At 38.2% G+C, this 287,868-nt stretch overlaps 5 protein-coding genes and 1 long non-coding RNA gene across 15 annotated transcripts; 4 read left to right on the forward strand and 2 right to left on the reverse strand.

Moving 5' to 3' along the window:
* Positions 1 to 23,106: 23,106 nt before the first annotated feature.
* BLNK (B cell linker) lies at positions 23,107 to 125,243 on the forward strand. 5 transcript variants are annotated; one of them, XM_032694422.1, is made up of 25 exons: positions 23,107 to 23,154; positions 31,871 to 31,933; positions 56,515 to 56,561; positions 92,604 to 92,669; positions 97,720 to 97,776; positions 99,812 to 99,861; positions 100,733 to 100,773; positions 101,654 to 101,810; positions 103,057 to 103,226; positions 103,722 to 103,803; positions 104,583 to 104,663; positions 106,103 to 106,128; positions 106,666 to 106,700; positions 107,020 to 107,115; positions 107,801 to 107,843; positions 110,686 to 110,713; positions 111,012 to 111,084; positions 111,652 to 111,682; positions 112,690 to 112,732; positions 113,464 to 113,542; positions 113,997 to 114,028; positions 116,928 to 117,007; positions 120,330 to 120,413; positions 121,423 to 121,578; positions 122,806 to 125,243. In XM_032694422.1, the coding sequence occupies exons 1-25, from the start codon at positions 23,122 to 23,124 to the stop codon at positions 122,923 to 122,925; spliced, it is 1,773 nt and encodes a 590-aa protein (XP_032550313.1). In that variant the 5' UTR covers positions 23,107 to 23,121; the 3' UTR covers positions 122,926 to 125,243. The 5 variants fall into 5 exon arrangements, with proteins under 5 accessions (XP_032550313.1, XP_032550312.1, XP_032550314.1 ...); XM_032694421.1 differs by lacking the exon at positions 23,107 to 23,154 and adding an exon at positions 27,236 to 27,332; XM_032694423.1 differs by lacking the exons at positions 23,107 to 23,154; positions 97,720 to 97,776 and adding an exon at positions 27,236 to 27,332.
* A 1,670-nt stretch (positions 125,244 to 126,913) lies between these two features.
* On the reverse strand, positions 126,914 to 136,898 carry ZNF518A (zinc finger protein 518A). Of its 5 annotated transcripts, none has more exons than XM_032694415.1 (3): positions 136,771 to 136,898; positions 134,986 to 135,104; positions 126,914 to 132,595 (listed from the first exon to the last, which is right to left on the reverse strand). In XM_032694415.1, the coding sequence occupies exon 3, from the start codon at positions 132,481 to 132,483 to the stop codon at positions 127,822 to 127,824; it is 4,662 nt and encodes a 1,553-aa protein (XP_032550306.1). In that variant the 5' UTR covers positions 132,484 to 132,595; positions 134,986 to 135,104; positions 136,771 to 136,898; the 3' UTR covers positions 126,914 to 127,821. The 5 variants fall into 5 exon arrangements, with proteins under 5 accessions (XP_032550306.1, XP_032550309.1, XP_032550308.1 ...); XM_032694418.1 differs by lacking the exon at positions 136,771 to 136,898 and adding an exon at positions 136,254 to 136,273; XM_032694417.1 differs by lacking the exon at positions 136,771 to 136,898 and adding an exon at positions 136,160 to 136,229.
* A 5,267-nt stretch (positions 136,899 to 142,165) lies between these two features.
* Positions 142,166 to 154,608, reverse strand: LOC116790197. Its single transcript, XR_004358284.1, has 3 exons — positions 154,598 to 154,608; positions 153,680 to 153,682; positions 142,166 to 142,604 (listed from the first exon to the last, which is right to left on the reverse strand). It is a non-coding gene; the product is annotated as an uncharacterized LOC116790197 (long non-coding RNA).
* Positions 154,609 to 169,541: 14,933 nt separating this feature from the next.
* Positions 169,542 to 179,336, forward strand: LOC116790397 (cyclin-J-like). The gene is given in 10 exon segments (XM_032695291.1): positions 169,542 to 169,781; positions 171,500 to 171,581; positions 171,584 to 171,709; positions 174,149 to 174,334; positions 174,337 to 174,447; positions 174,534 to 174,560; positions 174,563 to 174,692; positions 176,155 to 176,381; positions 176,384 to 176,437; positions 176,440 to 179,336. Coding segments are annotated over 10 exon segments (1,137 nt in total). The 5' UTR covers positions 169,542 to 169,712; the 3' UTR covers positions 176,565 to 179,336.
* Positions 179,337 to 199,988: 20,652 nt separating this feature from the next.
* On the forward strand, positions 199,989 to 221,306 carry LOC116789932. The gene is made up of 12 exons (XM_032694242.1): positions 199,989 to 200,046; positions 200,873 to 200,949; positions 206,095 to 206,170; positions 209,803 to 209,934; positions 210,795 to 210,918; positions 213,176 to 213,236; positions 213,339 to 213,385; positions 213,818 to 213,893; positions 214,841 to 214,942; positions 215,462 to 216,379; positions 217,212 to 217,322; positions 218,438 to 221,306. The coding sequence occupies exons 2-12, from the start codon at positions 200,921 to 200,923 to the stop codon at positions 218,748 to 218,750; spliced, it is 1,989 nt and encodes a 662-aa protein (XP_032550133.1). The 5' UTR covers positions 199,989 to 200,046; positions 200,873 to 200,920; the 3' UTR covers positions 218,751 to 221,306.
* A 717-nt stretch (positions 221,307 to 222,023) lies between these two features.
* Positions 222,024 to 272,844, forward strand: BTAF1 (B-TFIID TATA-box binding protein associated factor 1). Of its 2 annotated transcripts, XM_032694240.1 has the most exons (39): positions 222,024 to 222,546; positions 227,149 to 227,243; positions 238,053 to 238,176; positions 239,223 to 239,337; positions 242,168 to 242,314; positions 245,273 to 245,436; positions 245,717 to 245,853; positions 246,490 to 246,601; positions 247,876 to 247,944; positions 250,082 to 250,171; positions 252,224 to 252,319; positions 252,600 to 252,776; positions 253,314 to 253,454; positions 253,594 to 253,718; positions 254,576 to 254,696; positions 254,771 to 254,875; positions 255,111 to 255,260; positions 255,858 to 256,000; positions 256,173 to 256,347; positions 256,821 to 257,024; positions 257,614 to 258,040; positions 259,072 to 259,262; positions 260,176 to 260,329; positions 260,420 to 260,529; positions 262,410 to 262,611; positions 263,011 to 263,159; positions 265,005 to 265,157; positions 265,673 to 265,794; positions 265,990 to 266,157; positions 266,332 to 266,409; positions 266,490 to 266,619; positions 267,275 to 267,416; positions 267,581 to 267,711; positions 268,155 to 268,274; positions 269,036 to 269,188; positions 269,763 to 269,974; positions 270,125 to 270,284; positions 270,838 to 271,008; positions 271,249 to 272,844. In XM_032694240.1, the coding sequence occupies exons 1-39, from the start codon at positions 222,508 to 222,510 to the stop codon at positions 271,393 to 271,395; spliced, it is 5,649 nt and encodes a 1,882-aa protein (XP_032550131.1). In that variant the 5' UTR covers positions 222,024 to 222,507; the 3' UTR covers positions 271,396 to 272,844. The 2 variants fall into 2 exon arrangements, with proteins under 2 accessions (XP_032550131.1, XP_032550132.1); XM_032694241.1 differs by lacking the exons at positions 222,024 to 222,546; positions 227,149 to 227,243 and adding an exon at positions 229,493 to 229,670 and having other exon boundaries at positions 271,249 to 271,701.
* The last annotated feature ends 15,024 nt before the right edge of the window (positions 272,845 to 287,868 follow it).

The raw sequence follows: 287,868 nt of genomic DNA on the forward strand, positions 1-287,868 counted from the left end.
TGCATTTGAGAGCAGATTCTTTACATATGTTAAACAAAGTTTTATTTTATGTTATAATTAATTCAGTGCTCTAAAACATGTAAATATAATTTTCCCCCGTGTAACATCAATATGCTCAGTGCCAGTAAAATCCTTCTGGCATGAATAACAAGTTATTATTCCTCTGTGTTACTGTTATAAGTCTTAAATCAGATTTTCAAAAGTATTTAGATGCCAAAAAGCTGCAAACAGAGACTTAGTGGGATTTTCAAAATATCTAAGCAACCTAGGCACTCGGCTCCTTTGGAAATCAATTTCTGGCTTTGAACCTAATGCAAAGAGCTTTTCTCTAATAAACACAGTATAATATCATGAAAAAGTCTCTGCCAATGATGCAATTTTATTAAGTGTACCTTCTAAAATTAACAGGATTTCCACATCCCAGGTGACTGAATATCCTACCCTCCTGCATTACATTATAATATTTTTGACATAGCGAAGAAAGCAGAATATGCATCAGGGGGAGAGCAAATACAGCAGAGAAAAAGCATATCTCTTATTTATGACAAAGGAAAAGTATCCTCTTGTCTGAGTCATGACACCACATATGATTAGTGGCCTAAAACCACTGAAACTTGCAGAATGTTTCCATCTCATTACAATCTCCTAGAGCTCACAGTATTTCACATCCCTCAAGAGGAATACAGAACAAAGTTTCATGTTCTTGCTGCGGATCAGTTTTGCACACTATCAAAGGCAAAGATTAAGAATGAGATGTACACAAATATTGATGGCCATTTAAGTAGACATCTTTCATCACTTGTGATGTTGATGCCAACAACAGCATCCCCAACCATCCTCAAACAGTGTCTTGTACCTCAGCCTGAAGCCAGAGTACTGATCCAGCTTCAAAGGGGGTTCTTTGGGAAGAAAAGTGCAGGAACACACCATTTCTGGAAAGCACAGTTCAGACCGTCTGAATTTCGGCGTTCACATATGCTTTCACTGCACCTTCTTGATTACTGTCAGACAGTCTTTTAGTGCCCTGCTTTCAAGTGAACTGCATTGTAAATATTTTATAAAATGTTACTTGACAATTTCACGTAGCTTTCATGTGAGGAATGGTGAAAGGTGCTTTTAATACACAGCTGCAGTCTGCTAACCTTCAGAGAAAGTATCTCTCAGGTACCGCCAATAAAATTCAGAGAAGTGATTGCTTGGATACTTTTTTATTTCACATAAATAACAGCCTCTCACACAGTATTGTTTCACAATGATTACTTTTTCTTAGCCTTTTCATTTTAAAAATTTACTATTTTAGTACTTTCCAATTAACAATTTCATGGAAATTTTTTTATCCTTCTGACATTTGTTTTTGTCCAGATATTTCCATGACTTTGCTTTTGTTTAAATTCTGAATTTCTTGGATGCTAAGCATTCCCTTTGCTACCTGTCCTAACAATCTCTCAATGCCTAAAAATACTATGGGAAATGTTTTTCCTGATTTAAAAAATTAATTCTCTCACATCTCCTTTTATAGTTTCAAGCTATGGTAGGGGAGGGTCAATTTGGACATTAGGAGGAATTTCATCACAGAAAGGGTGATTAAACATTGGAAAGGACTGCCCAGGGAGGTGCTGGAGTCGCTGTCCCTGGAGGTGTTTAAAAAAGACTGGACATGACACTTAGTATCATGGACTAGTTGACCAGGTGGTGTTCAGTCAAAGGCTGGGCTCAATCTCTGAGGTCTTTTCCAACCTAATTGATTCTGTGGTATTTATATTTGAACTACTAGAACATTTTCAGGGGACAACTCTGAGGTATGCATGCTTGAATTATTCACATCAAAGATGATAAAATCCATAAGATGGCCAGATGACCAAGAATTTTAAAAAGCTGATTAAATGATAATATGCTTTGAATGTGCTTACTTGGCTTTATGATGGTATCTGGCATGTAAGATACAGCAGACTTAGAGAGGACACAAAACTTTTTATTTGCTGTCATCGATGTACAATATTTCTCATGTATATGGTCAGAATAGCTGCTTATTATCTTTTCCGTTTTTTTAGTCCCTAATTGGAGATGAAAACATGAATAAAAAGAATTTATTTAGCAACATCTCTCAAATCAGACCAAGAGCTGACAGCTTGTATAATTTACTGTATACACAGATATTCTAGAAAGAGTTTGTTCTTCTAAGCCCTTTCTGAGGAAACTTGGGAAGAGCAATATCCCAGTGCTGAATAATCAAGTAGAGCAAAAGGGTTCTCCCATACAGCATGGGGAAAACTAATTGGTAACAAATCCTGGCAGGAGCTACTTCCTCACATCAATATGCCTATATTCCCTAGAAACTATTATTTTCACTCTTCCTTCAGTCTCTCTGTTCAGTAACAAGGTTTACAATTGCTCTCTTTAGTTACTCTGCTTATGGTAGCTGCTGCTTCTTGTTGTGATTGTTATTGGAATATTCTTTGATTTTTTTTTTTTTTGTGCTGGTACATCAATGGTTTTCTTTATACTGTAGTCTCATGAGAGCCCCGTGAACCTTTCAGCAACAAGCAGAGACATATCTGCATAATCCCATCAATATACGTGGTCCAGCAGGTCATTTGACAGTTATGCATCTCTCCAAATATAGTTTACAAAGGTAAATCTGTCTCGATATTGAGCACCATTTATTTAGACAGTCACATTTATCTCATTGCTAATATTAAAGACATTTCCATAAATTAAGAAATACCAAACAACCTTCCAGAGAGAAGCTACACAAGTGGGGTTGCATGGTCCATATTCAGGCGGCTGTAAAGATTATTTATCTCAACAATGACCCAGTAAAGTTTCTGTGAGCATTTCAGAAACTTCTTATATAACCATATAATACTAGAAATTAATACAGTTATAATAAAAATTCTTATCTTTCATTATCTTATAAAGAAGCCTTATGTCCTCCCCTGCTCCTCTAGTAGGACACATCTATATTGTTTGTGTCTTTTTTAATTAGTTATGATAGTTACTAGGTGGTAGAATTGATGCACCTTGCAGTAACACTGCAGCATTTCTAGACCTATTTACACCACAGAATATACAAACAGGAGAATGTGTGAGATTTATGACTTTCCACATTTAGAGATAGTAAAGCATGATGCATTTAATTGAGGTAGATGTAATTAAACCAAAATATTGGAAACTGGGAAAAGGCTATTGCTGTCATTCACAATAAGGCTACTGCCATGATTCACAAAAAGCTTTTGACTATAGATTCAATTTTAAGTGGTAATGAAAGCTTCTTTAGCTTGCAGTTCCCACATCATCAAGCTGAGGAGATAATTAGACCAGGTAATATAAAAGAGAGAAGTAAATAAGAGTAAGTACCATAGATAGTGTTGTTGCAGAGGGAAGAAAAACTTATGAATAATATTATGCAATATGTTGCCTTCTCAAAAATTTTTGCAAATCACACCAAGGTAAGAGAGTTTGAGCAAAATCAACAGGTAACAACTAACAGCACGCTGAGTCCTGACAGAGCTCTTCCTGCACACTCCACTGAAGTAAGCTGTAGAAAAAAGTCAGAGCCAGCATCAGAGAAGCTGAAGGAATTGCTGCTGAGGATTAGACATTTCTTTGTGTTATCTACAGAGAGAAAACAAAACAGATGTTCATCCGAGTGATGTGTTGAGAATTTTGCAGGTGAAGGAAAAATCAATTAGAAGCCTTTTTTTATCCTAGAAATTTAAACTGAAGGAAGCTGAAAAGCAGAGTGGAATGAAGCAGAATTCTCACCTTTTTGATTTATTGAGGTTCACAGTTCCACTAATGTGGAACTAATTACAGCAGAAGTAACATAACTGGGTAATTAATTCATAGCAGAAAACTTAGCATTATCCAGCAGAAATTTTTTAACCCAAAACACTCTTGACAGAGTTTACACAAAAGCATTCTTTCCATTTCTTATTGACTTCACCTAATAATTTGGCAGCTGCCTGGAGTATCACAAAATATTTGCACATTTTTTATTTTTTTATTATTCATGGCTCTACCTTTAGCTACAATGAAGGGGTTTTCTTCAGCTTCATAGAAATTTATTTCTCCAAGCTACCAGCAATGCTTTTTCCAGGTTATCTCAAGATTTGCTTCCCTTGTTTCATCTTGCAGAAAGTTCAATATTACTAAATCAATTCAAAGTTGCAATAGCCCCTAGAAACCCTGTCCCAGTGTAGCATTGCATGTTTACTTAGCTGTGAACATATGTTGATCTGTCTTTATTAAAAAAATACACTGTAGCTAGACATTTTTGAGAAAACAGCCTTCAGAGTCACTGACTCTTTAAATGACAGATGCAAGTCTCATGCCATTATTTTATGATGCACACCTACTTATTAGAAAATTCCATCCTAACTTTTGATGCATTTTTGTACTATTCAAAGAGATAGGACAATTCCATCTAATTGAACTAGTTGTATTATGAGCTTTACTCCTCTTTCCTGTGTTTACTGCTGCAGAGAGGATTCAGTTTTAAGAAATGAAAGTTAATTTCTGTCTATGTGAAAAGTCAGACTCAACATAGTATCACAAAACTATTAATCAAGCTGGTAATTCAGTATTTAAGTGACAAATCACAAGACCACATCATACTGAAGAACTTTACTAGAAAGCTTCAATGTCTTTCCCTCCCATAAGGCTTCCTATATCCTTCTCGTTTCCTGTTCCTATGCTAAACTAATTATTAGCATATATTATGAAGCATGACAGCAGGAAGGATATAAAGCAGGCAAATATATTCGTAAATGCTGATCTGTTACAACAATTTACTCAAAATTTTATTAAAAATACATGCTATTTTTAGTCACTGCATTTCTTGATGTTATTAAGAACACAATTCAATAGTTTTCCTTTGCTGCTGGCAAATCATTATGAGGTTTACAATGCATTAAATGTCATCAATACAAGCATAATAAACAAAATAGAGGCTAAATTTGTCTGTGAAACTGTTATATGTGGGATTACAGAGCTGTAAAATCAGGTCACATTGGAGGAGAGAAAGGCCTAAATGCTGAGACTGTGCTAATGGTTATGAAAAGCAGGTACCAGTAGGTGCCAAAATTACCATATAGCCCAGAAAAAATATTTTGACAACATTACTATGTACATGTTTTCAAAATCCAGTCAGCTCATTCCCTGATACTCTGGGCTGCTCTTCTACAAGCTTGAGTCAAGCACCAGAGAAGTGACAACCTATCACTCAAGCTTTCACTGTCCAAAGCAAATAAGAGAATTTGGAGAAAATCCCTGTATACACTTAGGCCAGACCACTGATAAACTTACATGAGGTGCTGGGGAAAATACTGCTTTTTCTCTCTTACAGCCTTACCCATCAGTCTGTGCTCTACAGACTCATCACACAGAGCACCTGAATATCTCAACATAACACACACAGCAACTGCACAATAACCTTCAAAGAATGAGGAAGGCATGGGTATAACAACATATAGAGACTACAGCTTTGACAGCTGTAAATGAATGTGTATCAAAACCTTGTCAAGGAGTAAAGGTATGTGGAGGAAGATACTCCAGTACTAGCAAACTACATAGATTAAAATAACGATACAAGATGTAGTCATGCTTTTTAAAGTATGGAAAAGTAACACAAGATGTCTTTTGTAAGCATAATAAGATCTTATGTTAGCAAAATAGGACATGATATAGAAACTGTATACACGGGGGGGGGGGAGGTGTATATAAGAGTCATAATCACTGAACCATGCATTTAACATTGATAAAATTATATTTTGCTAGCAATATGAGTCTACAGAAAATATGGTGATTCCATCATCAGGTACAGGCATCTAATAAGGCACAAAATGTGTCATATTGCACAACTCACAGAGGGAAAAGTCCATGTATATTTTCATACATCAGTAAATCCAGACAATTCTCTGTCACAAGTAATTATTTGTACAGTATATCTTTCTTTTTATACAGATGCAGTGGCTTCCTGGTTCCTTATTTCACTTGTATATAGGTTGTGTGAGTTAAAAATGTTTTCTTTATCCTTTTCTGCACATTCTACAGGTGTTGAAAACAAGGAAAGAGGTTGGGATGGGGACACACAGACGTGACAGGGGACAGAGGGGGGACAGAACTGTGGGAATTATGCTCAGCTTAGAGGGCTTAAAGAAAAGGGTCAAACCAACTTTTCAAGAGCCCTTACCATTCTGGTTGTAAACAACACAGTGAAAGGAAAATGAACATAAATATTTCTTGATGAATACTGACAGAGGGAGGTTAAAGAAACTACCTAAATAAAACTGTAAGAGTGGATGTTTCTGAGAGGGAATAAAAAAAAAAAAATCACATTTAAGGGAGAAAATATTAGAGGAAGTAATATTCTTCATTTTGATGCAGTGAGTGGAAAAAGATGGCTCTGTCCAGGAGAAGTTTCTGAGTAGAAAGGATTTGATGATGATACAGGACATTAACAAATACCCTAAAGAGCTATTCCCTGGTAGACCTTGTCAAATAAAAGTTGAAAGGTATCAAAAATATCTTCACAGCATGTGCATTTAATTGTAAATTGTGTAGGTGTATGTACATACTATATACTTACACAACTTTGTCTCTTTAGTCCCGTATAAAATGATTTTGACCAAGTATTAAAGATACAGTTCTAACAGTTACATTTAGTAATTGTTGGGGAAAACACTCTTCAGCAACCATTTATACATATTCTCTTCACTATTCACTGGTCAAACCCAACAGACAAAACACAAACCCACCAACCTTTGTGGTGAGATGCACATGCTCCCTCCTGCTTCACAGCAAACCACAACAGGATCACCTCGTGCTACCTCCACAGCTGCACTACCCACAAGCATGTTACAGCACAAATACCAGTGCAAACAAGCAGCAGTACAATGTAGAAAGGTAAAGGTGAGGGGCAGAAACCTGGTCACTCACAACCCAATACTGTACATTCAACATCAAAGCTTACAACTCAGCCTCTCTTTAAAATGTCTGAGCCAAAAGAAGTCAACTGCTGCACCTGACTCTCTGACCACCAAGGAAAACTTGAAAAACCTTGCTCTTGCAAAGCCTGAGCAAACTGGGGTTAGAAGAATTAGCTGAGAAGGCATTTCACAGGATAGCAGAGCCAGCTGCTTTATGACTTACTTTTTAGAAAGGCTGTAGAGCCTCCTCAATCATCTCCAGAGCAAGCAAGAAAGATTTTAGCAATACATCAAAACAGTGATTGCTTAGGTTTTCTTTTCTTGCTCAGTTTGAGACTATTCTCTCATTACGACAGTGACTGAAGGTCTGTCCTGTTGCTGTCTTTCCCAAGAAGCCACATTTAATAGACATCTATTTAAATTAATACATTAAAAACACTCAACCTTATTAAGATTGCTCCAGTACTACAAATAAACTGGATACACCTGAATAGTGATACATCACTTTTCACACTAATTCATGCTGAATATACCTGAAAAGCAGTCTTTACTCTTCCCATTCCTCACATTTTAGAACAGGCACATATGTAAATTTAAGCAGCATACTTGGTGCTCTTCAGGCTTTTATTTTCACAAGTGACTAGAAGCTCCAAACTTATTCGCCTTCTATTTAAATCACTACTTTTCAATCTTTTTCGGCTGTGAGAACAAACAATGGTTTTCTAGTGAAGTCCTAAGACTCAAATACAGCAAGTTTAAACCCTACATATTTCAGAAAGCCTATGTTGCAAATTACTAAGCGGCAATCCTGTTATATGTATCTGGTCCCACAATCTTTTGAGATACTGCCTTAGCTCTGTGCCTGAAACATAAACATCAGCCCATCTGTACACAAACCTTGAACTGAGGAACCACTTTTATTCCCACTCTAAATATGGCAAAATGACCAAAGCAGTGCTGACCCGAAATCAAGGGCAATGGCTTCTGTAGGATCTGATAAGGTAAGGACTACACTTAGGCCAAATTTAATGTCCTTAACATAATTTTGCCTCCTTGGCCATGATGTTTGAGATAATAAATATTGCTTTACACATTAATAAAATAGGATATCTTGGATAAAGATTACAGCTATAGGTGAAAGACGCAAGAGGGAAACAAAAGGGACTAAGACAGGTTCAGAAATATATATTAGGATTTAAGTTTGGCTTGTGCTTACCCAGAAGAGGTGTTAAATATGGATACAAACAAGAGCAGTAAGAATAACCTTGGACTTAGAGTAGCTAAAATAAGAAAGCTTAAATATGGGATAAGGGTCAGATAAGGGTCCAGATCAACAAAGTCAAATAATGCATACTTAGCTATCAGTATCAAAGTGGCCAGCAGCCTCCAGTTATTATAAGTGATGCAATATATCCATATCAACAATCAGGTTAGGATAATCATTAGGTTTGGGGAAAACCGAGCTCATTTGCCTGTCTTTTCAACTAAGTCTAGAAATAAGAAAATTGATTGAGTACTGATGGGAGCAAAAGTCTGAAACCTGTGCTGGGATTTTGGCTAAAAGGAATTATTTTTGAACATTTTGAACAGGTTAAATCTTTAGTTCAGAGTTCAGCAGAGCTAAGCACTGAATTCAATGTGACCCCATGGCCTAAAAGTACTATAGGCCAACAATTCTGGGCATATGGACACTGTTAGGGTAGCAGGGGTCCAAACAGATCTATGGTTAATTAATTCCTGTGCAAATAAAGAAACTTTCCTGTTTGTATAAGGGTGTTATGTGTGGGGAGGCAACAGCTGTGTTTGGGCTAACAGCATCCAACAGACAGGAGTCAGACCTGACTCAGAAGGAGCCACCAGGCTTGTTTTCGTTGTCACACAAACAATTTCCCTCTGCAGAACTCTCAGCAGAGCTTTTACACCTCTTCTCTACTTAATCCACTCTAACTCTTTTCATCATCCAGTAAAGAGATCATATTAGGTCCCAAATTAAATACAGTTATTGAACAAATTAGGGCAGGTGGTTTTTACTGAGTGGAGAGAAGCACTCATGGTACAGTAGTGCAAGCAGGTAAAGAAAGTGGTTTTGGTTCATTTGCTGAACTATTGTTGAAAGAAATATTTGCTTGATTGGAAAAGGCAAAACACTGTCCACAAAATGAAACCAAAATATTTCTCTGTGAGTAAAAGTGCTCATTCAACCAAAAAATGAAAGTCCTTGTATCAATTGTCCAAAAACAACCCACATTCAGTTTAGGTTGAACAATGTGTTTCACTTGATATGAAGCCAGGCAATATTGCATAAATCAATTTCAAAATACTTACTCTCCTAATTCCTTATTTTATTTTTAAATTTAGGGCTATTTTTATTATAAAATATCATTTTTGAATGAGAAGTAAAAAAAAAAAAAAAAAAAATCACCCTATTCTGCCTATTACATTTACTGGTTTATCTAAGTTCTAGAAACACTAACTCTTAAATAAACATGAATCCAAGAACAATCGGTTCCATATGTTATGTGTTGGATCTCTGGCTTTTGTAAGATTTTGGTAACAGCACTGAACAGTGTTTGGGGTGGAGGTTGTTTATGGTTGGGGTTTTTTTCAACACATGCAATTGTTTAAACAAGTTGCAAGTATTCCTTTAACTGTGATCTTGTTTTTTAATAGTCGTATTTTGACATATGAGGACTAGCCCTAATGGGATATACTCAGGTATACTTAGACTGATATGAAGCAATATGTAGTTACCTTGATAAATTCAAGCTCTCACCAGAAATACACGGCAAATGTGATCTATTCACCTTCATCAACTTCCGTGCAGGTGGATTGGTGGCAAATTCTCAAACACTGGAAACTCTTTATCAAAGCTGGATATTTTTATGAAGTATATGCTTTAGTTCAATCACAGTCACAAGATATGAAACAGGATTTTTTTTTTACATAAATCAATTTCTGTGATGCAAAACTCTATATATCACTCTACACTCTATAATGACTGTTAGTCATTTGCAACCTTAACACCTACGAATTTAGGTATCTATTTGAAGGTTTCATGTTAAGGAACAAGATGAGTGCTGTGATTTCTACATGAAGTAGTTTCCATTTTCATTTTAAGGCCAGTTTCTGGATTATTTCTGCCTCAGCTAGTATAACTGAAACTTGAATAGATGGCAATAAAAAGCTTGTGTTTCAGTAAGAGATTCATCTAAGGTTTTCAGCAGCCTAAATAAGTAAACAAGAGTTCAGTAAGAGCTAAGGAAGAATGGTGCCCTTTACAAATGGTGCAGAAAAAACGTGCTTTTAACTTGTGGTTCATACACACATGTATACACATCTCACTTCTATGAATGTTAAAAACATTTTGTCTGTATTGGGTAGTTTAATGCTCAAAGCTGGAAACATTTATCATTCCGTTGGTACTACTTTAGTGGAGACAGCAGTCATATATCAGCAAAGATTCAGAACAGTGTCTTTTTCCCAAGAGATTGAGAGACTGAAGGAGTACATTAACCAGGAGCACATTTTCTTTCCATCCAACTATTTATTTCTACACCATGGAAGAAAGAATATTATATCATAATATTTTGCATAATGGCTGAACATGTTACATGCTTTTTTAACACATGAAAAGTAATGTCCAGTCTGATTACGCTTATGACTCATCATAGAAGCTTTAGTACTATAAACAGATGTTTCTTCATGTGATTTGTTGTACATATAAATTCTTCTGGACCTAATGCCATAATTTTAATTGAAAATTGTAAGCCATCAATACTGTCCATAAAATGGAAATAAATTACTTTTTTTAAAAAGCCAAAATCCAGTGTTAGATATAGCAATATTATATCTAGCAAATATTTGACTGAAATGGAGAAAGAATTGTTCAGTGAAAAGTTTAGATCAATTGCTTAAATACAAAAGGATGATATCCCTACATGAGGACAATTCGGTGCTAAGAACAGCTCAGACAATTCTGTGCTAAGAACAGCTCAGCTAAAATCCCAGGTTCTTCTGATCACTGGTTTTGGTGGGAAAGGGAAAGAACATCTCAAATAGTCTCAAATACTCAAATAGCTCACCTGAGAAAGGAGGAGGAACTACAGCTCCGGTCTGAGAACACACTCCCTCTTTCCTCTAAAATCAAACTTATTTCAATAAAATAATCCTTTCAAAAATGCAACAATTGTCTTTGGTTCATTGTTAAGACAGAAGTTTCAAAATTTCTCAGAGATGGTTTGATAGAGATAAAGGTATTGTTTCCAATATACCATTGACAGACTTCTTGAATTTGACTTACTGAAGCATAAAAACATACACGGAACGTCTGTGTTCAATATCACTTATTCACAAATGTCTAACTCAGAAATCACTGCTTAATCAATCCAAAAGTGGAGAGAAAAATCCATTAGGCTTAAAATCAATGGCTGTAGATCATCTTCAAATAAAGCCTTCACTAAAGACCTCATTTCAAACTGAACAAATGTTAAATCCTGAAATTATATAATCAGCAAACATCTATTCACCAGAAAGTGTATCAAAGTCAGAACTTGGCATGTCATAATACAGCTCCTATTTACAATTTGATGTATGCACATTGGGAATATCAGCCCTGGCAGACAAATGAGAAGGTTAAACTGAGCACTTTAACACTTATTTCCCTTTCATACATTGGTTGCAATAAAAAGTAAATTTTGAAAATATTTTCTAGAGTTAGCATAATATTTTGCTTATAAAGGTACAGTGAGAGGCTCACACCTGCACAGAGTAAAATTTTAGATTTGTTGTATTTTCACTGCTGACAAATAGGAGAACATTAGAATTCTGTCTAACTTCAGTAATTATGACTTGATTAAACTGTGCGAAATAGCATTTAACAAGAACATGAAGATTTCCAAATAAAAGGCAAAGTATATAATTTTCTTTCAAAAGCACGGCATAACTCTACTATAGTCTTCCACACAGAATTTAACAAGATAAACTAATAGTCAACTGTCATGTTTAGCCCCCTTGATACCAAGTGTCAGTTATCAAAAAAACCCCAATCCTATATCTTGTCATTAATCTGCACTGGGTTTTATCCACAGATCTCAAAACAAGCCAATGAGCTGCCAACTATCTGACAGCTGCAAATGTCTCCTGCATTAATGTATACTGTGGGCTAGATTCTTATCTCAGTTACAGCAGTACAATAAAAGGTCCTTTTGTAAACACCATCAACATAAAAGAAGTGCATCAACTATTACAGTAAAATTACAGGTAGGACCTGCATAAATATGAGAAAGAAAACAAAACAATTTTGTATGTGTAAATGTCCCAAATTATACTTTAATTAGCCATCCAGTCAAATAAATGAAGACACTATTACACTCCTTTTCAAGTGACAAAAAAAAACACCACTCCATTTTTTGAAACTAATTATACTAGTTCTGGTTCAGTAAGACATTTACTATTTGATTTTATGTATACATGAGGTTACAATCATTTTGAGCCTAAAGATCTGCCAAACTTGTCTTTCAGGCTATTACTTTTCATTGTCAACAGGAGTTGATGAGACCACCTGTGTTCAACTGCCTTGCATTAGAGCTCCTGTTTCAGTCTCTCTTCCCGAGCTCTAACCATTCAATGCAGTTAAATACTCCCCCTTATGGTCTGTTACAACATGACATAGTGCTTTGTATTCCCCTTTAAATGCCAGCATATCATAGATGCACTGTATATATATCAGAGTTAAGACAGGCCTATAGCAGTACAACCCATCTCAGAAACCGTTTCACTGAATAAATCTGTGATATCAGATTTTTGCAACTGCGGATTGTCATTCATTGTTGTGCTTTGACATGTGGTTTTGAGCATCATTATTAAATTTCAGAATAAATATATAGAACAAATATACAGGAAAAGAATTTATTAAATCAGGATTGGCTGACTAGTGTTTTGCTCTTATTGGGATTTACTCTGGACAATAAACACATCTATGCATTGCTGATAGGAGATTTGCCACTGAATTCAATTATTTGAAATTGCATTACTTAATCCTGTAAGAAACAAATTTAGCACACTGAAATGAAATATCATTAAAATGGCATTCAATACATTTTCCTGAAAAAGTGGAAAAAACTGTACAGTATGTGTATGTGGCACTGACACCAACTCTCTGAGCATATCTGGTGAGAACGACTTTCACCTCCTAGTTCACTACTCTTTCTTCAATTCAAGCAATCTACTTCAAAACAGATTTGCAACTTCACTGTGCTACTCTTTTAGAAGAAAACTTTACTAGTTAGACATCATATAAGATCAGCTGGACTAGATTAAAAACTATTCAACTTAAAATGCCTTTCACCATTCAATGTCTTCCATTGTTTTTATTTTCACTCTAGTGTTGACCGAAAGCACACAGGGAATCTCACCTGCTATAACTGACTGTAATATCTTATTCCTCAGTGCAGTTTGTGCTAGCACACATTTCCTGTTCTACTGTGTCCTCATCACACTTGGGGAGGGAGCTGCAGGCAGGGGGGAAGTATATTGATGTCCTTATCTGAAACATTATTCAAACACTAAAATGCATAGTTACCATCGATCCTCTTCACTTCTTTTTAACACCAGCTCATCTTCTCCAAATGTGCTGAAAAACATTCATTAACAGTGATATGATTTTACCTCCTTTGTGCTATGTCAGTCCAGCAAAGTGCTCTGTTCTCTTACAAAGTCTTCAGAATTCAGCTGGTAACTTCAAAGAGCAGCAAGTGCTAACTTCTCCCAGAAGATCCTGTAATGTTAAGCAAAGTACATTAAGCATTAAGATCCTCTCTGGAAATAAACAGCACTTCATTTGATTCAAGTTGTTCTGCCTGAACGTTAACTGAATAGTTCTGGGGTCATTTTCATAAAACTGTTCACTAAAAGGTATCCTTTCTGAAAGTGCTTTTATCTTTGTTTACTCGGTTTATAAAAATCAGTGGGTTTATCTGCAATGGATTTGTGGTTTAGATCTCTAAACAAAATAATCAGATTAGCAATTTTCAGCAGCACATTTTTTGAGAGTAAATGTTAAAAAAAATTATTTAGAACATTTATTAAAACACTGAAAAGTGTGTGATAAGTGCAACAGATACAATCAACTGGGGAATTAGGCAAAAACCTACTAAAATACCCTCACCAAAAAGTAAGCCTCCATACTGAAATTCCCATTGAACATTTAATCAACAGTTCCCAGTACTATTTTTATATCCTCTGTGAGCATAAGGGGTGGTGTCAGCTCCATTCAAAAAGTTCACTTGATTTTGCTTTCGAAGTTCCCATACAAAGTCATAAAAAAAAAAAAATTCTTCTATTAGGCAAATATTTTACAACTAAGTCTTAAGGAAGGTGGCTGCCTTTTGAAACAGGGAAGGTTATTCAACATTTCTCTTAAATTCTACTGTTACAAAGCTATGAAATATCGCTGAGGAATTTCATATGAAATGCTAAATTTCAACTTTGCTCTTTTTGAGACTGACTGTATTCATAGTCTACTTTTGTATGACAGATGTTCTAGGATTCTTCATATGCAGTTGCACAGAAATACTTTTAAGAGTTTTTGAAACTGGAGTTAACAGTGGAAACTAGTTGTAAAGGTATTTTCCTACTATTTACAGGAAGTACAGACAGGGATGTTTGTATCAGAGGATTAAAAGCCATAAACACAAAAGCTCTGATTTTCAGACAGGGTGTGCAAACAGAAAGCAGTTTTTTCACCTTAGAATCACCTTATTGTTGACATGTTTTTAATCTTTCAAGAGGGGGACAACACCCAATTCCCACAGTGTTTAATCTAAAGGCAGACAAATTGATAGAAACTCAGAAAAAAAAAGGCGGAAAGGCAACCTTTATGAATATATTGCCTCATGTCAAACAGAGGGGTCTGGTTCTTTTTTTCAGTGAGCTTTCCATCAGTAGCAGGGTGAAAGCCATTCTTTCAGAGAGGCAGACAAAGTTGGGCACCACATGCCTCCTAGGATGTTTCTTGCACTCTCAGAGATTCATAACCACACTTTGTTCAGGAGTGATGTGTTTCAGCCTGCTTTGTTTGACAAGTAAGTATCTGAGCTCTCAGGTTTCCTGGGATACAAATAAGAAATCTGAAGGAGACTAATCTAAGAAAACCCTCACAAATATATTGCATTCTTTCTGGCCTTTCTTCCCTGCTGTTCTGCTCTTACAGAGAGTGTTGACTCACATGGGTTTGCATGCTGTGAGAAACAGCAAGGGGTAAGAGCTGAGTGCAATTCATTTGTTATGAGAATGAAAAGGAAAATGAAAAGAATTATTTATAGTATCATGAAGTTCCTGAGCTCAGTCCATCCAGAGCAGAACCTCAGTTTCTAGCACTTAAGTCTTTCAATAGTTCAATTTAAGCTTTTGCTTGGACCTGCAATTATTTCTGAAGTCTTGGTAGATAAAGTTATGGGGGAAAAAGTGAGGAAGATGCCCAGACAAGAAAGAAATTATTTAGTGAGTGATTGTGGGGCTTGATATAATCTCAAAATTACTTGGAAGTTATTGTCTCTTACATATTATTGAGCTTTCTTTGAAATCAGAATCAAAATATGACTCCAGAAGCCGATGTAAGCACTTTGCAAACTGTGAATAGAAACCCAAAAGCTGGGCTGGCCCGTTAAACAACATTGATGGCATCATCTCAGGGACACTGGACCAGAATGCCTGCAGCACACGCTTAGCTAAGTTATGGGCCATTCCATTTCATTTTGCTGATACATGTATATCAGGGGCAGTGTGTGCTCCCATAGCTTTTGCACTGCGTGCCAGTCATACATACAGCACATGAAGTGCTTTGGTTATGAACTGGGGCACAGCTGACCAAGAGGAGAGAATTGCCAGGGAATTAAACTGTCTGCTGTAGTCCACCAGCAAGGGAGAGATGCAAAATTGCAAGCAGAAATAATAGATCATGCTCTAGCCAGTGGAAAAGAGGTGACAAATGAGGCATGGGATGTTATGCAGAGTGTGTAGGTTCCAGAGGATGAAAGTCATCACTGATTTGTAACTTCTAACCTCAGAGGATAACCATATCATAGTCAAATCCCACTGCTTTGAAGGTCAGTGGTGAGGTTTTTATCAGCCTGACATTTGTTGTTGACTTTTCTTTTAAGTTCTCATTTCATTTTAGTAATAAAGGAATGAGGACATGAAGGCTATGTGTAAAAAATTCCCACTGGCTTTTCATAAAATACTTGAATCAAAAGAGACTTCAATTTTTCAGGAATACAAGTAACATTATAAAGGTCTTATGCACATCACACATCCAATCAACTTCTGAAAACAATCATGGAATTCTAAGATAGGGCTTATTTTGAGGTGTTCAAAAACATAAAAGAAGCATATAAAAAAACCTTACACTAGAGTGCAAATTTTTGTGTACATTTCTTCTCTTTCTCACTTCACATGGTTTACAGTTCACTTCCAAAGAAATGAAGTTAATTTTTACTGGTTCTAGAAAAGAGAATATTTCTAGAGAAGTGAAGCATTCTGAGGGAAAACAGGAAGCTTCTATTTCCACTGTTCAGTTTATTGTCTCGCGAATGCAAGTTTGCCCAATGCAGTGCATAGGAAAACAAAAGCAAGGGGAAATCCCACTAAAACCATAATTACAACACTCATTATCCAGCCAAATAGTAGTTTATCCTGCCTTATACTATCTGATAAAACATCAGTGTTCTTAAATGTATGTTATGTAAATCATTTATATTGGACACTAAGGTAGACATTTTGCAATGAAAGTCTTGTTGCAAATGAAGTTTATTCCCCACATTGCTTCAAAGTATATTGATCATTTGCGATATGTCATTCCCATCACAATGGGATCACAAGAAATCATGGTATAACAACGCTAGACCAAACAGACAGAATGTCAGCAGCGTCAAACTGGCAAATACATCATTTAACCAGAGATCAAGAGAGAAAATCTGAAGGTCAGAAATGTAATATTTATAATGCTGTCAGTAGATGGATGCATACCAAACACCTCATATCTAGACCCCTAAAAAGCTTATCAGAGGAATGTTTACAACACACAAAAGCAGTGTGAATGGGATATCCTCCATTAGTTTCCAAAATGCATGGATACTGAGCCCAATATTTCCTAGTATGTTCCCTAGAAACAGAAAAAAATCTTGAGATATATTTTAATGGTACCAACAGAAGCAGCAGTCAACTACTACCCTCATTGCCACTAATTCCCACAAACTCCCCTCAGCATTTTTCCAATAGGCAACACATATTTCCTTGGAAATAAAACAACATGATTAGGATGGCTTCTGGCTTTGGAATAGAGAAGAGAATAAACTAAAACAACTCTGTATTGTCAGTGATTCATACAAGGTACTTGGGCACTGTGTAAAGAAAATACCTGTGAGAACATTCACAGTTTTTCTTGAGTATCTCTGTGATAACTGGAGATGCTAAAGCTATAAGGAAAAGGTTGGCAACAGCAGAAGTTAGTTCACAAGAAAAATGGAAGAAGAATTAACATAAGCACACTAAACAGACTTTATTCAATATATAACAATAGAACGTTCCTCCACATCTGGTGTGGAGAAGAATCTATCACTGACTGTTTATTCCTTTCATACCTTTCCTGTAATCATAACACCATTTTACCTAGATCTAATTTCACTTAACAGCATGGTGATAAAGATGCTCAATGACATTACCATTACCTAATTGATAAACAAAACCAAACTAACAAAAAGGATCTAGAACAAAAGGCTATGAAATTAAGTTTTGTGATTCAAATGAGAAAAATTCAAAAGCACTTTTCGCCCTTTTCTTCTTGATGGTTCTTTCCAATTTATTATCATAAACATAATATCTCTTTGACATCTCCCCAAACACATTCAGAATTTAAAAAAAAAAATGAAACAAAACCAGTAGATCTCTCAGCTTTTACGGTCCTTTTCATTTATTGAGATTTTATCATATTTTCTGATGATTGTCAAATAAACTCTGTTCATTAAATTTTATCTATGTCAACAGTCTAAGGACAAAAGACATGCAAAAGACTTATGAGTCCAAAAACCTTGACAAACATTCTAGGGATGGGGCATCCATAACTTCTCTGAGCAACTGTTTCAGTGCCTCACCACCCTCACAGTAAAGAATTTCTTCCTAATATCTAATCTAAATCTACTCTGTTTCAGTTTAAAGCCATTATCCTTGTCCTATCACTACATGTCCTTGTAAGTTGTCCCTCTCCAGCCTTCTTGTAGGTCCCCTTTAGATACTGCAAGGCCACAATAAGGTCACCCCAGAGCCTTCTCTTCTCCAGACTGAACGACACCAACCCTCGGCCTGTCTTTATAGAAGAGGTGTTCCAGCCCTCTGATTGTCTTTCACAGCCTGTGCCCTTATGTTGAGGGCCCAAGAAGTGAGTGCAGCACTGCAGGAGGGGTCTCACAAGACCAGAGGGGCAGAATCTCCTCCCTTGATCCGCTGGCCACTCTACTTTGGATGCAGCCCAGGACACAGTTGGCTTTCTGGGCTGCAAGCGCACATTGCTGAGTCACATTATGCTTCTCATCCACCAGGGATACTCTGAATCCATTCTCCTCCCAGCCTGTATTTGTGCTTGGAATTGCCACAGCCCAGATGCACGACCTTGGCCTTCGTGAGGTTGGCACAGGCTCACTTCTCAAGCCTGTCGATGTCCCTCTGGACAGCACCCCTTCTCCTCAGTGTGTCAACTACACCACAGCTGGAAAGAAATACCTCTTCAAAACAGAAGGAACTCTGTTTTCCATCACATACCTTACATTTCCTTTTAACAGTGCATCCCAACAACAAATACTTCAGTTATAACTCCAAAGTCCATTGTGACTGAAGCTTTTCTGGTTCAAGCGACTATCAATTCAGTGAACTCCAGTATTACTAGTTCGCTGTGGAAATCAAAAAAACTGTTGTTTGGTAGCTGGGTGTACTGAAATATCAGAGGCTCTTCCAAAGCTTACAAGGACTGTAAGGAGCACAGTGGAAATATGGGGCAAATGGGGAATGGAGATGTACCTCTCTGCCTATACCTCAGAGAAATGAGTGGTATCCATAACACTTGCAATAAACGCACATCTTTGTGTATTTTTATTTAAATTTAGCCTTCTTTAGGAGGTCATACTGAGGCAGATTTTCTAGCAACATCATTTAGAATTTTCTCTTACTACAATTAGCTGGAGTTGGCCAAGTTCATTGCAGTGACAGACAACTCTGGACCCGGAAAGCAGATGTAGCAAAAACAGCCACCACTCTGGGTTTTAATCTAAACTTCATGGCACGCTTCAACACCAACAGGGTCAACTTTTGCTGAGATCTTCCCCTGTAAAATACCGTGCAATGATGCCCACTGGGAGTTGAGGTATTATTTTGACATTTTTCCATTTATCTCTAGAGTCATGTGTATGGTGAAATGCTTTCTAGACATACCAATATTCAAGCCTCAAAAAAAAATCAATAGTGGTTGAACAAGAACTCATTAGACTAACAAAATACAACAAAAGAATAAAAAAAAAATTAAAGCAAGCATCGGCCACAGCATTTCAAATTTAAACTGCCTAGGAATTTATTTAAATAAGGCAAGACACTGAAATAAGACTGGTTTTCTGTTTTTAAATTTACTCACTAGGTTTTAATGCATATAGATGTTGCCAGATTGAAATCTGTTCATACACATTTTTCTATATTTTATCAGAAGAGTCAACACAGATGAATTTCAAAGGAGAGGTTCTTTAAAGAAACTACATGAAGTCTAAGTGCAAACTATACAAGTCAGCATATGAATCTAGAGGAATAGACAGCAAGCTTTACCAAGGTGTTCAAAAGAATAAAAATCAAAAAAGTGGTTTAGTTAAACAGCAAAGAATACTGAGCACTTGCAAAGAATATCACAACCAAGCACTACAGCATCAATTCCAGCCTTCAAAAAAAATCAAAGAGAATTTCTAATGAACAATGTCACTTCTGTAGCAGGTTGTGTTTTTATTATTGTTATATTTTATTGTACTAGTTAAAACCATGAATTTTTGAAAAGATAAAGAAAACTAGGTGCAAAATCCAGGTTGCAAACAAACACCTAGGAAAATAAGTACATTTGTAATGCATGATTATTTTGGCAAAGCTCTCTAGAATAAAGGCTAAATCTGTTGCTAGCTTCAAAGAGGAGGTCAAACTAACAATGAAAAGCTGCATAAAAAGATTTCAGAAAGCTGAATGATAACACAAAGAGCAATTTTCCTTAAGACAATGGATTGTGTTATGTATCCAGCCTCTGTGACAAAACATGCAAACAAAACACCTTAGCACATTTGGCAATAGTTGAAATTCAGTTGAAACTACATGTTCCAGGAATGGGTTGAAGAATGAGTGAAATAAACAGGGCATATTTATGCAGCAAAATGGATATAGTGGAAGTGATTTAAAGGTGATAGGTTTCAAATCAGCCTTGATGTAGCAATGGTGCTAAACATTCTCAGCAAGCTTTCAGGTGTCTGGGGTTTTTGTGGTTTTTGTTCCCTCCTATTTGAGACTTCTTTGGATCTGGGTCTTTTGTGATCACAAGGAAGAAATGCTTTTTAGTGTTACTGTTTAGAGCTACCTATTACTTCAATTAAGTATCCAAATTGATGTTATTCATTCTTTATCATGAACAATTAATTATTATTCAGTAACATAGGTTCCAGAATCCTCCAACAATTTTTATGTTGATTTGTAATATAACTGCTCAGATAATTTCTACATATTATTGCTCTGTATTACAACTTATAACAGTGCACAAGAACAATGAGTACAACATGCAACTAGTAGAATTGAAAAGACACTGTTAATTAAAAAAAAAACAAAAAACCACGAAACACACCAACCAAACAACACTGCCACCACCACCACTCCCCACATACTAGAACCAGAAGAACAGACATGTAAAAACCTCACATGCTCATTTTATAACACAAAAGTTTTCATAACTTTTGGACAAACATTGATATATTAAGGCTTCCTAAAATTGTCTCTGCTACAGTACATGCTCTCATAGAAACAGGGATGGAGGAAAACACTAGGACAGAAAACAAGGAGATTTGCAAAGATCCATGAAGCATTTAGGCAGGCATAGTTCCCTCTGGCCTCTGAAAAACTCCTTAATTGTCCTATTAAAGTCATAAAAAATAATCTAGGTCAGTTACAAAGGGAACCCAAGACTCTTGAACTGCATTTTCATACCTCATAACTGGCTGGCATAGTAGGAGGGAAAAAACCCAGTAGTACCTGTTGCCACTGTTGGAGTATGTTGTCATATGGAAAGAGACACAACTCTATAAAAAGAAATTATTTAGAATACTTTCTTGTTGCATGACTTTTAGAATTTCAACAAGCCCTTTCAAAAAACAACAAATGATGAAAACCAAAAAGCAATCTAATAATAAAGGCACACATCAGAATGCAATTAAGCTAAACCACCCGAAGTACACAATTACTTTCTGCAGGAACATTTGATTAAGAAACTCTTGCCCTTATTACTCATCTGTGACACCATTGGAAAAGCCTGTGACACTTCCTTCATCCACAAGTTCATCCAAAGTACACTCAAGTCACTGACTTCTGAAATATTAGTAAGAAAAAACCCAGGAGGTATTTCCATATCCACACCTTAACAGGAAAAAATAATAAATAAATATGAGAGAAAAACTGAAGCATTTAAATAATTTTCACAGAAGTAGTTGTGGCCAGATGTTTAATTTTGATAGCAGCCACAGCAGGATCAGAATATTTATTACTGATATTAAAGTGAATTAGAAGTTTAAGTAAGAATGGCATAATGAAATTATCAACACATATTATGTAAAGAACCAGTCAAAGAATTATCCCCAAACTCTCAGCGCTATGAGGTCAGCACATACTGTAGGTCAGTAAAATGTCAGTAGCTAAACAAAAGCAGACATCCACCCTTTAAGATGAGGGGAGAAGGAGGACAGAACAGTCAGCCCAACTTCAATTCTCACAAACGATGGGCCTCAATGTACTGACTTGTCAGGAACAAACTGTGTCAAACTTGCCTCATTCCTTCCTCAATATCACAGCTGACTAGATAATGGGCACAAAGTACATATCACTGAGGCTTTCAATGAGTACATATCACTGAGGCTTTCCATATACAAATCATCACATACAAACTAGAGAAATGGGATTAAAACACTATGTTTTAAGTCCTCATTTGACTCACATTGAGAAGATATCTGTGAATCACTTCCAAACTCAATGGGTATTTTAAGTAGAGTCCCACAGGAGTTTGTTCTGGACTTAATTACATTCAATATTTTGTATATAACAGATGCTGCATAACAAGCATACTCAAGTACATCAAGATAGCACTGAGATAGAAGCAGTTTCCAAGGGATAAAGAACAGTATACTGGGACCAACTCGAACATCTCATTTTTCAGTTAAGACTGAACCAATTTGAAGAGTGAAAAGACTAAACAACAGTTTACCCAAGCACTACTTATGAACAAACACTAACGAAACAGGGTTTGCTTCTTCAGAAACAAGAGGATGTGGTGGTTGAGCCCATCTGGTGCTTAGACTGTAAGTATCCTTACAAAGAGGCCCTTTCTCTCGCTCCCTCCAGCAGTATAGCACAAAACTTATTACAGTTCTTTCTCCTGCTGCTCCACTCAAGGAGGTGATGAACCTGATGCTTCCGCAAGAACTAAGTTGGAAAAATGGGTTAGCAAACTGATTAACAAGACTGACCCAATTTCCACTAGTTGTATTTGATCCTGCCTCTCTGCTGAAGTCCTGCCAAGATCTCCCAAGGTTCCTTTCACACACTATGATTTCTGTTGATTATGTTGCTATTTTTATCTCCTGGTAAGTGAAACAAACAAACAAAAAAAGACAAAACCAATTAGCAAAATTCTTATCAAACTTCTAGACAGCTGTAAGCGAAACTTCATTTTCCAACATTCCTTGTAGACTTACTCAGACTCAGAATATTTCAGCTTTTTTACTTTAAGAACATTTTTCTCCCACCCACTATGAATGCCAAGCCTGCCAATCACACTAACAACAACAAAATACATATGGGACAGTTTAAGGAGGAAGAGCAGACATGAGAAACTGCTTCTTTAACTTACTTAGAATCAACTCCAATGTGTGCCTGGGAGAAGAAAAATGAGTATGTGGTAAGTCATGTTACTTTCATTATTTTTGTATAAAACAGGAAAAAACAAACAGTTTTGTTTTTTATGAACAATAAATTTTAACAATAGTTCATATTTTATATAGAGTAAGATTTCATTGAGCTATTTTCCTCAAGTATATTTTCCTGAGAGCAGTATTCTAGTGTTACATACAGTAAAACAAATTGTTTGCAGCAAATATGGGTTTTTGCAAAGCAGAACTTGACTTTGAAAGTTTGGAACTAAGTTTAACACATTTAGTTCTTATGTTCATGAAAATTTAGGTATCAAAATTAAAAATTACTTATATTTAGTAAGAAATGCCAGTGGTATGATCTAGGAACCCGCTTTTATACTGCTCTTTAACTATCTCTATGAAATCACAAATTGAGAACCCACTTCACAAAAAGCCTGTAAAAACTTGCCTGTTACCTGGCTTGCACATTTCAGACTCTAGGAAACAAACTTATTGAAATATACACTGCAATGGTGTGTTAACTCTGCTTTATATACAGGTTATATATGAGAATTAAGTTCTGTTTAGAGGTCAGATTACCTGATGTATAAAATGCACACATGAAGAGACCCATGAAATTTGGTAGTTCTGAAGTATTAGATGTCTTTTTTGATTAGGGAAAAAAAAAATCTTAATATAGAAAATCAAATTGCTACCTTCTTTGGAGGAGAGAAATTTCAAAGAGTACAGATTAAAAGTGTTAGTATTTCCAGTAAGATACAAGTTTGAAATAACAGATTACACTCTACACATGTACCGAAACACATTTTTAAGTCTACCAGTGTCCATGCCAGAACAAGAGGCTCCAGGGAATATTTGGTAGTAAGTGAACTTGACCTGCCCAAGGCTAGTGCTGTTTCACACTCAAGTATCTACAATTTGCTTCAAAGCTTTATATAAGCACCCGTATGTTTGGAAAGAAACAGTGTCTGTAGCCTCTCTTTATCTGGGGCGCTCTGGAAGCCTCAGTATTCTGTTCAAGGATTCCCCCTCTGCAGTCCTCACAGCCAATATGTGTTCAAGTGCATGTATTTCTTTGAATTGCCATGAAAGGGGATACACTACCTAGAGTAACTAGAAGTATTTGAGTACTAAGTAGAATTGGTAACCTAAGATGGGGTTCTCCAGCCAGCAATTCTCGAAATAATCCTCTTTAGAGTAGTTGAAAGCAAGTGGAAGCACATGATAATATTCTCCATTTCTGTTGCACACACTTGAAGAAAGAAAACTACAGTATTGATCAAGCCAAAGACAATATCATCATCAAGAGACAAGGTGCAGGATCCCACATGAGCATCCCCATGTCCCTGTTTTGTTGTTGTTGTTCTCTTTTTACTGTTGTCATTATCTTTAATCGGATTAAAACACAAATGGAAAAATATTTTTTGCAAGCTACAGTCCCTTTGGCTCAACCACCTATGCTACAGCCCCTTTGGAAACACAAAAATAAATATAACCTTCCCAAATAGATCTCCGTCTCAGTGGAGAGAGGTGAACTGCATAAACACTGGTTTCTTGAGAATACTCTCCCAAGAATCTAGAATACAAATTAAATTAATGTCAACATAGGCAATGACAGAAGAATTAACCAGAAGATAGTGTTGGGGGAGAACAGTCAGAGAGAAACCAGGTGCAAGAAGGAGGCCTGGGCACGGCAATGTGGGTGAGCTGGCAGGGCAGAGCCTCAGCTCACACTGCAGGCTACCAGGCAGTGTAGGAACACGACAGCGGAGGGCAGCAGGCAGCCAGGAGCAGCTCCTCACGTGTCAGGATTTCTGGAAACCCTCATGGGCTCATAGGCAATGTAAGAAGAGGGGAAGGTACGGCTGGCAGCATGCACTGAATTGCAAAATTCTTAAAGCACTATTTTTTATTTGCCTTTGAGACATTCTGAACTAGAACTGGCTTACACCTACTCAGTAACCAAACCCTGTACTGCATAAATAACAGCATTGCTGCGCTTCACGTTATTCATGTTTCACACCTGATGGCATCTGTTATTTTGTTGTTTCCCATAAGCAGCCATTAAACCTGTAAACTCACACATCTCCCATCTGGCTGCTTCCCACCTCCACACACAACTGACAAAATCACTCCTGCATGCAAGCTAGATAAGCAAAATTTCTTAAGGAATACATGCACCTCTCTTCTGGTGCTGCACACAGTGGAAGACAGTATTGATGCCTACTGTCATCCAGGGAGATGGTGTACCCTTGGAAAAACTCACAGCCAACACTATGAAATATTAAACAGTACAAAACACTATGAAATTCAACATAATTTTTTTATAATATACCAGCCAGGCACATGGAGATTATTCTGAGGAGGCCAAATTTAAGCTGCAAGGGCTTCTATCTCATTTCTGAAACTCCAGGAATTGAGTTTTGCCAGATTCACTGTTCTGCAAAATCACAAGATAGCAAAAAGAGTATTCACTGTCAACAACTGATCTGTCAGTCACTCTAACAGTAAAAATACATTCAGAGAAATCTGAAGGAGAGCAGATGAGACATTTCAACTTATCTGAAATCCATTTTAATCATTGAACATGTGCCCCTAGTCCATTTTGCACTGGGAAATAAAACAGGAAGAGTAATTGGAAAGCAGAATATAACATTCCGTGGTCTCTGGCCTTTTATGGAAGCTTTCATATTTGTCCTCTTGTGGTGACTCAGAATTGCTGAGCAAAATAATCTGGCTTTGTTTCAACAGCTGCAGCTGCATCTTGGCAATTTTATTGCCCATTTTATAGAGCAATGGCTCTCAAACATTTCCCCCCTTATATTAGAATATGAACCCTAAGCCCTTCTCCAATTTAAAAAATTCATATCCTGTTTTCTCCAACTGGAAGTGTATTCTGTGTTTGTATGAGAGGTGAAAAGGAAGAGAAGGACTGAGTGGGGCAGGAATGCAGCTCAGAGGAGATGTCTGGACAGGGGTGGAAAAGGACCAGAAGTTCCCATCCTGAGCCTTAATGGCACTGCTCCCTTGACTCCACCCGAGCCTCAACCTCCACTAAAAACATCTGTCTTACTCCTTCTGCAACCCAGGAGAAATTCCTGGCTGTGCCTGCCCAGTTCGTTTACCTCCTTGAACAGCGGTCACGGCTCCAAATTTGGGAATCATGGGTGTAACATATAGGCAGTATAAGAAGAAACCACACCCAGACCAGTAAGTCCTCAAATTCAAAACAGCTGGAGACTGAGATAAGATTGTGGAAGTTTTATATGCTTGCCCTCTTTCTATACAGTTTCCTAGGCAGCTCACTTCTGACCACAGTCAGAAAAGAAGATGCTGGGCTGGGTGAGTTTATGGCTTGACTCAGTACAAGCATTTTATATCAGCCCCACCTTTTGAAAAGATAATGTAGCACTGGAATGAATTGACTGACAATTTGTTCTTTAGAATAATGACAAGGGGGGAAAAAAAACAAAAACAAACCCAAGAAAACACCAAAATCTTTAGATCATACATCATCTTAGAATAACTTAGTGATTTATCTAAGTCCAAATGTATGATGTCCAAACTTGGCAAAAGATGAGATTATATGATATGACAATCTGGAAGTGAAAGTTCTGCTATTGAGCTATTTTTTTCTATCTAAACACCACAGCACAATATGTCAAAACCCACAAGCAAGTCAAATGCAATCTGAAGGCAGAACCAAGCAGCTGAGTCAAGGAGTTCAAGGTAGGCAACTGACAGCTATCACTAATTCTTTTTGCAATAGATATGAAAAATAGTTTTCATATTTAAACCCCTAAGATGCTGATGATAAATGTTTTATATACTGATTTCAGCAAAACTTAACTGATTTCAGTAATGACAGACATGTGCATATATTGATATAATAACTTATAGTTTCCTTATACTGGAGTTACTTACACAAGAACATTGGTATTTCCTAAATCACTCTTTGTGGGCGTTCACTTTAAGTGAGCAAACAGGAAAAAAGTTGCAAAAAGGACTTCCTCCTAGGATTTCTACATCAGTTCAGTAAAAACCAATAAAGTAACAGTTCAGTAAAAACCAATAAAGTAACAGTTCAGTGTTACTCATATAGATTAAGTCTTTCTCCCTGGATAGAAGCATGGGCACAAAACTGCCATCTCAAGACGAATTTCAGAACTGGACAACTTTTCAAGTTGCAGATCTCCTAAGACAGGTACTGAATGTATATGTAACACTTTAGACAGCTCAGTCTACATTCAGCTAGCAGAAACTCTTACTGGATTACCTTTGAAAACCAGATATATTAACCTAAATCTAGCACAAATATTCACTAGGACTGAAAATAGGTTAGTCACCAATTGCCACCCCCGAGAACTTATTAATATTACTTAGTTTTTTTGGACTTTCCTGTTTTCTATAGAAATCTAATTCATGGTAGAAGCTGCTAGGTAAGATCTCCTACATGACAAATCATACAAAAAAATGTTTGCTTACAGGGATATTTCTTATAAGAGAAAAGGTATTTCATGCCTAAATTTATTTCCTGATGGGAAGAAATAACCATTTCACAGAAAATAGGTCTAGGTTTTATATTTGAATATCACTTTGAAATTTACAGTCTTTCAATAAGAATTTACTGTTAATCTTTTCTTCTCAATGCATATATATCCACAATAGTTGCTAGATGTTGCTTAAGTTTAAAGTACTTGAGCTTTTTTCAGTTTTTGAATCATTCCTTTATTGGCTTGTACATTACTTAGTTCTACAGGGTCCTTTCTGGTATATGTAAAATAACCTGAATTGCACAAAGTATTCCAAGCTTATTTTTAGACATCTTTCACTACTTTAATAATCTCCTCCCAGATATATAAAATATATCCTCCATGATATAGTCCTTTTTTTATATCACATTTTTCCTTATAACTTACTGAATACTATGAAAAGTTTTAGACTTCTACCTTTAACTGATAAAGTCTATTCACTACAGGTCCAAATATAGTCTCGCTTTACATTCTTTTTGGTTTTAGGCAAGTTTCTATAATTTTTTATATAAGATTTTTTTGTCTTGTGTTTATCCTAATTCTAACTGCAGAAGCACCAAGCTTTTGCAGTACCTTCTTTACACTAGGAGTGAGAATTTATTGTTATTAAGGTTTCTCATCTTTTTCTATTGAAGGAGCATACAATTTTTGTCAAAGAAAATAATAGTGCCATGAAGTCTTTCCACAAGAGTTCCATTTGCAGCCATGCAAAAAGTAGCCATGCAAAGTTTGAGATGTTCATTTTGTATTATTATTTTTCCATTTTGCCTGCGTGCTCATTCCTGTACAATTAAAGAAAAAAAACCAACACAACAAAACTACAAACAGATTCCTAATGGAGATGTATCACAGGTGGAACATTGTCCCCACATTGAGAAAGCTAACCTGTTCTGTGGAATTAATTCATACCATAATGATAACTTATCAGCTAACCAGTGAACTTATTACTGGGAACAGCTACTCAGAGGATTAATTAGCTCAAAACCTTTCAGCTGAAAGGAAATCAGACTAATTTATAGAAGTTATAATGGTTTTAAAGTTCTGCAATTCTACAGTAGAATACAAGACAGAAAGTTTATAACAATTGTTCAACAACCCAGAGGCTTTCAGGGAAATTCCAGGCACGCCATAACTATGGGCTTCATACTTGTTAAGAGAGAATCTTCCAACTTCATAAAAAGCTGTTAATGCCTATGCTTACACTCTCATCACTGATTAAAGCAGCTAAATAATCCAATTACTGTAGGATAGCCCAGATTCAGTGCTTGGCCATTCTACACTGGAAGCAGCAGCCATTTGCTTGCGGCTATTGTGTACGGAGCTGTCAGCTACCACTGCCAGCGCTCCAGAGAGCCTCAGCACCACGTGCTACCATCATGTCTGTAGTCAGACAACACACTGGAGGCTGTGCTGGATCTCCCCACCCTGAGACGGGCTGTACATATGCAAGAAGCCTAAAATAACACTGTTAAGGTTACAGAAACAAGCACTGAAACGTGCCAGAACTGGGATTACCTCTATAACCTGAATTTCTCACCTTTGACATACATACCACAATAGCCTGTAATTGCTTCTTCACATATTATCTTTTCCATTCACAAACACCTGCCTCTGGTAGTGCAGAAAAACCAGTAGGTTTATGCACTAGTCTCAGTCATTACAGAAATTGTAAGGTGCACAAGGCCAGGGCTTGGCAAAAAAGAGAGAATGAATACATAGTAATGTAGTAATGTTGATTTAATTCTGCCTTGAAATACCAGATTCTGTCACTGCTCCAGCTCAATATTTTTACCTGAAGACATGCAAGTCACTCAGAAAAAACATGATATTGCCCAAGGGCTTGACCTGTGGCAGTGAAAGGTAAGAGCTGCAACCACAGTGGCAGCTCCTCTCAGAAGGTAAAATGGCAAAATACCAAATATACAAATATACCTGTATATCTCATAGATCTAAACAGTTGTAGTTAGGCATCCAAAAACACTGGATGCTGTACAAGGTTTTTTTCTTCATGCACCTCAACTTCCCTTACTAATGGAGTTTTCATCTCATAGGGTGGTCTCAGAAAAAGCAGTTATTAGTCTTTCTGAAGCACTTGGACAATAAAGAGTGCTGTAGAACAGCTCAAATTAAAAAAAAAAATCATTCTGAGTTCAGAGAAAACTTTGAGTGCTTCACTACAGGTATGCAAGATAGCAGACAAGCACTGAACAGAACATAATATATCAAACAGCAGTTCAGGAAAGTAACATCAGCTTTTATGTGCTGTGACTGAGGCTGGGTTCTCTAGAAGAGGTATACTGATGCTGCTACCATAATATATATGTAAAATGGGTATGTACGTATGTACAGTGCAATTTTAGCATTTTCTTAACTTTGAAAATCTTAATTAGATAGATATCTGTGTGTCATAAGTACAGAAGTTATTAACTAGCCATTCTGCAAAGTGTTTTCAGTCTCATAAAAGGCATTTTGTATAAAATCAATAACTTGATACTAAATAATAAGTAACCATATTGATTTTTCTTTTGGATGTACTTCCCCGTTACCTTGTATCTATGCTACAATTGCAACAACCCTGTGATATTCCAAGTTGTGTTCAGGGTTTGCCTACTTGGCCTCCATTTGCCATGTAGTCTGGTCCTCTCCTCAATACTGATCTTAACATTTTTGTAAGGGAAGTTAACGTATTTGTAACAAAATGAAAGATTCCATAGTCATCACGAAACATCAGTAGCAAGACATCCACTTATCTGATGAGCTAACCATGTAAAGGGAACAAATTTTCCCTTACACAAAAGTTAGATGCTTGGTGAATAGCATAAGACAAGGCTTAAAAGCAGCTTGTCAGAGCTAGTAACTACAAACAGATGGGCAAAAGCCGAGAGCAGAAAGCAGGTATAGCTTTGATTCTTTCTCTCTGCACCAAAATCAGTGCAACTGATGGCAAATTAACACAATTCACAACCTCTCATTGGTCCAACACCCACAGCAACCCTCTCAGTTGAATTGTGATCTATTCCGTATTGCAATCAAGCAGCACTCTCCCAGTCATAGTATAAAAAAAATTATAAACTCAGGCATATCAGCTAGTAGGCCAAAAACCAGTCTGAATGCATGTCCTTTCCTGAAATTTCCATATCAAAAAGTAGATAAAATACACTTTGAATGTTTAAGCATGATCAGTTTTAAGTGGTCTAGAAATAAAGAATTATCTTGGAAAAGCCACATAAATATGAGAAGAATTTATTTTCACTAATATTTCTCTGTTACTGTTGGAGTTGGTCATTACTGCTACAGACATTTACAGCTAAGCATTACAAATAGTAAAACTCGTTTCAAGAGTGGTATGTTCCTAAATAAAAAATTTCTAATTTTTTTGCTATTTTCCATGTATAAGAACGTAATTTCTTTGAAAAGCCAGATTAAACCATCTGTTATATACATCTGTAATATACAACTGAGATTTTTTAGGACATCTTCAGTCCTGCTCCATTCTTTACTGATTTTTAATAAAGGAAATCTGACATGTCCACTTTTTTTTTCAAATTATTATCTAGTGATAGTGCTATTTAGAGACGTAACATTTCTGGACATTCCTGTTTCATTTCAATTTATAGTCAGTACCAACTTTCTTAAAAAACACCACCACCACAACCGTGTTACAGAAAAGAAATCCTTTTTCTGAACCTGAATTCAGAATGCCCATTATCATGGCATCCAAATATCTGGTGCTGAAGCCAAGCAGCCACCAGTGCATACAAAGGTTGTTAAACAGGCCTATGGCATGATGACATGGCTACTAATGAACTTTTGTGTCAAAATACTTTTTAACCCATGTCTAATTCTGGCCTCCTCTTATCCCATAGCAATTGAAGTTCCACAGTGTATTTCTGCTGGGATCCTTGCTCCGTTTATATTACATTTGCTGCTTCATAATTTCATCTCATCTCCTCCATTCACTGTTTTACCAGCCCTTATCTGCTGTAATCTTTCTTCCTAAGAAAGAGGTAGTACCCTGTCTTCTCTCATATGAAAGTCACTGCCAAAGCATTATAGTTATTCCATCCAATATTTTTCTTCTGATTATCCTTGTCCACTAGTATGACTATTTCCACAACCCTGAGTATTTGAGTATGGAAATATTAATTAGTTTGTTTACAAATGGCAAGTTTCATACTATTGTAATAATTCTATCGTATTCTCACCTCAGCTTGGAATGCCTGAATCTGCTGTGGTTGTAGAAAAACTGCGCGTGAATGGATCTCATTTCTTGGTAAGCAAATATTCTGTAAGAGCTATCATTAAACCACATCTCAACATGAGGATTGTATTCCTGACAGTGCCAGGAAATAGTTTGAAATTTTCCTTCTGTATGCACACTTCATCAGTTGCTCTGGTTTTGCTTTTTAGTGGATTGGTTTACACCTCTGACTCAAGGAATCCCCCTACACAAAAGAAATCCCAGCCAGCCCTTCCCCTGCTCCAGAGAAAGGGCAGATATATGGTATCAGCCACTAGCACACAGGTGTGTCAGGGAACATTTCATGAAACACAACTTGGAGGAGGTTGGCAGCTTTTTTAATAATATACATGTTTTAAAGCCACTGTTTATGTAAAAGTTTTATGAAAAAACTTGCATTATTAAGAACATTTTTACCAGTACAGAATTCCACATAAATTTTACAATAAAAGTTTAGAGATATCGGAAAAAATGCCTGAAAAAATCTGGTAACTTTCTTTCTTGACCTATGTAGAATTTTTTTGCATAACAGTGTGTTTAATTGATTGCAATTCATTAGAAGACATGAATAGAATAACTCCTTGAACTGCAGCAATTCCACTACCACTAATTTCAGCTATTGAAGTAAAAGTTCCTTAAGATCTATTTTAAAGGTAAAATTGTTGTTATGTTGTATTTATGCAATGCAGAGATACTATGTTTACTTGGCAATTCATTGCTCAACAAAGTTGTTTCCTGGGTGCATGAGGAGTTTTACCTCCTGTTTATGCTAACAAGGGCTTCAGTCCTGCGAAGTAATTCATTAGACCACAGGTACATGCATGGCCACAGTAAAACTGGGTTTTACTAACAATTCATACAAGCACAGTAGGGCTAACAAAGCTGTAAAATACTGATTCCTGTCCCATTCATCCATTCTAAACTGAATCACTGAAGGTGCTGTAGTCTCCATTGCTGGATGAGAGGCACCTAAGGGTGGTTGAGTTGTCTTCTTGTGCCTGCTGCAAATAAAGCTGTACAGCAGCAGTGGACAAGGATCTGAGAAGTAATTTCAGATGTTACTGGTAACCTATTTAAAACACAAGTGAAAAAAGCAAGGAGAACAATGGATGATCTTTGGTGACAGTGTGCAATACCAAAAGCAGTATGAATAAAAGTGAAAGCATTTGCTAGTATGTTCTCCAAACTATGTAGGCTCTTCAACATGTCTTTAAAGTTTATTTTGCACTGCAGAAAACATGACATTATACATGTGATACGATGAGCAACATCCATTTTTTATGTCATTATAGAGAAAATGAGACAGGTCTCACACACTGTCAGAAACCTTACTACAAATTTCACTGAATTGTTCAGTAGCATTGTCAACATGATAAATCAGTATGCTTGAAACAGAATTATTTATGACAATACTAAAAAAAATTATTCAAGAATCTATATTTTGCTATCATTAATAGCATTATTTGAGTAACTCTAAGATACTGTTCTATGTACAAGCTAATATGTATGCTAACTTGTAACTAATGAAAGCAACAGCCAAGGTTTTTATTCCAAGTTCCTAGCCAAATACACGAGAAATCTATATTATGCTAGGAATTAAACATTCCTTCTCTGTTACAAGTTGTGGTTTAGAAATCACACACTTAGTAGATCCACCTTAATATATGATGGAGTAACCAGATGGCTAAGGTACACCTTTCCACTCAGAAAATCTGAGTCTCTGTCTACGTCACAGTGTGATTCCTTAACTGGATTTACTGGTTTGTGTAGAGGTGTCCAGAACTCCAAAATTCAAAAAATCCTCATGCTGTTATTTTGTTGATTTATTGCCTTTTGCAAGTACCCGAGGTTTGGCACTTCAGTTTATCATTCAGTTATAAGATTTCCTTCTACTGCTGTCTGCGAAGTCTAAACAGAAGCTCAATATCACCTTCAGACATTGAGCTCAGAGTCCCTAGAGAAAAGCTGGCTATCTATTGCTAGACAGCAGTGCACAAAAAAAACCCTCAAACAAACAAAGACCCATAAAACAAAACACTTGAGCAAGCCTGACACCATCTACAAAATAGGAGTGGCAAGTTTACCTTCACATATTAATAATTTTTAAAAAGCAAATCCACTATCTGCATGTGCATAGAGACACCGCGAACACACGTAGATCTCTTGATACATGTGCAACGTTTCTATATTTCTACCCAATGTTAGATTCATATTTAGATACAGATCTGTTTGGCTATGAGATCTGTTAGGAATCAGCAGACAGAAATTCCTTCTAGCCTGATAAAGAAGAAAGCAACTCTGTGGTATCTGCCATAAGAACACAGTGAACTTTCCCCCACCACACATTCAGAGAGGCACAAGTTACTGTTTTACCTTTCCACAGGCTGAAAAACTGTCTTCCATCATGGGTGTTGCCGCAGAAGGCACGCCAGAGTGCCTCTAAAGGCTGGCAGGACATCCCAAGGGGAGACATCCTGGCACCTACCAGCAGCTCTTCACAATGCTCAGACAAACTCTTCTCAATGTAAAACTCCTCCAGCCTGCCCCAAACCTCCACTATGGAAATAACACATGAAGCATATGCAGCACAGGTATTTTGTACCAGTGAGATATGTCAAAATCCAGAGGCAGTGCCCTTTGGGGCAGGTGGCATGCTGGCCCACTGGTGCACAGCACTGGAAGGAACTTTTCCTGGAAAGAAACACATGCAGTCTGTCTGCTGCACTTTAACCATGGGATATAAACACCCAGTAGATGTGCCCCTGCTTCCTGTGTGGTTTCAGCAAGGACACTCATCTTTTTAATCTTTCCAAAGAGGAATGTTGTCAAATGCTGGGGAAATGCTGCAGAAAGAATTATTCTTAAAGCCTACCACTGAGCTAATGAAAAACTTCTTAAGAGGCCATCCTGCATATGTCCTTTGTGTAAAATACAAACGACATTGTATTTGAAAGTGAATCAGATGAACTTATCAACACTAAGGTCTTTTTGAAGTTTAGAGTGTTCGAAGTCAAGTCATTCAGACATTATAGCCACAAAATCTGTGGTAAGTCAGCCACAACACCTTAAATTGATTTGACTGCTTTCAGAATAGAAATAATCAACATTTATATGGTCATTTCTTTGAATATTTCTTGTCTTTGAGTGGCTAAAAGACAATCACTTTTATAAACATATTGAGTATCAAACTGAACTTTTATAGGAAACGAAATTACATGCATTTTATAAAAATTTAGAAGTAATAGCTCTTCCTTTACACTTCTGTAGAATCTAAAAACACAGAAGGGTGGTATATTAGATCAGAATTGTACCATGCAGTTTCGTTTTTCATCAATAGTACCATACTTGTGATAGTTACTCAATATGCAGATCACATCTGAGTGATGCTAATCTAGTCCTAATGTGCAAATCAGCATTTAGCCACAGCTGCATTGCACAGAGCATATTATATTCTCTCTTGCTTTTTAATGTCTGAACTTGCTACTGTACTCCTGCTTTTCAGTTCCCTATAAGAGCAGGTTGCTTGTTTGATGTTTTTTTTCAAATTCTGTTTTGAATTCCCAGTGACAGATTGAAAAAGATACAAAAAGTAGTGAAGTCTTACTCGAACTTCAGAACTGAAAAAAGGCAGACTTTCTTATTGGATTTGTATATAGAAATTTACTAGAAGAAACCTCAAACATAGCAAAATGGTCAGACATTGATTCTAAACAGCTTTCATGTATTTCTCCTCTTTCTTGCTACTTCAAAATGCATTTTGAATTGCATGGCTGGAATAGGAATGCCTTGGAGAAAACCAGACCCATGTTATTCACCAATACTCTGCTGGGGATTTTTGAATAACATTTAGAGAACAGAAATTGTGTCTTCCTGTGGGAGATTCCTGACTCCCTGTCAGGGCAAAACACTGCCAGAGCTCACCAGGTTCAACTCACTGAACCTGTCCCTTGACATCCATTTTTGTCAGCATTGCTACTGAAAAAAAGCAACTATTGTCTCACTTGGATGCTCATTTCCATCCCTGCAATGCAGAAGCAGCAGACAGGAAAGGACAGATACCACATCTGCTTTCTCCAGTGACCACAGCAACTATACACACCACACCTGGAGTTCTTCTGCTGCTATTTGAAAGCTGCAGAGTCCCCACACCACCTTCCCCAGTTTCAGCTGAAAGTGGTAATTTCACAGTACAGGGTCAGGGAATAGGTGGAAGGACAGATTAAAACTAGTTTGGGCTGCCTGGATATCTGTTAGCAAAAAAGCTAACCAACATCAGGTTCTGTTCAACTTGATCTGACATCCACTCCGTACACTTAGTTTTACAAATAAAATTCAGACCATCAATGCCTTGAGTTTCCAGAGGAGGGTAGAGAGGAATCTTTTCTAGGTCTTACATAAACAACAGAAATTAGAGACTTACTGAGTACATCTTTATAACCTAATTCTCCTGGGAAGGAGACAAAAAACTCCTGCAGTGTTTTCCCTGGGTATCAAGCAAGCATAGAAAGCTTGCATACAGGGAAGGTCAGAGAAATATGGTGCAAGTTGTAGGTACTGCTGAGTCCTACTCTTAGATTGACTGTTCATAGCTTAATGCCACAAGTTCCTAGTAAGGCTTTAATAGTATACTGCTTATCTCAGAAAGCCATAAAATAAGCTTTTTACGATCACAGAAAACCTTAATATTAATGTTTTGAGGTATGTTGTGGTATGGTATGTTGTGTGAGTGGAAGTCATGTAGGCATTATTTGTCCCACCTTTGGCAAGTGCACAAGGTCACCATAGCAAAAAACTAATAATTGTTCACCACAGAAAAGTGATGCTACAAAAATACACATTTTCAGCTGCAAAATACGACTAAGTCATATAGCTGTATTAATTTAATTGCATTCTTGCACAATTTCTATTCCTCTGACATCGCTTTCTCCTATTCACATTTATCTACCATTTGACACACACCCCCTCACCTTTCCCCAATGCATTTTGTAAGGGCTGAGCCCCTCTTTGCCCCCTCCCCTTTATATCTCCTTGCCTTAGGTGCCTTCCAACATCTAGTGCTTTATTTCTGTTCTTCTTTTAGCCAGGCTCTTCTTTCCCTTTGCTCCTTAATTAGGTTCTATTGGTCATGGACAGAAACTGCTTCTGCTGATATTTCTCATGGATTCACAGTCCTACAGGCTTTCTTTATTTCCATTCTTCTCAGATGTAGAGGTTTCCTGTCAGAGGCAGCAGAGGTAGCCTCAGATACGAAAAATACTTTTTCAGAAACACCTTAATTTCCAGGTATTTCTACAGGCTCTTTCCAAATGAAGAACCTGGATAATGGTAGGAGCTGGGCACCTTAAGAGCTTGATCTCTTTTATGCAAAGACAAGTGATCTCGACACCTACCCCTATAGCAAGTGCTTCACAGACTTTGAAAACACGGTTAAAATAAAGCTGTTTAAAATGAAAGTTTTTCAGGGCAGGTAGAAACCGAAAATAGTTTCTCCTCCAGGGAGATGGATGCAAAGCATTAAAACAGAAGGCAGAAAATGTAACAGAGCTGAGAAGTGCAGGCTTTGCCCCCGAGCAGTTCTTGCAGAGCGATGCAGTGGGGGGCTGAGGAAAGGGACAGGTAATAACTGCTCCCTAAGTGGCCCTGAACATTATTGGCTGCCAAGTACAGAAGGCTTCAGTTCTGTTTCTAACCAAAGAGGAAACTTTCTGAAAGCAGAATTAGTTGCTTAACAGTCATTTCAAGAAGAGGAAAATGATAAGAACATACCTTAGAAAGGAGGTAAATGTTATTTAGCATATAAAGTAACAAAAAGCAAATAGTGACCTCAAAGAGACCAGGGCTAAAAGAGAGATATTTTACAGCTTAGCGCCTCTGCTGCTTATCAATCATCTTCAATTAAGTAGTAAGGCACAATGGCATTACATATTCATGTATCATCAACAAAGCATAAGGCAACTGTAAAGTAAAAGCAAAATTTGCATATTTATCCTTATTCTTCAAAAAATCCAGAAAAGATAAATATGAAGATAGGTTACTGAATGTAGATATAATTTCTGAAATCTAGGGCACCGTTATCTGGTGCACAACAACACAAATGATTTTAGCTATTAATTTATTAGTTAAAAATATATAAATATTATAAAGAAAACACTCAGAAGAAATTATTAGACTAAGATACAAAGTCATTATCACCAGATTCCCATAAACATTAGCTTGGAAACTAAATTTTTATCCAATCATTTTGAATTATTTTTCTGCCAAGCATTTTCAAATATCTCAAAAGCAATTTAATAAAACTACTTTATGTCATAATCTAGACATGTAATCCTCCAGTCAGAAATCTTGAGTCAGTGCAAAAGTATTTATTGCAGGAGTGGTCCCTTATTTTTTTCTGTAACAGAAGAGCATGTCTATTCATATTCAAATTTTGCTGCCAGAAATTATTTGAACCTTTTTGTTTTGTTTTGTTTTATGCAGTAGCTGTGAAAGATGGGAAGTGCTCATCTGCTGTGCAGTCTTTAAGCTCCAGCACACAACAATCCAATCAAATTCTAAATGTCATGTTAGTCATAATTACATTAAATATGGATTAAAGAACTATCTTTTGACACAGAATTCTTTCTTCTTAAAGTTTACTGATAATTTTAAATGTTATTAAGTTCTGTGTACCTTTCAAGTTCAAGAAACATGCAAAAGAATGGAGAAGTTGTGGAAATTTTTAAGATGTTGTGTCATAGTTTCTTTCTAACACAGACTTTATAAGCCCTTAGCTGAAAAGTAGGAAAACTCCACAGTCTCAGGCTTTGTAATTTTTAATTTCCTTCTTTTTCTACTTTGTCTAAATATCCTATTTATATAAGTGCACCCCTCTTTTAAGATAATTGTGATTTGAAGAATCTTCATTTTGGTTGCTTTTGTATTCTTTCCTTCACAAAAACTCAGAAGCTTTTACAATGCATGTAAGTTGCAACTTCACAACACTAACACCCAAAATTATTAGTAATGTTTAAAAATCCAGCCAGAAACTATAATCATTCTCCCATTGTTAAATACCAGCTGCTAACCATTTCAGAAATCTTCTAGCATCCCTAATCAGAAATTTTGTCCTTACGCTTTCACATTATCTGTTTCCAATACAAAGCTATAAACTCCTAATTCTCCACTCTTTATTTTATCCTTAAAGAGGCAGGTGAATATGGGAAACTAAAATGCCAAGTACAATTTATCACACTTTATTTTCTCTACAAGATTGATCCTACAAAAAAAAGGGCAGAAAAATAATCAGTAGCATATTGTAAGTATCATAAGGATTATTTAATTTAGTTATTATAAAAGTTTCAGTGAGCAAGTCCAACAAGAAGTCTGCAAAAATATCTCAGAAAATAGTAGGTTTTCTCTTCTCCCAGTACGTACTTATTAAAATTAGTTTTATATATATAAGCACATGTAAGGGTGGACCAAGTTTGTCACTACATACTGATAACTGCAGCTCCAGCAATGTAAAGCTACCAGGCAACTATAGACAGCTTTCTCCATGTTTGACTAAATGCAGGCACACAGCAGTTGGAAAGCATTAACCAACTGTGGCTCAAAGAAGCATTTGAGGAAGTTATACTTCATGCTTTTGTATTGACAGAGAACCACACTGAGGCAGTCAGTGAGAATTTCCGAGAGATACAGATTTAGACAAGGCCACGTTTGTAAGATGGGTACTGTACCTTCCTGGCAGAGTGGAAGAAAAAGTTTGGGAACACAGGTTTTGCAGGAGCACTTGGCTTTTAAAAATTAAAATAATGATTTCAAAGAATGAGAAAGAACTAAACTATTTGTTGGGAACACTAATAAATTTGCAAGTAGCATCTCCTCTTGTAAATACTGTTTCCCATGAACCCCAAATTTTTTCTTTTTTTTTTTTTTAAGAACAAAAAGAAATACTGGAAATTTAGTAATCATGTTACAGAAATGCCTTACTGACTAGACTAAACTTATACCTCTATTGTTCCTTAAATATTGTTCCTTAAATCATGAAAATTGAAAGAAGAGGAAAATAAATTTGAAGTAGATGAAATTAAAGCCAGGAGTTCCCAAGGGTAACACACTTGCATGGATTTACCCATCTTATTGGTGAGAGGGACCATAGAGCTCTTAACTTGAAAGGTATTTCTGAAGATTTCTGAGAAAAAACATTTTTCTGCAGAAAAGTCTAAAGTCACCTGAATATTACCAATTCTCATGAGAAAGCATGAGCAAGGTTAAAATCAATGTTGCAGAGGAGTTTTTCAAAGAAAAGGATGACTCTTAGGGCTTTGTTGGTTTGGAAAGGTGAATGTATACAATTCCACTGAAAACATGAAAATCCTGTGAGAACCAAACAACGTAGCAGGGAGAAGGGGCTCCTTGGGAATAGGCTGGGGAGAGCCTGAAGTTTTAAGTTGTTTATTTCTACTGGGTTCAGAAAGGAAGGACTTCATCAACTTTCTATGTAAAAACAGGATTGCATTAAATATAGCTGGCTGCAGGGTAAGTTTCTATTCCATACATAGGGAAACTGGAAAGGCCCCAAATATTAACATGCTACTTGAGGCAGTGAGTGATGGTAGTACCAAAATGAGCTAAGTTTCCAAGGAGATACACTTCAAGCTGCTGTCAGACAAAGAACTAACTGGAGTCCTAATTGGAGAAATGAAAGATGCTAGAAATAATTGTTTAAAAAAAATTAAAGCAACTGTAATTTAAAAAAAAAAAAAAAGGCAGAGAAAGGAGTATCCTTTTTTTTGAGACAACTTCTAGCAGTATCTGTCTGGATACAGCTACTACAAAGCTCCTAAATGTAAAGTGACACGAACTAAAGCAAAACAAGTACACTGTTACTCCCACCAGGACATCCACCGGGATGTTATGTGAGGATGATTATGCCAGGACAGTTCTGTTGGTAAATTTTTCACACAGACACGCTTGTAGCTTAAGAACTGGATACAACCCACAATAGCCTGAGCACATTTTGCTAATGCTGACTGAGCTGTTACGGCTGTATGAAAATCCATAAAGTCTACAATGCAAATTTATAGAAATTAGAAACATTGAGGCAGAAAGACCGAGTTATCAAGTGTCAGGGGGTTTCCCTTAGTAAAATGAAGCCATCTTGTTTTCTTTTACAGGCTGACATCTGCTCTGAATAAGCATGATGCTAAGGGGAAGAAAATAAAAAGGCAAACATGAAAGGAACACCAAACTTGTAGATTGCTACAAATGTAATAACTGCTAAATTTCAGTGCAATATTGTCTTTAATTTAAAATGATCGGCAGATGGCTTGCACAACCTGTCAGTTATCAGCACACTGCTAAGAGCAAAGAAAGCTTCCAGCCATTCCTAGCATGGCTCAGAGGACACTATTAAATATTTATTAACCTTTCCATATCTAAAAACTCATGGAATTTACTCACATTAAAAAATAAAACCAAAACACATACAAATGCAATTGCAGAGATCTTTCATTAATGAGTTTTCCCAGTGCCAATTCTGTGCATAAGCACAAACCTTACCATTAGGGAATCCAGCTTGAAGTTTGGATTGCATTGCTGGGAAACCACATCACACACTGGTGCTTAGGAAGAGGCACGCTGGAAAGAATTTAGAATTCCCAGCGGTCCTACAAAACCAGTGTTTAGAAGAATAAGAATTTCAATCACTTCATGTATTTTAGGCCTCTAGAATACTAAAAACTATCCAGAATTCATATCAGTGTGGCAAATGCAGAAACACAGTTTCTATTTTTAGGGTACTTGGTTTCCTGTAGGTACTACCTGCAGCATTTGACTCTGTATTAGTAAACAAATAGGTACAAAATTCCTATGAAAGATATTTTAAATTGTTTATTAACATTCTTGAGACCTGCTGTAGAATGTTTTTATTTTGTTTCTTTGCTTTTCTGTTTACTTCCTCCACTGTTCCTGTGTAGCTGGGCTTTTTCATTTAACAGTTTAACTATTTTGCCTTTTGCTACTTGAATACAATTTACACTTCTAAAAGGTGTTATTGTCTGCATCCATTGCAACATAGTCCTTGAAAAGTGTAAGGCTGAGAACTGGTAAAACTTTACAAATGCCCAGGGCTGATTTGCCATGGTATGACCCTGGGTAGAGGAAAAACTTGATTTCCCATTAAACTTATTTAAATGTTCCAGTAAACTAGAACATCTGATCAGCATAATACAAATAGGCAGGGTGCTTAACTATCCAAATGTAGGATGAGATATAAACAAATTGAACAAGTCATACAGCTTTTTTAGTTAAAAAAGTATACAGATATTAGATTATAAATGTATATTATTTACTTATAGATGATGACCTATTTCACTCAGAACTACTGAAGGCAAATGTTGACATTTGCCCTTAATACCTAGTTTCCCGTAAAGGGGGAAATGCAATGCTTCATTTGTGTGTTAGATTGTCTGGGTCCTGTAGTATATAAAAATCAGATTAGAGAAATGTCTATATGTGCCAGCATTGCATTGGCAAGTGAAGGAGACACTTTACTGGAACAAACAAACAAACCAACCTCAAAAACTCAATCTCTTACCTGAATGTTTTTGATTCAGGTGGTTTCAGAGTCTCTGAAATGCATCTGTACAAACACAGCACTGAATTTTAAAGAGGCGATAGGGAAAAAAAAGCAAATAAATACTGTAAGAATGAGGGTATCATCCCCAAAGCCTGGGGTTATATTTGGTCATACATACACTCTCCGAACAGAAAGTCCTCTACTGACAAAATTTCAGTCTTTTTTAGAACTGTACCATGCATTATTTATGGTGTTATCGTTTCTTCCTTTTCCCTGTCCAATTAAGTATTCTTGAACTTTACAGTGTAGTGCTACATTTTCTGTTGGGTCTTGAAGGATTTTTGTGGCTGAGCTCATGAATAAATGCAGGAATATAAGAAATTGAGGAACTCAACAATTAGGTCATAGGATTTTTTTTTTTATATTTTCCTATGTTTTTCATCATAACACACAAACCCCCACATTGGTTCCAAGTGGGAGAAATATCCATTTTGGCAGCACAGATAAAACCAGTATAATCTGACATTTGCAGACAATATCTGGATTTCCACAGCGTAACATGAAGTATGGTTTCAACTTCAAGAGTTTCTTGAATATGATTTTGCCTTTGTTGAGCTTCAGCTTGAAGTAACCCCTATTCATGAATTTTAATCAGCTACAGCCAAATAGAGCCACTTTTGTCATGTTAAAGAGTACCCAGATTCACAGACACTCTGCATAAGCTTGGTTATCAGTCAGAAGGTCAACAACTATCCCAACATCCATCATCAGAACACGTGCATGCTCACATACACATCTGAATGAGCTGCAAATTCACTTTCTCACACAGAGAAAATAGTGGGAAGCAGTAGTCATTTTAGAAACACCTTACAGTGCAAAATGCTAGGGTCTTTTACTCAGCAGGTAATGCAATAAGAGAAAAAAATATAATTTGTTTTTACTTATTCAAGTATTCCTGAAGACATCTGATCATACTATGCAGGTATATTATATGGCTGGTCAATTACAGTCACATGTAAAAAGCCGTAGAAAATACAAAATAAAAACACAATTTACTTTTATTACCTAATGAGTTTTCTGGTGTAGAAATGCAACACTTCTGTTTAGGTTTATGTAGGAGGCGCACACCATGATAGGTTATTTCATTAATTTATAAGGAGAAGTTTCTAAATTGATTTCATTTTCTAAGTCTTTATGTCTGAAGTTTAAAATCTGTGCTTCCCTCCCCCTCAATACTGAGAAAAGTAAGTAAAGGTAAAATACAGATTTAGCAACAACAGCCATCCAGTGGCCATCCTAAATTATTAAGGAGTTGGGGTTTTCTTATGTTTTTTAGATTTCTATCGCACCAGAAATAGCTACAAGTAGTTGCATCCTATAATCGAAGTGATATGGTCATTGCTAGCAGCTCTAGTTACTGGAGTGAATGTGGAAAGCTATGTTGAAAATAGTACTTACAGTATTTATCGAACTATGAAGAAGCTTAGATAATAAAAATTGACCTATTTTATCCAATAAAGTTGTTTCACTTTGCTCATGGTCTACTAAAAAAAAAAAAGAACCAGCTTCACATTGATATTGAACACATCACAAACCTTTTAACAAAGTGGAGGAACAACTTTTAATTAACATGCACAATTTGTCAACATTTGATAATTAATTGACTCATATCAAAATTCAAATGTTTTCTCTTTGAGTTCTTTTCCTCTTTTACAAGTGTAAGGGTGGCTGTTACATCATATGATCATCAGCCATTATTGTATCTTGACTTCCACAAATCCAGCAAATCATTTAGAGAGCAGCATGTTTTTTTATATTAATGCTCAATGTTCATACAATTTCTAGTTTGTTTCTGCATGTAAACAATATTACATGACAGTCAGTCTGAGCTACCTTCATCAAAGCATTTAAACAGAAAAATGGAAATATCCACTGTAAGTTAAATTTCAGTATTAGTCAATAACTGAGGGTGAGAAAGGGAAAGAAAAGTCAATCAACAGCAACTTTTTCCTAAAAAGAAACTACACCCACACACAAGGAAATTGAGGTTAGGAGAGTAATTTAAAATTAATTTATTGGTCACTTTCACACTGTATAAATATCACTGGCTTTCAGATACTATGATAATGACAGACTAATATTAGAACTGTTTGCAAATATCTGCATTGTTCCCCCGGAATGGGCTTATTTTTTGAAGCCATGTGAATTTTCAAAGATTAGTACGATGTGAAAAAACACTTGCATGTGTAGCTTTGACCTCTTCTCTTGCTCTTTGCCCAATAATATATCTCAGCTGGTTTGTCTTTTAACATTCCAAAACTTTCAGTAGCTTTCAAAGCTCAACTTCTCTCAAAGAAAACATGCTGCTTTTCTTTTGTCCTCCCACTCTGAACTCTGCACAAGCTTGTTAACAGATTTAAAGATATACTGCTCCAAAATGGTCAGATGGTAGCAGACTGAAATTCAAATTTTGTTTCATGAACTGCCAGGAAAGGAAACAGTGCCTTATGTCAGTGGAAATTTGGGATTTCTCGTAAGCATTTAATCTTGGTTGTCAATAACATGCTGGGTCATTGACTTATAAAGCCTTGAAACAAAACTATTTATTTTTAGATACTTTAAAAACGTATTCTACTATTTCTTTCACTTCAAGATGCATGCTCGCTAGCTACTGTAATCTAAATTTTAAAAACTGGTAGAAAAAGTTATTTTCTAAAGGAGACTCATGTATGCTTATATACAGTGGACAGTCATTTCAATGACATTTGACATAATTTTTATAATGCACTCTAATTGCCTTGTTCACAAATAACTTGGATCACTTCAATTAAGTTACTCTTTACCTTTATAGCTGTCCCCACAACATCTATCATCCAGAAGAATCATTAGCATCACATATGTTGCACTGGCAGAAGACATTGTTGATTGCATTAGACCAGAAAAAACTTTAATTAAACCATTTAAAGTACACTAGCAAATTGAATGGCATCCCAGAAAAGCAGGGGACACTGGGATGTGGGGGAGGGAGTGCTATATTTACAGGTTGTCTTTCAAATTTCCAAACTGAGGAAAATAAAGCAGATGTTTAAATCAAATATCCTTCAACCACTTTGTAGCCAAGTACTTACTGAGAAAGTTTCTAAAGCTCTTTGTGTTACTGGTAAGCACTGAATAATAACACACTAGCCTTTGGCTTCACCCCTTCAAGCAGTGGCTCTCAGAATTTGGGGCTGTCTTGGCCATAAACCACTAAGCAGCACTCTACACTGTATCACAGACCAGGAGAGAGGTCACCACTCTCTGCTATACCTATCTTCCACCCCATCTTAGAAATCTTCATCCACATTCACCATGCTGTGACCCAACACAGATGTTGTTTATACTTTGAAGACACATAAGAACATAAACAACTATACATGCCTTTCCCTGGTGGTAGAAATAGTTTTTTGTTTGAGCCAGTGCCACATGTTTCATGCACTATTGGCAGATGGTCTTTCCAACACATGACGGTCAAGAAGGTTGAGTTCTTGCAGCAACTTAGATTTAGCACATATGCTTTATAGTAAGAGGTCTTAACTGTATTGAATCTTGATATTTCAGCTGCTTACCAAAATTACCACAACTACATACGGTGTTCTTTCTCTTGCTTGCTATGACTGCCAGCACCTTAAGGTCTACCTCTTCACAAAGTTATTTCAGCCATCGGAAAGCAGCAGTCATGATCTTGTTGACAGAGTCAGTGATTACTCATTATTAATGATGTTGCTTGCTGTGGTTGAGGTAACACAAATCAAGCAAATCAAGTGCTCATTTTCATGTCTACAGATATACATACCTAACATTTCCGTGACTGTATGAATTAAAGAGTATCTATACCAGATAGCTATAACCATTGCAATTATTAAAATGAAGCTAAGCAGTGGAACTAAAGCACTACCTCAAAAACATAAACCAATATGAAAGAAGGTACAGGAAATCCATCCCACTCTCCAGGGGGTACTTTCAAAGTCAAGTAGCTTGGCAGATTTCTGGGTGGGCATATGAAATTGTTTCTTCAATGTAAATGGGCAAGGAGCTTATGAGGTGGTTTACTTACAAACAGAAGGCACCAGCCGTCAGAGCATTTAGAGCTGACAGGCAAAACTAAGTCACATTTGGTTTCTGATTCAGCAAGGGTATTTATTCTTATCATTAAGATTTTCTACTTCTAGTTTCCTTAATGAAATTTAATGTGCTTACAATTAGGCAGATGTTCTTTCTTAATCTTTCAAGAATTCTCTCACGTATAGGTTTTACTTTTAGGACTGCTGTTGCAGCTGACTGCTGCTGACAGCTTCTGCCATAGTATTTGTTCTGAGAGGTAAGATGATTCTCATACCACTTCTCTACAGCTTTTTCAGACTCAGCTATTTCCCAGCACTTCTTGTTATAATTATTGTTTTTGTCTAGATGCAGGAAAGCGGAAGGCAGCTGAAGGCAGTGTCAGCAGGGAGCACATCTGCACAGTTCCCAGGCCCTTGGCCAGCAGGGGAGAGCTGAAGGCCCTAAATCCCCTACTTTCTGGGATTCTCCAAGATTGATCCAATTGCTCCCAACAGCCTGAGATATTTGTGGAGCCTCTGTACTCAGTTAGTTGGCTTGTATAGCAGCATTTAAGTAAGATTATGACATCTTTCCACAAGAAACAAGGGTCCTTGCCAGCTTCACCTGCCAGTGACCTGAGAATTGATTCCTGCTGTGCTATTTCCTGTTGTTATTTTCAGCCTCCCTCATGAGAGCTGGATGGAAACAATTAGTACCCAGAAAATAGTTTTCCATTTCAATGCAATGCACAGAGTATCTTCCACAAAGACAGCCTCAGCCATTGTTCCAAGACATTACTCTTTCTTCTAAGTCAATATTCAAATATTCACCACCACAACCATTTTAGCTCGATTCTCCTCATTCCTTCTGTAAGCAAATTAGATTAACTGAAGGGACTATTTTCATACCTGCCCTACCTTCCATCTTTGCAACATGTATCCATTACATGCAGATTTTTGCTAGTACCAGCTCTTATTTGTGCATCAAGGTTTTATCCAGATGGAAACTTTTATTTTTGTATGATTATTTTTCAACCAGGCCTCTTTCCTAATCCAGTTCCCCATAAAACAGCTAGTGCCAGCATGGAGGAAGTAGGTGAAGCACAGTGCCCAGAGAATACACCTCTCCCAGAGGTTTAAGGCAGCTGTGAAAAACAGCTTCAGCGGGAGATTTTACAGAAGCACAGACAACTGAAGAAGCTGCTGCCAGGGATGGGGGTGGGTCTCCTCACAAACTGTTTCCTCCATCTCACCCTGCCTTTCTAGCCAGAAGCTTGTCTTGGTTCAAGGGAGTTTCCTTTGTTTAATTTACAGCTGGTTCAACTCACAAAAGGATCAGAGAAGCACCAAAGTCAGCACAAGGACGGGAGACATCCCTCCAACCCAGGAAGCCAAAAGAGAAGGGAGGGAGCAAGTGACACCCACTGAACTGTATGTTCAGGTGCCTCATTCTGCTTAGCCCTGTCCTGCCCGGTGTCATCTCACTGGCATCCAGTAGAAGGCTCCATCATAGCTGTGTTTCATAACATACACACAAATATGATATGGGGTAATGAAAATAAAACATGCTCAGGTTATCTAGGGGCAAGGGACTCTGTGAGAGGTAGAGAGGATCGTGAAAGAGCCTCCATATGCTCACCTCAGCAAGAGCCCGGTAGACCAGCCATGGCAGAGACATTTGCTCACTTAAGGAGATACCAGATCATTTCAGTAGGAAAGATGAACTAGAAAGAAACTGCCCATAACAACAAAGAAAAGGAAGAGAGGCTTTTTCACAGCATAAGCTAGGATACCACTTGACTCAAATCACCTCCATGCAGTTACTGGAACAGGATTCAGGTAGCTGGAAGCAGCAGCTGGCCTCAGACCTGGTTCAGCCCTGTCAAAGGACAGGGTTATTAATAGAAGCTAACAGCGTCAATTCTGTTAGATGTCACTATTAACTGAGTCGACAGCATATTGCATTCCCACCTTGGGCTGAGTCCTGGGGAAAAGTCAGTTCCTAAAGCATCAGTTCTGTTTCTAGCAGGACTGCATACTGAGGACATTTCTCCAGTATGTCCTGTTTCTTGGAGATCTCAGGTGACTGGTGTCTTGACTACAGACTAGAAATATTTCCCAGGTCATTAATTCTTTGATGTGGAACTTCTGACACTTCAATATTTTCCTCTGCTCTGAATCAGAAGGAATAGCTGAAAGCTTCCCACAAAAGTAAAATAAAGTGTTTCAGAACCACTAAAGCAATAGCATTTATGTGCCTCATTTGTGTCTTTTACCTTACATTAAAAAACATCAAAATAAATTGATTCAACTTTGCCAAAATATTTTTTAGATTCTCAATCATTAATGAAGTGAAAGGAGCCCTGCAGAACAATTTGTTTTAATTGATGAAGCATTTTTAGAGATAAATGGTTCTGCTAGAGGACTTCCAGCTGGCCTTCTGAATTTTCTTTTCTCACAAAAAGAAATCAGATTTCCTAATCTTGCAGCCTACATCAGCAGAGGCTCTGCTGGTTTTTGCTGAAGCTAAATTTCTAGTGGTCACAGTTGTTATTTCTGTATGTGGTGGCTTGCTTCCTTTTTTCAAACACTAAACTCCATTTTAATTTGCTTAAGGATATAGTGGTGCATTACTATTAAGATATGGGAAGTGGATTTATTTTCTGTGTTCCAGTAAATATCCTTTCACTAAAGACATGCAAATATAGAGCTCATTCTGCAGAACATTACATTATCAGTGAGAAAGTCTATCATTTTTGAAAGAACCTTGGAAACCTCTCATTTCTCCATGAGGTCAGCCAAAGAATAATAAGGACATCTATGCTCTAGGAAAAATAATATTCCAATTTTATGCACTATATAAACAGATTTATGTTGCAGATCAAGTTGTAATGTCTTAAAACAAGGCTATTTCTGCAGCCAGCTTTCAAGGAGGAGACCATTCGCTCAGTATGTCAGATTGAATAATACAGGTTCAAAAAGTCTTGGACAGTCAAGTATAAGCAAGCAGCTCCTGGGGTATAGAATCAGCTGGAAACCCTAAGTCATAAACAAATCATAGGTGAACCCACTCATAGCCCACAAAAGAATAAAGGATCTTTCATTGGAACTCTTTCAAAGCAAAAAGGATTAGTCTTAATGTGTGCACTTCAGGTACTATTGCAATCGACAATTTCCTCAGACCAATGCAAACCACAATGATTCTGAGCTACTATTGCAGGAAAACATTTTTCTTTCAAGGAAAAAACAAGTTTCTAACATCTCAACAAAATGTGGCAGTGAAGGCAGTATAGACTCCTCAGTCTTGGAATTCCAGCAAAACCATACAGTTCAGTGCATATTAAACCTAATCAAATAATTCTAAAAAACCCCTTAGTTTTCATTTGAAATATCAGAGCAGCAATACTACAGTACATCTACAGCAATACTACACTCCATCAGTGGTAATAAAGTAATCCCTATTGTCCTAAAAAACTGTGAAGTACTCTACTGTTCCTTCCAGCATGAGAGACATCTAGATCTCAAATTCCCATAACATGTTGAACACATTAGATGAGGAGTTTTTTAACTAAAAACCAGCCTGAGGACAAAATACCGGCAGCACTTCCTGATGGATAACAAACCCACAGTGGACCAAGAAAACCAACCCCAGTAGACCTATTTACAACAAGTATTTCCTGAATATATTCCCTTGCTACCCACACTCTCTCAACACGACTTCATTTGTACTATGCAGGATTTTATATAAGCCAAATGCAGAGATAGCTGCTGTGAAATCTTAGACGTCATATATATCAACAACTCTGGTGCTACTAGCATGACTTATCCTTATGCTTCCACTACTTCGGAAAAGCATCAGTGTCCAAGTGGTAAGGAGTAGCCCCAGGGAGTACAGGCAAAGCCAGAGTGACTCTGCACATAGCAACTGGCCTCCTGTCATTGCAAGTGCTCCCACTCAGACCTGAAAGGTCAACAGCATATTAGAACTGCTAAGCTCCTGCACTGGATTACCAGCTTCAGGACAGATAAGATTGCATCTCCCAGCTCTGGTTGGCACAACTGTTAACAACTAATCTTATCCTTAGAGAGCAGCTCTGCAGCAAACAGGATTGCTGCTCGGCTCTGCTTTCGCACTGAAGCAGGAGGCTCGCCTGACAGAAATGACAGCTGCTGTTTCTTATACCACTTTTATAACTGTGACTTTAGTTTCACAGCAGAATATCAACATTTGTGTTCAACAAATATGATTCACCACGTTTTGAAAGTAAGAGAGATGGAATGATAGAGGCAGCATATGATTCACCACAGCCTTGAAACTGCACAGAGCTTCCTTTCATTAGAATTCTACACCAATATTTTTTATCTCAGATATTTTCAACAATTATTATGAACTAAGAAGATTCTAAAATAAACATTTGCAACAAAAAATTGACCAATATAGTTTGACAATTCTTGCCGTAAACTGCTAACCCCAAAAAAACAAACTATTTTTTTTTCTCACTTCTAATTACACTTTCACTGAAGCCTTTTGCTTTCCTTCTTCTTTCAGATTTATCTCTGTCTTCACCCAGCTTTTCTTGCTGATCCACTTTATTATTTGGAAGACAGATTTGAATGATCTTTTTATAGTTTTCTATGTTCTTTTTAAATTGCACCCTTTGATTATAGGTATGACGCTCCTAAGCCATGTTTTAAAAAATAATTTTTAAAATAACTAATATTTCATTTTTATGTCCCTTTGCTCTTCCTTGTTTTTAGTAATTTATCCATTATGTATATAATGGCACTGGAGGCAAAGCTAAATTAAAGCCTCAGCGGGATAGGTATCACACAGAGTTTTAGCAAGGGTTTTCTTCTTCAAAGACACTAAAAACAAAAGCTAGACAAAACATGGAAGAGAACAGAAAAATATTTTTTTAAATGCTCTGGGAATAAAAATATTAATGAGAAATGAAGATATCAACCATGATTTGGCCAATGAACATGAGAATGATTTAAGCACATGCCTATATGCTGTGTTGATTCAGACTCCACACACCTTGCCCAAATTCATGTGAGATCTCAGTTTTGGCCATGAAGTCCTGCTTCCCCTCCTCCAGGAGCTCACACTTCTGAATAATGTCACACCTGAGACATGCATCACAGCTCTGAAGCCAGATTTCTCCTGATGTCCATAAGAGGTCTAAAATTGGTAGGTGTCAAACAATTTCTTAAGTGACCCTGATGAAATTCTTTAACCCCTACCCTCACCTTTTTTAATCCTCACGCTCCTTTCAGCCTTTTCTAATGGACCTGTTCACCAGGATGACCCCTTTCTAGCAGGAGGCCATGTACTCATAAAGATAAACCAGCACCTTGCATTACAGAAGTGTGTTATTAATAAGATTTAGTTTTAATTGCTCTGTGCTGAGCTAAAGTACAGGAAATTGAAATTTTGCTATGTAACATAGTTACAACCTGTTAATCTGCTATGAAAACTGGTCTTACTATAAAAGTCACTTTGCACACAAAGTGCTCTTGCTACCACTAGATGTCAGGTTTACACACTTTAAAATAGACCAATACCTTAAAAATAGTAATTCTCCGTTCACAATAGAAACATCTATTACGTCAATCTTTCTTGATTGACCTTTATTTTAAGGATTGCACATTTTATTTGCCTTCTTCTCTCCAGCCCCCGCCACCTCTCACGGCACAGTTCTCCTTTATTCAAGAAAAAAAGACCTAACATTTTCCACTATGCATTTATTCCATGATTTACTCAGTCTGAGACACTCTGACAGTTTTTGCCATATATTGTTGGCAAAAGTCTGCAGCTCAGGTTGCATTTCTAGAGGTCAGCACTGAAATCTTACTTTTATTCTACAAAGATATTTTTATACTCCATAAGGACATTTTTACTAAGAACTGTCCTATCTTCTCTGACTAATTACAGATAGGCTACTATGCCAGTTAATAAAGGATATAATTAACATGGCTTATTACACTTCTATGATTTTGCATATTTTTATTTATATCGATTGCCTAAATTTAGATAATTTTTATTTACACTCCAAATTTCTGTCTCTCAGAAGTGAAAAATATAGCTGTGGTCTTTTTGTCGATACCAAACAGTTTTCATAAACTAGTCTTAACATAAACTTGGTCATACTGAATACAGAAGCTCTGTATCATGCATTTACTTTAGCATACCAAAATAGAATTGCTTAATGACAAGTAAATGTCTTTACTTCCCTCCCTCCCCTCCCCCCCCAAAAGAAGAAGAAAATTAGGAGGAAGTCAAACTCATTATGCATTATTACATTCAAGTGTACTTATACATATACAAAAACCAACGAACTCATTTCACAGCAAACATTTCCAAAGTCACTCATGATAAGAACAGACAGCCTACAGAACACAACTCTGCATTGTTGGAAGGCAATGACAAGACTGTCACCTTACATGCAGCTTTACCGTCCAGAGATTGACAGCTTATCTAGCAACACAGTTATGTTTGTTTACCATAATGTCAAAGGAATCCCCTCATTCTCATTCACATCAAAATCTGACCTTTTAAAATCCTACAGATGTTTTGTAGCTCTCCTGGGTTGTTCAAGGTATTATTTGCACCTGCAACCATTACCATCTTACACAGGTGGTTACGTAGCAGAAGGGCAGGAAAGTAAGGAAGGGGAAAGATGTGCTTCTATGAACTTAAAAATATAGTTGAAAAGACTGTATCATGCAATCAACTGTATCAACAGCCTTTTTCAAAGACATCTGAAAACTTTTTTGAGGCAACAACTCCATTAAAAACATCCCTTAGCACAACCTCAGCTAGGAACTGTGAAAACATGGTAAAAAAATCCAAAGTAAATGCAGAGGCCAAAACACATGAGGTCCCGTGACTTCTGACAGTAATGTTTATTACTTCGGAGCCTTTCACAGAGAAGTGCTACACCTGGGGCAGGCAAAGGTGCCATATATGCTCTGTATTGTTACAACGTATTATTCCACTCCCCTTGTCTTCCTACCACACTTAGCTTCCTCTACTAGGACTCCACTTGCATGCTCACTATCCCTTAGCCACCTCCCAGCCATCCTCTACACGTCCCCAAGAGTGCAAAATGCCCCAAGACCCACCCAGTCAAGGCATGTAAGCCACATGCACACATACTGATTGCCTGCGAGCACATGGGCAGAACCAGAGCACCTCAGATGTGCCAGGTCACTCTGAATGTACTGCACAGTCCTCGTGCATGAGCCAGTTTAAACTTCTCCAAACAAAAATACACAAAACCTACTCACAGGTCTGCAGCTCCAGATCGTACAGAAACTTACCTTCTCTCTGCTTTTGATGTAAGATGTCCCCTTTGTCAGCACCCATGCTGGTAAGCAGCCACGGCAGGATAGGCCATAGGTCCAAGTAGTGCTTCTGCAAGTAAAGGAGCAAAAGACACACCTCAGACATTTGCACCATTACCACCTTTTTCCCCCTCCACAATGCTGGTTGGCTTGATCTGCAAGCTAAGAATTTTGGTTACTCAGCTACTGAGCTCAAAAAGTGAGCTACTGAGAAAGTTGATGTCAGATGAATGAAGCAGCCGGTAGAAATGAGGAAATCAATAGCAGGTTAAAAGGGAACATAATTTTTATATGCTTCCAAATTGCACTCTAATATGAAACTATAAACATAAAACAAATAAACACCCCAATCTGTCCCTTTAGTTCCTCATTGTATATTTGGCAACTCAAATCCTTCCAGGAAAGAAACTACTTTAACTTCTTCTTTATCACAGATATTCATTTGCAACTTATTCCATTCATGCCAACATGAATCACTAACAACAGAAGCAATGGATAATTAAAACCTGGAAGCATTAGTCAACTTCCTACAGAAGCTACCATTTCAAAAGTGTTGAGTTTGCAAGATATTTTCATACTCCTTCCTAAGGCCAGAATTCTGTTGCAAAAAAGCAGCAGCAGCTCTTTGTTTTAATCAATAGTGTATTTCAAAAAAAAAAGGAATAAAGTTAAAACTCCCTCTATGAAACCTTCACCAATATAGAAATTGCTTAGATCCATTGCTTCCTTCACTGCCAAGCTCCATTGGTAGTTTAAAAAGTGCTTGATCTGACCGTACACACAGCACTTGCCTGTATGGAAATGCAAGTGTGCTTAGGCAGCACAGTTCCAGCAAACATCATCTTGGAAGGACAGAGAGAATTACACAAGCTGTTTGTCTGAAATTACCAAGCAATTACACTCTGACAATCTTAATACACACAAGTAAACGTTTAAATAATCTGTTTTGCAAAGAAAAGAGAATGAGCAAGAATCAAATCCTTACAACTAAAAGCATAGCTGCCTCCTCCTTCTCCTCTTATTTAAAAGGTGCAAGAGTAGGGGAGGAAATGGCCTTAATACTGCTGGTCATTGATATGCAGAGGCAATTTGGTGAGTCATCACTTCAGCTGATGTTTGAACAAGCCCAGATGGGCCTGTATGGCAATCAGATGGCTCAATACAGTTTTAAATTTCCCCAGGAATTTGGTGATTTCTAGATCTGCTAGATCATCTGCTAATTACCATACCGGCTACAAGTAGATATGCAGCTGCTTTTTTGTTACAGTATAATTACAGGCTAAGTATTAAATGTAGGGGATTCTCAACTGTCTGAAATGGCATATTTTCACAACAAATACGTCAAAGAAATGCAGAGATTCACTGGAATTTAAATACGGACTGAGGAAATGTTTTCTCTGAGAACTTACATGTTCTCCATTTGATCTCCTCTCATACACTTTTTATTAGTGTCTCCATTTCTATGGCTGATACAAACACATCTATCACTCTGGTGAGACGGTGAGAGAAGAGATAAAATAGTTTGGTTTGGGACTTATGGCTGGGGTGTTATTCAGAAAAACAGATAGACCTGGGCAAACATCAATCATACTATAGTGAACTCAATATCACTGAGTTCACTGGAAAGTATCTGTTTCAGAGATTTCACATCCACGGTTAGGTGTGCCAAGGAAGTCTCAGGAAATAGGCAAATTAATTTCCTCTTCCTGACACAAAATAGACAGGGGGTTAGAATTGCATCTATTAAATAGACGTGTTTTCAGCCTGACCTATCTGCTGAAATCAATGCTGACAAAGAGGGCATTTTAGCACTGGCAGGTTTCTGGACAGAAACCATGCAATCCCACACTCGGTCTGGGTACAACCCAGAGACCTTACTGGAAATTTTGCGCTACAGGAAAATCCATAGATAGAAAAAAAGGTTTACTTAGATTAGCTTAAAACTTTGACTTGAACGCAAGCTGCACACTAGCTTGAACATCAAAAGCAGTGCACGGACTCCTTGATAAAGGTCTATAGAGCTACACAAACTTTTGAAATCATTTGGTGAAACTGTTTTCAGCACCTGGACTAGCTTGTGCAGCACTAGAATGGGCACTGTATGTATCAAGGTGGCACACCACAAATTCTTTTCCTTTTTCATCACCAGCTTTTCACGAGTTGAGAAGTCATGCAGAACTTTAGCACAAGATCAGACCAAACATGGAGTTAATAATATCCCAACCATTGTTAAAGTATCTTCCACTCAGCCATTGTTATACTAATCTGCTGATTTCAGTAAAAGAAACCCAAAGAAATTTTGTGCTGGAGAGACCATATTAAATGGCTTGCTTATCACTTTTTGAATGATTCATTAACCAGCCTAATTTAATCTGCCACATGCCCAGTAAAATTCCAGTTTAACAACGTAGTGTGAGCTACCAGCTTTTTAGAAATGTTACAACAGGCCAGTAACAAAAAGTTAACCATTAACCAAGATGAGACAAGTATACAAAACTAAAAACCTGTTTTTTCAGGTCTTTGCTTAGTTCACTCTTAAAAATGTCATGTCATTCACTTCATGGGTTGCTCTTGATTAAAATAACCTTTATTTAAAATATAAAACCTATTTTCTGTCTTTTCAGAATATATCAGACTATGAGCTGAGCCGATTCAAAATAATGCACCAGCCGTAAGTTTCTCATTATTTTCTGCTTTTGCACTGAATGACTACTACACTGTTGTAATCTGTCATTTCTTTGTTAATAACTTAGGAAAAATGAGAACTGAAACCACCTGCTCACGTGAACAGCACTAACTGAAGTGGGTGGAGCTTCCTCAGGATTAGGATCCTAGAATGTTTACAAGAGCTGTGGTTCAGATCAGCTGACATGATCTGCTGCTGTGTGACATTCTTCCTCAGAACTTATAGGGACAACCTTATATTAGGAAAAGTACAAGTTCAACTTATTCTAGAATACAAAAGCTCTTTTCTTGTATAGTGTATCTTTAGAACTGGTTCATCTGCTGCTTAAGGATCAATTTAAGTGATCAGTTTAACAAAGTGCTATGTTGAAAGTAATTTAAATAGAATTTAAATACAGTACTGAATAAGCAAATTTGGGAAATGCCTTAATGTTTTTTGTGACAAATTAAGTTCATTTAGAAGGATATCCATAATGTTCAAGTATATTATTTTTCTTATAGTACTACACAGAAATAATAGGGAATTTTCTCTATGAGCCAATGAAACCAAGAAGACTTCAGATTAATACAGAGGATCTTGCTGTTCTTCACGTAATGATTGTTATTATTCCATGTAGCTTCCCCTCTCACCTGCTAGCTGGGAAAACATTGTATATATCTATAAATTGCTTTCTGAATTCCACTCTATTGGTAAGAAACTGGATGAACTTGAAGAGATTTTTACCCATTAAATTCCTATTCCGATTGATAGGAATTTGATGAGCACATAGGTAAATATTATTCTGGGTTTAATTTAATAATTAACTAGATAAGTAAAGAAAATATCAGAGGACATTCTTGCAAAGCAATTAAGTCTAACGGGACATCATTTTGAGAGAAAATGTAGAGAGAATTAATATAAAGTTAACCAAGGATATGTCCTCTGTTTCTGTGATATACATGAATCTGATCTACTACAGTATTGAGGCAAACAGAAATCTACTGAACTGAGGCCAAGGGTTCCCCACTGATGAGGGCATTCAAGCTTTGGATTCTCAAACTGTATATCAGAATAACTAAGGTGTTCTACCATATGAATTCTGTTGTCCAAAGTATTAAAATTCCTTAAATGCACAGTGTGGATGTCACATCCCTAGTACCCACTTCCACTCTAAAATATGTTCTTACATTGTTCTACTTGCTATTACAAAAATTGCCTGAGTTTGTAGCACTCAAACAGTTTAACTGGAGAAGGTCTATATTGATCCACCTAAGCCAGATGAACTGGCCTGTTAAAGCCTGTTCATTCAGCAGATAACTCCCAATGGACCAAAACACTAAGGACAGATAAACAGAAAAAGAGTAATTGCAAGACAAGGTGAGACTAAAAGCTTGTGTTTCTCTTGGCTGTGGCCAGTGCTTCGGGTCTCTGCCTTAATAAAGTTTCTTCATGGGGCTTCATTAGACAGAAGTCAGGTTCTCTGGCATGCCACCAGCAAAAGTTCTTCACCTTTACCATTCTAGTTCTCGCTAGTGCAACACTTGGCATTCTTATTTTCTGTTAGATTTTGAGTCTACAAGGCTATAAATGCTCTGGGAAATAAACACAGTTATTCTGCAAGGACATCTCATCACAGATATACCAGGAGCAGTTAGTAGCCATCCATGGGTAAGCTTCCCTGACCTCTGCACTGAATACCTCCACTAATTTAATGCAAGGCTCTTTTCCCTCTATTCAGTACTAAACCTGTTCTCTAAGCAGGAAAAGATTATGAGGGCAAAAGAGACAAAATGGCTCACCTGAGAAGAGTTTATCATAATAATTCTGTTTTGCTACTCTGAAGTAAACTTTTTTTGCACTACACTTTTCATGATATCTCTTACCATATTTCGTTTTTTCAGTCAGTGTTGGCTTTGACAGGCTAATGACAGCCTGATATAAACTAGTTCCCATCCACACTTAAAGCCGCAGGTCTACCTCGATTGCTTCTAAGCAGCTGCTAAATCTTTGTAGTGAGCTATCAAGCAGTCTCTACCAGTGTTCTATCCTACTCCTGAAATGCAATAATCAAATATTTCTTTCCCCACTTGCCAAAACAACAGAAGAGAGGTGCTGCTTTCAAACACAGGACAGTGGAGTTCCAAGTCTCTAGCCCAAACCCTCTCTGGAGCTGGCTGCTGAGGTTGTGCAACCAACTGCTCTCACAATGTTTTCAGCAGTCCTGAAATCATGTTGAAATCTTGAGCTGTGCTTAAAGCCCTTCCTCCTGCAGAAGCACCATTGTATTTTTCACTCCACACAGCAGACTCAGTTGATACACCCAAAACACTGAAAAAGTTCACTTTCAAGAATGCCAGTACAACTTCATTTTCCACATGCTTCCCATCAGAGAAGTTTCAAACATCCCACAGACTACAGTCATGGGGTCATTTATTCATTGTTAAAATTTATGCCAGGAAGAACATCACACTACATTCCAGAGCATCCTCTTAAGAGAGTGCAGATAACAAAATCAACCTCATGCCACAGATATATCAGAATACTGGAACTTAAGTCCAAACATACTGCCAAACATACTGCCTTGCTGTCTTTACTTAATATTTTAATAAGCAGTGCAAATAAGATTGGTATTTACAACTGTATTCAGGAAAAACTGGCACATAAGCTATAACTCAATTATAAACATCCATAATTCAGAAGCACATCTTCCAAAGAAAGAAATTTAATTACAGCTCCATCACTTCACTGTAGATAGTCCAAGACTTACAGTATCAGATGTTTATGCAGAAGCTGTTTCACAATGCTTTCAGCATTACTAAAGTTCCATCTTCCCAGGGACCGTGAAATTAAAAGGCTGCCTTTATAGCTAATATGATTAGAAATTCATCCCAGATCAAACTCAAAATAAATTTTGCTCTCAGCTCAGGAGCTCTGGGGACTGTTTTCCAAAATCAGGACTGAAATCTTTCATCACAAAATCATGCTTTCTATCACACGATCAAATTCAAAAGCCTGTTCTGGCTGTGTCAGGTTGCTAGGTAAATGAGAAACCTTCATTTGCAAATCAAGTATGAGGTGTCAAGTCTTGAGTTTACCATTTGTATATAGCAACGTGCAGTTATGGAAGATCCTGGGTAATAAGTGAGCTGTGTTCAGGAACACATAATTACAAGCTCTGTTTAATTGTGGTGTGGGCAGCATTTGATCTCCTTTACTTGAAATAAACATCTATCAATTTTCACTTCTGTGAAAAAAGCTATTTATTTTACCAGGAATTTATAGTATATGCAGTATACATATACATGCATTTATAGTATATGCAGTATAGTACAATCTTAAACCAAGTAAGTATTTTGTAATTAAGATTCATTTCTAGATTCGTTTCTAACATTTGGTTTTCATTTGTTCATAATTTTTAATAACTCCAAACTGAAATGGTCCATCCTTGCCTTCCAAGGATAGGCAATGCCTTTTCCTGAGACGTATGAATAAATTCTCAATCGTGAGAGCTGTTACCTTTGTAATGTTGAGGTGTTCCACTTGAGATGTCTGCACTTGCATTAATTCAAACTGCAAGAACTAGAAATGTTACACATTAACACCTTTTTTTTTCTCCCCCCTCCACTCTTATTATTTTCTTTTACTTCTTCATTATGAAGGTAAACAACCTAATGTGGAAAATTCACTTTTCAGTTTGTCACAGACATCAGCATTTAAATACAGGGACAAGTTCCTCAAACACCAGATGCAAAGGCCTGGATCACCTCTTAGCTCCTTTGTAGCTGGGTCAGAAGTAAGTTCCTATGGCAAAATCTTTTGTAATTACGGTGTCCAATAATCACTAAACCTGGATTTCATAAAAGCTCCAAGCTGAAAAAGCAAAGGTTGTAGATGGCCTCTTTCCCAATACTTAGCAAGTAGGGATGGTTTTCTCCCCTCCTTGGTATATATCATAATGGTTTTCTACTACTCTATATCCTTTAAATGCCAGAGCTGACTCAGGCTGAATGTTTCATGTCTAATATGTAGATTTAGTTCCTCGCTTTCCTTAGTTCTTTATGTAGCTTAAATGGCACTGAAAAATGTCCACTTATTCCCAAAACTGTAAAAGGCCAGGGCTGCAAAATCAGAAGATACCTCTTCATACAGTGGGACCTCCCAATAAAAAATGATACTGAAGAGAGACCAAAAGAGATTTTCACTACATAACTCCAGTGTCTACAGGAAGCTTCCTTGGTAGCTATATACGTTCAAAAAGGAGAATAAAAAAGTATCTGAATTTTACTTCAAATCACATTTTTATAAATTATTTACTCATTTTTAGCAAAGAAAAGCTATGACAAAAGTCTACCCAGGCATCAAATATCTACAGAGGCAGCCATTTCCTACTGATTAGAATGAATTCTGGATATTCTCCTGTTCACAGGAGGATATAGGAAGGAGGATATAGGAAATATTTTCTCAGCAAAGCAACACCACCTTGCCTCCTTTTACAGCAGAAAGGGGGCAACAGACGCTTGCATTGCAGCAGTGTCTCTTCCATTCAACCATGAGCCATCGAGACTTTTGCAATGACACAGTTACTTGAGAAGGAGGAAAGGAGCATATTGTGTTCCAAGTTCTCAGAAGCTCACTGCTGCTCTTGTAACTAGACTATTCCCTGTGTCATCTTGGACCTAATGACAAGCAAAATTAGTGTTTTGAAATAATTTTTGAAGTGTTTTGCCAAAGCTTAGCAATGAAAGAATGGAAAGATCACAGCATTAAAAGCCTTGTGGCACCACCATAAACCACATGTATTTGAACCTGAAGCCACAATTTAATCATAACACCTTCCCCATCTCAGTTCCCATGTCAAAACAAGTACTTAGCCAGGCAAACACAGACAGGTACATTCCAATACTATAAACCTACAACTGGGCATTTTTCCTAGTACTAAGGAAATTCAATTCAATATTCTAACCAAGCTTTCCCATAATTTTGAAAAGTGCCAAAAATTTATGACAGTCTATCTTGGCAAAATATGCCGTTAACTATTAAGCACAAATAACACCTGATATTTTCCATAGATAAACAGTGAATTTATATTTCAGTCATCAGTTTATATTGAAAGTAATTCACAAAGGAAAATGTAAAAGGGAGAAACTGTTTCTGTACACCACATTCTCCTACGACTGTAACCACACAGAAGACCTTTTCAAAGATCTTTCTGAACTGGACAGGGAGACACAAGGTAAAATTACATTAGCGGTGTTCTAGGTGGGATAAAACCCCAAACCCAACACAGAAGCCATTCAAGCTGTTGATATGTTCAGCTGAAGAGCAATGTACAGCACATTTTATTCAGTCCTGTGCAGTATGGCTTTTAGATCTGAGTGACTTGCCTCCTGTCAGCCCATCATCTGATTATAGGTCACAATTAAGACATCTCAGAGATGCAGTACATAGGGAAGTGTCTTACCTGTCTTGCAACATCCCTTAAAATTTTAAATGAAAAATATTTTAAGTGAACACAACTATTTCAGTGGCCTTTCTCACCACACAATTTCTTCAACTGCAATTGTATAAAGCTACTAAATAAAGTTGACAGGAAATAACTGACTGCAAGCCTATATTTCTTATAAAAATAAGATGTTACAATGCTAAAGTATTACAGGTGTGGTTAAAGTGGGAACTAACTTGGCAATGTTTTAGTTCCTGTGGTTCTGTGGACTAGAATCCTGCCGCTGGGCTGAACAGAAAGAATATACAACAAAAGGTTTTCTTTATGCACATACCACTGTTAGACTGAATTATCATTATTGCAATTATGAGGAATGCCTCAGGGTTACAGATATATTATCAGAGTTGGAGGGGTTTTCCCATTTTCATTAAAGTTGCATCCATAAACTCCAATGAAATAAATTAATTTTGTCCTTTCTTACTGAAAACAATCCCATTATCAAACAGATGAAATACCAGTTGATATTATCTCAAGGTCACCAAAGAACTGATAGGGTATGAAGATGCTGGAGAAAATCCTGAATTGTCTTCCAAACACCCTTGATGCTGCAACAAAAACCAGTTTCAAGCTGTCTATCTTCCTTCCTTGGCACATTTTGTCCTCCCTATCCCAGTCAGGAAAACACAGAGAGAGGCACAGAGGTTGCTGTCTTAGCTGGCTTATGTCTGTATGTATAACATAAAAATCAGTACTAGAATTATCTCCAGAGTCTCCTGTTCTTCAGCCCCATGATTTTCCATTACACATGAACATTAGCATGTTCAGGACCATTTCCAAATTAGAAAATTACAGAATTAGTCAACCTTGCCCAATCATTTTTCATGGTACCCTACCATGCTCAGCCATCTATGGAATGTCATTTGAGGGAGTGGGGCAGAGGTAACAGTCTAAGAGTTTCTTTAATATTGGAAAATAATATGCTCATTTTTATAGACGTTAAGCAAGACACATCACAGATACTTTTTGATAACTGTGTGACAGACTAGTGCTAAATAATACTAGATATCAATTAACCTTCTTTGAAGAGGAAGGGTGGATCAGCCTCTGAGAACAAAGCCTATACTGGTCCAGCTGGAGGGACTGTAACAATCAGCTTCATCTCACTATGTTTCAGCGAAAGTAGAAACATTTATCTTTGTAAGTAATCTAGACCAGCCTAAATGGCAATAGAATATCAGTCACACAGCACCTCAATTAGAGTACCAAAAATCAAAGAAATGGGTCACCTTTTTAGGGCACATATCCAAATGACCTGCTTATGTTTCTACACAAAGCCAGAAGCAGGACCAGAAGTGGAAACTGTTGCCCAAATCACAAACCAGTTCTTCACCACCATCATATGTCTGGACAGGATTCTTTTCATCTGCTCTGTCAGTTGATGTTCTTTCCTTTTCTCTATTACATGGCTGTACTCAGACCACAGAGAAGAGGTTGTTGTAGTTTCGATTCACTGGTTTTTCTTCCCTTTTAGAAAATCATATTCGGTAGACAGAAAGTGTTGCACCTGGGACTCAAAACCAGAAGAAAATAACTTCTAGCTCATTCAAGCAAGGAAGTGTGAAGGGCTATTAATTAATAATCTCATTTTAGCAGAATTCCACATGTGCCCCAGCTCAAGTATACACCAGGCAAAAACCAGAATAGGCTCATATTGCACCAAGTGTCCAAATTGGAGTCCTCTAAGTTTTTGAAAGAAATACAATATTTAATTTACAGTGTGTTATCAACATATATTTATGCTCTCTGAGAGACATTTCATTCTTCTTGCTTTACACTAGCCTCTGTGAAAATGAGTGGAAACACAAACTCTTTTTGCTTTTGTATAAGCCTGTGGAGCTTCATTCATTAGTCCATATGTTTGTGCTGTGATGTCAGGTGGTCTATGCAGTATTTGTAAGATAATGAAGAAAAGTATTAAACCAAATCATTTAAACTTTCTTCAATTCAGAAAGGAGAAAACAACAAGTTGAGATAAGATACTAAACAATGAAAACTGTGGTGCTTATAAATGGGGTCAGCTAGACAAGCAAAGTAGAGAAGTTACAAGGTGAGCTGCAAGGAGAAGTTAAGGGACTGTAGCAGGAGGGCCTGATGCAGCTGCAAGCCAGACAGTTGGGGCTGTAGCAACCAGTCACTTGAAACAGCTTCAGGAGAGGCTGCTCAGCACAGCTGGCCCAGCGAAAGATGAAGTGCACTTGGTAGGAATGCCACAGCAGACCTCTGTGCAACAGAATTCAAGACCTGAAACCCAACAGCCTGTAGTACAGCTACAGGTGGCAACCCATAGAATTAATAAATTTGCCAAAAATACATATTTCAAATATTTGCCCCCCCAAAAATGCAGAAATTGCATTCTGCATGCAAATAAATACCTTTTTACTAGCACCTTCCCTATAAAGGCCATTTACAAGAGTAACACCAATGTGAGGAATGTAGAAGTACTTTAGCAACAGCACTGACACTGACATGACAGTACTTGTGCATAACTACATGCAGATGGGATTAACACTTGTCAACACATGATTCAGGGCATCACAGAGCCTCTCTGGATAGATCACCTGTAATCACTTAAATACAGACAGCATCATAATGTACATATTTATGAGATCATGAGCCATAAGCAACCTTCATGCTAGCTTTCTCTCATTTTCAGTGCTTCAGAGTACCTGTACGCTTGCACTTGGTACAGTATAGGAACTGAGCAGCTATCAGCAAGCACAGGAGCTGCTCAGCTGCCAGAAGCAAGAAAGCTGCTTTACTGGATGCTGCACATGACCAGAAGCATCTTGTCTCAAGGTGCAGCTCTGCTACATCATGTTTCAGAGACTGCTCAGTTGTCACCATTCTGACACTCTGCTCTGCCCCACAGTGTAAACACACTTTGACTTTACAATCCTGATGTTTATTTATAATTCTTAGAGGTAAAATTCAGATATGCTCTGAATTCAGGCCATACCATGGCCAGTCTCTTGCCACGCTAACAGCAGCTTCCCTGCAAGATGCTACAGTTTAGGACAACTCAGACCACATCTCACAGGTTATTTTATCAATCCCTTGGAGGACAGAGAGATGAAAGGACATTCTCCAGAGTAGGTAGCCAGGTCAGTCTCCTTGCCCAAAGCCATCTTGGTCTGGACTGAGACTGCTGCTAAAAATTATAATGGAACAGTATTAACTAATATGTCTCAAAAAGTATTTCATTTTTATTCTTCCACAAGCCATGCCCAATTTTTCAAACCCTGACAATCTCCTTCTGTTCCTAATAGCCAAGAGTTCTTAGAGGAAAAAAGAAGAGATTTTATATATTTTCCAGTTCTTATACTAGCTTTCCTGTTTTCCATTCTCTTCCACCCACTGCCATTGCACATTTTAGGTACTCTCCAATGATATCCTTGGCAAAGCACTAGGTCTCGGTTTCTTCTTCACAATTCTGGCACTTCAGTTTCCCCAGACACCTGCTACCACAGCTTTGCCATTTCTCCTATTTAGTTCCTCACTTCTCAGTTTCATGGCTTTTTATTATTTTGCAAATCACTCAGAATACAGACAATAACCTAAAAATATGTTATTATTTCAGTTAATTTACCTTACCATACATTTCATAAGCATAAGCAGATCCTTCTCTAAATTACTGATCTGGCTGATATAATTAATTACCTTTGTCAGTATATAACTTCCTCATCTGATTCCTATGGCTCAAGCAATAATATTCTGAAGGAATACACAGGAATATAAGACATATCCATACTTCTGCTTTAATGTATAAATATTACACTTCAAGAACGCAGAAGAAAAAGAATTCTTTGTATTGCTTGAAATGTCAGCATGAACTACCAGCTTTTGTATTACTGGTACATATCCTTTTATATTACTGGTACAAATAATGTTCGCATATAGCCCACAAATATATAAATTTAAATACATTCTGAAAAAAAAATTTTAAGTAAATTATTTCCCATCATTACTTTTTCTTTTTAAAGAAATAGACGTATGATTCACATGTATAGTCTTACAGGTATTCTCTGCTAGATAATCCCTTTCCAGGGATGTATTGAAAATTACAGATAAACCAATATTTCAACAGTTTCAGCTTTTAACCAAAAGCAGTACTAAACATGTGTGGTACACCTCCAACGCGTTGGTATTCTATTGGTTTTTACCTTAAAAAGAAAAAATAAAAAGGCAGCTCTAAGGAAACACTGAAAAATAACAAATGTAGCTAATTGCAGATCATAGACCAATGCCCTTAAAGATGATGTTTTTATACATCTATACCTGTCATGTACCTTGCTGAGTCCACAGGATGGAACACCAGTTTCTGGGAAAGCCCCACTTTCTGAACTCATTTGACATGTTGTTCATTCACAACCAATGCACGAAGAACACTTTGAGATGCAGCCCCACAGCACAGCTCCACCAGACACCTGGGCAGACTTGGAAGTCATTCTAAACCAAGCTCAAAATGTTGTTTTTCTCTTATGGCATTTCTTTCTACTCTGGCATTCTTAAGTATCAGCTTACTTAAGCAATTCTGGGTCAGATCAAAGGTCTGTCTCATGTGACGTTTGTGACATTAGTCTGCATCACACACCTGAGGAAGAAAAGAACAAGCGAGGGGTGGGTGCCTGCAGACACGTGTATGAACAGTACGTCACTCACTGAGCTGGTACAACAACCCAATGGGAAACACTGAAACAAATGAAATTACACTATGAGCTTTGATTCAGGAAAGTGTTGGTGGTATCGGTTCTACCAGGAATGGGAATAATAACTGAAATATTTTTTAGAAGTTCATGATCCTTTGAGGAGTTTTTTTCACAAAAGAAGAAATTCTCCTGTAACAGAATGATGAAAGTTAACAGACCTCGAGGAAAGGTTAAGCTTGAAAGAAATCACAACCCTTAGAGAAAAGATACCTTGAAAACCAATAATTTCTCCCTGAAAGACTCTATTGTATGACTATTGTCTTCCTATTTGCTAAATATTATGAACATTTTATAGCAAAAGCTATACAAATAATATATACCTTGTCAACAGTTTCAAATTACAAACAGTACACAGCAATCTAGTCTTCGCTTATCAGTCTATTTAGTCCTGACTAACATCATTATGGCAATAACAAACAGGACTGCTTCAAATGTATGACATAACCCCAGGCAGATCTCTACAATACAGACAAAGGTTCAAATACCAAAGTCCATGCGGCAGCTGTTGGTAAAATCCACTAATGATCAGAAATTAAATATCCTGTACAGCTGTCATTCATGTATATTATTTCTAAACTAGCAGTCAGAAACATTTTTAATCACAAAATATTTTAGATTGTAATTTCCTCAATGCCGAGACCTTTTTGCTCTCTATTAGAATAATATAAAAAGAAAAGTGATACTTGTTTATAAATAATAAAATACAGCATAATGGATATTCAAGTTTACATATATGTGTTTCTTTACATGTAGACTCCTATGACATTTTCTTTCTTCTTTCACTTCTGAGTTTCTTTTATACTTTAAATCTAAAGGGTTGACAACAATAACAACAAAAAATGTAGAAACAGTTATTCTGAAATCCAGTGTTTGATACTAAATGCAGAATTTTTTCTCCCAATATACTCTGAGGGTAGAAAGATGCAGGCTTATATGACCACAAACTTATGAAGTAACTCTTTTAAATGCTGTACTACAGCAATAAATGTTCCAAACTAGAATATATAAAATTATATATATATACTGAAGGCATTGTGATATGTGTAACAGCACTATATAATCTTATTTCAAGACATCCTTTTCATTTTTTGTGCAGCCTTTTGTCTGTGTGAGCGATTTTGTCAGTGGCGACACAAAGATATTGAGACCGTTCACTACCTGTGCCTGAATGCTGACCAGTGCTTGGTAGGCACACACTGAAAGGAAGGACACAAACCACTGTTTCTCCCCTCTGCCCTGTGCAAGTGTCATCCTCAAAGTCAGGGCCCAGTAACCCAAGCTCCTAAGCACTCTCACAAAGGCCTCCTGGGTAGCCTTGAGGTAAATCCACACCCGAAACAGGAGGATGGACAGGAAAGCAAACTTGTCCAATTTAATCCTGTTGCAACAAGGGGTGAGGAGGAAAGGAGAGCAGGGTGTACAAACTCTGGAGAAGAGTCAGAAACAAGCATGGGCTCTGAGTCTGCAAAGAAACCCCTCTCCCTACACCCTCCCTTCCATGGTTAGGATTATCTCCATTGCAGGCACTCGACTACAGAAGGGCATCAGATTTGCAGCAGAAACAGCAGCACTGTTCCTAAGAGTCACTGTAGCTGTCAGTCGGCTCCAACATAGATCACTACCTCTGAGGCAACCTGACCTCAAATAATCTGAGTTTAACATTAAACAATTAGTGTGTCTGTAGGACCAAATTTTGTGTTTCTGGATGCACGTGGAACAGATGACAGTAAAACTGAAAAGCAGAAGTGCAGCTTTTTACACAGTCCCCAGAGGAATAAAACACATTTTCTCAGCAGGTGCTAAAATGTGTTTGCTCAGAAGATACTTCATGAGAAAATCCTACTAAATTTACTGTTTTCACATCTTTGCCTACCCTGCAGTACATACCTACATGTATGACCTGTTTCCTCCAGTGAGCCTAATGACAAACCCAAATCCCATTCAATTAAATTTAGTGTTGCATTTTAAAATGCATCTGCTACTACTATTACTATACAAACAACTTTGAAAATGCCATTTAGTATACAAAGTGATAAAGGATAAAAGTTCTAAGATTTCTAGGGCAGTTGATAGGAGTCTTCTAAAATCAACACTATGGCATTGAGCCACTTGACCCACAGTGAGGAGACTACAACTCTGAAAAATCAGTATTATTTAAAAATACTTGAGACAGAAACGCACCCTCCTCTCATTTGTTAAGACACAACTAAATGCCCATATGTAACTTTCCCTGTACAAATAGCGTTCTCTAGTTTAAAACAGCTTATATGAATCCTGGAAAAGGAAAAAATCCATTGAAATAGATTACTTGGAAAAAAAGGTGATGTATTACTTTAAATAAGAAGCAGCACTGTTTCACCTGTTTGTAGCAAGCAGTAAGTAGCAAATACAGAGAATATAGTGAGAAATGGTGTTCCATAATCTCATGGTTTCCAAAAACCAGCTATGGGACACTGAATAGCAAGTTAAGTAAGCAGTGTATCAACGAAAATAGACATTGAGGGGGAAAAGAGCTATGCCTAAATTGACATAGTTTTAAACAATAGAATTTGAGTGCTTTTCTGGCCTGGTATAAAGTACCACAAATTTGCATTCAGACCCATATGATCAAGCACAAACCCTCACAGGCAGCATGTGACAGTCTACTGCTAACCCTGTTTCCCCTACACTCTTCACTGCTACTGCTTATTGCTGCCACATCTTCCTACGGATATTCTGAAAGCAGAAGAAATCAAATACATACAAAATACTTTCAAATAGCAGATTCTGTCAGGAAAAATTTGAGCCTGCTGCATGACTACAGATTCCAGTTCAGATTCAGGAGGTTTGAATTTGGGCTGTTTTCTGATTCAGATGTAGATGGTACCAATTTGGGCTATTTTTACTAAACCTCTACAGTCTTGAAAAACAGAGCTGTGGCAATCATTTCCTGACTTTCATGTGAAGGCAGACTGATCAAGCCAAATTCCTGCTACTGAACAGTTACATTTACATTCACATTACACTGCTTCCATGGTTGGAACTCTCCCTTTAGTGCTATTCCAGTAGTAGTACAAAATCAGAGCTCAAGCAGTAGACGCATATTTTAAATAGAGACTTCTACATATGAATAAATACTCTCTTTGAAGCAATTATCAGTCAGAGAGAGATTAAAGACAGCATGTAGATATAGGCAGGGTGAAGCACCTCTGAGCTAGGTGAAATACCATCACCTCAAGACAGTAAAATCAGACGGATATTCTGAAGTGAATTTTCAATCATTTTACATATTGCTCAGGAGAGCTTACACTGCTGCTCTATTGTCAGGATTTCCTGAAGGAAAAGTCACACAAAAGCTCACAAAGCTGTCTTTTAAAGAGCAAAATGTGCAACATCTTGTGACTCCCCACATTCCCCAAAAGAAGGAAAATCAAAATCAAAACCACACTACTACTTGGCAAGACAGGTAGTACATGAAATTCTCTTGATGAATTCTTTCCTATAAAGAACAGTTGTATCCTTGACTTCTGAGTACTTCTAAGAAAAAAATTTGGCCCAATCACCTCTATTAATGTTGGAGACAAAACTTTGTTAATAGAAAATGGGTTAAGAAATGGTTTTTCTACCATGACTGAGAGAAAAAGTACATCTTATATGGTCATGTGATGAATAAAATTGAAACCTGGTTATCAATCAATTGCTTACTTCAAAACAGGTTTCTCGTCTGTTTTATATGCATTGAAGGCACTAGACTGTACCTATGAGCATCAATATAATTTGTAAAAAAGAGCTTCCTCTTGAAATAGTCATGCATAGTTCATTGAGATCCTTTGATGCAGCACTGTCTCCTCAAAACATTAAAAATAAAAATAAACATTAAAGAGATTTACTGTAAATTGATGTTTTAAACTAATCCATTTGCAGTTCTTTTTATTTTCCTTCTCATTGCTAAATGTGTATGCTATATGACACAGTTTGTGATTCTCTGTGTTTTATTACAACTGTGTGAAATCCCAGAAGTTCAGAAATGGCAACTGAGAGCCAAGGCTGTACTTATACCCTGGCTTGCACTTCTCACACTCTTTCCTGCAGCTTGATTGTCCATCTCTCCTTTGTGCCACAGCTCCTACCTGGGGCACATTCCTAGGGTTTCTTGCCATGCAGAGGAGGCTATGGGTAGATGCTGTGGCATCACTAAGCCTCACCCCACCACGCAGTCAGGATGCAGCTTTGGCCTCCAACCCAGATCAGGAACTCAAACAGGTTTCCTACACTAAACAGTCAATCTGTAATCCACATTAAGACAATGGCATGAATGGTCTCCATAAGAAGGTATTAGCATAAAAACTTACGAATCTGAAAGGAACTTATACACAGCTGATATATTATATTTAACATTAGTAGCTTCAGCAGGAACACCCGACAAACCCAAAATCATCATATAAAGCATGTACTAGAAGGTATTAAACTAGAGAGCATTAATTTCAGTGGAAATAAGAAAAGGCAGTCATCAAAGGAGTCAGAGAGAAACCTCTGGGACAGAAAAAACACCAGTCTTGTCAGTGATAGCAGTCAAACTCTGGATTTTGCCTACTTGTTTCTCTACAATTGGCTCTATATGAAGATGCTTGTTCTGATCTAGGGACACCGCTTACCAAGAACTAAAATGCTTCAGACAAGTCATCTGATCCCTTGTTTCTGTGCTAAAGGAGTTTTCTACCTACCTAGAAATTCAAAGTCAAACAAAAATTATCTTAACAATAGGATATAGAGAACTGGAGCCCTGAGTAAACAGGAAATACCTGGCAATTCACAGCAAATTTTGATCAAATGAAGGTGGGATATTCACAGTCTAGGACAGAGTTTGTTTCACTGAGTCTGGTTTTGACCATGCCTCAATGGCCTCAACTGCCTCAACAGCTCTTAAATAGAACCCAGAACACGCCACCAGAGGTAGTATGTGGAAGGAATGAGCCAGTGGAAAATAAACATAAAAAAATAACAGAGGGGTTAAAAAATAGGTTTTGTTTCTGAACATGCAAGATAAAGAAGTTGCTTTTAAAAACCTTTTTTATTTATAAGCATAAATGAAGAGTTACACAGTCATATTGGGAGAGGATCAGAGAGACAAACCCAGACTAAGCCACAACACATGCAGCGATGAGGAAATCATGTTGCAACAGTCAGTGACATTTAGAAAGTCTTTTCCAAAATTACAATGGCATTTTGAGCATCAAAAATTTAGAATAGAAATGGATGCATGTTCTGTAAACCATCCTGCCAAGTGAATTTACTGGCAAACCCTGCACTATCTGTGTTAGGTAATAGTGCCAGGAATTCATCCTCTATCTTTCGTAGCCAGATACAGGAAAATAAAGCTAGTGGCTATCTACATAATCACAAAAGTGGCATTCTGTGTAGATGTGAGTTCTTAAAACATCAGATACAAAAATACCATTTAGGTAGAGGGCTTCGATGATGTTGCTCCAGAGGACCAGTACTGTGGGAACAGCTCTACAAAACACTTCAAGATTCTTCTGAGACACCCCTATGCCCCAAACTCCTGGGCCTTGTCCCTCAGCTGGGAAGTGCAGGTTGGCACGGGCTTCCAGGCCATGTCTCAGCAGGCAGCAGCACAATTCCCATTGGGCCCAGATGCGCCAGGGAGCACAATGGTTACACAGGCATCCCTCAAAACAAATGCCCATCTACCTAAAACGGCCCTTGTGGCTGGAAAGGAGAGTTTCATGCTAACCATCATCATGGTCAAGATGCCACCCACGTGGTAAAACAAATCCCAGTTCCTCTTTGTCTTTATCCAATGAGCATATTATGTCAGAGGGACAGTTGCTAGGGTTACAACTTACAACTACAAAAATAGCATGACATTATGTTTGCTGCAAGGCTCAAATTTGCCACCGCCTCCAGGCACTCCCAGGGTGTCCTGAGGAGGAAGGCAGGGTGTTTCCTGCAGTGGGGGTTAGTCAGGCCCTGGCCACCCCTCCAGCCTGGGCCCCCAGAGACACCCTTTTTGGGTGATGAGTAATGTTGGAGGAACGGAGAAACTCCTGCTGCTCACTCACCCCCCCCGTGGTGCAGGTCGGCAGGGCCACCTTTGCCAGCTGCACACTGCGGTGTCTTCCTGTCCGTACGGGCTGTACAGAAGCCCACTTGACCACAGACAGGATCAGTCCAAAAATGGGCCAGGAGTTCAGACTCTGAAAACACCTGCAGGGCAAAAAGAAGAGGTCTAAGGCTGTTTGGAGGGACTTGGCCTTGTTCTTCTTTATTGAAGGTTTTTCTCTAGTAGTTTTCCTATCTTGCTGCACCCAACCAAGCCTTCTCAGCACCAGGACAGATGGCCACACAGGCTGACTTGCAGGCAGACCAGAAAGAGCTAAGCAGGCTACTGTAAGCATTTTCTGGTGAGGCTGTGCTGTTTAGATCCAGACATTTTTGATGCACGTACACACTTAAAATGAGGAAGAGGAGGAATTTCACTGTAACAAGAAAGGCTTTGTTTGATATTTGGGGTAGGGTGGCTTCCTTCTCCTAATTTCAGGACTTCATCTGCGCTTGCCTCTCCTTTGGTTTCCCAGGAACAGTATATTCCAAGGTGGCCAGGAGAATCCACTCTCTCAGATGCCTCAGGTTTAAGATAAATGTGAGATACTGGGTCCTAGATGTACTTTTTTGAGGAGGACTAGGAAATAGTCTAAAGTTGTGCTAGAGGAGGTTTAGATTAGCTATTAGGAGAAATTTCTTCACTGAAAGGGTGGTCAGACATTGGAATAGGCTTCTCAGAGAAATGATGGAATCACCATCCCTGGGAGGGTTCAAAAGGCTGGTGGATGTGGCACTTGGGAATTTGGTTTGGTGCAACACAGTGGTTCTAGGTTAATGGTTCGACTCAATCTTAGAGGTCTTTTCCAGTCTCAATGTTTCTATTATTTATTCTTTGCCCATGTTCTGCATGCTAGGCCATACCACTTGGTAGCAGCAACTTCTGTTACTTCTAGACCAAGATTCTTTTTCCCAAGAAAAATTCCCAGTGCCAGTGTGTCTCCGTAGGAGTGGGGAAGTAAAGGAAGTAAGACATGCCCTGTGTGAGTATTCAGTGTGCTAAGGCTCTGAGGACAAAAATTTACCTCCTTCCCTTGTACTGTTTTCCAGACATGTAAAAACAAGCCCCGGTGGAATAGTAGGAAAGGGTTTGGGCTTTTTTTGGCTACAAACTCCTTGTAGGTACTAAAGTGAAGCACAGCTGCATCTAGGGCTGTGCATGCGGATGGAAAAATGGAAGAAGCAAACAGGCTGAGGTATGACCAGTGGACAGGCCCAATAGCAGGTGCCACAAAATCTCATGAACAACTCCTGTGCAATGAAGACTTCATTAGGAGTAACTTCTTGGCAGCAGTACCAGTGCAAGCAGTCACTCACCCTGTTCTTCTAGCCCTGTGCTGCACCCTCACAAACATCTGTGCACCAAACCAAATCAAGGAACTGGTGCAGTTAAAAACCCTTTCTCTGTGACTTTTTGCTGGATTGTTTGTAGTGGACTCCTTCCCCAGTCCATATCACTGCACAGCTACACAAACACAGGGGCCAGCAGATCACAGGGGTGAAAGATCCTGTGTGAGTCACACTGTCACCAAGCCCTGAGCTCACGGGACTCAGGGACTGCCCTGACCACAAGGCATCAGCAGTAGCCCCTTCCCAGGAGCAGTGAGGTGACAGAGCTGTGAGGACAGGCGTGAAAGCCTCTGCACTGGGCACTGCAGAGCATTAAAACTAGACCTGTAACTTCTGTTGAGTCAGGAAGAAACAAGGCGAAACCAGCCTGGCAGTGCAAATGACAGGCTGCCACCAAAGATGTCAAAGGGAAACAGCCTGGGATTTCTGCAACAGCCAGGCAAGAGGCAGTTGTTGTGCAAGAGAAATCACTGCATGAGCCTACTGAGCAAATCTTTTATTCTGGTATGGCTTCAGACAAGTGGGAATATTATATAAGCAAAAGGGAAAGTGACAAAGAAATTTATTAATATCTATTTCTCCATATTGTCAGAGCGTTAATTTTAACTAATTCAAAATTAATTGAATTTTCAAAATAACTTTTAGGGAGAAAAATTACAAAGTTGTCCAGTTCACAACTACATATAATGCAAGGTGGAATTCCAAAGTTTTGTGTATTGAATGACATTCAACATTATTATATTATTCCTTATAAGATACCCCAAAAAGGGCAATTTGTACACTGTGGGTCCACCCTAGAAAAACATTGTATTCAAATATCAAGTGATTTCCCTGTTGAAAGCTCAGAGACCAAAAATATCAGCCATGCCAAGATCAGAGTGATACTGTTACCAAAGACACAAATCTCATGGCAGGCTATTTCCCCAGTCATCTGCACTAACCAGGAAAGTTTATTTTGCCGCTATAGTTTTGCAAGAAAAAAAATGCAGTTAGTACAATCTGGGGAGGAGAATTCCACATGAAAACTTAGCCCAAGTGGCAATGAGAATCTCCCCAAGAAATAACTCTGTGTGTCCTCAAAAACATATTGTACTTATCAAACATATTAACATAATGCAGGTGTATGTACCTTTTTTAAAAAAGAACTAGTAGGTTTCCGACCTAGAGCAGCCTTAGTTTATAAACTAAGCAGCGGACAGGCCAAAGATACAGGAGGGGAGCAACAAGAACCATCCTCCAAAGGCACAGAACTCAAATTAATCAGCCCTCTGGGATAAAGGCAGAATGTGAATAACTGCTTACTTTTGCCCCTCAGAAGCAACCAGCTGCCTCCAAAGGTCATCTTTAAAGGGAAAAAAAATGGTTGAGCTCAAAACTAAGCAACAAATCTCAGAGATATCAGAGCCATAAAATACAGTCAGCTGCCTGCATTTTGAGTGGGAATAGCCTTGTCCTGTGTCCCTGGAAGGATCACGGTTTCCTCCTGTCATAGTTTAAGAAACAGGGTGAAATTTTTTTTTTCTTTAGTTATATTCAAAAGACCGGGGATCAGCTGATGGTTTTCTCTAGCTTTTGCTGGAGAACCTCTGGGAAAGTTTCCCCGGCAGCATGTTCCCACCTGGTACACCTTCACCACAAGTGTGGAGGAGCGGGGAGGTGAGGGAGCCCAGGCGCCCGCATCGCTCCCCGCAGCCAGCGAAGTCACCTGGGGCTGGGCAGGTGACTGATGCGGGTCCCGGCCCCGCCACGGCCCGCTGGGCTCATCTGCCTCGACCCGCTGCAGCCAGGCCACCCGCGCTGCCTCACCTGCTGGTGGCCGAGCCGGCGCGTCCCGGAGCCGCTCCGACAGCTCCAAAGGGAGGGGCGGCTTAGCGAGACCTCGTGCTCCCATTTCCAAAGGCTCCACCTCGGCTCCCGGCTCCGCAGCCACCTGTGCGCGCCCCGGGCGGGGCGGGGGCGGGCGGCGGGGCCGGGCCGAGCACCGGGTCCCTCCTCCGCCGGTGCCCGCGGGCCGGACGGGGAGAGGCTCCGGCAGCGCGGCACGGCCGCCTTCTGACCCCGCGGAGGCTCCGCCGCGCTCCGAGCCGGCACCGGGAGGAGCCGTGCCCGACTCTGCCGTGCCCTGCCTGGCACCGGGAGCGGCCGCGCCGGCAGGTGCCGGGCCGGGGGCAGCGCGTCCCGGCGAGGGCAGCGAGCAGGATCATGGACAAGCTCAACAGGCTGACAGTGCCGGCCGGGGAGAAGTTCAGGTAGGGCTGGACCGCTCGCGGTCTCCTCCGGGAGCGGCACCGCGCGGAGGCTCCTGCGGGAATGGAGCGGTGGGATGAGCCGCTTCCCGCAGTGGCGTTGCGGGGGGACTGGGAGACACTGGGACACGAGGAAGTTGGCAGAAGCTCTGTAGTAAAACGGAGTTATCACCGGTGACCGGGGCGCTGCCGGGAAATGTGGGGGTAAACACACTTAGTGATTTCAAAGCAAAATGTGCGTCGGCTTCACCTGCAGCGCGATGAGGAATGTTTTCAAAGTGTCTGTTTTCAAAGTCGTAAGAAAATAGTCTGTGACTCACTAAGATGAGCCTTATGCAAATTAGAAAAACTTAATTAATTGCTTAATGGTTTAATGCCCTATGAAGATGGCGTTTGCAGTTAAGTTCTGTAATGTTTCCTAATCTTCGAAAGAACTGGTGGAATAGGGGGAACTGGAAAACGGGAAATGTTCCTAAGTGAAGAACAAAGTTAAATACAGGGTTTGAGAGGAAAAAAAAGCAGAAGCTGGCCATTACTGAAGTATTTTTAGTGTGACTCGATTGATGTGCTGGTACAGTTGGCACCTCAAGGCTCTTTCATTGTGACTGGTGGGTTTTTTTCTGAATAGCTAAAAGAAGTTCTGTTTCAGATTAAAGTAGCATAGAAACATTTTCTTCCCCTGAAAAAAAATAAAATAGTGAAAAATATTTTTTCCTAAAGTAACTCATACTTAAGCACTCAATACTAATTTATAAAACTTTCTCAAGTCTCTCTCCCTCTCCCCAAAAGCCTTCATGCAAATTGGAATAATCCCTTGTAAAGCTAATTTTGATATAATGCCGTTTCTTGATATCTACTCTGTCCATACTAGTGGCGGGGAATGGGAGAGGTGGATGTACTTGCAGAGCTGCAGTGACTCTTGTGTTCCTCAGTCAGGCACACCTAATAAAACCCTAGCAGACTGCATCCTGCAGCCCAGCCCAGGCAAGAACTCTGTGTAAGAGGACAGGGGAAGAAGATGGTGAATTTTCTCATTGTCTGCAATTTATCACCTTAAGTAGTCTAAACTGATCTAAATGGTGTCAGAGCTCAGTGTTGGTCTAAACCAGCTATATTAAGACAATAAGCTGAGGAACAAGATGGAAAGGTTGGTTCTATCAAGACAGTTACTGGTACATAAAGAAATAAAGCACACTCTCTCTGCTATCATAAAATTGTAGCTGGGATGAATCTTCTGCACTTTTGCAAACCATTAAAGCAGGATTACTTTCAAGCACCCAGAGACGGTCTGTCTATATATGAGGTTTATAATGGTCCACAACTCTTTGATGAACTGATGCGTCACACCTCTGCTGCATCTTCAGTAGCTGACAATTCACGTACCTGATGCCCTTCATCTTGTCTGAGGTTTTAATATTGTTGTAAAAGAAGGAAGAGGAGGAAGTAGCTCTGTTTTCCTGTATTAACTTGAAGTATTAAAAGCTGTTTTTCTCTCCTCCTCATGGCCAATTCACCCTAGTTGTGTAAGGAATGTAGGAGCACGTTTCTCAAATGTGAGCGCTTCTCAGCACGTGCTATGGAAGTGCATGCATGCTTTGATTTGAGCATGTTGAAATACATCCTTAAACAGAAACCTGGATATTTGGCTACATGATCTTACTGTGGCATCAGCATTTTAAAACCTTAAGGCAGGACTTTCCATGAGTAGATATTCATAAATTTAGAGATGTGCAAATATAGGAAGAGATCAGCGCAACATGGCGGCAGCCTTTTCCTCCTCCTTTGAAACAGCTGAATACCCCCTTGTGCTGTGGGACTTGTTAACAGTGTAGTTGACTTCCTAATATAGCTTTGTCAGTATTGAAGACACATAGATGGTTCAGAGTGTGTACTGAACGTTACATGAACTAAACAGTTACGTTAAAAACATACCTTTCTCCACATGCTAAGATGCAATGCCAAGAAGTATTCTTGCTGAACATAGTTTCAACTGTAGTAATTACAGTTCACAATTTTTTAAAGACAGCTTTCTTAAAATTTCTGCTTTGTAGCAGCAAAAATTAAAGAAGCACTGCTGTTGAGTCAGTGTTTGAGAGTAGATATTTTGATTTTTTTTTTTTTTTAAGTGTAGACCTGAAAAACTAGACATTATGTGGCTTTGCTAAACTCAGCTATTCTCCATGGGTATATTTGAGCCTACCAGACCTAGCTTTTTGTTGTGTCAGCGAATCTTATGTCAGACCTGAATTCTCAACGTATTCCATTTGTTAAGTTTATTGCAACAATAAGAAGCATAAGTGTTCTTACATGCCTCTCATCTAACATGTTGTGGTATGTAAATTGTTTGCAGTTAAGTCACTCAACTTCAATATCAGTCAGATAGGAATGCTGGAACTCCATGGAATTCTGGTATTATTTTTTCTGTAGTGTTTCTTATAAGGCATGCACAGTATTATACAAATATTCCCTCAGAGTTCATTAGGTGTTCTAACTGCTTCCATATAGTCAGAAAAAATTAATTCTGAGGCTTGGTTATTTATTGTGAGTGGTGCATACAAATAATTTGGTACTTTGAATTGTTTTGTAAAGTGTGAAGTGAATACATGAGCAATAGCCATGCTGCCATGGCAGGCTCTAGTGTGATTTCAGCCTAAACTTCAAGGAAAAAAATTATGCTGTAAATATATACAGAAATAGATTCACTCATGATCAGGGAGAGTAGGCAACATGGGTAACAGGAAGTTAGCAGCTCAAAAGATACAACTCTAAACTTGCAGACTCTTTTGTGGTTCAACTTCCTTAGACTATGAACCTATGATTTCTGGTATTTGAATAATTTCTAGCTACTATATATGACTGTGTCATAGCATCTTTTCAGACTGGCTGCATTTTTTTTATTATGACCACAAACCTTAATAATGACGCTCTGCTCATAGCTGCCTTCAACTGCGTATCACAAAATCCTTTTCAAAGACATCATTTCCATCACCATTGCAGCCATGGGCAAACCAGGGCATGAACCAGAAGTGTGCCACATGCTTTTACTTTCCTAAGGTCATGCAGTTAGCAACTTCCAGATTGCAAACAGACTTTTGCAAAAGCAGAGTTTTGTGTTTGTTAATTTGCAGCAGTTCTTCCCCCACACTCCCTAAAAGAAAAAAGTCTTAAAATCACTATCTCCGACCATAACTCCCAATTAAAAGCAAGTGGAAAAAAATAGCAATTGACTTTTTTTCTGAGATTGAACAAGTGCGTCCAATTATTTGCAGTATTTTGTATTCAAATCCCTTGCTAAACAGGAGATTTTAAGCCCTAATTCTATGAAAATCAAGAGGAGTTTCCTTAAGGCCCGAATGTCTGTTAATTGTCTATCAAATACGGAGCTGTTTATGATCTTCACTAATTTTCTACTCATAGAGACAGCTTAGCTGTAATTGCTAGGTCTTTTCTTTACCACAGGATTTTCTGGCACTGTTTCTTCTTTAAAGTAGACAGTAGAAAATTAATTCCTTTGGGAGAGGAATGATATTTAGCTGTAAACTGATACCTTCTATGCATAGGATGCTTTATCATAGTTAGCATTTGCTTTTGGAGAAAAATGGGGAATATCTGAACAATAGTTCCTTTTAGTTGTAGCAAACCGAAACTTAATCTGTTTTTTCAGGTTAAAATTTAACATAGTTTATTGCATCAATGGACTTGAACAGGACAAAAGAACAAAAATAAACTCAAGCAGGAAAGAAACAGGAGTTTCAAAGTAAGCTAAAGACTGTTCCCTGTGACAGAACTGGGCATCAAACCCACATCCACCTTCAACACCTCGTCCTCTTATTAGTTATATAGACTCCAGGTACTGAAAAGCTGCAATAGGGTCACCCTTGCATATCTGAAATTAGGTCAGCCTTCTCCAGGCTGACCAATCCCAATGCTCTCAGCCTTTACTCAAAGGAAAGGTGTTCCAGCCCTCCGATCATTTTCAATGATTCAAATGTGAAGTTACTTGGACACTGTTCAGTGGTCTAAAAGCCCAAATAGAAACTGTTCCACATATGAGATTTTTCCAGACCAACCTCTTCTAATTGCTCCTCACTGTCTCCTCTTCACAAGTCATGGCCACCTCGCTTTTGCTCTCCTACCTGATCTGGTGTTCTCCTCTTTCTAGCAAAAGTCTAATCTGTCTCCAGCCTCAGGCCCTAAGGACATAACAGCTGTGAAGGTCTTCTAGGACACCACCCATTGCCACCTCCACCAGTCTCCTGTCTTCTCCTCGCAACTTTCCACTGCACAGTAACATTCTGTGATGACAGCAGCTTTTGTGGCATTCCCATGTTTAAGCCCACCAAAACGTAGTCTGAATGCAAGGTCACATGAAGTCACAGTCCAATGGTATGTAGTTTTCAAAGTTGGATTTCACAGGCACGGGGGAAAAGGAGGTCACCAGCTATGTTTGCTGTGCTGATGAGTACAAACAAAAGTTTTCTGTAGGATTGCTAGGTTTAGCTTGCCATACAAAGGAAGGATTGTGATTAAAAGATACAGCTATATATTCTCTATTTCTTCTAATTTTCTGTCAGCTTAAAGAGTTCTGAATCTCTCTCATCTCTGGACTTTGGAATGGAATGAGATAGGAAATGCAAACTTCCCCAAATACCACTGTAAAAACCCATTCTTTCACTCCCAGTGTGACTTCTCCAGTCAAATCCTCTTGCTTCTCCTTTTGACCTTGCTTCAGCGTAGCACAGCCTCCATCCCATCTATATTTGTTCTCCTTTATTCCTTTCTCTCTGCACCATTTCATTATTCCAATCCCTTTAAAGCTTCTTTTCTTCTTTTCAGCTACGTCATTCTGCCTGGACCAATCTCCAAGCTAAAAAAAACCAAACCAACAAACAAAAACCTCAAACCTGAAACATGCTACTTTTTACAAGAAAAACCAAAACAAAAAAACCATCCACAAACAAACAAATAACCACACAGTATTTATTCTCACACAGAACTTCCTGCCTATAATGCTGTTTACAGAAAAGTATGTTTGACTGTGATCTACGTGTATGTTAAACAAAAATATGGTAACGTGGACAAAATGGGAAATCTCTGTATGTAGACAGTAGAGTAAGAGTATAGCCTCTTCACAAGATGAGCTATACTTATACAGTACCTATAGTTTCATTCTACTTGTGCTGGCAAAATTGTGCAGTCGTTGGCATAGCTTGTTCCACCACTGCTTCATATGCACACTCTTCCAAATAAAATTAAGTCCTGTAGTGATAGTGTAGTTCTGCCAAAATAACTGTCCACAGTAGGAGCATTTGTCCACTACAGTAATCACAAAGGACACCATCTTAGGCCTGCGACTGTGACTTATTCAGCAAAAGTGAGTAATTCAGATTCGATCTAATGACTTGCCTTTTTTTTTTTAGTCTAATAAGAAATGATCACTAGCTAAGCAAATAACCCAATAAATTAATTTTCTTGGCCGTTAAAAAAAACAACCCACATTTCAACAAACTTGACATAACCATCTTTTACTGTTGGTTTATAACTATACCCCATGCAGCTGGGCAGACTGCTAGATATTAGATCATAACATGATATTGCAGGTACCCAGTGGTATGTTGATCCCAGAACAAACCTGTCTTGTGTTTTACAGAACCATTCAAAACTTATATACTGCACACTGCATTATAATGTGATAGATGCTTTTTCTTTTGGAAGGCAAATATGACAATCATAAAATGTTGCAAAAAAAGCCCTGCTGGAAAACCATATTTGTTTATCACAATGAGGAAAAAGAGTTCTCACAATAGTAGAAATTCCTGTAAATACCTCTTTATTTGAAAATAAGTACTGTTTTTAATGGCTTCCTTTCTCACCTTGGAGAATGCCTCTGCTATTTGATTGCCTCTCTGAGAGCTGTCTGATAGTGCTTGGAACCAAAGCTCTTTAAAATCAACAGCTGAAATAGTTAATTAAGAGTAAGAGAATCAAGTTCTGCTTTTGGTGAATTTAGTGTTGGAAAACCATTTAACTTGATCAAAAGTCCTGACTACCAGTTGTAACAGGCCAGATATGATGTAACTGGAACATTTTTAAATATCCTAAGCATTGTTTTGGTTTTTTGTTTGTTTTTTGTTTGACAATGAGTGAAATCTGGAGTTTCAGCGTGCCATTCCAGTGTTGTGACCAAATATAGAGGAAAAAATAAGATTTAAATTATTTGCCAAAAAGAAACCAAAAAAATTGACAACTTGTAGCGTTCAGATCACTTTATTTCATGTTCACAATGCTATGTTAACTGAAATTTTTGACAGTTAAAAAATTTGAATGTTTCCTTTTTAATTTGTTGGAGTGGTACAGTTCAGGATTAAAATGTGCTTCTCCTTTGTATTACGTTATTTTATGCACACTGCAGTGAGGAACATTTGTGATCTGTTCTGTTTGATGTATTTAATGGAAATACCTCATCATTTGAAGTTTGACTTCAGGAATCGCTTAAGAGTAACTTTTAGCCATCTTCAGATGTGTAAATCATATTTTTAGATGATTTAGAAGTTGCTAATCATTAGAAAAGAAATAACATTTTTGCTCACCACGTAGTTTTTTCCTTATGTTTTTGTGGGGGTTTTAAAATGATTGCTGCATTAAAAGACTAGGTTTAGTTTTGGATAACATCTTTTATAGTGTAAGTACCCTAAAGCATGTTACAATATGACAGATAAACAATTATGTCTTTTAGAAAGCAAATATCACTGGTTTTATGTGCTCAGCAGCCAAGAGAATTGGAAAACTGATGGAAAACAGTGACTGAAAGTGACAGTATTTTCCTATTTGGCTGCAGGGAATCATCTTAAATCTTTGGTAAACTGTAGAAGGACTTTACATACTCTGTAAATAAGTTTGTTTTGTGGCAGTCATAATAAATGACTGAGGGGTAAAAGACACTTGAAAATTCTGTTAGCATCTTTATCCTAATCTGTTAGTATACACATTTCGGACAGGCTCATTTTCCAGGTGTAAGCAAACCCAGATGTGCAATGCTACAGGTTTATGACATCAACATAAATTAGTACACAGTAAATACTTTAGAAAGAATTAAAATAATGCATCCCAAGGCAATAATATGAAAACATGATATATATTTTTCAAGCTTAATGCAAGGGCAACTGGGTGAAGTTGACTATGAATGCAAGTGGCTATACCATATGGCTAAATGTTTCCTTCATTCCTCTGTCTTAAAACAGAGAAGCTACAGACATCTCTGCAAGAAGCACAGAGGCAACGAAGCACTACTGGAGCTGTAGTTACATGGCCAATTTAACTTAGCATAAGTCTGAGCTGCTGCCAACAGAGTAGGTCCCTTTCTTGCACCCTCCCAACATCCCTGCTTGCCGTGCCCTCATCTCCGCCCTCACACTGGCACTAGAGTTCCAATGACCATGTGAAAGCTGGATCTGATCCTGCTGATATATAAACTGGCAAAAGAAAAAAGAAATTAGTTTCCCAGCTGCAAGTTCTATGATTCATCATAGCTGGGTAAGCACCGAGGGCATTAAAGAGTGGAATTTCCTCTTTCAATGGCAGCCTGTGTGGGCTCCATTAAAGTGACTTAGAGACCAAAGTACTTTTCCAAAGTTTTAACAAATTTTGATAGGCTTCAGAACAAAACAGATCCATAAGTAGCCTCTATTAGATCCCTGTCAGTGCCACCCCACACCTATGGTGGATATAATGCTTCTGTCGCTTGAGCAAAAACACTTTCAGCCCGAGTACAGCAGTGTTTGTTAGTGGTAATTTTCTGGGTCCATACCAAATCCTGTCTTTATTCACTTCCCTGCAATGACTTTGCATTTCCTCTTTTTGGTGAAATATAAAAACTCACTTAACTCTTTTGACTTTCTGCCCTTGCTCTCCTTCACCGACCAGGCTGTAGGGTACTAGTCCTTCAGGGAGGACTTATTAACAACAAATTAACAACAAATTAACAACACTCAGTTAATTTTAACTGGAACTGTATTTCAAAGTAACATACTGCTGCTGGGAAACCTTTCAGAAAAAATGGAGTAAGCCTTTTGAATGTGGCTTCTGTGTGTGGTTACTTTTTGTTTGTTTTATAATGCATTACCTTATATCCAGAAAGCTGCTGCAAAAAGGAGATCAGTTAACTAAAAAAAAGATTTAAAACAGAGCAGGTCAGTTACAGAAGAGAAAATATACTTTTTATGTCAAAAAGTGACAAGTAATATTCATATTACATGTTTCATATTATAATAGCTAATTGTTTTCTGTACTCTCTACAGTATCACTAATATCCAGTTGGGATAAAGGGGAATCTGGGTAAGGGCAAAGAGGTGCTCAAACCTCAAGTGCTTCAAGTTGTTGTTAAATATCTATATTTTTTAAAAGTTGTACTAAAAAGTACTTGTCCATCACTGCTTTCTGATATTCAAAATTGGCTGTCAAGTCAAAAAATCAAGTCTACTTTTCTCTGCTAAATAAAAGAAAAAGGTCATTGCAAAAAACACCGTACAACTTAAACACATGAAACCTTTGTTGTTAATATACAGTCCATACATATTTAGAACAAGCCTCAGCCTTGATCTAAAATGAGGAAGCAGTTGCACCACTCAGTTGGTGACATTGATAAGGCTTTAGTTTTCTTTGTCCCACTGAGAAATCTTCATGGGTTCTTTCAATATGCAGAATTCCCAGTCACCTCAGAGTACTTATTCTTTCGTGTTGGGATTGATTTGTGTCAAGGACGTATTATGCCTTTACATGCTACGTATTTTTATTTACTCTGTGTATGTTAGTACTTAGTAGTACAAGAGGGACTGACAGCTTCTTTGTGAAGATTATGTAGAAGGCATATGAAGATGAAAAGTATAGTCAATATTTAGCTTTTCTGTGCTTCTGTGTGTACAAGGTAGACACACACCTGCTCTAATTATGGGGTTTGCCTTTAGGCAAAACAGTGCATGATTTAGAAGTGAGCAGAATAGGATGTTATTCAGACTTCTTAAGAAATCGACACTTGGCAAAATGACTATAAATTATTTATAGTCATTTCCCCGTGTGCATCTCATGGACACAGCAGAAGACAATTCCTTGTTCCCTCTTCCTCAGATAGGTAGCTGTAATTGACTTCTCCCCACGAGCAAACTTCTTTGAACTTTTCTTCACAGCTTTGAGATAGCTTTACAGATAAAGATCAAAGGCTTGGTGCCTTGAATGGATGGTTTGGTGTCACAGGTTACCACCTGCAGCTCCGAACTTCCTTCTATCCCATCACAAAGGCCTTTGCAGGGGATGGGTTACAATAAGCACCCAGAGTGGATGAGGAGCTGTAGCCCCCTATCTTTGACCAGCAGCAACTAAAGTCATTTATCTGACTGCACCTCAAGAATTCAGCTCTGTCTTTATGCATGTAACAGCCATGGAAAACACCAGCCCCAACCCAGCCTGTATTTTGTTGCAAAGGACTTCACTCTTGCTGTTCCAGGTACCATCTGATATAGGGGTGCGCTCATGCAGAAATCTGAAGCATCTGAAGGAGGCCTAACGAGAGGAATTAGATGCTTTCTGTATTTGGGCATTTCTTTTTGCTTTCTATTGAGAAATTGGAAGGGAGGTGAAAGGGTGTACAGTCTGTTTATATCAATTGATTGGGTTTGTCTTAGATGCACAAAACTGTCAGAAATATGAAAATACATCTTACGAAGACACCCAGTCCACCAAGATCCACATTGTTCCACTGAGATCACATCAGGAGCACTGTATTCATGAAAGCCCTTCAAGGGAAAGGGGGGCCTTTTCTTGTTTGTTAAATTAGTTTGAGAAGATAGTTCAGGATAAAAGCTTCAAGCTTTTCAAAATCTCAAGTGGTACTTTAACAAATCCCCTTCTAGATAAAAAGGTTCTTCCCACAAAAGCAAGCATGAGTCTTCCCCTTGGTCCAGAAACAATGGCTTTCTTTCTTATTTTGGTCACCTGCATAGATGTTTACAAAACTGAAGGCTAATAGAAACACAAAACAAAGACCAGCTGGGGTGTAGTGGAATAATTGTGCCGTGAGAAGCCATAAAGGAGGGGTCTTTGGATGCTGTTCCTTCTTTAGTTTCATATTTTAATGTGTTTTTTTAAAATTAACAGAGGTAACTGTATTTTTAATTTTCTGTTCTTTGAGTTGTGGGTTTTATCTTCTAATAACTTAGCTTTTGTTCTGCAAATTCCAGTATACTTTTCCTCATTTCTGTTTTGTGGTTCTTTTCTATAAAACTATAGCTGAGGCAGGTGGGTACTTTTGGGGATGTTCTTGTTTTAAGCCTAAATTTGTACTTACTGAATTGTATTCTAGGTTTCCAATGCTAAGCGTTTGAATTTGCTTGGGAAAAACAAAGACAAAAACAAAGCAAAACAAAAAAAAACCACACAAACAAACAAAAACCTCCAAGAAACAACTAGTTTTTGTTTTAATGTGATCTGTTATGCTGCCTTTCTTAAGATAAAAATGAGTGCTACACCTACCTACAGGCTTACTTTAAGTGAATAGACACAGTAATGATGTTCAGAAAATGTGGCTTTCTAGGCACACAACTACAGGTTGTCCTGTCAGTGAGAAAGAGATGTACCCAAAAAGGTATAAGAACTGCAACTGGAGTGCAAACTGTCTGATTTACGGTGGGATTAATTTTTAAAATTTTTATTACTATTTCAAAACCAATTCAACATCATCAGTTAACGACTGAACTGATGTTAGGAGGAGAAGGAATATACGGGTCCCTTAGTGCTGAATGTGTCAATATTGCTTGCAAAGCTTCCCTTGCAGACTTGTTTGAATGTATCATGTTCAAAATTCTGCCCTTCTTTAGCTAAAGAAACTGGTTTGTGAGTACAGATGGGGATTTTTCAAGAGGCAAAACAGATAATTCAGACAGTCCTGTAAACACTAGAAGTGTAAGGAGCTATAATTCTAATCTTCCACATAAGCAGAAATAGGTATGCTTGTAATATAGAAAATTTCCTGTGAATCCTTTAAAACCGGTTTTTGTTTTGTCAGGTCTCCCTACCATTGCTGAAGTCAGCCCTGTGTCCAAAAACATTATCAGGACCCATCCCAGCTGCACATGCTCACAACCAGACACCCTGAAGCAGTTGTGCCCCATCTGCCCACTCCAGAGACTCTAGGATACTATTAGAGCAGAGGGGCATCACTTGCTATGGGCTGTCACTTGTCATGTGACACAGGCAGCTGTACAGCTAAAACACAACCAGTGTGCACACTGAAGGTGCAAAGTACTGGATTCCCTGTGTGCACGGAGGTGAACTGTGCTGTTCATGCACACAGCAGATCCCTCCCTGTTTCGAGGAGCAGGAAAAGGTCACGACAACTGAGGAACCATTCATGATGACTGGTCTGAGCCATAATACACTGATCTATGTAATAGATATTTGTAAATGTCTTCACAGATTTATAATACTGATAAATAAAATTTCTCAAAAATTAGTCTAAATGGTGGGAGAATTCCACATTATACAGATCTGTCTGAAATTAAGACAGATTCCTCTTTTTCAAATCTGGGGACTCTCTACCTTATTTCATGTCTGAGTTGAGAGCTTGTTGCACACTTTATTCTTCTTTATATTATTTATATTTTTCTCCTCTAACAATTATTTTAACTTTAGAAAGCTTTTGTAGCATAGTGTATATGCAAAAGAGCCAAAAGCTTCCAGCTGATGTCTGAAGGTGGGAATGTGTCACAGGCCAGGTCCACCCAGCTTCCTTGCTTCACTCATCATGCATTCCTCATATGCTGAGCTGTGACCAGATCAAAGAGAGGGCAGTTCTGTTTCATTTTATTTCATCTCAAGGCAGCTCTGCCAGTCCTTGAGTGCAGCTAGGTATTTTGTGACACAGCAAATCCTTCTTTCAGAATATGTGGTATTTGCAGTGGTAAAATTTTCCACCTTCCTTTACACATGTAGTCACCCTTTCGTCAATAGATTTCATAATCCTAAATTACTGGAGGTTCAAATTGGTAAGATAGGAAAAATAGCAACACAGGGCTAAAAAGTGTTTCATTTTAAGATTCTTTTTTTTTTGTTATTACCTCCAACATGTAGGATTTCTAATGTATTTTAAGAAACCTAAAAATTTTTGGAAGCACCTAGAGCCAAAACTTCCAAACTTCTCATCTGCAGAACTTTGAAAATCTATTGTCTTCAGTGAGTTCCTGATCAAAAGGGTCCCATCCAGTCTATACCTGTCACAATTAAGCTGGATCTCACAATATCTATCTATTGCTGAAACACGTTTCAAAGATTAGCAGTGACACAGACTGCACCTTTGTCTGCAAGCCTGATTTTACATAAAAAGCTCTCAACCATTTTGAATGAAGAGTTGGTGCTTGTAGTTAAGAAGCAACTCTTAAGTTTGACCTCTTGATTATCTTTAATTACCTGCAATGCAAGGTAAAACTGGCATTACTTATTATTTTCGTTTACAGTACTTGCTGATTGAGGTCCTTAAATGTTTCACTCATCTGCTCATCCCAAGAGAACACTACAGGATAAACATTAGTTGGTAACGAGGTCCTGACTCAGATGTTGTGAAGAAAGAGGGTTGTAGTTATGTATCTGAAGCAAGAGCTGTCTACATTGGGCCAGGGTAGCCTCTATTTCCTAGATACTCTCAGGGCTACTGCTCTGATAAATCCCTCCCACAATCAACCTCTTTACTTGGAGTATAATCTTAAGTATTTGAGAGCCATACAAAGAGTATTTTAGCGCTGGTCAGATACGTAGATCCAGGCAAAATGTTAAGTATAGAAATGCCCTTCTGTGCTTCCCTTTCCTCATCGCTCTGGAGCGGCCTTCAGGCTTGGGATTGAGACCCTTTAGATTTGGAGAATCCTCTTGCCATACACTTTCCTGTCTGCCTCTCATCATTTCTACTGTCTCCTTAAGATCTCAAGTCAGACAGACAGCTCTTTGTAAAACTTTTCAGTTGTTGCCTATTATGTCACCTGGCACCTCAAGAAATCTCAGCCTCTAGCTAACTGGATAGACTGGTTTGTGCAGTTTGTTCAACTTTATGGGTCAAAGGGGATTCCACTTGAACTGGAGATCAGCCATGGTTGATGACTTCCTACACTTACCACTACACAGTGCACTGGTTATCTGTTTACTCTCAGAGGCTTGATACAAGTTAAATTGTGTGGAGGCAACAAACAAGTTTTCTAACAACTCCTGTAAGAGCTATGTCATTTTAAAGATTGAGAAAAATCACACAAACACATATTAGGTACTCTCTAATTTAACAAAGTTGTAATTAGAAAATGAAATGCCTCCATAAAAAAAATAAGAAATTAGAGTCACAGATTTTTAGGAAATTCAATTATGCAAAAATGGGAATGTTTTGATTTCAGTCCATCTACATGGAAAAAATAGCATATCAGCAGCAGCGCATGTGATTATCTCTAAATGCACTTTTTTAATAAAAGTATGTATTAAAATGATCTATTAAGCTATAGCATTATTCAAAACTCATGGAACACCCATCATACTCTAATCAATTCACCTAAATATGATAAAATGAAAAGCAAACTGTTCTGGTTGCTTATAGGTATCAGTTTTGGAGTGGGTTGTTTTGTGTATGTGTGTGTGTTGGAGGTTTTTTTAGCGACCCAATGACAATATAGAATACAACCAGTAAGGTGGAAAAAAAAGCCCAGTTTTTCAAAATAAAGCCGTATTTCAGCTAATGTTCATGTCAGCACTGAGCAATAAGCAATATTCAGATATAATTCTACAATTAGATTTTGTTGTTGTTGATGTTTCAGTCCTATCTCTAACAAAGAACAAACACAGGAGGAAATGTAACTTATGCTTACATGTATGCCTAATTGAAGTCTGGCAAGCCTTTCTGAAAGAAACACAAACACTTGAAGACAATCATTCTCCCCAAACTAGAACCTAACCATTTAAATCTCCTCTCAGTCTTTTTATTCCTCATTACTTTTAATTTATAGACACTGCCAGGTGCCAGCTGGGGCACAATACAGAAACAGTAAACTGCAGAAAATGGCTGTGTGTGATGTTTCGAGCATAACCAGCAGCTGAATCTGTTAGGAAAAAAACCAACAACAAATACCACAGAAAAGCAGAAGTTCATCTGAGCTTTTCACCCCAGATTTAATGTATCTGGATAGTTCAGATAGTAATCCAAGCTACTCTTGTAGGTGTAGTGTATTCTTGATGGAAATCTTGAAACATTTTGCTGTGCACCTGTTTTTCACCCCTATAAGTAATTTATTGCTTTATGTCAGCAGGTAACACTGTGTCATTTTGCTGTAAATTAATGGTTTGAGTTTTCAGCAAAAGTTAAAGATGGGCTTGTGAATTATTTGTCCATTATTCTCTTTTTTTTTTTTTCTGAATTGAGGATCTAGAAAGAATAGGTTGAATTGCTTTTTAAGTGAATTTGGGCAAAGATTTAGGCTCTAGGAACACCCTTTAAGTATCAGACCCATGTTTTAGCTTGTCAGAGCATTATATACCATATTATGGTATTATAGCGGTTATCCTTCAAATTCAGCTAATATAGTGAAAAGATCCACTGTTTCTGTTCTGTTAATAAACATTATTAAGAATAAAATCAAGCTTTGTTATTTAGTCTTCTAAAAACTTAGAAATACTCAGTTATTTAACTGTTCTTTTTAAGCAAGTCTCATAAAATGTGACTAATTATCACTACCTAACACAATTGCTCTAAAATCAGGAGCAGAGGTAGGAAGGTCCTTTCTGGCAGAAGTGTAATATTCAACTGCTACCTGATGCCTTGAGTGCTACATGTCTGCTCAGCCCAAACCAAGGACTGCAGACAAATAATCACATTAGTGCAGTTACCCCCGGATTTTGATCAGCTAGTTCTCATCTAATTCCAATTTCCTTTGAAAAAACTATTTTAATTTTGAAGCAAGTTTTTAATTACTAGTGATGAAGCTGGAAGATGCCTTTTTTTAGTGAAACTCTATGTGTTACTCAACCTTCTGAATAATAAGGTTTCAAGTTTAAAGAAAGCTTTAAAAAGAAGGAAGAGTACTTTGATGCTTGTACTTCTCTTTGTAAGCAAAGCGTCCAAGAGTCTGTTGGTAGCTTGACTGTGCATCAGAGAGGAAGTAGGGAAGACTAAAACGTGGAATGACATGGACAACGTGTAATGAAGAATGAAAGGCCAATTTTTTTTAAGTGCTTTTTGGAAAAAAAAAAATCAATACGTTATTGGTTGTGCTAAAATCTTCAGCTCAGGTCTAATAAAAAATGTTAAGTTTAGGGGAACAGGAAGAACACACTGTGAGAAGAAACTCAAAATATATGTGCATTCTACAGAAGTTTCTGGTATCTGCAGACTTTGAATAGGTTTCACTATTAAGTCAGTCTTTTGCTAAAAATTCTATCTATATTCTTGACATTTACTTGATTTTAGTGGTGTGGATTTTTTAAATGAGAAGGAAGGTGGGATTCTAAATGATACTTGACAAGTGAAAAATATTCTACTTAAATTGACTTGATTACAAGTAAAATTTTAATGATGTCAATGCAGGTGATTAATAAAACAATCTACAATTCTAGATATTAGTCCATGTAAATGGAGTCCTAAGATCATGAGTTTTTACAGCTCAGAGTCATCAATACTCTAATAGTTTCTCAAATGGCCTGGGCCCAGGAATGTATTGTCTTTCCCCTGCTATTGTAACTGCAAACACTGTGGGCATGAGATAGAGTGTCCCATGTAGGGTCAGAAATCAGAGGGCATTCGCACTACAGCTGTGCAGTGTTGTGAAGTCAGATCTGGACAAAATGGTAACATTGAAATGTTCTAAACTATTAATTTAGGCAATGATGTTTCTTCCTGATGGCACGCACTCAAATGGATTGTTTAAACTGCATGTAATTGTATTAAGAAGGATAACACAAACAATACTAAAGGGCTCTGTTAAAAAGGGAGGAAAAATTTATGCACAAATGATTTAGCAACTAAACTACTTATTGAAGACATATTAAGCATATTTTTCTTAATTTATATAAATGGATTTTCAATCATTTGGTAATTTTAATGCTGGCTTTGTTTAATATCTTACAGGAAGCTTCAAAAGATGGTGCATGACATCAAGAAAAATGAAAGTGGGATAATAAACAAGTTCAAAAAGTAAGTTTGAAATGTCAATCCCTCGTTTTATCAATTTGGGGAAGTTCATGTTGTAACATAGTGTATAGTACTTTAGTGGTGGGACCATGTTATTCTAGAGGGATGTACTTCAGTGTATGTGAAAAGCTTCAGTTCAGACTGTAACATGTAGAATTGTCATAAGTTGAAGAACTGGACTCCAATGGCAGGTTTTGTTTGTAGCCCTGAAAAAAAAAAATTGAGTGAAATGGACTTTGCTTGAGTGTTCCTTGGGAGTGGTCATCGCTTGTTGTTTGGATGTGTGCCTTTCTCCTTAGGCAACTGTTTAGGCTACCTGCTGCAATTAAGTTTAATTTGAGCTCTACCTTGAACCAACTGGTCAGATATCATAGTTAAAATTCCCATAAAAATGTTAAATCCTCCTGTGTTTCATTCCCATAAAACAAAATCCAGCATTACCTAACATCCTTATTCCAACAAGAAGTGCTGTACAGCACGCGTATTGATGTCACATGCATGAGAGTATCATAAAATATTCATGTGTATTTATACATGGAAAGAGATTCCAGTAATTCTGCATCCTTGTCAAATGAATACACTATTCACTGTTTCCAGTCAAACATCTATTTAAACCAATTAGCTATTTAGCACACTTTTTCCTAATGCAATAGCTCATTTGCATAGGACTTCCATTTGGATGTGATTTTCTCATTCAGATGTCTTTCTTTACATGGGTCATTGGCAACAAAAGTACTAAGTACTTTTAAAAGTTAATTAGTACACAGTACTTGAAGTGTTTCCAGGATGACCATATTAAATTCTAGAAATACAGCTCTTGTACATAAGAGGCACATAGAAACATTGTTTAAAATTGTTCTTAAAGAGTGACCACAGTGGCTCAGTTAAAGAAAGACTTCTTGTATATAAAGCAATCAGTAGGCAGTTGAGAGAAGCAATAGGGTTCTGCCTGGTTTGGCTGTGCAAGAGCTCTGGAAAGCCAGGCTGGCTGAGCTATTGCCCCTGCTGCCAGCCCAGGCAGAGCTGATGTTTGGGGGGCAGCTGCTGTCCCTGGCAGAGGAGTGGGATGCACTTCTAGAAGTAGCAGTGATCTTCTGGCTCTCCCGTTCCCCAGGCAGAAGGAGTAACCTTAGCCTGCAAGCCTTGCTTTGTGGTCTCATTTTCACAGCTGGGTTTCTGTCCACAGACCTTAAGCAGGCTCTGATGGTAAAACACCTGACAGATTCTTGAGATAATTTTTTCCTTTACTCATCCTTCTTCACTCTAACACTGCTGCAATTCGCAGTAAATCACAGTCACTTGGTATAAGCACTTGTTATTTCCACACTAAGTGCAAAAGGAGAGTTTCCATTAAAATGACGCTATTTCAACTACTTGGGTCTTTATTTTAATTTGTGTGGTTTTGTTCTTAGCACAGTGTGTACATAAATAGACCACTGTGTTCAGAGACCCATCTGCAAAAAAACTCATAGTTTCAACTAGGACCTGATCACAGGGAAGAGCTGGTAGGTGTCAAAAGGATTTTGGTGGGTTTTTGAAAGAGACAAGGGTTTGTTGTTTTAGTTGCTGCCTTTTAATAAAGGGTGGCTTCCTACTTCACAGTACTAGTTTAAGTGTAATTAATAATGTTGCAGTGGGTCCAGTTCAAAAGCTTCAGGGAAGAAAGCAGATGGCAGAAACAATAGAAGTATCTCAAGTTTATAATCTGAGGCTGCAAATTGTCTCCCACAGTTGCCTGAATGTGAATTTTGCTTTTAATCAGTATTGCTCTGACTGTGTGTCCTTCCTAGAGAGTAAGAGGGGAAGGAAAGACAAGGGAGAAGTAACAAGAATCAAATGTAGTGGAAGCTGGGAAGGTTAGAGGTATCATCATTAAATGTCAGATACAAGATTGCTGATATAACACTGCAATTCTTTGATTCACTCAAGATGTAAAAAAACCCTATAAAAAAGTGCAGGCTCATAAAAACTCTTTTAATATATGACTGCAGCACAAAGCTCACATCTCAACTCTTCCGGCTATAAGAATACAAATTGAGATATGAAAAGCATATAATAATCTTTCTGATGATACTGTGCTTCATCTGAGTCATATTAATCTTTTCTGCAGTTATGATCAGAAATTCAGTTTCTAAAAAATTGAAGAATTTCTTACATTTGCATATGACTTCAGAACTCAAGTCTTGAACCCAGCACATAACAAGTTGCAACAAAAGCATGAGTTGACAATGCTGATAAGGATATGCACAAGAGGTGCCAAGCTTTACAGAATTAGAACTGGTTGTATTGTTTTCAATGTGCCCTTTGGGGACTTTATGTTGAATTTTTTTAAGGCTTTTTCTAATAAACATGGTTGTCCAGTTGACCATTACTTCCATTTCAGTTACAGAATTATTTTATTAAGTGTTAGGGATCTAAACACAACTGAAGCCAGAATTTTTTTTTAATTGGCTTTATGTAGCACAGATTTAGAATCTGTCCCTATGCTGGAATAAAACACATCAAATTCAAACCTATTATAAATAGAAATAATTTTAGGGAATTCAAATAGCATACTTGCTTATCTGAAGCCTAAAGTTGTCACGCTGATGGATACTGTAAGCCTCTGCTACTCAAATTGAAAGAGCAATCAGAGATTCATGAAATACATTTGACTTATTATTACCAGTATTTGTTAAAATACTTAAAAGTCTGAATTGGCTTTTGATTATGCAGAAATGTAAGAAAAGTTCTTACATCAAGACTTGTTCTCCAGTTTAGCTCATGTGGGGTGCAGGTGTGGAGGGATTCCTCTACCATCCATGTGTTCTTTAAGGTCTGTGGAAAGCAGCCTGAGCAGTGGTGGGAACAGGAAAGAAACTGGCAGGTTGTTTCTTCATTATTGAAAAGTTCCTGTGTGCTCCCCATCCTGTCTCAGAATTTTCTGGCAGTAAAAATATTGGCCCCTGCAGGACAGCAGTCACCTGCTTGCCCTTAATCACTTGCAAAACTGTTTACAGTACTGGAGCCCCAGCTGCTGTGCAGATCATGCTGTCAAAGAGGATTATGTACTCAGGTGTAGAAGCAATGGGTGTAGCCAACACCAACATTGTATAAGCAATGAGAGCTGGGGGCTCTCATTTTGATAGGTGCTGATCTACTGGAAGGTCAGTTTACTCACCTTGTTGCAGTATCACATCCTATCAAAACTTCCTTCACAATGCCATCAGAAATCATCCACTTGTAGTTGTGTGTCTGAGTGCTCACAATCCAAATATGTTCATTTCTTGAAATCACATTCTTGAAATCACATTTGCTGTGTGACCTAAAAAAAAAAAAAAAAAGAAGATGCTTTACTCAGTTATTTAGTTGGGTAAGTCTTTACTTCAGATTTGTCTGGTCCATTTTTCTACACAATTCATAACTCAGGCAGTAACTTCAGGCAGAAAAATGGTCATTGTGTTACTAAATGTCTCTTCAACCTGCATAGCTGCCACTAGAAAACATCTGTGATCCAGCTCTTGGCAGAGTGAAAAGTGGTGTTTTATGAACGAAACAATGAGAGAAATGTACTAAAATCAAGCTGTACCACACTTAGAAAACAGCAAAAAATAGCATACCTAATTTTAACTGTTATTCTTAAGAAACATGAAAGTCACTACGTAGCTGGATAGAATGTTTTGAGTGCTGGGATTTTATTAATGTAATAATATTTCATCAAAGTGAAGACAAATAAATCACAGCTAGATGCCATTTCACTGTCATAGCACAATTGTAAAGAAAATGTGTGAAAGAGTAGTAATAACACTTTCCAAAAAAGCTTTCAGATTAATTTTATCTTATACAGTTGCTACATACTTCCAAATCTATAACAAACTATTCTACTAGGTCATGAGAACACAGTTCAGGAAAAGTTTATCTGTCAGCTAGATCACACCTTTTGGAACTCTGAAAATGTTTCTGGCAAAGTTTGATTAATTTATCTTTTAATCACAAGTGTGATGATCTAGTGCACTTAAAACTACTATGTACTATAAATATTCAACTCAGTAAAGATTATCAGTGTAATTTTTGTAAAAACATATAAGTTTAAATGGTCGCTAAGAATGGAGTGGACTTTGTACAGACTTAACAATAGAAAAAGTGAAGGACTTTTGAAAACATAGAGTTTTCAGGCACATGCTGGAGATGTGAGCAGAAACACTAGTGGGGAAATGCACCTGCGGAAGAATTAAGTTCAACACAGAAAGGACTACTACTACCTATGTTTGGTTACTTTTCTGGGTGTAGCCTGTACAAATAAGTGTTGCTAGAGCAAAACACCCAGACCTCTCCTGCAGTTTATTTAAAAATCCTCCATTTGGTATAGGAAAACAAAAACATGCTATGAATTCAAAGTATGTAATTAATATTTGCAGTTTCTGCATGTGAGAAAAGTTAAGCACATGCCTAAATGTTTTAGTCTGCTATGGGGGGCAATCTTGGAATATATTGTTTTAAGATGGAATAGCTTGTTCTCTCTCAGGTTGTTACGAATTTCTGTACCATGCATTTTGTTCTTGTGTGAGAGGCATTTATACCCCCATTGTATGAAATGTCTCAAATGCTACTTGGTTATTTGTTGAAGCTAAAATGTATATACTAGGATTAAATACACTTAAATGTGTATGCTAAATTATATAGCATTTGGTTCTTGCAGTGCTTCCTCATTTACTTCAGGGACACAGGACAAAGTCAATTGCCATTTTGCGAGCATTTGTGTGGATAATGATGTCAGAATCTGAAATAGCTACGTAACCACGCCTTGGCATAGGGTTATGTCTTTTGAGCTTGTGTTGTGGTTTGCACATTTGGTAAAGTTCTGGCTCCTGTACTGTGAAGCTCCAGCTGACTTCAAAAGAGTCTGGATTACAGATCTGACATTCAATAAATACAGTGAGAATTACTTTTTAAGTGGATTTGAATTTTAGAATAAATAACATATTTGAAGAGATTCTAGCAAATGTAGATGTGGCCATGAACTGTTTCAGCTCTGTGAAAGAAACATAATTTCTTTTCTTCTATTGATATTCAGGTTCCAAAATGAACAAGTGGCCTTAATTTGCAAAACTGGGAAAGATACTTGGGATCGGTATGCCATTTCATAGCTGCACAATAGCACGACAGGCTGCTTAGACACAGACTCCTGTTCTGTACTTCATACGCTTTCGTTATAACGTATTGACATTTTCTGTCAGGGCCACTGCCAGGATTTAAAGGGCCTGGGACAAAGTATGGAAGCCTTCTGCTTAGCAGCTTAGAAATGTGTAACGTTGCTTAAGCCACATACTTTACACCATGACCCAGACAGCCTCTTACTGTTGCCTCAGTTCCAGTATTTTCCAAGTCTCCACCATTTCTGAACAACTCATGATAGACATGTTGCAAAGTACATCAACAGATCTTGGTCTGCCCTCCCTAAGACCTGAGATGTGCCCTGGCAGTGGCCCTGGATTTTTCTTTCTAACATGGCTGTGCTAACCTGAAGGAAGACAAGAGCAGGGCTGTTGAGAATGCTTTTTCATTTGCTGTTTGTACACTGTTATATTATACTGAAGGGAGTTAAAATCTTGGAGGAGGCAACTATCCATCATTAGTGTTGCTAGTAACAAACAAAGCAGGTTAATATTATAAAAATAACCTCCCTGGATTGGTTTTTATATTTTAGGGTAGGGGGCAGTTGGGCTTTTTTGAGCTTTAGCAATGCCTGCACCATTTATTCATTGATTCATGCATGGGGTGATTTTGGTGACTATCTGAACAACAGAATTCCATGAATTCAACTCAGAAGTAGCCATAGCCTTTGTTAAAACAGATAGAAAAAGTTTTTCAGTTGATGTGTTAGTGCCTCCACCCAGAGTTACAGTGGTATCTGAACAATGACACCTGAGTAGGATGCTCAGAACTTAAATATTGAGTGACAAATTCTTGTGGTAAAGCAAAATTCGTAGACATCACTATTGGTCAGAGATCACAAGAAAGCATTTTAAATTCTCTGTACACTTTTTTTTAATGACTTGTTCATTTTTGCAAATGAATTTGTTAGGACCTGACTGAAGAATGAGTGAAGCCATCAATTCAGTGGACAAAGCTTCAGGTCCATGGTGGGGTCTCATCAGTGCTATAGGGGAGCTGTCAGACAATGCTCAAAAGTCACTTTGAAGAGTCATTTTCAAAGCCATTAACTGTGTTAATGTTTTATCTGGCTACAAAAAGCAAAGGGTTGGGTTTTTTCCTCTTCAGAGGCATCAGTCTGGCCTCTGGTGTCACCCATGCATCTTGACCTTAAGCCCAAATTCTTCTCTTTTGTTGCAGGGTAATGAAATAATTCAACTGACTGTAATTCAGTGTCTTTGGACACTGAAGTGTCCAAACTGCTAACTGCAAGTTAGCAAGGAGAGGTATATATGAATACCCACGTATATATGTGTATACATATATATTACATATATGTGTACTCCTGCTTGCTAAATATATATACATGCACATGCATATACATATGAATATGTATAGCCATAAATATCCTTTCAGTCTTTCTATGAATTTTTTTTTTATTCACTTGATATTACAAATGCCATTATAACAGTTTTTACCAAAAAACGGACATAACATCATAAAATAATAGTAAGTAGAAACAGAATCTGGCACTGAGAGACCTGGTATACATTTAAACATTAATCAGCAAATAAAGTACATGCAAAATTATAGTTCTAAAAATACAAATGGAGAGTGCTACACCACTTTCTTATGCCATACTCTTAGCAAAACCTCTTTGAACCTGAACAGATTTTCATCTTCCAATAGACATGCATTTATCTCTATCCCCTACATTATCTATTTCTGCATTGGAAATGAAGAGGATAGGGATGAGCAAGGAAGCTGTTCTCTCAACCTGTGTTCTAAGTGAAAAAAAGAATTAAAGTATCAGATTATATTTTAATATCTTATCTGTTTCTAGCTTTTCAAAGCATTCTTCTACAGCTGTTTGCTAAGCATCTGTGATGGTAATCTGTATTTCCTCAGCTGCAGGTATCTTTTGTTATCAGCTTTTTTTATGTGTCTAGCTAAAGCTCCCTTCTACTGAATGTCACTTATGAGATCATAAATGTAATAATTATCATTTACAGCCTTAAAAAAAAGCCACCACCAAGTCTACCACAAAGGGATTATGCTACAGGTAAGGCTGTATTAATGTAAATTTAAACTGCATGTCTATGTAAATTTGTTATCTATATGCCTAACAGTATTTCAGTTATACACTGCCTCCTAATTTGTTTTTAATGAGAGTACAGAGTACCATTAAGAACAACTCTGAAATGAAAGGCTAGCAAAAAATAGCAAGTAGCTACTCTTTCAAAATCAGTCTTTGCCTGTACGTAGGCTGCTGTAAAAAATGGAGGAGAATTTGCATCCAGTCCCTCCCTGGTAGAAACTACTGTGAAAGTAAGTAGGGAAAAAAAAGAAAAAATGGATCATCACAGATTCAAAATCTTAATACTATAAATGTAATAATGACATCATGAATTACCTTAGAGGTAGAACTCTACTTGCTTATCATACAGCACTGCCCACAGACTAGTTCATGTTAACAGCCATCTTTTTAAGACGATAACTGAAGCAAAGAGAATAGAATTTGGAAGTTATCAGATAAGTGTACCATGTTTAACATCAACATTTGTAATTAGTGTGCTGTCTTGGAGCTTTATCCAAGAAACAAGAAAGTGCAGAGCCCAGAGGTCAGCAATAGTTTCATTATCTAGAAATTGTCACCCCTACTTAAAAATGAGATGCATTAGCAGGACACTGTGGGTAAAGTACATGCTCTGCTGTTTGGACCATGTGCAGTTTGGCATTTTCTAATGCTTTCCCAACAGCCCTGAAACAATTTGTCAAAAACAAGCAAGACAGATGTGTTGCTTCAAACTGTTTAGGAAATTATTTCCACTCTTTTAAAACTGAATATGATAAGTATAGATTGAAAAAACAATCTAAGATAAACATCTATGTTCACTCTTCCATCTCCTTAAATAATTTTATGTTTGGTTTAGAACATGCAGACAATGAAGAGGAACAATGGTCAGATGATTTTGTAAGTACATATTTTGGGGTAGCCAAAGGTTACTGTAGCAACAAGTTAGCACAAGAAATAATAAGAAAAGTTTGGTTTTGAATCATCTAGTTGTGGTTGAACTTAATACTACTGGAATATTACCTTATTTGTCCCATCAGCTTTATTCACAAGTAGCCACTAACTTCTACCTACCTCAATTTTTTCACATTCAACTTAGAAGTACTTTCAGAAGCACTGTCAATGGCAGCCATGGACACTAAGCTTTTTGGATAAGTAAGCACACGGCATCAATTTGAGGGACTTCTCAAACTGAACAATAATTTCAGAAACCAGTAAGATCTTTCACTTGGTGGAGGGAGGTTAGGAGAGGTAAAGAGAGGAAAGTCACTTCTTAAAAATTAAAAACTTCTGCTAAGATTTTAGAAAGCACTAGAATGAAGCAAGCCATGGTCATCAGCCATGTAACGTGATGGTGCAACTGTCAGCCTGAAGTGACCGGTTTCCTTCTGGAGTTAGATCTTGATTACCATTTTAATAGGAAAGGGAGAGGAAGTGACAAGATACAGCAAGAGTCCCAGCTGGAACTAGAAAGGAACTGTCCTGGGAAGGGAAACAAGCTGTTGATCCATAATTTGAAGACAGCTCGTGAGGTGAAAGGACTCCTTGGAGATTGCAAGAAGACAGGGAGCAGGAAGTTCCTGGGAGGAGCAGAAGGGGAGGCAGGTGGAAGCACCCGTTTGTTTAAAGAGGAAGCACTAAAAGGGAATGTAATGTGTCCTTTCAAGGATAGATTGTTGTAATTTAGTTATTGTACTCCTGCAAGGATATTTGTGTTGTACATTGCTATGAAGCCATAAATATGTTATGAGATGAAAAATGGGAAGTTCTGTCTTTCTAGGACAGCGATTATGAAAATCCAGATGACCACTCTGACTCTGAGATGTATGTGGTCCCCAGTGAAGAGAATCCTGATGACAGCTATGAGCCACCTCCAAGTGAGAAGGAGAAAAAGAAGATTCCCTCCGCTTTCCCTATTTCTAGGGGCGAATATGCAGGTAGTTATGGAACAGTTGGCTATGTCAGCTTGATAACTGCTTATTGATCAGTACCAGAAGAGATGTGGCCTCAAATAGACTAACCTGTCCTTTCCTCAAGAGTTTGCTTTTAACTCTGACAATCAGGTCTTCAGCATTCAGGGGTAGCGGTTTTTATTATTACAGCATGAAACAAGTTAGTATTGATGGTAGTTATATTTAGAATTTTAATATAATGTGTCCTAGAGACTTTAATATACATCTACTAACTACAAAATGCAAGCAAAGTTATGGGAGAGATCACTAATTTGGCTCCAGATTAATCCACACATGAGGAAGCAGGAATTCATATTAAAGATTGGGCACAGAAGACTAGACAGGACCCTTCTTAGTCTTCTCTGTTTCTCCAATCATTATTCCAAAAGCAGTGAGACAGAGGACAAAGTAGCCCAAATATTCATTTCATATTGTCCTTGAAGACTGGTACTGAGGATGATAAATATCCTGAAAAACAGGACAGGATCAAGATTTTATTTACATCTGTCCAGTGTAGAGGCATTTTTTTCTTTCTGATTCCATTATTTTCAACCATGGAAAGACTGCACTGAAGTGAATGAAAGTTAGCTTCAGATAGATGAAGATTTGAGACGTGAAAAAGAAACGTTGACATGATGCCTGCTTTCACTTTGGTATGACACAAGACTGTTACTGGTTGCAGAATATTTATCAAAGTGCTAAAATACCACATATGTACTCACAGAAGTTTATCAGCACTTCATTTATGTGTTCTTTGCAAGGCAGTTGTTAAAATGACACCCCAGAGAACCTGGCATAATTTATGTTCCAGTCCCGCCCTTTGTGCTGTGTAACAGTTGTTTTTCTCATATGTCAGATGCGTTCTTTCTCACTTCCTATCACCGAAGTTCATACCAGCACAGGACATACTATCGAAAGGACCACCCAGCCATGAGGTGTGTGAGCTGTGTAACTCCTTGTTTCCCCAAGGAGTTAAACAGCTGTTCATAGAACAGTCAGTGCCTAAGTAACCTCTGCAGCCTGTTACAGAAGACTAGGTTGCCACCTTGAGCAATGAAGGTGGCAGGACCAGTTTACACAAGTCTCAACATCAGGACCAGCTATGCTCAGGTCTGCCTTTTGACCTGAGCTGCAGCCACACGTAAAGACATGTTTGCACAGGTAGCAGAAGACAGTGCAGAGGCTAATGTGTAATTTTTCCTAAAATTGTTGGTTTTTTCCACGTTAAAAGACAATCGCACCAATCACCAGCAGCTTCCTCCCATCAACAAACCTCTTCCAAGTACACCCAGTCCAGCCATGTCCAGACCAAAGAAACCATGTGTGCCATCCCTGCCACTGCTGTCTCCTGCTGCAAAACCAAAAGTACCACCAAAGCCTAAGGAGTGTAGTGATGATGAGGTAAACTTTACATATATACTTGTTTTGGTTGTTTAAATGTTTGATGACTCCAGACCAATAAGACAGATCAGAGCAATGCCATGACCTGGTCCCTTTCTTAGCCTCTATGGACAAATCACTTTGTACATCACAGTGACCCGTGAGTACCATACTGACTCCTGGGGGATATCTGCCTACTTGGAGTATCAAGGAGACTCTTTAGACCACAAAGTAGTTTCTGATCATCCGTAACAAGCTGCAGGCAGTGGGGAGACAGTAACCTCAAAGACTACTCCAGGACTAAAGGGAAGGGAGGAGGGCTTTATTCACCAATCTAGAACTGGAATTATTTGGTAAAGGGCTTTCAGTCTTTGGGAATTCCATCCACATAGGATGATAAATATCTGAAATAGCAGTCACTGTGAAATGACAACTGTTGTAAATTGCTTCAATCCCAACAGTTTGTTGATATGATGGAGGTTTAACTGGTAGATTTTTGTCCTGCATTTCTCACAGGATAATTACATTGTGCCAGTGGACAACGATGACGATAACTATATTGAACCCACAGAAAGCAGTATGTCACTACCTACAAAATGTGAGTTTTAGTCATTTAAGCTAATAATTATTGTGTTATTAGGAACAACAGTGGAAAAAAATTGATCAAATTAATGCCTCTTTCTAGGGTTCAAAGAGTGGAGATGCAGCTATTAGAGAAAACACAGTCTGTAAAAAGGCATTTGGCTCATGACCAGGCCAAGGAAAATTATTTTTAACTTTATTATTTTTAACCTTATTGGAAGCCATGTTTAATTTCTGCCTCTCTCAGTTATTTCTAAGTCCAGCCCTTGTACAACCAGGCATGTGATATCCCTCCTCATCCAAGGGAGCTACAGCATTAAAATTCTCTGTTTACTGAAGTGCCTCAGGAGAAGGACAAACATTTTTAAATATTTCAGATAAAGACAGACTTTGATTGGGTTTTTTTATGTTGTTTTAAATCTCACTATTTGTAGTATATTTAGCTAGAGAGTGAAATTACTACAGCCCAAAGGTGAAAAGCAAACAGAGAACACTAAGTAATTCTGCTCTCTGACATCACTGACAGTATCAAACCTATTCAGGAAGGCATGAACACTGAATAATGTTTCCCTTTTAAAATAAGAGCTGCTTTCTGACTCGATTGATTTATTCAAGGTCACACAAAAAGGCCGCCACTTGGACCTACTTAATATTCATTCTTATTGTATAAATGTTCCATTGTTAGTTTGTTAACATGTGTATATATGTAAATAGATGTGTACACATACATAAATATATATGTATATACACACACATGCACAAGTATGTATGTACATGAATAAAATATGTTTTTAGCTCCTGGGAACAGATTTATGAAGATAACAAAGCCAGGCCCCCCTACTTCTCCAAAGCCTTCTCTTACTTCTGATATGCAAGGTACGTGGAGTTTGTATCACTGTTAAAAGAAAATAATCTAAGACTGAGGAATATTAAATTACACTTAATATATTCACAACACAAACTTTATGACATACTTCAGCAAAACTTAAATATGTTCCTCTTTAGTTTTTCTCTGTTGTAGCAGTTGCTTTGTCCAGCTTGAATAGTAAATCCATTTTAAGCATGAATAAAAGTAGAGCAACTTCTTTGCCCAAATTAATTCATTTTTAGTCTTTTGCTGTAGTGAAGGAATGCAAATAGATCAGTACGGCAAAAACAGTTATAGGGCTCGGTATGTTAGTAATCCCATTTCACTATAGGAATCAAGACCCAATACTTTGACCACATCAGGATTTAACCATATAGAAGCTCCTTATAGGCTGATGTTTTGCTTGTCCTTTGTTCCCATTTAAGTTCTATAAAGAGCAATTTATTTGGAAAAAAACAAACCCAAAAGCAGAAGTAAGTAAGAGGAATCCTATTTGCTTTTGTAAGTGCAGATATACTTGTTTAATCTTCCAGTGCCAACTCAGAGTTGTTTTGTATCCTCATTATCCCATTAATTGCTTAGAATGTAACCTTTACAGACTTACGACAGTTCTTTAAAAAGCTTTGCATATTCATTAGTAATACATTTAGCTTTCAAGTTGCAAACTACAAGTCATAAACTAAAATTCTTTCTGAATGATTTAAGATTTCGTGAGTTACTTTCCAGACATTTTAAAATGCCCTTTTCAATCTCAGCCTTTCTGTAAATCAGTGTCGAGCAACAACCAGCTCCTGACAGACGTTACTAAAAATAAAACATCTCCCCCTGGTGGGAACTCAAACACTTCAGCACAACAAAGTGAGGAAGCCTGACGTGAAATTTTTTGAAATAGGGTTCTATTTTCATTGAAGAAACTGAACATAGATAAGAATGCTTGTGGGTTTTGCTTTTAACATCTACGAATTAAAACATGCCTGTGTGTCAGAGGATGGATGCTGGCCACGCAAATGCACCAGCTTGTATTTATGGTTCACCTATCTCTTCCTCCCTGAGAGTCAAGGAAAGGCTAAACGCTAGCACAGGTGTGATAACACATTTTTTCCACACTGTCCCGTGTTTGTACAACACAAACATTCACCTTGCTTTGGGGGGAAAAAGAAAGAAAAGCAAAACAAAAAAAAAGGTTGTGGGGTGGGTGGAAACTTCATTAATACAGTGACTGTTTATCAGAATTCCTGGGACATTTCCTGAAGTTTCCACTAGAAGACCGGGGATTTTGCTACTCCAGAGTTTTGGAGGCAGAATCAAGTTCTGAGCAGATTCTCCAAGTTATTTTTCCAGAGTCAGAAGTACAACTGATACAAAACAGATCAGTTTTTCTGGTAACATGCAGTATGTTTTTGCTAACCAAAGAACACTTTTTTTTCTTTTCCTTCCTGTCCTACAGAAGTCTACGAGGTTCCTGAAGAAGAGGTGAGGCCTTTCTATAGTATGACTTGCGTTGCCCTCAGGCAGGGTACAAATATGATTGCGAAAAAAATTATCAGTCTTTCAAGGGGAAAAACTGAAACAAATCTCTGTCTGCACTTAAAACTCTCTGACACTCCCTTCTCAGAAAAGCTGGCAGACCGATTCTAAAGGTCTGCAGAACAGAGTGAATGGGAAGGGGTGGAAATTTCCCAGTGCTGTGTGATAGTTACCCAGTCTGGGAAGCAGCAGCCTAATGGAATGCTTTTCAGAAGCAGAACTGCAGCACAGGAGCAATGACAGTTCTGACACAGTAATTTTCTTCCCACTTGCTGGTACTGACATAATATGGCCAAAGCAGATTTACTGGTGTTGAGTTCTTGCCTCTCCCATCCTAGTGCAGATTACCAGACCAGGCTCTAGTAGAAATCTATACCACAATGCAAAAATAATATCTTGATGTGGTAACATAAATAGGATCATACAAATGTATTTCATGAAATCAGAAAGTGACCAAAAAATTCAGTGCATTTTCTCTTACAGGAAAAACCATCACCACCACCACCACCGGTAACCAGGTAACCCATTGCTGTGAATGTTTGTGCATTATTTAAAACTTGTCAGAAAATATATTTTCTTACCTAGATACAACATGTTTGATAATTCTTTCTCTAGAAGATATATATGCAGTAAATATCTCTTTAGTTTATCTATACAAAAATTATCAACCATTTCTATGTTAATTTCAATAACCCAAGCACAACACATTAAAAAGAAATACCTCTTAAGGGTACTTTTTAGAATTTTGAGGGGGTAGGGGAGGAGAAAGAGAGGTTTTCTTTGTATTCACAATTGTTAAATATAATTTTCATTTCTTAATGCAAATTTTATTACTAGGTTCACTAAGCCACTTCTGTCTATGCCTGCTAAGAATACAGAGCACTCCCACATGCACAGTATGACCAGAGAGCCACCTAAACAAGAGACTTGCAGGTAAGTCAACAGCAGCTTAGATCAATAGGAAATACTGGCAGAGAGAAGATTTTCTCCTCTCTAATGTGTAGCCTTCTGACAACAAACAGTTGTCAGGACACTCACTGGGACAAGATGAGAACTGAAAGCTCTAGTTTCCTTGTGAACTTCTGTAGTCAAGCCAGTTTGCCAAATGGATAGTATTTTCTGGAATATCCCTTTAGGGATCCAGTGCAGGGACAAAATATCTCTGAAAGCCAATTTAAAGTTCTATTGGCCATCTCTGCACCCTTGCAAATGCAATGTTTTTGCAGGGGCACAGGATTGCTTGTAAAGAAACTGGACACGGTAAATCTACAATTTGTATTCCAAGCCTCTAGAGGAAAAGAGAAAAAGTATACTTGAGCATGCAGCCTACTTCCCTCCTGTGTCCCTAGAAGTGTAGGAAGCTGCTTCATAACCACTGTCTCATCTCTAGGACATTGCTTTACAAATAGGCCAGGACAGAAGCTATTCTAGATTAGTTCCACACCAAGAGCACAGCATCACCACAGCCACTGCAGCAGTGCACAGGAATTAAAACTATTTGCAGGAGACCTCCTTCTCTCTGGATCTTGAAAAGCATATCTGAGCCAAGAAATTACACAAATAAATCCTATTCCATTTATTTTGTATATTTTTCAGAAATATTTTTTATATTTTTCAGAAATATTTTGCCTCTTCCCAGAAGTCGTCTTCATCCAAAACCAGTGAGTAATCAATGGGCTACTATAAAAGAATGTGTTAAACTTGGGCTGTGTTTTATATATAAGTAGATGGATGCTTTTTATTATCTGGATTAAGTAACAGAAACAGATGACTCAATGTCATATTCATCTAATATTGTAATTGTTGCTATTAATCTTTTGGACAAAGGAGCATTGGACATCTGTATTGATCCAAGAAAAAGTTTAAATGTTTTAAGGGATATATTTTTCAGTCCACAAAAATAATTTCTTGTCTTACAAAATAGCAGCTGAACACCAGGAACATTAAGTAGTAAAGGGCAATTTTGCCCAGTCCGAAGTACCTTCCTTGAACTTCATTCCTCTCAGATGATGAGTGATTAATGCTTTCTGAAAATGGAAACGTTCTAAAATGTCAGACTGGGTATTCTGAGTAACCAGTATCACTAGAAAATGCAGTCCATGGAGGGCTAATTACAAGCTTTGGGTTCCTAAGGCTGTGTTTCAGTCAATTCTCTTCTCTCTCTAACTCTTGTCCCCAGTCTGTCCCTTCTGTGCTGGAACAAAGGTTTTTTGAAGCAAACTACTTGGAAACTTGTCTAACTGCAGAAATGAGCAAAAGCAAATGCACAAAAGATTCTTTTTCAGCCAGATTAGTTACATAAATTGTTTTGCACCATAGCTCTACTCACAGTTGTTCCAGCACAAAAGGGTGTGCATGAGGAGCCAGCTATCAAGAAATAGGGTGACAGTAACTGCATCAGTAGCTGTGCCAAAAGCCATGTATATCAAACTGTAACCTGGCCCAACGGTCTGAGTTGTACCTAAGAAATAATCAGTCTACCAATAGCTATATAGAGAAATTAGACACTCAAAATTAGGAATTTGGGGTCATATCATAGGATTAGATGTTATGGTAACATAATGCAGGTGGTATATGAGTCTTATTTTCAATTTCTATATATGCCAAGTATTTTGTACATACAACACTATCAGCATTTTAGTTTCCCTTCTACCCCATCACAAAGTTCTTCCCATTAGATCTATATCCCATGGGATGCTGAACAATTCCCAAGTGTTGCCAAGGTCATGATTTCTCTTCTATGAAACAGTTTCTCAGCTTTTCTTACCAATAGAAGATTAGGGGGAAAAAATGCTTCTGAAGGGACAGTGCTGGACACAAATTCCACTATCTGAGTAGCATTAAGAATACTACTCCTCCTTCACAACAGACTCAAGTGCCATATTGCAGCTGAAACCTCTCCATTAATGTATTATCAGAGCTTAGCTCTGAGATGGATATCATCCCAGCTTTGCAGAGGGTAAAAGGAGACTATCCTTTTGCTGGAGCCACATACCAAGTTAGTTACAGCTCCAAGGATGAAGCTCCCGAACACTCATCTGTACCATGGATGTATTCAGCTCCTGGGTCATTGCAGTTAGCCAGTTTGTCACAAGAGTCAGCCTAGGAAAGAGTTAGTCAGTGTAGTCCAAATTTTAGGGTCTTTGCTTGTTGTGTAAGTGGTCAGCCCTTAGAGATTTAAACAAAAACCATGGTAATGAGCATGACGTTTGTCAAATGCTGTGTTGTGCTTTTCCATCCCTGACTATGCACACTGACAAAGCAAACAATAACTGAAACATCTGTTAACTGCTCCCATTCAATCCACTGTCAACACCAACCAGCACTGATCATGTGCACAGAACTGTAACCCTTGTTCCTCTCAAAGGCCCTGGCTGACTGGGAAAATAATTTCTCCATGTTTCACTTCCCCAACTGTTGGATGATGGATTACACCTCTCCAACCAGAGAATGGATGCATTTGTGACCAACATTAGTGAAAAGTCATTAACTGGGAAGATGAAGATGGACAAATTAATACCTGGTGCCTCTTCGAAAGGTACTTATCATATGGGAGTCTGATTCCCTACAAGACAAGAAATGAGGGCCAAAAGTAAGCATCTCCAGAAGAAGCCAGGAAATTAGTTGAATTGCTTCAATTCTAGCATGGTGTAAAGACAGTTTAATCAGTTTCCTTCATTCAGTGGAAGATGTGTTTTTAGTATATTCAAATCTGTTGCAAAATTTCTGTCTTCCAGCTCAGAAATTAAACATGAACCAAAAGGTCTCACTGCAACTCAGGCCCAATTTTCTCAACACTACAGGCAATCTCAAGATTATTAGAAAGTTTGAACTTTGATGTTTGCTTTAAATTTTTCAAATTACATCCTAAAAGCTGATTAAAAATATTATGGATCCTATATGTATTCTGTACAAATATTGCTTTAAAAATCACTACAGATGCCAAAGCCATATTGATTATTTATGCACTTCTCATTAAAGAATTGTTAAGGTTGGAAAAGACCTCTAAGATTGAGTCCAACTATTAACCCAGCCCCAATATCCCCAAGTGCCACATCCCTGCACCTTTTGAACACTTCCAGGGATGGTAACTCCACCACTTCCCTGGGCACCTTGTTCCAATGCCTGACCACCCTTTCAGTGAAGAAATTTTTTCTAGTATCTAATCTAAACCTTCCCTGGTGCAACTTGAGGCCATTTCCCCTTGTCCTGTTGTTACCTGGGAGAGCAGACCGACTCCCACCTGGCTACCACCTCCTTTCAGGTACTTGTAGAGAGTGATAAGGTTCCCCCAAGCCTCCTTTTGTCCAAGCTAAACAATCTCAGTTCCCTCAGCCACTCTTTGTAAGACTTGTGTTCCAGATCCTTCACCAGTTTTGTTGCCCTTCTCTGGACATGTTCCAGCACCTCAATGTCCTTTTTGTAGTGAAGGACCCAAAACTGTACGCAGTAATTCCTTTTTTAATTCCTTCATATCAAATCTAACCTATTTTTCCATTACAGGACCACGAAGCAAACAATAATGATGAGAGTAAGTATTCCATATTGAAAACATGGCAATATGAGAGGGATTGATATGCCACTGGTGACCTTAATATAGAATGCAGTGTAGTGTGTCAGTGTAAACTTTATCTGTAATGATGAGCAGCAAGCAAGAAGTGTTACTGAACTGTTTTCTAATATAATCAGAGTGAAAATATGTTAAGATAAAAATTAAACCAATGGATATTTTTTACTTTTATTACATTAACACTAAAATGGCAGTGGGGAAAATCCACTGTTCAGATACAACTAATATTGCGTGCTTAATATGTTGCTTGCATCTCTAGGTCAGAGATTCAATAACGCACAAGAATCCAGATTTCTGCCTGGAGCAACTCCATCTCCATTACCAAGGGGCCTGTGAGTAAAAAATAATAAAATACTTCTTTGATGGGGAGTGCTTTAATAGGTATATTAGGAGCTAACTCCTATCCTTGCCTATGGCAATTGGAATTCAGGAATAATGTTTATTGCTGTTCGAGACAGATATCCTAACTAGGGAAAGGCAAGCTAATATTTTGTTATTTCCAGAGGAATACTGTTTGTGTGGCGTAGCCCTTCACTGCCTGCCGCTTATGGCAGATGCTGGCTTGCTTAATTTAATCTCATACTGCAGCACTAGCATATGCAAGCCTAGTTGTGTTTTTCATTAAAGTTCTTCTGCCCCACCCAAGTTGTCATCGTAAGTACTGGACAGATTGTAGCTTCCTTGCATAAGTACCTTTCCCAAATACCCACATTACATCTGATACCCTAATTATTTTCTTATTCTTTTTTGTTTCTAAGTCCCACAGCTATCCAGTGCATCCCATCTTAGACAGAAACACCTTGAGAATCAATGAAACTGATCCTTAATTGCTAAATGAATTCACGTATCTGCCAAGTAACCATACTCTTTTTTTGTTTTCTTTTTCCTCCAATCTTCAGCAAGAAAACTTCTAATGTGGTAAATTCACCAGTAAGTTGACTTGTAATTGCATAATCAAATGATAATTTTATTAAATTTTTAATTTACTGTAAACCCTAATTTTATCTTAAGTTTGGGTACAACTTAAATGCCTGAAAAGATGAGGGGGAAGAGAGTTATAAAGAAAGGAAATATTTGGGTGCCATTACATGAACTAAGAGCAGTGAGAAAGCTCAACTGGGAAAGTATTTTGATTAAAGGGATGTTTGGATTCAATACTCCAGGATGTAACAATAAACACAGTGCAAGAACTGAATAAATGAGAAATAAATGGGAACACAGGCCATTCAGAAGTATTCCTGGAAATATACGGGGCTGCCTATGGGGAACATGAGTTCATTGTAAGAGTGACAGGTCAAGAAATATGCAGGATTTTACCAAATTTGTTAGAAGTTTTTCAGTAAGTATTTCATCATTAGAAAAATATTCCAAAATCTCTAGTGGGAGACAGTAAGACGACTGGTTAAAATTTTCAAATAAATTAATTTGAAAAGTGTTTCAAAACCGGAAGTTTATTATCATTGTTTCAAAATGAAAAAAAAATTGAAACTGGAAGGTTGGTTGAGCTTTTACTGTGAGCTAAACTGATAGTTTAACTTTCAGTAAAAAGAAATCTGTTCAGAAATTTGTGAGCATAGCTCAGTAAGGGATAGACTCTTCATTTTTGGGCCTGAGATAAGAATGAATCATTTGTTACACCACAAACTTACCAACAGAAGTTTAAAAAAAAAAAAAACACACGTCTTCAGATTTTACTTTGTCTGTCTATTTATACCCACAAACTGGGATTCTTTCCAAATCTATTTTGCGAAATCCTGAGCTTCAAGGTTGTACAATTAAGAGGCTCTTCAGAGAATGGCTGTGTCTCTGCCTCCTAATTCCTCCAGGATGTTGTCAAGTCTAAATGTAAACTAGTTCACAAAAAGTATAAAAGGATAAACATTTGCTGTACTAGTGACATGCTATTTAATATTTGGTGTCCTTCTGTTTTATTGCAGAAACCATGTTTACCTTCCAGAGAGATCTTAACTGCAAATGAAGGTAAATTATCTCCACTACTGTGAAAAAGTTGACATTTATCAGAATTAAATTCCTTCTTATTAGAAACATGAAACAAATAACACTGCATTCAACTTATTCTGGTTTTTTGAGGGGTGTTTGGTTTCAGCCATTTCAGACTGGATCTGGCCAGCCTGAGCTGCACGGAATATCATTGTTCTCTAAAATCAGTCACAGTAAAACTGTTGAGGTTACTGGTGGGGTAATGTAGGACAATAATGGACCAGAAATGTGCCATATAGCCCTCTGAGTGGCAAGGAGGGAAGGGAGGCGAATCACTCAAAACTCAGCCAGAACCACCTCACACGGAGCCGACTCCTGGCACAGGCACAAAACGCGTCCCGTCTCTGCTCCTCCAGGCAAAGGCTCAGCAGGAGCTGCTGTCTGACACCAGGGTGAGATGCAGCCAACCAGCCGAGCTCTTGCAGGCAGCCTGCCCCAGCGTCCTCCCCCTGTGTCACACAGCTCGCCTCTCAGAAGGAAAGTGTCCCACTGCGACCCTGCAGGCACCCACAGCACAGCTATTTGCAGAGAAATTTGGTGGTATGCCACTAGTTAACAAAGAAAGTAGCATGATAGCAAGCTGCCATGTGAGGAAAAGTCCCAAAAGTTATAGCAAAAGAAACCCTCCTTCAACTGCTGGAACTCTCTTATCTGGGACAATATGTTTCTGAAGAAATCTTGACTCTAACGTTTGTTTTACCAAACCACAGAAAAACCTACAGCAGCAGAACGACGACGAAGTTCCAACCAAGAGCTTCCACTTCCACCCCTTCCAAGTGGTGCACAGAAGTAAGATCTCTTTCCATCATCTTTTGAATATTTCAGTGCACCAGCACCTGCTGCTTGTTCTGAACAGAGCTGTGAGAGGTTCAAAGGGAAGCACTGTTTTTCACCGTAGCCTTCTGTTGAGAGTTGTGGTTCCTGAAGCCTCACAGTAGCACAAAAATAAAGCATAGCAAATAAATGCATCCAAATACTATAGCCATCACCAAAAAGCACGGGAGGATATAAAATCTCATAAGGAAGGTAATGGAAATTTAAACCAGGTTTAAATTCCTTGTTTTCAGTACTAGCGGGATATAATTTTTTTAAATACCTGTATCAGACTCTTAATTTCTCAAGGGACAGATGGGTAAGATGAAACACATTCTATCACTGCATGCTTCAAATACACAATTTTCATGATATCAGAACAGGGTAGATCCCCTCAGACCTTTCTGTAATCTCTTGATATTTATTTCAGGCCTCTGCTCCAAAAGTTCTCAATTCTGCCAAGTAAGTATAATTCAGTTTTTGAATTAATATGTGATTAACTTGTAATTTCAAATTAATCTTTGACTTAAGATTATTTCAATATGCCATGCATATTAATAATTTTGGAATTAATATATCTGTAATGCAGAGGAGATCAAGCATCCAGGGTCTTAGCTCAGCTAGTAAAATTAAGGAAGTATGTCAGGGTAATTGATGGAAATTGGGTGCTTCATTTCCATTTATGACTACTGGAAATTTCTACCAAAGGCAGTTTGGGCCATTTCCCATCATAATAAAGATTCCATCAATCTTCCTTGCAACAAAAGAATCCTAAATATGACATTTCTGGGCTGTTCCAGGCTTCTCTTGCCTTGAAGACAGACAGATTATTATTGCCTCCAATTTATTCTTTCTCTACAGGAGGGGGGGGGGAAAGTATTTTTATAATGGCAAATGCTAAAGCTCTTCTGTTTTCTGAGAGGAACTTTGTTTCAGTTCACAGTTAAATTAGGTAATATGTATATTTACTCTCTTTGCACAGAAGTGTAAATTAGATTTAGCATTTTTCTAGTCTCCTGTGAGCAGACATTTGTCTGACCTTCCTATAAGCCCTTTCCTCCACGTGTTCAGCCTCAACATATCTTTCACACTGTAAATAAACGGTAAGAATTGCACATAGAAATCTGCATTTGGTGTAGCTTAAACTTAGGTGCTGCTATTAGTGCATCTATTTCCTGGAAATGTTTGCCTGATGGATGTTGCAATTATATCTCCTCTACTGAGGAAGTATAATAATGGTTCATCTTAATAACATTGACTGATGCTCTTAAGTTTGTCTGCTCCTGTCACACAACTGATGTGCTTCAACTTAAAGCATAAATCCTTACTGCTCTCTGAAGTGTAACTATTCTTTGAGTTCATGTGGTGCTAAATGATGCTCTGGTTAGTAAATTTTCTTTAACATCATCTTCTTCTGTGTCAGGTCCAGCAACAACTTTATCACACATACAACTGGTCCCTAATCTCTAATGTCCCTTCAGCTTAACCTGTCATCTTTTCTTTGTCCCCATACAAGCCTAGAACTAACTTTTATCTTTTCTACTAAAAGTACTTATTTCCCATATGGCACAGTATCAGATGCTCCACTGAAGTCCAGATTAAGTACAGTGCCATATTCCCTCTTTGTAGAACGTTGTTATTTTATGAAAGAGCTGCAACATTTTATCTACTTGGGTAAATTTCAGATTTTGTCTTACTAGTTGTATCTTTACCTCCAAATCTTAATGTTATTTCCTTCAAATTCTCTCCTAGGGCCTTGTTCTGTGGAATCAGACAGAAAGGCCTGTAATGCTCAGCTCACTTTTTCCAACTTTAGGTACAGCAATTATGTTTGATATCCTTTAATCATATGGTACCATCCTGACTTGAAAATTATTTAAAATGACTGTTACCACCCCTGAATTTCATATGCCAGTTTTGGAAATTTCTGGGGTAAAGATTATGTGGGCCCGCCAGATCAATTGTACTAAGTTATTTCAACTTTGCTTCCAATTTGGTGTTGGAAATTTCCATTTCTGTATCAGAAGTACTATTTGTTTAGTACCTAGATTACCTTTAAAATCAATAAAATTGTTACTGCATAAAGCCCCATCTCTCTTTCCTTTTTCACATAGCTAAGGAATCTTTTATTACTTATTTCAATGTCCTTTTGTCAAGTCTAATGTGGGCTGACTTCTGGCAGTTCTTACTTTATTCATACAGTCTGCTTTTCAACTGTAGCTTTTGCAGCTGGTCAGTCAAAACTTTAGGGAAAACCCCAAAATTCTTAATATTGAATATCCTTCTTCAAGTGGTTTCTAATTCCTTGAAATCTGGAACTGCTCCTTAAAATGTCTCCCCTCCACTTGAAATGCAGCTTCCAGACAGTTGCATCTACAAAAGAAGTTTTAAACCTACTTCACACAACTGTCTCTGAGCTCTCCAGTCCAACTGAATTTTTTAACTCTGGTCACTATATGGGCTCATCTATAACATTCTTATTCCTTTCTAAACTGAAATCTAAGTAAGAATTATATTAGTGAAGATTTGATAATGCAGTCTGCAGAGCATCATGTCCAGGAATAGGTGAATGCTAACAATCCTAGTGGCATTTGTTTTCCCCGATAAGTAAAACACACAGGAAATAAGGCTTCCCATAATAACAAAATAAGTAACACTTAACTTTCTACAATCATCTTCTCTAGTACATTGATCTGCACTTAACTCTGACTGGAAGTACCCAGAGCAGATATACTTATTTCCCATTTTCTCTCATATTACTAAGCAACACTACTCAAACATTTGGCTCCTGATTTCTTAAACTCTGACATCTGTATTTCAGCCCTAACAACTATTTTCTACGATGCTTTGTTATTACAATTACAGTCAAGCTTCATAATCTTTCCTACTAATTCTACTCTATTTAGCAGCCTGGGCTTCTTGCACATGCATACAAACAATTCATTTGGACTGAATTAGTGAAAAATTATCTCTGAGCTACATTCATTTTCATGACTCCCTCACCTATATGATTACTTCTCACACTGGACTGAGTGCTGTTTGCATTGTGTTCCTGCATTTTCTTATCTGTTGCTACATTCGTTGACTTGGGTGGTGGTGGAGTTTTTTCTTGTACCCTAAGTTTAGATCTGGCTATTAAACAAATTGTTAACCAAACTGGTTTTCTCTTCATAAGCAAGGCTAATCTTCTGGGCAGGCAAGTGTCCCAGCACTTATATAGGCCCCATCCATTTACAGCAGACAGCTTTCCTGAGTGATATCAAAGGTCAAGCATTTCCAGATCTTGTAACAAATCGATTTCTTACATTATAACAAACATACTTTGAAAACTTTTATACGTGTTGTTCTTTCTCTTTTCTAGAAGTGCCAGAAGCTGCAAACCGTTCTCTGGGCACTTCCCCTCAAAGCAGCACTTCATCTATCGCAAGTTCTGCAGACCAGGTAAAACATTAGCTAATTTCATATTACAGAAATCTTCTTATCCTTTATTTTAAAATAGTATTTCCATCCCTACTCCCCTTCAAAATAAAAATGACGCTCCTTTTGTGCAGAGTGTTTGTCCCCTTTTGCAGGGAATATTTTCTGTAGCACAAAAAAATCTGAATGTTAACTTGCATTATAAAATGCTTAGAACATATAGCATAGGCGAGGTTTAACAAACTGTAGAAAAATGTGTTCCAAACCTTGGCACTCTATCAATCATTTCAAACAAAATTCAAAGAAATGTCTTAGTTTCATGTCTTCCTGACTCCCCAGTTCACACCTTCAGCATCAATGAAACACAAAAATCTATGGTGATGTGTATGTCCAGTCTTTGATATAGATGGCTATAAAGAGTTTTTAGTTGCCTCCTTTTTTCTAACTTATAGCTGTACATACTGTGTACAGAAAAAAAAAATAATGTGCAGTAAGCAGAGACAATGATGCTGTGATACCTCCCCCCCCATTTGTTTTAGTCTCTCCCAAGTCCTGCTCCTTTCTGTTCCTTTAAACAGATCTCTTCTCATTACAGTTAATGCTGTCAGTTTTCTGGCCAATTCTTCTTTTATGTGTTTTGTTTCAACATTAATCCTTGAATAATCTAAGCAAATGCAAAGTTATTTTCATTTCAGTACTATTTGCCTTACTCTCATTTTGGATGAAGGAAGACTACAAAATGCAGGAAGTCATTCTTACTAGCTTAGTAGTCACAAACAAGGTAGAAGTAGTTCTGGTGAGTGTAAAACAAAGGCTCTATTGTGCACAGCCAGAGACATTAAATGTTTTAAAACCTGACATGACAAAGATAATACAACAGTGAAGAACACAAAGGATTTCAAGTTCTGGAAAAATTTTAACTGTATGTCATACTGGATATTTATTATAAAAATAACTTTCAAATAAACAATCCAGCAGACTCTAAATAAACAGCTTGTAGCAATTACATTTGTAGTTTTTATGTAACAGCTATGGGCAAAACCAAAGCTTAATAAATCATCCATTTTGTAAAAAAAAAATAAATAAATTAAAAAAAATTAGCTGTTAATGTTATTTTTCCACCAATTATGTACAGTGGTATAATTTGCTGTAGCATCCTGCACAATACAGGTGCTCGCAGATGTCATTCATTGCCATGAGGCTCACTATATGTTTGGTTCCCATCCAAACTTTGACAGCAGCTGTCTGCTTCTTCTTTATAGGCTACAGATAGTGGTAGCAGAAAAGTCTGGGGGTAGTTGACTCCTTGTTTTGTTAAACAAAAGATTTGTTTGCTGGAATCATTCCCTACATGGACAAGTGTCTTTCATACTTGCAATTCTTCTCATCCTTTCTTTTTCCAATTAATAGTGTGACTGAAGAAATACATGAAAGAACTTTGAAGATAAAGTTATACGTTATGGCTTGAGCCACTCTTAAGAATTTAGTGCAATGCTCCCTTGTACTGTCAACTCCCCTCCCAGCCACAGACTTCTCTGGAGTTCATTTCTGATCCTGCAGTGGCCTGAGCCAAGTCATTAAACTCACAGAAAACCAACCTGGCAGTCAAACACAAAACAAGGCAAAACAAAAAGGGAAACAGATTTTTTTTTTCATGCAAGATTAATAAAGTCAATTATCTCACCATGGGATCAGATGAGCAACAAAATGAGCACAAAGGAAGCCAAGACATTCCCTTTTTGGCAGCAATAATCCAGCTAGACCAGCTCAGCCATAATGTGCAACTTCAGCTTTAATCTGTTTTGTCCAGAGGTGACAAAGCTTGTGTGAAAATTAATTTTCTCATTAAGCTTGTTACTGTAAAGGTGGAGCAAAACTGTTCAAATAACCAGAAAGGTTAATACCCAGATGTATTTGTTAGGAAATACTCTTAGCATTATTTCTATAGCCTTTCCACTCAGAGCGAGATTTTACGTCAACCTCCTCAGCAAGAGCTCACTTTTCATGACTGCTGGTTTGATAACCTACTAATTTATCTTCTAGCTCTTGAAGTCTGATAATGCATAGGTCTCATGTTGCTTCTAATCCCTCATCCTGTCCTTCCTTTTCAAAATTCTCTAAAATCCTCCATATCTTTCCCCTAAACTCCACTCCTGTTCCCCAAATGTATGCTCATTCCTGCGTCATTTTACTACCCAGTTTTCTACCATTACTTCTCTCACTCAAATTCTACTCTTGTACCACTCCCAACTGCCATCACCTCCTCACATCTTTTTATCTTTGTACTTCTTTTGCTATGAGAGCTTCTATCTTCTAAAATAGAATTCACAAATTTTTAGGGTGTCAGTCTTTCTACCGTGTACCTTTAGATCTGCACCTATGCCCACACTCATGTAGTCCTTTGTCCCATGTTTCCCACTGGAAGAATAGGTTAAGGGTTAAGTTCATCTGCTGTACAGCACACTGCCAAGCATTTAACAGAATGGAGAGAAGGCAGATAATCTTGGTGATTACAGGGGATAACATACAGAAATGAGGAATATTTTATAACAGAAATATGTTATAAAATATAAGCCGCTCTTCTATTTGGTCACAGATATAATCAGTCTCCACAGGTAAACATAGTTTTATGCCTTTTAGATAAAGAGCACTACTTCAAATGTAAGGATACATTCAGGCTCAATCCGACAGAGAACCAGAACTGAATCCATGTCTTGGGTGAAAGCACTGTGGGCTGAATTGCTATACTATTAAAGGAAAGACATTAATTATTACTAAATTTTGTAAGGACTCCATTCATTTGTCCTTATTAATAACAACAAAAAGAGCAAAATATGCACTTATCCAACCTTCATGATATCCAGGTGGAAACAATCATGATAGTGTTCACAAGTAGCATTAAGTATACAGGAAACATCATTTCCAAAGATGCCTACCAAATATGAACACCTCATTAGCCCACAGCTGAGCAGCATTTAAATTGTTGACAGTCTATTTATTCCTCAACATTTCTTGGATACCCTCTTTAAATTCGATTAGAATAGCTTTCTTCTTCAAAAATACCAAACTGTCCTCCAGTTGAACCTGACTGCTTTCCTCAGAGTACTCCTTTTTCGTCATTTACCAGCCTTCTATCACACACCTATTACCACTGCTTTGACACTCCAGTTTTTCTTTGTCCTATCTCTATCCAACTAAAACAGTGAGCTCATGGCAAAGACTTTTCTCAACTCTGTTTTCTGCATTTTAGTTCTTCACAGCTGTCGTTATTTAGTAGTAACTCCCCTACAGGCCATATTCATTACCATCATTATTTTACAGGTAAAACACTGTTTCTCTCTTCTAGGATGCTGGTGTTCACAGTAAAGCATGGTATGCTGCTACCTGTGATAGGAAAATGGCAGAAGATGCATTGTACCGATCAAACAAGGTAAGTCACTTTTAAAAAATGTCTGGTTTATGAAAGAAAAAACCTTCAAATAAAAAAGATCAAAAGACAATCAGAAATATTCTAAGAACATCACTTGTATTCTGAATAAGTCAGAATACCAAATATCAAATCTGAAATTATTGTGGTGAAACTATTTAACTGTGGTTTCCATTACAAGACAAAGTTGCATCAGTGTAACTCAATAAGGGGAGCCTTGCAGAGAAAACTATTACAGACTAGAGAGCTGAGGAAGACCTGGTAGCTCACGAGCATCCCTTAAAGAAATGCAAAGCCCCGTGACTTTTAAGTGACCTCCACCACTGTCCAGTGGCTCGTGTGAAAACAGCTTCTCTTTGGAAAAGCTGAGGTTGCCATGCATTTTGAAATATCAACACTGTGCATTTAGGTACTTAGAGAATTTGAGTTCTCTCAACTATTCTGCATACAAAAGCCAGTGTCCCTGGAGGGAACAGTAGCATGTAGAGTGGCATCCTCAGCATCAGCTACGATCCCACACTTGCCTAACTCCACAAAGCAAGATGAAGTGGCAGAGCTGGGGGTTTATCACCAAACAGAGGTTACTGCTTGCTAGTGAGCACAGGGCTACAGTGTAACTAGTGCAGGTGCTTGACTTTGAGAGTGCTTTTTACAGCTCTGGAGAAACAGTATCTCCACCTCTCACTGCTTTCTTGCCTACTTACTGCCACTGATAGTAACTTTATTTCCTAATAATCTGTGGACCCCGAGAGATGGCTGCCACTGTGTATTTATTTCTTCTTTTTCTCTCTGGTTGAGAGAGAGAGAACAAGCAGCAGCAAAGGTGATTCTTAAATGACACCTTTGTACGCTACTGTTAGACAGCAGGAATACATGCTACTTCTCATCTGCCGCTGTACAGTTTTTCTAATAGGAGAAAAGAGTTTAATGCCAATATAAATTAAAATATTAAGTTAAAACCAAACTAAGTTATTTGAAAAAATAAGCCAAATATTTACTTTTCTTTCTTCAGGATGGATCTTTTCTAATAAGAAAGAGTTCTGGACAGGACTCACAGCAACCATACACACTGGTTGTGTTTTACAACAGAAGAGTATACAACATTCCTATACGATTTATTGAATCAACAAGACAATATGCACTGGGCAGAGAAAAAAGTGGTGAAGAGGTGAGATGATGAGGGGGTGTTTTTCTGAAGTTTTCAGTTATAAGAAGAGATAATAAGAAAAGATTAAGATATATTGCAGCAAGATTCTTCATGTAACAAGATAAAAGTATACCCTTTATAATGACTGATCTGTCAAGCTAGAGAAACCAGTGTTATGTCAGCTCCTGCATACTATAATTAAAACCACAGATCAAGTTTAAAACATACTTGTAGAACGGTTTTGAAAAAAGTTAACAGGATCAGAGCTACAGCTGCTAGATAGATTTTCTGACTATTTACAGTCTTCCATTTACCTTCTACCTAAGGCTCTAGTTAAGTTTCTTGGAAAATTTTAAAAGAACAGCCACACTCAAGAAAACCCCCAACACGCAATCAAAAATGAGGCTGACATTACTTTTAATACTGTTTTCACATAAAGAAAACGTTAAACTCTAGTTCTAGAATTAAAAAAATCGCTGCTTGGCTATTATACCACACAGGTAACTGTTCTGACAGGAAAACAGAAACGTGGAACCCAAATACCAATAAAAACAGTTCGTTATTGCTGCACAGAGTAGGCTTTTCAGTAATGTGAAAGTAAGCTCACCTTAGCCTAATTATCTGCATCCCAGGCAATGGTTTTGAGATTACAGAATAAATAATAGCCTGGAGCTCACCTGGCCTTCAATAAAGGGTCAAAAATTATCTCAGGATAAATAAATACTCCAAAATCTGTATTTGACTAAAGACCAAAAGGAAAAGCAACAGATTTAGCAGATTCTGGATATTAATTTACTGTGACAAACATTACAACTGCATGACTAGAACAGTTCTCATTGATGGCTGTCTGTACCATGTTAATCCTGGAGATAGCCTTCCCTCTGAGGTGTCTGAATCACATCTACGCAGCTTCCAAACTGCCAGTCTGCAGCCTAGTACACACTGAGGTAAAATCAAAGCAATGTCAGTTTACTGTGGCCTGTAACAAACTCTGTGGTTCAGTCTGTACAGGTGACAATCACAAATGGAAAGGATGAGACAGCTAGTGGCCATAATATCTTCCATGGTCCAAATTTAATGTGTTTATTACTAGAATCAGAATTAAAGCAGGATCAGTGCTCTTACTTAAAGGTAGAGCGTCTCACTTGGTAATAGTCATAGCTTAGCCCTCTTCAGTGATGTGAGAAACAAAGATAAAAAAGCATTAAAGGAAGCCAGCACTAATTATTTTTTGTTTTCTTTATCCAGCGCTTTGACAGTGTTGCTGAAATAGTAGAGAATCATCAGCGCACCTCCCTGGTTCTAATTGACAGCCAAAACAACACAAAAGACTCAACAAAACTGAAACACATTGTAAGAGTTTCTTAATCAAACTGAACTGCTAAAATGAAGTCTTCTTTAATCATTTCTTTCAACATCTGAAGACATGGACAAGGTATTAAAAGAAGAAAATCCAAAATAATGGAAAACTTTAAGAGCACCTACTGAGTAGTAAGAGATGCAGTTCATAGAGTTCAACCCCACATCACTTTTATCAGAAAAGTGTTCACATTTAACACAAGAAGCCAAAGCAGATGTACTCTCATCTGTGATTTCCATCTGGGACAACACAGGTATCCAAAGTCAAGTGAAGAACAACTGCATATCACAGCCTGGTCCTTTGACTGCTATTTAAGGACAGATATCCTGTGGGACATTTTCATTTTGAAAACAAGAATACTCACTGCTTTTTCAATTTGTTTACCACAGATCACTGCTTTCAGCAATTTCTTTGTAAAGTGCACAGCCCCAGAAACTAGACCAAATCGACCTAATGTACCACCGTGCACAAGTTGAAAATAGGACTGTATTTTATGTGATCAGTGGCAGCAGAGGTGCCTGAATGTTACAGATTAATGGACATGTGTTGTCCTTTCCCTCAGCTTTACCCTGTTTCACTGATATTTTTGTTTATATTTTCAAATGTGCAAATAAAATAAAAAATATTGTAAAGTCAGTACTGCATAGACATTGCTGGATTTCATCTCTTGGTATCTTTCCAGCAAGAAAGCATCAATTCACTATTGTTGATGTTTTAATGTATATATTTGTATGTGCTCCTTCACAAGTTGTTACGAAAACCATCCCTTTTTACAGCTTTTGCATGTATTATATATTTGGCTTAATGGCTCTCAAATCTTTTGTCTTCAAATTACCTACTGTTGGTGACTCAAGTGCACTGCTTCATTGCTAAAGTAATTAACCACTCAGTTCTTGCAGAATTATTGTTTATGGACACACACACAAAAACACACTCGCTTTTTCAGGCCTGTTCTACCACCATGCTTTACTTATTGTATTATTGTGTGAAGCAAGTAAATTTGCACAATGTTCAAGGGGTAAAAATTAATTTGATGAATGTATAAATTGCGTCAATGAAAAACTTTTAGGAACAGTTGTTAATTAGTTCTAGATATGTTTAATTTCACTGGACCTGAAAACTCATCCATCTTAAAAGTATTTTCCAAAACTGTCACTTTATACTCACGTTTTGTTCTTTTTGTTCCAGGTTAGGCAGTGTTTTCTAGGATTATCTGCAAGGCATTTAAGGCAAAATTGAGTCAAGACTTGTAAAGTCCCAGCAAGTCACTTAGAGCCATATTGTAGCTGTATTCTGCAACTACTTTCTTGTGCCTTTGATCGGTTACTTCTACAAGTAATGCACCTGTCTTCTAGAAAGAACTGCATGCTAGTATGATGTTCAGCATCTCAGTGTCTTCCCTCTGCAACCCAGGCAATACTTAGCCCAGATGTAAAGCAAGTAATACACTGGCAAGTAAAAAACAATGTATACAGACTTTACACAAGCCTGGCTATGACAGTCTGTTCACATTACTACATAAATGCTATGTTTAGTACATCGCTCAGTTGATATTAGTGTTACAATAATATTATACTGAATACCTGTGTAATGTTTAGAGCATTAAGACTGCCAAGTCAAGGTCTCAAAATTAACAAAAGTTAGCAGTTCCTGCAAGTTTAATTTATTCCTTCTATATGTGTACTCATATTATTGAGCTACTTTAAGCATCACCTTAAAAGCTTACTCACAATGGAAAGTACTCTGTGAAAAAGCAGCCACTCAAAATTACTTAAGTAGAGTCCTTGTCTATTCACTCATGTATCACACAGTATTTAAACTTTGTACTAACAAAACTGTCTGCCTGCTAACCTTTCTATGTTGCTCCTCACAAATGTCTAACTTCTTCAAAGACTGCCTTCTGAGTTAAGTGTGTAGTACCACCATCATTCTAGAACTGTAGGGGGGAAAAAGATATGAACAAGTGAAATTCAAGTGTAGGTACAGACTTGCATATGAGAGATTAAGTATCTATTTTTTAAGGTAATTAGCACTGCTGAGCACTTTAAAGCACTGCTGCTCCTGTCTATGGGCTCTAAGTGCTCAGCACTACATGTAACATTGTTACTGACTTACAAATAACAAGTATGCTCTAGGCAAAGGTGCAGTTACATTCACTCTCAAAACCTTTTTTCTTTTATCCTGTTCTACATGATTACAGGGGTACCTTATAGTTTTGACAACAAAACTAGGCAAGGAGTTGATAGGCAATACCACCTTCCACAAAATAATCCGTTCAGCCTGAGAACATCTTAGGCACAAAATAAGGCTCTACAGGGGAAAAAAACCCCTAAACCATCAAACCCACCAGTATGGGATCACCTATTTTACTATACTCAGTGTTTTATACAAGAAGAAAGGAACGTTTCCTAGATTCTGGACATAAAATAAATTGGCCCTCAGGATGAAGTATGGTATATTAGAAATCCCAGTGCTGTGGATTGAGCAGCCATTACAGAATGAATGAGATGGATGTCCATGGATAAAGTGATACAACAGTGAACTAAGATTGTATAAAGCAACCTTATTTCAACATTTCCTAGTTTTACAGTGTTCTTTTTCACAGTACCACATAAGGTTACTCAATTCATAGGAAAACAAGCCAGTGAGAAAAAAATTCCAGTGATAATTGTCACTCTCATGATTTGTAAATATAGAGAAATTCTCCTATTCTACATTAGAACTTCAATCTTGATGCTAAGTAATTGTTAACAAAAACTGGTCATCCTTGCTGAAGTGGCACCAAGTAGGTTTAGCAAAAAATTCACAGATATTTTTGCCAAAGAAGGCAAAGGCAATATCCAAAATTTAGAGGTTCAGTTTCAGGGTTTATAGGAGAGTAAAATGACAAGAGCTCGATCCTTCTACTCAAAGAAGCTTAACGTGTTTTTGTCCTTTCCCAATCCCATTTCTTTCCAACATACTTCCTCACCACTACACTTTTGTCTTCAAAGTTCCTAGCCAAATTATCATCAGAGCTCAAACCCAGCACAAAATGATCCTATTTTGATACAAAACACACACCAACTGTATGTAATACCAACACACACCAACTTGTAATTCACCCAAACTATGCTGCCTTGACTGCTTCAGTTGACTCCCATACATAACTCACCAGCTTCAAGCGAGTGGGCATCTTCCTACCAACAGACACATAAAGAAAGAAAAACTTATCTAGCCACTGAAGTAATTTTTTTTTTAAATCATTTAAACACTTTTTAAAACAGAAGCTGAATTCAGGTTAGTGGACATGCCTGTGACATCCATGAAAGATTTCAAACTGTTTCATTGGTAGCAAGGCAATCTTCATTTTCACCTTATGGAAACAGTCACAGAGAACTACCTGGGCTTGTGTACAATCTAAAATCCCCAAGATTTAAATACCCCAGTCCTCTCCAAGCCCAGTATTCAATTTTGGAAGTTTTTCCATCAGTACTTCGGGAAGCTGATTTGCACACCTAAGATGTAATCCTCCCATACTTGGGCAAAAGGTCTGGATGTTCTAGCCTCCTGCTTCATTAACAATCTGAAGGACAAAGCCTCTACACATAATTACTGTGGATAATAAGAACCTTCATCTGTGGACTCTCAGTCACTATGGATATAGACTTCTGTTTACATACCCTCACATAAACATTAAAAAATGTGAAGCATATTCTCTCTTCATCATTATCCCAAAAAGCCTAAGTAGGAAGCCAGGAGGCACCTAAGAACATTACCCTACTGGCTGGTAAAATGAAGGAAATGTGATACAAGCCTTGGTCTTGCCAAACCCCTGGTACCCTAAAAGGCAGTGTATCTGAATAACCAATAGCAGAAAACAAATTACATCCACCTGGGACAAAACTATAATGCAGTTACAGGCCTGAAATTGTGCTTTGCACTTCCCGATACTGGATTTGTGGCAGACATAGCAAGACAGGAATATTTTCTATAAATGCTCAGGGTCATCTTCTGTAAACACAAGTTGTAGCAAATTTAATAGTGACAAAGTCAATACAGATTAGGAATGTTCACCATTCTTTAACACCATATACATTATGAATATATATACTGTATATTTTCAATCGACTTTATTCTGACTCACCGTATTAACACAAACGTAACATTTTATTAATTTATATGAAAAATACTTCACTAAGAAAGTAGACAAACTGCACAGAAATAGTACAAGTGTCATGTGCATAGCAATATAGCTTAAAGCATTCACATATGGCTTTGTTTAAATGAAACTGTTGGGGGAATGGCCCTATACAGACCCATAGTTACACAGTTGACATTATGTAAACTGCTTCACATCTTTGAGGCACTTGCTAACAATAGTGTTCAATCCCTGAAAAACAAAATCAAGAGCTAATAAGTGAAAATAACAGAAATCCCAGGATAACAACTGCGTGTATTTGAAAAGATTTTAAAAATTGGTTTTAGTAGTGCATGCACAGAACTGAAAAATGGGGGATGGGGTGTAATTTCTGTGCAAGAATTATACCAAGTAACTGAAAAGTATAAAAATATTTACATGTTTAGAGATTTTTAAATATGTACAGAACAAAAGCCCTGAAGATTCATTCTATAGAATAAAAATATAGCACATAATAGTAGTAATAAAAAATAATATATCTTTTTATGGAATTGTATTTGCAGTTAGTTACAAGTTATTTAAACCACAAAGTTCCTTGATCTTTCTCAAAGCTGATGCCAATAGGGAATATGCTCTTTCTTTGAAAACACAAGCACTTTTCATCATTTTTGAACTTCAGTTACAATACTGACATAAAAATCAAATCACTTGTGTATCCTAATTCAATTGAATATTTTTTGAAAAACTTTAATGCACGGTATTTAAGTTTTATTCTCTTCACCAGTCATCCTTCCATTAACGAATTCCAATCTCGAGTGGCCTCCATCAGATGTCTCTGTCCATGTCCTACCCAATTATCCTGATTGTCAAATATTCTACCACAAAACCAGCAGCTAAACTTAGCTTTCAAGGTATTATTAGAGGTAGTTTTCACAATCTGGTAATTGTTCTTGCTAGTCTTTTTCAGTGTCAATTTTAAGACAAATCTTTCTTTTACAGGGCTAATAGGTTTTATGGTCCTGTATCTTTTTTGAGAAAAATCATCAGTAGTTCCATCCAAAGGATTGCAGAAGGCTGGCTGCAGAAGCGCTTCAATAGTTCTTTTTGACAATGAAACCTTAAGAACATGTCCCTTAAATTTAGCAATAGTTTTCATTACATTTACAACTTCTGGAACATCTACATCAGGATGGTTAAGCACAACAACTGGTTGGTTTCTCCGAGGGCATTTTACAAGCTGATTAGAATTAAAAGGAAGTAATTTCAAAGTCCTCACAGTTTTTTTTGACGCCCTTTGTTTGTAAGGGCTACCTGATTCACTAAAAACTGCAGCTTGACTCTTTTCCTTACACTTTCTGTGCAACATTGCTTTCTTTCTTGGAGGTTCTGGGCAACTAGCCTTCCTTTTACGTTTGAAATTCTTATTTCTTTGCACACCTCGAGTTTCTGAACTTTTAGACCGCGTTTGTTTTAAGCGAGGTTTTACTTTTGCAGTTCTGGTTTGGGTGCTCCATGTTGACTTCTGACAACCAAAGTTATTCCTGTTGTTAGCAGTTATTACTTGTGTACTCTCAATAGAACCTTTTTGCAATCGTGTCCCTGCAGATTTAGTAGAATAAACAGGTTCTACGGGAGGAACACAACATGCTGGATTAGAGCTTGCCGAAGAGGCATTTGCTGGCATTAACCCACCTGGTAAGATTAAGGCATTATTAAAACTAAGATTAGTTTGTTTCTGTGCTAGTGCAGGAGTAAGGAACTGCAAGTTATCTGCCTGTAGTGAGGGCACTGAGTTGCTCACTGACTGAGAGGTATCAGCCAGTGTATGTGAAGTAGGTTTCATTTTCGGCAAAAGCTGTTGTTGCATGGCTCTAGTTTTCTTTGGTTGACAATTTTGATAATGAGCATTATCCTGAAAAAAAATTGGTTTATGAACTACAGGCTTGTTTGGTGTCGTACATTTCAGAAAAGCTCCCTGCTGTCCATCAGGCAAAAGTGCATAAACATCTTGTTCCTGTTTAATTTCCTGTTGGTTTACTGACTCCAAAGAACCAAAGACAGCGTCCCGATGCTCTGATAACACTTTCACAGAAGAAATTCCTTTCACAGATGACTCCAATGCATTTGTAGTTACAGGAGGTCCTCTGAATGGCATGCTAGTCAACGAACCATGTGCTGTACTACTTGCTTCCCTATTACAGGAACTTCTTACATTTCCAAAACTGTCATTTTCCCCCTTCATTTTTGAAGTTGATATGGTTATTTTACCGACTTCTCTGGATGTAATTCCCCCTAAAACCTGAGAACTATCATTAGCGGCACTTGCAACTGTTCCAACTGTTCTGCTAAAAGTCAAAATCATTCCAGGTCCCTTATTTGAAACAAAAGATGCAGGTACACCTTTAGTCACGTGCCCATCTGATGAACTGGTTGATGGAAAAAATTTTCCTGAAGCCACCTGTTGTCCAGGCTGGTTAGCAAGGTGCAAAGGAACAAAAAATCCTGATGGAAGAGACTTAAAGAAAAGGGTTTTCTTCTGTTCCTGAAGAACAGGTAAAACTGGCGAAAAGCTGCTGGGATTTTGAGCTGCAGACAGTACTTTCTCTTTTACTAACTGCTGTGTTAAGACTGAATCTGTACAAGTTTTTAGCAATGTACCAGCACCCGGAGTTATGGATAATTTGTCCACATCCTGTGAATCAAATGATGTTCTGGATGTCTGTCTTTCTCTCCCACAATGTGTGCCTTCATTTGTGCTACATCTTGTGTTCAACTCTCTCTTATATAAATGAAAGTCTACATTAGAAGGAGGCCTCTGAAAACCACATGCAGTTGCAGAGCTTTTTAAATGCATGAAGGCTGTATTCCTGGCCTCATGACCAGAAAGCAGCTTGTCAGAATGAAGTTTTACAGAGTTATTTGTCTTGCTGTGGAACTCTTGCTGAGAAGTTTTCACTTTTAACACATCTTGCAGTATCTGTTTTATTTCAGGCGATAAATAATTAGCTGCTTGTTCACTTTGCAATGAGAAAACAGATGTGATTTTAGGCATTAAGAAAGAGTTCACACAATCAGAGGCATTTTCTTGGAATTTCTCAGCTACGTTCTGAAAGCCTTGACCTATGGTAGTGTCCAAATACTGCTGGCCATGATGCTGGTCCTCCATAAAACACTCACTGTCAACACCACGTTTAGACTGGCTTTTAAAAGACACAGAGTTATTTTTAGTGTTTATGTGTTTGTAAGTTTTATCAATATTTGATCGAGCTGACACAACTTTCTCTGCTTTTAAGCCTCTCATCGACTCTGAATATGAAGATGCAGATTCACTTCCACTGTTTTGAAAAGAAACAGTTTTGCTAGATACAAATTCTTTGTGTCTGTCATCTGTTGACATCCGAATGCTACATGGATTATCCAAAGAGTCCACTTTGGAATAGTTGTGAAAAGACAACAACCCTTCCTTAGAAGAATCCACTGAAGTTGAATAATAGAGATTACTAGTTCCATTACTATTATTCAGGCCACCATTTTGTATTTTCAGTTCAGGAAAAAAGGGCATTTTTATAGGGTCACAATGAAGTGTATTTGTCATAGCGGGTGGTAATACCTGAGGATGACTTGAAGGGCTAAAGTTTCCCCATGAGACACTGTTTGGAGTTCCAGCTTTTGTTACCTTGTCACATGGAGGTACAGCTGAGCCCAACTTCATTGGCAAATAATTTGAACTTTTTCCTACAGCTATATTAGAAGGTGCTACAGTTTCAGAAACACTCCTACCATACAATATGGAGTTATTTTGTTTTTCCACTTTTATTTTTCCTGAATGATGTGCAGGACAAGAAAACGGAGGGGAGGTTAATGGGTGAACAGAATTGTTCCTTAAGGTTGATTGATCAGTTACATGTGCTATAGCACCTGAAGACAAACCACAGGGATCAGAAGTCTGTAGCAAAGGAGTTGCAGAACCATCATTAATAGGATCAGCTTTCTGACCCAACAAATACTCATTTTGCTTATTCGTAGGTAGTAATTTTATAACAATATGTTGTTTTCCATCTACCATTTTAAAGCCCATAAATTTAGCGCTGTAATTTGCCGGAACAGCTATTTTATTGTTTTTAACCATCAACACTGTTGGCCCATGAACAGCATTTTTCAATAATCCCAGTCCGTAACTTGTTCCATCATCTGCCTTATTGTATTGTGCAGTAGTAGCAGAGAACATTCCATCCACGAAATTACGCTTTTCTGTGTACTTAACTTCATCTTTTTCTTCATTTGTTTCCACGTCTCTCATACACTGGTTCAGCTCCTCAGCATTTGTCTGAATTTTATTCACACTTCTTAGCACTTGTGCATTTTCTTCTCCAGTATTGTCACTTCCGCTGCTTATTTCTTTCCGTCTCCAGAGTGCTTTTTTGGATGCTCCTATTTTATACCTTTTCAGCACAAGCTTTAGTCCTGCTGGAGTCTTCACTATTCTTTTTTCATATTTATCCTTTTCCAGTTTTTCTTTAGCAATAAAGTGATCTCTGTGTAAAGCTATGATGTGTTTTAAAAGATAATCTTTCCGTGATGTGCTGTAACTGCAATAATGACAACCAAAGGAAAACATACTGGTATGAACAAGAAGATGATTTTGGAGCTCCTCTTCTGTAAAGTTTTCTTGATGGCATTTTCCACATTTATAGGGAATCTCTTTATGTCTGTGAATGTGCTGAACAAACGTGCCCACATCATGCGTAGAAAACGCACATTTTTCACATTGAAAGTGACCATTTACACAATGCTTTGATATGAAGTGTTTTGTCAAATCCAACAAAGTGTATATCTGTTCATCATTACAGAGCTCACATTTTACCAAAGTGCTACGGTGGATGCGTCGATGCTGTTTAAAGGACTGAAAGTCATTCGCTGAGAAGCTGCACATCTCACAAGGATACAAAGGCAACTCGCCATAGTGTAACAGCTGAAAATGTTTCTGCAGATCGTTTGGGCTGTATCTAATGTTATCCTTGCACTTTGTACAAGTGAAATTCAGTATCTTTGCTGCAGTTTTCAACTCTTTTTCAAATTGCACTTCTGGTTTATTTTGCAAGTGGCTTCCCTCTGAACAATCAGGATTGCTTCCGTTTATTTTGTCTAGACTTAAAGACTTCCTTGCAGTTTGCTGCTTACACTGAAAGAGTTTTCTAAACCTATCAACTTCATGTTTCATTAATACTTCATTTGGAATGTTCACCTTGGGTAATTCAATTTTCACATTTTTTAGTCCGTAAGCAAGATTGACATCTAAAATTGCTGGTTGAATCCTCATACTTAAAGGATCATTCACTGGTTCTTTTTCCAAAGTAGTATCTGTAGAACAATTCCTCATAGTATTGTGACTTAAGAAACTAATTTGCTTTTTATCACAAAAAATCTGTTCCTTTTCAGATGACATGATTTTAGGCTTTAATTTTCTTTACGTGAATTCTTGAGATTAGTTTTACTTTCTGCAGCAAATGAGACTACTGCGCTGAGTCAAAGCTCTACAACTTCCCCATTTCATTCTCCTGCAATTAAAAAACAAAGAAAGTATTACTTTTAAAACTAATGCAATTAGAACACTCATTACAATTCATTAATGAATACGTGCCAATCTCGGAAGTTGTTGATTTTTATAACAGCGTTTGAGGGAGGGGGGAAGGGAGAGGATGAGGCAAAAAAATAAGCAATAACCTTTGTTTGCTTGCTTGTATTGGGGTTGTTTGTTGGTTTGTTGTTTGTTTGTTTTCAAAAAACATATATATAAAACTTGAAAAATAAGTCTCAAAGAACAACATCTACTGAAAGATGAAAACACTGAAATTCCATGCCATCAAATTTTGGGGTTTTCCCACCCTGTAAGCATAAGAAATCCCAAGAGCTACTTTTTTAAAATGAACATTGTATTTATTACTCATTTGGGATTTCAAGCAAACATAAACTCTCCTCTGTGACATGGATCAATAACTGAACATAGCTGAAGTGCTAAAAACAAGTCAAATTCAGCAGGATTTGATATTTTCATTACTCAAGTCTGCTACTCTATTAGCAACTAACTATTGTGCTTAAAAAGCAAAGACAAAGAAAAATCACGATCTGACAAAAGAGCTACTCCACTAATGGAGACATGACCTTTACCAACACCAAAAAACCCACCACACTGATCTACAATGAATTTTTCATATGCCTGCCTACCTTTAGTACCACACAAGTCTGAAGTAGTCAATAGATAAAAGTTATCTCAGGTTTCTCACCACACATTTAATCTTTCCAGAACAAGTGCAGGACTGACAACAGTACTCCTCTGTGGATTAAAAGGCTCAAAGAGGTATGGTCAGCATCACTGCCTCACGACAGACTTCCTGTCAGTGTTTCCACAACAGGCTGCACCAATCATTTATAGCAGCTCAGGTCTGTGCTCGAACAACGCTCCCACATGTCGACACAGAATCAGCAGAAATGAAACAGCATCATAAATAACTTAAATTTTGAAAAGCAACAGTGGAAAGGAAGAACTGTTTCTTCACTAGTACAACCCTTTTTAGTAAAAACTTTTCCACAGCAGAAGTCACAGAGTCCCTTTCTTCCTTCCTAACAAAATTGTTAGCTGAAATCTGATCGGTGGTTCTCTCTCCACTACTCCCGTGCCCACCCTGAAGCAACACAGACTTGGAACTCATTAGATCATCTTATTTATTCACATTCAAACTGAAAAAATTATCACAGCCTCTCCCTCATTGTGATGAAGAGCTTCTAGACTGCTTCTAGAGCTCCCGGCCATCATAAGCAATAGTCCTAACGTTTTCCAAATATTTTCCCATAGCCCTATGAGAAGGAAGTATGCAGCATTAGACATGCAAATACCTGACAAAGAAAATGGAGACTGAAAAATTTACAAGTCCATGTTCATGTAGCATGTAGCAAGAAAAGCAAAGCACTTCTTTTTTTAAGTGTATGCTTTATTGCATTCTTTTGGAGAAGATATTAGCATTTGTGCACAATTCCTGAATAAGCAAAACAGGAATTGACATTTTACACAGAACCCAATATCAAATAAATTCACTTAACTGTGCTCTCCAGCAATGAGACCTGCAAGATTTCAACTATACACTTGACATTCAAAAAAACTGACAAGCCACAGAGATCTACAATCCCTCATTGGGAATCTTTCCAAATGAATACACTCTGAGTACAGGATTTTTATTTTTCTTTTAACTCAGTGACACACTTCCCACCTTCCACACCAGAAATTAATACATAGGATACTACCCTACTTTGAGCCTTCAGAAGATGCAACTCATGTGCATTTACACTCCATTTCCACCAAAACATGAGTTATAATGTGTCCCCTTGTCAACAGTAAATCTGTTATTTGAACAGGAGCAAGCTGAACTCCCACATAAAGAAAAGATAACTAAAAATAACTTAGATTTGTTTGCTTGAAGAACTTTTTAAATACAGATGCAACACAAAGATTACAGGTTGCATGATGCAATACATCATCCTGTCAGTAGCTGCCCATCATTCAGATTAAAATGTTATACTGTCAAAAACTGACACCTGAAGTATATTTACAATTAACATTATAAAAATCAGAAGTGGATAAAATACTGCAGAGAACAAGGCACAGGCTTTTAACATGGGGCCAATGTGGTCCTCAACTAGGCAAAATTTCACTAACTGCATAAAACATTTACGTTTGGCAGAGTCCCAGTTGGGCATATTCAAACTCGATCTGAGATCTCCTTTTACTAATTATCCTTATAAATTACAACTTGACTTTGTTATTAGTGGGTTGTATGCAACTACGGACAAGCAGGTGCCACATGACAAATAAAAATATTTACCAGAAACAATCAACTGTTAAAAAAAATCCCAGCGATCTTTAAATGTACAATATCAAAGAAGTGTGACTTACACGTTAGGAAAAGACTTGACTTCAATTCTTCAACAGCTGGGTTTTTTCCACAAACACAGAAGAGGTAAATATGCAAGACTCAGAAAAGGCCACAGTCAGGAGAAATACTAAAAAAAGTTCTGAAAACAAAAAGGAAAGCTATTTTAAAATGCATAACTGAAAGCTGAAAAGCACAAATCCCTCACAATTTTACATTATGTGCATTTTTAATACATTGAAGACAAAAATAAGTAGTATGTTCTCTCTCAAGGAACACCATCAAACACAGTATCAATATTGTATATATACAATATAACAAGGCCTATCTTAACCTTAGTTTTGCCACTACATCTCAGGTATTTGTATTTGATAAGCATAAACATATGGTAACTTAAAAACAGGACAGAAAGAAGTAACTGGTGCCTCTGTCCATCAAATTTTAACTTGAACTCAAAAGGCATTTATCTTTTCTTCAGCAAAAAATATTAATGAATTCTATAGCAAAGACCTAATTAGAAGTTCCTACAAAGTTTTGCAAACCCCTAGAAGGAGGCAGAATATTACGTTCACAGTATCTGAAATAAGCAAGTAGATTTAAAAACAGATATAACTAACACAAACATTGAAAATACATAAGCACGTGCCACAGTTAAGTCTCACTAAAAAAAACCAAACCAAACCACTAAGCACAAGCATAAGTAACCACTTGAGGCTCTAAGCCTCAATTTTCTTTCTCCAAAAATGCTCAATCTGTCTATTTTGTTTGAAGAAAGTGCACACAGAGAAGAAGTTTTAGCTATATACTTTGATCAAGTGAGAAACAACAGACAGGAGTTAGACACTGCTAAATTAGGTAACTTTTACAGTTTTTCCATTTCAAATAAAATTCAAAATACATATCCAGGCAGGCAGTATTTTCCACATTTCTGTAAAAACTTACACTTATCTAAATTTTACTTAGGGGAAAAAAAAGCCTGTATTGTAGCACATCCCATGCCTAGTCCCATCCTATGTGCCTGCAAATTTAGAGTGGTGCCTTCATCTCTACCAAGATCTGGTCACATGCAGGGACTAAACAGAACTAGATCTTAAGAAACCCATAGAGCTGGAGCGGTCAGATACGATCTGACAGCACAACGTTGCACTTGCAAAAAAAAAAAAAAAAAAAAAAAAAAAAAAAAGGATAACAAATCACCAGATCACTCTCACGGCTCACAGAGAGACAGACAGACACTCGGCGAACTTGCCATTCAGGAACAGAGCAGGGACACCCGGCCAGCCCTGCCCACCTGCGGGCACCGCCGCCGCCTCCGCCCGACCGGGGCTGCCGGGGGAGCGGCGGTGCCGGGGCGAGAATCGGGGAGCCCGGGGAGCGCAGGGACGGAGCCCCCGCGCTGCCACCGCCTCAGGGTGTGACTGCGGTCGCAGCGCCGGGCGCTGCCCGACAACACGGTGGGGGCGAGCGGGGCCCTCCCTCCGCTCGCCGGCTCCTCCTCGGGAGCCCCGCGGCCCCTCGGGCGGCCCCGGCGGCAGCGCCGCCCCGCGCGGAGCCCGGCGGAGGAACACGGTGCCCAGCGGAGGAACACGGGGAGCCCAGCATGAGGCGCCCCCGCTTCGGTCCGACCGCCCCGTGACCCGTCCGCCGCCGGCGGGGCGGCGGGGAGCACTATTTAATGGTGCCGCGTCCCGCCCCGCCGCGGCTAGTGCCCCCTGCTCGCCCCGCTCCGCCACGGCGCCGCGCCGGGCCGCCGCTCCCGCACGGCTCGGGGACCCCCAGCTCCCGCCCGGTGCCTCCCGCGCAGTTACCGCGGGTCCCGCCGTCGCCCGGCGCGGCGCTGCCGGAGGCCATCACAGTTTCCATCCGGGCACTGCGGTGCGAGCCCGACGAGGGGCGGCCGCGGCGGAGGGATACGCGTTCACCTGGAGGCGACGGACGGCGGCCGCCGAGGGCCAAGGCGGGCGGGGCGGCACCGCCCCCGCGGGACCAGCACCCAGTGACCCCGCTGCCTTCCTCCTCCTCCCCCTTTCTCTTCCTCTTCCTGTTCCCCCCTTCCTCCTTCTCCTCCACCTTGGGCCTTGGGCACATGCACGGCCAAGGGCACCGCCCATCGTTCCCTTGAGTGTTTCAGCGCTTCCGTGTGCCCAAGGGTGTGTTTGGGCCCATGGCGCTGGGCAGGGAGAGCTTATGCACCTCACAAAGGAAAGAACTGGCCCGGGCTCTTCGTGCCCCACTCTAGACATGAGTTTGCTGACCTGCATAGACACAACAGTAGGCAGGATATATAGGGGATGTCTGTAGGAGATGTCAGCACTTAAAGCATCCAGGACATTATATATGTGCATGGGATCAGTTGATGTGTTTTAATATGCTGAAGATAATAAAAAATCAAAGCTGAAAATCAGTACAGAGTACTTGTCTTGTTGGAGCCACAGTATCATCGCTGCTTAGAGGTGGGATAAACAGCACTTGTTATTAGCAGCGTGCGCTTCACATTTGTGCTGAGTTTTAATGCACTTGATCACCCAAAGGTCGCCAAGGAGGATGAAGGAAAGGGAGAGGTAATAAAATTCAGATGCACCATGACCACAAAAGGGCGAATGCCTGTGGCAGAAATAGACTGTAAAAATGAATTATGATTGAAGAGGTCATTGAAAAGGAAATCCTTGTGAAACCATGTTCAAAAATCAAAAGCAAAGGGGAAAAAGGTTTCCCAGAGGAAAAGGCCTAAACCATCTCATGAACAATGTAGCTAAACTTTCCCTGCAACAAAGTTTAATAAGTGCACTTTTTACTCGTGATTAAATATGAGAACAAGAAGAAGTGTTGCTGTCTTTGTTCGTGCATAGAATAAGGATAAATTAAACATAAATATATTTTTGATTCCTTGTTCTAACTGACATCACTTATTTCCCTTGTGTCCTAGACTGTAACAGAAAATTAATAGAAGCCATTTTGGCGTGGGGTTTTTGGCCCTAAAAAATGTCTTCAAGAAAAGAATTATATCACTGATGGTTCTACTACACCCAAATGAAACAATCCATGCCAAAAGCAAGCAGGGAAATGTATTCTGGTTTCTAATTCGTTACACATTTCTGAGTAGTCAGAAGTGGAGATTGTACACACATACTGTAGTGTTTGGAGGATTTGAAAACTTAACTACAGCTGAAGAAATAAAAAAGAAATGTCATAGTTCTGGTAGCAGCCCTAAAGTCAGAAAAAGAATTATCTGTGAAAATCCTCAGTCTAATGAGCAGCTACAGTATCAAATTTGTGTTAGAATGCTAGTATTCCTAATCTGAAATTAAAATATACATCATGCTGTCAACTACTAATCCCAACAAATTCACATATAAGATGGAAACAAACATTTTATCTGTATTTTATCACTTTATTATTGAAATTTAGAACATGTATGGATATCAAGCACAAAACAAAAAAAGAAAACCTGTGAGATAACACCAGCAGGAGAGAAGAAAAAAGAAAGGTTATTTAATTTTATCTAATTTATCACATACATTGAGATTCTTTATAGCACAAGAGGAACCAAAAATTATATCAAAACACACAATCTAACAGTAAATTTCTATTGGGATTAAATCTGTATAAGAATATATGGGGAAAAAATGGTGACAATACAGTGAAAAACTACAACAATGGGCAACCCCACCAAAAAGATTGACTTTCTATAGTAGCTTCTCCCAAAATTCATGAGAGTCAGCATCCACAAAAATGCTCCCCAAAATTTCTCAGTAACAGCAATAGTCTACAGCCTTCCCATTTGCAGGAATGCCAGGAACCCCTTACAAACTATGAAATGAGAGGCTGCCTTATCACTGAAGAGAGAACCAAGGAAAGCAACCACTGCCTTTTTCCAAAGCTCAGAGTAGAAACTAAATGAAAACCCATCTAGGAAATCCAAGGAAGGTCAAAGTCTTCTCAAGTGGTACAGAAACAATCCTGATGCTGACAGTTGAAGCTCATGTGACATCAGGCATGAATTGTGACAGAGCACACGAATGCAAACTTACATATTTCTAAGTACTTTTATTTTATCCCTAGAGTATGATTTGTTTAAGGCGTCATCACACACTTTTATTTCAAGGGTCTTTCCAGGACCAATGAATGCTGCATGGTGACTAAAATAACTCTCTATTATTTTTCCTGAAGACAGGGATCAGACATGATACATCTGGTTATCCAGATGCACAGTATATACTTCACTATTAAATTCCCAAGTTCTTACAAATTAAGGACTGAATCTATATAATATTCTAGTACTTCATTCTTTTTCAGAAGATAAATTGATTTTGGTCCACTTTACTATGTGACATCCTGTGAAAATTATGTCCAGTCACAAGACAATCTATGTTCTGTAAAACATGATATCCCACAACAGTTCTTAAAAAAAAATTGCTCTAACATCTGCAGTCAGTTTTGGGTTTGGTGTTGGTTTGGGGTTTTTTTTTTTGCTGAGCATTGGCTATTGTCTCCAGAAGCATATGTAAGCTGTGTAGTATTTTGGAAGCTTTAAAGGTATTTGTACTGTCCCAGTGTGCATAACATCACATTATTCTGTGCATCTGAAATAGCAAACAATGGCAGGGCTTCCCACTACATGTGTCATTAGTAATAGTCTGTTATAAGTTGGTAGAGCAATTAAGTGCAAATAAGTAGTCTTTATAGTGCGATTTTTATTATTGTTTCTATTAATTCTGTATTTCTAATGTTTTAAAATTGAAAACTTAATGCTTTACGTTGGTGTTCACAAACAATAGGAGTACTACATCCCTGGTTTCATTTAGATATCCAGCTTATTTATGGATAGCAGGATGGATTGGAACAATTTATTTTACAATCTGTTAGATTATCAGAAATTATTTATATCAGATATTTATCTACACCAAATAATTGGGATCGATGGAAGTATTTCCTCAGAAACACTTGGGGAAAAAAAATATTCCATTTTCAAAAGTGTGTGCTAATGCAAATGCATGGATGATAAATGATTCTATGGACTCTTCATTTTCTAAAGAAAACTACATCTTTTTGATGTGAAGTTGCTCAAGCATTTGCCTGAAATTACTGAATTCAGTCACACAGCTTCTTTCTGAGTTAGAAATAATAAGGTGTTGCTGCTAGTGTGTTCCATTTTTGAATTACAAGAAAGTGGAACTACCTGGCTAAAAGTGAAAACATTGTTTCAGTTAGATGTTCACATCTGTGATTATTCACATTATTGTTACATGTAATAGCAAAATATCAAAAAGTTTTTTGATCTATGGCAACTTTTAGACTTCGTTCTCTCGCATTTTTTGTTCAATCTAACATGAATTTAAACAAATAAAGTTTACAAAATACCATATAATAAATTAATATATTCATGTATTCTGTGCTTTCTTTAGTGTTTTATCACTTTGCTCTGTAAGGCCATAAAAGTTATTAGTAAATAGTTCTTTTGTTCAGCTCATAAATCCTGTAAAAAAATTGGTGTCCCACATGCCTTCTTCTATTTTTTCACTTAAAGTGAAAGAAAGTTACATCTCAGACATAATCACGCAGTCCTTTCATTCTTTATTGCACTACAACTCCTGGCTGTGGTCATACTGGCCTTGCTACTGTTCATTTTGTTCTATAATATTTTTCTACTGATACTTTTGAGACAATTTGACAGTCTTTCACACATATTTCATAAAGCAGAGTTTTAATGTAGAAACCTTCACAAATCTGTTCTTACAGATGCAAATTCATTTTGGTTTTTCTCCTGTGGTTTGAAATTCTGAGTGTTTATCTTATAACTTGTTCATCTGTTGGCTGTACAGATTTTCTGGAATAGTTCTTGTTTCTGAGATTTTTCTTATGATGTGGGATAAATCATTCCTTAACTATAGCAAATAAAATTCTGAATCACATTGTGGGTTTTAGTGAATAAAACTTAATCTCGTGCATTTTTCTATTTCAGCCTTTAATACCTTTATTAAATATATACTTTATAGAATATAATTAATTGATATTTCTTTCCTGGATTTTATGTAATAAGATTATAAACCATATCCTTATGTACTGCTTGGCAGCTACAGCTACTACTTAGTATCACCAGAAAAGCTGAAGTGATTATCTGTTTCTCCAGAAGAGAGCATGTTCTGAAAATGTCATGAAAAGTATATAAAAAAATATGTCTGTCTTCATGGTACAACTGGGTGGGCAATATCACAAATAGCAGAGGCTGGAAATTCATGGGGAAGGAACCAGGGACTAAATGTACTTAGATGTAGGAAAATTATGTTTAGGAATTTACAGACCTTACTTAGCCTTGATCTCTTATTATATCTTTTACCTGCACATCTATAGCAATATTGCAACAGTGAAAGAAGCCAAAAATTTAGTTTTCTTTGTGGATTTCATGGAGAAAATCAGTCTTGGAGCTGTCTAAACCATAAATGTTAAAACTTCAGGAATAAAAGTTGAAATAAAAACAACTACAGCATTCAATCTAACATGAATTTAAATTAGTTTCTCTTTCTACATGAAAGAACCTACACCCTGCCAAAATTTGTTGATGACAACAAGTTTTTCAACTCTTCAGCTGGTGAAATAGCAGCATTTGCCTTCCTTTTCTACAGCTCTGTTGGAATCTGCTTTTGGCCAGATGATGCTCTGCTAAATAGACTCCATACATCAGTTTCCTATGTTAATTATTTTAATACACCCACCAGATGGACATATCCAGTTAAGAGGCCCTGTTATACCTGGATATCCTACATACACTTATTCTCAGCATACCTTTTTCAAGTACAGTTTTTGATCATACTGTTGTACAAGTGAGAGAAATTCTTAGGAAGTTATTGAGTGTTCTTTGGAAACTTGTGGAGAAAGCATCTCTCTGCCTTTTCAGTATGTGAAATGAGTAAGAGACTTTTTTATTGTTATAATTTGGGAATGGAGGAGTGTTTCCAGAGAGCAAAAGGAAGAGGCATTCTGAGAAATGTGTAAACAAAAAGTTTTAAAAGTTTATCACTGTATTTATTTACCACATGTAACTCAATTACTATTAATCTGCTAAAAGATGTGATTCACCATCATGAATAGCTTGCCTTGGTAAAAGAACTAGAAATTTTACATATCATGTTTTTTGATCAGGCTATACTAAAGTTGCTGTCCTTGGAGAATATTTTAATGTCACTAAAGCTAAAGTTTGCATGGTTAAGTGAAGATCAGATTTGGCTCATTATAATTTTAGTCTCAATGTTTGCAAGTGTCTTCAGGATCGTGAGCAGTCCAAGCTGAAACAAGTTCAGGCAAGCTAACTTAAAGCAGAAACTAGGACTGGAAAAGAAAGGCAAAACCTAGGAACCAAGGCTGAACAGATGAAGGGCAAGATTAGGAACTAGCACTTAGTAGGAGGAGGAACTAGGACAAGGTCTAGAAAGCAGAAAATTGGATCAGGATTGTAGACAGAAACTAACACTCAAGAGCAAGAATCTAGAGCACAATTACAACTAAAAGGCATTAAGCCTCCCAGAGCATCCTGTACCATCTCATATATATTGAGACAGGTTATACCAACCAGCTGTCTCAGGGGTGAGGCCATTACCCTTTGGAAAACTAGTTATGGCCAGATGACTAAGAAAGATTGCCTGAACTGACATCTTGACTTTACAGCTTTCAATGACAGCTGAGCTAGCAGGATGTCTTGAGTGACACGACCATCTTCTTCATCATCAGATACTAATGACTTCAACATTCTTTTTATCAGTAGTGAAGCAACATATGAGCAATAAACTGGAAAACAATTTTCCAGATGAGATGAGAAACTCGCAGACCCAGAGAAGTTTGAATCAAAGCAAACTGCAGTGATCTCTTAATGCACAGAAATGCTGAGAAAACAAGATCAACCTCAAGCCTTTCTCTAAATGGGGAAGATTTTACTCCTGGTAGAAAACTAACTAGAAATCACACACCATTGCACATACTGTCCTGATGCAACATTACATAATACATCCTGAGTACTGGTCTGGTTTTCTTTTGCAAGGCTGGTGCTAATTTCCGTTTTGGAAGGTGCAGATAAACTGAAATATCTAAACTACCAAGTTGTTCTATGCCAAAACATAAGGCATGGCATTACATATTCTATAACACTACAACTTCTGTCCCTTTTTTGCATTTCTAACAGTTACGAGTACCTGTTAGTAGAGCCCTCCCATGAGTTTTTACCATCTAGGAACACATGTCCATACCTACACACTTCAGCTCAAGTTGTTTACCCACTCTGCCTCAGTGCATCCATCAGTTGGAGTGAAGGAGTATGCTCATGGGGGTCCTAAAGCATTAGTTATTTATAAGATTAGTATGGTTTTTTCAACAGCTTTGTACATTCTTGGATATAAATTAGGAAAATCTTGAGTTTCTTTTTCAAGAACTGTGTGACATTTCTCATACATCTTTTTTTCCCATGAATATTAGCAGTACTTCCTGCATTTCAATCTGAGATACATACATACACTTCACACCACAATCAAATGGGAGAAGTAAACAACATTCAGGTATGAGTGTTTGCTTCCTGTAGGATTCTGTGGAAATCACAGAGATATCTCCATGTGGAATAGGACACAACTTGTTTCCTCTCAGCTGCTTGAATAATAACTTCCATTCTAGTCACTGCTGATAAACCTCTCTTAATGAAAACTGTACCAACCTTAAATCTAATGGGAAACTACATTCCTTTCTTATCCTCAGATACCTTTATACTTTTTTGTACCTCTACTATATCACCACATGTGGAATTCTCTCTGGATCTTCTAGAAATTGCTCTGAAGATGTCTCAAAATGGTATCAAGTTAGACATTGGCAGAAATCTCTCCAGTTTTATCCAATTTTGATCCATTTCAGTGGCTCCCTACAAGGTTTCAAATGGATTTTAGAGGATTATTCTTAGACTAAAATCTAATAATCTATTGGTTTAATATAGTCAACAATTCTTAAATTTGGTGTCATCTTGAATCTTTAGCTAGCAGATCCTCTACTGCACTCCAGGTCTGACAAAGACAGCAGCACAACAGAGTTTCTCTGCATAGCCCCACAACTATGTCATTGCATTTAACCTTTTCTAATCGCTGTGCAAATGAGTCCCATTTTCATATTCATTCATCTTTGGAATTTTTGCTGAGATTATTAATATAGAGTGGTAGCTTTCAAAGAGTGGAGATAGAGATTGTAGGAGTCCAAGACGTATAGTACTAGACTAACTCTGAAGTAGGAATTTACCATGGATAACCCTTCATATACCATCCTCAATCCCTTGATAAACTGCATATTCTCTTTCTAGCTATCTCAAAAGGTGTATTGGAGACAGCAGGTGCCAGGTTGCCTTTTAATTGCACCCCATGGCTTTGGATTTCACAGCCTAATGGCAGGAGATCAGTTACACTGTGTTGACATAGTTTAGCAACAAGCTAAATAAAGACATTTTTGTTTTGCTGGCTCCTTAATCCTTGTGAGAAGTGTTGGCTATTATTTCAGTTCTGTGCCCCACGAGGCTTTCCAAGTTTTCCAGTCCTGTACATTGTACCCATTCCTATTTACAGAAACAGGGCAGACTACTGGTGTGAATATGTTTGTTGGTTTGTAATGAAGTGTCTTTGTATTGGGGAAACTAAGCCTTTAATTAAAACCAGCTGGCACTATAAACTGTTTCATGCTCCATAATACTTGCCATGGTTTTCAGTTAGAGATATGTAAAATCAGGGGTTTTTCTTCATCCTAACTGAAAACTCTGTTGCTGGTTTTCTGCTTAAAGGTGGAGTGCTCCGTCCCCCCCAAGAGATGAGTAAAACAACTACATTATAACATTTTTTTATCCCAAATGCTGCAGCATTTGCCTCACAGAGGGTTTTACAAAAGAACAAATAAACCGTGTGACAGCCATCTTGTTACTGTTTCTGCATTTCCAATCAGCCAATTTCTTTGAGTTATAATAAATGTAAATACAGAGTCCAAAAATGTCAGCAAATATCATGCTTCTCGATAGCATGTGTATGGACAGTTGATAAGGGAGAGTGGTCAGATGAGCACAGTTCTGAGACATAAGAGATCAAGAAGAGAAGTACAACATTGCCATTAAAATAATATCTCCCATAAGCAAAATCCAGTCATAATTATTTTACATTTCAGTTATGAGTTAGCTTTGCTACTGCTATTGCATTATTTCCGTTCTCATTAAATCTATTCCCCCAAATTAAGTGAGTATGCCCACAACATTGTGTTTGTGAAATTGCAAATATGAACCTGTTAAGTATTTGCAGAAAGAGACTAGAGTGATTAATAAGGCAAAAGATTAGGAGCGAGGCCAATCTGGGTCCTAATCCCAGCTGAGCCACTTATGGTGTAACCTTGGAGAAGTTACTTGACCTTCATGTTTCTCAGCAAACTCTGCTGGAAATTGGATACCAGCTGGACCTCAGAGGATACCAGACACGTCTGCTGAACTCCTCCCAATTAGCAGTGTTAGAATAACAGTGAACAGGCTTGCATTACTATTGTGGGGTACTATGCACATAAATACAGTCAAGGATTAATGACCTTCTTTCCCTTTCCTGAAAGGGCTAAACTGATCTTAAGAGGTGACCTACGCACTACATGTCCTGTCCAGTTGTTGGCTATATCAAACATTAAAATAATGGTGCATATGAGGCAATTAAGACTTAAAAAGATTCCAACTCTTCCCTTCCACCAAGCATTCTTCTGCACTTCCAGCAAGGACATTTATCAGATTATCTGATTAGTATGATTAGATTTATAGGCCCAGACTCTGAGCTGCATCCATGATGAACTATCTGCGGTTCTTTAATATGGGATCAGTTCTAGGCAACTGGAAAAGGCAAGTCCAAGAACTGGTAATCCCTTAGCTGAAGTATCAGTCTGGCCACATTTACCCCAAACACACCTGCCAATGATCCTATGCCAGTGACTTTATATCATAAAGAAATTCCTCTTGTCAAGTGTATCCCAAAGTCCTTTCAAACAACTAAGTTATTTTCCTGAACTGAGCCTAAATTTTCCACTGGTATGCTGGTAATATTTGTTCTGCTTTTATTTAAAAAAAAAAAAAATGAAAGAAAGAAAAAAAATGAGATAAAGGAAAGCAAAACCACAAAGCACACCAGTCCCACATAATCCTCAGACCTCACGGTTCACTGAAGGGAGGATAGTGAGAAGAAGAGTGTGCTCAATATGACTGCCATTATATATAGTTCAGACATGGTTTCATGCAGGTATCAATGAAAGAAAAATCAAAAACCTAATACACAAACATGGAAGTAATTTGAAAACACAAATGATAAACCAGCACCATATTATCATATGAAATCTTCCATATTTCCTACAAGAGAAGATAGTCCTCCATAAATAATTAGAACAGTAGCTAATTTGGTACAGTATAATAACTAATACAATATGTCAAAATTATCAAATTGTGAAGAAGCTATGATGTGCAGGCTTAAATAAAATGTCCAGCATTTTGGTTTTTATTGCAGTCCTCAGTCAGTATATTTGTTGGTTTTTTTGTTTATTCACAATGGTGTAGAGCTGTACTTTCCAAAACAAATATGCGGCACCTTTCTTACAAAAAAAGTCTTTGAAACTCCTCTATGTGACAATACATGCCCCTTTAAGCCTTGTGGGGGAAGGAGAGTAGGGAATTCTGACAGATAACTGCTATTGTGTTGCAAAGTTCTCCATCCATTATTTACTGTTCTATTATTTTACAACCAAATTATTTTAGCAGAGCAATGGAGACACACACATCCTCGAGTGCAGTCTTGTTGTTAGTGCTTATTTGTCTGCTAAATAAAAAACTAATACACCTATCTTACTTATTTTATGTCTTCTCTGTATGGGATCATGTAGGGCCATAAAAGACCTCAGTTGTTCAGTGTAACCAACAGATAACTTATCTAAATATGCAGACACAACACAGATGTAAATACTATACCAGCAAAGAAAAAGTAGAGAAGAAATGATGTCCAGATGTCCACAGTCTGATAGGATTTTTTCTGCAGTTGGTACAGCTAATGCCTCATCAATTTTTCCTCTGTGCCAGGACCACCAGGTCAGCAGGATCTGCTGGTAAATTTTGTAAGGATCAGCTCTCCAGGGAAGCAGATAACATCTCAAGGTTTGGCACTCAGCATCACATCTTCTTAGATGGAAAATGTGCTGGCACATTCCTGCTGCTTTCCAAGAGATCTGGCGAACATCTACAAACACAGGATCTCTACAGGAACATGGGAAAATTTCACATTTCTGCAGTGTTCGGAAGTCCGAGTAAAATGTATCCAGGGAGATAAAATGTATCCAGGGAGATAAACCAAACACATCTTCTAGGAGGCCCTCCATTTCAGTGTCCCATTGCCATGATATAGTTCACAGCAAAATCTGACATTTGGTAGGCACTACATTGTCTATGTCAGAAAAGGTGCAAGTGCTACCTATTGAGTTGTGGTAGCATTTATTCCACCTTTCAAATTCATAATTTTCCACCTTGTTCTACCTCTGACTGAGAAACTCTCAGAAAGAACTCGTGCCCTATTCCTAACCCATGTCCCTGATCAAAGCAGGAAAGAATTTTAGCCTTTGCCAATGCAGCTAGAAAAATTAGATACATATACTGAAATCTTGTTCTCATTAAAACCAAAGAGTATTTTATGCTTGAAGTTTAATCAGGTAGAACCGGTCCTGAAAGACTTGGTATATGATTTAGAGAATTAAAAGATACTAAATTGCCATTCCCAAGGACACCAAGGGTAGAATTAATCCAAAATAAACAGGATATGTCAACTGGAGATGCCTGTTTTCTCCATTAACTATAGACCAAATGTAAACAACTACTTCTTAATTATGTATTTAACCATTAGATCACTAAAGGTACCTGGGCCAAGTACCATCTTTAATGGAATAAGATCACATGCACATGCACATGCACACATCACATAACAGTAGCATCACTTTTTAGAAGCCATCTTCCATCATTTGGTGTGAAGGCTTCAGTCTTTGGCTGAATGTCTGACTGAAGTTCAGTCAGAAATGAGGATCAGGTTAGGAAACGTTTAAATAAATTGGACATACAGTCCCTGGCACCTGACAGGATGCACCCCCTGAGTGCTGAAGGAGCTGGTTGAAGCCATTACAAGGCCACTTTTGATAACTTTTGAAAAGTTCATAAAGGAATTAATCAAAATTAAAACAGTCAAAAACTTAATAATTGAACTATCTAAGACTTTTAAACATGTTATTTCATCCATCTCAACAAAACTGTTCATCAGTGAAGATTTTTTTTATAAAAAGTTAATTAGCAGAGATTTTTTTATTTTAAAAGTCAGTGTTTAAACAGCAGTTTATAACAGCAACACTTTGGACCAACTCTGCTTTTAAGTGTTGATTGGATGCTGGATTGCTGACATAGGTGTGATCAGATTAGTTCCTTGGATGGAACTGCAGAAATGTTTGGTCAGGATTTTATAGTCATGATGGTTAATCTCTTATTTTGTCCTAATGCTTATATTTCTTGAAGTGAAAACAGCAGCTAAGCTGCCACTGAACCCCTTAATTTAGCTCCACTGTGCATATGCAGCCCTTGCACCAGTTTCAGAGAACAACTATGGATTTGAGTAGGGCTGTGTGGAGAGGGATAACGTTGTCTGTGAGTCAGAAAACATGAAGTGGACAGGATGGGATTACTGCAATAGTAAGAACAGCTTTGTGCAGTAAATGCAGCTGCATTGGTATGCTGGAGAATACAGTTTTATGCCTGCCTTTTCTAGAAGTCCCCTGCCTGGTATGCTGACTAGGCCCCTGAAACACCATGTTACCTCTGTTTGGAATTTCGTGTCTCATTTTCTGAATAAAAGCTACTTATATTCCCATCATGCAGAAAGACACAGCAGTTGGATCTGCCACCCACTGTCAATATGCACAGTGAAGTATCATGCTGAATTCTTTGAAGAATTACCTTCCAGTTTTCTTAAATCAGACACCCAATGCTAATTTCAATTTTATTCTCCTCGTGCCCTACATCCACTTCTGTAAGAGGAAGGCAAAACTTATCTCAAAGATTTTGTAAAGGGAACTATTAATGAAGAGACAGATATCCTTGTAACCATCACACACCCATGAGAAAATTCAAACTTAACTTTTCGAAAGGGATCTAACTAAACTTCAGTGAGTGAAGTATAGGTAGATGCTTCGTGCAGAACACTGAGAAAGAAGCAGCATCATGAATAGCTACTCAGTAAGCAAACACTGTTCTTCCTGTGCATCGAGTGAGGCAGAAATCCTGCAGAAAACAAAACGAGCCTGCTGGGGATATGTGGTCTGTCCTGCTTCAGGCTGCAGTGATTGGGCTCAAAAGGGACCCTACAACAGCCCTGTCTGCTTTATTTCATATCCCTTCCACACACACACCTTAAATAAGCAAGCCACTCTGTTTTACTCTTTCCTCACTGGCCTCTGTTTTGCTGACCATATCCTTACTTGAGAATTTCAGCCTCGGTCAGCACATCCCCACCACTATCCTTTAAAATTTTCAACTACAGGGAGTTCCCCACACTCCCTGTTCACATCTTTTCCTGGTAGTCCCTCTTGTTACTGTATTGCTGTTTTAGCCTTGGGTTGGCCCACTCCTTTCCCTGTCTGCAATGCCAGCAGTTTCTCACACTATAAGCCCATGTTACCAGTGAGGAGTGAGGGCAGCTCCAGCCCAAAGTCCTGCTGTTGCCAGCAGCACAACTGCTGAGGAGCAGCACAGCCTGTACACGTGCCTTTGGCTTTGTGGCACACACCTCATCTCCCTCACCAAAGGGTACAGTGGTGTTTGCAGTGAGGTGGAATATACTCCTCCTCTCACAGGCTGGTGGCACAAGATCTGGTCCCTCTTCATCACCTGTGCTACAGGCAGGTCTGTATTGAACACCAAACCTTGTAACAACCCTCCTGGAGACAGACTCCAGGGGCCACTGCTGTGGTGTCTTTCCAACTGATTCACTTTACCTTCCCAAGGCACCCAATCATTTAGTGTAAACCACTGTCCAGCACCCTTGACAGAGATGATGTAAAAAACTAAAGGCTGTATCATAAAGGCTGTGCTGAAAATGTCAGACTAAAGCACCACCCAACCCAGTATCTCTATCACTGTGTAAGTTCACAGAGAAGAGCACAGACCAGAGCAAGATGCTTCCTCAAAAAATCCCAACATCTAAGGATTTGTAGCTAACCACCAGCTAATGGTTGTATCCCTGCATGTTATAACTCCTAACAACTCTTTTAATCCATCAGTTTCTCTAATTATTTATTTGAAGTCACCTATCTGGTAGATGATAACACACAGGGAGCAATCATTTTGTTTTCCTATGCTGCATGTTATTATCATATTCTTTGCCTATCTGTCTTTACATAGAAAAAATAATTGTCTGTTTAATTATTCTTTATATTCCAACCATCCTATTTATTGATCCTTATCAGCACTCCAGTTTTCTTTGGGAGAAGAAAACTGAACTGCATCCAGTATTTAAGATGCGAGCACACCAAGAACATCTACATGCAAAACTATATTATCTCATTTCTTTTTTTAGTATTTTCCTAATGATTCCTGAATTCTGTCTCCTTTTTTGTGGCTACTCAGCATTGAGGTTACATTTTTATGTGCTTGCCTGTTGAAGTTCCTGAACAGCACCAGCTAGTTCAGTCTCCATCACTATGTATTTAAAGCTGAGATTGGTTCTTGCCATGTGCATGACCTTGACCCATATCTACACAAATGTCATTGTCCATTTAATCACCTGATAATAGCATGAAAGTTTTTTGCTATTCTTCAGAAGAACCTCCTGTCTTCATTAATTTCAGTTTTACTAAGTATCACCAGCAAACTTGACTTGGCAGCCTCAATTACTTTTTTTTAAGTAATTAATATGCTAACCGTATAAACGTATACTTACAGCAAATAGATTTTTCCAATAATAATGGTAAAAGTTCCCCAAAGATTAAAAATGCTTATGACATGCATTTACCTTCTTCAATTGAAGTTCATTAATTTCTGCATGAAAATTTCAAAGCCAGATTCCAAATCTTTAACAGGAAAGGCAGCAGAAAATGTTGTCTGAATAAGAAGTGCCAAAACTCTGTATTTTTTTGGTTTTTTTCCATCCTCAAGCATTTCCCTTGCACTTTCACCACCTCTTATATCTTTTCCTATAAAATTACCTTCTTATTTTGTTACTTCCCATCTGCTCCTGTTTACATTTTTATCTTGGATTTTTCTCTTCCTTTCAGTGTCCTTTTTTTGTTTATTCTGCTTTATGAGTTTCTACCCTTTTTTTTTTGCTTGTTTTCTAGGATCCTCTGCAGTTCTGTGTTTTTCCATTATTATGATTACAACCATTCCATCATTTAATGCTTATTATTTTTATTGCCGTACTGAATCAATAAACATTCCTATAAGCCCTGATGGATCTGACAAAGAGCTGAACTCTTGGCCTAAGTCAGTGACAAAACATAATAGGGAAAAATAGTGGGTGTGGAACTGCAATGTAACAGCAAAAGAGTTAAGGGGAGTAAGCTGAAACCATAGTATGTCAGTCGCTTGGCTCTGCTGACTGGAGATGGTACATTGTTTGAGAGGCAGTGTGGAACTTCAAGGAGTTGTTAGACTTTCCACCAGTATATAAGGGGGGAAAAAAGTACTTGCAGAAAATTAGTTACTGAATAAATAAAAAAAATCATAGAAGAGATGCTTCAGAAGTGTAAGTCTTAGGGCAAAGCTAACATGCCAGTTTGGTGTCATTCCCACCTCGCCCCCACTTACTCGGACATAACTGGGGAAAACATAACTGTTACTCCTTGGAGATGTGTTCACAGCTGCCTTTAGGATGTATTATGGAAATTGGATGTTGTCCCCTGATATTAAATCTGCCCTCAAACCTGGAAAACAGACTTTTTAATTACAACTAACATTATCTCCTTATCCTGGTTACAGAGCAGTCTGTAGTGCATTTCTCTTGTCAGCCAGCTAAATTCTCCAGAACTCAGTCTTGCCTCCTTCTCTGAGTTTGATGGGACAGGAAGAGCAGAATTAAAGGAAGACACCAAGAAAATACAGCATACCAGCAACAGGTATATCAAGTATTTGAGACTTGCCACATTCAGCTCTGAACATCTGATAAGCCAAGGAACAGCTGAGGTAAGTATGCTAATTCTTGTAACAGCCCTGCAGGGAAAGAAGAAAAAGGGGTCTGAGGATGTTGATGTGACATATGGGGCAGCCAGGTTGAATTTATTTCCAGTTTCAGAAGCAGAGGGAGTAAGCATCCTTTTGGAAGGCTAAAAAAACCTAGCTACAACACAACCTGTGGATAGAAGGTTCATCTCATTCCTCATCCAAGAAGGTAAAGTCAACCTTCTTCAAAGAATAAATTATTTTTATTATGATATATGCTTCTCTGAAGAATAAATAATAGGAAACCTCAACCCATATAATGTAGAGGGACATCTCCACAGCAGTAACAGGTTTTCTTACCTTGGATGGGGGAACCAGGTTTTCAAGTGCTTTGGTACTTGTACTCAAAATTAAAAACAAACAAACAAAAATAAAACAAACAAAACCCCCAAACAAATGGGGAAAAAACGAAGCCAAAACCAAAAAAGCCACCAGACCTCCTTGGTGTACAGGAAAAATAAGTGAAACAAATCCTACATTTGTTAAGGATTCCCTAATCCTCTAAGAGATCTGTGTATCCTGTCCAGAGCAGCAGAAGCACTAAAGATGGAAGAACAATATAAAATAGTCAGTTTTCTGAGCAGTGATTTTGGCATTAAAAGCTTGGAAATCGCTGCAAGAAAATTAACCGCTATGCAGTGTTCTGTAACAAAGAAATTTTTAAAAAAAATTGTCTGAGCATGCTGCCTGAAAAATTACAAGAATATAACATTAAATATGAAAGCAAATAAATTCAAAGCAATCAAAGCAAACGTGAATATTTTTCCTTCACAGCAGCAATGAGAAATCACATCTTGTGAGCATATACTGATTAGAACATAATTCTGCAGAAGCTTCCAAGAGTGTAGAAGAGACTCATGCAAGCAAAAGCTTGAGTTGCATGTTCAGCAATGCCGGTAAAAAACTCAGTGCACAATAATGAAGACTTCAAACCTGTTGGGCAATAGAACAGGTTATTTTGGTATCCTTAACACCTATTCTATTTTGATGTGCTGCCAACAACGGAGTTACAACACCTTTCTGAAGCTGATTGTGATACCTACATTGCTTTCAGCTGAAGGAGGGTAATGTCCCTTTGTTTAAAAATAGCTGAAACAATGGAAAACCACCATCCCCAGAAGAGGTCTCTGGAGAAAATGGACAGGAATACTGGGGGGGGTTTCCAAGGATCTGCTAAAGGTGGGAGTGGTGAAAGATCGGTTTATATAGCAAGATAACTGAGAGATTAAAAACAGAAGAAATACCCAAGGAGCACTCCAAGAGAACAGCAAAGTCATTACACAGGGCTGTTGCTGCAATTTTTCTGATACTTTATTTTTGCATAGTCTTCAAAAGAGAGACAGAAAAATAGCACGGTTGCTATGAAACTGCTTCCTGCTCTTTGGTTACTCTCTATCTACAGGATGCAAAAACAGGATGGCACCAGAAAAAAACCCAGCCATCTTCATCCCCACTGTCTTCTCCTGAAAGTGATAATACCCAAACTATAAGGCAGCCATAGGAAAGGGTGACGCTGTTGCAAGAAAAAAAACCTTATAATTTAGCAGGGAGAAAATTATAGATGCTTGCAAAAAGAAGTCACTTAGGAATTATGGTCTGAGGAAATTAAAGTAAGAGCTGATTATTTCACAGAAGGAATTAACCAATTTCAAAGGTTTCCTGAAAAACAAAACTCATTCCATGAGGACACTGATTGCTGGAAAGCAACAGTAACCACCCAGCCATGTAGAAAAGACAAGTATCATCACTTACTGGTGGAAACAGCAACACAGACCATCAAGGTGGCCTATATTCTGTGGAATAATTTCTCCAGAAAAAAGGAAAGTCAAAAAATAGCTTTGGCCAGCTTGAAACTTGCTAGACATTATCAACGAACGGGATATATAGCTATACCAACCAGAAAATACCAGCATTTCTCTGCCCCGTGAGTAACACACAGATATCCAGGTCAGGAGCAGACCTGTGCCATGACACAAGAGCCCATTTCTTTAAGTGCAATTCTATAAGTTGCCTTGCAAGACTATTTCAGAAGATGTAATACTACAGTTCAAATTAATGGTTTCGGAGAGAAACAAAATAAGAGAGATTCATTCGTGAAACCTCCTGCTCTTTGTGTTTTTTGCAGTGCTGCAAAAATATATTGCCAGAAGAGACGAGTGTTCACCAGATTCTTTTTAAAGGCATCTGTCAGTCTGAGTGAGCCAAGATGGGAGTGGGAAAGGGAAGGCTCTCTCCAAACAGGTGGGCAGCGGACAAACAAGATTTTACTCTGGGTAGATTCAGTAGAGATACTACAGATTAATTGACAGCAGACCAGTTTTACTGCTGCGTGTAGGGCTTGGACTTGTAGAGTAACAGATCACAAGAACAACAGAACTATGAACAGAAAGCAGCTAGTACTGAAGATGAAAGTCAATCATTGGAAGAAAAAAACAATGGAAATATTAATACCTTTCTGTGAAAAGCCTTCTGTGAAATACCCTTCTATAAAATGGGCTACACAAATGCAGCTTTTAACATGATTCAATACCAAGATTTTCTGAAGCACAAGGAAGCTTTGCACTTGCATTTCCTGAGTCTTGTATTTCATCCTGTAATCTTAAGTTCACTACCAGAAAAAAAACCACTTCAATCGCCCTTCACTCACCTACACTTCACTAAGTGTAATATTTTAATTCTTGTTGTTTCCAGATTAAGGTTTCCTGTTCTTAGAAGATTGTCTGAAATTCTCCTACTATCACCAAAAAACTATTGAGCAGGATTTGTGATCTCAAGCTCCTGCCTTGAAGAAAAGCAGGTGCTTCATGATCATGGTACCTAGAACTCCAACAAGCAGAAAGAGCAAAAGAGACAAAACTGCCTTGTAATTATCTAAGACCCACTGAAAAACAAAAGGGCTATTAAACAAGGTGATTGGAGAAAGAAGGGATGAACTATTAGTCTGGTTTTCCTTAACACTCAGTAACTACTGTTATCACTCTGAAACACAAGGTCTCCGTACCTGTACTGCCTGCCTGGTTCTCTGCTCAAAAATGACTGCCACAGTGGCCAGTCTGGATGCAATTCTCTCAGTTTATCTCTCAAGTAAGAATCTCAAATTCAAGCAATGCAATGGTAATGCCAACTCTCTCCTGCAACCACAGCTGCCCCCTTACTTTACTTAATGGTCCTCTCTCTCCCTCTTCGCCCCTTTCCACTGGAGAAGAACCAAGAATTGTTTGATCAAGCCCCAGGCAGACACAATTCATTCACCTAGAAGACTCCCCAGCAGAGGGTTTTCCCAGGGATGTGAGCCAAGCCAGTGAAAACACATGAACTTCACTGTTTAGACCCACAGACATTACAGTACCTGTTGGCCTTTATCACTTACACAACAAAATCTATGTCCGGGAAGTCTCCTGAATTTTGCAGTTAGTTTGTTTCTGATCATCTGTTTTGCAACCACCAAGGGGTACTTGGTCCCCTGCAGTCAGCTGCTTGCTTGCTAGCCAGGTGGTCCACAAAATTAGGCATCCAGTGAGAGGAGATGGGAATAAAAACATGCCAGAAAGTCACCTTCCCTCCTGTCTTCCTTTGGATGCACAGCAGAAGCATACAAAGCAGACCAGGACTGGCCAGTGAGCGCAGCAATGCCCGCAGTGTTACACCAGCTCGAGGTGTAGCAGTGCTCAGAGCTCTAGGAAGCGTTAGCCAATTGCATTGCAGTGGTGGCAAATGGAACCTCAGGGAGATTAAAGAGATTAAATGACCTGCTCCCAGTCAGATAAGTGACATCTTGCGAAGTTAACATGTAAATCCAAACCATCAATATACCAGTTTAACACATAATAACCAGGTCACTCACCTCTTCGGTTTTTTCAAGAGTTTGTCCCTCAGAGCTGGTGTAGACCTGTAAAAGTTTACCCCCTTTTTTTCCAGAGCGTTCTTCAATCTTTTCCAGTCTGATGCATATCAAAAGTAAATAAATCAAAGATCATGGAGACACATTTGGCAAAGAGTAGGAGGAAACTATGAAGAATTTTGCTTGAAAGAGTGTAGTCATGCTGAAGAGCAAGTTCAGACTAGTTTGGAGAGACAGTAACAAGGAAACCATGTTCACCTTGATTTATTCTGAACGAGGCCAGTGAGTCATTTCTCATTTTTCATGAAAGTGATAAGTGTTCTACTCTAACTGATCCCAGCAGAATTTTCACAGCGCAACTGCTTAATGCAGAGACACAGAGACAAAATGCTGCAGGGATGTCCAGACATCACATAACCCGCGATATTCTGAGGGCTCATTCTGCCCTGACTGCGGCAGCAGAGGTCAGACGGGAGAGGGACGGTGGTTTAAAGTGGTTTGAACCGCAAACACAAATGATAGAGTAATAACACTCTGCCGACATGAGCGCACTCATCTGTCTACGCTGTCCTCTCACAGGGAGGAAGAAAAGGGGACGGTGCAGGAGACATTCGAGCCCTGTTGGGAGGGATTTCTCACCTCCCTGAACACTGCACGTTGCCAGTGTCATTCCTGTCAAAATTTTGCTTCCCGCGGTTTCTCTCCTCTCAGGATTTCGTTATTATTGATCTGGTGATGCCTGGGGCTCTCTCTCTTCAGGCAGAGCAGGTAGGGAAGGGAAAGGAGCAAGCTGAGCTGCTGGCCCGCGGTTACCAGGCTTCATCTCTGATCCTGGTGGTCCCTCTAGAGGTAAAACAGCAACGCTGTTTCCAAATCTGCTTATCCACATATATCCCTGCCGAGTTGGCAAACAAGGAAAAGAGTGTGAGTTCTGAGAAGCTGGCATGTAGGTCTCATGCTCAGATTCAGCTGCTACAAATTACCAGGTTGTAGTATGTATGCACCAGATTGCACAAACTTAACATACCTATCAGCTGAGCATGGACTCTGCTGCTACATTCAGTTCTGCCTCACCCCCAGCTCCCTAAACCCCAAGGCTGAAGACTTCAATAAACTAAGAATGATTACGTTTGATGGGTTATCTATTTCTTTTTCCATACATTCATTCCTTTCACCTGCAGCATTCACGTTTTCATTTTAAGACACTAAAGGGAAAACTAAAAACATTTAAATGAGTACTGTTATGTGAATAAACAAAATTACATTACTGATGTTTATTGACTTTTTTATACCCTCCAACTTAAGTTCAATTACACTCAGGAAAAATATCCAAGTGTTACTAATGAAAAACATATGCACATGTGTGCCCACAAACATATATAAAAGGAACATTGGATCTTTTGCTTCCTTCTCACAGTGATTGCATATTTGATCACAACAAGCTCCTCGAGAGAAGAGAGAGCAACAAAAGCTCTTTGTCTGATTGCTCTGCTGCCAATTGACAGCATTTCACAGTCTGGATGCCCAATTTCACACACACATACACACACAAACACACATGCCTTCTGCTCCGCAGTCGCACACAGTCAATGGAGCTCTAAGTCAACAGCTTGTCACTTACTGTTACCAGATGAACTGTGTGGTTCAAATCAGCTGGGCACCCAAGGGAGTTGCACAGATTTCGCCACTGCATTTCAGGGCAGCTAAGCTGGATCCTTGGTGAAGAGTACAAAAAAAAATGTACATGTACAAACCTGGAAGCCAAAGCTGACACAAGCCTGAGAGTAGTGCCTTGCACTGTGCCTACCGAGGCTGTGGCAATCTATCTGGGACCGCAGCTACGTAGTCACAGGCTTGCATTACTCCAAACCTGAGTCTCTGCTATCAGCACTAGTTTCTCGCCACAACCCTTCACTAGATCCCAAACAATCTAAGCATCATGGGAGACTTTCCACAATACGTGTTGTGGAGTTAGACATTGATACCAGCCGTCTCTAACCAATGTATCATTCATTACCCAGCAAAATCAAGTCTTTGTGCACATGCATCTACTGGATAAATTCATTTAAAAAAAACCAGAAAATTCTCCGTCACCTTTAGGTGAAGTACTAATCCCAATGGCACACACGGGATGTCCACAAATACCAGGATGGTTCTGTATCTAGAATGACAGGAGATTCAAGAATCTACTAATTCTCTTATATATGAAAATGATCCTGAATCTAAGGTAATCCCATGCATTCTCAGAGTTGAAATTACTTTCAAATTGTTGAAAGTAATTTCAATCCTTTCTGTTTCTTTTACAATAGCACCACGTATATTATAACTGTTTCAAGTGAGGTACTTCAAAATACTTTGCACACAAGCAAACCTGACAGGCCTCCTCACAGCAACCACCTGGCTACATTTTGTCCACAGCACATAGAAGCACCTGGCTTTTCTTTTATACTGGGGCAAGCAGCTTCAAATCACATTGCATTATCAAGAGCTTGCAAATGACCTGTAATCTGTCATAGCTTCATATTCAGTAACTCCAAGCTGAAGATTGGAACTTAAATGCCTCAGAACAGGGTTTATCTCAGATATATACTGCAAAAGGTTCTGTTAGTAGAAGTAAACCTGCAGCAATCAATAAAGAGAGTTAGGAAGAGAGCTTAGGTTTTGTTTTTTGTTTTTAATATATTGTTTCTTTATCCTCTTTAAACCAAGACATTCTGTGAATACTACTGAACAACAGCATCATTAGATACTATAGGAGAATTAGAAGGCAATTGGCAGTGCTAGATTTGACAGCTCTATAAACAGAAACATTTCATTATCAGGAAAAGGGCCATGGCAAGTTCAGCAAATTCCAGTCCAGAGCCTTCACCATTGTTGTCCAGGTTTCATGAGCAGAAATCACAACAGTTGCCATAACTGTCCTATCCATGCTCTTCCTAAATACTGGTCCTCAAAGTGGTCTGTAGCATGACATTCTCCTAAATCCATTTGCTTCATATGCAAAAAGCCTGCAGGCAGTGTGACAGTGTTTGGGAACATACTGAGGATGGAAGATGCACTAAAGCCAGGCTAAGGCAAGCAGCATCCTTTAGGGGCTTCCAAAGAGCTCTCTTCCTGTGACAGGTGGGACACACTCAGTGATCTGCAATTAATGCAGCCTCTAAGCCTTTTTAAATAGCATGCATACACAATATTCAGTCTTCTGATTCTGAAGGAATTTATATTCCTCAATTATGTCATTAATATCCCAGGTAAACATATTCTGTGAGATAGAAAGCTACTCTCCCAGATTATAGCTATTCCTACAACTGGGAACAGGAACGGTACCAGAACAGTTTCTGGTGCATGTGGCACTGAAAGTAATAAATTATTCAGTAAAGAGTATCCAGGTTTGACAACTTAAGAACAATAGCTTCTCAGTATCAAAACTTCAACTGACTTCAGTGGGAACAGAACCAAACTGTTGTAGTAACTAGCATCAGATTTAAAAATCTGGATTATGGGTAGCCCTCAATTAAACCTTGGTGATAAAATACTTCTGACACATTTAAATTATGCTAATACAGTCTTTGAATGTTTTATTAATTCCACTGAGCAACCTGGCTGCTTCCCAGCCAGTTGGAAGCAGGTCAAAGCCAGGCTAGGCAATGTTTTCAGGGCGGGCTTCTGCCAGACATGAGTAATTACCTGGAATCTTACTCCTGAGAACTCTTTCTAAATTATGTGAAAAAAATAACCTACATTAAACTGCATTTTCCAAATTGTCATTTTCTCTCCATATCAGGCCCTTAGTTTAGGTGTTCATGAGAAAACCCTGGTTGTAATGATACCATTTATTCTTCTATTTCAGGAAGAAGCTAAAATAGGAAGACAAGACAAACACTGTGTTCCTCTGCAATACTGCTCAGTTCATCTAGCTGTTCATTATACAGTTAAATAAAACAGTGATGATTTCATGACACTATAAAATTAATCTTGATACACACATATAGATTTATGCTGCAAATAATCCAAATTTGGAAATAGCTGAAAAGAGGTGCATGCACTCCATACAAATTCCCCTACATCCATGTATCTACTTTTCCTACTTTGTGATCTTCGGAGAATTCTCTGATCATATGCTGCTGGCTTGCTCCCTCATTTTCTCTGCCTAAAGTACGTCTTAAAGAGTGAAATGCACATTGCCATGATTAAATTTACATCATGACAGTAGTTTAATGGCAAACACAAAATCCCAGTCAAACAGGATGGGGACAGTGAAATAATGTTTCTCCTCTTGTGAGGATGAGGTTGTAGCTATGCTGGAAAGCTCTGTCAATCTGCTTTGTGTTCTGCAATCTCAAGAGTATTTCACTGCTTGCCCTCACTTAACTGCAGACCATTAATCAGTCAAAAATGTATATTTTGGCTTTGGAAAGTACTCACAAACCACTAGAGAAATGCCATGAAATAATATTCAGTATTACTTAACCTGAACTCAGAAGCAAACCCAGTAGACTCTTTTATACTTCTCTGTTTTTCTTTGAATTCAGTCAATCCGTATTATTAAGTCAAGAAATAAGAATGTAATTTTATCTTTTTTAAATAATTTCAGTTTCCAACCTCCTCCATTGATGGTAAAAAAAAAAATAAATCAAAGCTTTCATTGTCTTTTTGCTTCCAGTAACTACATTGATAGCTGTTCCATCTTATGTACTCCACTACATCACGTTACTCATTTGATTTCAATTTAGCATTTAGGTGAGCAAGATTTGTGGGATTTGCATCCAATGATTGCATGGCATGACTGTCACTCAGTTACTTGGGCCACAGCTAACTCCTTTACAGAACAAGGAAGTGGAACTCAAACACTGAGGATGCAGATGTTCTTATCCATAGGTAAGACCAGACTTCCATAGGCACCAATCTATGTGCTGTTGGATCAGACAGCAGCAGAAATTTGATCAATAGCAGGATCTATACAGATCATATTTAGATGTGATTGAAATAGTAAGAATATAAATTACAGAGCTTGTACTGGATTTGTCATTTTATGTGAGCTTTCAGAGGCTGTCAAAGGACAGATGATTCCTGTTCTTACATAATGTAATTGTAGCACCAAGACATAAACACCACAAGCAAAACCCAATAAGTGTTTTAAACTGAGATGAACTATCAGAGAAACTTTATGCCAGATCAAAGCTTCGGGTCATACAGCAACATTTTTAAACTACTTGTAGAAGTCCAAAAGTTGGACTTCATATTTTGTTAAGCTACAACCCAAATTGGTTCCAGCATCAGTGGCTCTGTGTCTGCAGCATTACATGTCTGATTTTCATAACAAAATTAATAACTTAGATTTAAGTAAAATGCGGGTGAGGTTTTTTTCTAATTTCACTTCTAGATCATCACCACAGAAATGTTTATCTGAAATCCTTAGTACATGGTCAGGCAGTAAAACCTAACTCTTGGAAAAGTCAGTCTAATCTGACGTGGTTTTTTTCTCCACATTTAGCCCCTGTGATCTCACAGACATGTTCATCCAGCAGTCAACATCTGATCCTTGTTTGAAGAACCAACTTTTCCATGGTGACCCCAACCAAGCACAGTATCACTGTTTGAGCATAGCTTTGAATATCAGCCTCTAAGAACTTATCAGCTCATTGCCAATGCTATTTATCACCTGCTTCTGCTCGTCTCCAACTCCACGCCACCATATGACCCCAGCCCTGTTCAATCATCTGCAGCCACATATTCACACCAACATTGCTGAGATGCATTTCCCTTCACCTTCTGTGGTCCAGAGCTCTTGCTCCCCTACAACACCACATAAACACAAAAAGCCAGTTTTGACCACATAAACACACTGTCACAGGCTCAGGATAACTTTAAATGGCACTGTTCATGTTCACAAACCTTTAAAAGAGGATCAGAACTCAGTTCAATTCAATTCTGATGGTTAATTAAAAAAAACCAACTAGAAACCAACAATAATGCCACTTGGCTTTTATAAATCAGTAACACAGTAAATTACAAACTGCAGATGGCAAACTTGAAAGAATTCTACAAGCATTTTCAAGCAAAGAGTAATTTAGAAATTGTAACAAACATCCACAAAACAAACAACCAGCAGTATCAATCAATTTATTTATTACAAGCAATACTTACTCTAATCACAGTCACATACTAAGCAAAGTAATGGCTTAAACACAAAGACTGACTTTTGCCATCTGTTTTGAAATTGTTGGACCACCACTCAAAGAAAAAACACAAGCTGGCATTTCATAAGACTGAGGCTACTAGTGACAGAAGAAACATGAAGTGCTAGTTTGTTTTCTTGCCAAAGAGAATCTTGCAAAAATTTAAAATACGTAGTATATGAGTGTTTCACAGATACTGTTTATTTACCATATTGATATCTCAAATTTCAATCTGAGATTTATATTGTTTTTTGATATGCAGTGTTTTGCACTCAAAAAGCTAAGCAAACATGAGTCCATTTTGTCAACAGCACAAAAGAGATGGTTCTTACACACTGTCCTTCAAAGTAACTCTGGAATGGGACAAGAAAATGAATATATGACTTCATTAGAAATCATGAAACATGATCACAGCAATGTGCAAAGCAACTAAATAGAGCCCACAGATGCATACTGACTTGACAGCACTTTTCCTCCAAGTCTGAGGTTGATTAAGGTCTCACCAGTTCCTTTCACCTCTTACACAGGGTGGTGGACACTGCCCTCCTCCTAGAGCAGAACCTGTCTTAATACTGCCTCTTTCCTTAGTGTTAGAGAAGCAGTCAGTGCTGATTAATTTCAACAGAAAAAATACTTCCTACTGAACCCTTCCTCCCACGAGGTGTTCACTACCTGTTAAGGGCACAGCTTTTATATATCTGCATATGTGTTTCATCAAACAGTCCCAGAGACCCTAATTCAAAATGGGGGTCATGGTTTCAGATGGGAATTACCACTGGCAAGGAACTGTGAAACCAAACAGTTTGGGTTCATTTTAGCCTTCCATCCAGATGTCCTTTCAACTGGACTGATCATTTAACAGGCTTGTTAAATCAATCATCAGAGTTTTTTTTACTGATGTCCAAGGGCATGTAGTTTCTTCTGCCTTTTTAATAATGCAGTGGGTGTAATGAGTCACAATGCAATGAGTGAAATAGAGTACTGACTCACGTCTGTTAAAACATGTCTCAACTAGATGTGTTGTGACGAGGTAATTATGCACTAAAGAGCATAAGAAGATATTAGGAAGCAGAAGTGAAGGTCTACTCATCCGTGAAGCTCAAGAAAGGTACGTCCACACACTGGCTAGATACAATATTGTTAATCAGCTCCTTCAACACTTGACCACGCACCTAACAGTAAAACATATCCCAAACATACAAAATCTCAAATTCTTTCAGCATATTGAGATGCTAAGACTACATTAGGAGCCCCTGGGCTCTGGCTATGGAAGCAGAATTGGCCACAGGCCTCAGACACTGATGCAGAACCAGAACTCAGACCTCACTGTGATCCACGATCATGTTGGGAAACACTATTCGTACTTACTGCAACCCCAAATCACTGACTCATCCCTAACAACACAACTGAATAAGGTGCAGTACTTCTAAATAATGGATCAAGGAGCACAACACTTTTAACACACATAAACCCTGGGGGATTTGGCAGGATTTACCCTAGCCACAAATCTGCTGAAATTTGCCATTCTTCATTTTTTGTCTGGTTTGTTTTGTTGCCTTTTTTTTTTTTTTTTTGCCTCACAGACACAGAATAAACCACGCTGTGATCCTGGCAAACATCCTGGAAGGGAGCACAACATAGACCAGCCAGCACTGAAGGGAAGCTGAAGACTACTACAGTAGCAAGGTGAACATGAGTCAACAGTATGGCCTGGCACTGAAGAGGGCTAACAGTGGCCTGTGTTAACAGAACCATAGCAAAAGAATACAAAGAAGTGATTATTACCATTTATTCATCACTTGTTGAACCACATTTAGAATACCGCATACAGTTTTGGGGCCCCCTTCTTCCCCCAGTACAACAAAGACATTAAGTCATGGAGCAAATCCATCAGATGGCCACCAAACGGTCAGAGATTGGAGCACTTGCCCTTGAAGAGAGGCTGAGTGATCTGGGCCTGTTCATCCCAGAGAAGATACAGCTCCAGAATGACCTCAAAATAACCTTCCCTAACATAAAAGGAAGTGCAGTGTTCTACACATCTCTGCCCTACCTCTGTGCACCTAAATCAGGACAGATTAAAGAAGCTCAGTAAGTCCTCTGAAAAGAGGACAATAATGTTACTTCAGCAGTAGCAGTTGAGTGTTCATTAGCAAGAAACTGGAACTGTTAAGTTTTCCACTAGGGCCTGCCACAGAGATGAAAACCTACTAGTCATGTACTTGAACAAAAAGCACCACAAAGACTAAGTGCCCAGGTCTGCATGCAGTTCTTTTCCTCAGTAGTCCCTTGCAGCAAAAGCATTAACTTTTGTGGTACTCTGCCTGGGCTGGCTTCTAATTTGGCAGCCCTAGATATTGTACGAAAAAAAAAAAAATTGATGGACCCTAAGTTTGAAATGAAGAGGAACAGGCCACTTTGCCCTACCTAAATTCTGTAGATATAACTAAAATCAAAACATGTTTGACAGGAACAATGGCATATTACTAACTGTTCTATCCATCCATCCCTAAACTTAACTGCACAACAAATACCTTTACTAAATTCCAGTCAAATAAACTGAAGTCTTCCAAGCAGGAAGTACCTTTGCTTAGATGCAAAATTCCTCCTGTCTGTCTTTTTAGTTACTGACAACCAAGAGTGTGACTTACAGAAAAGAACCACCCTTCAGTACAAATTACATCCACCAACACTCTTCCACTTATGTTTTCCTTCATTCAACACAATTACCAAAAACTATACATTTATCCTAATGCCAAATAAACCATTCATGGGCACACATTTTTATAGTAGCTTCCCAGAAAATGGGAAAACATTAAAGCCAAATTGTTCATTAAAATGCTTCATGAAAAGCATGTATCATTCTCAGATGTTTTCTCTCTTAATAGTCCATATTAACTAAAGTCAACTGTTCCAAAGGATTTGGAACTATTTACCATCTCAGTTCAAACCTATTAATCACATTTCAGTAGCTATTCTGGGAATCCAAATCCCTAGACAATTGAAATCTCACCCACAGAGTACCTTAGCATTCAATATAGTCTTCACAAATACAACCCTGGGATACTTTCTTTAGGAGACTGTCCTCATTAATGCTTCTGAAGTGTTACGACTTTTTACCAACATGCACATTTCATCTTCCACCACACTGCAAAAGAGCTCTGTGAGCAATTACAGTCCTGTCTTCACAGTGATTCATTCCCTTTAATTAAATGCCCTTGAAATATTACTGCTATGAATGTCATCAGATGCAGCCTCCGTTTGAAAATAAGATGAACAAGGGCAGAACAGAAGCAGAGCTAACATTCTCAGCACCAAGAAACTCAGAAAATAAGTGTGGACAATTTTTTTTTAATAATTCTCAGTTCTACAAAACTGAGATTCTTTTACATAATAACTCAAAAAGTACAGTCCTTCAAAAATGCCTTTTAAGGAATTACCATCTCTTTATTCAGGTGAGAATGACCAAGGAGCAACCAAAAAAAAAACAAGAACGAATAAACAAACCACAATTAACATAGTAACTGGCTGTTATTTAATATTTCTGTCAGTGCTATGTCACCCCAGAATTTAGCCACTATCCTGGCACTGCTTACAGAGCTGAAGTGTTTGATTCATCCCATTTTGCCAGTCAAGACAATCTCAAACTTCAGAGAGGTATCTTATGACAATGGGCACAGAAGTAGAAATAGTGTGTCAGTCTTTAGAAACTTGTACTTTGTGGCTGATGTACCATTAAAACTAAGAACAATACACCAGAAACAGATCCTTTTTTATTAGGGGGGTTCTAATGTAGAGAGATGATGGTTTGCAGGATCAGAGCATTTGCTGTACTTGGCAATTACGTCCAAGTTCTTATTTGTATTTTAAAAACCCACATTTCTTTTTCCACAGGCCAAGAAGAACCACCAGAAAACAGGGGAGGAAAAAGCAGCTTAAACACATAAACACATGCACCAACTCCTGAGATACAGATCTAACCTTCCAGCAACTACAAAGAGAAGCCAGCTCACCCACCACGTCTGAAACTGTGTTAGGACTATAACCTGTGAATTACAGATCCATAAATTGTAGACTTCAGCAACATCCTCTTTAGAAGATTCCACAAAAACGATACAGGCATTTTAGTCCAGAATTTCACAGGTTACATTCTAGCCTGTTTTGGATGTAGTTCAGAGTAATAATTTTTCTTGGTGAGTTCCAAGAATAACGTGTTTCTTGCTACTTGGCACCCTTTCAAAGCACAGACAGCAGCTCTCAAAGCCAATTTCATTCCCCCCTTGAGATACATGTATTTGCTTAGGTGTCTAGGGTCATTTACAGGAAGAAGATACCAATTCAAAATGGTTTCATAACATTTAATTCTGTTCTCTCAGGTCCATATACCATACATACTTCACACTTTCAGTTTCTCACTAATGAAAACTTAAGGACTGCTACTGAAAGTCATGTTTAATTTTCTCTGTTTATTCTAAAGACTTACTGAGTTGGTTTTATTCCATCCTGACTTACATACAGAGGACTACGGTAGGAATACTTAAAGCACTGCACACAACCTTGACGATTAAAAGTAGACAAATCTGGACCAGTTAAAAAAATACCACTGGTTAGTGCTTTAGGATAGATTATAAAACATGTAAAGAAGCTGTATTAACCTATTCTCATTACAGCTGTGCTACTCTCATTCTCATTTAAACCCCTAAATTGTGATCTGGCAAACTCTGAAAACAATCAGCGCAGTTTGGCACTCCAAGACTGTACACAAACCTTCCAGTCGGGGCTAATGCACCAACCTGAGGTCATAGAAGGGGAGTGTTGGAAGGGGAGCTCCAGGAGCATCTGTCCAAACTTTCCTGGCAAAAGCATGGTCCAAGGACCTATTCAAGCATAGTCCAGCACCCTATCCAACTGAGTCTTAGAAGTGTCCAACGTTGGGGAAATCACCAATTCCCTGAGGGGATTTCCCAATGGCTGATTGTTAACAGCTGAAAAGATGTATGCTTCCTGCAGATAACGACCTGGCTGTACTTAAGCGCTTTGCCTTTTCAATAGGATGAGTTTCTGAATGTCTCCAAGGAGAAGAAAAATGCATGCCAGGAGCAATCCTGACCTTGGGTGGGATGATGCTCTTTCCAAACTTATGTTTTCAATTGCATGAAAAGCAGATACACATGTAACTGTTCACAAGATCAGCAACTCAATTAACATAGGCTGTAATGGGAACTTGGGAAAAGTATCTGAAATAGGTAGTTCCGACAGCTCACATCAGCTTTCTAGAGTGGCAAGTAACAGTGACATAATTGTTTTTCTGTTACATGTAAGTGAAATAGCCCTCAGAGCACACAGCCTTGTCAGGATGTGAGTCAAAAAAAGCCACACCTGAAAAATAAGCCAGCAAGTATCAATATTTTTTCCCCACTTTACAGTTCATCAAGAGACTATTCCACATAGCCTTTAAAAGCTCTAGGGGGATGCAGCAGTGCTAGTAGTCATAACAGCAGAAACATCACTTCCCTGTTTCAGTCCATTGTAACAGGTTTTAGCATGTCGGTGTTTATTAGTTTTCCCCTCTTCATGCAGGCAACACATTTTTGAAGGCCATAAAGATTTGTAAAACACAAGGTCTCAGTTGGAATCTGCTTTTGAGATTTATCTTACCCTTAAAACTATATTATTTGGTATGGCCTTTCTTCAAGAATAAACAATTTAAAAATTATATCTGCAAATATCAAAATAAGCTTGAGCATGCACTTGCCTATATATAATGGACAGAAATGAGACAAAAACCATCAGACCAGCAAAATACTGATTTGCAATAGTCCACAGATCTCAGATACCTAATCTAAATAGTTGAAACATTTTCTCCATTATGCACAAAATTACCTTTTTTTCTTCAGAAAGCTATGTAGTATTTTATAACATCTGCCATAAATTAAAACTGTCCAAAACTGCATCCTCAAAAACAAGGGTTCCCACCTATGAGCACACTCCTCAGAGGAAAGGTACTACCTGCAGTTCGTAGACACTCATGTTGAAAGGAACAGGCTTTACAGTCCCCACTACAGAGTAATTAAACTGCTTACGTCAAAAGTTCGTTTGCATTTTCTTAATTAAAAAGAAAGGAAAAATGTCCTGAGCAAGGGTAGAACTGAAAAATTAAATATACTCCCTCAACATAAATTGCATCCAAAGCACTTCTTCTCCAACGCTTTGCCTTGTACCAGGTTTTACATTCTCATTAGCTGGTTGTTTGGATATTCAGAAATTCAAACACGTAAAGCACTATGAAGCACAACTATTGCTTTTGTTCCGTAGCAGGAGGTTACCGAGAAGTGGCGGCACCCAGGAAAAGTCTTTCTGAGCACAGAGCAGGTGCCGAGCACCCCCTGCTGACACAGGGCAGGAGCTCCCGGTCACCGGCCGCCAGGACGCGGACCCCGCGCTCGGGTGAGCGGCACAGGCTATCGACAAACGGATGTGTGCCACTGCAAACCGTCCCACTGGGATTTAGCCAGCAGGGAACAAGCGCTCGGCCGCGAAATAAATCCAACACTGGAGGCGCAGAGCTCCTGCAGCCCAGGAGGGCTGTGCGCCCCGCACTGCTCCCGGGACAGGGTTGCCTGCGGGGCAAGGGCTGAGCGAGGGGCCGCCGCCACCACGTGCGAACACCGCACAGCTCAGCCAGACGGGGAGAGAACCGGGGGAAAGGGAGGGAGCAAACAAACAAACAAATAACAAAACCCCAAACAAACAAAGAAAAGGTCTTATCCAGAGCTCGGGGCGGGGGCTGAACACCGCCGTGCTCCGGCCGGGCGAGCCCGCCGATCGGGACAGCGCAGACTCTCCATAACACTCATCCAGCGTGAGCCCCCTCCCGCCCCCCGGCCCGGCCCTTTATCGGCGCGGCCGCGGAACCTCCGCGGGTCCGAAGCCCCCCCCGCGCCCGGCAGCGAGCGCCGCGCGCTGATTGGCGATCGGCGGGCGCCCCGCGCTGTAAGGCGGTTGGCCATTGGCGGGCGGGAGGGCCGTGCTGTAAGGCGGGCGGCCATTGGTGGACGGCCGGCCGCGTGCGGGCGCTGCCCGGCTTTGTACACGCGCGGCCCTTTAACAATGGGCGCGGCGTGCGGCAACCGCGTGATGGCGGCGCAGCCCGGGGCCGCAGCGCCGCGCTCGGGTGTCCCGGTCCGTGTCCCGGGCCGGGCCCCGCCATCCTCCGCCGCACCCACCGCCACCTCCGAGTCCCCCTCGCCCGGCCGTGCCCTGCCGCGGGAGGGGGTGGCTTAACGAGCCGCACTTGTGCCCCGCATGGCGGCCAGCTGGGCCGGGGGGCCGGGGGCGCCCCGCGGCAGCTGATCGCGGTTAACCGGAGGCGAGCCAGAAAGGGGCGAGGGTGGCGCTGCCCGTCCCGCCCTCAGCCAGCGCCGCTTCCTTCCCGGGCCCGGGCCCGGGTGCTGCGCCGCGCCGCCGATGGAGCTGGAGGCGCAGTGGTGGACAGGACAGCTGGCGGCCGACATCCACCAAGCGCTTCGGTACAAGGTACCCCGGGGGGTGGCCCCGGCGCCTTTGTGGGGCTGCGGCGGGCGGAGAGCGCGTGTGGGCGGCCCCGCTCGGCCGCCGAGGCTCGGCGGGGGTCGGCTTTGTAATTTTGTAAACCTTGAACCCGCCGTGCCTTCCTTCCGTCCCGCGGATGTTCGGACCGTCTGCCCTGACAGCGCGTCCGAGCGGCCGGACTGTGCCCTCGCTGCTCTGGAAGGCACAGGGGTCACGGAGCGCCCGGTGCTGCTGTCGGGATGTGTACGGCGGTCCAGGTCTGAACTCCGCGGCGAGTGTGGTGATGTTATTGGAACAAAAAAAACCTTAGACAAACAAAAACCCGATGGTACAAACGCTGGGTGCGGTAAGAATAGTAGAGGGTTTAGGCAATCTCTCGGATTTGCTTCGACTGACTCCAAAGTTGCTCTTTGAGGCTACTTTCATAAAGCACATCTTACACACAGAGCTGAAAATCAGTTTACAGTGACTGAACCTCTAAAAACGTGCCTTTGCTGCCTGATAGTAGTCGGCCAGCGGATTATTTTCCTGAAGGTGTGGCTGCTAAAGCAACTTTTTTTTTTTGGTGGGGGGGGTATGGGGACGTGAGAGAAGGACAAGGTCATTTATTTGCTACCAAAGTTACCATTACTAAAGCTAAGTTGCTGTGGAAGGTGAAGCTTAGTAGGTGGAGGGTTGGTTTGTGCAGGGTTTTTTTCACTCAATAGCATGCTTCAGAACTTTGAATTCACATTAAAACTTTTAAAAATTTGTGTGACTCCATTCCTACTTGATGTCATCAAGTTAATTAATCAAGTTAAATCAAATCAAGTTAATTTCTGCTGGAAATGTAATTTTACTCAAAAATCCTATTTACACATCGTGAGTGGGCTGCACAATCTAACTCATAATTTCTTCATGATACTGCTGTATACAAGAGGAGGTACTGACTACTAGGCAGGAGCCTGAGGAACGATGTTTTCTACCAGTCCAAATTTTTACTCAAGGAGATCATGCCACGGATTTTTCTCAGCTTTCCTGTTGGTAAGGCTTTGTTTTGAGGGGTCCCCCCTGGAAATCTGAGACGATGTGAAGTTTGTGTACCTTAACTGTATCGGTGTCAGTGCTACATCGGTCAGGTCAGCGTTTAAACACGCGCATGCAGCAAATGTTGGTACGTCCACTCCCCATTCCTCTTCTTAGGTTCAGCTAGCTGTTAGTGGTCTTTTCCTGGAGGCAGGAGATTTGGCAGCATTGGAACTTGCAAATACTGCGGTGCAAAGTCTGGTTGCTGGGGATTGAGCTGTAGCAAGAGAGGGGTTGAGTTAAACTATTGGACTTCAAGTTGAAGCAGCTGAGGAGTACTTGTATACCCTTGCTGTGTCCCTGCTGGGAGGTACAGCCTTTGCAGCAGAGGTAATACAATAGAAACTGTAAAAGCTGAAGTCGCTCTGGCAGATTGCCCAGTTGAAAGATGTTAAATTTTAAATTGTTATACTAATGTTGTGTAGAAATAAAGTATTTCTTAGTTCTTCTGTAATACAACAAATAGATTTTGTTCTGTGAAAAAGGAGTCCGAGATCATGTGAAGAGAAGGAAGAAGGAAGAAACCCTTTGGAAATTCCATGATAAATTTGAGAATATCAGCTATATTAATTTGATACCAATTAATACCTAACTAAAATGATGGTTTTAAATAAAACTACCTGCTGCTGTCCGCTCAGGAGCTGAAGCTGCCCTCCTACAAAGGCCAGTCTCCCCAGTTACACCTGAGAAGATACTTTGCAGACCTGATTGCCATCGTGAGCATCGGTTCAGGCTGTGCCCTGCTGCGCGACACCTGGCTGTGTATCTGCTGGACCTCTTCATGGACCGCTATGACATATCCACTCAGCAGCTGCACGTGGTTGCTCTTTCCTGTTTACTTTTAGCAAGTAAGTATGTGGTACCAATCTTATATAGATTATAATAGAGGTATATAATCTACAGATAGAGATATATAATTGAGATACGTAATATAGGTTGTACTGCCAAATGCAAGTTGTGTCTGGTGGGATAGAGCAGATGGGGAAACAAAGTGAATAAAAAAGATGAGCAGATTAGTGTGTATCAGTTTGGCCCAAATGGTAGAGCCTTTCTTTAGACTCTCATTTGATTTCTGTTGGCACTGATGAAACTGAGGGTAGAAAAAACAACTGCGATTACAACTAATGTTTATGCTTGGAAGCAAATTATTCTAATGTGAACTTTTAGAGCTATGTTGTAGGAGCAGAAAAACTGTCTTTCTAGAGATATCTCAAAATAGGTAGATCATGTGGTGAAATGAGAAATTTGCATATCTGTGATAAAGGAAGAAGTTAAACCATATGTAGACTGTGCTGCATTCTGCTGATGGTGCTTGTGCTTCTGGAATACTTCAGATTTTGTAAATCACAATGTTGTCTAAGCAAGCTAAAGCTAACATAAATCCTGTATTGTCACATACAAAATGTAATACTGGTGAAATAGATTTGTCAATGCACAGTACTCTGAAGATAGAACTAATTACAAACAGTCATTATGAACAGTGCTGCCTATATTGACCGCAGTTAGATTCTTGTGGTGTCTATCCATCTTTCAACATTTGTGGACCCCTTTTCGATGACCCTGAAGAAATATGAGTGTGGTTTCCTGGGAAATCTGCTGGCACTTGTTTTTAAACCAATAGATTCAAAGAACCTGGTCCTAGCAGCAGAGCTAACTGTTGGTTCAGTTTCTGCTGATCTGTTTCTCTGAATCTATTTTCATTTCCTCAAGTAAGATGTATCACACTAGCTCTAGGCCCTCTTCACTACAAAACTGGAGCGCTATGGTGTTGGCTGGTTTTGGTGATAGACATCCTTTCATTGCATCCCCTGTCTCCACCAACACAGCTATTCAGCAGAATAGTTAAACCAGAAAAGCTTTATTTCAGATTCTTCTAAAGGGTAGACATTGACTAGGTGCCACCAGCCAGCAATCTTCTCTTGGCAAAGGACGTCACGCTGAGTATGAAAAACTTGCCTCAGAAACCACTGTAATCCATTTAGGAAAATGGATTGGCTTTGAACTAATGCCAGATTTTTAAATTAAATTCATGTTCTGAAGAGAATTGTTTTGTTTTGTTTTAATGACCTCTGCCATCTTTCATGACAAGCTGTAGTAGAGTCTGAAAGCCTGGAGTACTCACTCTTCTGAGAAGCACTGCATGGATTGGTTCAGAGAGCACAAACTAGAATGCTATTTTAAACTTTTGCCCTGAGTGGCTTAAACAAGCAGTTTAATCAGTGGTGTAATAAGTTATGACACTGATATATCTGATAAGGTTATATAAGTAATATGAGAAATATTAGTGACACCTGAAGTTTTTATTTCTGTAATTGCTAGAGTATGAGAAACAAAAACTAACAGACTGGGACTGGTATTGGATTAAGTCCTGTATAAGTACCTCCACTGTTGAAAAGAGCAAACGTTCGTGTATGTTCAGTCCTGCAAAACTCGAAGAATGTGCATTTACTAAATATCGTGTAGTACTGAATAGAGTGTAAGATGGAAAGAATTTGCAATGAAATTGAAATAGCACAACCATATGGCAAACTGTATGGAATGTAACACTTGTTTCTTTTATTAATGGGTTTCTACGTACATAATTTTGCTTTAGGCTAAAAACATACATGGCTGACAAGTTAAAAGTCCAAGGAAAGCTGAAGCTGCTAGCAGTGTAAAGTTGAAACTGTGTATGGCAGAGGGGGTTTCAGATGCACATTGCTGAAATCCACTTGTTTGAACTGCTGGAGCAGTTTGCCAGCTCTCAAATCTAAAACTGTACTTACTGTAGCAGGCATTAAAAGCAGCCACGTTTACTAGAGCTCTAACTATGCTCTAATGAGTTCTAGGAAACAAAAAGGGTCTGTGGGGGTGGGAGGGTGATTAAAGCCAAATGCTGTGGTGGTTGTTTGCCAAGTCACATCACAGGGGTATTTCATTGATGATGGGGGCATATTACACAATAATATGGTGACAAAAACTTGCGTATGCAGTGCCAGTGATGTCCTAACACATCTTACTTTTGCTCTTGCAACCAGCTTCTGTGTGCCAGCATGAGAAAACCGACAGGAAACATGGCACTGCACAATATCCTACCCGGTGTTTGACACTATCTGCTGAAATCTAGCCGTTAGTAGTACATACCCCTTTTTGTCTCTGATGGTTCCATTTGAGCTTTGCATCTGCAGGAAAGTCTCAGGCTTGTAGTAGAATTGAAATATGACCAATGAAGACATTAGATACAATCCATTTTATAGTTCACTTGTGCTGAACCTTTTTTTTCCCCTCCTCTTTCTGTTCACCTGAAGGTAAATTTGAAGAAAAGGAAGACAGTGTTCCCAAACTTGAACAGTTGAACAGCTTGGGCTGTATGACTAACATGAATTTGGTACTAACAAAACAGAATTTGCTTCATATGGAGTTGTTGTTGCTAGAAACATTTCAGTGGAATTTGTGCCTCCCAACTGCTGCTCATTTCATCGACTATTATCTTCTATTGCTGTCCATGAGACTGATCTTCATGATGGCTGGCCAATGGTCTGCTTAGAGAAGACTAAGTTATATATGGCAAAGTATGCTGATTACTTTCTGGAAGTATCATTGCAAGGTGAGTTATGGATTTCAGAGTATGACTCCTTTGTTGTCTTGACAGATAACATCAAACTTAATCTTTTTCTCATTCCTTCTTTCTAGATCACGAGTTTTTAAATTATGCTCCATCTTAGTTGCTACTGCATGTGTAGCTTCTTCAAGGATTATCTTGCGTCTCTCACCAACGTGGCCTACCCGCCTGCACCATCTGACTGCCTACTCCTGGGATTTCCTGGTGCCCTGTATTGAGCGACTGTTGATGTAAGTTAACAGCACAGCTTTTTTTAAAGCCTGTTCTGCATCTGTTTGTTATCTTATTGCTGTCAACACTGCAATTAAATTTCTTTCTTAATTTCTATTTCTCTGTTCTAAAAATACTTACGTATTAGGGAATATTGTTAGGTAATAGCTGTTTGTTCTTTCCAAAAAAGAAACTTTGTCAGAGCTCTTTCCTGTTCTTTCAACAAACAAACCTCAGCCTCACATTTCCACTGAACATCTTCTGGGATGCTTTGAGAATCTTAGATAACTTGTTCCCAATCTCTCTGTTCTGCTCAGAGAGCAAAAGGAGATGGTGAAGCATACCGAAGGCATAGAGGCTTCCATACAGAAGACTTAAAGTTCAAGGCATCTCCAAACAGATGATGGATCAATGTGCAGACTGTTTGAGTGGCCAGCTTCTGGGGGAGGAAATGACAGGGAGTTTGTATCTATTTTTGCTGTATCCATTCTTGCACTACAGTGGAGAGATACAGATGACATGAGATAAAGGTGCCAATGTATGCCAAGTGACCTTACTGGGAAAGGATGTTACACAATCTGCTTTCCCCCTACAGAAGTTGCTTTTGCCCAGATCTGAACATAATTTTGATCAGTAGAAGCACAGTGGTATCTAGAAGAATCACATTGTGTTAGAAGTGTGACATTATGACCCCAATGGCCTCTTCTGGTTTCACTAATGTGTGTAATGAAAGTCAAACTAGTACCTGAAGCATGCAAGTGCTGTTGCAGAAATGTTTTCAGTATTGCTCTGGAACAGTTTGTGGGGGAGCACCATAACAAATTAGGAATGAAGTGTGCACATCTGCTTAGCCTCAGCATAAGAGCAAGAAGGAGTGTGTCTAGATATATTTCAGACAGGTGTAAATCAAAGGGAATTCAAGTGAGCATACTGGATGGTGTAGAAAAAGGGGAGAGGAAGGAGAAAAAAAAGTGTTTCTGCTTCCCAGAACAGGATCCAATATCAGTATAATCAGTATACATATGAACTTTAAGTACTATAATGGAGATCTTAAAACATTTCTGATATCCTGTCTTCAAAAACCTTATGCTCTGTTTAATTTAAATGAGGTAGAAGTAGCAAATACCTTCCAATTTCAGGTTATGATAATCTGGAAATTTATTGGGATAATAAGTATAGTACCAAACTTTACTGCACTTTAATTCTAGATACTGCTGTATTATTTGTATTGTACTTGGCTATTATCTGCATTTTTATTGCTATGCAATAAAGTGAAATGCTGAAAAAAGACTGTACCCTAACCAAACTTTAAAACCTTAGATGATTGTAAAGAGTAGGCTAACACTATTTTCCTTCATCTTTTAAAAAAGCTTTGGAAGCTTTCAGATATTTGCATCATTTTTAGGATACTTTTAAAAGTTAGCCCAGAAAAGTTTAAATAGTATCTGTTTGATGGATTCTTTGTTCTCCATTTTGTTTCAGTGCGCATGATAATGACGTGAAGGAAGCAAACAAGCAAAAAGGACAACATGCTCAGTCTGCCCAACACTCTGTATTTCAGCCCCCAGCCCCAACCCCCCAGCAGGCCAATGCTCAGCAGCACATACCCCACTATCTCCAGGCTCATCAGTCTTCATTACAGTACCACCATCAGACATCACAGCAGCAAAGCTGCCAACAGATACTGTCATCTAATCACACAGCATCTTACCACTTCAGACTTGCCCTGCTGCCTTACAGTCCAGTGGCCAGGCCCGAGGCCACGTACGACTGGTGCTGCCACGTCCTTGGCTGTGCCACTGGAAGTGAAGCCATGTATTAGTGTCTCCTACAACCGGAGTTACCAAGTGAATGGACGATATTCCTGTATTACTCCCTGCTTTGAGAGGTGATAACTACAAAATATTTTTGTGCTTGTTTGTTTGGGGTGGGGAGTGGTGTGGAAATTGTTTCATTTTTTTGTTAAATCTCAATTAAGTTTGAGGGCAAAAAATTGAATAAAAAAGGTGTCTTTCCAGGAAAAAAAGCAACTGGATTGGCAACCGATACCACAGCTCAAATACAGACTGCAAAAAATAAGCACTCAGACCATCCTCTGAAAAAGACTGTATGCTTGGGGATAATAAGTTCTTACTCTGACACTCAGCATATTCAGTTCTCCTAATGCATGTCTGTGAAATACTATTCAAAAGAAAAATAGCTGTGGACTAACTACAGACTTACCTTTTAATGAAGGAGATAATGCAGTATTATTTTGAAGACATTTATGTAATACCACCATACAGTATTAACAATTACCTTACATTTACTGAACTCATGAAACTCAAGAATCCACTGAATGCCAGACTTCTACAGATACATGGTGATCACAGGAAGAAACAAATGTCATTTGGCTAACTCCATACTCTTGCCCCTTTTTCACCACTTGCGTTGGATATTTTGCTTTAGGCTAAGGCATGTGAGTTAACTGGTATTTTGGCTAGTTTTTAAGTTTTGTACCTTGCAGGAGAGACAATGTCTTTTTGCCTCTTTTCTCCTCCCTGTCCTCTTTATGTTTAAAGTAACTCTTTCATACTAACTCAGGGAATTTTCTATTCATTACTCTGTGCTGCTGGTTTGTACACTAATTTGGGTATAACTTAAGGAAGGAAGACAGAGAGGGAAGATACTATAGCAAGTGAAGTGGCTTTTCTTCAGGGCATCTATGCAGAGAACCAAAGGGATGTGTCAGTGTTCACAGAACATAGATGTGAACTACTGCCTAGCAGTGTGGTAATTGAAGAAAAGAGAAAGTTTCAGCTGAACTTGTACTGTACCAGAACTTCTGCACTGGCTGTGATTGCTCTGTGTACACACACACAACACGTGTATTATTAACCAACAGAAAGCATCTCCAGTTGTACTGACAGTGTCACTCGTACAGTTAAACAGTAACAAGTACAGTTAAATGCTTACAGAAATCCAGTTCTGTCAGGCTTATAGTGGAGGGAAATTCTCAGGTAATAATGGGGCAACTTTTTCTTCTACTATTTGGGAGTTCCAGAAGAAGATACAGAGATTTACTCTTCTAAATGGGTGGATCAAAAATATATTGCAGAGCGAACTGCTTTATCACAATTAAGGTGCTAATTACATAACTTTATGGAATTACACTCTCTCCTGTGGAGTGGATAGTGTGAGGGTAGAAAGCTTCACTCATCCAACTCTTGGATGAAAATGGTGGTAGAGATATTAATGGAGATGGTTTGGGGTTTTTTGTTTGTTTCTTTTTGTTTGGTTGGGTTTTTTTCCCCAATACAAGAGATACCTGACTTTTTCCTGTGGTAGAATGGGAGGAAGAGGTATGGATGACAGGATTCTTACTACTTAAAAATATCTTTATAGTATATAGGCTTAAGGGGTTTTTCTGGTTGTTTTATTTGTTCTTTTACCACCTTCTCCTCTGTCTTAGTGGCAGCACTTAAAATTGTGTACCATCAAATGACACTGAAGTACTGTGAATCTTACAGAGACAGTTTTGAAAGCAGGGGCAATTAAGTTACAATATCAATATTAAAATGAAGCCTTTATGACTATAATGTTCAGAATGGAGGGAGGACAGCTGTGTTCATTCGTTCCGGTGTTGAATTATGTGACATGCTGTGAAAAACCTATTTGTTGTTGAGGAGAAGAAATCCTGTTTCTCTTGTTTTGTCTTTTAAATCCCAATTTTTGTTGTGGGCTTTTGTAGCATAGATGTGCAAGTCAAGAGGGATGGGAGGGTGAATGGAAAAGATGACCCTCTCTGTTTTATGCTAGAGAATCAACTTTGAAATAGGCATAGTGTGATCAGTTCTTATTAAGTGCAAGTTGGTTTGGGTTTTTTTTTCTTCTCCTCTCCTCTTAATGATATTTCCCCATGTCTGAGAGTAGTGTTAAGTAGAGACTTTCCACCTCATAAGATGCCGTGCTTTTTACTTGGCACTGTTACCCATTTTAGAGGGAAATGGACTTCTTTCTGCTGGTTTGATTTGTTGCAATGCTGTATCCAAGTCCTCAGTGCCCTAACTACCTCTGATGCTATGAATGTACAGTCTTGTAATAGACCATGACTTGAAATAACAGCAGATGCCTGTAGCAATTTTTTCTGTAAAATCTTTAAATCAGCTAACTTGTCATCTTTTTTGTGACACAGCAGTATAAGGCTCTTCTTTTTTGGGGTATTAGTAAATTTATTCCATAGGCATTCAATATATAAAAAATTAACTAATACTTAACACTGGAATTATAATGGGTGGGGGGCTTTTTCAGTTAGTTAATACTGCAAATTTGCATTTAATAGGGTATTATTTGACTATTTTGAGACATTAGGTCAATTGTAAAAAGATCCACTACATGCTGTTTGTTTTTAATTTATTACTTAGTTTGCGGTTTTTTTCTGACACTACAGCTGCATCATGACTACAGAGAAAATGTACACTGAACAGTTTCAATCTATATTATTTAAAAGGGCTTTACCAGTGTACATTAAAAATACACTGTTCTTACTATTAGAACCAAAATGTGTTTTTTATGGCATAAATAAGAATGGTGCTCCTAAATGCAAAATGTCCAAAACAATGGAATCTTTGTGAGTGCTATGCATTCAACTTATTTTTTAAAATAAAACTAGTTTTGAGTAAGAAGGCTCCAGTGTGTATTATGCTTGTGTGTGTGTGGTTTTTTAAAATATGTAAACTGTCTTGTCCTGGGTATGGGCTGAAGCTGTAAGGACTTCTTTCTCTCCCTCCCCCCTACCTTTCTGTAACACTGTCATCAGCTTCAGGAACACACTGACTTCACAATTGAAAAAATAGGAAGGAAATCATGCAGGAAGGGGCTTTAAAACTAATTGCAGCCATAGCATATGCTAAATATTGTACACTTCAACAATGTGTCTAGTACAGAGCTGAAACAAAGAAATCAAGAACAAAAGGACTGAAGTAGTTCAAGAGCCTGGGGGATGAACTCATTTCGTTCTTATAACAAAAAAATCAAGCAGTGATACTGGCAGTCTCCAATTTCTAATACTAAAAATCATTTAGGACACGTAGGAATAGCCATTTGTCAAGAGCTACAAGCACTTACGTTATTTACAATAGCTGTGAAGGCTCAGTCATGCTGAAGGCAGCATAAAATCACATGATGCATCCTAGCAGAAATATTTTTGATTGTTTTGAACTTCTGATAACTGCTTCTTAGTAGAAGAAATTCTAGTTTTTCCTACCAAAGTGCACATTTCACATTTGTAATAAGGTGGTGATCATGGCTAGAGTTCAAAAATTAGGTAGCTTGCATAGAATTTAATTCCTCTAAAGTTAGAAAATTAGGTTATGAGGCCTCAGTTAGCTTTCACCCATCCACTTAGGAATAACCTCTGTGAAAACCTTTTTTAGAGGGCCTAGAGCCAGACAGAGAGAGCAAACTCTACTCTGTCCCACTAAGGAACAAGGGCAGTGTTCAGCATGATGGTGGCATGCACATTACATGGGTACTTTGATCTGGAAAGTTTCATCCTCACCCTTAAGGCTGAAAAAGTCAAGTCTGTCTAGACTGTCTCCTTGAGATTTCAAGTTTTTATATTTTTTTAATTGTAATTACAAAATAGGAACTATCCCTGGCATTTATGAGTCTTAACAACTACAAGGACTGCCAGATACTTTTCAACATTTCAGTAGAAGTCTCAGATTCAGATATTAAATTGCAAGTCCGAGGCTTTTTTTGTGTTTGTACGTAACCAGAAAATCTATATCTCTGCTTCCTGTGACCCAGGTTCATTATCTGCATTAAAATATGAGTATATTTAAGCATTGCAAATTTAGCTTAAAAGATGAAATTTCAAGTTAACATTTTAGGGACTGGCACATCACCAGGAATAAAGACTTTTTGCAACTGTAGTACTGCTGTTTATAGAAGCCAGAAAGTAATGCAGTATCCTCCTTTAATACTTCATAAACTCTACAGTCTGACGGTTCACGGGAACAAAAGTCTTGTGAGTAGATAAGGCCTTATCTGAGTGAGCACAAGTGCCCAGTTAGTCATCTCGTACTACAAGGCTGTCAACAGCAACTTTTGAAAACACGAAGTAAAGCAGCAATAACAAAATACACAGCTATTTTAGTCTCCATCACAGTGATATTTTAGAAGTTATGGCACAAGCACAGTTGTGAAGTTTACATTACACATTTTGCTCTTTCCCTGTAATTAAATGTTACATAGTAAATTTTGATAACTTCAATAAATAAGACATACATTCTGACAAAGAAAAGCATTTGCTACTAACATTCAAAACAACGTTTTAACTGAATTAATTAAAGGGTAACCATATAGAAAGTAGCTCCAGGTTTTAGAAATCCTCAGTGCAACCAAGGATGTGGACTTCTGTTGCCAGTCCTACCAAGATAAGAAGGGAACCTTAAGGACGACTTCAGGTGTTAAAATTATAAACTTGAGATTCAGTATATAATGTTCATATTCATCACTGCAAGTCAGTTAAAATTATCACACCTATTAGCTGGTGTATGCATTTGAAAACTGTTAGAACTATTACTTGCTTTTCTTTGAACATTTGCATTTACTCTCTTGAAGGAGCAAGATACAGGAATACTTCCATAGAACAACCCGTTAAAGCTCTCTTAAAAGAAAGTATGCACTTCCTATCTTCTATTAATAATTGAAAAGACCACTCTAAGGCTATATATTCTATAGGAATTTGTTCATGCTAATCAGTCAGTAATTACTAGGAGATTTACTAGGAGCTATTAGAATACCAGTTTATAGTTTATTCCACAAATAACGCATGGTTAGCATCTTCCTGGAACAAATAACTAATTTTTTGTGGTACTGAAATGATGCATTATGGTTTTGCCACATTTTGCAACCAAAAAGCTGCATTTCCTAGTTTTCATTCCTTATCTAGATGATTGCTGTAGTCCCTTCCAACTGAAATATCGAGTCTATTATCTTTTTCATGAGAGGTCAGCAACAGTAACTTTGTTTCGAGACATAATTTAACTAAAGGATTCTTTTCATGCCTGATAAGAGAAACTTAAGAAGACCCACAAATATTTGAATATGGATGAAAACACTTACCAAGAGAAAATTCTTTGCTAGGAATTTTGGAAAAATAAGTGCCAGGCTGATACTCAGCTTCAATTACTAACTGCAAATGCATGTGTGGCATCTGCATACAGTATCTGATAACTGGGGGAAAATTTATTACATCTGCAACTGGAAGGATTATTTAAGAGGACAAAACAATTGTTACGTATCTTTATCAACAACCACTCTCTGGTTAAAACCTTTTAACATATAAAAGGTACTCTACTGCACGTGCAATGCTTATAGTTAAAATGAAGCATTTTACAATTACCTTTTATGGACTTTGTTGCTTGTCAAGTATTACATGTCAAGAATTATTTTCAAGATGTATTGTCAAGAGTTATTTTTTCCTTATCAAGAGTTATTTTCTCCTTAAACACCTTTTTCTATGCATTGAGGTATCCCGGTATCTTTATCATATTTAAGAAAACAAAGAAGATATGTAAAATATTACTTCGAAATTTTCAGAAAACTGTAACATATAATTGAATAGAAGCATCTGAAAATTATTGTATGCACAGTGGATATGCACCTTGTACACACTGTGGATATTCCAGTACTCGAGCTCACCAGATTGAGTACTTTTAAGACTTACCCTCCTTTCAGCTCCCCCTCAAATTTGTTAATGAGACTCCACAGCGGAAGAGAAAGACAGATTATGAATCTGCTTCTTGTCAACACAATGTCATGCAAGATTTTGCCAAATCCCTCTTTTACCTTCTTCTACAGTCATCTACTTACATATTTTTATTCCAACCACCAATCAACTATTTTACTTAGAGAGGAGTTTTCTATTTCTTTTGTTTGTTTTTAAAGTGGTAACAGCAGCAATGCTTTGCTAAGTGTTGCAGTGTGCTTAGATGCATAAATTTTGCAGGAGGGTAGATGACACTCCGATGGTTTCGCTGCAGATCTCCAGAGATGGAGAAATTCTTCAGAAAAGCCCTGTTTTCCAGGGAAAGTGCCTGTATTTTGGAGAGCACTTCTATGCTTCTGGCCTTGCATTGTATCTCAGCGCTCATATCTTATCTCAGTGCACACTCACTGGGGTGCAGTAAGGACAATCTCCAAGGACTTGGATATTCCATACCCTTCTAGCAGAGATTATGAATACCTAGACTATTTTCATTGACAGACAGAGGAGTGGGTGTGTCTCCTAAGACTTAAGAGAACTAGCTGGTAAAAAGGCAGCAAGCATGCAGCACTACACCTAGGAGAGACCACCAAGAATTTTTCCACGTCCTCAATCAGCTGGACTGTGAGAACACAAAACTAGCTTGGAAGCACTTCCATTGCAATTTTCTCTTGGCAAATGCTGCCTGTTTTGTTTGTTTCCACAAGCCATCCCTGTTATATATTCCTGTTTACACTTAATGTTAGTGCATGCATTAGTTTATTTTTAACAGGATACTATCTTATCTCCCCATTCTTGCATTCTCCCCATTGATGAGCCTCAGCATTCTGGAGAGCATGAAAATGTATCAAACATCTTGGAACAGATCCCCTTGCAATACAGCCCCATTAAGAGAATCCAAAAGAATTTTCTAGTTAGTACAAATGCCATTTTCCCTCCTATATCAGCACAAAATGGATATCAGCAATGATGTGCACCTCCATTAGAAAAGAAAGTAAAAATGCTATTTAGCTTCCTTATATACTTGCAGTAAGATTATAAAACAGATTTAAAGCAGCCCTTTCTTCTGCAACCTTTTACAAATTGTTCTCTTTCCTTTGAAAAAAATGTGCAGGACAACTCTGAATAAATCAAAGTCAAATATGTCAAAAGAATAATTACAGCACAAATCACAGCTGTCTTGAATACTACTGTATATTTAAAAACAGGATTAAAGAAATCAACTTCCATAAGTATTTAATTTTACCTCAAAATTGCAGTGACTGTACTGACAAAAAATGGTATTGCTTAAAAGATTCTAAGAAGACCAAACAGCAGAGGGATGCAAAATAATAACACAAAGAAAAAAACCAGTGTTCTTATTCATCTCTCCATTATTTAAAAAAAATAAAAGCAAGGAACATTTAGTGGAACTGAAAGGCAATGTATTTAAATGAAAATTAACTAGAACAAATTATCACAGCTTTCAATGAGGGCAAAAGCTTAGCAGGATTTTCAAGAGATTAAGCCTTACATAGCTAATGAAATCATTCAGGATTTAAGCCAAATACTAATGGAGGCAAGGAAGAAATATCTCTTAATGCAAATTAGTCAATAAGTGTCTATGAAGGGATTTCTTGCACCTTCCACTCAGAGAATCTAACTAAATGAAAAAAAAGCAGAGGACTTTCCTAGACTTGATATAGTAAAGCAGTTACTTTTCAGTACATTTTTCTGTATAATAGATGTATATTCAATTCTGCTGAGTACCTCATATGCTGTATGCTTTCTTAGGAACACAAGTAAAAATGTGCAAACATTTATTGAATTAAAGACTTACTTCTAAAAAAGACATTCCCAAAAGCACCCATGCTTTTTTCCCCAAAATACAGAAAATATTTATACAAGTATTGCATTATTTCTTATTGTTCTTATTTCCCACAGTTGAATTGATGCAGTATTACATGCAGAAGTATAAGGAATGAACTTCACCAGAAATCATGTCCCCTCTCTCTAACACCGTTTCTCTCCTAGATTAAAAAAAAAAAAAAAACCAAACAAAAACTGTGTTTTTAAGAGAGTCCCTTTCTTCCTCTGCCTCACACACTTCCTTTAGAGCTCTTTGAGAAAGAGTTGCCAGGGTTTGCACAATTAAGCTTGAAAACTCTCCTGGAACTGCATTATTATGTGGTTATTTCTATATACTGCTTTGACTATTATAGCAAACCATATAGTCTTTATTAAAGCAATTAAAGATTTTACATTTTTCCTCTTTGTAAAGAAAATAATTATTCTGCAAGAATTTAAATGAACTTAAAACATTGTTTCAGTAATCTCCCACCTCATTTACATTTATTATGTAATTTTTACATCTGATGTCCTCTAAACATCCAGGGTGTTTGATACATAAGGTATTAAAGATACAAGTCAAGAAAAAAGGAACTACAAAGATTAAAATATATGTAGAGTTTGCATGTAATAAATAGTAGTGAAAGAACCATACACATTATTTAAAAACCATCTATAGGAATTATGATAAAAATAACACTCTACTGGTTTAGCTTCCATAGCCACTACCAGCAAGTTATCAATTACAGCATTAAACTGCCAGTCAAAGACTAAATTCACAAATTCTGGTTTTTTTACTGGATGCTAAAAAATAAACTCATACTTACCTAAGATGGGATCAGCACTCAATAGCTCTTGTGGCAGATTCAGCACTTTTAGTACAGTTCATTACTAAAATTCTTTTTCCTCTGTTGTTAAACCTAAAGTTATTATTTATTCTGTTTGGAAACAGTGCTTTACATTTCTTTTAGAAATACATGGTCTTTGAAGAAGTGTTTCTTTTAGTGTCCTATGAATTAGAACATACAAATTACTTTGACTTGTAACTTCAAAGCATGACTACAGAGGAAAATCATGTAAGTAAATAACGTGTGCTCCAAGGCATTAATCTATCTACACACTTCTGTAGGAAATAAATGTCTTATTCAAGCTGTATCCAAGTAAAACTTGTTGTATAGTCACATGAAATGCATTACAATTAATTTATTTTTGCTGATAGGTCTGTATTACATAAAATCACTTTGATACCACATAAGAGGTGGTATTTAAGTTATTAAATACATTTGATTTATAATACATTCTATGAAATAAAAGGAAATTATAATTATTTATATCTTCCTCAAAGGATTCTACTCACTAAGTTCTGGAAAAGGACAACAACACTTGAAGAGATGAACAGCAGTGGACTTTTGCCAGGAGATATATCCTGTGACAAATTCTCTTGGGAAATGGTCTTTTGCTAGTCTTCTAGCCTCAGAGAAGTGGAAGAGAAATCTTTGCATGATGTACTGAAACATTATAATCTAAGGAACTTGTAAAATTAAATTCACTTGGCAGTGTTAGCTTTATGGCTGGATTCAAACTTCAGGGTTCTTTTCCAACCTACATGATTCTGTGGTTCTATTCTGTCATGTTAAAATGTCCAGTATTCTGCAATTCACTTCCCATGACCCTATTCAAAATGAAAAAGTCATTTTAAATAAAAGAACTCTAAAATAGCTGATTAAACATTTTATTTCAAACACAGCTATATCTGCAATACCCCTTAATTCACTTTTTTTCTTACAAACTTCCTACTGTGTATGGTCCCAAGATAGGCATCAGCTATGGCTGAATGCAGAGTCTGGAGCTTGAACAGAATAGAATCCAAATTTTGTGAAGGAACTTTCTATTCATCTCAGAACTCTTTGTGTTGCTCTGACAAACTTCATTTCAGTTCCTCCTTGAGGCCTCCATGCCCTCCTCATCATGATGGAAACATGCCCCCACCTTCCACTGTAGTCACAAATCAGACAAAAGAAGTGCTTCCTAAAACAGTTTTGGAAAAGGCTATTTTAGAATCATGCTGGCAAAGTGGGGAGCTGTCTTCACATCAGCTCCAAGACACATAGAGACACAAAGAGTTCTCATAAACAATAACATTCACTGCAGTTGTTGATATGCTATCTACTACTGGACACTGTAGAACATCATCACTCTGAAAATTTAAAAATCTTATCACCTTGCTTTTATAACAACCAAACCTCCTACAGAGTTTTGTGAATACTTAATTTTTGTGAATATTTAATTTTGTATGACTTCCAATTGCTCTAGAGGAGCTGAGAACAGAATGATAACTGATCCAAGCCATTTCTTTCTCATATGGGCAGATGCTGTGACACAACACATCCTATCAAAAGCAAAGATAACTGAGAACACAAAGCTAAAACTATTTGTTGGCAAACTGAACAAGAAACAACTAACAGTGCTGCTGGTACAGATACCAGCACTGGCTCCTCACGTGTTAGCTTGGATCTAGCCAGTTTTCTTAGCTCAAGATGGAGCATAGTGTTGATGCAGCTGTACAGTTTCCAAAATCCATGGAAGTCAGACACATAATTTTCATGCAGCATTTCACTTTGAACTAATAAGCACTGCTGGATCCAAGACAATGCTCTGAACATCAAAGACTCAAGTCCTAAGCTCAGAGTTCACCTTTTCAAAAAGCAAAAAAACCCCCACAGAACAGCAAAATAAGTATCCCAAATTATAGCTGCAGCATCCAAAGCAATTCCTGTGTCAGGTGAAGGGTTCTCAGTGCTGTGAACACTTTCTCATTTCACCACCTCTCAGACTTCCCTGAGCATCATGGAAAGAGAAGCTTTGCATTTGTCTGCTTTGCATTGAAGCATTTGGGAAGTTCCCTCTGATGACAGATTTTGAACTATCCGGAGAACAGTAATATTGCAATATAGGAAAAGGTTGTCAAGACTGGAAACAACAAGACAGAAGTCTTGACAAGGAATCTAGAGCTCAAAGAAGAGAAAACCCAAAACTTTAAAATATTATAAAGGCAGAGATGTCAAGTTCTGGTTACACAGGTAAAGCAACACTTTTCCTCATTAGGATATTAGTGTTTTTCTGCCACCTACTGATACCTTCCAGCTCCCTTTTTACCTTTTAGTTTACTCATATGATATTCAATAGATGAGTAGGTGAAGAAGTAGCAGCTTCTTCTGACATATGCACATACAATTATAAATTTATTTGAAATTATTAGAATTTTTTAATCTACAGCTCTTCAAGTAAGAATGTAATGAATGGCCCTGTACACAGCTGTCACTGACAGTGCAGCACTCATGTGGATACATATGTGTACAAGAAAGGTATAAATTAATTTTATAATACCTATAAAGAGAACAACTAGAGTGATTACTCAGGAAGTGATTTTTTTAAAGGTCATCATGCTACAAAGGGTTTGAGAATTGAGACAGTAGATATCTCTTACTATCAATATATTTCATGTCAGTTATTTATATCTCATTATCAATATTTGTGTCAGTTTTTTATATCAATCCTTATCAAAGGTTTTATTTCCATTAAAGTTCTCTGTATGACTTGGGAATCCACACAATTTTTTTCTGGTCCCAAGAGTAACAATGAAGAAACACATAAATATCGGCAGGAAACTACAGTCTCCACAAAAATGGACCTCAAAAGCTAATAACTCCCAGAATACACTCATCCTCTGCATGAAAAAGTTTAAGAACCATGAATTTCATTGCTAATCTTACTATAAAGACAGAGCACTATGAAAATATTTATTACCAAGAAAAGAATCCCAAATTTATTAATGTAATGGGAAAGCTTCAGAAATAGTTGCAAGAAAAATTTACACGACAACTTGCATTCTAGAGATAGACTGAAGAAAGTCAACCTCATAAATAAAGAGTGTCACCAACAGCCTATCAGCATCTGCACAACAAGAACAGTGTCCTAAATTAGTAGATATGGGCATATCAAAAAATGAATCCAGGAAGTTCACTCATGATAAATTTAAACTTGATGTACCTGACAGAAATAAACATTGTGATAACTAAATATTAGGACAACTCTTCTAAGGTATGATAGATATATCATCATGATATCCAAATTTTAAAATTACTAATTGAAAGAGGAGCCATAAGACTTTTTTACAAAGGAAAAGACAGAAGTCATATGAGTTGGGTTGCTGAAGAAAGTCAACTCAGAATTTCAACAGCAACAGTATTTCAGAGAATGTCAGGTTTCTTGGGAAATTTCTAATTGTAGCTGGAAAGTTCACAGTTTAGAGAACCCAGAATTTTTCCCAAATCAGCAACATTTAAAAGGAATAACATCCATACTGCTTTAGTGCCACTGCCTTTGCTGACTCTTGCTCTGCCTCAGGGCTCCATCTCATGATAAATTGTGGCAGCTCATTGTCAGGGCTCACAATGTTTCATGTTTCTATACAGTCCCCTTGGTAAGAATGTGACAGAAGTATTGCAGTCTACAACAATCAGCATGCTAGATACAGTATCTAATCAAAAGGTTAGTTTTCAACCTAATTTTAAAGCTTTTACCCAGCGTTTCACTTTGAGACCATTTGAGGGAAAAATAGTTAATTTTGTGCAAAGCATCATAAATCAAGTTATGTATCTAACACCTATGAGTAAAATTTTTCTAACTGGAATAAAATTCTTTTTGGATTTTGATCACATAATTTGTACTGATAACTAATATATCTAAGATGCTTCTAATTACAGTTAACTGAAATATAAAAGAGGGAATATACACAGATCTGACTTGATATTTAGTGTTATAATGAACTAAATTCTCTGCTACATAAACAGAACAGGAAAGCTGGATTCAGAAAATATAAAAAAAGTCAGAAATTAAACTTAATACAACTTATCACATACAAGTTTAAACAAAGACTATGTCTGAAATACCAAATCCCTGAAATACTGTATGTGGTATCTCCCTATAAACAGAAGTTTAACTACTTAAAATTGTAAATTGCAACAGCTGGAAGCATTTACACTCTCTAATATCTTCTTCAGTACCAAAGTTAAATTCTTCTTGCAGCTGTTCAGAAGTATTTTGGAATGGTTTGTTCCTTGGATACTACATACTGTGAAAGAATGTAAGAGCAAGGCTGGAGGGTTTTACCAATTGTCTCAATTTCAAAATAACTTTTTTCTTAACTAACCTTTACACAGATTTCCTTAAGACATCTGATATATCTTCCTAGCTAGCACCAATAGCATAAGCATATGCTAGTTTGTGGCTTATCTGAGCAGAAATTATTTATCAGGTCTAATTTGAATGTCTTTTAGTTGTAAACAAATCCACAGGTTTTTTTACTGGAGTGAATTTTTCAAAAGTAAAAGAATATGTTAATGCTTGTTCCACTTCCTTTGTTGTACTTTTACTTTAAAGCGTACATAAATATTTTTCCGCATCAAAAAATTGTCCTTTTCTAATGAGTAGTATTGTAAAGTAAAGATGTTTCTTGCAAAGTAACTTGATTTATTTTTTCTCTTTTCACTGGATTATCAGATACTTACTATCCCCATTAGTTACGAGATGCATCAGGTATGTGGAGCACAAGCCAATGAACTGTACAGGACACATGAATCCAGCCCAGCGCTCGCACATCAGAGTTACAGCCCCTGCACTCCGCAGTCAATCTGAGCACATGCAATAAACCCAGTGCACTCAGAACAGCCCAGAGCTACTGAGCGTGCACAAGACATCTGTGCACCCTGGAGGGGGCAGGACCTTTATCTCAGCCCCACAAGTGACCTTTGTGTAACTGCAGCAAAAGATACAGCTTTCTCAACTTGGTTATTCTGGTAATCTCAAGCAACAGTTCTGCACTGGCGTTTTAAATAACTATGATAACTACTGACGTTTTTTCCCAAGCTTTGCTTTTATCTATTAAACTTTTTAAAAACATAACGAGTCGTAACTTGGTCCCTGTTATTTGCAATCTTGAAGCCAAAGATCTTGCATGAAAAATATTAATAGTACCTACAATTACCCTGTCTCCTAACACAATATATATTTTCTTCTAAAAAAGCATGTAAAAATGTGCTATCAAAGTCTGCTAAACATTACCATAATCAATTTGCATCATCTATGAATACCATCATACATGAATACGTAGGGTATTTGGGATCAAACTCAACTGCTTTAGCTCATATGTGACCAGCCATCAAATGCCAGTAGCTATTTCTGCACTGATATTTCTTGGCACATTAAAATAAAACCATCTAGCATTAATTGCAGAACATTTAAAGGAACAAATGGTGATTGCAACAGAAATTTCTTATAATGCATACATTTTTTTAGAACACACTTCAAATTCTGACAGTTTAATCAGGTTAATATTATAGCTATCTAAAAATGCCAACGAGGAAGAACCAAGAAACCCTAAACCATCTTACAAACAGTTCCCACTGTTCTGAACATGAAATTCCAACAGATGAGAACCCTGATAAACCTTAGAAATATACAATTCATTACCACCTGCATGAAGCAGAATTTATCAGCTGAGAAACAGGTGCTATAGAAAAGCACTTCCTTCATCAGGTGCCCATGATGAAGCATGCATGAGTTTGCCTGACATCAAAGCATATAGTTTCTCTTTTTCATCTAGAAATAAAGGTACATCTAGATCAAAATTTGTTGACAGAAAAGACCATTCAATAAGAGTGTGTGTGTGTATATGCACATTTTTTTAAATATATTTGAAGAGTTACCCTCTTCCCTGCTCCAAATGAAGTGAAACTTCCACTTTGTTTTCATTGACCACAGAAATTACGTGGCTTTCAAAGAAAATTTACATTTCACTACCTCACAGCTATAGTACCTCACCTGCACTTTAACATCTGAACTGCTGATAAGCATGTATTTTCCTGAAGGAGGATGGTTTCTTGAATTTAGAGTTAAGGAAGGAGAAAAACTGAATTATCTAAAAATCTTTAGAAAACATGATTCACAAAAGCTTAACAAACCAGTCAGAGGTCAGTATTGCAGCCTGTCAGATCAGAATTCAGAAAGGACTTTTTTTGTGGGGAAAAATCACATCCTTTGGTCTCTTTTCAGGACAAGGACAATGGTGTTCAGAACCCAGCCCAGACTTCATCTGCTTTTTTTTTTTTTAGCAATTGCCTACTGTAGCTGTAACAGAATTGCTACAGAAAGGGTACAGTCATGGACTTGGGCACTTCTACTACAAATCAGGCTAATTTAACTTCAAATATTTTTCTTAAAAACTGTAAAAAGCACAAAAAGCTCTAAAAAAACCTGTAAACTGGCCCACCTTGACTGGTGACAATTTTAAAAGCATCTGAGCACCTCAAAACCTTATCTGTGGTTATCCCAGTAATACCTCATCAGTTAATGAAATGCCACTAACCCATTTCAGTACAAAAGAGCAGTAAGATGTACCCATAAGAGCATTAGCCACTTTTACACAGGCATTACAGTTATTTGACATCTAAATTATTTTCAAAGTGACTGTCGAGAACAGTTACATTTTGTAGATATACCCCCCCATTTTTTAAGTATTAATGACATTTTAATGACTACGAATGCAAATTTTCATAAGTGAGTCATGAAAAGATCTGCACCATGATGTATGAGTGCCTCTATCCAGGAGCAGATTTTTCTCAGCAATTATTTTAGATCACTTTAGATGAGTGGGGAAAAAATACTGAAATTTCATATTATTGAAAATAATAAGCTGTGGGCTCCCCATTCCTGGAAACACTGAAGGCCAGGTCAGATAGAGCTCTGAGCAATCTGGTCTAGTGAAAGGTGTCCCTGCCCACAGCAGGGGGGATGGAATGAGATGATCTTTAAGGTCCCTTCCAACCCAAACCATTCTATGATTATATGATTCAGATTTACTTTCATGAAGAGTGCTTCTGTGTGATCACAATTTATCCATTTGGTGACAGTTATTTTAACATCTAATCTTTATCCAAATTTTACTACATTTAACGTATGATTACTGATACTATAAATGGTAATTCTTCCTGAACTTTTATCTGTTACTAACACATTAGTAGTCTTAAAAGATATTTAATCAAATTTATTAATTTTTAAAGTAAGATTTATATCAGCTGAACTAATCATACTCCTGTAACTCAGTTATTGATATCTCTTATGTTTTCAAGTCTTGAGGGTTGATGTCAATCCCCCTACAAGCAATAGTATTTCTCTGAATTTTATAAGAGTTACAGAGACCATGCACAGCAGAGATATTCACAGCAAAAGTGAATTAGATAACTGTATCTTAAGATTAAGATCAATTTGGTACCCAAATCCTAAATATCTAATGAGTATCAAATTTCTGATGAATATCTGATATTCATCAGATAGCACTTTAAAAACTAAGGAAGACACTGATGTGCTTGAGACTTGCTTTCCATTTTGAAATATTTTTATAAAATGCTTGTAGATTCTGAACTTCTGGGTTTTTCCCTCTGTTCATTTCTTTTGTGGTAGATAAAGGGCAGAACAAACTAACACATACAAGAAAGTACAGAAATGCTTTGCCATGATATTCCTTTTGCCCACTAATTTCTGTATAATCACAGAATCAGAATTACATCAGCCACACCCTTTGAGGGTGGTGCTGGAATAGACCCACAGATTCCTTTTGCTATTAATTCATAATTTGATGGACAAATTAACTCCTTCTATAACACAAGTTCTAGCTGAAACTAACAAAGAGGGGTTTACATTCTTTTCATTAAGCAATGACTGCAAAGAGTACTTAAGATGGCATTTTCCTAAATTGCTTATTAATCTCTATAATTTATAGATTTTCTGGTCTATAAGTTACTAAAAACCAGGTTCTATTCTGAAGGATCTTGGACTACCCAAGAACCCTTATATTAAATTATTACTTTGTATACTACTACAACATAATTCCAGAGAAAGTAAAGATGCAGAAAAATGGACAAGAAGTTAAATTGTATTAATTCTCTTTACCAATACTGAAAGAACGAGGCATAAATCAAACTCATTAATTTCCAGTTATTCTGTGTTCCAGCATGTGGTTTAGAATCTACAGGAGCTAAAGAGGAAATGAGAGGAAGAGATTTAGTCAGGAAAGAGAAACAAATAGCTGCAGGATGGATGAAGAGTATCTGAGCAGAGGGAAAGAAAGTCACGTAGAAATTGTAGAAGACTGAATTTATAAGTACTGGTCCCAGCTTTCAGTTAGGATACCTGGCAAGTAGACATCTGATTTGGGTAAAAAAAGCACGGTTGCTGTAGGGGGCACTGTCATCCTGGACTTACTCCAAGATCAAGGGAATCGGGAAGAGAGGATGTGTGAGAACAAACAGAGAAATTAAAATGGGGTCACAGGTAGCTACAGCAGGACCAGGACATCTAGTAAGTTCCACAAACTTATGTCAGCTATTGACACAATACAAGTGAGCAACCATTCCTATACTTATTTCTTTTCATATGTTTAATAATACACTTAAATGCAGATACAAGTTTCCCTACTGATCTCAGTAAAATAAATATTTATACGTCCCAAGGAAAACTTGTTCTACCAGATGTTACAGTCAGAGTGGTACCATTAAGTATACAGCCATGCACAGCCATGTCACTCTAAATGCACACCATGTGTGCTAGACCAGATTTTCCTGTTCATAGCAGTGCCATTTGTCTTATGACACAGCATAAGCAGTAGGAAAGCTGTAAAAAAAAAAAAAAAAAAAAAAAAAAAAAAAAAAAAAAAAAAGTAATGGATCAGATTCTGGGTCTATCTAGGCACTATTTCATCTCCAATAAAGACAATAAAATGCATCTGCAACACAAGTAAATAATACTTCAAGTACTCTTTCAATATTAGGTAGTCTGTATTTTGCATACTGGTTAAAATTTAGTACCTTTATATGCATTAAGCTATTTAAAGCTTAAACTTTTCTTCGCAAAACACTGAGTCATCAAACCTCTACCTCAAACCATGGGAAATGCCACCAAGTTCAATGGGAGTATTCAATATAAGCATGTAAAAATAAAATTAATAGACTTCTAGCTGACTTGTTTTGCTGCACAATCGCAGGAAATATGTAAATAAGTCTTTTTACTGTACTGCCTTCCTGCAGATCCTGATTTACAAGTTATTCTATTTGTCGTCTTCCAACATACTCAATGTCTCCAGTAAACTATGAAAAACAAATGAGGAAAAGCTTTCATTGATGTGTAAACCGCATGTAGCTTTTTTTCCTACGTGTTAACTGACCAACTTCTGTCACCTTTTTATTAGTGAGTGTAAATTTTGATAACCTAAAGTGCCAGCACTTTCTTGTACGCGAGATTTAACACGCACAGTTAAGTTCCCAACGGGCAATTTTCCTGAGGGAAACCCGGGCCCCCCTGGGAATCCGGGACGCCCCGACCGCGCCCTCTGGTGGTGACGGCCCGGCCTGCGCTCGGCAGCAAAGGCGTGGGGGAGGTTCCCAGTTCGCACTGGGGCTTTATTCAATGGAAATAATAATAATAATAATAATTTTTAAAAATTACTTTCATCTGCATAGTTTCTGATTTACTACTATATTCTTAAAAAAAGCAGACTAAAGTGGAGGTTTCTTGGTTCACGATACAGGGAAGAGATTAATAATCAGCAAAACGAACCTATCATATTCAAATCAATATTTAACACTTAATTGATCAAAAGTATTGAGCAGTGTCACACTGCACCATTACAAAGAGAACAAAGCTCTTGTTCTGAGGGCTGCTTTAATTTTTTTTCCAAAAGTAAAGGTTACCTTTTCAAGATCTTTGGTTTACAGCATGGCTCAGGTGTGAGTACTTGATCTTCTTTCAATCAAAAACTGCAGACAAGCATTCCTCAAAAATGTACAAATACTTATTTGAAAAAAACCCAAGCCAAATCACTGGATGCAAGTGTTCTCTTTTCAAAAGGGACTCTCAGCTATGGTGATGCAAATCCACACATTCAAAAACAAACCAAGAGGTATTACAGACTTATATCAGCATCGCTATTAACAGAATTTTGTCTTTTGTCCTTTTCAATTTTTACTAACATCCCAAAGACTCATATTAAAAAGAATAGAGTCTATAACCTCAAGGAATGATTCAATTAAAAATGTAAGTGCTGATGTTTAGTACTTATACAGGAGATGAAAAAAAGAAAGTTATACTTAAAGAAATATGCAAAGATGAGCAGGTATTAGCTATCAGTTTGTATGGAAAATCAAGAGGACGAATCCAATACAAAATGCATCAGAAACAGTTTACGGAAAGCAGATTTCTAAGTCTCATAAATGAGGCACCCCAAACTGCTGCAGCAAAGCACCTACTCAAGGACAAGACTGAAGAAAGCCTTTGAGGAAATAAGATGCAGCAGAGCAAAGAAAACAAAGTCAAAAATATATCCTTAAAATATTTAATGTACGTGCTTCATGAGCCATGTTAAATTATACTGCATCAAGTAGATGTCAAAACATATTAATAAGCAAATTGTGATGACCAACACTACAACAGCTGTTTCACTGTAAATCATGGTTTAAATTTTCAGAACATGTTTCTAGTTCTGACAACCATCCTGGCCGTCACCCACTGACAACTGAGGGTAGTGTGCAGGAGTACCTGGGAATAATACATTTCAAAATCTTTAAAAACAAAAATAAATTGGCTTAAGCAAGCAAGATGATTAGCTGTTTTTTAAATCCACATTACTTGCACATCCTTGACTGAGGAAGCTGGTCTGTTTCAAAATATCTAGTTAGAAAAGAATTTGGCATTAGCTTTAGCTGTGAGGGAGTTACTCTATTTAATCCCTGCTGCTATTGTATCTGACACTACACCCAAGTGACAGCCAAGAAAAGCACAAGCTTTGGGAATGTGCCATAATTCCAAAGTACATATACTGCTACCACCAGAAAACTGAATCTAAATAGGGTTGAGTGATAACAAGAACTTGACTTGAACCTAGAGAGTCCCTTGTGACCTACAGATGACAAGGTTTAGTGCATAGACCAGCACCTTTTCCTTTTTGCCCATAAAATAAAGCAAGTATAAACTCCAGATCACAGAACAAAACTGATGAAGAACAGTCATTTCTGATAGAACAAAAACAATGCATATTCTTCAAGCCATGTGTGCTCATACAAGACACTTTTTAATAACAAAGCTGCACTATGAAAGGAATTGTACATGACACACAGAGAAGGTATTGTGAAAAAGCAGTAATTGTAAAAAATTACCTATAAGTTAACAAAAAACCCCCATCAAACTGCAGATAAAATTCCTTGCAAACATATAATCTTTGGTTATAGAAACAGCAACAATGTAAGAGTACAGAGAAATTGAACACCTATATAGTACAGACATAGGCAACACTGACACAACTTAGCAGTCCCCATTTTAAAACAGGCAGAGCAAAACATGAAACAATACAGTAAAAAGCTGCAAAATAATCATTGGAAGGCTGGAAAAGTTTCTTATAGAGGGATTTGAGAACTGTAATAAATTATGTAGTATTCAAATCATGTTTCTGTCTTCTTAAGCCCACTGAAATAAGAACCACATCCAAAATGACTTGGTTTTCTCTTGTAGAGAAAGAGAAATCAGATCCAAGAAACTTAATTTAAAACTCCAAGTAAAATATGTAAATGATTAAATATGAGTTTAAACAAAGAGGAGGAAGTTGATTCTCCAGAGAGATGTAAAGAGAGCGGGAAGCTTGTTTGTATTCTAACTTTGAATATGCATATAAATCAATTCAATTGATTACCCTGAGATATAAGGGACTCATGCTGAAAAGTAACATGCTCTTCCCTTGTCCTCACTGCAGGCATCTATGAAACAACACTAAAATAATTCAACACAACAGAATTTTGCAAACATTAGTCCAGGTTCAGGCAGTAATCAAAACTGTTAAAAGTTGCTATAATGCACAAGGTAACAAACAGCTCAGAAGACCCTGAAATCTGTCAGTGTTGTGACATCCTATTTTACCCGTGGAGCTGAGGAGTTCTGGTTATTGCCTGCTTTCCTTGTTTGCACTACCTGGATAAATGGCTGCTAATTACCTGACTGCCTGATGAATTCTCTCTACCTTGACGTGGCAAGCTCTGGAATTGTTCTACACAAAATATTCAGAAGAGATAAAGACAAAACCAGGCATTTTCTTTGTTAAAAATTATATACCAGACATTTATGATATATATATCGACCTTCTCTTTCTAGGGCTATGAAGATTATTTTACTTAAATCTTACTGTAAGTTCTAAAATACTTTGCTCTGATCTTGGCTTTGTAACTTACAAGCAATGAAGTGACTGCATTTACTATGTCACACCTTGCTCAGAAGGGCCTTACTGACAAGCAGGTTTTCTAGCAAAAGAGAAAGGACACTCAACAACTGATACAAGTTATCATTTAAAGTATTAGATTTCAGAAAGTTAAGTGTAAGAAAGTCAAATTCAACTATTCTTCAAAGATTAAGTATTATAAGAATTTCAAGAATTTATGGCCCTTTCTTTAAAAGGCCACAATATGATTTCACAAGATTCTTGTGGTCTTTGGCTTTCCCTCAGATTGAAATACTTTAGGACTACAGGTTTTACACTTTCCATCTTGAAGACATAGAAATATTTTTTGTCTGTTTCTGGAAGTCAAAAAGACAGCATAGCACTATCCTTGCATAAACTCTTGAAAACACTGCTATGAAACACTGATGGTTGTGTTATGCTCCTGGCTAAAACATGAGTAGCTTTCACAACACTCACAAGTCTGAAGAAAATCCAAGATATATAACTTGCATTTTACTATTCCCAAACTGTAAGTTTTATACTCCAAAATAGAAACAAAACTCGTCATAGTTACCTCTAAGAAACAAATGCTTTACAGAACCCAACAACTATCCAAACAATTAAAAGACACAATGACAATTCAGTTTGCTAAAAAAATACTGGTTTACTGTTAAGATATAAATTCATTAACCTCTTTACTACTTTTTTTTTTTTTTTTTTGCAGTGCAGCTACAACACAAACGTCTTCATGAGTGCAGTTCAATCCACCTTCTGACGTCGCACTTTGCTGTAGAGCAGAGAGGGCAGCCCATGGCCCACTCCTCTCTGTACTGAAGGCTTCAGGTCCCTGTGGGCCAAATGCTGCAATATCACAGAACAGCAGTGCAGAAAGCCAAGTGATGAAACACCACGGAATGCCTGGCCCATTCTAAAATAAACTGCAGAGGAGCGTTCAGACTGCACTTCAGCAAAGAGAGTGAACATGACTGTTCTCACAGAAAACTTACTGTGTGCAGAGTTGCTTGGTTAAGCCAATAATGCCTCACTGAAGGCATGATCAGTTTTCCTGTACACAAAAAATGGATTTAGTTCAGGCTCACAATTCTACATGGAACTATGCCACAATATTTCAGTTTCACATTGAGTTTTGGGGGAGCTGAGAGGTGGTGTTTTTTTGTTTTAAAGAACATGAAGATATTTCTACTCTTATGCATATCCCAAAGATTACTACCCTCTTTCTAACCTGAACTCTCAGCTCTAAAGCATTAACTAGAGACCTTCTGATCAGGACCCATTTGTTTGAAGTGTGCATTAACAAACAAGTTGTAATGCGTATACTGGAAAAAAGAGCACTGCTTCAGGATCCCTTCAATTCAGCAGAGTAAGCAAAATACTACATAAGCACTGCTTTAAATTGTGCACTAAAAGAGAGGAAGTAGCAGTAAGACACTAATGTATACCCAGGAGTTAACAGTTGGGGGGAGGTTCTCCAGTACAGTAATTTAAAAAAGAAAAAAGGAAGAAAACAAAACCAAGTCAAAACACAAAACTGCTGAAATCTGTAACAGGCCTAAAAATGTTAAAAGTATACTGTGTTGGCAGACATGAAATTACTCTATTTCTCCAATACCATAACAGTATTTTCAGACAACGTTGCAGCTCTGTAATTAATAAGCCAGTTTATCAATTATGCGGTAAACAACTTCTACTCTGACATGTAATGCTTCTGTCTCATATAAACTAGTGAACAGGAACCACAAAAAGGCTGTTACCATTTCGCAGCATCTGTACATTGTCAGCTACTTAAGTATTTTTCAATGACCAGAAACTCTATAAACGCCGGCCTGAAAGTGGAAATTACCACTATCACCACAGAGCGCACGCTGAAATAAGTGACCCGGCAGTGGCTCGCCCATTATCCCACCTTCCGTTCTAACAAGAGGAGGGAGGGCACGTCCTGTCCCCTCGCGCCCCCCGAGCAGCGGGACAAGAGCTGCGGGCACAGCGCGGGAGCGCGAACCGCGGACGGGCCGAGCCAAAAAAAAAAGAAACAAAAAACATAAACAAAAAACATAAACAAAAAACCCCCAACAAAACCCAAAGAAAACACAGTGTGAAAGAGCCAAACACGTCCCTGAAACCCACAGCGGACACCTCGACTCAGCGAGAATCCTGAACTCCCGGGAAAACCCAGACCGCACACACCCGCACACACCCGCACACACAGCACCTCCCACAGCACCTCCCACCGCCCCTTCGCCCCGCCCGCCCTCACCCGCGGGCAGCTGCGCACGCGCGGAGACACTCCCGCCCCTCGCCCCATTGGCCGGCACCCCATTGGCTCCCCGCGCGCCCCGCCCCGCCCCCTCGCGCCCCGCCCCGCCCGCTGCCGCCCCCGCGCAGGCGCAGTCGCGGCCGTTTCGGGAAGGTTCTGTGTGGCTCCGGCCCGCGCCGGCTCCGCCCGGGGGATCCTGTCCGGGTACGGGCCGCCCGCAGCCCCGCTCCTCCCCGCCCCGCCCCGCCCCGCCACCGGCTGCAGCCCGCGCCCTTCCCCTCACAGCCCGCCCGCCTCCCTGCACAGCCGCCCGCTCGTCCCCCGCAGCCGGGCCGCGACCTCCCCCGCCCCAGTGTCTCTCTTTGTCCCTGCCCCGAGCTCAGCCGCTGCCGAGCCCCGGGCCGGACCCGGCGCTGTCCCGGGGACATGCGGCGGTGAGGGACAGCCTCACGCCGCCCGTAGCCTGTCTCTGGAGCGGCGGAGATGGGGCAGCGCCCCTCGTCCCGCGCTCTCCGCCCTGGCCCCCCCGAGGGCGGCGGGCGCTGGCGGTGCCCGGGATCCCGCGGAACCGGACCCGTCCAGGTCAGGGTGGGGCAGGGCACGGTCCTTCCCTCGCTGAGGTGCCGGCCTCGCCTCTTGCAGCTGCCTGGAGGTTCTTCTCGTTGAGACGAGTTCTAACTGGGAGCGCAGGGGCGGGACAGACCGCTCCGAGCCGCCGGAGCGGGACGGAAGGGGCTGCCAGGAGGATTTTCGTCCCTGCAGCGCTGCTGCCAGAGTTAGAAACCTGCTGCCTCTCCTCTCTTTCTTGTGATCTCCTGGAGAGGAGAGGTGAGTTGTCCTTCGCTCTTGTCGTACTTTAGCAGTGGAGAAATAGGCTAGCTTGCAAGGTGCAAACTTGTTCAGGATGGCTTCAAGCCCCAGCTGACTGCTGGGTATATTTTACTCGAGTCTCAGCCCTGTGAAAAGGCCCACTGATGGAGAAAGAGATTAGCACCGTGTTAACTGCGCGGTTCTCTCTCCTTTGCTGCAGTGCCCACTTTCACCGCTGCCTCCTGCTCTGCCTGCTCCTGCTTTCAGCATGGTAAAGAAGAATACTATCCCTGATGGGTAAGTATCCTTCACACTAAGCAAGAGGCAGGAGCGGGCACAGCTCTGCCCGCAGAGAAGGGGCACTGATTGCCCCAGGCGCTTTCTTGCCTCAAGCAACCTCACCACCTACAGCCAGGTAAGGTAGGTATCTTCTCCAAGACAGGAACAGCCCAGCCATTCATCCCCCAGGTGAGTATAATGCTCCAGCCTGTCTGTGAACACTTCTTCGTCGGCCAAACACAGTCCCTTCTCCCTAATCTTCTTACCCCAAGTGTTTATTTACTGGGGAAGTGGGAGAGTAGTCCATACTTCTGACTACTCGGACATTTGCTGCCAGTGTGGAGGAAGAGACGATAAGATGGGAGCAGGTGATTGCATGCATAAGATCAAGGAATATGTTCATGAATTCAGGTCCAGAAGCATCCTGCATTTCTCTTTTTAAAAAGAGGACAACAAAAGTGTTGTATCAGCAGAAATAATAATTAAAAAAACTCCAAATACACTATGCAGGCTTTCTGATCACTTGATTGGGAGTGCATATGGGGACCACAGAATGACCTCACTTAAAACAGATACAGTTCTATTCTTCAGCTCTAATCAAATAAACAAACAAAGAGGAAGTCCAAGTTTAGAATTTTAACCCATGTGTTACTGCTGGCATCAGTACAAACCTTCTGGATAGGAGAGCATGCTGAGGTATAAAGGTACACAGTAATGGGACAATAACTTGCAGTTTATACGTTATTTGAGGAAAGATTGACATTATCCTGGTTTCTGGGTAAGTGTTAAATAGGTTTATTAAGAACATTCTTAGGAGGAGCAATAAGATATAAAAAGCATGAGTTCCTGTAATATGGGTTGTCCTAAAAGCAATAAATAGAAACAAGAGATGAACAAAATTTAAAAAATAACTTCAAAAATTTGAAGTTTTTTTCTAGATGACAAACTCAGGGATTAAACTTAGAATAACATGTAAGAAAAGCTATTTAAGCATGTCTTTCTCCGAAAGTTTCTATGAAATTTCAGTTAAATTTTTGACAAAGTTGAGTAAAGTGGGTTGGTTTTGCAAGCAGTGGTGCAGAAATCCAGAAAGAATTAACTGCCCTTGTTTTCTCCATACATGGAAATTATTACTAAAACTTTGAGAATCAGGTGCTCGTTTCTCCCTTCTTATCTCCCCTTACATCTGAACTGGAGCGACTTTCAGGCTGCATGGATTTCTTAAGTATGGAAGAAGCAGAGGACTGTTTTTTCAGCTTCTGTGACTGGAAACTAACACTTTCAAGGAGAGAAACAGCTACTGTCAAGTATTTGGTTATAAAGTTAGTATTACCATCTGACAGAGTACCTGATACTGAAGTGCTTTCAGCTTCTCCAGATACTTGCCTTTTTATACTTCGAAGAAATCAGGCTGGACATCCACAGTATTGGGGGTTTGGCAATAAAGAAGTTTAAGGAATTGTCAGCCCCCCGGTCTCGTGCAGCAGGATATTGATGCCATCCTTGTGCTAGCACAACATGTTGCTGTTCTCTGTGAATTTAGTAAGCCAGGAAACCATAGCAGTGAACCCTGGAAGGAACTAAGGTGATCCTGCACATGCAATTTACTGGCCCCATCTTGCTACAGATGACAGTATTTCTGACTGGAATTTCTCTACAGTTAGAATAATTATCTCTTTTGAGTGTTTGGGAATTCAGTTTCCCAGGTAAGTTCTAAACTTATAACTGCTTCTCAATGAGATGTGCACATGAGAGGCTCAAGAATTGTCAAAACCCTTGAATTGTTAAGCATAGCTTCAGATAGTGCTCTCTGAATGTAGTTCTCCACCCAGTGTAGCTTCTGAGTACTGTATACCTGTTTACACTGGTTTACTAATGCTGATTAACTATTAGATGAAAATCATTCTGAATGGATGCCTTAAATTCAGTACTAGTTTCTCTTACTCTGGAAGAGTGGAACACATTACTGGCTTTAGAAAGACCAATGAGATTCAACTGTTTGCCGTGAAGAACTTGTAGGGTATCTGTTGACAGTTTCCTGTGCTTTATATTTTTATATGACTCCATCGCTGAGATCTGACAAACTAAAGACATGAAACTTTAAAATTATTTTCAATTCAGTGGTTCCATTACATTGTAGCTTTGAATTGTTTTAGGGCCTTCTTAATCTAGCTTGCCATTAAAAATATACATAGTATCTTTATGAGGAACATACTGTATTTCTTAAAAAAATCACTAGAAAATAAATGGCAAGGTATCCATTTCAATGATCCATTATGAATATCAGTAAAATACGTAATTATTCAACACAATTTTGAAATCTATTTGAAAGGTTTTTTAATTTGATAAGAGCATCATCAGTAGTTGTTAAAATAAGTCTTACTATGAATCAGTTCTAAAACATAGCAAATTATACTGGAAATTAAAGTTTCTGCATGACCTTAACAGTGATGTTAAACTAAAATATGAAAAAACTGTGTGTTCCAAAGCAGATAAAATATGCAGCTGTATGCAATCCATACTCAATCAGCTACTTCATGTCCAGATTGTCTTCCATTCAGGTCTCTGTCAGCTCTTAGTCACTGGTATGGGAAGGATGATGGTACCAAGTCTTGCAATAACACCTTTGACTCCTGCCTTCCTTCTTTCCACCTGTATTCAAGCAGGGCACAAACTATGTGTTAAAATTCTCATTTGTACTTGTTAAAATGTTTAGTTATGTCTTTGCTCTTGTAAATCCTGTTTATGTGACTACCTGCTGCTCATCTCTGATAATTTCTGCCTTTTATCCAGACTTATTCTGTAAGAGTTTTACTTTCTTTAGTCTGGGTCACCTGTTCCTTTGTTGACAACAGAACAAACTTGAATTTATTTCCTTAGCTAATTGCTTGATTTCAATCTGCTGGGGTTTTTTTGAGGTAATTTTTAGTTCTGCAGCAATATGCCGAAATTTCCTTTTTAAATATTTTTGAAGATAACATGGAACACATACCCTTTATATTTTTGATGAAGAATGCCTTCTACTCATTTCCTACCAGAGAGCTGTCAGCAGCTTTTCAGTTTCATGCTGATTTTGCGGATTTTTTTTCTGGTAGGATTTAAATGGCTTTAAATACAAGTGAATAAACCCCTAAGTTTATTAAGGTCTGACAACAAACTGTAATCCTGGGGCATTGTTGTGTCAGTCCCCTAATATGAAAAAAGTTCAGAATTTTTACAAAGCCTTTTTTACATTGCTATTTAAGGAAAATAAGATTTTAAAGCCCTTTTTTGATCATCTCTCATTCAATTCTAAGTGCTCCTATTTATGATAATTACAGTTGATTCCCATTCATACTTTTCCATGAGAAAGCAGGTTAAAACAGCGCTGAATTTCTGGTCTTAATTGATTCATACACAATTTATATATCGTAAACAGGAATAAATGGAACATAGTCTCAGATTTTTGTTTTCACGTTTTACAGCAAATGTACAGCTACCAGACTCCAAAGTTTAGAGTCTTGAAAATTCACTTAGGAAGACTTGTCAAGTCAGAACACTTCTATAATACACAGTATGTTATTTGTAGGGGACTGATTTTGTTCCCTAGTTGCAATTATGAGATACAAACTTCCTGCAAACATTTAGAATTTAGTAAAAGGTTTTACTGCAAATACCTCTCAGTGATTTCATCTCTAGCTCACCTTTACACCTTCTTACCTTGTATCTGCCTTCTACACAACAGCTGTTTGCAACAGCCTTCCAAACAATGAGTTATTATTACTCCTTTGTTATTTCATTTGTTTTCTATTAAACTAAGCATCTGTATGCTACACTGTGAGCCTTGATCTGTTCTTTACCTCATGATGAAGATAAAAGAGATAAGTTAGTGCTAAAGACATGGATGTAGTAAATCATAAAGTCTTCGTTAGTATCAATTATGCTTCTGGTCACCATGCCATGGGTTTCCTTTGTTAGGTCCAAGTATCTGTGAATTATGATGTTATTATTTACATACTATGACAAGTATAATTATGGATATTTCATTGAGAATTTTGCCAGCCAACTTCTAGTTTTTGTTCTGATATGGGAATTGTGAACAAAGCAAAATAATCAGTGGTTAGAATATTTTAAAATGAAGTATTCAGTTTATTTAGTAAATGATGTGGTTTTATGGAAATAGAAGGGAATATAGAAATTGTTATGCTGCCTTTAAAGGGAGATATTAATTCAAACATTAATTCTGAAAATTGTAAGTGAACGAACACCAGTGTTAAAGAATCTAGTGGAAATGTTTTGTATTTTAATAGTTGAGGTATTAGCTGAAAATGCAAAAAGGCTGTCTAGATTTTAGGTCATTCAGCTGCATCATCTGAGGTTACAGAGATAATTTGCCCTTACATAAGAAGAGAAGTCCTAAATTTAGTAAATAACCTCTTTGAAGGTAAAATTAATCTGTTGATTAACTTGTTTTCCTCTTCAGGTAATCCTTTTCATATTCTTTTAAAAAATGAAAATCTCTGACATGTGATATATCAAGAGCTTTTTCAGTGCAGTGTAGAACCTGTGAATATCAGTTCTTTGTGGTTTTGGAATTAGTAGTGGTGTTGTAACAAACCTTCATAATAGTAGGTGATTTTTGGTAAGTTATGGTGTGATGGAATATTCTCTGTATTTTTCAAAGTGCCAAGAGAAAGTGCAGTTAAGAGTGTTTCTTTGAAAAATAAGCATATTACAAAGAAAACACATTTGCAAATATAAATTTATATTGTTAATATAAATTTATAAAGAAAACTTTGCATTTGTCAATCAAATGACTGATGAATGCATATGATAACTTTATAAGGTGTTTGATTCAACAAAGTTGAAAAATGTCCATCAACTATAACCCTGCTTTTTTACCTGTTGAACCTTACACATCTGCTTTGCTTTATATTAGTGCTACTTGTTGTAAATGCTATCCTGCCATTAGGAATTTTTTGGAAGTTGAAGACGAAGGAAAAAAAAGACTGTTTTCAAATGTCCTGGAGATACCTTGAAACCACTTCATGGAATAATTGCAGATTTGGAGACCTAATTATAATGTATAATAACAGCAACTTTCATGTGCTTTGTGCTGCAGGTGTCTTCTGATGAATCATGCAACTTGAAAATATTTAGAAATAAATATTTGTTTCATTACAGATGGAGGAGTTTGACACCAGTTGGACAACCTATACCAGGAACAAGATTTATTGCATTCAAAGTACCTTTAAAAGGGGTATGTATAAGAATTAACTGTAGATTGGTTGTACTAGATAAACTGCAGAAGTAATGAAAAATAGCATGGATGTTCATGCTGACTTTGAAGGAAAATTTTTTAAAAAATAATTTATTCAGATTTAGCCCTTTCAGTAATCTGCTAGTGGCTTCTTAAAAATATTTTTTTTCTATTTTTTTTTTAATACTTGGTGTTAATCTTTTTATTTATCTTTTAAAAATCAACAAATCAATCAATCAGCACCATTCATTTCATCACTAATAAGTGGCCTAAATTCATAATCTTATATAACATCTTTTTATGACTGTTATAAGAAATTACATGAAAGGGGCTATGATACGAATAACAATCTAGGCGTGTTAAGCCAAAATACAATTTTATGGAAATCAAGCACTTGTTAAAGGATACCAGCCACTGGAGAACTTCTAAATAACAGATCCAGATTGCCAATTTCATAAGCAAAAAGCTCTAGCAATCTGGAGGAATGTAGTATATTTAAAAAAGAAGTCTTCCTAGATTTCTTTTATTAATGTGTTAGTACTTCTTTTAGAGTCTCACTAACATGAAGTGCCATCTTAATCTACTAAACACACTGAGTCAGGTCTTTAAACTCTCTGATTATAAAAAATGTGGAGGCTGACTTGTTTTGACTGTTCAGTACTTTGGTGCCCATGCCTCTTTGGAGGCATAGGGCAAATTTGTCCTATTTGCCTTTCTGTATAAATTAACTCTTACAGGTCCTTGCTTTAGATACAGAGGAAGTAAAAGTTTCTAATTGCTTTTAAAGTTCAGTGCTTTAACATAACCTTAGCAGTTAAGAGTAAATATTCTGTCCAAGCTGTTGTCTACAGATTGCACTCTAGTATTCACACACAAAAATTTTGGTTGTTTGGCTATATTCTTACGCATTATATTTTCAGTCACCATTCAGTTCACTTTTGTCAGCAATGACTGAAGTGGAATGCTTGCAGGACTTGCTTCCCGCACCTTCTTTTACAGCTTTAGTATCATGGTTTGGTTCCTTTGACACCAAAGATCTCATAGTTAACATTGGTCCTGTTCTTCACGATACAGATGGACTGTACAGTAGTCGTGTGTCTTTCTACCAAGACCTCCAGTGAACACATGAATTGTGAATATAAAATCCAGAGATTTACAATTGGCTTCTTTACTATTGGGTTTTTTGAGAGAGGATTTTTTGCATCATCAGCTGCTGTAATTCCACTTGATCCAGCACTTGATCTATGCAATTTTTGCATAGATTCACTATTGTAGGCAGGATTTGTTGAGTGCATATGTATTTCCAGTTCCTGTCACTCCAGCTTTCAAAGGAAGATATGTTATTGCTCACTTTACTCTTTCCCTGTAGTTCCACTGATAGTCTGGAAGGAGCTACACCAGAGATCATAAAAAATCGTTATCAGTGTTCATAGCAGTATATCACAAGTAGGCACTTATGTCACTGTGTTACTCCCTTCCAGTTCTACTGATCTCATGAGGCATAGATCTCTGTTCTGTGAAGCTGTCTTTGAACTTGGCCAAATATAAAGTCTGATACCCAAGAATGCAAAATCTCTTAACGTTTCTGTCCCTTCAGTTTGTTCAGTCTCAACTGTGCAAGACAGAGAAATGACAAGTCTGCCAGTGACCATGTGCTTGCAGCTCATGGAGTTTGTGGCAGAATACACATAAAATGTGTAGCTGGCTAAACTGGGGTGTCTTTGCAGAGGGTAGTGGTCAGTAAATCTGTCTGAAAATGCTGAAGACCTGATGAGTCATCGTCTGTCAGAAGTCCTATTATTTATTAAACTGGTGGTACAGACCTCTTAAATATGCAACAGTTTTCTTATTTGCTACTGATTAGGAAATTGATGATTGGTGACTTCACCCAAAGGGAGAAAACATATTTTCAGAATTTGAAGACTCAAGGGTTATTGTCATAGCAGATGATGTGCTGTTAGTAAAGACTTCAAGATCATGTGTTTACCTGAAACGATTTTCTATCCCTCCTTTCAGATCATCTTTATAATGCTAACAGTAACATTGTAGTGTAGTAAGAACAGGGCAGGTTCTTTCCCGTGCCATTAGAAGGATTTTTAGAATTGATAGAGATTTCTCTGATTCCCAAAGCCCAATTAAATACCTCAACTACTGAATATTCAGCAGAAGTTTTTCAAAAAATTCCAAAGAGCCTTTCAAAACATAGTATTTCATAACACATTTGACTGTTTACTTAATCAAACAATATGTTTGGAGAACCTTATTTTTGTAAATTACATTCCTCCTCAGGTTGTGTGGCTTCACATAGTAAAAATTCTTTAATGTTCTACTATAGACCTTTTGCAGATTCACCTTTTGTCACCTTAGGGTTGTTAAGTTCAGTTTCAGATTCTACTAAAAGTCACTGCTGAATAGTGATGAGACAACTGACTCATGTTCATTTTGTTTAAACTTCCACAACTTCTACTGTTTTTTTCAGCAGTGCATAGGTGTCTGAAATACATAGGACCAAATACTTTATTATATGCTTTCTACCCTTCTCCTTTTAGCTTAAGCTTCCTAACCACATACAAGTTTTGACAGGAGTGCCCTGCTGTTTCTTCTTTGTTTTCCTGTCTCTGTTTCCAGACTTGAGACAAGTACTTGCTAGCATTTTAGATTATAATCTGTACAGTCAAAACAAAAAATGGTTAGTTACCCTGTAGCATCTGTGGTTCTAAGAAGTATGTGGTCTGTGGCTGCCTTCCTTTCCATTAGTTCTGAGTCCAGTCTGCTTGAATTTCTTGTTGACAAAGGAACTGACAGGTGGTTGAGGCTGCTGCATCTTTTGCCACTGTCTTTATTGGTTCTGGCTGAGCCTATGTCAAAAGGCTCTCACAATGGACAAGTGCACTGTTCACAGAATCCAGTCTTGAGTATATGAGGCATTTTCACACCTAAAGTGAAGAACACATTTCAAAAAACACAGCTACAATAGGGTGAGTAAACATTTTTCTCGCTGTTTCTATCAAATGAATTATTCATTATCCACCAACATGCAGCTTTCTTAGTCACAGTATTTTAGTCATATTTAATATTTCCCAGTGCTAAGAGACATGCAAGTACACTCTGTCAAGAGATGAAGCAGGGATAAAAATGTCTGCGCAACATTTGTGGGAAGACAGTTAAAATCTTTAGAAATGAGATCTTGTATCACAACTTCTAATGTTTTATGTGAAATACATTTAATTTTGAGTTACTGTGCAGGACAAAGTTTTTGGGGGGAAGTGGATTGTGATGTTTTGCTTTTTACTGATGTTTAGTTACATAAAAATCAGTATATACATGATATATTTTGCAGAATTTTTGTGTCTATGAAATTAATGCTTATTTTAATAATGTTTGTTAACCCCGTACAAATTGAAATGCTCACAGTTTCTTGCATATTCATCTGAATAGAAATACATAAAAAATCTTTGCTTTCTTTTTAATTGGTCTCTTTTATCTCTATAATACATGGATGTGGTTCTGATATTTAAACAGTCCCTTTCAAATACTGATGTTTCCTAGTACTAATTAAAACAGCTGAATATTACAAATGTCTTGTTATTAGAATGTAAAAAGAAAATATTTCTTTTCCATTTTCTTTGTAGGCAATTAACCAGAGGCTCACCCCAACCCAGAAATTTACACCAAAAGACTTAATTGCTGCAATGAAAGCCCTAAATGTGGAGCTTGGATTAATTATTGATTTAACATATACCACCCGATACTATGAAGTTAAGGTAATAAAAGCCTAATAAAAATGTACAATAGTTGCTGCAACTTGTGTTTTGAAGTGTTTACATTTGATTACCTTGAATTGGAATAGACAGGTATGCTATCTAGACTAATTTTGTGTCTCCAATAGAAAATAAATGTTTTATCACAAAGGAAATAACTGCTTTTCCCAGCTAGTTGCATTTGTGGCTTATTTGTATTATGGTAACTCTGAGTATTGGGTAAAGACTTCAGTGCCAAGCACTACAGAAAAGGTGCAGAAGAGTTATACTCTTTGTCTTGAAGACATTCCCATTTATTCCTAGGGTCTTTTTTTACTGATCCTCAGTGGAATTGACTAAGAAGGTGTACATTTTTAAACTACTTTATCAGTTTCAAAGTTTTTACCAGTATAGTCCAAACAGTTGTGATTAATCAACCTCCTATTGAAAAAGAGAATAAATGGCAGTGTTATAACTGAATGCTAATCTTTGAATGTACATGGGCTCCATGTATTAAGGGGGTGAATATAGGAGTATATGTATGATTGTGGGTGGGAGGGACAAATACTGCTAATAATGGTAAAATGGGTTAGAATGGAATTACAAGAATCTGCTCTCTTTAGTTAATGTGCTGCCTTGTTAACAGGGATAAATAAATCTTCTGTAGGAACTGTTCTTTGCTTGAGATCATCTTTAATGTAGAAATGTCAATGGTAGTTTCTCAGGGCATATCTCTATAGAATTGTGTCAAGTTTGTTTTCACTTTCTATTCAAGATTTGAACTACTGGTTTACATTGGCATTATGTTAGATACTGCTTATGGTTTTTCATTGATACAAGATTTGAATAATGTTTACCATTGTTTTTTTCCTTTTTGTTGCTAGGATTTACCTAAAAGTGTGCAGTATAAGAAACTTTATACTGTTGGACTTGAAGTCCCTGATAACGCTACAATTCTGCAGTTCAAAAAATGGGTCAGAAAATTCCTATGGGAAAATGCAGGAAATGGTAAGTATCAGCATCCTATGCTATAAAAAACCACAGTATTTTATTTTGGTGCTAATTGTATCATTCACTAATTTCAATGGATATTTATGAAACTGGGGACCTCAGACTTTCCATAGCACTTCCCACTTTATTATCATAATAAGATCCATTATGTGAACCACTACCTATCTTTTATGCAACCACAAGTCCTTTTCAAACATGACGAGTAACTCAAATGCCCTTTCAAGCAGCGTTATGTTTTGTGTTGTGTGTCAGAGTAACTGCAACAAGGCCTTCATGTGTCTGACCCAAATTGTCCCCCACCAGCTGAGTGCTGTAGCTGCCAGCCCTTGATGGATGTTCTAAATAGTACCAGGTCTCTCTGATGCCTCTGGGCACTGACACGTGTGAGCAGCTTAAGTCCATTTAGTCTGATGTAGTGGTTTTTTGATTTTTGAGTCCATTATTGCCCTCATATCTGAACAATTCCTGAAAATCTTATTACAGACACAGTGTCAGTGTTTCCACAGTGTGGTGTGGCTCTGCTGCTGTTTCAGTGCTTATGCAACAGGGCAGTTCTTGCTGAGATTGTATAAGCTGCTTTTTGTGAAAACAAAATTTTGCCACAGTGTGTTTGCAGCTTTTAGACTCTCACTTCTTTTGGAAGTGATTCTTTGTAGGCAGATTTTACCCATGTGTTTATCCATTATTGGTAGGTCATTCTTTCAAGCTTTTTCATGCTATTTGCTGTGGTGACTTTGGCATTTTCTGTGAGAAAGTAGAGATATTAACTGCCCAAGTGCATGCAATGTTTGCTGCAAAGCATAACTGGGGTTTTGCTGCAGATGGTCAACTCTGCTTTCTGAAAGAGCACTGGCATAAATTTCAGGTATGAGAGCCTGAATTAGAAGTAATGGGAAAATTGAAAGGTAAAAGAAGAAGCCTTTGTCCTTGCTCAGAAAGTTAGTTTGTTACTTCTTCCTTTGCTCTTTTTTGGCTTAAGGAAATTACTTGGTGTTTATTAGTTTTCCTGTGTTTTGATCTAGTGATTTTTTTTTGTGTGACAAAGAATAGTCTGTGTTTGAATCTGATATTGAGAGAATCAATTCCTAATTTGTTACTGGACAATGACCCTGCAGTTACAGTTAGTAAGAGCATTTTGGCAGAGCTTATGTAACTTTTGAGTTGGGAGAACTTTCATTTTTATGGTAACTTACTCCTCATAATTTGGCCTCTGTTTTAGAATACCCCTAAAATATCTCAGGATTCTTCTTACAAAGACTTTTTGAGAAGTTGGGTTTCTTTAATGTTTGAATTGTCAGGACATCAACTTACAGCGAACTTATATGGCAATGTGACTGTCCTGATTTGTGGCAAACAGTTACATTTTTTCTCATTCAAAAATTTATCTAAGTCCTGTTTCAAAGACCATTTGTCAATACTGTCTCTGTCAAAACTTTGTTCTTCTGTTGATGAAAGGTTTTCTTCTAAAATCTACTCTAAAACTCTCAATCAGTTAATATGCATTTATTCTCAAGCCAACTTTGCCCTTTAATTATCGTTGTTCTCCATTCCCATTATTACATTCAGTATCTCAGATTTGTTTTTACAGACTAAATAAGACAAACTTCCTTCTGTGACTGTCATAGTAGTCCTTTCTATACATATTTGATTTTTTTTCATTACATTTGAATATGAGTATAAATAGTTTAGATGAGGTTTTACCAGTGCCTTGCATGATCATATGTTTCCCTATTTCTGTTGGAAATACCTCATTTGAAAAACCCTAGTAATAGGAAGTTGTTCTAGTTTTTAACCTTTAGCTAATTAGCATAATCTTTTCAAAAAAACCCAAGATTTCTTTAGAGATTACTGGTTCTCCTTTTCTCCATGTATTTCATACTCCAAGGCATTTCATAATTCCAGGTGCTTTATGTATAAGTTAAGTTCTTCAGTTTTACATTTGCTTGTTTAGATTTGCTTTCAGACCCATATTTTTTTTATTTTTCTCCTGTTACTGCAGTTATGGCTGAGGCCAGGTGCTTTACCTGTCATCACTCTTTTCCTACATTCTGCAGAGTTAATCTCAGTCTTCACAGGTTTGGCAATAGTGAGCTAACTGCTGCTAGAGATTCATCATGAAGTCTGTATGTATCTGTTGTTTTACAGGCGTGACAGTATAATTTTGTAAATAGCAAGCATTATTTATCATTACTTCTCAGAAAAATAGAGGGTTTTTTTGTATTTAACTATTAAAGACTGTTTTCCTTTTTGATAGAGAAGCTCATTGGCGTTCACTGCACTAATGGAATTAATAGGACTGGCTACCTTATATGTAGGTAAGGTTGTATAAAAACAGAAATCGTTGTCCACAAAAAATAGCATCTTTATATTGTTCTGTAATCCCTTTGGGACAGTAATATAATCATATTTTTCTTCAGATACCTCATAGACGTTGAAGGCTGGGATCCAGAGGCAGCAATCCAAGGTATTTATATAGTTTGAACTAAGGCACGTGTCAGGTTGTACTTCACAACTACTACAATTGTGCTCACAAATACTACAATTCTGTTTTAGTATCTTTTCAGTAATTTCATGTGTTGTCTTACATAAAATATTTTTTCTGACTTGATTCTACTCTAAGCAAGACTTGAGCATTAGCAAATTGACAGCATTGGAGGAGTATGTTTTAGCTGCTTTAAATCTTTTTTTTTCTTTTCACTTGAAAGGGTTTCCAGTCATAGTTTGCTACCACTAGTTTCAGTTGTTTAAAAAAAATGCTGCAACAATGCCAGCTTGCTAAAGTGTTAAATACAAGTTAGAATTGTTTCAAGTTCAGCATCTCGTGGTGAACAGAAACTTGCCTTTCGCATTTCTCAGTTTGAGCACATTTCATTAGACGGTATTTTTTTTCCTTTAGCTTTTGGTGATGCCAGAGGTCATCGCATGGATGGTCTGGTGTATCTCACAGACCTCAGAACACAACCAATGCGAAGGTAAACGCTTTTAGTGGTGTGCTTAAGATTGTCTCATGGTGTTTTTAAAAGTTCACTTCCGGTCATAAGTCAGAATTCCCTCTTAAACCTTTAATATGCAACTACACATAAATTGTAAAATATATATGTAGTTGTATGTGTATTGTCATATGAATAACGTGAAGTGCAGTGTACTTTATTCATCTTTTGAATTTCTAAGATTCAAAAGATTGTTTTTAATCTGACAACTACTATTGAACATTTCTGTGGGTTTATCATATGTGACAGGTGTATTAAGTCTGTATTCTTTCATCACAAGCGGAAAGGAGCCATTGCAGAGATGTCTTTATAAGCTCTATGATCTGCCTGCTGTTCTTGGCATTGTAGAACCAGAAATTTAAAAAAAAAAAAAAAAAAGAACAGTTTTACAAATAAAAAAGTATGAGAAAGTGGAAGATTGTTCTCACCTCCTCCATTCATAGTAGTTGTATCATGTTTAAGAACTTTATGCTTCTCTCTTAGGAATAGCTGACCTTTCCATCTTCCCAAGGTATTTGTGCCAGTGATACCTTATAGCAGTAAATTGATTTTAAAATGAATACCTGACTGATTTGCGTCTTTTTAGCTGAAATGAATGCCCTTTGTTTTAATCCTATCATTGTTTCATAGTCTGTGAGGATTAAGTTGGTCCCATGTCAGATTTTTAATAAGTGTGGTGCTTATCTTACATCCTTTAGGATGTTGTTCTAAATCTACGAAGCTCAGGTATTCTCTTTGATTTCCAGGCAGCTCTTCCCCAAATAAATTTATAAGATTAAAATTTGCTAAGTTGTGAATGTCTGTAGGTTTTGCTGAACATAAAATTTCTGTAATTCTGAACGGAAGAATTTTATGTGGGTGTTTTTTTCACTATGTCAATCGTATGTTTTTAAAAAGGAAGCTTATGTGAAATGTTTTTTTCTTCTTAGTAACCTTGGAATGGATGTATGGGATGCAGATGAAGATATTATTCCCCCACCACATGCAATGGAAGGACCTGCAGAGCGGTTCCCAAATGAAGATTTTCAGGGGTAATAGGCTGAAACATGGAAATAAAACTCAAACACCCCCCCACACACAAGGGGGAATATAATTGTTTCTTGCTGAGAATAACTACAGATACTCAAAAGAGATTTTATGAATATAGCCTGCTCATGTAAAATATATTTACAGAATTTGACATAACAGTCGCAAGATAAGCGAAAGAAAGGGAGTGTATGCTCTTAGAAGTCTGTAATTAGTTCACTTACAAAAATTTAGTTTTACTTTGCCTGTCCTTTATTATTCTACAATAATCTGCAGTTATTTTTATTAATTTTGAATCACTGGTTTTGCCTGTTTAACAAGCGGTATAGAATTACAATTGAATGTTTGTCACAGCTTCTGCTCTGACATTGAAGGTTTTATAATCTTACTTACAGTTTGGACTCTTATTAGTTTTGATACCTGACTATTTGCAATGTTTTTCATATAAATTCTTGGTTAAAAAGGAATTGTTTTCATTAATGATTTGTAGGACTGTTCTGTTTAAGACAAAAACTTCTTTACAGGTCTGGGAAAAGATTAAGAATTTATGACGACCACTCTCACAATGATTTGCAAGGACAGATACAGTTGAGAGATTTTGACTTCATTAATAAGGAGCCTGGACAGAGACGAAGACCATTTCATGACCACCAAACTCAGGATGAATCAAGAGCATCAGTGCAGATGAGAAACTGGGACTACAATCGGGGACCAGAACAGAGACAAAGACCCTTTAGTGATCACCAATTTTATGATGATTATCAAGAAGACACACAGCTGAAGGACCTAGACTTCAGTAACAAGGGCCCTGGACAAAGTTTGAGACCTTTTCATGGACACCAGTTTTGTGATGATTTACAGGCAGAGAGGCAGTCGAGGGACATTAACAGAGGCCATGGACAAAGGCAGAGATCTTTTCCTGATCATCCGTATCCTAATGATTTGCAGGAAGACAGGCAGTTAAAGGATTTTGATTTCAGTAGCAGGGGCCGTGGCCGGAGACGAAAACTGTTCCATGACCACCAATCTCGTGATGAATTTCAGACTCAGATGCAGTTAAAAGAGTTAGATCCTGTCAGCAGAGGTCCTGGCCAAAGACTAAGATCTTTCCATGACTATGAGTCACATGATGACTTAAAGCCACAGATGCAGTTCGGAAATTTTGAATTTGTTAAAAGGGGTTGTGGGCAGAGGTTGAGGCCTTTCAACGATCACCAGCCTCACAATGACTTACAAACAGAGATGCAGCTGAAAGATTATGATAATAAAGGCCCTGGACAAAGGCACAGACCTTTTCATGACCATCAGCCTTATGATGGCTCACAGGAACAGACTCAGTTAAAAGATTTTGATTATGTTAATAAAGGACACGGACAAAGGCCAAGACCTTTTCGTGATCATCCAGGTCATGATGACTTGCCACGTGAATGGTGTTCAGACAGGTAAAGCATCCTTGAGCTGAAAACCAGAATTAGAGAATCCTAAGACCAGAATTAGAGAATAAAAGTGTAAACCTCAGCAGTTTGAAATTAAATTTCAGATTAAATATTTTTTTAAATAAATTATTTTTAAATCACTTAATCATCCTTTTAAAATAATATATAATGATAATTTTATTAACTCTTTTTGTTTTGACTTATGGAAGGGTCTGATATAAGATGGAGTCTTGCATCTTTGAAAGCCAATGTTTCCTAAATTAGGTTTGCTTCTTTGAAGTTTGTGTTTCCTTCACCTTTTTAGTCAGCTTGAAACAAAACTCTTTGTCCTGCTTTGTTTTGTATAGAAACTTATACTTAAAAAGCAATCCTCAAAACAGAATAGAATAAGAAATGTTATTTATGCCCTCGGCTAAGCAGAGATAAACAGCAGTGCTACAAGGGAGTTTGACTTGCATTTGTGTATTCCATGAGTTAATAATTTGTTGGAAATCCCTTTGCTTCAGAACTTGCATCATATTCTTACAAATACGTCTATCACTTACTAGTAAACCTATTGTATTGACATATTTCAAACTATTTTTACTATTTCAGAATGTATTTCAGATATTTGTTGGACTAGTAAAATTTGATTTAATTTCTTCCATTGTACAGCTAAACCAGAGGATGTCATTACAATGAAGCGTACCATTTTAAGGTGTTAAATTAATACAATCATTATAGTTTTTATTTTAAGTTAATTTTATTAAAAGTAAAAATATCTTTATTTAATTTAATTTCAAAATCTTAGAATCGTTTGCAGTCTCCCTAACATGCAGTTCTTTTTGATTATTTGCAGAAGTCAATCATTTTCTTCCCATGAAAATGTAGCAGAACCTCATTTCTCCTCATCTCCTTCACTTCACAGAGATTATGGGTCAGATAATGATGACTTTAACAGAAATTACAGGTAAATATCAGATATCCTACATTGTTTTCTGACTTACATTTCTATTGTAGTTTCCCAGCTAGAAAATAGAAATTACCTTCAAAGCATAAAAATCTATGTTAATATATTTGCTTAAATGCAGTTAAAGCCATTGAATCTGAACACTGAGCAGATAACGTGACTAATTTGTCACTCACTGGTACTGAGTTTTGAGAGGGATTATTGTGCAAATCCCATGATAAGCACAGTTCAAGCTAATGCACAACAGAATATGAAAAGCCAGTATTAGTAAGCAAAAAAGCAAAATATAGATGCTATATTTAAATCTTAGCTGCTGCTTGCAACAAGCTAATGAGTTTTACTGTGAGGGGTGGTTAGACACTGAAACAGGTTGCCCAGTGCAGCTGTGAAATCCGCATCCTTTAAGATGGTAAGAATGGACAAGCCCCTGCACAAACTCATCTAATGAGACCTGCTTTGAGGTGACCCACGGTTCTTCTAGAGATCCTTTCCAGTCTAAGTTGAATTTTTGGTTCAGTGAGGGAGAAAATTTTAAAATTATAAAGATTGTTTTGAATTTGCTTTATACACCCCTTATTTTACAGAGTAAGGAAGGTACTTGAGAGTCAAGAGAATTTAAAACAAAAAAATCTATTTTGTATATGCATTTTTAGATCCTCCCGCATGTATTTTGTAGCAGAGTGAGTATTCTATTGCAGAAGAATCAATAATTAAAATCTTAGGCATACTATTGCCTGTTGAGGCTATGTACTAGAGAGCTGTTATTACACATTATTCACAAAAATGAAAACATGGGCTTAGGAACAAAAATGGCCCCAAGGTAAAAATACCCTCAGTAAACAGGTAATTTTAATTAGAAACAGCCCTTGAAACAAAACACCTACTAGTAGAATTACTTACTATAAAGGGCTGTAATTTGAGTCACTAGAATTGAAAAATTATTATAAACATGTTTGTAACATCCATAGGATTTTAATTTTAGGGGGTAAAAACAAGAATGAGGGTTTGAATTGTTCTTTCAACATTACATGTTTAGTTTCTAGTGGTGGCCAATAACAATTAATCAACTGTTTTATTTCTAAGAATTACACTGTTCACATTTGTTCTTCTTGCAGTAATCGACCAAACTGTCCTGAAGACAATAGGAGAATGCATCCCTCAGAGGAAATTAGTAGAGGAAAAAATAGATTTGCACCATACTCTTCACAAACAATGCACTCATCTTCATCTGTACACCAAGAAGATAGTTCAATAAACTATGAAAGAAAACCTTTTCAAGGTGAAACTCCCAGAAAGATGGAACAGAGAAAAAGATTACCAGTTGTAACAGTTGATTACAATTATGGTCTGCCACTAGACTGTGGACCTGAAGAAGAAGAGAAATCACATTATGATTTACCGCCACAAGACCACTACAACTGGAACTGAACAAGGACAGGGTTTGCTCAGCTTGCTCAGACTTACTTTTACCCATTTTCCTTTGTATGTGGACCATTTCTTTTTTTTTAAACAAATTAGTTAAATGCAAATTTCAGTAGTAGAGAACTGGTCTCCATTGTAAGATTAGCTTCTCCTGATGTTTGGTTCTTTAAATTTATTAAGGTGTATTTGTTAAGTGTAGTTGGAGACAAGGTCTCGGTACACGTGGAATTAAAGTAGTCTTTCCTTTTAGTGAAGGTGGAACCCTGTACCTTAAAACAAACAACTTTCTCAGTGTTTGTGGTTGTCTTTTGTTTTGCAGTTCTTCAAAATGTATGTGATTTCAAGGTGCAAAAGTCGTAATAAAACACTGCATTATCAGGTAGAGTAATTGAAATTATAGGAAAAATACTAAGAAATTAACAAAGCAATGTTCAGTTCCTCCTTTCATTTCAAAACAGCAGTTTAAATTATTGCTATCAGTCACTGCAGCATTGGAGTTTGATTTCATATTTTGTGTACCATCAACTGAACTGACCTAGTTGCACTCTTTTTCACAGCAGAATTTTCCCAGATTGCTAAGAAAATGGAAGTAAATGGAGTTTGAATACTCTAAATGTCAGACTTGCTTTTCAGTAATCTGAATATCCCATCCTGATTATATATTTTTTCATGATCCCATAGGGTATCTATGTTTCAGAATAATCCACTGCAGGTAAATTTAACCGATTTCTCAGCAACGAATCCGGATGAGGTGGGTCGTGGATCATCAGCTCACCTGTCTCAAATGGCCAAGGCCACTGGTGCCTATATACTTACACCTCCTTGTTTGTCAGTCAGACCTGTCTTACTCTCCAGCTCTGTTTTTCACTAGTTTCTTCTTACAGCACAGCAGAGCAATGTAATCAGAATAGAAGAATAACTTCTTCAGGTGAGCTCCTTTTAACAGTCATGTGTGGAACAGTCTCCTCTGAACTGCCTCTTCAGTGAGTCTCACAGAGGTAGTGCAACAGTAAGTAATGCACCAACTGCTCCTACTGTGGATAAAAAAATCGGTTCATAGGATGGAAAACAGTATTACTATAATACTTAAGTAAATTTTAAAACTTTCATTTTTCATTATTATTACATTTTAATTATTATTTTAAAAGGCATCTCAATAAATAAGGATAAAGGCAGACCATTATATTAAGATAATTAAAATGAATGCAAGATAGTTAAGTCATACAGTTAAGACACTCAAAAGCAGCAAAGCTGCAAAGCATCAAGCAAGAAGGTGTAGGTATACACTGGAAAACTGCAAAAAACCCCTGTGTTCATAGCCAGAACCCACAAAGCTTTTTTGTCTTTTAGCAACAGCATAAAACCCAGATTTCTGAATTCATGGTTCTGTACTAAAAAAGAACTAGATTTGAAACGTGTGGAATATCTTGCAACTCCTGTTGTTTTTGTAACACAGCAAAAAGTACTCCAAGTCAAAGGATTCTGTAGATATAAATTCAAACTGCAAATGCTTCATTGCCTGTGCAACTGGTAGAACAACTTTGGCTTTGTTCATTGTACAAAGTAAATAGTTTTCTCGTTTTCACAGCAGCTAGTCAATTGTATTTCCCATTAAGTCTCTGATGGTGAGCTTCATTCATGTGATCTCAGAAATGAAGCTCTGTCTATATAAACTTGTTGTGGAACTGAGCACTAAATGTTAAGAACAGGCATTTTTTCCTTCACTTGCCTTTTTTTTTTTTTTTCTTAATGAGGAGTGAGTGGAGAATCTTTATCTAGGCTTCTTTATTTGGAAGCAAGGAAGATATGCAACATGGGCTACTGTATTGCTAGATCCTTTAAAAAAAAATCAACAAAAAACCCCACCCTTTCTGGTACTCCCCAGCAGGGCCCTAAGAATTAGAGACTGATATTGGAAGCATTTGGAGGGGTTTTTTATACCATGTATGCAGTATTTGTAAAGTGAATAAAGAGCAGCAAATATTTGCCCTTCATATTTTTGTTTTGGGGTTTGTTATTTAGGATTCAAGTGACCCTCCAGTCAATCCTTTGTTACTTGAGTCTGGAGAGATGAAAAGCTGATGCACTGGAAAGCTCAGAGCAAGAAGAAAGAAACATGGCATAAGGAGTTAGGATCAGCACTAGCTATTACTAGCCCCTGTCAGTTCCTGCAGGACCCATGGAGAGTTCAGATGCCAACACTCTGATGGTATTATTCCTGTTATCTGACAAAAGAAATGTCACTTTCATACCTATGTTGGATTTCTCTTTTCAAAGAACATTAATAGACAAATGGTTTTGGGGTGACTATATGAAAATAGACATAGTTTTGTTTGTATATTTATTTATGTATTTATTTAGAATTTAGGATAAGGTTTTCCACCCTATTGTTCCTAATGAAATTAGGCAGAGCTAAGCCCACATAATACATTACAAACTCCAACTGACATTTATCTCAAATTCCACAGCTGATTCATCACTGTATGTACTATTTAACTGCTAATTGAATCCACATGGTGGAGAATGAAATTAAATGAAATAAAATGCTTTTTGTTTTGTAAACAAGTATTGTATTACAGTGGCAGCCATAAAAAAAACCCACAACACTTTCATTTATTTCACAGTTCTACAAAAAGGTCATAAAATCTTGGTCGTTTTTTGTGTATGTTCTCAGCAAACCTAGAAATAGTTATTGTATCACAGAGCAATAAAAAGCCAGACTTCAATGGACAGTGTTGGTTTCCCACTGCCCTGAGTGTGAAATCTTGAAGAAAAAGATAAGTATACAGAAAATCCAGATTTAGCACAAAATTATTTTAAGGAGTTGTAGCATTCTAATATATAAAACTATTGAACTCTTCTGAACTCTCAGAAAACTTCTGTTGCTGTCCTGCAATCATATTTTCATTGGAGGCCAGATTTTTATCAGATGGTGAAGCCTTGGGGTCATCTCGCCCTGTGGCATGATCATCCTGAGTTAGGGAATGTTCTGGTGGTTCCTGGAAAACAAAAAGTTCAGATGAGCTCTGTGCAGGAGGCTGAATCCCAAGAATGGCTTGGGAAAAAGAGAGGTCAGCTCCAACAGAAAACCAGAACACAAGGATATGACTGAATTTATATGTAGAAATCTGCACTGTACGTACAGCTAATTTAGTTTTCTGTGTGGAGAATAAACAGCTATCTAAAAAAGGGCTAGAAAAGGTTTGCATGTGACTCTTCTCTCAGCAGGGGCAAAAGGTAAATGACCTACAAGGAACCACAAGTACAATTAAGATCCTTCCCTGTTTATTTGCCTCAGAAGTAACTGCTAGCAAGCTGCAGGCTTTTTTTTTTTCATGTGCAAAAATGATCAGTGATGTGTTAACACTTCAAATTTGGGATGCACTACTACAACCAGTGTGCCAGGACCAGCAATGACCTGAGCAATAGCTTCTGAAGATCAATTCTTACCTTAAGACATCTTACCTTAAGCATCCAGAAATGCAGATACTCAAAAATCATTTCTGGCTTAGAGTCTGCTCTGGAAAGAAGGAATGTATCCTCCATCTGGAATTTAGCAGGGGGATATGAATCCCTGGCCACAGTGAAGAGCAGTTTATTTAAAATGTGCAAACAGAAAGCAATAGCTTCCACGCTATTATCAACCACTAGAGCTTGTTTCCTCTCCAGGCTGACTCTTACTTACTCCAGTTGTCAGCAGACCGTGCTTTACTAGTTCCAGTGGACAGCAATTACCAAACCTGCAGATCCCTTTCTTCTTCTTATGGGGACCCAGAAAAAACAGATGACAAAGAGGAACCAGGTGAGGAAGCAACTTGTTTCTTTGTTCTCCTGAGATGAGAAAATAATGCAAGGAGAACAGGAAAAGAAATATTTTTAGAAATAAAAAGGAAAGAGAAGGGAAAATGGAAATTAAAATGTCGGGAAGAGGGTTATCAGTGAGGGAAGAAATGTGCAAAAGATGCATGTGTAAAAAGCTGGTGAAAGATTACTGAGCATAAAAAGAGGCCACATGCTGGAAGAGTTCCTGGCAACTTCTTATCTGGGTCTTCTAAGCTGTGCCTGTGGCTCTGTGTGAGCACCATGCTGATGTAAATAACAGTTATCAAAAAAATACAGGAGCACTCAGACCTCTAATCCTTCAATAAAGTCATGTGGGAGCTTAAAACTAATTAAGGCTTCTCTCTAAGCTTTAAATCTAGTCTATGTGTAGTATAATATCCTGAAGATATTCCCTGTAGAATCCAATGAGAATTTCAGATAAGCAAGTAAGAAACTACTCCACAAACCTGTTTCACACATTGAAAACAAGCTTGGTTTTTACTGGGCATCAGGAATCCCATAATTTGAGGAATTCGAGAATAAAATCCAATTTGTTTATTACAGGTACATACCTATCCTATATCACACTTTAAGGACAGCATCAAAACACACTATAAGGTTGCTATTACTGGACCCATCACACAAAACTTATAGTTATAAATTAGTTAAAGTGTAACAAACAAATCTCAAGTAATTGCCTCTATAAGTACAACAAGCAAGCCAATACAGAGTCATACAGAAAGCAGGAGATATTTTATTCCTTTATGAGGAGCACTCAGGACTGAATGTTCCACAAAGGAAGGTGAAAGAGCTCCCAAGATAGATAAACTTGGTAAATTTGACACAGGTAAGGACGTTCCCCATATAGTCCTTCAAAGGACCTCTTCTAACATAAAGAGAGGTTTTTGCTTTCAGTTATACTATGAAACAAAAGTCTATACAGCGAAATTAACCCTTTAAGGAGAAGATAAGAGAGTACAAGGGGTTATTAATATCTGTTAATCACATCTCAGTCCATCTTTAAGGTGCACAAAGTAAATAGAAGAAACAAAGTATAAACTTTGCTATATCCGACTGCTAGAGCTCATTGATCCTTGTCTGCACATCCCAAATGAAAAATAGGGCCAACACATCATATTGTAGCTATTTTATAGCAATTCTGGTATACAGGGAATGGTAAATTCTGATTTTCACATTACATGTCAAAAATAGGCCTAAAGTATATTCTGAGAAACAGTGTTTGCAAATTAAAAGAAAAACATTAATTGTTTTCTATCATTTAAATACAGTACTTATAATAAAATAGAGCGAGAGCAAAGAGTATGGCCACCAGACTTGTTTTTAAATCTAATTTAAACTCATTAACTGCAGCAGAACTTGTGATGATGGCCACAGATTAGCTTTCTTTTCTATCTTTGAAAAGCAACAGCTTTTGGAAAGAGCTGGACTAGATGTGAAAACTCTGGCCTTGTTTATTCAGCATTATAGTGTGTTTCTGAATCTTTATGTCCCTGATGACAGAGGTGCTTTTCTATCTATGCTCTTTGTATTCAGTTTGTGCACACTGGAATTATATGCACTTTTTTTTTTTTAACTGCACAGGCTGATGTCCCTCTTGCATTACCTCATGAAAAAAGAAGAGGACAATTAGGCTACTGAAATTAAATAAACAAAAAAACCCCTTAAGGCCACACAAGCTTACATAATAGAAAAACTTGATAATTTCTTTCTTCATGTTATTTTCATGTTACATTTTTTCAGGGGCATATGTAGAAAGACCTGCAGATTTATAGGGAGAGTTTGACCTCATTATTTCCATTTTTCTTTGTCTCTAATTGTGGCTCATTTTTGCCTGTTACCTTAATCCAAAAAAGCCCACTCAGATACTTGACAGGAGCTTTTCTCCCCTTCAATCTTCTTTCTGGATTTGAAATACTAAATTCATTTTTACATATGTATGAATATCTGTGTATAAATGTATGTATATGCGCATTATAAACATATATATAAATTTTTGTATATAAATGGAGATCTCTGCTCTCCTAAACATCAGTGAGAGAGGAGGTATAAAGATGAAATTGTCCATGTGAGTTACTATTGTTAATCTCTGAATACTTCAGAGTTTTTAAGGTGGATTTAGTGAATGTACATTAACTTTAATTACTTTCCTGACATAGAAAGTGGTGTAGTTTCTAATAACACCATGCAGAGGGGGGTCAAAAGAGGGAGGATTTAAGTGTAAACATAAAAGTTTGTTTGGAAAAAAGAACAACTCTATGAAGTGGATAGATAATACCATTTCCTAAAAACCATGCCACAGGAACAATAAACTACTCAAACTACAAAATATTTATTTAAATTAGGAGCCTGGATAACAGCTAGACAAAACTAAGAAACTTTCAGGTTTTTACACGTAGAGAGTACCCAAAGACTATCAGTAATTTAAGTCTTCATCTGCTGTAAGATAGGGTGGAAAGTAAAGCTAAGTTAGAAAATGAGAAGTTCAGGATCATGGAACGAAATGGTGAAGAAATTACAGACCATGGCTAACAAAAACAAGGTGGTTGTACAACCTTGTACAACAAGGTTGATCAGTTGTACAGAATATCTGTTTAAAATGGAAATGGGCAAGAAGCAACACTTCTGAACAAGTCCATGCCATCTCCTGAGATAAAATCCCTGGGAACAGAAAATCACAAAAGGGAGTCACAAGGTTTTTTTCTCTCTATTTATCACATCAGGAGCCTCTCATTCAGGAAAATTGTCCTGAATTTACAATGTTAAATATGATCAGAGGTAATGAAATCTAATGAGATAATTACGCAGTCCTGGTGACATTTGGAACCTTTTAGATGTTGGTGATTTTTACTAACTGATGGTTATTACAATCCTGTTTGATGTTTAAAAATGGGAGCCCATCAAATTTTTTTCACAAATGTTGCTGATTCGTGTTGTGAGTGGAAGTGGCTTTGTCCTGATTTGGCTCTCAGAATTCAGTATATCATTGGTATCTCTGAGGTGTTTTCGGACTACAAGAGCTGTCAGTCAGAATCCAGCCTCCAGCCACCATCACTTACTGTGAAGAACTCAAAAGGAAGGCCATGTACAAGTTGCCATTTTTTAACTGGCTTTCAAGAAGGTTATGCAGGTAGTAAAAAATCTCCTTGGAGTAAAAATAAGACCATTAAATTCCGAGAGTTGGCATGGAAACCAGTGAAGCTTAGATGATAAGAAAATATATACACCTTTAAATAAAAATTAAGCTGAATAGCAAAAAAAAGTATCAATTAGCAAGAAACAAGAGATTATTCAAGAAAAAAATAAGTCCTTCAGCAATCAGAAATCTGGTTTTAGTGACACCAGTAAAGAGTGGTCTAACCTACAGAGGCAAAATCTCAAATAAAACCAAGAAAGATTAAATAATACTTGAAGAAGAAACAGTTAAATATATAAAAATAAATAAGAATTTTAAAGTATAGAAATAGTCTACAAGGTAGCTGGTTAGTTTGCAGATCTTAGAACACAAAGCACCATTAAGAAACACATGTTGCAAAAACCTGCACAATTTACCTGCATAAGATCATATTACATAAATGTATCTCAGAGAAGTTTTCCCCCAGATTATCAAAATAATGATAGTGATTAAGACACCAGCAGAGAAGATGTCTGAACAAACTGCTAAGCAGGGACAAGTGTCTAAGACTAGCTTGTCTTCAGACAAGACTTCCAAGGGAATTCAGAAATCAAATAAGATAGCCACTAAAATGTGTGCAAATTATTATGAAAATAATCTTTACCAGACTAGAAGACATCTGATGTTATACCTACCACTACAGAGAGGCTGCTGGGATCCTAAGCAAAACAAATCTACAAACCTTCAGAACAAAAAAACCTAACTGGAAAAATAAAAATTGAAGACTAGAACATGTAGAAGATTATGTTATGTCAGGTCTAATCACAAGGGATTCCACCTGAAAAACTGTGCCTCTGTCATCTGCTATTTGCACAGTTGTAGCACTTGGGAACTGCACCATTTTCTTCCCTGGGCTCCAGCAGCAGACAGAGCATATACGAAAGCTGCAGTCACTATAAATCTGCAGACTAAGCATCAACAGTTCACAGGTGAACACGGTAGGAGGAGGAAAACAAAAACATTTGAGATGAATGCAGGAAGTACTGATCATAACATACCAACTGAAATTATTTATCTAATATAGGAACAGGTCTGAGAGAGTACACTGGCACAGAACAGATCTGCAGGGGGGATTCTTTAACAGAAGAAGAAAAAAGAAGAAAATACATGGCTACTCCTTGAAAAATGGGGCAAAAAACAAATATGCAAAAAGAATTGATATGACTTACAGAGCAGGTGAACAGATGCATGGGCAAAGAATTGGTTTTCATAGGGTGTAGGAAAAGGATTGAGCAGAAGATATGGGTGAATAGTTAAGTAACAACAAGCTTTACATAAATGTCACATCAAAATACAAAAATATGTAGTGTAAAACTTGACTGAATTGTGTTTCAGTCCAGAATGCCTACTATTATGTAAATAACAGATCATTCTTTCTGTCTTTTGCAGATTGTTTTGCTGGAACTGCAGTTTATCATAATTCCTGCAAGTACTCAGTGCCTAAGACCCACCACCAATATTTTCCCTGCACTTATTTTTATCAGGTAGGGCAACCTCTATGGAGTTGTTCAAAACAAATTTTATCGCATGTTTGATGGGCCCTCTGCCTTGACTATTAAAGCAATGCACAAAATATTTTTAAGGAACCTGAGAGGAAACAGAGTGTTAGAATTGGAAATAACACCCAAGGATCATTTTAATAATGCCCACAGCAGGACAGGATTGCTGCTGATACCTGGCTAAACAAACATGGAAATATTATCAGGGATGTTTGCTATACATCCATGTCAACAGCACTGAATATGCAAGAAAAATATCTCCACCCTCAGCCTGCTCGTTGCTGCTCCCTACCCCAATTCCCTCACCATTGGTGGCAAAATAGCAGGCACCTCATCCTGTGAAAACATTTAGACACATGGGACAGGAGTAGGCATATGCCTCGGATCATGGCCAGGGACCCAGGCAGAGACACTTGCAACCCATGAGGGCACAGGATGGCAGAAAGGAAGGTGTGCACAGGTTTTGGAGTACTTCAGTAAGAGGCTCTTGGCCTCCAGCTAAGCCTACTGACTTTTCGTGTGTATTCTGCTACAGGAGGCACATTGAGCTGTCTAAAGGTAGTTACTGCATCAGAGCCGTGACAGGGAAAAGGCATTATCTGGGTCATTGGGTCTAGCACTGTGACAAAAACTACGTCTACCACTGAAAAATGAATCTGTGGTTTGCTCTGGTCACGCTCTGTGCTGCAGAGGCCTCGGGCTGACTCACATTGCCAGTGTTTGGGGCCACTGTAATGCCAGCTCCCAGTCACCACAGAGCTCCCACTCAGCAACAGGAGAGGGGACAGTCACCTGGAAAGTCACCTGGGACAAAGTTTATGTAGGACTGAAGTATGGCATGCACCTGCATGGATAAAACCAGGTTGAAGTGACACTGTACCAGTGTCTTGTTTATAGAACTGTAAAAGGACAGTGATCATGCAGATGGCATTAGTATGTCTGTTGGGAATTCTGTGTTAGTGGGGAAGGAATGAGCCAACCCATACATGAAGAGTTAACTACCCCCGTGAAAGGGAGATCTTCCAGAAAGGCTGGGGCAGCAGAAATCCCGGTAGAAAGGTTGGGCATGAAACACACACCTCAATGGGCTTCAGAAGAAAACTTTTATCACCCAGCATTATGGAAGTTCACATGTTTATTCAAGTTTATGCCATCGCTTACAGGAAAGAAAAACCTATTATTGTGTTTCCAGCTTATCACATGAAAGGTTACATACGTCAGCTAACTTTATGTCCCCGTCTGGGACCATTAATTCAACTGATTAATCGAAGTCTAATTTCTTAAACTGAATCTGATGGAAGCTGATAGCACGCACTTCGAAAGGCTGGTTTTTCCCGGAGCTCAGGGGCACTGCTGGGCGGGATGCCGGGGATCCCTCAGCACCGCCTGGAGCCCGCTGGACCGGGAGGACAGGCAGCTGTCCCGGCAGGGACACGGCAGGAAGCGGAAAGGAACGCGGCCGTTCGCGGAGCCGCCGTAGCTGGGCCGGGCCATGTGCCCCCTCGGTGCCCGGGGTGGCTGGTACCGGTTAGTACACCCATGGGCATTCAGCAGCCCCGCACTGTGGGGGCTCCGGGATAGCGCCCGCCCACAAGCCCTGCGAGTCCGCCCGATCCGGCTCGGGAGCGGCGCGGGGCACGCCGGGAGTTGTAGTTCCCGTGGGCCAAACGTTCGCGCCGCAGCACCGAGCATGGCCGAGGGGCGGCGGACCTCGCCAATGGCGGGGGTGCTCCGCGAGCTCGCCGAGCACCCGGCCGCCCTCCCCTGCCTGGCGGGGGAGAAGTGCCACGATCTGGTGCACTGGGAAGAAACGCTCGTACTCCGCGTTCTGGTGCCTTTGTTCTCCACTCTGGGTGGGGGACTGGGGCACTATCTTTTGAGGCCCCCCCGCCGCGCAGATGGCACGCTCCGGCGGCGGCGGGCGCCCCCCCAGCCGGCCCGGCGCCTCCATGGCCGGTCCTGCTCAGTGCGGGCGCTGCGCGCGCCCGCCCTCCTCGCCCTTAGAAGCGCCCCCGCCATTGGCTGCGGCCGGGCGCCCTTGCCAATCAGGAAGCGGCTCTCATGGAGGAAGGGAATAAATACAAGATGGCTGCTCATATAAAACCAGGCATTGGGCTTCGCCCCGGCGATGGGGGAATCGAGGCTTTAACCGGCGCTCCGAGGGTCCCACGTCGCTCCCGCCCGCGCTGCCGCCGCCCCGCCGGGGGGAGCGACACTACAGCCGCCGCCGGCCACTGCCGCGCTCAGCCGCTGCCCGCGGATCGCCGGCGGGGCCGAGGCCGGGTGCGGCGCCCCGGAGGCCCCAGCGAGGCCCTGCGCCCTCCGCCCCGGCAGCGCCCCGGCCCCCGTGCCCGCCGTCCCGCCGCCCGCCGCCAGCCAGGCCCGGCCCCGGGCGGCCATGGCCGTTTCCAGGTCGGTGGGAGTTGGGAGGGATGGGGGGAGGAGGCCCGCCGGGGGCGGCCTGGAGCTCCCGGCCCTCGGTGCGGCCTGGCGTCGGGGGTGCGGCGGGAGGAGGGGGGCCTGCTTTCCACCCCCTTTCGCCTCGGGAGCGCGCGGAGCCGGGGCCGCCCCGCTGGGCTCGGGGGGTGGCTGCGTGCTCCGGCGCCTGGATGTGCTGCCTGGCCTGGGGTGACTCCTGTGCCCCCCCTCCCTTCCCCGGGCCGCAGGGTCTCTGCCTGGGGCGTCCCGGGCTTCCTCCTGCATTGGACACCTTTTTTTTGGCCAGTCCTTCGCAGGGTGGTTAAACTGCTAGGAAATAGGCGATTACGATATTGAGTCTCAAAAACTGGCAAGAAACCGTTTTTGCCTTTCAGAGCCCTTAGTTGTAAAGTAACCAAAATAAAATAGACTTTCATGGAGAAAAGTGATTAGTGTGCTCTGGCTCCGCCTCAAGATGTTGGGCAGTATCTTCTTACACACATGTGCTCTGGGGCGTGCCAGCGTTTAAAGCATTCACAGATACAGAGATATGTCTTAACAGAGCTGTTTTATAAAAAATGCTGAGCACAAATTCCTGCCTTTTTTCTTTTTTTTTTTTGTGTGTGTGTATGTGAAATGGGCGCGTTAAGCTTCCTAACAGGATAGTTGAAAGGAAACTATAAATCCAAATTAAGCTTGTGATAGATTAGCTCCAAGTCACGTGTTGGTAGTATCTCTGTACTTCCAAAGTGCTATCACAAAAGTAAATTCTGTTTCTGAAGCTGCTTGTGAATAAGTTTACAATTCTGTGTGCACATTTACAATGGAAATCCATTCTTCGTCAAAATTTGTGGCAGCACTACACCTTTTAAGACTTCTAGTGGCAGGTGTTTTATTTTGAGCATTACAGTTTCTACAAAGTATCCCTTTGTTTTAGTCTACTCTTATTTTTTAATCAACTTGTTACACACTTGTTGGGATTTTTTTTCTCCCTCCCTCCCACCCCCCTCAGATCTGTCCATAAGAATGTGGAAATAGTAAGGACTGCTGTTATAAGACTACTGTGTATGTTAATGTCATCATGTAAAATAGAGTAGTATTTCAATTACATTGGGACTGGTCAGTCTGCTTAAATAACTTTACTAATGTACATATGATATGGGGGCTAAATAGAATATCAAATGCAGCTTTTCAGGTATATGCTGAGGCTGTATCTGTTGGAAAGGCTGATTTCTGTTTCAGTTACCGAAAGGTTGCTTTAGTGGAAAGCAGCAGTGCTCTGTGCAAAGATGTAGTTAGCACCTGTTCAGGAACTCAAAGGACAATTCTGATTTAGATTTGGCTCAGTGTGGAGCACTAAAGAAGTTGGTGTTAATAATAGTGTGATATTGCTTCAGAGTACAGTTTTAAAATCCAGATATTATACAAGTTGAACATAAAGTATAGAACTTCAGTAAAGGTGCTGTAATACTGGTGAGTTGGTATAGAATTGTTTCACTTTCACAGAAGTACACATTTTGGAGTGCTGTAACATCTTGATGATTCCTGGTGAACACCACTGTTTCTATAATTGTAAGAAGTGCTAATGTGTAGATTTGCCTTTGTGCGTGGTTTTAATAGATACAGCAAAGCCCGTCTGTGTCCCTTTGAAGCTACACTGCACCTCCTGATAAATGGACCTTTCTGCAGCGGGACCATGGGAACACTGATACAGTATCACTGCTGCTTTTGTAAATAAAAGAAATTGTCTTCACCTTTTACTTCAGAACATTGAACTTCAAAGGTCCTTTCCTTTCAGACTACACATAATTGTGTACTTATGTGTATATAGCAATGTAACTATATTTCTGTAAAGGGTGTAGGTGGTCCAGCTTCTTTACCAATTCCATTTACTTGTAGAGATCTGCACTTTTGCTCTAGGTAGTTAGTTACTTTTTTTTGATGGACCAACATAATACTTCATTGTTGATGACTAACTGTGCAAGTTTGGAGAGTGAGGAAGAAGCTGATTCAATTTCATTAGGGGTAGTTCTATTTTGGAGCTATATTTTAAAAATAAGATCTTTTTGGAGGTGGGGGTTACAATGGATAGTTTTACATTGACAAAACAGTAAATTATCAGGTGGTTGTTTTCCCAGAAAAGTTTAGTTTCTGCTTTTTGGCCACTTGAAAACTTTCTTCAAAACCCAAGTCTGTTCAAGGAGATCTAAGCAAACATAGGGAATGCTTTGAAATGCCTCGAAATTAGATTGAGAATCAATTGTGTAATTAGTTGTAACCTGTTGACAGAAAAGTCTCATATTTCATTCTGCATTGTTTGATCACATTCTGCTGTTACGTGGACTGAAGATCTGCTTCTGTTTAAAATAGACCCAAAAGCAGAACCATAGATACTTCATGCCACAAGATGTTGCAGAATAGTTACATTGTATATGTCTATCTTTTTGGTAATTTTATGCTGAAAAGACTAATGAGTGCTATCCTTCAGGAGTAGGGATAGATGGGTAGGAAGGTTGATGTTCCTTCTGTGAAGGTGCAAGCTAATTTGGTAGGCCTTAGCTTCTGTTTCCAGTCTTAAAAGTATAGATGAAGTGGTATTCATGTTTGCATAGCTAATAAAAAAAAAATTTCTTGATAGTGGAACAGAGGAAGTGAAAAGTTTTGCTTCAGCTTCATTCCTACAAAGTACATGGTCCAAAGGAACAATTGTAGTGGCTCACTAGTGATCTTTTTAAGATATTTAAGTTGAAAAAGTAATACTGCCAAGAAAACAACAGTTCTCACAGAGTACTCAGGATGATTTGGTCTGTGTAAATTTACTACTGCTTTCTAGAGATTTCAGTATTTTCATTTGTGTGAATTTGTGTATAAATGGTAATATGTAGATTAGGAACCTAGTTTTAAACAAAGAGTAATGTCAGAAGGCTGTGAGACTAAAGCTCCTGGAACTAAGCAGGCCTCATGTATTGCTCTCAGCTTTTGAAGTGTAGGGCTGTGACTTCACAAGAACAAATGACTGCACGGGCTGCCATCATTACTTATGTAATATTTCAAATTAAATACTGCATCAGAAATATCTTTTATGTGCCCTGTGTATCTTTTAGAAATACTTTTCTAGTGTTATCACAAGCTTTCTCTATAACTAATTCAGTTTTTAGCTTCTTTGGAAGCTATTACTTTAGGCTGTTCTTGCATGAAAAGCACGAGTTAAACTGAGCAAGTATGTATTCAGTGCTACTTAGAGGCCTGTGCCTAAAGCACCAGACAGATGCTGTATAACCAATGTGGTTACAGGAGTTCAGAGTCAAAAGAGGGGGAAAATAGTGTAACTTTTCTGTTGTTGGTAGAGATTAACTTGAGGACCAGAACAGTCGAGTGCCTTTGACTGTGTTGCCGTTTGTGGGAGGGAGCGCTGACAGTCATGGGAAGGGAGGAAGCAGAAGTAGCATGTGCAGTGCTGCCCAGACGAGATAGAGCCTGAAGTTTCTCAGACACTCTTTTCTAACGAACTGAAGTGAGAGTTGAAAGTCAGGATTGCACATTAAGAATGCCAACCTGCTCCAGCAGATGGAACTTTATTCTCACCGAGGAACTTATCAATACACTTTTTCTATTAGTATGTCTTGACAGCTGTTTCAATTTCCTGTTCTTTCTCGTAGTGTTTGTAATGTAATTGGCCATGTGTTGGGGTGCATTGTTAGTTGTAGATACATATGTAGTAGTTTACAAGTAAAACTGGTACAGCCCAATGCTGTAGATCATATATGGAATATGCAATCCATATGGAATTAATTATACTAATTTTAGCATTTGGTTGGCTTCCATATGCAACATATAACACTGTGACCCAGTGTGGTCATGGAACTCTTGCTTTATTCTGGATGTTCCTTCAGCTGCTGTGTAGGAAACAAGGTTTCTCCATTCTCCTCAATCCCGCCTTCGTGGCTATAACTTACCTATAAGAAATAAAATCACAATCCATCCTTTATGTATATCATTGCACTTCTGGTTTTTGTTCTGAATTCTGATCAGTGTTTTTTCTCTTGCTGGCTGATTGTGTATTTGAAAGTTGATTATCAACAGTTCATGTGTGTTTTAGTAGGGGCTTGAGTGTTTAGGGCTGTGACGCTGACCAAGCTGGGATTTGACCAAATGATGAAGTGACAGCACGGGAGTGTCAGGTCAACAAGAAAAGCTCAGGCATCTCCATTAGAACTAAGGTTGAATTTCACAGTGACTGTCAACCCTAGACAAGTCTAAATTTTAATTTAGGGATGTTTTCTATTTTTGTACTAAGAAATAGTGCCTGTGAGGAAGCTTCTGGGTGTTGAAATACAATTTCAACAACAAACTCCTCGGAGTATTCCCTTGCCTTCTGATGGGTACTAGCTAGCAGTTTTTCAAAGAGCTCTAGGCAGAGTGTTCCAGGGATGACACCACTGAGGATTTCTTGTACAGTCACACATTTTAATGGGTTGGAGGATACACTGGAGTAGTTACACAGTATTCTGTATCAGTTGGCCTTTACTACCAGAGATTGCTCTCTGGACAGTTACACATGGTGGTGCACACAGATGTGAAGTCCAAACAGATCACTTCATTGGCAGCAGTGATCAGTTTGCTGTCCCTTTTAAGCCTCAACTGATTGAAAGCAACACATTAGAATTTCGGTCATTTGGAGTCCTGTGGGGACCCAGTCCAGTCGGAATACTTACACTGGGCCAGTTGGGATCTTTATACAATTCAGCTGCACACATCTTCTTTTGCCACCATTTTGAAGACAACTGTTCATAACTGTAGCTTGACCTGGTCACTGATTATCCAGCTCTAGCTTTCTAATGCCTCTGTCGCTGAAGGGCTTTCAAATCCATATCATCCAGTTTCCACAGGAATGACTTAAGGTTCACTTTAAATAGTATGACAACTGTCCCTTCAGGTGGAGATCAGCCCTCTGTTTGGGGTGATACTTTTGGCAGCAAAGAACTGCAGATTAGCTTGAAGAACAGAACAAGTCACTTGTTGCAGCACTTGCCGACTGTGCCTGGGTTTGGGTCATGTCTAGCTTGGTTTAATGCTGAACATGTGAAACTGGGGACTAGAAGATGGCATCACTGTGGTACCTGGAGGGTGCCACTAAGTTAGTTTTAGTGGCTCTTTTGTTAGTGAAGTGTCTCAAATGCTACTGGATGCCTGTTCTTAAGCACTTGCATTGATGTCTTTGTGTCAGAAACATTTTCAATCAAATGTCAGTGTAACAGCTCCTAAGGTGTTTCTTAGAAGAAAAATACTTAATTTGAGTGTAATGCTGATTGTAAGAACTTTAATTGCTGCTTCCAGTTGTGTCTTGATGATACACTTCATCAGGGACTAGAAAATCTCAAATTTCTGAAGTGAGAGGAAGAGTTTATTTACCCTTTTGAGTAAGGTAGTGCTTGGTAATGAGCTCATAGGGCGTGAGTTTGCATCGGGGTTGTGTATGGTTGCTGTCCTTCAGGTGAGATGTAGTCGATGAGGGATAAGCAGATGGCAGAATGATTATCTAAACCATTGCTTATGAGTTAAAAGTGAAGGACTTATTAAAAAAAGTGAAGGACTGATCACAGCAGTTAAAGTCCAGGAAAAGTAGTTCTAGAGATGTATTTAATTTTTAGCATTTGTTGGTATTGAGATTTTTTGTAACAATTCATATATCTTCCTTTTTAATCTTTTTTTCCTCAAAGCACTCTCTGTATTTCTGTTTGTTTCTGTCTTCCATAGGCTTAGAACAATTTTTCTGACAGACTGCATTGAAATATTTCATAAAGTAATTAAAAATGTTATCTGTATTTTAGAGCATCGCACTCTTACCACACTGCTTCACAGTTCTATGTTATATTTGTGAATGATGTGAGCCACGTGGTGCCTGCTTACAGCACTGTCTGTGATGAGAGGCAGGAACCACATGCCATTAGAGAACTTAGTTCTTTTTGGCTTTAGTAACTAGTTTAGAGACTGTTAGTTTGTCCTGAGAATGATAACCTTGTCAGAACTTACAAAACTTCTTTCCAAACTGCAGATACTCAAAAATAATTTGTTTAGGATCTTTAAGTTGGTTTTTTTTTTTTTAATTCTTAATGAAACTCAGAATGAAAGCTTTAATTTAAAAAAACCCCAAAAACTAGCACTACTGATCAGTGGCAACTTTTGCAGTGCTACCCTTCCAACTCAAGCAGAATTCAGGCTCTGCCATACTCTGCTGCAGCAACACCAACACTTACTTGGAGCTATTAAGGTTTTTAAATTATCAACAGTTTGGGAAGTCTACATCAGGGGAGTCTGGGGGAGAGAAAGAAAGAATGATTAGCATGACCAGGAGTACTGTTAGTCAGATGTTGTTAGCTAGTTCTCTGTCTATTTATCTTGCTGGGTTAAATGCTGAAGCTTTCCTGTTTGTGAATATATATATATGTGTGTGTGTGTGTGTGAGACAACTGAAAGATTTTTTTGGTTTAATTTGCGTTTGTAAGTTAAGTGTATTGCAAATTAAAATCACAAATTACAAACCAAGCATACTGCAGGTTGAAAAAAAAACCCAAAACAACAAACTATATTTTGTAGGTAACAGAACTTCAAAAAGTTGTGGGTTTTAGGAGTGAAGATGTAGTGTTGTAACTAGGTTTGGAATTGGAGTTTTTGAGGGTAGGCCAACTTAGTGGTTTCTTCCTGTTTTGACACATGACGAATTCTTGCTGAGGAAGTGGTCAAAGTTGCACATTCGGCTTGACTTTGAGATGAAAAAAGATAATTTAATAGTTAAAGGAGTGGGTGGTGCTAAATGGCAAACATGAATATGGAACACTGAAGTTTCACAGAGGGATGAAGAATGAAAGAGGTGAGAACAAGGAAGTTAGAGTAAGCAGTGATGCCTCTGAAAGCTACCATATTTTGTATTGAATAATACTGACTGCTGCAAATCAGGTTAGGCTATTACTGTCAGAAATACTAAAGAAAAAATACTGATAAATAACTAGATACCAGTATGTTTCTCATGACTAGTCCACTGTCAGCAATTTGGAAGAGTGTGAAGCTCTTTCCTCCTTAACTGTCTAATCACATAAAACTGCTGGGTTAGATATATTTGGGGCTTAATTTTTGTGACTTTGAAACAATTTACTAACTAGTAAATCATAGCAATTGAAACTATTAATCTGCAGAAATTGAAATGAGCTCACCTATTCTATTAGCAGGAAGATGATTATTTCTAAGCTGACAAATATCAGAAATGTGTCTAAAAAATTAAAATTATTTGAAATGCTTTTGAGTTAGAATTTTTTTAAATCTAATGAATATTTAACCTAATACCTCTAGTTGTGAGAGCATGAAGAAGGGTTGCTTGGGGTACCAGATGAAGCTGATCTAGGTGAGCGTCATTGCTGGGTGAAGTCCAATTTCATATTGTTGCAATGTTTGGAGGAGTATTTCTATTATTAAGGAGCAATTCTGATCACACTCCGTGGACAGATTCTAGATCCATACTCAGTAATAACTTGTTATTGCCCAGGGGATAAACTCAGCACTCCTTAGACCTCTAACTGACCCAGTGGTCATGAAGGAAATAATGAACATTTGTAACTTCAGTCATAGATTTGAATATCTAGATAGTTTTTTGCATGGTAACTGTGTCAAAACAGAGACTTTTATTTCTCATTCAGTAACTCTAAACAAGAAATAAGCAAACTGTTCTAAAAATAGATGATTGGGGTCTTTCACTAAATACAGAGTTACTGTGAAAACAGATCTACTGGTTAAACCCCTGTATTTCATGGGAAGGACAGAGGCATCAGATTATTTCAAAGCTGTTAATACAATAAGAGGTCAGTTTTATATATTCCAGGTAATTAGGGAGAAAATATGTGAAAAATAAAATTTTTTATTGTGGAAAAGCAGAGTCTGATGTTATAGATCACAAGTTATGATGTCAAAAAAAGTGATAATGAACAATAGCAGCAGTTGAACCCTCTGCTTTTTCTATCAGACAGAATTTGTTGTTGATCACTTACAACATAACAGCATTTATGTTTCAAGATTGAAATGTTTTGTCACAGAACGAAGACAGGAACAATTAATTTTTTTTCCTTATAATTGCAGATTTTTTAAAGTAACATTTCTGACAATTTCTATTAACTTTTTTTGCTTGCCAATGTAAATGTGCTTTTAAAGCAACTATGCTTACTATTAGAAAAATAGTACATTATTCACCCTGCCAACTGACAGTCTTCAGGCAAACTTCTCTTCTTTTTGAGTTACATAAAGTGAAAAATGTGGGGGAATATTAATAGAAATGGGCACTGAACTATGGATAGTGTAACATTTTCAGTTTTTGTCACTCTTATTTAGGCTTGATCGTCTCTTTATTTTACTGGACACCGGTACAACACCAGTAACAAGAAAAGCAGCTGCACAGCAACTTGGAGAAGTAGTGAAACTGCATCCTCATGAACTGAATAATCTCTTATCTAAAGTAAGCATCTTTTTTTTTTTTCCCCCCCCTAGTATTTAATGGTGAGAATAAAACTAATTTAAAGGTGTGGGTTCTGTGGGAAGAACAAAAAGCATGGTAGTCTTGTGTTCTCCAAAAGTAGGAGACTGAAGAAAACTAGGGGTCTTCTTCTGTTAAACCTGCTGTTTTATCAGCTTTAGAAATTATTACAAAGTGAGGTTTCACTTTGCATTCTGTAATGATATAATTCTGTATATCTGTAATCTGTAAATTCAGATTTTCCTCTATAAAGGAAAGCTCTTCTGCCTTAAAAGATTTCTGCTCTTGCCTTTACAGGTTATTACTTGTGTGATAAAGCATTAAAAATATAGGAGGCTGCATGTCTTTGAAAGGACTGGAAAGTGGAAAGAGATTTCCATTAGTTTGAGACTTCAATCTGGCCGAATCCAGTAAAATCACTAAAAATAGTCTGTATCTGACTGCTGGATAAGGCTCAGTGATCTCAGTTCTGTTCTTATTGAACAGGTGCTCTCACCACAATTGATGATATCAGAGTGGCCAAGTAACTGAGAATATCAAACTACTTTCAGAGAAAGAAATAGTTTTTCCAGATTTGTGACATAGTGATAAATTAGTTTAGAAGACTGTATATTGCTTCAAGTGACCCATGTTGTCTCTCTCTTCTTGGGTTAAATGACTTCAAAGTTTTAAGGTCTGTTAATCTCTTTTGAACGTTTCCTTTTAGAAAACAATAAAACAAATTAAAACCAAAAAATATATCGAGCCTTGTTCACTAGCTGGAGGAAATCAAGCTTGAGTTTGACTGATGGGAGTAAATATATTTTAAATTCTTAATGTCTGACTCTGCCAGGAGTTCTGCCAGGAAATGAGCACTATAGAGAAGGCTGCTGGCATTTCTTGGTCCTTTGTTGTTGTTGTTGTTTTGACTGCTGTCTTAATCCATAGCATTAAAAGTAAGTGTGTTTTAATAGAGCGTAACAGCTGATGGATTTTATGGAAGTACATTTTGAGCAAATATCTATTTACCTATTAATCTCTCCTTAAAGGTGTTAGTGTATTTAAGAAGTACGAACTGGGATACTCGTATTGCAGCTGGCCAGGCTGTTGAAGCAATAGTGAAAAATGTACCTGAGTGGAATCCAACTCCAAGATCAAAACAAGGTGCTCCTTAAACTAATTATGTATAACTCGTTGTTTATCTTATGCAAGCTGACTGCGATATGAGACTTTTCAATGCAACTTTATCATTCTGGTTTTTTATGAGCATAGACTTTTTTATATGGATGTAAGTGGGACTGTTAGTAAACCTCTTTGGCTTTAGATGTTCACTTTCAGTTGTGCCTGACCTTCGTTCTTTGAAGATTCCTATACTTGTGCTCTGTACCCTCATAAAGCTTTTATAAACAAAAGGAATAACTAGTAAAATGATGAAATGTTTAACCCATCAACTTTGTCACGATATTCTGCAGGAACTCTTTTCTTTGCTGTACCCTTGCTCAGAGCACCTTTCTGAGGGAGATGAAATGACAGCTTGCTCAATCTTGTTCTGTTTGTACTCGCTTTGCATCTGAAATTGTCACGTTAGGGATGTTAGTTTCTTTTATTGTCAGGTTTTGGACTTACTGTCAGTGATTTTGTCTAAACCCATTGGTACTGTCTGTGTTCACAGCTTTGTGGCACAGGTTCCAGAAATTCACTGACTGTTTAAATTGAAGACAGAGGAACACACACATACCCCCAAAGCAACGACAACAGAACTCTTATTTGTTTTGAGGTGATCTTGTATTTGTTTCATTTAGTGCCTCCTGGTTCTGCTGATATAGAATTTGACAAGCAGGTTCTGCATTTGCCTTAATCCACTGTCTTCATGATTTTTGTAAAGCATCATATTTGCTCTCCTCCAACAACTTCTCTTCACATTGAAGGGTTGCAGTCTCTTCAGTCTTTCCTCACCAGGCAGCTGCTTTGTCTTTTAAATATCTTCATTTGTCTTTGTGCTGTTTCTTTCTTGTGTTCTTTGAAATGCACAGAACTGCACACAGTCTACCTACATCTCTAGAATACTGGTACTTACACACAGTGACAAAATTGTGTGATTTGTCATGTCTTCGGTGTCCTTCCTGGTGATGCCCAGTACTTAGTTGGCTGTTCTGGCTTTGACTCCTCAATGAACTGGTGAATACAGAAAACTGTCAAAAGTCCCTACAAAATTTGTATTGCATGTTACCTGCCAATTCAGAATTCAGTGTTGTGTAGGTGTGCTTTAGGTTATTCATTTTGCACCTTATCTAGTTTTTTGCCCATTAGTCTGTTTTGAGAGTTTTCCTTGGATTTCCTAATGCTGTTGTGACTTTGGGCTATCCAAGAGCTTATTGTCATCTCTGTGCTTGGAGAAGAGTTTGTAATGAAATCTTTCCCATTGCTAAAGAGTGATAGAATTGGTTCTAAAACTGATCTCCAAAGGACTCCAAAGCTAGCTTAGATCTTTAACCCCCTTTCAGTTTGTAAAAGGATGTTTTCCCCAGTTCTGTGCTGACTTGGTTCCTTTGATTTATTTTTCTTCTGTGAAACCTCACCAAAAGCTTTTAAATGTCCACTGGATGCCCTCTATCTACTTGCTGGAGCTCTTTAAGGACATTGATAATCAAGTTAATAAAAGGTGTTTGAATTTTTTCAGGAGCCATTCTGACTCTTTCCCAGTAAATCATATTTTTTCCATATATTTTATAATTTAGTTATCTAAACGTAGAATAGTTTGGATTGGAAAGGATCTTAAAGATCATCTAGTTCCAGTCCCTGTACCACAGACAGGGACTTGACTATCAACCAAATATAGAAGTTGATTTCACTTGTCTAGTTGCAAGAATTACTTCTAGCATGTGTTTTGTACGTGGATATTGGGCAACCTGTAAGTCTTAGAGTACAGCACCTCTTTCAAATGTGTTGTCCAATTCTTGCATATCTGCCTATCAGATGACTGATGAAACTGAAAAGGTAATAATATGTGTTTGAGAAAAAGGTACCATTTAACAGGATTGACAGGCTATGCAGGCATTTGTTTCTTTTATTTCAGTTAAACTGTTTGTAGTAGTCAAACATGTTTCACAGTGTCTGGTTGCATTTAGGTTCTTCAGCTTGCAACAATCACTTCTCTTTTTGTATATGTGTAATGAAGTGTAGGCGATGTTTATTTTGTGTGATATTTTGTGCACTTTGACTCCTGCTGTAAATGAACAAACTTTCATAAATGAGATGAAACACAGCAAACTGAATGCTGTAATTCTTGTAGGCAACAACTGTATTTGTACTCCCAGTTGTAATTCAGGATGTGAGTGTGCTGGTTTAAGTGGGAATAGCCAAATCTATTTTGATACTAAGCTACATGTGACTAGGAGCCACAAAACATGCTAATGTTTGCATGTTGAGGAGAGGGAATATTTTGAAAGTGAATTCATAACCAGAAAATAAGAACTCCTTCTGAGGAACAGATATGTTCTGTATCAGTGTTGAACTGCACTGTACTTGAAGTTGGATTTGAGAAGAGCTCATGGTTGTCTTCAGCAGCCTTTGTTAGCTGACTTTTTCCCATACCTGTTAAGACTGCTCTCCAGCTTCCCTACCAGGGATGCTTGGCTGTCAGGAATATGCTGTAGGTGAGGTACTTGATAGAACTATGTGAGTCATATGCAGTTCAAACTGTAAATTGACTTTATGTGTACAGAGAAGGACTAGTGTTAATGTCAAAGATTTAAAAAAGCTAAATTTATCAAGGGAAAAACTTTTAAATTTTTTTTCTACTCAGGCACATTGAGTGACCTAAGACAAAGTCTGTCTCTGTGAAAAACGAGCTGTTGCACTTCATGAATCAAAATGCTGCATGTCTGATTCTTTTGGAGGAGAGAAATTATTTCTTGCTCTTGCTTAATCTTCTGCCAGAATTTTGAACAAAAATTTCATCATATTGTCCTTAATATTTTTATTTTCTACCTAGAACCGGGCTCAGAAAGTCCTATGGAAGATTCCTCTTCAACAGATCGGTTGCGTTTTGACAGATTTGATATCTGTCGGTTGCTAAAACATGGTGCATCTCTTCTTGGATCTGCTGGTGCAGAATTTGAAGTCCAAGATGATAAGTCAGGTATATCTTTATCTTTTACTTGCAGACAAGAGAACTTACTAATTTGCAAAAGTTTGTTGTGGCACTTTTATGAGTCTAACCATCCATGGATTCTCAGAATGCTCGGAAATAACAGAAGAAAATATTCCCCAGCATAAGTGGTTTGCATTACCTTTTTCAAGTTAAACAGGTTTTTTTGGGGGGTGTATTGTCTGTTTGTTTTCTCCCTTAACAGAATTATGATGTGTACAGGGTGAAGAGAGTGGAAACCTGAAACAGAGCAGAAAAAACAAGCTTCTTTATAGTTTCTGTAGACTTCATTAAGGCAGGCAGGAATTATCACCACTTTTTCTTCATTTAAACAGTGTTCCGAAATAGAGAAGTAGAATGCAGCTTATTTAAAAGCTCAAGTATAGAAAGATTGCATGAAAAATACTGTGACAAGACTGTTGAAGTTGGAAGGTCAAATACCAGTGCCTGTGTAATGTCTTTTGTTTCAAGTGACTTGTCTAATTTTTATGTAACTTTTTATTTGAGACTTGGTTTATATCAGTGTAATGACATTGAATTATTTTAATCTAAGCTACTTCTTTGCTATTACTGTCATTCCCTACTCTAATTCCAGTTCAGTGATGCTATAGATAAGGATCTGACTGCATAGCCCTGATTCCCTTGTTCTCTGTGTATTGAAGGGTTCTGTGCAGTGTACACTGAAGATCAGTAGCTCAGCAAGGAACAGAACCTATGGCTGCTGAAACTTGAGCAGTGTCCTCTCTCTTAAGCCTGGCTGCTGATTTATTGCTTGCCATCTTTTTTACTAGATTAATAAGGTGTTATACAAGGTTCCTCTCTTCTAATGAAACTCAATACTTTAGTCCATAGAAATCTGATATTTATCCCAGTGTCATATGATTGCACATAAATAACTTTAAGAATGAAAATAAATAAAAATATAATATAACAAAAAAAAGAAAATGAAACAAAGTTTAGTTGCTACTTTTTTTTAACTCGTGAGAAAATGCTTTCTCTTCTTTGTTTTGTAGCAGCTAAATGCTTTCTCTTCTTGGTTTTGTAGCAGCTTCTCTTTTCAAGTAAGATGATATGAATGGATGTAAAGTAACTTAAATAATCTTTAGAATTAGCAGTCTGGCAATTTTTCCTAAGCTGATTTTATGAAAGGAAAAATATTTTGTAGAGAATGGAAGCTGTTTGTAATTGCCTGTCAGCTAAATGCAATGTAACAAACCTATTGGTGTAGATATAATTAACTATTAATTACTGCTCAACTTGGTGTATACCCCAAAATTTTGCCAATATTCGTCATCTACTTGCAAGTTTATGTGCTAATATTTGACCGAAAAACCCCACAAGGTAGTCTCCTGACTGGTTCCTGTACTGTGCATGTGAAGAGTGAAGTCTGACAGCCCTACAAGTTACAAGTTTTGGTTTACTTGGAGGGTTTATTCTACTCAAGTGCTAAAATCTTCTATTTTTTTTTATGTAGACAGATACAGGTGGTCCCGAAGTCTAGGTGTTTAGTAACTAGTGTTGAAGCTTCACAACATTCTTGAGGTAGCTTCTGTTAGCTTCCACAATGAAACTTGCTTAACACAGAAGAAGATGGGAGCATAAGCATGATTTTCATAGGGTGCTGAAGCCTGTTTATAATCTTATCCTCAATCTACATTGCCATCAGAAGTTAGCTTGGGCAGAAGGAGATACCTGTGTCTAGTGCATTTTACAGGGAAGAATGTTTCTGCAGAAAATGGGTTCATATTCAACCTCAATATTCAGCTCAATACAGGGTATTGGATTAAATATCATTTGAGGGGTTTTATAGGTGGTTATTTCTTTGGTCTGTATTTCCCAACAGAAGATAAAAGTTTAAGAGGAAAAGAAACCTTTAAAATAAACCAAAACCAAACTAATCACCAACCCTGAAAACACAAACTGCCAAAAGTAACAGATCCCACAAGGATGCATGTGCTCAATAAAAAACTGATAGTTCTTGAATGAGTCTTTGCTTTTATTTTTTAGTGTGTTAACTTGTTCCTTTCAAAGTGCAATTTCTTGTCCAAGTCAAAACTTGTTGTTTTTTAGGTTTTTTTGGTTGTTGTTTTTTTTTAGTTGTTGGGGTTTTTTTGGTTGTTGTTGTGGTTTTTTGGTTGTTGTTGTGGTTTTTTGGTTGTTGTTGTGGTTTTTTGGTTGTTGTTGTGGTTTTTTGGTTGTTGTTGTGGTTTTTTGGTTGTTGTTGTGGTTTTTTTTGGTTGGCTTTTTTTTTTTGGTTGGCTTTTTTTTTTTGGTTGGCTTTTTTTGTTTTGGTTGGCTTTTTTTGTTTTGGTTGGCTTTTTTTGTTTTGGTTGGCTTTTTTGTTTTGGTTGGCTTTTTTTGTTTTGGTTGGCTTTTTTTGTTTTGGTTGGCTTTTTTTGTTTTGGTTGGCTTTTTTTGTTTTGGTTGGCTTTTTTTGTTTTGGTTGGCTTTTTTTGTTTTGGTTGGCTTTTTTGTTTTGGTTGGCTTTTTTGTTTTGGTTGGCTTTTTTTGTTTTGGTTGGCTTTTTTTGTTTTGGTTGGCTTTTTTTGTTTTGGTTGGCTTTTTTTGTTTTGGTTGGCTTTTTTTGTTTTGGTTGGCTTTTTTTGTTTTGGTTGGCTTTTTTTGTTTTGGTTGGCTTTTTTTGTTTTGGTTGGCTTTTTTTGTTTTGGTTGGCTTTTTTTGTTTTGGTATTTCTGTGGACCAATTATAATTCAATGAATTTCAGGGACAATATTTTCTGCTTGAAAATTGATCAGTTTAAGTAGTAGTATAGTTAGAGTAGGAGGTAAGGTCTTCTGGGTATCAGCGTGATGTGTTTTAAGAGACAATATTAGCCAAGTACAATTTAATTCTGTAAATTTTGGCTTATGTTGTATACATTGAGCAAGTTTTCAGTAATGCATCTGTTTGCAAACCCTGCACATCTTTCTCATAAAAACTTTTTTCCAGGTGAAATTGATCCTAAAGAGAGGATAGCGCGCCAGAGGAAACTGCTGCAAAAGAAACTTGGCTTGGATATGGGCGCTGCGATTGGAATGAATACTGAGGATCTGTTCAATGATGAAGATTTGGACTATTCCCCTTCTTCAGTTTTACTAGTAAACAAACAACCTGTAGGTAAAACCTTGGGCTCTTTGACTGCAAGGAATAATACAGTGGGTTGAACTTCTGTGGTTATAATATTTGTATTTTAAATATGGTTGACATCTAATATGGTATGCTTTGCCCTTCTGAATTCTTATGTCCCATAGTTGCCTGTTAGTATTATTTGATGTCAAACTGCCTCTCAGAGTTTGAAATGGAGGGTTGGGGAAGTTGAGACCAGTGTGGGTTTGAGAATTTTTCAGGACCTTCATTGAAAGAAGAATTGACAATGAATGACTTTTCTTTCAGACTCTTCAGGCTGCTGAGTTAATTGACTCAGAATTTCGAGCTGGTATGAGCAGTAGACAAAAGAATAAAGCCAAAAGAATGGCTAAGCTATTTGCAAAGCAAAGATCCAGAGATGCAGTGGAAGCTAATGAGAAGAGGTATAATAGTGAACTGGTTTGCTTTTATTTCAGTTAAGCTGGGATTGTGATTTGATTTATCTGTTGAGAAACTTCCTTCAGTCTTTGCATCTTAATCTTTTATGTGCAAATTGGGCTGATAGTAAAAAACCTGTGTGCAGCATTTGTTCCATATACTTTAAGGAGCTTCAGAGGCATCTTGATATAATGGGATGCTACAGCTGAAATCTGTGCTTTGTTATTAAATATGGCTTGAGAATAATGCATGAGAGTGGGGGTTTAAGATGATGTATCTTTAACTTTGTTATTGTTCAACTTTCTGATGTATGCTGTGTTCCTCACTAGTTTATAGTGGGATATTATTGAATCTACTGTGTTTATAAGCAGTGAACAAAATTCATGATCTTATTTAGGAATTACTGTGTTCCTTGGAAAAATCTGAGAAGGATTGTCAATTTGGGACAGCATTCTGCTGTCTCCTCACTGAATTTTTTTTTTTTTTCATGTAAACTTACGTATCTTGCATATTTCAGTGTTAAACCTCTTTGTTTTGTGTTCTTGCCACACCTTATTGGATCTGAAGACTTCAATTGTAGAAGTAATTACTTCCCCTAAAGCATACTTCCAGTTCATAAACTTATACTTATTCCTTCTCAGCAATGATAGCACCGATGGGGAACCAGAAGAAAAGAGAAAAAAAGTTGCAAATGTTGTCATCAACCAGCCTGCTACAGACTCAAAAACATTGGTAGAAAATGTTCAAGAAGAGGTATGATGTATTGTTCTGCTGTTAACAGGAATAACCATTCAGCTTTTTAGCAAAGTAATTTGAAGCAAAATTCCTTTATAGTCCCAAAGCCTTTAGTCATTTTAGCATTAAGAGAAATGGAATGAAGAATGTCATTGCCAGCTTACTTTTATAGATAATGAAGCAAGACAGTTTACAGCACTGAGGAAGAAAACACATTTAATCCACTGGTAGCAGTTTGTGACCCAAATGAATGTGAATAGGGTGGCTACAGGTGTCAGACCTGGGTATTAAACTGTAAAACTGTGCTAAACACTTAGATGGTAGGATTACAGTTAGCCACAAATAATTTGATCTAAATGTTCAGGTACACTTTATTTAATCTTTGCCTTACTTTAATTAGGCTTAATTTAGAATTAAGTTCTCTCTTTAACAGTTGATGATTTAAACAATTACATTAGTCTTAGAAAAACCTGCATTTGCTTCAATAGACTAAAAAGCTGACAATTTAAGAAATGCTAAACCAGAAAACAAACGGTACACAGAAGTTTATTTCAGACTTTATCTAGATTAGTCTGTATTCTCCAAAAGTAAGAAATTTCCAGACATAGTTTTGTAATTAAATTTTTATTTGGGAAAAAATGATTGGAAAATTAATTTGAAAGATGAATGATAACTGCAGGCTGAACAGCTGCTGATTGCCGGCTGCCTTTCAGTCGCTTTGTGTATGTGATGATGTGAACTTACTAATGGTAATATAATTTCATTTCCAAAGCCACGTCAGTTTCCTTGTAGGAAATTTTGGGATAGTGGATACGCTTCTGGTTTCCAAAAATGTGGAATGTGTTTTGAATAGGATACTGTTTATTACCAAATTAATTGACCCAATTTCATTATACAGTGTATTTGCAGAATGCGACTTGCCTATGATGTTCTTTAAAGGCAAAGTTTGTAAATTTAAAGGATCACTGGGGAGGATAAGAAACTTTGCCTAATTTTTTGCCTTAGCATGGTTCCTAAAGGGAGGACAAGTTCCAGAACATTAAAATCAATTACCATAGAGAAGAGTTTACACTACTAACAGAAACTGCATAAGCTTTTTAAGAGATCCAGTGCACTTAGCAAAGTCTGAGCTGTGAAAGAAGATTGTTTTTTCAATTCTGTCCAGTAATGAAGGAAAATACTTAAGCTTTTGGAGGTTTATATATGCCATTTAAATACATGAAGATCATAAGTGTTCATCTGGTTCCTTTCTCTTTTAATCTCATACTTAAGAATTTTTTTTATGCATTTAGGCAAACGAGTGGCCTCTGGAAAGCTTTTGTGAAGAGGTGTGCAATGACCTCTTCAACCCTTCTTGGGAGGTAAGACGTACATGCAGTATCTAAGGTGTAACTATGGATGAAAAAAAGGGGCTTCAAGAGAAGCGCAAAAATTGTATGTGTGGAACTTGGGTATTTTTCTAGATACGAAAAACTACATCAACTGTAAATACAGATAACATAGCCAGGACAAATTGGCTTTTAGTGAACTTAAAGGGGAATTGAGAACAGATGTATAACATATACTTGGGGGAAGTGGCAAAGATGTAAAATAGTCACTGTAAGTGAGAATTATGGGAGTACTGAAATTCAAGCAAAATAAAAGCACGTAAATCTATGGTTACAAAGATTAAGCAATTAGAAGAGACTTGGGTTCATCAAAAGAACAGTGTCATGTTTGTCTAATACTAAACCAGTACAAAAGGGAGAGGAATCAATCCTTTAGTAACTACCAAAACTGTATATTTTGTTGCTTAGACCACCTATATTCAAGATTCAAAACTGTTCTGCTCACTCTTTTATTCAGTCTTTATACAATTTTTCACTTTGTTAGAAATTTCAGGCAAAAGTGTGAAGTAGCTGGTAACAATCTTACTTCCTTGAGCAGAAGATAGAAATAACTGTTCTCTCCTAACTTAATTTTCTTAAGTTGATATTCTGAAAAGTTAAATGTTAACAACAACTCTAACATCCTTATGTATATCTGTAGCACAGTGTCAGTGATGTCAATATGGACAGAGTCAACTTGCTCTCAAACTTGAAAACAGAGATAGATCATATGCAGCCAGCACAATTATTTTAGTCCCAGAAAAAGGATAATTCTATTTGTGTGGCACATTGCTGCATCTGAGCTAATAAGCCTCACCTCATTTGAAAGCAGGCTGTTTGCAGTTGAAAGCCACATCCAGTTGTCATCTGGAATGCAGACATTGCCGTGGCTTCCTTAGTACATTTGATATAGGGCACATACTTCTTAGTTAAGGAAGTAGATCAGTACAGAATTGTTATTACTTTATGTTCTGGGTGAAAAATAGGTTAATGTACCTCAATGCATGTTTAAAATGTCTCTGGCAGCATCTTGCAATGTCTAGAGGCAGCCTGAGCGATTAGTCCAAGCTGCTTGCCTAGCTTGACAGATGAAGTCAGGCAAGATGAATCCTACTGCTGGTATTGCCTTTATACATTTGTTGCTTTTGTGTTTGCAGAAGCTGAGAACTTAACTAGCAAAGCTATCTCAGACCAAATAAATTATTGGTGCATGAACAATTAGCATTTTAAGACTAGACTCTGGCTGGTTTTTATTGGCTTGCTTATACTTTTAACCAGCAATCACTGAGCTGTACATAGAGGATATGTAGTTGTACATATCAGAGTTCTAGTTGTTACTGTCATGAAATGAAATACTCTATTTAAGGACACTTCATATACATGCTTGTTGCTAGCAGAAAATTATTGTAAGTTCTGCTCTAATCTGTGTAAAGGTGTCTCAATGAAAACCTGGTTCAAAACTCTGCTTTTAAGACTTCATTATCCATTGAGTGGGCTTTTCTTGAGAAGCCAATTACTAGTCCAGTTAAGTGTCAGAAATACCAGAAACAATAGTAGTTCTACTGGTCTTATGTTATTTCCAAAACTCTTCCTAGTTTGTTCAGCTGTTCCTGTTTGGTGAGAACATGCAAGTGCTTATAATTGCTATCACTTGTTCACTTACTTTCTAGTATTGAGTCAAGCAAGGCAGGTTTGTAAGCTCTGCAGAATAATAATAGTCAGAAATTTGTTCTGCAAACTCCAGAATATTCAGTGAAGATCCAAATTCTGTCTAAAAAATATACAGAGTTGTAGAGAAATATTTATATTGATTTACTTTAACTTATAAACTTAAAAAAACCCAGTAATACCTTCTAGTTTCTCTTTTCTGAAAACTAGTGTCTTGTAGTGAGGTGAAAGTAGATGAATGTTGGCAAATATGATAACGTTAGGAAATAGAAGCAGTTGGTTGATCTTGGACAGATGAACATTTAAGTATATGATTTGATATAACTGCCTACAAGTCTAGTACTAATTCAGCTGTAGTTGAAATGTCTCTATTAAGAATACAATAGTATTGTTTCAGTTATGCAACATGGCTATCTCCTGTTCCCTAGTATTTTAAAACTGGCTTTTCATTTCACTTTTCTAGGTTCGACATGGTGCAGGTACTGGACTGAGAGAGATACTTAAAGCTCATGGTAAAAGTGGTGGTAAAATGGGAGATAGCTCTCTAGAGGAGGTAAGTTTCCAGTCATGTAAACTCAATACTTTGCTTAAACGAAGTTTAGAAAACAGACTTCTTAAAATACTTAAACTTTGCAGCAAGTGGGTGACCTGGGGGAATGTAAACCATGAGACTTGTCTGCTCAAAATTATCTGGTTGACATCACAATATGCACTGATGAAACATTCTTTTTAAAAGGCCTGTGCAGAAACCAATACTACTGTACTAGTATTAGTACTACTATACTACTGTATAAGTAACCATTAATATGTTGATTGTGTATAAAGTTATTAAAGACTAGCTTCCATGCTAGAAAATACTGTTTTCAAGTCATGGTAAAGCTGTGCTGAAACTAAATTGACAAGTTGATTATATAACTCTAGTGAAATCTTAAGAGTGTCTCATTCTACTTGCTTGAACAGTAAGGTGACTCTGTGAATCTGGTTACTTTGTTATGAGAAAAAGTTTAGTGTTTTTAAAAGGAAAACAGTTTTTATAAAATAACCTGACAGTTACAGCTTATTTACTAATAGTGAATCTCATCCAGATTAATACTGACTTTGCTGTAAAAGCAGCTGGGAGGGCTTGTGGTTTAGAGTGAAGGATTGAGGAGATGTAAATCAGTTTATTTCAACATACTTTGTACTTGGGGAAAGCAAAAGCTTCTCTCTCTTCTTGCTTCCACGTGGGGTAGTATTTGTTCCATGGAGATTGCTGGATAATAATAACGCAGGCTGCAATTGTAAGATACTTTAAACCATTTCTTAACTATTTATGGAAAGGGTGTGTGTACTCCAGCTGTTGTACATGCTGTATGCTGGGTATAATTCTTTGACATGTATGGGAATATGAAATCCCTAATATGTACATTAAAATGACAGTTTTCAAGGGAAGTGGGGATCTAGTAGGCAGACAGTGGAGATGAGAAAGATGGTGCCTGAGCAGTTGCTTTTATGAGGCTTTTACTCTGAGATTGAAAACTACGGAGTTATTGGTCTCTCACAGAGGCCAGAGCTTCAAGACAAGTTTGTTTTAAATTGCTTGTTAAATCTGGAGCTGAAAAGCAAGTTCCTTTCACTGGGTCTCCCACTCCTTTATAGTTTATTTATAAATATGCTTCAGACATATTAATTGACTTGCCTAGGATGAGTTGACATGGGTCAGTATAAGTTTTCTGGATGACTTTACCTTTGTATGCTGTATAGGAATAAAATTGTCTGTCCACCCTAAGGAGGTGCTTTCTAGCTGTTGTGTTTTAACCCCAGCTGGCAACTAAGCACCACACAGCTGTTTGCTCACTCCCCCCCCATGGGCCTCTCTACTGGGATGGGGAGGACAATCAGGAAACTCATGGGTTGAGAGAAAAACAACTTAATTGAAATAAAGTAAAATCTTATAATAGTACTAATGATAATAACAGTAATAATAATAATGGAAAGGAGAGTTAAAACCTCAGAAAAACAAGTTCTGCACAATACAATTGCTCACCACCCACTGATTGATGGCCAACCTGGCCCAAAGCACTGATCAGCCCCTTCTGGGTAACTCCCCCAGTTTATATTCTGACCATGACGTTCTGTGGTGTGGAATATCGCTGTTCAGATCACCTGTCCTGGCTATGGTTGCTCCCTGCTTTTTGTAGGTCTCCTCACTGGCAAAGCATGAGACTCTGAGAAGTCCTTGACTTAGTGTGAGCATGACTTGGCAACAACCAAAACATCAGTGTGTTATCAACATTATTCTAGTACTTAATCCAAAGCATAGCACTGTACCAGCTACTGAGAAAAACCTAACTCTGTCTGAGTCAAAATCAGGACACCAGCCTTTCAGTAAAGGTATTAGGTTTTTTTAAAAAAAAACTGAAACCAACCAGGTTATGATGTTTGCAGTAACCCAGGTGAGCTGAATTAATGCTGAGTACTTTGCCTTGACTGACTGCAAGGTGACTGTATTGAGTCAGTTTGAACATTTGTTGTATCTCTTACAAATTTTAGCTAAAGCAAGCATATCAGAAATGTTTTATGAACATAGTCAAGGTGTTTGATTTTTTTTTTCTCTTTTTTACAGATGATTCAGCAGCATCAGGAGTGGCTAGAAGACTTGGTTATTAGACTTCTTTGTGTGTTTGCATTAGACCGATTTGGAGACTTTGTTTCAGATGAAGTAAGTTAAGTTTGAGAGGCAGATCAGCAGTCTTCTGCAGGATACAACACTGCAGCAATAGAACACTGACAGTAGTACAGCACAGATAACACTGTGCCTTTTTACAGTGCTGCTGCATGTGCCTGTTGTAACTACTCACAGATGCTTATTAAAAAGTAGCTGATACATAAATTTTGCCTTGTTTGTGTAGCAGTTTGGTCATCTGACTCTACTCAGATTGATTTTTCTCTAAGTCAAATTTCATACAGAAGTATCTGTTTTATCATTTCCTTTTTCCTAGGTGGTAGCACCAGTACGTGAGACTTGTGCTCAGACTTTGGGAGTAGTATTGAAACACATGAATGAGACTGGAGTTCATAAAACTGTGGATGTTCTCCTGAAGCTGCTTACACAGGAACAGTGGGAAGTGAGACATGGTGGTCTCCTAGGAATAAAGTATGCTTTGGCAGTACGTCAGGTAATAACACTCATGACAAATTGTAGAGACCTTTGGATCAAAAAACTCTGCTCCAGGTACAGGATGTGGCTGAACAGTAGGTAGATATGATAAAACAAGTTTGCTTGCATTGCAGTCTCGTGGGTTATGAGATGTGTGACTGCACTTTTATATCCAGGCTGCAATTATATAGTGAAGCTGTACTGTTGTAACTTGATAAGTTACTTGCACAGAACATAATAAATAGAGGCTGTACTTGCCTAATTTTGATGATACTTTCATGTGTGAAGTAGCAGAGCTGAATGCTACCAGAAGTTTAGTCTATTTGTTGTTGGTATTCTGCAAACACTGAGCTTTGAGCTGACATTTGAGTTCATTCAAATTTATAACCTAGGTTTTTAACTTCGTGAATGGTAACTTAAAATACTTATAGTCTTGGATGGGTAGCTTTTCTTTAAAACAAACAGGTCAATTAACACAGAGTACATCTCAATTGTTTGGATCATTACATGCTTTTTAAGTTTAAAAATGCTTTTGATTTTTTTTTTTTTTTGCCAGGACATGATCAACACTTTATTGCCTAAAGTATTGCCTGCAATAATCGAAGGTCTGCAAGATCTGGATGATGATGTCCGAGCTGTTGCTGCAGCATCTTTAGTACCAGTAGTGGAAAGCCTGGTCCAGCTTCAGTCTCAGAAGGTGACTGAACTGTTTTCTATAAGTTCTGATTGAGAAGTTCACTTTTGGTGAAAACGAAGAAAATAAGGCTTAGAGGCAGCACTGAATTTTTTTTTTCTCTTTTTTTGTATATAGTAATCTCTTCTTATCATTTGTGTAGGTGCCTTTTATTCTTAATACCTTGTGGGATGCACTTCTGGAGTTGGATGACTTGACAGCTTCCACAAACAGTATCATGATCCTTCTTTCATCCCTTCTGACTTACCCTCAGGTCCGCAAATGCAGGTAACTTTTTAATTAGTATTGCTTCAGTTTTACGTGCTTGAGTGTCCACTTATTTGCAAATTGTAATAATGAGTGTCTTTCAAATCGTGTGCCAAGGAGATGCCTAATTTAAATCAATACTTTAATTTTACTCTTGTTTTTCCTTAAAGTGAAAGTTAGGACAGTGCTTCTATTTTCATTACGTTTGTGAAATGCAACAGAAGAATTAAACAATTAGGCATTGTTTATATGTGACTTCTTTACCTTCTCTCTCCATTCATCTTGGGTGGTTAAAGGATGTTGGCTACACTCATATGGTGGTCCTGCCCACAAGGAGCAGACAAACTCCAAACAAGAGACCAAATTGTGTACATTAAAACACATTGGCATACTTGTAGAACTTCGCTCTTGGAACAGTTCTGGAGAAAGCTACAAACATGGAAATTCACATTAGTAGGACACCCAGTAATTCTGTGACTGGTTGAAGACAATGCCTAGTTCCTCTCTGTTTGGGACTCTGGCAAATTAAAGAAATTGCATCTTAGTAGTTTAAATTTTTCATAATACACATGGTAAACTCACCACATCTGCACTTAAAGTAGATGCTTTATGCATTTTCTCTCTCATCCTATGTGATTGGCATTGCTGAAGCTGGTTTCATTATGTGTAAAGTCATAACTTTAGGTACAACTTTAGGCCTAATAGTAAGTTCAAAACAGAAACAGCCCCTCCTTTTTTTTTCTAAACAGTTGAACAAAAGCCAAAGTATAATGGGTGGTGGGAAAAACATGGTAAAAATACATGCTTGAATTGACTAGTTTTCTAGTCAGTGGGGTTTTTTTCTCCTGTAACTGTCTTTCCATCTCCCCTTCCTCTAGTATTCAGCAGTCACTCACAGTTCTGGTCCCACGTGTGTGGCCATTCTTGCACCACACTATATCTTCTGTGAGAAAAGCAGCTCTGGAAACATTATTCACGCTCTTGTCTACCCAAGACCAGGTAAGAATTAGTTATTAGTGTTTTAATGTGATACCTATTGGAATATGCTTAGTCATGTGATATCCTTGTTTCAGAGTTCTTCAACATGGTTGACTCCAATTCTACAAGACATGTTGAGGCACATATTTCAATTTTGTATCTTGGAAAGCAATCAAGAAATTCTGGATCTTATTCACAAGGTATTTGCATGCCTTACCACATAGCTATATAGTGTTTGTGTATCCTGGTCTTTCATATCCTCTGTGCAGATAAAAAGTAGTGTGTTCCTGTTAATTATTTTGTAATTGGCCTATGTGATGCTTTCCTAGAGAGTGAATGAGAGATGGTTCCTACAGTTTATCAGCATATGTATGATTTTATGTAGAGCCTGTAGAAATTTGTCATGATTTTCACTATGGTTCTTTCTTTCCCAAGGTGTGGCTGGAACTGTTAAACAAGGCATCTGTACAGTATGTGGTTGCAGCTGCTTGTCCATGGATGGGAGCCTGGCTCTGCTTAATGATGCAGCCATCTCATTTGCCCATTGACTTAAACATGTTGCTAGAAGTAAAAACTAGATCAAAAGTAAGTGAAATGTGACCTCACTAACTGTTCTGAGGAAAGTGTGAAATTGCTTAGCTGTATATGGAAACACATTCTAAGGATGTTAGAGGGGAGTGGTGATGCCTTTCTAGAACTCTAAATGTCAACTGTCTTACAAACCTCAATTTTGTAGAGCAAAAGAGTTCATGTCAGGTTATCCATGAGAATAAAGTTCTGCCATGCAGTATACTCTATGTGAATATTTCATAAAATCTTTATTTACATGGTTCCAAAGCCATCTGTTTGCAGGACTGAGCTAAATCTGAAAGCATTGTGTTTTTTCTGAAAACATGCTGAAAGATGTTTCCTTTTTCCTCTGTGTATTTACCAGCTATATGTTGAGTATTAGTCTTAATGTTATAGTCAAGGAATATAGCATACATTTAACAGGACCATAGAATGCTTGTAGTGGAGAGGTGATTTGCAAGTATTAACTACTTTAAGAAGCCTCTTATCAAAGAAATATTCTGTCTTAGTCCAACTTTTACATGATATTGTGGTAATTGGAAGTGTTATGGAATATGAATTCATGTTTTCATTACAAACATACTTACTTGCAACCTCTCCTTTTTTCCACAGGAAAAGGCAGGTGCTAAACTGCGTCAAGGTCAAACCCAGAATAAGGAAGTGATTCAGGAATATATTGCTGGGGCAGACAGCATTGCAGAAGATCCAGCAACGAGGGATTATGTTGTCATGCGTGCTCGGATGATGGCAGCAAAGTCAGTTGACTGAAAATATGAAAAAGATACTTAAAAGCAATGTATTTGTTTCATTATATATAGCAGCTTTTCCAAAATCTAATTATGTAGACTATTTTGGCATCTTAATTTTTAATCGTTAATTGCAGAGTAATTGTAACACTAAAGTGACTGTTCTTTTCCCTCTTGTCAGGTTGCTGGGAGCACTTTGTTGCTGCATTTGTGACCCAGGTGTAAATACTGTTACTCAAGAAATAAAGCCAGCTGAATCATTAGCTCAGCTCCTGCTCTTCCACTTGAATTCTAAATCTGCCTTGCAGAGGATTAGTGTTGCGTTAGTAATCTGTGAGTGGGCAGCCTTGCAAAAGGTAGGGTGTTTCTGCAGCAAAAATAAATTTTACTTGCTATCTCAATCCACTGCTTGTCATGAGCTACTTAGCTGAAATAAGATTTGGGTTGATAAGCTAAAATGGTATTTATACATCTAAATACTAAAATCATGATTCTTAGACAATGGAGGAATACGGTGCTCAGTAGCTAAATGCTCACTGTCAGAATTATGAATCAGTAAATATGTTCACATTTTTTCTACAAATAAGTCTGTTCTCAAGATGCATGTTATCCAAGGTCAGTCTTCCTTTTAAGGTCTTTCCTCTATTCAGTATCATTTCTAGTGGCAGACTGAAGGTTTTGTTCCTAATCATTAATATTCTGGGTTATGAATGTTAATGGTCCCTCTGAAAACTGGATTTTTGTAGCTAGGTTGAGCTGTTTAGCACCCAAAACTGAACAAAAGAAATTGTGATTACTCAGAATTGCAAACTGTCTTTTCCTGTTACAGGAGTGTACAACTGTGGCTATTTGTGTGCAGCCTCGTTTACTTGGAGTCCTTTCTGAACATCTCTATTATGATGAAATTGCTGTTCCTTTTACCAGAATGCAAAATGAATGTAAACAACTCATCTCATTATTAGCTGATGCACACATTGACATTGGAAACAGAGTAAACTGTAGTGTATTTACAATAGATCAAGCTAATGAACTGGTAAGTAGAGGCATGCCTGCCCTTCCTTCAAAAGACTAGGAAATAAACTAAATTCTAGACGACCTAGGCCCCTGCCTCTGACCTTTTAATCTCCTTTTAATGCCAAATCTTTCACAGGAAACAGTAGTCAACTGAGTGGGGAAGGATATGGAAAGCCCTGCAACTACTTTGTTGTGCTGATTTTTTTTTTTCCTTAGATTTTTATCCCAGTCTCTTTCCTCAAAAGAGAAACGACTTAGAAACAATTTGTTCATGCATGAGGCCTTGCACATCCTTTTTAGATTCTTGTATTCACATTCTCCTTTGCTTACCTGTCACCTGCTTATATATTTCCAGAATATCTGGATAGAACTGGTAGATATGGGACAGTCTAAACCTGGAGTGCATAAACTGCTCTTTGGAAATTTAGACTTGAAATTCTTATAAGATGCAGTTCAAGATTCCAGAAACTACATCTTGGAGCATTTCCTGTTACTTGCTGAAAAAAATGGAGATATTTGGTCAAGTGACTCATATTCTGCCATGAGAGGATATCCTGTTTTACAGTAAATGAAACAGATTTGTAATTATTTTTTTTCCCTTTCCTTAGGTTACTTCTGTTTTCAATGAAGTGACATCATCCTTTACTTTGAATCCTAAAGTTCTACAGCAGTTGGACAGTAAGCGACAGCAGGTCCAAATGACTGTTACAGAAACAAATCAAGAATGGCAAGTGCTGCATCTGCGAGTGCACACATTTGCTGCATGTGCAGTTGTGAACTTGCAGCAACTTCCAGAAAAACTAAATCCTGTTATAAAACCCTTAATGGAAGCTATCAAAAAAGAAGAGAATACACTTGTACAAAACTATGTGGCTTCATGTATAGCAAAGTTGCTTCAGCAGTGTACGACAAGATCTCCCTGTCCCAACTCAAAGATTATAAAAAATCTCTGCAACTCCCTCTGTGTGGATCCACATCTTACCCCACTAGCAGCATGTCCTGCTCAGCCTCAGACTAGCCATGAAAACTCAAAAGGTACGACATCTGAGTGCCAACATTCTTAAAATATGCCTGTGCTTATTTCTGAAATGTTAAAATGAGTATTTGAGTGAGTCTTGTTTTCAGTGGTTTTAAAATGCCAGCAACTGAGTTTTTATTAGTAATGGTTTTATTTAGGTATTTTAAACTAAATTCATGTGCAACTAATGTGTATTGTTTTCAGAACATATGTGTATAAAAGACTTCCAATTTTCAGTTATTGACATTGTCCTCTTATGATCATATTTCACTTATATATGCTACAAAGTTTTCTCTGGAATTGAGTAAGTATGGGAATTAGAATAGCCTGTTAAAAAAAGTGAGTTGTGTTACATTCCATAGGCTAATAGTAAGATAAAAAAAGATGAGGATAGTGGTCAAAATAAACAAATAATCCTGTACATGCAATGGTCATGGATTCATTAAATGGCTGTCCCGCACTGCAAGTGTGTGCACTGAATGAACAACACAAATTAAGATCTTAGTAGTCTAAGATTCTCACCTGCTTTAAGGCTTGACCATTGTACATTTTACTTATTCTTTACGAATGTCCTTCATCTCAGAGTAGAATAACATTATATGATGAAAAAAGAAACTCTTTAGTATAAATAGAAACATCAACAAATCCAAAGATACTGATGACATCTGTTACTGTATCATGACAGAAGTATTGGGCTGTTTGTAAAGGACACAGAATGTAAGTTTGTTTAAACTTTAGAACGTAATTCATTTTTATATGAAATAAAATTATGCAAACTTCTTATATTTGATTGAAGTTTGTTACCTGTGCTTCTTGCTGAATAAGAATTTGTATGGTGGTTTGCACGCTTTGATTTTTCATTCCGAGTCTGTAATGTGCTCTTAACAGAGTAACTGTGTTCTGTACTGAAGTGCCATTGTCCTCAAGGATGGAAAAAGTTGGGCTTTTTTTGAAGCGCAATCAGCAGGTGACTTACAGATAGCTGTCTCTTCTGCCAATGTGTTAAACTGCAGCTTAAATTGTTGACAGCTGTTCTCTCTTCCTTTAGGGCCCAACTCTGATAAAGATGGGATGCAGCATACAGTTACTAAGCACAGGGGAATAATTACGCTCTACAGACATCAGAAAGCTGCTTTTGCCATCACAAGTCGGCGAGGTCCTACTCCAAAAGCTCCAAAAGCCCCTATTGCAGATGTCCCCACAGGCAGCAGTGGAAGCATTCCTACAGAGCTCGATGAGGTACACTTCAGAAGTTTGAATTTGCAACTTCACAGCCACCCCTCCTTTCTGTTACTTTGAATTCACTGGAATTGATATCACTATAATAGGGATGCCCAGGATCTCTTCATGAGAGAACTAAGCTGATATGAAGTTTGATGATACAAGCAGCATGTTTGTATTTTAAATCTTCAGTGTGTCATTAAGAAAACTAATAACTCCTGAAACTTACGTTTACTGCAGATTAGAAATATCAATATAAATTCATACGAATAGATTTCCACAAACTGCTGTGATTGTGTCCTGTTACACGTGCCAGTCATCTTGATGTGTGCTGGATGCCTCTGAAGAATTTAAATCAGTAATTGAAATGTGACTGGCTTTAGAATGTGTGTGCAACTTCCACACTTAATAGTCTAAACTTTTTTGCTACTGTTTTATTAATTTAAAATCTGTATGTTTTAATAAGATCCTAGTCAAGACTGTGATTCCTAAACAGTGTTGTGGATTTTGTTCTTGATTTGTTACTGTTTTTTATCAATTCTACTTTCCAAAGAGAGTGGAACAAAGAGCAGGGGTTTAATAACAAAGCAAGTATTGCTTTTCATAGGTTTTGCTACTGTTCTTGGTGTCACTGTATTGGCAATATCTGAGGTTCTGGAACTGGAACCAGTTGGAAAACATCATGCTGAAATGGACCTGTGTCAGCAAAAGCCAAATCTCAAATTCATAGACTTCAAATAATCTGTTATAAAAGATTTTTATTTTTTTACCCCTATAAAGAATAAAGTAACTAACTTGGGGAAAAAAAATCAGAATGTAGTGTCATAGGTATAAACCAAATTGGATGCCTATATTATGGGAGCTTCCTTGAAAATAATTGTTTTTTTAAATGTATCTGTCCTCACTACTTCGATAAATTGCTTAATTTTAGGCTCAGAAACCTTATGTTGTACAGAGAAGAGGAGCTGAATTTGCCTTATCTACTATAGCTAAACACTTTGGTGCTGAAATGGCAACAGGATTGCCACATCTCTGGGATGCTATGGTTGGTTCATTACGGAACAACATTCACATAAATAATTTTGGTAACTACACTTCTGATTTAAGCTGGGAGGGCCAGTAGGCTGGGGGCAATATATCAGACTTAAACTGAACACCTTTTCTGTTTTTACCAGACCGGAAGTCATTACTGGAAAAAGGAGATGCTCCTGCCCAGGAGCTGGTAAATTCCTTGCAGGTTTTTGAAACAACAGCAGCTTCAATGGATACTCAGCTACATCCTCTGGTAATTAGCTTCTGTATGAAACGCTTCAGTCTGTTCATTGCTACTGTTTTAAATTATTGTTTTGTAAGGCTTCTTTTTAGATGTTCTATTTTGCTCAAATAGTCCCTCATTAGCCTGCCTGTTCTCTGACTCCTGTGTCCTGCTCTTGATAAACTGAAGACATAGCCTTCACCAGTTAAGCTGTGCAGTTGTAAAGCTTTTTTTACCCCATGTTCTGTAGAATATTAAATTCAGTATTTGTTTATGCAGGTTGTAGAATAAACCAGAAAAGCAAACGGCTACCTACAATTTAGCCTTGGCCTATTCTTTTTTGAATGAGATTATTATCATAACTCAAACTTCAGAAACATTTATGCTATTCTGTTGCATTGACATCAGCATCTTGGCTCTGCTGTATTTTAATCCTGTATTTCCTGAAACTGGAGAATGGACTGATAATACAATGCGTTCTCTTTGTAATGGAAGTATAGATAAAAATGTGGTTATGCTGCACTATGTAGTTGACTGAAATGATTTGTCTTACAATAGTCTGACATGTAGTTTCTGTGGCTGGAGTGGGAGCAGACTGGTAGTGATAAAGAGAGTTTACTGCCTGTGTAACAGGCTGAAGGTTGTCAGAAAGACTGCCTGTGCAGGGAATGCAAAAATTGTGGGAAACTTCAGTTTACCCCCAATTAGACTAGATTTGATCATTTAAAAAATAATTTCCTTCTTTGAACTGACTATTTCTACTCAGGAGAGAGATCCTGGAGTTAGAATGGTTCTGTGAAAGTATCAACTGAATGTAAAGTACTGGTAAAAAAAAAAATTTAAAGAAATGGAGGAATAGTCATTCTTATGCCTGCATCTGAACACAGTTTTCAGTACTAGCCTATCTGCAGTACTATATTTCAGAATAAGTATAGTAGCTCTGGAGAGGCATAGAGAAGGGCAACAGGATGGTAAAAATACTTGACAAGGCTCCCATCCAAGGAATAAGTAGGCCAGAATTCTGGAAGAGATGGGTAAAATGAATGGCTGTAGAATTCTGAGCAGATGGAGAAGATTCATGTGGAATTTTCTTACCTATCTTAATAAATTACTAAAATGGTTTCGAGTGCATTTTGCATATGACATGGAAAGACTTCCTTTAAGTGTATTTTATATGTATGCATACGTGTGGTGTGTAGCTATTGTGTAGATTAGTTTTGAGGGTGTTAATTCTTTATACAGGTTTGAAAAATCACAGAAAGTCAAGGAGGGTGGAATTGGTTCACCAAAGCTAATATTTAGGGATCTTTACACTAGGAAAAACCTGAGCATCGGTTTAAGATACCTGATATAAAAGTGTATTTATACTGATGAAAAAGAAGACATATAGATACACACATCCCCCATTAGGAAGATGGAGATTCCTTCTGAGTGTCTTTCTTGTCACACAGAATTAATGAGATTCCTAACATGAATAATTCATCAGCCTAAACACAAATGGGATGAGTCTAGGACAAATCCGCTAGCTGGAAGGAATTCTTAAATCTGTGTCTGTATTTAATTGATAATTCTTTTTTTTTTTTTTAATAAAAAGTTCTGAGTACTTAGTACTGTATTTTCAGTGTGAAACACATCCTTGCCAACTAAGGGCTTCTTTAATTTTCATTTGGACTAAACTCCTAGCTCCTTTTTTACTGTGAATTTTAACTTCATTGGGGAGTAATACTTGTTCGAAGTTCAATTACCTGTTTCTTCTGAAACTATTTTTTAGTTTTAAGCAGTTAGGTCTTGTAAAGGAACCACTGCAAGCATTCTTAAATGACTAAAAAAGACTGTTTAGTTAAAAAAAAAATCACTAATTTGTTTATAATTCATATTAACCTTTCCCCCCCACCCTTTTCTCTGTTCAGTTAATACAGCATTTGCCTCACCTTTACATGTGCCTTCAACATCCCAGCACTGCCGTGAGACACATGGCTTCCCGTTGCGTGGGTGTTATGAGTAAAATAGCTACCATGGAAACAATGAATATCTTTCTAGAGAAAGTTCTACCGTGGCTGGGAGCAATAGATGACAACACCAAACAAGAAGGTGCAATTGAAGCACTGGCATGTATCCTTGCTTGAGTATTCAGAAACACAGAAACTTCTTTGCTATTGCTTAATTTGGGTGAACAAAAACTGTTGCCAGAAAAAAAAGGGAGGAGGAATGAAATAAAGTATTAAGCTGTTTTCCTCCTGTGGAATGAAGCAGAATAAACTTTCATTTCCATTGCCCTTATTTTATCCATCAGATGAAGGTTTGGTTTCTCAAACCATGCAGTTCACTGGGCTAAATGTTAATTGGGTAGATCAGATTTCCCTGCTTCTGCATTGCTTTGTTACTAGAAATCTTAGTCATCTGAATGTAACGTATTAATGACTTTTCCATATTGAGTGTGAAGTCTGCTGGGTATATATTTGTCAGACACTCCTGAACTGTTACAAACTATTTCCTTAATAACCAATTCAGGTGTAATGGAGCAGCTGGATGTTGGTATTGTTCCATACATTGTTCTTCTGGTGGTTCCAGTTCTGGGTAGAATGAGTGATCAGACAAACAGCGTACGTTTTATGGCTACTCAGTGCTTTGCAACATTAATTAGACTAATGCCTCTTGAGGTAAGCTCAAACTCTTAAGTATATTGAGTGTATGAACTATCCTGTATCCACTTTTTGACCAGCTGCAAAGTTCAGGCTTCTGGCTTATTAAATGCTGAATAAGTAAATGGTTTTATAGATGTTGAGTCCCTATCAGATAATGGAAGTGTCCTTTGTAAGTAAAATGAGCAAAATGGGACCCTGTGTTAGGAATTGTCTAAATTAATGTTAAAAAAAAATTTCTCCTTATAAGAAGCTCATTTTAACTGTGTACACAAAGTTTAAGGGTATATTTATTAATTTTGTGTGCAGTGCTTGTTCTGTTAGTTCGGGCTCAAAAGTTTTAGGAGTCACATGTGCACTCTCCCTAGGTATGTGTGTTGCTGTGTATGTGGTCAAGAGAAATTCATAAAAGCAGTACTGCTTTTAAAGGAAAAAACAAAATAACAATAGAGAGAATGTGGATATAAGTAGAGTCACTTATTTTTAGTTCTTAAAATCAAAAAACCTTGCCCTATGTATTTGGGCCAAATATTGTGTATTATGATGCAGTAGAGTTTAATCAGTACAGACTTGCTTCAGTTTTTCACTTCTGCTACAATGTTCACACCTCAGACGCTTTCTAATGTTGTGTATCAAGGACTACAATGCTTCTAAGTAACTTGACCACCAGATGGTAATAGAAGACAGTTTAGAATACATTTCCATGGTAATAATGAAAACCAATTGTCAATTTAATGGGTTTATTATATTTTTAACATAATAAAACCTTAGCATCTGATAACTAGCAATCTGCCTTAACAGGAGCACTTACTTTTTCTGCATGCTTACACTGAAATGTTGAAGTTGAAAGTTAGCGAAAAATGAAATAATTTCTGGCATGTTCATTCTGATACCATTGTCACCAGTGTCCTTCTTTGTATGTATCTTAAACACAGTCCTGTGGAATACATATAGCTTAGGTTTTGGGGGTTTTAAAAGCTATTTTAATAGAATGTAGTGACCATCTCTTAAAAACATAGCATACTTGTTCTATTAATTGCATGCATATGCACAGTCACGTCATATTTCTTTTCCATAGTTACTAGGGAAGTGCCTTAGAATTTCCCTTTCTGGTTAAGGAAGTTCAGTATCAGATACTGAGCTATATTAAATATATATATGGGTTTTGAAGTAAAGCTAACTAAAGGTGGAGGTGGCCCAGAAAATTGGGGTGACAGATGTGATGATGGGAAGACAGCGTTGCCTCTTCTAATGTTTATTACTAACAAACAAGAATGTCTGAGCATGTTTGGCCCCCAGATGGATTCTTTGGGCTTCTGGCCTGATGTGGGAAGTACCTGGGAAGCAAAGATTTGCTGCTACAAACCTTGAAGGAGGTTTAGGTTTTTCCTTCTCTCAACAGTTTCGAACTGCTTGAATTCACCCTATGGATTTCAGTAACGCTTTAGATATAACTCCCCTAAATAGGAGAAAAATCCATCAAACTTTAGATAGTAGCTTGTGGTTTAAGAGAAAAGAGTGTCAAAGGCTTCTCTAGCTAGCCAGATAAACTCTCTGATTAGAGGTAGAATAGCTCAGTCATAGAAGCTTGACCAGAATTTTTCTTCTTGTATCAAGTTTTTCAGTGTGTCCTTTAGGGCAGAATTTGTCACATCCTGGATATGTTGACCCGCAAGTAATCAAACAAGTATGGCACAAATACAGTATATAAATCCTGAGTTTGGATTCATGCAGTTGAGAAGATTGCAGATCTTTACTGTATGTTTAAAATGTCTAAGCTTGTATGAGGTTTTATTTTTTCTTCTTTGTGTTACAACTAAGCCCTGTAGGCCTTACATTACTGCTTTAAAAATGTTATCCTAGGCTGGCATACCAGATCCACCAAACATGTCCGAAGAATTAATCAGGATGAAAGCTAAAGAACGTCACTTTCTGGAACAATTACTGGATGGAAAAAAACTGGAAAACTATGAAATTCCAGTACCAATCAAAGCAGAGCTCAGAAAATATCAGCAGGTAACAGCTTATACTTTGATTTTAAAAGAGCAGTAAGTTGCAGTCCGATACAGTTTCATGGACTGGTAGGAGTTGTTCAGTATTGGCTTCTTGCTTGTGGGTTTTTTGAAGGTTGTTTTTTTAGTTGTGCAATGTGTATCTTGGACTCCTGAGTAAGGAAGAAAAAATGAAGTAATGCATATTTCTTATACTGGCAAAATGATATTTGTGATATTTGTCCCCTGTCTAGATCCTGCTAGTTTTCTCAGGGAATGGCCAATGGGCTGTGCCTTGTTTAGGCCAACTGTGGCAGCTCACCACTCTAAAACCAGGCCTTCCTGGACTGTTTGGACATTTACATTTTTCCCTTTATCCCCCCTGCTTTGATGGAATGGGCTGTAGTGGATGCATTTATGGTGGGAACCAGCTCATAGTTTGGCACTGATGGATGATAGAACATATGGATGTTTGAACTGAAGCATAACTACCTAAAGCCAGTTCTTACTTCTGAGGCACTCTTCTTTTTCTGATTTCAGGATGGAGTGAACTGGCTGGCATTTCTCAATAAATACAAACTTCATGGAATTCTTTGTGATGACATGGGCCTAGGAAAAACTTTACAATCCATTTGCATTCTTGCGGGTGATCATTGCCTCAGGTAAGCTCAAACAACATTCTTTAATGTTAGGTTTTAATGATAGGTTTTGTCTGTGTTAATGACTCTGGACATAGTCCTGAGCAACTGGCTTTAAGTGACTGTGCTTGAATAGGGGATGTTGGACCTGATGGCCTCCAGAGGTCCCTTCCAACCCCACCTCTTTCTGTGAAAAACTCCTTTCTTGTGTTCTTAAAGGGCTCAGGAATACGCAAGAACAAAACTGGTGGACAGTGTTCCTCTTCCCTCACTGGTGGTGTGCCCTCCTACACTCACAGGACACTGGGTGGATGAAGTAGGCAAATTTTGCTCGAAAGAATATCTTAATCCACTGCACTACACAGGACCTCCTACTGAGAGAGCAAGGTAATCTATCTTGCATTTATGACTGGGATAAATATCACACGTGGAATTTTGCAATTCACTTTACTACTGAAGCATAGTTTGTGGGCATGGGAAAGCTTGCAATGGTATCTTTAAAGGCTGAAATAATAACCTTTGTAAGGAACACTTTAACTCCTTTTTTTTTTTTTGCTTAAGATTGCAACACCAGGTGAAAAGACACAATCTCATAGTGGCTTCATATGATGTTGTAAGAAATGACATCGACTTCTTCAGGTAAGAATTGGCTTGTTTTCAGAGATTTTTAATAGCTTAGAATTTTAAATATTACTTAAGTCTGTGTTCTTCCTTTCTAGAAATATTAAGTTTAATTACTGCATTCTTGATGAAGGCCATGTAATAAAAAATGGAAAAACAAAGCTGTCAAAAGCAGTAAAACAGCTGACTGCTAATTACAGGATAATTCTTTCTGGGACACCAATCCAGGTAACTGCCCTTTTTTTTTTTTTTTTTTTGGATGAATAGCAGAAAACAAGCAAGACAGATCTATCAGTCCATTTTATTGTACCTTTTATCAATCACCTTGTTCAAAGTATACATTGCAAAACAGCCTTTTGCTGCTAAATGCTTTAAATGCCATCTTTCTCCTTTCCTAGTTTACCCATGTATAGGGGAATGGGTGCAGGTTTTGTGGTACTAATGATGTTCCAAAGTTGTCAGCTAGACTTCCCCTACCATTTGTTTTTTAAGTATCAGGCAGGGATAGTGAAATTAGCAGGAAACACAGTTCTGAGAACTCCAGATTTGGGGCTTTGTCCTGATGACTTCTGTGCAGTATGTGTCTCATCCAGGACTAAGATAACTGGTGTTTCCCAGGTTTTGTTGTCCAGAAGAACTCAAGGTGTGGCTTAAGACATCCAACACAGTAGGAAGTCCATTTATATGTTCAAGTGCATGTAGATGTATTCCTGTCACTCAGTTGGATGCAAGAGCTACCAAGCTCCTGCAGCTTGGAAGTGTGTTGAAGTGTTAGATTTGTAGGGTTTTGTAGGCGGCGTTAAATATGTACAGAAGTTTCTCTAACTTGTATTGATTTATTTCTTTTGAAGATAATTTATCAAATGTTTCTTTTTATGTCCAGAACAACGTCTTAGAGTTGTGGTCATTGTTTGACTTCCTTATGCCAGGATTTTTGGGCACTGAACGCCAGTTTGCAGCTCGTTATGGCAAACCAATACTGGCAAGTAGGGATGCCCGAAGCTCCAGTCGAGAACAAGAGGCTGGTAAGGACCAAATGTTCAATCTTTGGTATTTTGTTTTAGCCTTTTAAATGAGAACTGTTACTGAAAAGAAAGCATGGTCAGTTCCAACATCAGAGACTGGGGGGCAGCTGATTGTTTTGAAAATCTTTTTTCTTCTAAAATAAAGCTTCTGTTGCCCTCACTAGGGGTTCTTGCAATGGAAGCACTGCACCGCCAAGTTCTGCCATTCCTGCTAAGGAGAATGAAAGAGGATGTGCTGCAAGACCTCCCACCCAAAATTATTCAAGATTATTACTGTATTCTCAGTCCTCTACAGGTATGCTTAAAAAGGGGATGAAAGTTTACTTTTTCAATACAGTTAAGACCACAAAGGAACCACTTCTGTATTCTTGTGTCAGTCTGATGTCAGCTCTGACATTCTCTAGGACCACAGGGCTAAAAGGGTTTTCTGGTATGTGCTTAAAAAACTAATTTTAGCCTAGTTGTAATAGAGTATTTCTTCAGTTTAATTTCCGGCATTTCTGTTGTTCAGGAACATCATCTAGGCATATGCAGGCTGTTTTTAGATACTTTCCAGGCTGAAAGAAAACAAATGACAGGAGATTCCATTATTAAAGTTTATGTTGTGTTGCATATGAAATAGCTTTCTTGATGTATGAGAATTCAGAATTTTAACTTGGAACTAAACTCTGAATAGGACTGTTTGTTTTCTGTTGGGGGAAAACACATTCATTTTCTTGTCTGGGGCCTCATCTGCAGGTTCAGCTTTATGAAGATTTTGCCAAGTCTCGTGCCAAATGTGATATTGATGAAACCGTTTCTTCACTGAATGAAGAGACTGAAAAACCAAAGCTTAAAGCTACAGGTCATGTATTTCAGGTACAGGTTGCTTTAGTAATTTTTATTTCCTAGCACATACACTCCTGATAACTGTATTTATGGGTTTAATAAATTAAAATGAAAATACTGAACTGAAACATTTGTGGCTATATGATCTAAGTAGAATATTTATGCCTTGATTATGATGAATAGCTGTTGTTTTAAATTATGGGTTTGTTTTAAGAAGCATAACCCTGTCTTGTATTTTTAATGTGATCTGCTCAACTGGTGTTCAGCTGTTTTGTGGATCTTGTAAAAACTGATTACTGAAAGAGCAAAACCTCAAAACAAGGGAGAAGTAATTTGGACTTCATCAGCTGTTATACTACATCATTAAGATTCTAAAACACGGACAAAAAATTTCCTTAAGGTTAGATCTGAATTTGTGAAGGTTTGTGATCTTACAGAATTGCAGATTAAGTCTTGGCTAATTGGAAACAACAATTCTCAAAGGCTCTGCACTGCTCCCAAACCCACCTCCACTATTGCACACTCAGGTGAAAGTGTGGGAGATGTTAGTCTTTGTACTTCTCCTGCAACAGGGACCAAGATTACTATGCATGTAACAGTTATGGGATACAATTTGAAATACAGGTTTTATTAATGTAAATGTCCAACTTTATTTTCATGAAAATACACCATAAGATCTAGATTGTGAAACGTGGCTGAGTGGCCCCTGTACTTATAGTCAATTTTGTTCAGCCTTTTTCTGGATCTACATTCTTGCTAACCATTTCTTTGACCTTCACTTCCTAAATAAGGCATTGCAATACTTACGGAAGCTATGCAACCATCCAGCCTTAGTGCTAACAACCCAACATCCGGAATATAAAAGAATTACAGAGCAACTTGCAGCTCAGAATTCATCCCTTCGAGATATCCAACATGCACCTAAACTGTCTGCTTTAAAACAAGTAAGTAGACATGCTGTTGTGCCTTTAAATTTTCTAAATGTCTACTGATGTTATAACTTAGAAGGTTTTATTTAAGATTTTATCAGTATGAAAACTCTTCTTAATGAAATTAAGTAGCAAATGGAAAAGAGTACAAGGATATTCCAGGTATATTTTTCCTGATAATTCAAGGGGGAAAGGGGAACACAATCTTACTTCAGTGATGATGTTTACATAATTTTTGCTGCCATATTGGAAACCTTTTATTTTGTTCTATTTCTGTCTTTTTGGTTGCAGAAAAACTTGTCTCGTGTATTATACAGGACACTATTACCTTGATAAAGTTAAATTGTACTACTTACTTAAATTCTACTGTAAGTAAAGCTAAATGAAGAAAATTACTTTTCTGGCAGTGCTTAATTTTTTTCATAGTTTGACACTGAAACCAGACTTTGCCTTCTGTCATTTAAGTGACTGTCACAGGCTTCCTTCTGTAGTTTCTTTCATTTTTACTTTTGATAGTCCATGAATGTCAATACTTACATGAGGTCTACTGCCATTCTGATGATACACTTCAATGCTCTGTTACTTTAAGCTGCTGCTAGACTGTGGTTTGGGGAATGGTGGATCTTCAGAAAGCGGTACAGAAGCTGTTGTGGCCCAGCACAGAGTACTTATCTTCTGCCAACTTAAAAGTATGCTGGATATAGTGGAGCATGACCTTCTCAGACCTCAGTTACCTTCAGTCACTTACTTACGACTAGATGGCAGCATACCTGCTGGTCAGAGGCATTCCATTGTTTCACGGTACGTGTTATCCCCTCATAACCATATGGGGCCAACTGCAATGACCTGTATGGTGCATAATTGTTCTTTTGTCTACCTCAAAGCAGTTAAAGCTCATACATTCTTTATTTAAATGAAACTTAACCATACTTAACTTTTTCTTGTATGCAGGTTTAATAATGACCCATCTATAGATGTTCTTTTGCTCACCACTCATGTTGGTGGATTGGGACTTAACTTAACAGGGGCTGATACAGTAGTATTTGTGGAACATGACTGGAACCCAATGAGAGACCTGCAAGCCATGGATCGGGCACATCGCATTGGGCAGGTGAAAACCTCTTCACTTCTCATAAGTGTGGTTTTTTTCTTGCTGAACTTGAATTTGGGTATGATAGATTGTAGCGTATAAAAAGTGACATCTGTGGGTTTCCGCCAAGCTTCTGTTCATGCTGATTTCTTGCAGATATGCCAGATGCTGAAGTGTGTACTTTCTTATTCCCTCTCCAAATTGGTATGCCACCTTCTCTATACTTCCTGAGCTGCTGAGGAGAGGCCAGGAAAGAATCACCCTTCAGTATAGGAAGAGATGTGACTGAGGCAAGGAACTGAAGGGAAGCCCCACAGGGTTGTCCTTCTCTGATGCTTGAACAGGGAAAGAATGACTGCTGTTAGTCTTCCTGTACAGATGCAGTTGAAGATGCCTCTACTATACACTGGCATATTCTTTTCATCTAACATTTGTCAGACTTACTGAGTACAGTTACTGAAGGGTAACTCCAAGCCAAACTGCTTCTAGACTGTCCATGATGAACACTGAACGCTTATGCTCTCCTAAATACCCAACATGATACTTTATAGCTAAGTGTGTGCTTTTCTTTCAGAAACGTGTTGTTAATGTGTATCGCCTGATAACCCGGGGAACTCTGGAGGAGAAGATCATGGGTCTTCAAAAGTTCAAAATGAATATTGCAAATACAGTGATCAGCCAAGAAAACACGAGCTTACAGAGCATGGGAACAGAGCAGCTTCTTGATCTGTTCACTCTTGACAAGGTAAAGAAACATTTTTACAAATACCTACCAAAAATAGAGTAAGCTTAAGGAAAAGCTTTGCTTTGAAATGTAAAATTTAATCACATGAATGCTTTAAGTTGCACTGATGAACAGTAGACAGCTCTTCGAAAAACAGGAGGAAGTGATATTTCCCCAAAAGAATCATTGGACTTGAAGAATTTGTTAGTCCTGAAAAAGTTATTCTGTATATTAACTGTATTTTTTTTTTCTTTTGCAAAGGATGGGAAAACTGAAAAAGCAGATACCTCTACCTCTTCTGGGAAAGCATCAATGAAATCAGTACTCGAAAACCTTGGAGAACTTTGGGATCAAGAGCAGTATGACACTGAATACAGTCTTGAAAACTTTATGCATTCGTTAAAGTAACCATCACATATTTGTAATACAACTGCTGCTAGTTCACATTTTTCTGCTGATATTCAGCAAACTTCAAAGCATATAGAGTGAACCTTTAGCTTAATGTGTAAATAGACTTATTGAAAGAGGAATCTTTAGAAGAGTGGCACCAAGTAGTGTCACCTGTTTCACTGGGAAGTTATTCTGTCTTAAACGTTTGCACTGTATAGAAGAACTTTAAATGTACACATTGTGAGGTGGTTTGAATTTTACTTGTTCTGAACAGCTGCAGATTCTTACTTGGTAGAAGAATTAAAACAAAGCAGGTTTTTACATTTGTTAACAAGTGTTACTTGTGTTTTGAAGTTAAGTCCACCATTATTTCTTTCTGTATCTATAATAGTTTTGTACAGTTGTTTCAGTGAGTACTTCAGGTTTTTCAGTGTACATTTTTCTTTTAAACGCAACTTGCTTTTATGGTGTATTAAGGCAGTTTTCAACTTTAACTTACATTTGGATCATTTCAGGACTTGTATCACCAGAGGCAAAGCCTAGAAGCCTTGGAAGTATTGAATAATTAAGTGGCACTAGGCCTGTGCACTCACCTTTGTACATTGAATATAAATATATCATGCTATTCAGTCTTTTGACACCATCTTGAGAGAACAGCTCACTTGAACTTTTTAATGTAATGAGCTCTATTAAATACAGGTAGTGGCCTATTTGAGGCCATGTTTGCATCCTGTTAGCAAGGGTGTACTTTTTTAATTTAGCTATAAGGCTAGAATATAGCCACTTTGAGAGATGCATGTATTCAGTATGTTTCAATCCTATATATTTTTTGTAAGTAAAAGAAGAAATTAAATATACAGACAGACGTTTTCCAGAAGTAGATTTTACACTGTCTAGGATTCTAAAATCCATGCTAAAGTGACTGTTTACTAAACTGATGCATGATTTAAAGCTTCTTAAAGGAATAGGGAGGACTTTTTTCTTTAGGAGAAAAAATATATATAGAAATACCTACATTCAGTTTGAGGTAATGGATAGTTGAAATTGTGTAACAAAGATAGTAAAGGACTTTAATAGCAGTAAGTGAGATTAATATGGCTGTATGTTGTGCAGCTTTTTATAAAAGGGAGGCAGTAGTAAAAGTGTTTCTAGATGTGCATATGTACCAGTATATGCACTTTTTATAAATATTAAATTATAGATAACTTACAGCAGTTGTCTGAATACATAGAATATATGTATAAATATAAAACCTAAGGTTTATAGCTTGCTGTGTGCTTAAGCATCAGAGCTTAAAAACCACCAGAGACCTCAACTATTGTAAAATAAGATTGTTTTAAAACTATATAAATCAAGACAGTTCTGCAACATTGGAGATGAATTAATGTCACATTTCAGTAGTTATGAACTGCCAGATTGTAACTAAAATAGCATTCCACAAAAATAAAATAAACTGGGAATATATAACTTGGTTTTGTCCATGTTTAGTTTTGTTTCTGTAGAGAAGACTTAGCTGGCTATATTAAAAAAAACAATGCTTTTGGAAATTACAGCTGGATTACTAGTATTAGTTCATTTCTACCTTCATACTTAGAATATTTCTGTTGTGGTTTTAACTGATGATCCAAGCAGGGAAGACAAGATAGGGCTTGGTGTTCTGTTTGCAGAGAAGTTACAATGCTGGAAATACTGCATACTTGAAGATAACTTGGTGCAGTAATTTGGTGACAGTGCCTAGAAATAACAAGATATTTGAATAAAGAAACCTCTTTAGTCATAAAACACTGCATATGTTTTTCTTCAAGAGTTTTGTTCATAAGAGTTCAGTGGTAGGAAACTGTTCGGCTCCTGTTGGAAAAGAAATACACAGGTAAAGACTGTCTTAAACCAGTTATTTATCACATTGAGGTTGCTATGCAACCATAATAATTTTAGTGATGGCTCTCTTGGATATGACATCAAAAAGACTTGTGCACCTAGAGAAAGGGGGGAGCAGAACCTAGAATAACTGTTTCAAGATTATTATATGTACTGACTGACCTTAAGGGTTCTGTGAATTAACACTTTCAAAATGGAAACCAGCAGGTACACTGCACCAAGGATATAAAACATTCGTTTTAGTTACTTTAATATTTAACGAAGAGCTCTTCTATGCTTTCCAAGCCAGCAGACCATTTGTCATGATTGGCTTGTTTGTGCAGTGTTCTCAGTGCACAAAACTGGATTCACTTACAGCAAAACTCAAGCAAGAAAGAGCTCTTGGAATGCCTCTAGCTGCAGTTGACCTGTTTATTGGGTATTCAACTGGACCAGACCAGGGTCTGGGCTGGAATAGAAAAGGGTTTTTTTTATTTCTAGGCTGAAATAAAAACTTCAGAGGTGTCAAGGTCTCAGCACCAACCATATTGCTCTCCAGCTCTGCCCCTACTGCAGACATAGAATGCGGACATAATGAAGACGTAGCCTAAATCTTGACCGGCTGGAGGCCTGAAAAAGCCCATGAACTGTGAGCAGAACTGCACACAGAGTCATAGAATGCTTTGGGTTGGAAGGAATCTTAAAGGCCATCTTGTTCCAACTCCCCTGCCATGGGCAGGGACACCTTCTGTCAGACCAGGTTGCTCAGAGCCCCACCTAACCTGGCCTTGAACGGTCCCAGAGATGGGGCATCCACAACATCTCTGGGCAATCTTTTCCAGTGCCTCATACCCAAGGCTTGATGCAGTGTGTGTAATTTGTACAGAATTAAACTAGTCTATCTCGTAATTTAGCATCAAACAAGCACCAATAGTCACCAAAGCCAGACCTTCAAATTAATGTAGTTCCCAAGTCAAAGCTTGCTAACCTGAGAAAACTAAGTACCTCTTACTGATGACCACATTCTGGGCTGGAAGAACTACTTTGAAACAACTGTACACATAATGGTGCTTTCCACCCGAGTTTTAGGACTGCTTGAAATTCTACTTAAAGCTAAATGAAAAGCTGCCTTCTGCAAACATGCACCAAGCCTGCATGGTCTTCTGCAATGTCTGTTGTACTTAGCTTAACTAAGAATTCAATCTGGCAAGTCTGTCTCCATGTATGTTATCTTTGGGATCCATTTAAACAGGAAGCTGCCTTGCTTTTTGCAAATGTTATGGCTATTGCAGGTTTCTAGGTTGGTGTGTTTTTGTTTTGTTTGTTTTTTAAATCCTGCTTTCTAATGCTTTTGGAGGTTTTTTCCAAGCTTACAGAAACCAAAATTACACTTAATATCCAAGGTATACATAGACAGTGATTTAGTAACTCTAATTAGTTCAAGTTGAATATTTTACTTTAGTCCTTTGTACTATCTCTACAAAGCTTAAATTTTACCTTAAAATTGCCAGATTTAAAGACAAATGCTTATTTTTACCATTAGTGGTATCCCCAACTTTACTACCATCTCACAGTAAGGCAGGGTAAGATTGTAAGGCAAAGAGCACATCTTTCTAATTAAGCCTTAATTCAAGTGAAAATAGGGCAACTTAAGCCATGTTAGGAACTGTGGAAAACTTCTAAGATGAAAACATATTCACATATCAAAGATTTTATTAACTTGCTTACAAATGATGAATAATAATAATACAGTGTTAACTATAGTTAGATGTGCAGTGTTAAATACAGCTTTGGTACACGGCAAGCTTTAAAGCTTTTAAGGACCACAGCAATAACTGACTTGTGCTAAGTTGCTTTGTAATCAAAAGCTTGGAAGCTGCAGTTTTTTCTTTAATCCAGGCAGAGAAATGCTGCAGCAGATATGCAAGAAGACAAGAGAAGAGCTCTTTAATAGCTGTCCTTTGCTAAGGTTAAGACATTTTTATGAACTTCTTGTAAACACTGGGATCCAAACTTGCAATTGTGCATCTCAAATTGTATCCAACTGGCATTGCATTTGCACAAACCAGCACACATGAATTTAGGAAATTTTTTAGGTTATCTATCCCTCCCCCAAATCTTGAAGTCACATGTTCAACACTTGTTCTATTTTCTTAGCTCAGTCATGTGGGTAGGCTAACTTGGATTTGTGTGTCTGTCATTAATTTACCAAGTAATCAAGAAACACAGTTACAGATGATGACCTACAGTATTTTCCTTTAACATAAAATTCAGACCAGGATTTGCCAGGTTATAGGGGGAAAATTCCACAAACTGAAGGAAAATATTTAGTGCTCCATTTCCCTTTTCAGATGAGGAAAAGGAGTCGATCCAGAGAGCAGAAACTTCAAACCCATAAATTCTGACTCAGGTGCAAAAGCTGCAGGAATGGGGAGAAAGGAAGGATACACTGCATCCTGCCAAAAGGCTGTTCCAGGGACACAGCAAATTGAACTACTCTGCTGTTCAGCCAGGGGCTCAGAAATAGCTGAGCTTTTGGAACATGCTGGCCGTGTCTCCAATACACTCCAGTTCCAGGGGCCTTTGCGGGGTGATGCTGTGCTGTCCATGCCAAGTCTGTGCCTGCCAGAGACTTCCCATATGTCAGGGTAATTACATTTCACAGTTTATGCAGGCTGGATGCTTAGGCACTCCATTGAGAAACCAGGAATACTTACCAGTATACTGGGAGCAAGTGAATCGTGTGGTTAACTGCAGTGGGCTTTTTGCTGCTGTTTCTGTGTTAGTTCTCTTTGAGTAAATGTTGTGCTCTCCAGATACACATTTATGTATTCTGACCCTGTTTCACGTGACTCATACTGCACTTGCAATGATTTAATTATCAATCACAGCCTAGTATCTGAGAAATAAAGACTTCAAGTAGAAATCTGGAATGGTAAGCCAAGGGAAGAGCTAATGCAGATGTTAAAATCTAATTGCTTTGCGAGAACAGGACTTGAAAAAAGTCAGTTCAATTTGTCATGATCTCTGCTGTAGCCAGAGAAGGAAGACATTAAAAAGACATCTACTACCAGAAGATGACACACACTGATTCCTGCCTTTCTCCTGAATCAGAGCCATGCCACCTCACTTAGGAGCAAAATTAACTTTTGACTCTGCGCTACCAAAACAAGTGTGGCTTTAGAAAAATGCTGCACTGTATGCTGATCCATTTCTCCATGCTGCCCACGTCTCCACACAGTCCCAATTATAAAACACTTCTGGGACATTTGCAACTGTTCAATCTTCATGTTTCTGTTTTGCGAGTATCATCACTCACAAACCACAACAATATCGTCAACGAAACTGAAAGTACTGAGGTGCTATTTCCTGTTCATTTGGATGCTTTGGATACCTATATAAACATGGGCAAAGTTCATTTCTGGGCATAAAGTCATAATATAACCCATACTCATATTCAAAAGAATGTGTTTTCAAGAGGTGGCAGAGGAAGGAATCATGCACATTAACAAAATCAACAGTCAATGCTGGCCCACCAGAGTTTGCCTTTGTTTACAACTAATTTAACGCTCACCCACTTAGGCATCGTATCAGTTAAATTATCAGTTCATTTGCAAGCTGGAAAGGACAACCTGGCAGAATTCAAAGTTGACACTTCTGCTGTCTTTGCTGCCCTGGTGAGAGCTGCAAGATGTGATCAGCATTTCAGGCTTCTCACGGCCGGCGCAGTCAGCAGTAGTTAATTATTGTTTATAAAATGCAGAACTGTGTGTTCTCGCAGTTACAAGTTGCATCACTCGTTGGCTGTGCCTATTATTTGTCAGCTGAAGAGCAAGGCAGCAAACAAAGCAAGAAGAGTGAAAAAACACAAAACCCCATGGCAGTTTACATGGGCTGTGTAGGGCCAGGGAAAATGAAGGAGGAGGAAGGGACATGGAATGCACTTGCCATCAGCCCATTTTCCCTGGCTTAGTTTGGTTTATTTCTCCTGGTTTCCCACTGTGCAGTATTTTTGCCTCCAGTATAGATGTGGTTGCAGCTGCCGAGGCCACCACAGTACTGCTGTGGAAGAGATTAGAAAGCCTGACCCCTGGGAGCCTCTTGTGTGCTGCTCCTCTTCCCACTCGAGCAGGAAAAGTAGCTCCAACCACCAACACAGGAGCCTCCTGTGCCACCCCAAAGGAGAAAACAAGCCAGCCAGTCTCGAAGTCCAAACAAGCTTAAGTGGCAGATGGCTACGAACACCCTACGAACAGCTTGTTGCACCTGCACAGAAGCCTAGAGAGAAACTACAACCCTTACACAAGAGCTCCAAGGCCCAACTCTGGCTGTGAGGATGCAGCAGCCAGTGCTGCCTTCATAGAACCATAAAACCACGGAATATCCTGAGTTGGAAGGGACCGATACGGATCATTGAAGTCCAACTCCTGGCCCTGCACAGTACAGCCCAAGAATCCCAACATGTGCCTGAGAGCATTGTCCAAATGCTTCTTGAACTCTGTCAGGTTTGACTGCTTCCCTGGGGAGCCTGTTCCAGTGCCCAACCACCCTCTGTGTAAAGAACCTCTTCCAAATATCCAGCATAACCCTTCCCTGCCTTCATGCCCTCGCCATCTCTCACACTCAAAATAAAACAAAAATAAAAATAATAGAAGAAAAGGCCTCAGAGCCACGAGTCCCTCCCTGCTCCTCAGGATTGGGGGTTCACGCTCACTCTGCCCCCACTTCACTCATGCAGGGGGCAGGGATGGACGGACAGACTCTCAGTGCCTGTGAGGCCGTGCCAGCAACCGTGCCAGCTCCCAGGGGTGGCCATGGTGTGGGATCCATCACGGTCCCCGCCGCCTCTGAGGTCCCACCGATGGTCACCACCACCCTGTGTGACCCAGCCTCGAAACTCCCCTCTCCCCGTTTCACCCCCCACCCGGGTTTACCAGCCCCAAAACTGACCCACGCCTCGGACCCCAGCGCAAGGTGGGCAAGGCCTGAGGGCTGTGAAGCCCAGACGGGGATGCCGGGCCTGGGGAGGCAGCTTTGTGCTGCTGGAGTGTTTGCAGAGCAGCAAGATCACCGGTCATCTGCATCTTGTCGCATTCCTGCCAGGTGAGGATCAGCCTGGATTTGGGGCTGAGTTGCACACTTTGCAGATTTATCTGTTTACCCATTCAGGGTGTCTAGAGGCAAGGGGGGGTTCCTCTGCATTTCATTAGTCTGCTGCTGATCTGTCACAGAGTAAGGCTTGCATCCATGGCAGAGATGTATTCAAAGTACTAAATGACTTTTGCAATTATTAGATGCCTTTATCAGCTTTGCTTTGGCATTTAATCAGCCGCGAAAGCTATTTATTGCCTCATAAACTCCTCTGCAGCAAACATTATCCTTTAATTAATCCCTGAAAATTACAAAGGTTGATGAGGTAACCCGTTTTTCACACCACCCAATTAAGCTTAGGAGAATTTGTTGCTGGTTTCCCCTTTCATTTTGTTTTTAGACATTTGTCAGCTGGCCCAGTCGCAGGGCTTGTTAGGACAGGTAGTAGCAATTTAGCAGCATGTCCCAGGTAACAAATACCAGGCAAGTCACTGAGCTGTGAGGATTATTCACAGCTGAGAAAGTTGGGAGATGAGTAAAAGTTAAACCCTAATTTAATTCACATTAAAATAGGAAAAGCAATCTGAACAGCATGTGGCTTCAGAGTTAAATGAAGTTACAGACTCATTAAAAGATTGGACCAGCTGCTAATTAGGAGTTTTTGAAGCTGAGGACAGAATGGCAAACCTCCTGCATACTGAAAGACTTCAGATGCATACTTGATTTGTATTTCATTAACTTTTGTATGTCATCACTCATAGAAATTCAAAGCATCTGAATCATCAAGATCTGTCTGTGTCTAAAACAACTCAATACCTTAGGATTTCCCCTAGAATAATGTTTTGTAGTCTGTATACCAGGTTTTTTACAGCACAGACAAAATGTTTTGCTATTTCCAGGTACCTCATCCCATACCTCCACCAGAATCAGACATTAGTTTTAAACTAAAGCAGTTCACAAAATAACAGAAATGTTAGGTATCATGATTTCCAACTTTTATATGGCCATATAAGGGCTAGAATTATAGCAGGAAATTCAATGATCTCATGGAAACGTGTTGATTCTACTGTGGACAAGGAGAGAGGAGCAAGAAACATTCTCCTAAATATTTGGGAGCTGGTAATGCTGAGTCCTACCTCCTTGCTTCCCATATACGATTGATAAAACCTCTTGTGGAATTGCCATTGCCTGCTTGGAAATATAATGTCAAGAAAGAAGGTATTTTCACATATTCATCCAGGTTAGTTACTAAGTTGCAAAAAGGTGTCAGGATCACATAATCAGCCAGACCTACAGCCAGTGTTTCATGATCTGTGACTTGTATTTTAGGAATTACCTAGTGATGTAGGTAGTTAAGGAAGTATAAATTCGGCAGAGCACACGATGTACGGGAAGGAAGATTTCTCCAAAAATCATTGCACAAATATCCCCATCAGCATTTAAAATTTCCAAAGGAAATTCGGAAAGGAAAAAAAAAAAATCTCTTGTGTTTGAGAAATGGGAAGAGAGAAAAAGAAAACAGGAAAAAATATTGCCTCCCATGTTTCTTACGGCTTTTTGTTTTTCCTCATCACTGGAAGAAAAAATCCAACTCAAACTCACAAAAACCTCACTGTTGTTCTAATCCTAGCTCACAGCTGCTAGGGAATTTACATCTCTTGTGTCAGGTGTTAATCACGGTGAGACTAAAGAGCAGTTCCACTACAGCGAGTCTTTCTGTGTGTTAGTAGGTGGTAGCATAGTCAGGACTCAAATTATAAGAGATTATGTTTTCAGAAATGTATTGAAAACTCCAACCCAGCAATTATGTTTTCCAAAGGAGTCCATTTGTGCTGTGTTACTGCTGGAGACATTCTGCATTGCGTAAATGGTGCGTTCTTGCCGCCTGAGTTTCTGACACGTAAGTAGGGGAAAAAAAGATGAAGTAGGTGGATACTGTTAAAGTAAAACTTTAGAAGCTACGAAGTCTAATGCTTTATGTCCCAGGAGGAGTTGCGGTAAGGTGATGTAGTTTTATGCAGTGATAGATGGTACAAAAGTCAGCTTCCTGTATTGCTGGGGAATGGAGGGCAGGTCTCTCCAGTGGTGAGAACACCAGTTGCCACAAATCAACACAAATTGAAGTATCATAGGGAGCAAAGAGTGGGAGAGTGTGTAAGGATATCAGGCTGCTCACTGTAGTCTGGCAATTTGTGTGCTTCTCAATGGAAGGGACTATAATTGTGTCTCTGCATCACTCATTTTATGCATGTTAAAGCAAAACTTCCTTTGGCTAAAGTGCATAAAAAGTCATGGTACTGTAATTGCTACTTACCTACAGTTGCTTGAAAAACATTCTCTTGGCTGCGTAGTGGATGCAGAAACAAAACAAAGAGAAGGGAGTTTGTTTCCCCCAAATTACATCACATCATACAAACTTCTATTATGCTTCTTTTCACTGTAAATTAAGAATATCCCTGTTGTTTCAAAAAGATGACAGCATCCTACTCAGTGGGCCAAAGGAATGATAATGCATTCTTACAGCATGAGGAAATCAGCCTCTTCTTCCAAGAATAAAGCAAAACAAAAAGTTTAATGCAAGGGTCAGAGTTGCACCCTTTATAATGTGATTCATCAAATGCATTAATGAGAACACCATTTTGTTATCATTTCTAGAGAAGAGTGGTTGGATCAGAACAACTTGAAGAATAGAAACTATCTCACTACGCTGACCCTGGGACTTGGCAAGCTGGGAGCTCCCTGAAGAGTCTTCTGCATCACTGAGCCCAGCCTTGCCCCTCCAGAAAATCTCCTAGGAGCAGCAAGCTGAAGGTGAAGTCTCTGTGAGTGTCAGGGCGGGGGGGATTGTCTCCCACAGCTTCAGCAGCGGTGGGGTGCAAGAGGCAGACAAAGGCAATACTATTATTAATGCTTTATTTGGTACAAACAACGCATTTTAATCTGCCAGAAATCAAGCCAGATTGAGTCATAACTGTTGTGAACTTGGATGCCTGAATTGTTCCTAATGTCTGAACAAACCTTTTCTTCCTGCTTCTGCCAATCTGATTTGCAATCCAAAGGAGTTTGTAGCGTTAATGTAAGTACATTGAATAGGCTTTGACTAATTCAGTCTCAGTTGAAAATGAGTGTATGTAATGGGATATTTCTGAGAAGAAGCCTCTTGTATTGTGCTCTTCTGAGTACAAGGTTTGTTTGAATGCTGCCATAGTCCTTACTGGACATCATAGCCATGTCTTTGAAACACTGACCTAATAAAATCCAGTGCTGGGGGTAGGGAGCCAGTTAAATGTAAAATGATCATAACCTCTCTACCCAATACAGTTCCTCCAAACAGGGATCAGACTTTTAACTTCAGTTTTTGCACAGTGGGAAAGAAACAGCAATTAAAGCTCCTTAAATCCTTGTAGTTGTCAAGTGCTGAAATTATATGGCAGCAATATATGTTTTCTACAGTGGAGATGGGACAGAAATAGGTTATCACATTAATTATAATTTCTTTTGAAAAAAGGAGTGAGTTTATTGAGTATTACAGGCAAGACCACTGCATTCCTGACTGGCTGTATGATCTCAGACAAGTCACTTATTTCCTTCTCTTCCTTTTACATGCTCTTTTTGTTTTTCCTACTTAGAAAGCACTTCAGGACAAAAGCTCTCTCTCTCTTTGCCTTATGTAATGCCAGGCCCAACAAAGCTCTGCTTTGCTTTGAGGCTTTAGGGAGTGAGGAAATATAAATACTTTCAAAGACAATAAGTGACACTGGCTTTGAATGGGAAGTCATAGCCTGGCCTGAGAAGGGGCAATTTTTACTGCTCTTTCCTATCTGCTGATCAGTATTCTCTTGGAAAAAAGAAGACTGGAAATTTTTGCAAACATTATAGATGCTTACACTGTTGTGGCAGACTCTGAAGGAACTGGATTATGAGTGGTTAAATTGCATTTGGCTGAAAATCAAATTAGCTTTATTGATACCTGTATGCCTCAATAGCACCTAAAGCCCAGGAGAGGTTTAGTAAAAATTAAAAAACTCCTTTTCCTAAGCAGACACTCATGATTAGTTGCAAAATTTAACCATCAAGTGTCTTGAGGGAGACGAGTTTGACAGTGTGGTAATATTCAGGCTGTAAAACAAACAAATGAAAATAGGCTTTACTTTGAAGAATTATGAAGATTTTGCATACCTTCTTTCATTTTGTTTTTTATTATTTTTTATCACCTGAGACTCCTGTCAGCATAAAGGGCCAGGCAACATACAAACCCTGCCACAAAAAGGCTGTTTTCCCTCCGAAGAGCAGTTGGTCTTGGGGCACAGTGAGAGGGGCTAAATTAAGCTGCTTAAGAGATGCTTGGTCTGACTACATTTTATAACCTTTTTTTCTTCAGAAGTTCTTGTCATGTCAGTTCTACCAGTTGATCTACTTTATTAATTTTTTTTTTCTGACTTGTCTCTTTTACACAGTCAGACTGCATTCTGTAATAATTAGATAGATGAAGAGCTGAGATAGGTGGAACTCTGACAGAGACATAGGATTAAGTGTCCAGAGAGTAAAAACCTCTTAACCATGATCAGCAGCAGAAGACACAGCAAGTGAACTTGCACTGATTAGATTAAGTCAGCCCTGATGGCACAGGCATGGAAAATAAGTGCAGTAAGAAACTCCTTCTCGCTGATTTGGTGCCAGGCTGTGATGAGGAGCACCTGGAAAGACAGTCACTGTTGCCTTTACTCTGGCCTTTAATTTTTTTTGTTTTAAAAGCTAAAGAAAGTCCCAATAAAATTATTTTAACAAATAGACTGACTGATGTAATCATAGAAGGGCACATTTAAGTACTGTAGTAGTATATACAGTTTGCTTCACCCCACTTCTCCTGTACAAAGAGCTTTTAACAGAGGTGGTATCACTAATTATTCCACAAATGAAACACAGAAGTTGTGGTCTGTGTGTTTTCCCTCAGAAGATTTGTGACTGTCCTTCGGAATCAAAGAAAATATTTCTCTCATAGTAGTGGTCCAGGTTTAGATAGTCTGTTGATATCATCAAGGTGGACGATTCTAATTCACCTTCTAGTTCACTAAAATGCATTCCCAGTAACAGCAATTTTTTGAGAAAAAGCACGAGGTCACTGGACCGCCTCATCCTCCAGGCTGGCTCATCATTCACGTGCCTACAGTGCATATAAGTGCAGGTAACATCTCATAAATCCAGTAATCAGGTGCATCTTCATAGACTCCTGTTAGGTGATTGGGGAATTCTGAACCTGCTCAGTTTTAAGTGCAGTTAATGCTTTCATACTTGGCAATACAACTTCACCAGGAGTAGCTCAGAGGAAATGGCGTGGACAGCAGCAGTCCTGAGATCTTGTCCTTCTTTAGCATGTGGGAACATCACCTGGAATTCACACCTGCATGTCCTTGCAGTCATCTAACTAATTTTTCTTTCTTCCTTAACATGTCAGTGTAACTGAAGTTCTTATGAACCATGAGAAAAGATGGAGGCTTGCTGGTGTAAAATGAAAGTGTGCAACGCAGGCCTACAAGAGCACTTGCTTTTTGGATTTTGGTGCTGTTCAGGCAGACACTATTTCAGTGACCTGCTCTGCTTTGCCAGGACAGGCAGTTCTGAGTCTGTGCAAAGGCAGCTTTAGGCAACTTAGTGAGCCAGATAGTTCAGTCAGCTTCAAGGTTATGGAGCAGCTGAGTAGGAGTTTTCAGGAACAGTTTTGGACTTTAATTTTTAATTGCATCCTTTTTTATTTTTTTAGTTTGGCCCTACAGTGAAATTTGATTAAGGCAGTAGTAAAGGTTTTCCACACCAACAATTTTACCTTCAAAGGCATTTGCAGCTGTGACCTCGGACATTGTCCCTGTTTCATGTATTTCTCCTCTACTGACAGAAGGAGGAATTCATGTTTGCTGTTCATAAATAGGATCATGCCAGAGAACATCCTGACTCTGTGTGCAATCTCTCTGTCTGCAGTCTGTCTGCTTGATTTGCCAGCCCTGACTTTTCAGCTACCCACTGGATTTGAAAAGGGGCAGATATTAGATTTTATTCTGAAATTAACTCTTTCTTCTAAGGGTCATGAATGGAAATGAAGGGCTAATTCCCTTGCTGTGGTGCTTAGTCCTGAATTATGTGGCAGGCACTCTGAGCAATGCTATGATATTCTTAGAAATCATTTTGACGAGGTGTCATTACATCGGCTGGAAGCAAATGCAGATGAAAAGCTCAACAGATAAAAAACCAGAGGAATTCCCTTCAGTCTGAGGTTCATGTCCTCATTCAGGAGTTGAATTTGGAATCTGCTTGTCCTGGGTGTCATCAGAGTATGTTCTGAAAGTACGCACACAGCTGTCCAGAAAATCTGAAAGGATTGCCAGCCAGCTCATTTGTCTTTACCGGCTACATCAGGCTTTGATGTGCTGCACATGCACCCATATGATCTTTGTCCAGGTGGACAAATGTCTAGTTTAATGTTTAGCAGTAGGTCCTTCGTAGCCCCCCAGTCAAGGGCTTCAGTTACATATTAATGGCACAGGTCTTTGTGCAGGTTCATCAGCAGAAACATTGGTACATACTGGGGTCGGGAATGTTTCGGCTCACCGTGTCAGATATAGCTGCTGGCCCCAGTTTGGCAATTACTTCAGTGTGCATGTAATTTTAAGCACATAAGTTATTCCAGTCAGTCAGGCTTGTGTTTAGAAGTGCATTGCTGACTGGGGAATTTCTGGCTCCTATCGCTTTTCGGATGTTGGTTCCCAGGAGTCTTCCTCCAAATTTAACAACGTTTCTGCTTTACTCTCTTGTGGTAGAAAAGTGGTAGCCTGCTTTGCTCTGTCAGCACAGACAGCAAATCTGTTTTAACTACCATCCTGAGAAGGTCTATCATTTATGTATTGGACAGATAACTTGATGGGAATAAACAGGCGATGGTTTACTCTGAGAGGCCAAGCAACATGCATTCCTACAGCTGGGACTTGTTAGCTTGGTTGCATAAAAGCTCAACCCACTCAACTGGCAAAAATTTTACACAAACTTTTACAAAGTTGGGTGCTTGTTCCACGAAGTTTAGAAGTTTTGCAGAGCCTGAAAAGGGCATTAGAGAATAAGAACCAAAAGACATATTAGAAATGGAATTGCTTTTGCAGCAGGTTTGGGAAAGAAATGTGTAAGCTTCTTTGAACTAGAACATGAAGCTACATCAGCTCCATGCTATATATGAGATAAATATTGTTCAGGGATGTGTGGAGAAGATATAGCAGATTAATCTTGAGGGAGAGGAAGGAGTGTTTGGGACATTTGTAGGTAAGGGAAATGTATTTAAAACTGCTATTCTTTATCCTGATTTTTTAAAAAAAATGGATCCTTCACTTTACTGCACCATAACCTATACGAGCGAGGGAGTTTCTCTTTTCTCTGGGCAGTGATGCGTTGTATCTTTTTTCCTGTATTCACTTGTACTAGGAAATGTCTGCAGGCCATCTGCCACTTCCACCTTGGCTGTGGGAGAATGAACCTATAATAGGGAGACAGTACTGCCTTACAGTGCAGGCCTTCCTCTTCCTTTTTAACCACATCCTTCCCTTGAAGAGCAGACTGTCCAACCTGGCCCAGGTCAAAATGGGAGAATGGCAAAAGCAGCTTTTCCTGTGAAGCTGTGCTTTTTACAGCCAACTGTATAATGTAAACTTACTTATTATATAATTAAATATATATTTAACTCTTTCCTGTTTTCAAAACCATTGCCTATTCCATCGAGGTTTTGGGACACAAGCCCTTTTTATAAGAAGAATCTTGGTCAGTGCTAGGTTTTCCAGATCATAGATCACTGCTGTACACACACATCAAACAATTTTTCATCTCCTGGAACTTCAGATGTATTCCAGCACCATTCTCCTATGGGGAAAGTTGTTCCACAGTTGCCAAAATAAGATTTCCTATGCCTCCTGCCTACGCATTTGAGACTGTCAACTCTCTGAAATGGGACATGGAATTACAAGGATCATGGGCTTAGGAAATTCCTTAGCTCCTGCAGTACTGCCTGGGCCTTTCAGCTGTCGGTAACTACAGAAGGCAACTTCACATCAGAAGTGGTCTGGATAAATGAGCACCTTGGACACCACCCTCCCACCATATCTTCAGCTCTTCCTCCAAGCACCTGGGAAAGCTACAAGTAGCTGGGGAGCTCTCTCAGCTGTAGCTAATCTCTTCTCTGTCAGAAAATCCACAGCTGTTCCCAGGTGCAGCCCAAGTATCTCCAAGCAAAACAGCAAGAAGTGGGGTTCAGTTTATGACAGGTTTTCCTGGCTTCTACAGAATAAATGTGAACTTATAGCTCTGTGGGTTACATCAGACAGCACAGTGTGGTATTGCTCTCTCCTTTCCTCAGCTGTGCAGTTCAAGCTTCTGCTCATAATTAAGAGTGAGGATGATCTAAGGAGAGGTATGTATAAGGGTCTACAGCATGTCTGGGGCTGTGCTGGTGGGGAGAGGTGGAACTGACAGAGAGGTGGTATCAGCACCTTCAAAAGCCTCAGAAGGGATATCATGTTCTTCAGATCCAGGGAGAAGCAGCATCTTTGCTGACTGCCTTGTCCCACTGCCAAGATGAGGCTATTACAAGTAAATGGCTCGGTAATAGGAGTTGCAGAAGGGCCCCAGGAGTCCAAGCAGGTGGCACAGCTGGTGATGACAGGCTCAGTCTGTGGGAACAGTATGTGTGCTGGAGATAGCCAGGGAGAACTCATTTTAGCAGGAGCTGGGCAGACTCACAGTCACATGGGTTCTGGCTCAGCTGTACAGCCTGAGCTTTAGGAAGCTGAGAAAATCAAGTTTTCAGAACTTGCATATTGCAGCTGAGTGACTCCACAGCACACTAACTCCATTTCCTGGGGCCAACGAGTTGTTCTCACAGTCTTATTTCTGCTAGAATCACAAAACAGATGACAACCGAATTTCTAATATGATAGTGTATTTAGAATTGGCTCGGGAATTGGGCAAAGATTCAGTTTGAGTATTTGATATGAAGTGTTCACTTCAAGCTAATGCTATTTCTGTTACATCTCTCCTTCAGAGCATGATTTAAGAGGACTGTCTGATAGAAGGGCACTGCTACTTGCTGACTCCATGTTACCTCCTGCAGCATTTTGAATGCAGCTTAATTCCTCTGTGAAAAGAACTGATACAACCAATCCCCACGAACTCTTCACACTTGATGGAAACACAAGTTAAGAAGTTGATCCATAATAATTAGGGAATTGGGATCAAAAGCAGGCAGGTTTAACCCAAACTGTTTTGCTCAGAGGCAATACTGCAGCTTATAATACACAACTTAATTACCAGAGAACATCCTTTCTGCAAGTGAAGGCACTTTCCAGAGTGGAAAAGCTGCTATAAATATAATTTTAAATTCTACTCAAACTAGGTTAGGAGAGCGTGAGTTTGAATGGTACTTGAAAGACCAAAAGGAGAATGTCACGTGGTGTTGTCCTATTTTGGCATCGCTCCTCAGTGGAAAGGCCATTGTCACCTATCTGCCCTCAC

This window comes from Chiroxiphia lanceolata, chromosome 8 (genome assembly GCF_009829145.1).
Source record: "Chiroxiphia lanceolata isolate bChiLan1 chromosome 8, bChiLan1.pri, whole genome shotgun sequence".
NCBI lineage: Eukaryota > Metazoa > Chordata > Aves > Passeriformes > Pipridae > Chiroxiphia > Chiroxiphia lanceolata.

Bases quoted from the DNA above. Each gene is read 5' to 3' on its own strand.
- ZNF518A (XM_032694415.1), bottom strand. From the start codon at position 132,483: ATGTCATCTGAAAAGGAACAGATTTTTTGTGATAAAAAGCAAATTAGT.
- BLNK (XM_032694421.1), top strand. From the start codon at position 27,258: ATGGGCACAAAACTGCCATCTCAAGACGAATTTCAGAACTGGACAACT. The intron at 97,777-99,811 runs GTATGCCATTTC...TATCATTTACAG, and splicing joins GGGAAAGATACTTGGGATCG to CCTTAAAAAAAAGCCACCAC. The intron at 117,008-120,329 runs GTAAAACATTAG...TCTCTCTTCTAG, and splicing joins TCGCAAGTTCTGCAGACCAG to GATGCTGGTGTTCACAGTAA.
- BTAF1 (XM_032694240.1), top strand. From the start codon at position 222,508: ATGGGGACCCAGAAAAAACAGATGACAAAGAGGAACCAG. The intron at 253,719-254,575 runs GTAACTTTTTAA...CCCTTCCTCTAG, and splicing joins CCTCAGGTCCGCAAATGCAG to TATTCAGCAGTCACTCACAG. The intron at 269,189-269,762 runs GTAAGTAGACAT...TGTTACTTTAAG, and splicing joins AACTGTCTGCTTTAAAACAA to CTGCTGCTAGACTGTGGTTT.
- LOC116789932 (XM_032694242.1), top strand. From the start codon at position 200,921: ATGGTAAAGAAGAATACTATCCCTGATGG. The intron at 210,919-213,175 runs GTAAGTATCAGC...CCTTTTTGATAG, and splicing joins ATGGGAAAATGCAGGAAATG to AGAAGCTCATTGGCGTTCAC. The intron at 214,943-215,461 runs GTAATAGGCTGA...ACTTCTTTACAG, and splicing joins CCAAATGAAGATTTTCAGGG to GTCTGGGAAAAGATTAAGAA.